The sequence below is a fragment of the Scyliorhinus torazame genome, chromosome 3, assembly GCF_047496885.1.
Source record: "Scyliorhinus torazame isolate Kashiwa2021f chromosome 3, sScyTor2.1, whole genome shotgun sequence".
In the NCBI taxonomy this organism is placed as follows: Eukaryota; Metazoa; Chordata; class Chondrichthyes; order Carcharhiniformes; family Scyliorhinidae; genus Scyliorhinus; species Scyliorhinus torazame.
The window spans coordinates 211,931,932-212,220,289 of NC_092709.1; positions in this window are offsets into that span (position 1 = coordinate 211,931,932).

Genomic DNA, 288,358 nt, shown 5'->3' on the forward strand with positions numbered 1-288,358 from the left:
GCCAAAGAAATGGTATAAATGATTAAATACAATCATTTACATGTTTTAAAGGAGTTTTGCTGGTATCCCACCAATGGAGATGAATAGGACCTTGGCAAATTTTGGGGTTTCCTATGTGGAACATACATGAATCGCGATTAATAAAGCTCCGACTTATCTATATAGTCTGCTGTCTGTGATCCATGCTCATTTTTGACATGTGGTATATAAATTAATGTATCAGCTGTGAATATAATTGATTATATCAACAGTGGATTGTGGAATTGAATGTTAATTACTGATCTGGTTAAGAGATTTTCTGCTGTCTAACCAGATAATAGGTATGTACTTAAATTTAAATGATTGTTGTCATTTCAGGATCTGTGCTCAGGCCTCAACTAATAACTATATATATCAACAATGACTTGGAGAATACAACAGAGAGCTGTATATCCAAGTTTGTCAATAATACAAAGATTGGTGACATAGTAAGTTGACTAGATGGGAACATAAAATTACAGGGAGACATTGATAGATTAAATAAATGTGCAAAGCTATGGCAGATGGATGTCAATTTAGGAAAGTGTGAGATCCTCCATCTTGGATTAAAAAGGACAGGTCTGAGTATTTTCTAACTTGTGAAAACTAGAAATAATGGAGCTCACCATCATCTTTTCAATGGCAATTAGGGGTGCACAATAAACACAAACCTTATCAGTGATGCTCACACCCCATGAATTAATTGGGGATAACAATTTAGCTGTTGTCTACAGAGGTTGCTAAAGTGTCACAATCAGGTACAAAAATAATCAAAAAGGCTCATGAAATGTTAACAGTTATAACTAGAAAGCTTGAATTTAAAGGGGAGAAAGATTTTGGACAACAATACAAAACCTTGGCTAGATTACATCCAGGTACTAAACATGTTACCGTTTTAGACACCATGGCCAAGTTATATTCCACTTGGTAAAAACACCATCATTTTTACCAGACTCCAAGGATTACATTATGAGATGAAAAAATGTAAATTTAAGTTTGTACTCACTGGAACATAGATTCACATGAGGAAGGAGCAGTCCTCCGAAAGCTAGTGATTTGAAACAAACCTGTTGGACTTTAAGCTGGTGTTGTAAGACTTCTTACTGGAACATAGAAGTTGAAGGTGTGATTTGATAAAGATTTGTAGGATTTTGAAAGAAATTGACAGCATAGATGGAGAGAAACTTTTTCTGCTGATGGGAATGCCGAGGTAGCTGGTAGCTGAATAAACAATTTAAAATCTGAGATAATGTTTCGCCAGCCGAGAGCATTGCGGAGTTTGGAGACAAGGGAGTGAGTGGAACTGAATACAGATCAACTATCATCTCATTGAATGGCAGGACAGACCTGAGGGATTGAATTGCCCAGTGCTGTTCTTGTGTTCTCGGTTTACTGAGGCTATATTAAATTGTCTTATGGTCAAGAAAGCTAATAAAAGTATAATGTGAGAACTGTGTATGTTCATTATTTTCAGACATCTATCATCATGAAATTTTGATTATTCACCAATGCATTTATTATGTGGTTATGAATAAGTCAAATGTAAACACAATGGCCCAGATTTTCAGTCACGAGTCAGGTGCACAGAGTCAGGAGAATTCCCAGCTTCGTGAACACGACCTTTAGAAATAGCTGCCTGGACATTTTGGTCCTGTGAAAGGTGGGTTAAATTAGAAGGCAGCGTGGGCAACCCAAGAAGAAGTGAAGAGGCTGCCATATGCGGAGTGGGCAAAGCAGAAGGCCTGATTCGGGCTTCGTCACTGTGTCCAGAAACAAAGAAAAAGAATAAAACCTATAACATTCCTTCAGCCCTGAGCCCTCACACTCCATCCCCCCAATACACACTATCCATGCCCCATTCATGCCAACCTATGCCACATGTACCTATCTCCATGGCCCTTCAGGCCCTCCATGCCAACCTATACCCTTGTACTCATCCTTATTTTATTCATACCATCCATAACAGCCTATGCTCTTCTACCCACCCCATGACCTTATGCCACCCTTGCCAACCTATGCCCCTGCCCACACCACCGTGACCTTTACAGCCCCATTAGTCAATTTGGTGCCAACTAATACCAACATAATCCCCCAAGCACCAATGTTTGCGCTTACACCTGCCATGCCAGTTCACCTAGTATTCACCATAGGCAGACCTCAGGCAGAGATGAGATAAATTTCTACAAAATAAAGTTCTCGGTGTCAATTGCAGACTTTGTGTACTGAAATAAATTCACACTCATTCATAAAAACCCATTTACTACATTTACACTTCCTCAACTACATAAAGCCTTAGAAAAACAGACATTTAATTCAAGTGCAAAATCCCTCCGAACAACAAGCTTTGGAATTCATAGTCCCACTTCTACAATCACTTGGAGCTGTCAACCAAACTGCAAAATTGCAGGCAACCAACTATGGTAATGGATGGCTGAGAAAAAACAACTGAATTCATTTCATTTAGCATGAATAATCCTAGTCAAGCTGAATGTTCACCATTATAGTTTGATTCTCCAAAGTGCAAAGGGTCAATGTTTGCACAACGTGGCCACAAAGCTCCATTGAGACCAGTGCCATTTGTGAACCAAGAAAGGTTTCCATTCTATCAATATTCAACATGCCTGTGACCATTGCAAGTGGATTATGGAAGTCTGTGCCTGCTGTCCTGGCAGTGTATGATTTATACACACTTAGGCACTCCAAGGTGCTGGCTCTCCCCATCAGAACTTTTGGATGACTGGCTTCTTGAAGACAATGGATAACCACTGAAGGGATGTCTAATGACCATCGGTCTCTTCAAAGTGAGATTTCAACGCTTGGACTGTGCAGGCAGCAATATTCTTTGTCTCATGGCTCACTCATCATCATGGTCTGCTGAACCTTACTCAATATGGCACTCCAGAGAGCACAGACCCTGGCAGAGCATGAAATAATGGTGTGAGTCACATCCTTTGATGGTGAGTCTCAGGATGAGTCTGAGAATGGGGATGAGGAACCACACCAACTCACAGTAGAACCTGGTGTCAAACAGGCTTTGAATGGAAGGAAGAAAATCATGTGAAGATTTGACTCGAAATGTGGCATTCGTCATATCTTTGCCTCATTCATCTCTGAATATCTCCCAAACCAAAGGGCAGCAAGGTAGCACATGTGGCTAGCACTGTAGCTTCACAGCACCAGGGTCCCAGGTTCGATTCCCCACTGGGTCACTGTCTGTGCGGTGTCTGCACGTTCTCCCCGTGTCTCCGTGGGTTTCCTCCGGGTGCTCCGGTTTCCTCCCACAAGTCCAAAGACGTGCAGGTTAGGTGGATTGGCCATGCTAAATTGCCCTTAGTGTCCAAAAAAGGTTAGGAGGGGTTATTGGGTTACGGGGATAGGGTGAAAATGAGGGTTTAAGTGGGTCGGTGCAGACTCGATGGGTCGAATAGCCTCCTTCTGCACTCTACTATGTTCCATGTTCTAAGCCAGTGCCAGCTGTGCATGTGCCAATGGTGAGATGCAAAATGAGGCCTTTCAGAGGGGCCCACATGAGCACAAACTCCCTTGATAGCAGTCAGTCAATTAGGTCCAAAGCAGGACAGCACTCACTTCAAATACAAATGAAACCAGAACAGCTAGCACACACAACACAATAATTTAGTCCAGAATAAAAGCAACATTTCTCCAAACAAAAAAGACCCTTGTGAATCCAAGTGTGACTGCTAGGTGTTCTCAAATATTTTCCAGGCCCTACGGCATGATGTTCCTGCCAGTTGTGCTGGAGACAGGCTGTTAACCCTCATGGGCAGCATGGTAGCACAGTGATTAGCACTGATGCCGTACAGCGTCAGGGACTGGGATTCAATTCCAGCCTTGGTGACTGTGTCTGTGTGGGTTTCCTCCGGGTGCTCTCTTTTCCTCTCACTGTCCAAAGATGTGCAGGTTAGGAGGATTGGCCATGCTAAATTACCCCTTAGTGTCCAAAGGTTAGATGGGATTACGGGGGAGTGGGCCTATGTTTCGGCTCTTTCAGAGGGTCGGTGCAGACTCGATGAGCCAAATCGCCGCCTCCTGCACTGTAGGGATCCTATGATTCCATAATTCTATGACTTTGGCAGGTATCCCTTGTTCGTCTAAATCTACGAAGTCCCCGGTGTGATGGAGTCTCCTGCACAGTGGCAGGAGTCTCAACTGTCACTCTGGGGCAGTAGTGTAAATGGGAGAGGGCTGGAGAAGAGGTTGTCCCCATCAGAAGCACCCTGAGTAGTGTCCCGATGATTGGGGCATCAGCTGCTCATCCACCGCCATGTGGTCCATTTGGTGTTTCCTTGTTTTCCTGAGAGGAGCTAAGACTTGGATGTCACTCCAGATACCTCACCCCACTCTCTCCTTGGCTCCGGGCCCTGGAGATCAGAGACAAATCAATGGAGTGTGGGTCAGGACACATACCCGGTATGTCACCAGTAAGCTACTGGGATCGGTTCACCATGACAGGCGGCATCTCTTGATGGAGGAATCCATGCGTTCTGTTGAGTGGGTGATTGAAACGCTCATGGCCTGGATAGAATACGCTGCTTACTGTGCCAGTATTCATAAGCCTTTTGGAAGCTCTTCCAGATTTCCCTATACCTCAAGCAGTACGTCAAGCATCTGCCGCTGTCGGACATCTCCAGAGGCTTATAATCAGCCTTGAGCTCAGCATCAATGTTACTTCGAGAACTCTCTTGACTGTCAGAGGCCTGCACTATCTCAGGCTGCAACAGCTGGTTGTGAAACTGTGATTTGCTTGCACCAGTGCATTTAATCCTTTCCAGCGATTAGCACATATCCACCAAGGTGCTGTAAAAGGATGTAACAGTAGGCTTCCTCCTGCTCCTTGGGGATTAATGTGGGCCTCTGAGGGCTGGTGGCTGTGATTGCCGAGGTTTCACCTCTGGGGGAAGAAAACAAGGATTCTGAAGAGGTCCATTATCTTTTGAGATGACTTCAGCAATATATGCTTCCTACACACACACACACACACACACACACACGCACACACACTTGGCATGGATAATGGTAGCCAGAGTTTAACCTTCAGCACCAACAAAAACTGAAAATGCTGGACAATCTCAGCTTGATACACTGTGATGAAATGGCAGGGGTGGGGGTGAGTTGACTGTGCACGTCAGCATTTGCCTACCTCACCCCACTTTAAACCATAAAATCCAGCCCATAGTCTGTGGATTAGATGTTAGCCTAATATTTACATTTCTGGGAAAGATGAGGTTAGATGACAGCATGTTGGCATACGAAATATCAACTTTACTTCTGGAGGTGGGGAGCGAACAACAGTTACACTAATGTTCCCACTAATTTCCCTTTGCCATATCCAGCCCATTAAGTCCCTTTAATATTATCATGTGGCCGTACATGTGCACAACTTAAAGGGGCTGCTTCCTGTACCTGGCAGTTTGTTGTCCACATGGTAAGTTCTGGATAGCTGTCTGGCATGCACCCTTAGACAGAACATTTCCTTACGCCCTCTGTACTTATCATTGGTAGCTGCGTTTACCCGACATTGTCGATAACATAGAGTCAATTACAAAGGTTCTGCATAGAATCTATTTTGCTGTATTTTACATGCCCTACCCAGGTGTGTTTTGGGCAGGGGGTGACAGGTAAAATAGGGCAAGTGTCCACCTCACCACCTTCCCAGTCACCCCATACTACAGGGGTGTGGGCGCCGTCGCCCACCATGTTCAAATAAGTAATCAAGAGTCGATTAGGTTTGTTATCAAGCCAATTGACCCTGATAATATGTTGCCAACATCATAAATTGTTTGGCGTGGGCATGGGGAGCCCATATGGTTTGACATGTTCCTCAAAGGACAGGAAGGAAGGGGGTGTAGTTCCATCTTTGAGGCCTGCCTTTGCCAATTGTATGGCAGCCCCCTTAAGGTGGCACCTCCCCTTTCCTTTCCTTCCTCCCCACTCGCAACCTTAAAATTACCTCATTCCCCCACTCTCCCTGCCTTATCCAAACCCTCCCTATCTGAGACTTACCTGCTCCAGGGATCCATGGGCCGACTTTCTTCTTCCCCTGCAGCCCTGCCACCAGTCCTTGGTGCCGCTAGGACTGATGGAGTTGCAAGGTAAACTGATTGACTAGCAGCTCGAGAGGGTGGGACTTCCTCTCCATTGAGGAGAGCAAGTTCCATTCAGCCCTTGTTTAGCCTGCCCACACTGCTTTATGGCTATATGACGGGTTGGCTCCAAGCCAAGTTTGCTTCAGTATTATTCAGCCTCGGGTATTTAAGATAATTCTTCATACCCCGTTGATCCCTATGCAGTATCCACTGATGGCCATGTTTGGTATTTATCCCCAATCATGTAGCTGTTCAAGAAAGTGCTAGATATTCTCTCTTTGCTAGCAAGCCCACATTTTCTGTTGCAAATACTCAGCTGCAGCGCAACATCTTGGGGCGAGAAATAGAATTAACAGCCAGTATTTAATAGAGACATTGGGGCTCTTGCCCACCAGCTCAAGAGATGGTGACAGAACCCTACTTTTTCTATTAGGGAAGGCCCACTGAACTAAGCACCATTCAGGCACTTAACTCTCCCAAAGATGGACGTTCCCCAGGATCAAGTACACTGGGGAAGAGCAAAAGGCCTGCATGCTGAGAGCTGTTGCCAATCAGAGGACAGCAGCACTGGAGATTTGGTTGCTGCTGCCTGCATGGTGGATGTCACACAAATGATCGTCAGTGGATCCCAGGCTACAAGTGAGCGATAGTGGGAAGCGATCGTAGGGGCGGGGGAGTTGCTTAAGGTGAGCCTACTCCATTCACGATGCAGGCTTTTCTATACACAAATTAGCTGCTGTACAAGAGGGCAGGAGAAGAGACTGGGAGAGCTGCCGTTTAGAATGGTAGGAAGGAGCTTTCGATATCTGGGAATCCAGGTGATCCGGGAATGGGAGGCACTGCACAAGTTAAACCTAACCCGGCTCATAGAACAAATGAAAGAGGACTTTAAGAGATGGGACCTGCTCCCGCTATCACTGGCGGGGAGGGTACAGACTGTGAAAATGACGGTCCTCCCCAGATTTCTGTTTGCCTTTCAGTGCCTCCCAATTTTCATCCCGAGGGCCTTTTCAAGCGGGTGAATAGGGTTATTTCGGGCTTTGTGTGGGCGGGTAAAACCCCGCAAGTGAAGAAAGTGTTGCATGGTCGGGAGGAGGGTGGGTTGGCGCTGCCGAACCTTTGCAATTACTACTGGTGGCTAATATAGCCATGATTAGGAAGTGGGTAGTGGGGGAGGGGTCAGTGTGGGAGCGGATGGAGGCGGCATCATGTAAAGACACAAGTTTGGGAGCACTGATAATGGCACCTCTTCCGTTCTCGCCGGCCGATGCTCCACAAGTCCGGTAGTGGTGATGGCTCTGAGAATCTGGGGGCAATGGACGAGATATAAGAGAGTGGAGGGAGCATCGGTTTGGACTCTGATTTATAATAATCATCGGTTTGGCCTGGAAAGGCTGGATGGTGGGGTCCAGAGATGGCAAAGAGCAGGAATTAGGAGGATGGGGGATCTATTTATAGATGGGAGCTTCCACAGCTTGAAAGCCTTGGAGGATAAATTTGAATTGCCAGCAGGGAATGGGTTTAAGTATCTGCAGGTGCGAGAATTCTTGAGAAGGCAGGTTCCGGCGTTCTCGCTGCTGCCGCCACGGGGGATACAGGGCAGAGTAGTTTCCAGTATCTGGGTGGGAGAGGGGTAGGTATCAGATATTTACCAGGAACTTTTGGAATCGGAAGAAACTCAGGTGGAGGAGCTGAAGGGCAAGTGGGAAGATGAGCTTGGAGGAGAGATAGAGGCGGGTCTGTGGGCGGATGCCCTAAGTAGGGTTAATACATCCTCATCATGTGCCAGGCTTAGCCTGATACCATTCAAGGTAGTCCACCGGGCACACATGGCGGTGGCCCGGATGAGCAATTTTTTTGGGTAGAGGATAGGTGTGCAAGGTGCGCGGGAAGCCCAGCAAATCATGTCCATATGTTTTAGGCATGCCTGAAGATTAGAGGGTTTTGGCAGGGTTTCTCTAAAGCAATGTCCACGGTGCTAAAAACAGGGTGGGGTCAAGTCCCGAGGTGGTGATCTTTGGAGTGTCAGAAGAGCCGGGAGTTATGGGGGCGAAAGAGGACACATTTGGCCTTTGCCCCCCTGGTAGCCCGGAGACGGATCTTGTTAATGTGGAGGGACTCGAAGCCCCCAAGTATAGAGACCTGAGTTAGTGACATGGCTGAGTTTCTCAGTCTCGAGAAAATAAAGTTCGCCTTAAGAGGACCAATGGTTGGGTTTACCCGGAGGTGGCAGCCGTTCATCGACTTTCTCAGGGAAAATTAAAATGTCAGCAGAAGCAGAATTCCAAAGGCGGGGGGGGGACCGGATTGTTGTTTTATGGTTGGGGTGTGTGAAGATTGTGATGGGGGTGGAAATGTTTATTGTACCATGTTTATGTGGCTGTTATTGTTATTATTATAAAAACTTGCAAATACCCTAATAAAAATATTTTTTAAAAAAATAGTTGCTGTATTTCTTCTTTTTTTAAATTTAGAATACCCAATTCATTTTTCCAACGAAGGGTCATTTTGGGGTGGCCAATCCACCTATCCTGCACATCTTTGTGATATGCGGGTGAAACCCACGCAAACACGGGGAGAATGTGCAAATTCCACACGGACAGTGACCCAGAGCCGGGATCGAACCTGGGACCTCGGTGCAGTGAAGCAACAGGGCTAACTCACTGTGCCATCGTGCTGCCTAGCTGCCGTATTTGTGACATCACAACAGTGACTCCACTTCAAAAAGTACTTCATTGTCTGTCTTGCACTTTGAATCTTCCGGTGGTCACAAATCTTTGTTTTTTATAATGGATAAATTGCGCTAGCACCAGCATGACAGCTGTCAGCAATAAGGACCGTTTAATCAAGCTGTCAGTTGGAGGAGCTCTAGAATAATAGTCCTGTCCTTAATTGGTAAATACTGTGATGTGGGTAGGATCAACTAATTTCAGAATAAACCTATTTGTCTGTCTTTTTGTTCTGTTTTTATTTCTGTCTTTAGCATCTGAATATTTTTCAGAAGGTTGATTTTTTTTCTTTTTCTCTCTTGTGATTGGAAACTGTTCTTACATTCTTTTTTTAAATTGAAGATCTTGGAAACCTGAAACTGAGGGTAGAAAGTGCTGGAAACCCTCAGCAGCTGAAGCAGCATTACTGAGAGAACAAATGTGTTGATGGGCGTGATTTAATAGAAAAAAACAGTCCTGTTGTGGGCGGGTTTAGCGGGCCTTTTCCCAGGGCTTGTAGTGCTGGGAATGACCCTGCTATCGAACTGAACTCTTATGTTTTCCGACCTTGGCAGAGAAGGCCCCACCGAGACCCCACTTACCTTAAAATCAAGGTTTTTCAAACTCCGGGTGGCGACCGATGGTTGGGTGTCGGGAGGTTCGCGGAGCGATCGTTTGTGGTGTTCCCGATCGCAGGAAGAAGTCCCCGACTCCCGAGACCTGCTTTTAAGACTGCTGGCCACAGACAGTCCCCGTGTTTGAGGGGGCGGAAGGCGTGAGGCTGGGCTGTGTGCTGGTCATCACGCACCCATGGGAGGGGTGGGGAAACATGGGGTGACGAGTGGCCACGGGGACGCGCAATGCTAACAGTGGTAGGCCCAGCTTGGAGCTCCGATCTAGTGCCCATCCTTTGCGCGCCGCTCGGCCTGTCCCCCGCCACCGATCGGCAGTATGCTGTCATGATATGCAGGCACACACACACATAATGATATACAGACAAGCAGCTAATGGACACAGAGAACAAGACATGACCAATAAGCAGGCAGGACACTCAGGGGTGGGATCTGACTATAAAAGACACGAGGCACTGACACTCCGCCTCTTTCCACTGATGAACATCTTGAGAGTCAGTCAAGGGTGTTGTTACAATCTCACACCCCCACCACGTGGCTAAGAGCTAGTCTGGTTCAGTCAGACAGAGTAATCACAAACTTAAGTTAGCAGAAAGTCGAACTGTGCTAACTGTGCTATTAGTTCAATAAACCTGATTGAACTAACTTCAAGGTCTGGAGTAACTTTCTGATCTAAATTGCATCCAGTGTTAGATCAGTGTATCTAACACGATATATGCAACATGCAGCTCCTTGGTCAATCTGTTCAATGTCTGGCACAGCATCCGCTTGCACTCCCTCGACAGTAAGTACTGGTTGGGAAGTGGTCTGTGACTGGGGTGGATGCAGTGAGAGGAAGCCAGGCCCGGTTTGTCGGTGAGGAATACTGATCAAACAATCCCACTCAATAGAGGTGGCACTGTTTAGCACAGGGCTAAATCGCTGGCTTTGAAAGCAGACCAAGGTAGGCCAGCAGCATGGTTCGATTCCCGTAACAGCCTCCCCGAACAGGCGCTGGAATGTGGCGACTAGGGGCTTTTCACAGTAACTTCATTTGAAGCCTACTTGTGACAATAAGCGATTTTCATTCATATGTGAACACTGGAAGAAACCTACACTGTCATCACGTTGTGGAAATCAGGAAGTAAGTGCTTTTGGTGAGAATGGAGCAGAAGGTGACTTGGATGTTTGGGTAGTGCAATGCAGTGAAACTAGTAAGAAATATTGTGACATTGTGTGTGCTTGACAAGTTACTCCATCTCCTTTAAAGTTTTAGTTTGTAAAGTAAAAACAAGATTGTACTTTTTTTTATAATTGTTCAAATTTCAAAGGTAATGGGAAAATATTTAAAACAAAGTTTGTGTGTAAATGTAAGGATGCTCATGTTCAACTAAAATTGTTTTAATTTTCAGTAGTAAAAACTCATGAACTTGGAAAAATCAGGGCCGAGATTCTCCGAGCCCGCGCCGGGTCGGAGAATCGGCGGTGAGGCCAGAAGTTCCTACCACAACGCTCCGACGCCGGGACGCGATTCTCCGGCGACCGGAGAATCAGCGGCAGTCGCGCGCGTGGGGTCGACGTGGCGCCGGTCGGGGGCCGTTTTCAACGATCCCGCAGCGATTCTCCGTGATCGACCGGCCACATTCACGCCGGCATGGTTCCAACCTGGTTCCACCCAGCGGGAGCTCGGACCCGCGGCTGCGCTGGCTATCCTGGTGGGGGGGCGGGGGGGTCAGAATCCGGGGGGGGGGGGGGTCAGAATCCGGGGGGGTCAGAATCCTGGGGGGCCTCCACGACGGCCAGGCCCACGATCGGGGGCTACTGATCAGCGGGTGCGCGCGATCTGGAGGGGCCTACCTTTTTCCGCGTCGGCTGCTGTGTCGCGATGCCATGTTGCGCGACGCCGGTGCGGAAACGGCCCCATGCGTCGGCGCAGAAACGGCCACCACGCGCATGCGGGGACCTGCGCTGGCAGTGCAGGGCCGCGTATTGGCGCCGGAGTGCTGGCCCCCTGTGGGCCACTGAATCGCTGGGCCAAGAGGCCCGTTGACGCCAGCGTGAAACACTCTGGTGTTTACGCCGGCGTCAACACTTAGCTGGGATTCTGGAGAATCCCGGAGGTATTGGAAATAAAGTTTCAAAATTAAAAAAAGAATGCCGGCTGCGACCAGCCTTTAAATATGAATGATGGAGTCTTTCCACCAGAGGCAGTAGCAGAGAGAAGGGCACGCGCCCTGTATGTCTTTGCTTTGGGTGCAAAATCATAGAGGTAAGATTCGTCTATTTTGTAGCTGCCAGCAGGCAAGCAATAAGACTGTGTGAAGAACTGATGATGGGTCATTTTGTGATAAGGAAGAGAGGGCCAGAGATACAAACAGACCAGCATCTCACAACTGAATCTGCTGGAGAGAGCTTCTCAAGAGAGCACACGGCAGGACAAAGCAGTGCTAGTGTGAGCTGTATCCAGAGCTCCAGGGCCTCTTGCGAACAAAGAAATAAGAAGAAACTAAAATCCGGAACAAAGCAGTATAAAGATGATTTCTTGAGGTATGGCTTTATTTGTGCCAATGCAAATCAGGATGCAAAGCCCATGTTTGTTATACATGGGAAGTACTGGCAAATTAAGTTCAAAACCTCAAATCTTTAAAGGCATTGAAGAGTAAGCATGGCGAGTTTGAGGAGATTTTTCAAAGCATGCAGCGAGAACTTAAATCATCAGCTGAAGTCCTTAGCAGAAATGTAACATTGAATGACGAAGCAAGAGAGGTCATGAGGACCAAGCAGGCTCACCTGTTGCATTGAAGGTAAGCATTAATGGTGTGTCACGAAGGATGGCCGGCTTTGAGTCGCTACCGTCAGCCGGCATGCCTCGCGAACGCCGGCCGGCATGTGTCCCGAAGGTCCGCCGGTTGATAAAACTGGGTCTCGGGAACAAAAGTTTGAAAAACACTGCCTTAAATGATACCCCAATCTCCCAATGTGACACACGAACTTACCTTTGGGGGATTCGCCCACCCCATAAGGGGAGGGCATTGCCTGGAACCAAACCCCGGTGTGGACAAAATGCCACCTTGGTACCAAGGCACTACCAGCCTGGCAGTGCCCCTGCTAGCCTGACAGTGCCACCCAGGCATCCTGGCAGTGCCTATGAGGCATCAACAGTGCCAGGGTGCCATCCTGGCCTGAGGCCAACTACACGGGGGCCTCTGAACGCCTGGAGACCCACCAAAGTGCCGTTCTACCAGGTTCCTGTTTGTGGAGACCAGTGCTAAACGGCGCCTGGCCGGGGTTTCCTTGGTGAGGGGACTTGATTCCAGTCCCGTGCATATTCAAGTATGCCTAACTGCATACTAATTTAGGTCCTGCCCATTGTGGTCAGGATCCAGCTCGCAACATTCTGTTAGATCTTGTGAGGCGTGGCGAACTGGGTAAATATTTTATTTAAAATTTTTTTTTAAAGTTTAGAGTACTCAATTTTATTTATTTATTTCCCAAATAAGGGGCAATTTAGTGTGGCCAATCCAACTAACCTACACATCTTTGGGTTGTGGGGGTGAAACCCATGCAGACACGGGGAGAATGTGCAAACTCCACACGGACAGTGACCCAGGGCCGGAATACGAACCCAGGTCCTCAGCGCCGTAGGCTGCAGTGCTAACCACTGTGACATGTGCCTTCTTCGAACTTGGTAAATTTACCGCCTGCATTATGTTCTGTGTCCGGCGCAGTGCGGCCATTAGATTGAGCCCAATGTTTGAGGCGAGGACTCTTTGCCAGAACCTTTCTGTTTTTGACAGTCCACATCTAACCAGCTTTCTGGTACCTCCACTTATGCTGAGTGAGCTAGAGTGTTTTCAGCATTTCCTATCTGAGTTTCATATTATTTATTTGTGTATTTCTGCTTAATGTTATCAAAATTGTTCAACATAAATGTCTTCACCAAAATTAATTTTTTTGATGCAGATAATTAAAAGCTTAAATTATATTGTTATTAATTAATTTTTACAATTTTTATGTTTTATTCCATGGTGTGGTATGACCAGAAATGAATGAACTGCAGTGAGGTACCATTGATCTCACACTTACAGTCTGAACAATGGCTTACTTGTGCCTTTATTGCTCACAGGTTATCTTGTCAATTTACTCAAGTGACAAAAATTGTATCCATGGATGATGGCTTTATGCCATTAATTTATGCCACAAGTGTTGTCAATAAACTATGGTAAATTTGTTCTAGATTTTTTAGGTATAATACAATCCAGTGCAAAGATTGGAATGATTTTATTAACTTGTCAACTTCCTGCCTTCTTCTACCTTTACAACTTATTTTGTATTATACATAGAACAAAGAATAAACATTTTCGACCTAAGTACTGGAGAAGGCGGGAAAAGCAAGGTGCAGCATGTTGGCTGCACAGCTGGATTTTCTCGCTATATTGTCCAGCATTTAGAGGAAAGAATCCTAGCGGCGTGTGCCTCAACAACACACTGGCGTGGCAGGGCCTGAAGGAGCCAGCAACATCCGTTTTCCAGAGATCAGAAAAGGGGGCCCCTGATCTTCGATTAAAAACAAATTGCAGAAGGCCCACATGTACACAGGAACATTCTCACGGGGAAACCCACCTATACGCACATGGAGCACACCCACATGACCCCCTCCCATAGAACAACACAGAGGAACCCCCATTGGCACTGGCCTCTGGCACCTCCCCCGGCACTGCCGGGAGTTGTGTATAGGGTCACATTTTCCCCCGTCCTGCCCCGGGGCTGCATTTACCTCATCGGATTATCTTCATCTGGTTCTTGTTTTTTGAAACCTGTTATAAACCTCACCAATGTGACATCACGTCGTCTAGGAGGACATCCCAATGTAGGGAGATGATACAACAAGGAAACCCGCTAATCAGATGATAATGTATTTAAATGCAGTTCATGACCTTCCTGGGAAGGAAATTCGTAATGTCAATGGTGGGGCCGGGGACAATTGTGCCACAGCAAATCGCCAGCGAGAATCTTACTTTTGGTTTCTGGCAGGATTTTGTATCCACGTCGTAATTTTGCCATGGGCACAAATGTCCGGCCATCAATTAAATTTCCATCTTGATAACATTTACCCACTTGAGTATTTTTGAAATGAGCATTTTACATCAACATGATTGTCTCCTCCCCCCATCAGTGATGGGGTACGTTTCCTGACATTGAACATCGGGATCATAATTCAAATACATTACCATGCTATTATCAGGCCTGTGCACTTGACTCATAGCAGTACCCTCTCCACCCGTCCAAAAATCCATCCACAGCGACATGAAGGCAGAATGGCGTTAATCATGGCTGGTCTCCAAAGCCTTGCACCTGGCGAGCAGACTCCCCAGGTGAGGTCAGGTGAGTCCAGAGTTCAGGGGGGAGAGGCTCATGCCTGTGCACTGCCACATGGTACTGCCACCTGGCAAATGCTCCAGCCTGACAGTCTGTGCAGGCTCCAGTGTGGAGCAGGAGGAATGCAGCCCCGCTCCCTTGTGACAGGGCCAGGTTGGGAACGCCCATTGAGGACAGGCATTTAAAATGCACATTTATATTGAAGGCAACATTTTTAACAAGTATTTTAAAGTCATGTAGAAATTTAAAAATGTTTGCTCTTCCTTTTATACTGGCATTGCTGTTATTGGTTCTTTTAAATTAATTTTAATTTTTAAAAATAATTAAAGGTGATTATTTATAAGTGAACATTGGTTATCTTGTTTTAAATCTGCACAACATTATTAATTTTTTGTGTGGCATGCTTAAAGATGTTTGTATGTTTAAATTTCGATTATGGTCATAAGATTTTAAAAACACCCCAGGTTTCTTTGCTGTCACTTTTCTTGTAACATCTGATATTTTTTGATTTGTGTTTATAGAATCACTGCAGTGCAGAAGAAAGCCATTTGGCCCATCGAGCGTGCACTGATGCTCCGTAAGAGCACCCTAACCAGGTTCACGCCCCGGCCCTATCCCCGTAACCCCACCGAACCTTTGGACACATAGGACAATTTAGTAAGGCCAATCCACCTAACCTGCATATTGTTGGACTGTGGAAGGAAACCAAAGCACTCGGAGGAAATGGTTGCAGCACGGTGGCACAGTGGTTAGCACTGCTGCCTCATGGTGCCAGGCACCCGGGTTTAATTCCGGCCTTGGGTGACTATCTGTGTGGAGTTTGTACGTTCTCCCCATGTCTGCGTGGGTTTCTTCCTGGTGCTCCGGTTTCCTCCCACAGTCCAAAGATGTGCAGGTTAGTTGGATTGGTCATGCTAAATTGCTCCTTAGTGCCCAGGGATGTACAGGTTAGGTTCTGGGGATAGAACAGGGGCGTGGGCTTCGGTAGGGTGCTCTTTCAGAGGGTTGGTGCAGACTCAATGGGACAAATAGCCTCCTTCTGCACTGTAGGAATTCTATGGTTCTATTCTATGGTTCCAGGAAACCCATACAGACATGTGGAGAATGTGCAAACACCACACAGTCACCCAAGGCCTGAATTGAACAGGGGTCCTGGTGTTGTGAGGCAGCAGTGCTCACCAGTGTATCACCGCGTTACCCGTGTTATTATGTTTCTGCCTCATTTACTTCAATTATCTTATTCATTTCCAATTATCTCATAATTAAATTAAATTTGTTTTGATGTTTCAGTGAGACATTTCTTGAAGCTTGTAAAGTTTAAGGGAAAACATTGATTCACAAAATATTTTAGAATATCAAACTTTGAAACCAGTTAACATTTCATGTTTAACTTCACAAGCTGAACAATTACATAAAATTAGCTCAATTTTTACAAATTTCATGCAATAAAATATATTTTCTCACTTAAATACAACGATCAATAAAATGTATTTTTCCACATAAACACAACGGTGCTGTCTATTTGCAAACGGGACGGGAGGGAAGTGGGGGCAAGGGGAGGGAGGGGAAGGAAAGGAAGAGGGGGAAGGGAGGTTCTTGATTAATTGTTAATTTTACAAGCCCAATATCCGAAAGCAGAAGCTGCCATGCAATCTCAAATGGCCCTTGCATCACCTGGAGCCTGGGTTTTAACACCAAGAGGTATGCCTGTATCGGGCTCCAGATTCCCTTCCTCCAGCTTGTCAATTTCGGGTGGCAATCATCCAGGTGAATTTTCAGCCCATGTTGAAAGGTAAAGCTGTGCAATGCATAACACACAACAATCTTTGTGACTATCACTGCTGCATACTGTAACGTGTCCCCTGACCTGTCAACACATCGAAAACACATTTCAGAACACAAATTGTCCTCTCCACTACCTGATGAGTTGCGACATGCGCACATGCGAAGGGCAGCACGGTAGCACAAGTGGATAGCACTGTTGCTTCACAGCGGCAGGTTCGATTCCCCGCTGGATCACTGTCTGTGCGGAGTCGGCACATTCTCCCCGTGTCTGCGTGGTTGAGGTAGTATCAGGTATTGCGGTACCCGAGAGGCTGTAGACCATTGGGTACCCCCGCCAGCGCTGCCCAGCCCACACCTCCACCTGCAAAGAGTGCAGCAAGAAGGGCCATTTTGTGGGGGTCTGCCAAGCACGGGCTGTGGCCGCGGTCTCCAACGACTCCGGACCGCCACGGCAACCTTCTCTTCGGGCCCCAGGCGGCCAGCACTCACTGCCACCCCCCTATCCAAGGACCACGCCCGACCCACGGCTGCGGCCTCGTGCCCCACGGACGCCACGATGGACGGATGGGCGCCGCCATTTTGTCCATCCCCGCCGCCAATTTGTACATCCCCGACCACCATGTGCAATCCATGGGAGACGCCATCTTGGATGGGGCCCCAGGCCCCCAGCACAGCCGACTACATGCTGCCCGATCACAGCCCACAACTGCTCCATCTGGCCTCGGTGACGCTGGACCAAAATCGACCTCGGACACTCGCAACAGCAACGACGATGATCTTCATCAACGGCCACGAGACGTCTTGCCTGGGAGCACAGAGAGCTTTATACACCCCGACACGGTAAGGCGCTGTTCACTTGTTACCCACCCTGTAAACCAAAGAATCTCCGTGGCCTCCGGGTCACACTCAGTGGAGATAAAGGGGTTCTGCCCAGCAAACCTCACTGTCCAAGGCAGGAAATTCAACAATTTCCGCCTTTATGTCCTGCCGCACCTCTGCGCGGCTACACTCCTGGGGTTGGACTTCCAATGTAACTTGCAAAGCCTCACTTTTAAATTCAGCGGCTCTATAGCCCCCCTTACTGTCTGCGGCCTCGCGACCCTTGAGGTTGACCCGCCTTACCTGTTTGCGAACCTCACCCCGGATTGCAAACCCGTCGCCACCAGGAGCAGACGGTACAGTGCCCAGGACCGGACCTTCATCAGGTCAGAGGTCCAAAGGCTACTGAGGGAAGGGGTCATTGAAGCTAGCAACAGTCCCTGGAGAGCTCAGGTAGTGGTGGTAAAGACCAGGGAGAATCATAGGATGGTCATTGACTACAGTCAGACCATCAACAGGTTTACGCAACTGGACGAGTACCCTCTCCCCCGCATATCCGACCTGGTGAACCGGATCGCGCAATACAAGGTCTTCTCCACGGTGGATCTCAAGTCCGCCTACCATCAGCTACCCTTCCGCACTAGTGACCGCAAGTACACTGCCCTTGAAGCAGATGGGCTGCTCTACCAATTTTTAAGGGTTCCCTTTGGTGTCACTAATGGGGTCTCGGTCTTCCAACGCGAGATGGACCGAATGGTTGACCGGTACGGCTTGTGCACAACGTTCCCGTATCTTGATAACGTCACCATCTGCGGCCATGACCAGCAGGACCAGACCGCGAAAGTCCTTAACTTAACGTACAATAAGGATAAATGCATCTTTAGCACTGACCGCCTAGCCATTCTCGGCTACGTAGTGCGAATTGGAGATATAGGCCCCGACCCTTAACGCATGTGTCCCCTTATGGAGTTCACCCTTCCTCACTGCCCAAGGCCCTGAAGCGCTGCCTCGGGTTTTTCAGCTATTACGCACAGTGGGTCCCCAACTACGCAAACAAAGTCTGACCCCTCATCCAGTCGACAACCTTCCTCCTGTCGATGGAGGCCCGCCAGGCCTTCTGCCGCATCAAAGCAGACATTGCAAAGGCCATAATGCACGCCATCGACGAGTCCCTCCCCTTCCAGGTCGAGAGCGATGCGTCCGACGTAGCTCTGGCCGCCACCCTCAACCAAGCAGGCAGACCCGTGGCCTTTTTCTCCCGTACACTCCATGCTTCAGAAATTTGCCATTCCTCGGTCGAAAAGGAGGCTCAAGCCATAGTAGAAGCTGTGTAACACTGGAGGCATTACCGGGCCAGCAGGAGATTTACTCTCCTCAATGACCAACGGTCGGTAGCGTTCATGTTCGATAATGCATGCTAACCCCCAGTACGCCTACGTGGCGTTCCCTGACGGCCGGCAAGATACAGTCTCCCTCTGGGACCTGGCGCCCGCCGGAACCCCATGCGCACCCGAACCATTGCCCTGCCCCCCCCCCCCCCCACAACAGCACCTCACTGGGGGGTCGGTCCTCCCGCCGCTCCTACCTCGACCATCCCACCCACCGACACCCCCTACAGGCGCCCCCCTCTCGTGTCAACAATTTGCCCCACCAGCAAGGGGTGACGAAGCTGCCATGGACGACGAAGCCACGCTCCCGGAGTCGCAGACGCCCGGACCCCCACCAGAACCACCACAGAGGCTCAGACGATCCAGGAGGATGACCAGGCCACCCGACTGACTGATTGCTACACTGTAACTAACTGTACATGAACACGGACTATATATATATCTCCCACACTTGTAAATACTCACGGTACCTCCATATCTGATCATACCATGTTTAATGCAATTGTAACCACTGGCCACCAGCCCCGCCACTCCTTTTTAACGGGGTGAATGTGGTAGTATCAGGTATTGCTGTACCCGAGAGGCTGTAGACCATTGGGTAAGCCTAGCAGCTTACCATTGGCTGTTTAGTATGTGGCTCCACCCTGACAGGCTGTGTATAAGAACAGGTGCTGTCCCAGCAGCCCTCATTCTGTACCGAAGCTGCTGGGGAACAGATCTAGTCTATTAAAGCCTTCAGTTATGATACAACCTCGTCTTCGAGTCTAATTGATCATGCATCAGTGGGTTTGCTCCGGTTTCCTCCCACAGTCCAAAGACGTGCAGGTTAGGTGGATTGGCCATGATAAATTGCCCTTAGTGGCCAAAAAATAAAGGTTAGGAGGGGTTATTGGGTTACGGGGATAGGGTAGAAGTGAGGGCTTAAGTGGATCGTTGCAGACTCGATGGGCCGAACGGCCTCCTTCTACGTTGTATGTTCTATGTTCCTGTGTTTCAGTGTTGGTCTCTGGAATGGTGTCCTGAGCCATGTTCTCAATTAGGTATCTCTTATTGCCCAATAACCATCCTTTAATTCCTAGTGGTGTTGCCATGGACCAGTGTAGCATGGAGCTTTTAAAGACAAATGAGTCATGGACATTTCTACGGTTGTTTGCATTTACAGTGAGGATCCTCATTTATGTACCACACACTATCATCACATTTAAAGAATTGACCCCTTTCTGTTAATGGATGAAACAGTGTCATTTCTTGGTGCCTTCAATGCAATATTTTTTCCATCGACAGTCCCGATTACTTTTGGGAAACCAGAAATCCTTCATCTTCACAGGGGATGTGTCAAAGATAATAATCTCAAGTCTTACAATAAAGATAATAATCTCCAAAGTCTTACTATAAATTGCATTCATTACCTGGTGAATGCAGGTTCTGGCAAAATTCTGTGAAATATTACATATGTCACTAATGCCAAGTTGAAAGTGCCCAGACACAAAACAATGCAGCGCTGTTGTGAGTTTCATTTCCACTATTAAGGCAGAGCAGCAATTAGAATTCGGTTTCAGGACTTCGTTCAACATTTCCCAAAAGCGTCCCATTTCTTCGTTGCTGAAGAACAGGCTCCTGGCACACATCTCCTCTGACATCATTTCATATGCTGTCCTTTGCCTGTCCACTCTTAGGAGTGGTGACTGATTTGCTTCCTCGCCAGGTGGAGCTGATGCCTGACTCTTCTCTCATGATCCCTGTGCATAGTTCGATGTCTCAAAATAAGTTCAAGAATTTTAAGAAGCCTAGCTATAAGTGATATGTCCCCATTGAGGTGAAGCATGACTACAGATTTTGAATCTGCACTGGATTCTGTAATACCTGTCAGAGAGATAGTTCACATTAGCTTACCGGAGGCTTTCATACGTCAACTATGGCAATAAACTTTGTTAAAGCATTTGAAGTAATCACATCAGAAAACTCTCAAATAAAACAGCTTAAAATACATTGTAAATCCAAATATACTTTAGCTCTGAATCAACTGTGAGAACAGGCATGTGTTATTGAAGGAGTCAGTAGCACAAGTCTCGAGTCTATGATCATCCAAAACCAACTCTGTTGGGTGCCCTTATTCTTAAGATGTTAGAGTCCTGGCTGCCAAACCAAGGAAGGATCCCAAACAAGAGGAGGACAAAGAAAGCTCTTCAACGACACCTTGAAGGCTTACCTCAAGAAATGGAACATAGACATCAATTACTGGGAGAATCTTGTTCTGAATTAACCTACTTGAAAGAACTTCCTGATTGAAGGGACACAATTCTTCGAGAACACCCAACAGCAAGAGGGGGCCTGGAAAAGGAGCCTGAAACGGAATATCCGCAACCTAGAGTCCAAGGATCAGGCTCATCTGCCATGAGAGGATACACTGAACCCATGATCAGTTACACGGAGTATCTTAGGTGGACATTCAGACTCGTTAGCGAGTGATCACCAAAGGCTACATGCTCCCAAACCCATTCTATCCGTTATAGTTCCTTAAATGGAATAACATCCTCATGACCTACCAAAATTTAAAAAAATCTTTCTTTCAGTTTTGTGACTCCAAACTCACTTCTATACAGTAAAGTACAGTGATGAACTGGAAATTGAATTTGAAGCTTGGGCTATGATAAACAGAATTTCCATTCTGTTAGGTTTTGCATGAGTGAACAGTTGGGGGGGTTGGTTAGCTGAATTGACTGGATGACTAAAATGTGATGCAGAATGATGGAATGGGTTCAATCCCCATACAGGTTGCAGCAGTTCATGCATTCCTATCGCTTTGTCTTGCCCCGTGCTTGTGGAATGCTGCCCCTCAAGCTATACATAACCAATTGTTTCTCTCTAATAGACAGTGTTGCCTATGGTCCTTTGTGGACATTTAAATAGGAAAGAGAATTGGGAGTTATGGCTTTCTGGAAAGAACTAAAGAGGATGTAAATTTGAGACGAGATAAAAACAGAAAATGTTGCAAATACTCAGAAGATCTGACAGCATCTGTGAAGCGAAAACAGAGTTAACAAGTAGGTTGATGACCTTTCAACGAACTGTCCTGATGAAAGGCCATTGACCTGTAATGTTAATATTGTTTCTCTCGTCACAGATGCTGCCAGACTTAAGTATTTCCAGCCTTTTCTTTTTGAAATTCAGATTCCAGCAACTGCAGTATTTGATTTTTGCTCTAACTTTGGGGCACATTTAGCACACCACTCTATCACTCAATGCTTTGGCATCATGCATCTAATTTTCTGCTCTTATGTAACTTGATTTACTGGGCAGTTCTCCAATTAGGAATAAAATACACAAATTCATAATTAAAAATGAAAATTGCCTAAAGCCCCAAATCCATCAATCGATGGATTTTGAGATAATGAATATTACCCAAGGTTTAATAATGAAGTAAATTAATAGCAAATAACTCAAAATCCTATTGTATCTGATGATGCATTATTTCCATTAAAAATTAATGGTTCGGAAGAAAATTATTCTGAAAATCGTGGGGTGAGGTCGGGCCATTTTGTGCACAATGGAAATGGAAATCCCAGCCACCAAATGGCAAAGACACCCTAGCCTCATAATTACAACCAAGATGGGAGGATGTGTACTATCTGTCTTTAGTTTCATGGGAGGAGTGCAAGGTCTGTCTCTAGTTCCATTACTCTATGGGTCACAACATAAATGTAAATGATTTTTCCAGCCAACTACATGGACAAATATGTGCTTTACCTTTGAATCTCAGTACCCAGGTTTCTTCTATAAACAACAAAATTATTAGTTTATTATAAGGCCAGTCTTGTAAAGTAAAAAGACAAAGTATATTAACATACAATATGAAATATGCAAGTATAATAATTACAATATGAAATATGCAAGTATAATAATTACGCTATCTATAAACCCTAAATCTCTCTTTATCGCACTTACATACACACCAAAAAGAAAAGAAGAATTCTGCCTCAAGGTTGAAATCCAGGGAATAGGATGAATGCTAGAATCCTTGAGATGGTGCCCAGGTTACATGGTTGGTCTCTCTCCACTGTTCTGAGAAACAGTCAATGATTCACACTACTTTTCAGGCGGACGCAAGGAAAACTTGCAGACACACAATTTCAACATGTAGAACAGCTTAAAAGCAACTTCCATTCATTTTTTTCTTTGGACTGAGTCAGGAGCTTCAAGAGCTGTTTTCTTCATTACCTAAATAGTTGAACCTTGTTTTCTCCTCAAAAGCAAAACCAACCTACTCGCTTTTGAAACACAGTTTCCCAGGCATTATTTTTCAAAGCTATAAACCACCCTGTGACCCTTTATCAACAGTCTACTAGGGTCAACATGTTTCCAGTTTCTTTAAAACTGATTTTCTTGCAAAATGCTATCTTTTCCAGGAACAGCAGCAATCCTTGCATTAACTCCTCAGGACAGTGTATCTAAAAAAAAAACACATTCTTCCAGAATGTTCTTAGTCCTTGAAGATGAACCATTTTCCATTATTAAAGTGTTCATCAGGTTCAACATAATTGAATTGGCTTCATTTTCAGATTTTGGTCTGTTCAGGGACATCATGGGCTGGATTCTCCAAAAATGGGGCTAGGTCCCTACACCATCATAAAAACGCTGGCGTTTTACTCCAGACTTACCTGAAAAAAATAGAGAGCAATTCACTTACCTGCAGGGGGCTAGCAGGGACTTGGGGAGCTTCACACAGCTTTGGCTGCGGATATGGGCCCCCGCACTTCTGGTTCCGAGTCTGCACATGCGCACGGTGGCGGTCTCCAGCGGCCGCGCCAAGCGCTATGGCGAACTCGGACCGCGGACCAACAGCAAGAAAGAAGGTCTCCCCGATCAGCCCCGTGCCACTTCATCTGACCCGCCCAATTGCTGCCCTGGCCGCCTATAAGGCCCCCTACCCCCCTCCCGGGTGATGGATCCACCTGCCCCCCCCCCCCCCCCCCCCCCCAGGGCGGCCACGGACTGAATCCGCAGCCGCCGTGCGAGAGTCCCGACCGGTTAGATGTGTTTAGAACCATGCCGTCAGGTCCTCGGCTGGCCGGGATCGGAGTATCGCTGGGAGGGCCTCTGGCAACGGCCCCCCAGCTGTGTGGCGTGATTTGCGGGCGAGCGATTCTCTGGGGACTGGAGAATCGCAGGTGCAGTGCCGGGCCTGATTCTCGCGTAAAAGTCGATTCTCCGCCCCTGCGCCAAACGCGATTTCGCCGCGGGGCTGCGGAGAATCCGGACCCTTTTCCTTCAGATAGTTGGTGTAACCTGACAGTCCTCAACTTCAAAATTACTCCATGATCAAACAACGTAAGGGCCAGGATTATCTGTTCCGAAGCCTGAGTGCTCTTGCCAGGTGAGAATCAAGACTGGTCTCCGCTGGTGCTTGAAGCAAGGCCCAGGATGTGAGTCTCTCCCCGTTACCATACAAATTGATGCATGGGGGACAGTCGGCGGATTCCATCGGAATCTAAATATTAGGCCACTCTTTTGAGTGGGTGGCAAAATCGCAAGGTCTGGCAATGGACCCCTCCCCCCTACAATGCAAATCCTGCCCCCCCCCCCCCCCCCCCGCTGACAAGCAGGGGCATCCTCCCCGCCCACTACAGGAACGATGGGTCATTCCTCCACAGCACGCACGCATGATGGCGACCCAACCCTTCCCCATCGACCGCCCCATCAATCACCCCCATTAGTCACCCCCATCAGAGACCTTCATCAGAGCCCCCCCCATCAGAGACCCCCATCAGGGGCCCACATCAGTCACCCCTGAAAGCTGAAGAGCAGTCCAGGCAGTACAATGAAAGATCACTGCATTATCACTTACCCTTCCCGAATATCTACTGCCTCAGATAAAAGCAGTAGCTGTTACAAGTGCCAGAGTCTTCCTTGAAAACCAAGTGCACTTGAAAAGGCTTCAAATCCCTTGACAGCCTTTGCAATGCAAAACTCTCATTCAGTTGCACACAGAAATACATTGTACTAGCCAGTGATTGACAGTTTTATTACTCCAGAGACATGTACTTGATGGATTGTTTATCTATCATTCCCTTCATACTGAATGCATCTCAAGTACCATATTTTGATGTTAACCACAATGTTTATTAACACTCTTGCTATAATTGATGGCTCCTCACCATATCAAAAGGAGCTAAGTGCTTTCTGCTGTGAATAAGAGGAAGTGAAACCGCCGATTTTCATTCTCCCACCAGCGTGGGGCGGGTAGCGCGCTGAGGCTGCCGGCAGGGGACCAGAGCATCGCAATGGGCACCAAACCCATTTTTTAGGGAATGCATCATTCTACTCCTGATCAGGAATCTCAATCGCGGTGTCGGGCAATAGAGAATCTGTCCCAAGATGGTTTTGGGACAAGAAAAGCTTGTTTTGTTTTTGTTATGTAAGCTACAGCACTGTTAGATGAGCTGGAAAAGATCACCTCACAGTAGCATGAATGTGCAAGTAACTGAATCCTTATTAACTTTAAAATTTTTACATTTTGAGTGTGTGCCACCAGTTTTGCTGTGAAATTCATGCTGCTTCTGAGCTGAAATTGAAATTGATAAGGATATTAACTCAATCTCACACATGTGCCTTGCATTATCTGCGTGTGGCATTTCATTGAATCATTTGCAATCAAAAGTGGAGAGCAAAATAATTTTGTGATTTTAGACCAATGGGTATTCTGGCCCCTGCTAATTTGATTGAAATCTTTTGTGGGTCTCTATCAGCTACTTGAAATACGTACATGCAAGCCTCATTCCAGTATAAAAATGATTTCCTGTGTTAATTTTGACCTGGATCGTTAAATTTGTTTCCAATATTTGGAGCTTGTGTCACATAGGCTCTGTCCAAAGTTCCAAGGTCTTGTACGAACTATGTTTAAAATTGTCACTGAGAGTGGGGAGAGATTTGTTTACACAATGGGTTGCTGGCGGTCCCCCACAGGGAATAGATAGAGACCATTGTACCTTTTGCAAAGGAAGTGGTTAAATATTTTAAAAGAAGAAGATGCAGGGCTTTGGGAGGAGCTCGGAGAAGTGAAATTAGTTTTGAATTCAAAGAGCTAGCATAGGCAGCATGAGGAGGACCACTTTGTTCAGTGGCTCTGCCCAGATTTCCCAATGATCCATCCTTTGCTGGATTCCTGTCTTTATTTATCTACTACCCCATATAAGATTACCTCTGTTGCAAGGAGTCAACTTCCATATGTAAACTTCCCCTCAGCTTTACATTCCTACCCCTGCCTTTGGCTCTACATCTACAATGGTGCTATCCAATTTTCTCTCAAACAGTTTAATAATAATAATCTTTATTATTGTCACAAGTAGGCTTACATTAACACTGCAATGAAGTTACGGTAAAAATCCCCAAGTCGCCACATTCTGGCGCCTGTTCGGGTACACAGAGGAAGAATTCAGAATGTCCAAATTACCTAACTTAAACCCACGCAGACACGGGGAGAACGTGCAGAATCTGCAAGTCGGTGACCCAAGCTGGGAATCAAACCTGGGACCCTGGAACTGTGAAGCAACAGTGCTACCCACTGTGCTACTGTGCTGCCCTTGTCAATCAACCAGAATTTCTTCCAATAGTGCGTCTGGAAAGTTCTGGGCTCAACCAAAAACTCTGCCCTTTAGCGTAAAAAACATCCCTCTCTCTGACTTTGCTCAGCTTGAATCAAACTTCTTGGTAATTCAACAACATGTTGCTGAAAGCTGGATTTCAAACTCCATTTTATATGCATCACAAAGGTGACTTACTTTCACCTCTATTTCACACCTGCCATGCTTTCAATGCCTTTAGCACCAGCAGCTTTGATTACTTAAGCACTCAGCTCATTGATGCCCTGATTTATTTCCTATGTGAACATCATATTATCCAGAATTCAGCTGCCTATGTCCTAACTCCCACATGTCCTGCTAACCAAGCAAGGCCAGGGAGAGAAACTAGGATCCCTTGTGCTTCGCCTGTTTTCGAACCCTTGGGTGTGTCTTTGCAACAGAATGTTTAAGATGCCAGAGAAAAAAGACTGAATGGTTCACAATTGTATCTTTTTTGTGATCAGCAAGTCTGAAGACTGCTGATTGCTGCTTCTCGCTACAATATATTTTCAATATCTAGTATATAACACTAGATTGGGATAATGGGAAAGTAGATAAAAGGACAAGATTGAAGCCAATGGAAAAGACTGTTGAGATTATGTATAGTGTAAATACTGATTCACTCTGAGCCCATTGTACACTCTTGTCCTGGCAATATCATCCCACAAAGCCCACTCACAGTGTCATGATATCTACATCAGCATATCATGGTGCAATCACACAAACACTGATGGACAGGCAGTTGGACCAACCAACACACACATAACATCGCAGCCAATCACCAGTGAGAGCACACGCACTATAAAACAGGGAACACCACAGTTCCCGTTCATTCTATCAGGAGATAGCTCAGAGCTCACAGCGCGCCACTCAGACATAGACCATGTGCTGAGTGCCTCACTAGGATAGTGATAGGGCTGGGTCCACAGGTTAGCAGGAGAAGCACGTACCCAAGCCAGTAGTTAGTTGTTATCATTGATTAGACAATAAAACAGAGTTGTACCATCTACAGCCATGTTGGATCATTTGTGCATCAGAACACCCAACACGACATGATACCAGGAGTGGACGCGAACCAGTGACTGTGAGACCTACCTGCACCCTTTCAGAAATCCGCCATCCTACTCCATGGAAAACATCAGCCCGCCGCAGCTGCTCCGAATCGCTGGTAATCTCGGCGTAAACTGGAAGCTGTTTAAACAGCGCTTCCAACTCTTCCTCGATGCCACAGACAGGGAGAATGCATCCGACACCAGGAAGATCGCCCTCCTCCTCTCCACGGTGGGGCAACACCCCATCCACATCTACAACTCCCTGGCATTCGCGGAAGGCGAGAACAAAACAAAATATAAGACGGGGCTTCTGAAGTTCGATGAACACTTCAGCGTGGAAGTCAATGAGAGCTTCGAGAGGTACCTATTCCAGCAGCGCCTGCATTGTAAGGATGAGCCTTTCCAATCTTACTTAACCTCCGAATCCTCGCGCAGTCCTGTGGCTATGGGGCCACCTTCGACTCCATGACGCCATCTCCTTACTTGAGAAAGGACGTACTGGCGCTGGAGGGTGTGCAGAGGAGATTCACTAGGTTAATCCCAGAGCTGAAGGGGTTGGATTACGAGGAGAGGTTGAGTAGACTGGGACTGTACTCGTTGGAATTTAGAAGGATGAGGGGGGATCTTATAGAAACATATAAAATTATGAAGGGAATAGATAGGATAGATGCGGGCAGGTTGTTTCCACTGGCGGGTGAAAGCAGAACTAGGGGGCATAGCCTCAAAATAAGGGGAAGTAGATTTAGGACTGAGTTTAGGAGGAACTCCTTCACCCAAAGGGTTGTGAATCTATGGAATTCATTGCCCAGTGAAGCAGTAGAGGCTCCTTCATTAAATGTTTTTAAGATAAAGATAGCTAGTTTTTTGAAGAATAAAGGGATTAAGGGTAATGGTGTTCGGGCCGGAAAGTGGAGCTGAGTCCACAAAAGATCAGCCATGATCTCATTGAATGGTGGAGCAGGCTCGAGGGGCCAGATGGCCTGCTCCTGCTTTTAGTTCTTATGTTCTTATGGTACGGGATCAGATAGTTTTTGGGGTCATCTCGGACACTCTACGCCAGCAGCTCCTTAAATTAAAGCGCCTCACCCTAGCGACTGCTATTGAGACCTGCGTCCTCCATGAGAACGCGACCAGCCGGTACTCCCAAATCCAGGCGGCCGAAACGGCACGGCACGGGTCCCACGAGGCGGAGTGGGTCCAGTCGATCGAGTTCCTCCCGGCTTGCGGCCCGGACGAGGGTGGCAAATTTGCGCGCTTTCCGAGGCCTCCCGCGCTTGTACGCGCCAAAAGAGAGGACGTTGATGCAGAGGAACGTGATGCGCAGGCGCGCTCTATGCAGGACCGCAACGCGCATGCGCGGTGGCGCAATGAACGCCATGACGTCACGACGAGTGGCAACTGTGGCTCCGCCCACTTAAAGCGGCAATGTCCGGCCGAAGCGCGACAATGCCTTTGATGTGGCAGGATGGGCCACTACGCTGCCTGCTGTCGAGCAGCTCAACCTGCCAACTCCCAACAATTCCGTCCGCCTCGCAGGGGCGTGCGGGCGTTTCTAGCCCCCCTACACTGAGTCATATCCAGATAGTATGCAGACCAGCGATACCGAAGACAGGGAGCCCTTCCGCGTTGCGGTAATCCACAAGAACCGGATGTCCCCAAGTCGGAACCACCAGCCGCTGCCAGTGCACAGCATCGATCCAGGCGATGAGTGGTGTGCCACCCTAACGGTCAACCCGAATTCGTCGCCCACCTGAGAGACTTGACTTATGAGCCTGTTAGCACATTGGACTCACTGAACTGTTTTACAGTACTGTTAACGAGTTTTTTTTTCTTGTCGTTCTAGAAGTTTTCCCTCGTCGTTTGCTGATTGCATTTGTTCTGTTATTGGTACAACGTTGTTGTTCTGTTGCACCTGACACCTTCCTCTGTATATAGTTTAGCCTCATGTACATGTTGTAAATATTGCACACACGTACTCAGATGCACTCATCGCACATTTCTATTTATTATCATGCAGGCACATCTTCTTTGGGAAAGGGGGGGATGTCATGATATCCACATCAGCATACCATGGTGCAATCACACACAGACTGATGGACAGGCAGTTGGACCAACCAGCACACACATAACATCGCAGCCAATCACCAGTGAGAGCACACGCACTATAAAACAGGGAACACCACAGTTCCCGCTCATTCTACCAGGAGATAGCTCAGAGCACAGAGCTCACAGCGCGCCACTCAGACATAGACCATGTGCTGAGTGCCTCACTAGGATAGTGATAGGGCTGGGTCCACAGGTTAGCTGGTGAAGCACATACCCAAGCCAGTAGTTAGTTATCGTTGATTAGACAATAAAACCGAGTTGTATCATCTACAGCCTTGTTGGATCATTTGTGCACCAGAACACCCAACACGACACACAGTAAACCTACAACAGCAACAAAATAGACAGAGCATCATCCATAATTCCACCCTCTGCAAGATAATTATGGATGACAAGGGCTATCTAGCCTAGATCATCTCATCTATCCCAGAATGACATATAAACATATGTATTCAGGGCAAGGGCCTTTTGACCCTCATACCTGCAATTTGATAACATCGGCTATATTATACCAGTGACTACAATTCAGTAGTATTCAATTGACCGGAAAGCAATTTGGGAAATGGCGAAAGGAGGCAGAAATGTAGGTTTTGTCTTTCTTTCATTATACCTGCATGGTGTGGGCAGAGTGACTATAGCAATGGTGAAATTGAAGGCCCAATGTTCATTTTCTCAGGATAATTAATCACAGAACAATCAAATGATGTTAGGAAAGTGGCTACAAATAAACCACTGTATTTAAAAATAATTCAAATCTGTTGCTAATCTCCCCCATAATCTCCGCCGACCCCCCCCCCCCCCCTCCAACACCCACTCAAACCCTCCCCAAACCCCTCCTCCAATGCCATCACCCAGCATCCAATGGACTTTGCCTTATCATTTTTCTCAGTTGCTGCCGCTGCTTCTCACCTGAGGATTCGCTAGCGGGGTTTTAAATAAAAAATTGCAATTGCGAAGCTGCAGTCAATGGATGGGAGGCAGGTTCGTGTGATGGACTGGGCGGTGTTCACGACTCTCTGAAGTTTCTTGCGGTTCTGGGCTGAGCAGTTGCCATACCAGGCTGTGATGCAGCCAGGTAGGATGCTTTCTATGGCGCATCTGTAAAAGTTGGTGAGAGTTAATGTGGACATGCCAAATTTCCTTAGTTTCCTGAGGAAGTATAGGCGCTGTTGTGCTTTCTTGGTGATAGCGTCGACGTGGGTGGACCAGGACAGGATTTTGGAGATGGGCACGCCTAGGAATTTGAAACTGCTAACCATCTCCACCTCGGTCCCGTTGATGCTGACAGGGGTGTGTACACTACTTTGCTTCCTGAAGTCAATGACCAGCTCTTTAGTTTTGCTGGCATTGAGGGAGAGATTGTTGTCACTACACCACTCCACTAGGTTCTCTACCTCCCTCCTGTACTCTGACTCGTCGTTATTCGAGATCCGGCCCACTATGTTCGTCAGCAAACTTGTACACGGAGTTGGAACCAAATTTTGCCACGCAGTCATGTGTGTACAGGGAGTATAGTCGGGGGCTCAGTACGTAGCCTTGCGGGGCTCTGGTATTGAGGACTATTGTGGAGGAGGTGTTGTTGTTTATTCTTCCTGATTGTGGTCCATGTCAGAAACTTCGAATGGGGGTCCTCACAATGCCAGTGAGAATGGGGGTGGTTGGGTTACTTTGGTGCCTGCCTGGTGCGTGGGTGAGTGACTTGACCATTGAGTGGTAGGTGGAGTTTGGCTCTTTGTGTTGGAGGTTTAAGGGTGTTCCCCTTGTCTGCAGGGTGTCCCGGTGTCTAGGGGAGGGTGGGGGCCTTTAACTTCACTTTGAGATAAAAAGGCACCCCGATCTCTGAATCCCAACTTTGCTGGTGATCTTTGGCTACACCCCACCCTGCTGGCTGTGCAATTTTCGGCAGCACTTTGAAATTGCACAGAGAACCAAACATAGGGTGAGAGAAGAAGTGGCCATGGGGTGAGAGAGCTGGTGGCCTTGGAGCAAGGGAGAGAGAGTTGAGTGAGGTAAGTGTATGCGAAAAAGAGAGGAGTTGAGTCTGTGGGTGCGTGAGAGTGTGAGAGAGAGAGTGTGAGCGTGATCTTCCCAAAAGGGAACAAAGTCCCCTCGTGAGCACGTTTAGCTGTGAGTTTCCGGGCACTCTCTGTGCCGAGAAACACATGGCTATTCAACGCGACTCGCTTTGAATAAGGGGCCTGAACGGGAAACGTGCAGCCGAGGACGCACATAGCCCCGCATTTAACAATGGGGAGCTCCGCTCGACGAAACTCCCCGTTATAGCAAGAGTCCGGACACCATTTTTAAGTGTCATCCCGATCTCCGAGGCCCCCAAATGAATCCACAACCTCCCGCTCCAGCCCGAATGAATATGTGAGGCTCCCCAACTGCAGCCCCCCCCCCACCCCACCCCCAAACACCCATGCTGGGCAACCCTGGCCCGATCACGTGCACGTGCGCGTAAAAAGTGCCAGCTCAGCACCTTGGCAGTGCCAACCTGGCACCTTAGCAGTGCCCTTGCCAGTGCCACTTGGTCACCTTGGCAGTGCCAGAATTGGACCCAGGTGGCACTGTTAGAGTACCCAGGTGGCACGAGCAGTGCCAGGGCCCCACCCTGCACAACGAAAGAGAAAATGCTGGAAAATCTCAGCAGGTCTGGCAGTATCCGTAAGGAGAGAAAAAAGCTAACGTTTCGAGTCCAATAATTCTTTGTCAAAGCACCGCCAAAGGGCATGCAGCTGGGGGCCTCCAATTCCCTTGGAGATCCCCATGAATGCCATTCCATCTGGTCCCCGTTTGTGGGGACCAATACCCTGAGGTCCGCGAGATGAAGGGATTGAATCCCAAAGCCTCAGGTACATTGGGAATCTGTGTATCAGAGTGAGGCTTACTGCCTCGCTCTAATATGCAGATATGTTAAAAAGTGATCCCGCCCATTGTGGGTGGGATTTACCTTGCAACATCTCATGAGATTGCGTTGAATCTCGCGAGGCGTTGCGAGCCGTGTAGATCCTGGGGGCAAGGTCTCCAGGCTGTCAACAGCCATGCTGCGCTGCATGGCCAGAGGATCGCATCCTGTGTGCGTGAGAGAGAGTGTGTGAGAGTGTATGATATGAGGATCTAGCTCTCCAGCAGCACCACTAATATTAAACAAATTTGAGAGCATGAGAAACAGCATCACTTCTTCAATGAAAAATAACAAAAGGAAGTTAAGACTTAAGTACCTAGTTGAATAAGAGAACTTTTTAATTTTGAATGTATACTTACACAAAATAGAAAATACTTCTAATTATGTGTTTTTGTATGTTTTTATTTGTTGCCCAAACACAATCAATATTTTTATGGTTTAGCTCTTCAGCATATTAGGAATGTTTCCAGGGGTTACGACAGTATTCTTGGGAGGTCAAAAGGGTTCATGGCCAAAAAGGTTTGTGAAACGTTATGATAGATAATGGGGAGAGCCTCCACAGAAATCCAACCCCGAATCTTTATAAGAACCACAAGCTTGTTCCTTGTTTTGAGTTTTTCTTTCAAACTACTCTTTCGAAGCAGGTTGTGAATGGACATTTCTCATAATATGTTTCCTCATGGTGAGGCGTTGCCCAATGAATGAGGAAATCATAGGATCATAGAATCATAGAATCTACGGCACGGAAACAGGCCCTTTGTACTTGCCAACCAAAAAGCCCATCTAAGCTAACCCTATTTGCCTTTATTCCAAGACCTGTAACTTTGCTGACATGATTGTTGTGTCACATTATATCAAATGCCTTTTGGAAGTGTATGTACATCACATCAACAACTATGCCCTTATTAACTCTCTGTTATCTCTTCACAAAACTCCTGTAAGTTAGTTAAACGTGATTTTCCCTTGGGGCAGCACGGTGGTGCAGTGGGTTAGCCCTGTTGCCTCACGGCGCCGAGGTCCCAGGTTCGGTCCCGGCTCTGGGTCACTGTCCGTGTGGAGTTTGCACATTCTCCCAGTGTTTGCGTGGGTTTCGGCCCCACAATCCAAAGATGTGCAGGCTAGGTGGATTGGTCACGCTAAAATTGCCCCATAATTGGAAAAAACATTTTTTTTAAAAAAGAAACAACATGATTTTCCCTTAAGAAATTCATGCTGGCTTTCCTTGATTACACCGCATTTGTCCATGTAATGAAATGAGGCTGTAAATTTCCCCAAAGTGTTTGCTCAGGCACAAAAATCAGTTGAAGTTCGCAGGCTGCATCGCCAACTTTTCTCGTCGTATTGAACAGCACTCTGCAATTTCAAAGGGAAATCAAAATTCATATAGTCAGCTGGAAGAGCGGGGCCTAAGAAAGCACCGCCAGGAATCCCGAGATGGGGCGCCTTTTTTAAAGGGCGCCCTGATCTCCAATTTAAATACAAAACACATTGCTCCATACTGCTCCCACCCCCCGCTCTGCACTACGGATGCTGAAAGCCCCGCATGGACATGGGGAATCCACCGCCCTCCATGGACAATGAGACACCCCACAAACACAGGGAACCCCCATTCACATGGAGAAGGACAACTCCTCCCACCCACCCCCATGGATAAGGGGAATCCTCACGCGGGAGCTCCTCAGCGGGCTCTCTGGCAGTGCCACCTGGGGATATTGTCAAGGGACAGTGCTAGAGTGCAAGGGGGCAATGCCCAGACATGTCCCTCCCCACCTGGGCACTATACATTTTCATTTTTGAAAACCACTGGTGATTTCCCCCGGTGTGACGTCATGTCGATTGGGTGGGAAAATACAACGAGGCCGGCCATTACTTCATAACGCCCGTTAATGAGATGATCATGTATACAAATCAGGCTCGCACCCTTCCTGGGTGTGAACCTGATCACGTCATCAAAGAGGGGCTGGGAAGATCACAAATTGTAATCCTGCCATCAGGATTCCCTTTTCGATTTTTCATGAGATTGAGCGGCTATTATGGGAATTGCTCCTGTGGCGAATTCAGCTGCTAAACCATGGCCAGCTTATGTGATGAAGTTTACTCCTATTTATAGTATTACTGGAGCAGGGCTTCACAATGTCATGGCAGGAGAACCTTCTGCACAAAATAACTGTCCTCATGGTTACACTGAAATTGATACATTTAATGATATTTATTATTTTTTGAATCTCAGATTCAATAAGCAAATAAGGAGACCACTCAACACATTTTGACTGCGCCAACTCTTTGAAAGATCTCTCCAATTTCCTTTTCCTACTGTATTGCAAATGTTTCCTTTTCTTATGTACGTCTAGTTCCCTTTGAAAGTTATGATTGGATCTGCTTCCACCAACTTTTCAGGTATCATATTCCAGATCATAGTCAACCCTGCCACTGGTACTATTCTGGTAAATCTCTTCTGCACCCTCTCCAAGTCCTTAACATCTTTGCTAAATTGTACACTTGTAAAATATGCGCACTGGGAAGAAGCAAGCTTTCCACAATAAGAGTGAAAAGTCATTCATTCATTTTCAGTCCCGAGCAGCCACATCAAACACCACCCTACACCTACGTGTCTTGGTGTCATTTTGGACTACACATTGACATTCAAGCAACTCCTCCAGCGAGTCTCAGTTAAACTGAAGACACACAACAATCTCATCAGCAAACTAACAGGAAACTCTTGGGGAGCCTACTCTGGGGCCAAAACTCTCTGGCCGTTGGGATTCTCTGGGCTGGATTCTTCAGCCCCACCCACCGCAAGATCGCCACGGATGGGACCATATAAAGGTCAGTTGACCTCAGGCGGGAATTTTTTGTCAGTGGGTGGGCGTGGCTGAAGAATCCCGCCCTCTTTCCTTGCAGGCAGTGCACCCCCACGTGGGGTGGCTTCAATGGGAAACCCCACTGACAAGCAGTGGAAGCAGAGAATCATGCTGCCAGCGAACAGCATGCTACCGAGAAACATGCGGCTGGGGTACTGGAGAATCCAGCACCAGGACTTTAAGAACCTCCTCTTTGGCTCTCTTCTACTCAGCAACTGAGTACTGCGCTTCTGTCTGGATGAACTCTGTGCATTACAACCTGGTAGATGTCCAGCTGAGTGAGACCATGAGGAACGTTTCAGGAGTGCTACTTGTTTCAAATTTGCTACCTGTGCTCTGCAACATTACGTCATCACAAATCCATCGTGTAGCTAACACAGCATCATTGCGTGAAAGATTGCACAAAAATCCAGATCTGCCACCAGTAGAGGACATCACCCACCCAGCAAATACCTCATCTCAAGACGGCACATGTGGATCAACCTGCCCAAGCTAGGCAGTTCTGCTGTTGACCTTTGGAAGGACCTGTGGCACAACACCAACCAGACAGCCCAAAATCAGCACTTGGTTGAAATTCCAGGCTTCGATCTCCCGCGCGGCGAATGGGTCAAACTGAATAGGTTTCACACTGGATTCGGACACTTTTGGCTCACTTCTTTGCAACTGTGGTGAAGTTCAAAACATGGTGCATATAATGGACAAGTGCCCCAATCTGTGCCGCAATGGCAGTTTCACTGCCCTATGAGGCTGATGAGGAGGCTGCCAACTGGCTGAAGAATTTCAAATTTGACATCTGGCTGTTCATCAGTGTATAAGATAGTAGCAGTCCCGAGCAGTCAATTTAATGGTTTCCAGGATACTTTCAATTGTCAGAGTAAGATGCCTGGTGCTTCCTCTGATGAACAGAGGTGATATGAAATAATAACTTCGACCTAGGTGTTGCTGCTGCTGCTCATGTAATATGAGCACTTTATTACAGCATTAAGAGCCTCACTGTTACATTTTTGAACAAATGATAGATAACTTGCGAGAGCAAGAACAAAGCTGGCATGTTTCAGAAGTGAAACCTTTCGCACCGTTTCTATTCGCCAGTGTGTTTTAGTTTAAAAAGTGTTTAAAAAGCATTTGAATAGTTTCATTTTGATTACATTAAAATAGTTCAATCTTACTTCAAGATTCTGTAAGTACACCATATAGTGAACTGTATTAGGTCCAACATTACCAATCAAATTAATTTTTTAGATGCTGAGATAGCTTTTATTTCAAGTCCCAATGTAGGAATATTTAATAGATACAAGCTAATTGAGTTCACTAGGAACTTCAACCTACTATCACTACCATCATGATCCATCACCCTAAAACTGAACTCTCATGGTTCAATCCCCACTGTTGCCATTTCACCTTCCACTCAACCTGCATGACCATCCCTGGTGTGTTACCACATCCATCCACGGGCTCTCTTTTGCCTCTCTATAATTTAATGCATTAACTTGAAGATAGCTTTACAATACATATCAACAATATCCAGCTGTGCTTCTCCACCTCCTTCTTTTGATCCTCATTGTCACTATGTTGTCAGACTGCCTACCCAACAGCAAGTTACAGGCTGTCATCCTGTTTGGGCCCCACTAGAAATCTTAGCTCCTACTTTAGCTCACCACTATCTTCTCAAAGGCAATTAGGGATGGGTAGTAAACGTTGGCCTAACCTGCAAAGCCCACATCCTTTGAATGACTAAAACAAAACCTGGTTCCATCTAACTCCACAAATGCATATTCAAACTCCGCTTGACCACGTGGAACCTCAGCGTCCTGCTCACTCCTGTGCTGAGTTGCAAATATTATACCTAGTTCTTCAGCATGATTTCCTACTTTCACCTCTAAAACATGCCTATCTGTGTCCCACCTCATCTCATTGCCTTTTAAACTTTCCTACATATCTTTATCACTTTGGCCATAACTAATCTGATTGAACCTGTTCCACTACTGGAGCTAAATTTGGTTCAGTATGTCATGTGAAAATCAATTTCTTTGCATTAGGTATGATGCTATTTAAAGATTATTTAATTGTTGGATGAAGAATATATTCCGTTTAACTGAATTATTTGTAAAATGTACAGCATTTAGATATGCACTGTGTTTAAAAACATTGCAGAAAGCATAATAACATTCACTTACCCGAGGAATTTCCTCAGTGCTTCTTCCATTCTGCCACTGCAAGGTAGCTGAAAACCCCATGCTTCTAACTATATACCAGCGCCATCAATAAGATCATCAACTTCCTTCTGCATAACATTGCCGATTCTGCCCATGTTTTAGTTTATTTACTGCTGAAACGCCCAACCACACCGTTGTTACCTCCAGGCATGACTATTCCTGGCTGACTTCCCATCTTGCACCCTCTACCAACTTGATCACATTGAAATTTCAACTGTTCATACCCTAACTTGCACCAAGTCCTTTTCACCCACCATCACTATGCTTGTTGAGCTACATTAACTCTTGGGTGAACCCTTGGTTGATGAGAAAGGAACAACAGACAAATTCTTGGATAGTCAGACCTGTCATCAAATGTTTGTAACAGTCAATTTGCAATTATGCCTTTTTTTAAGCAATAACATGCCAAAGAATTTTGAATACTTACAATTTTAAGAGGGCGCATCAATGGATATTGATTGCAGCATTTCATCTATTTGGTGCAAGTCGACAAATGGGAATAGTTAATATTTTATATATTGATTCAGGCCAATATTATACTAAATAATACATAATTATCTCTTAATTTACTTGCCTTGACTATTCAGTGAAATGTTGAAGATTAGCTCATAGTGCAAGTCCATTTAGAATAGCTATGTAGTATGCTGGAAATTCATTTGTGATTTGTGATCAGATGAATAATTAAACAGCAGAGGCAGTTTGCTAATAGAGCATTGGAGCAAGATCAACCAGCTGTGGCATCGACTGAGGACAGCAGCAAGTCAGAGGGTTGGTGGGAGGAGGCGACTTAATAATGTAACCCCGCTGTTTAAGAAGGGAGGGAGGCAGAAGATGGGAAATTATAGGCCGGTTAGTCTGACTTCGGTCATTGATAAGATTTTAGAATCCATTATTAAAGGTGAGATTGCGGAGTACTTGGAAGTGCATGATAAAATAGGACTGTGTCAGCATGGCTTTGTCAAGGGGAGGTCATGTCTGACAAATCTGTTAGAGTTCTTTGAAGAGGTAACAAGGAAGTTAGACAAAGGAGAATTAGTGGATGTGATTTATTTAGATTTCCAGAAGGCCTTTGACAAGGTGCCGCATAGGAGACTGTTAAATAAGTTAAGAGCCCATGGTGTTAAGGGTAAGATCCTTGCATGGATGGAGAATTGGCTGACTGGCAGAAGGCAGAGAGTGGGGATAAAGGGGTCTTTTTCAGGATGGCAGCCGGTGACTAGTGGTGTACCTCAGGGGTCGGTGTTGGGACCACAATTTTTCACAATATACATTAACGATCTGGAAGAAGGCACTGTTGCTATGTTTGCAGGTGGTAAAAAGATATGCAGAGGAACAAGAAGTATAGAGGAAGCGGGGGGCTGCAGAAGGACTTGGACAGGATAGGAGAGTGGGCAAAGAAGTGGCAAATGGAAGACGATGTGGAAAAGTGTGAGGTTATGTACTTTGGAAGGAGGAATGGAGGCACAGACTATTTTCTGAATGGGGAAATGCTTAGGAATTCAGAAGCACAAAGGGACTTAGGAGTCCTTGTTCAAGATTCTCTTAAGGTTAACGTGTGGGTTCAGTCGGCAGTTAGGAAGGGAAATGCGATGTTAGCATTCATGTCGAGAGGGCTCGAATACAAGAGCAGGGATGTACTTCTGAGGATGTATAATTCTCTGGTCAGGCCTCATTTGGAGTATTCTGAGCAGTTTTGGGCCCCGTATCGAAGGAAGGATGTGCTGACCTTGGAAAGGTTCAGAGGAGGTTCACAAGAATGATCCCTGGAATGAAGAGCTTGTCATATGAGGAACGGTTGAGGACTGTGGGTTTGTGCATGTTGGAGTTTAGAAGTATGAGGGGGGATCTTATTGAAACTTACAGGATACTGAGAGGCCTGGATAGAATGGAGGTGGTGAGGATGTTTCCGCTAGTGGGAAAAGCTTGAACCAGAGGGCACAACCTCAGACTAAAGGGACAATCCTATATAACAGAGATGAAGAAACATTTCTTCAGCCAGAGGGTGGTGAATCGGTGGAACACTTTGCTGCAGAAGGCTGTGGAGACCAAATTACTGAATGTCTTTAAGACAGAGATAGGTAGGTTCCTAATTAATAAGGGGATCAGGGGTTATGGGGAGAAGGCAGGAGAATGGGGATGAGAAAAATATCAGCCATGATTGAATGGCAGAGCAGACTAGATGGGCTGAATGGTCTAATTCTGCTCCTATGTCTTATGGTCTTAATGCAGGGGTGGTGGGTGCATGATTGTGTGTTTGGCAGTGATTCACAGGTGTTGGATTCTTTTACCAACCAATTTGAGACAGCCTCCAGCCTTCTCTAGAAGTCTAAAACAACTGTTTGGGCCTGATTTACAATAATAATGGACTGAACCCTAGTTTCTGGATCACTGTAGGGTACACTAAATATTATGCAGTGCAACATACTTCTGGTATTCGATGAGCATGCTATATTAGATCGTCAGTGTAATTTTACACCTCAAAACATGGGCACGGAGTAAACAAATTTCTAGGTTGCCTGTGTTTCACACTGAAAGAGGTTGAAAAGCTGCCCAATGCTGCAGGGCTTTGAAAGGATATTTTAAATGAAGCTGACAGTAAAATTTATACATAATGAACTCCCTGTATGTGTTAGAGTGTCAGTGCGAAATGTATATAAAAGTGTCATATCTTTATGCATATCCTGTGTTAACATCCACTTCTATGTAATTAGGCCTTTTAAGGAGCAATTGAATGGCTATTTCTTAAATTCATCAAAATTGTTTGGCCTAGATTTTAGGGAGCACTGTAGCTCCCCCGCACCCTGACTAAAATGTCAGCCAGGAGTCTGAAACCATTTTATGCTGGGAGCAGAATTAATTAGCTCAGAGTGAAACTTTCTACTCCATCTGGGGAGGAGGTCCTGCCTCAGAGAGCAGCCAACCAATCTGAGTGGCTGGCAGCTCTGTAGTCCCAGCAGAACCAGGTATAAATGGTGGTCACAATTGGGGCCACAGCTAGAACCTGAAGAAGAAAAGGTGGGGGATTTTCCTGTCCTGTTTTCTTCGGACAGGATTGGCAAAGGGAGCAGAAAATGGGCGTAAATAAGTGAGACAATTTTCCCCACCCCTTTGCCAGTGACATAATCGGAACCCCAACATTCAATGTCAGGATCTCCATTAAAATAAATTTACTATTTTCATCAGGCCTCGGCACCTGGGAAGTAACCTGGTTCTGCCCCCTGGAACTGCCCCAGTGGGTGGGCTTCTATTTTTAACTTTTTTTACAAAGAACACCCCAAGGTTTTAAAAATTAAGCTGTTGGTGGGCTGGGCTCAATCAGAGCACACACCAGCCACGTTACATTGTGGGACTTGCCCCTTCAAATTATTACACTTATCAGCTGAATGATATTGTGGAGAAAGCTATCTTTTTCCTGCCTGCTGCGACACTCTGCCAGAAAATTGGAAAATGCCTCTCAGAGTTATGAAGCAGGACTGAAGGTACGTCTGGGGTTTTGACGGGGCCTGGCTGGCAAATCCCATCGGGGAGAATAATAAGGGTGGGGCCAGGTTTGAGAAGCTGGTTAGAAAGATTAAAGGGGGGGGGGTGTTATGACCTTGGAGAAGGGGGAGATGGAGAATGCTTCCAATAAACACAAAAGACCCCCAAAAGAGGTTCCCCTCCAATCTTACCTGACACCGGAGCACTGGAGGTGGAACAAGACACTTAAGTGACCATTACAGCACAGGCAAACAAAACATAAACCAAATCAGTAATTAGGCTAATGGGGAAGCTGATATAAATGATTACAATGGCGAAGGGAATTCAGAAAACCCCCCAGGATATTTAGATGAGAAAATGTTCCCCATGCAGCAAACACATTGGTGTCAAGACCTTCAGCAGTTGCTGTAATCGAGTAGAGCCATGCTTGAAAAGACAAAGCTAAAAAGCAGGGCAGCCAATTCTGTGAAACTATAAACATTGTATTATAAATGATTAATTGCATTCCAGATCTGATGTGGTGTTGTATTGATGTGCTTAAACTCTGTCGACCAATATACCATGGGCTGAATTCTCCGCCTCCTGCTGCCGGCAGCGAGAATTGTGCTCAGGCGGAGAATAGCGTGCAATGGAAAAATCACGATTTGCACCCAGCGCTGATTCCGACACCATGCACCAATGGTGGCGTTAGTGAAGTTCACACCCCGCACCAGTGGGTCCATGCAAAACCATAATTTGTATGGATTTAAATCTCAGTAGCAGGTTGGACCCTGCATACTCCATCCCTCAATGATGCTCCACCCCTCTCAGGCGAAGGTCACGCAGGTGCGAATTGGTGCAAGTATTTACAAGCGCGGCCTGGGTGCTGTTGCTTTTGTGGGGGGTGGGGGGGGGGGGGTGGGGAGGGGAGTGAGGAGGTAAAAATAAACTCTCAAAAACTAACAAAACTTATCGTGCTTGGTGGGGAGTGGCTGTCTGGGCCGGAACAGTAGCAGGGAACGACTTGGTGTCAAGATTTTGGACTCGGTGTGCCCCCCTTGGGATCGGGCCACCGTTGCTGCAGTATGTGATTTAAACACACCCCACTGGTGCTATTTACAGGCTCCTGGCTGTTTACATTGCTGACTGCTCACTGTCTCCTGTAAATGTTCAGAGAGCCTCTAGTGATGAGAAAATCTACCTCAGCCGCTCCTCTGGAAACCCTCATACGCCAGCGCTTTCATCAATGGAATGGGCATGGTTAAGCTCAATCAATAGCCCACCAAGTGCTGCCACTCCTCAGTGCACTCCTTAGAAGTACAGCCCCACTGCAGAGGAAGCAGGGGCTTAGCAGAGCAACCAAAGGACACCTGCACTGTGGCCTTTGGAACCAAGAACAACAAAGAACAAAGAACAAAGAAATGTACAGCACAGGAACAGGCCCTTCGGCCCTCCAAGCCCGTGCCGACCATGCTGACCGACTAAACTACAATCTTCTACACTTCCTGGGTCCGTATCCTTCTATTCCCATCCTATTCATATATTTGTCAAGATGCCCCTTAAATGTCCCTATCGTCCCTGCTTCCACTGCCTCCTCCGGTAGTGAGTTCCAGGCACCAATACCCTCTGCGTAAAAAACTTGCCTCGTACATCTACTCTAAACCTTGCCCCTCTCACCTTAAACCTATGCCCCCTAGTAATTGACCCCTCTACCCTGGGGAAAAGCCTCTGACAATCCACTCTGTCTGTGCCCCTCATAATTTTGTATACCTCTATCAGGTCTCCCCTCCAGCTCCTTCGTTCCAGTGAGAACAAACCGAGTTTATTCAACCGCTCCTCATAGCTAATGCCCTCCATACCAGGCAACATTCTGGTAAATCTTTTCTGCACCCTCTCTAAAGCCTCCACATCCTTCTGGTAGTGTGACGACCAGAATTGAACACTATACTCCAAGTGTGGCCTAACTAAGGTTCTATACAGCTGCAACATGACTTGCCAATTCTTATACTCAATGCCCCGGCCAATGAAGGCAAGCATGCCGTATGCCTTCTTGACTACCTTCTCCACCTGTGTTGCCCCTTTCAATGACCTGTGGACCTGTACTCCTAGATCTCTTTGACTTTCAATACTCTTGAGGGTTCTACCATTCACTGTATATTCCCTACCTGCATTAGACCTTCCAAAATGCATTACCTCACATTTGTCCGGATTAAACTCCATCTGCCATCTCTCCGCCCAAGTCTCCAGACAATCTAAATCCTGCTGTATCCTCCGACAGTCCTCATCGCTATCCGCAATTCCACCAACCTTTGTGTCATCTGCAAACTTACTAATCAGACCAGTTACATTTTCCTCCAAATCATTTATATATACTACAAAGAGCAAAGGTCCCAGCACTGATCCCTGTGGAACACCACTGGTCACAGCCCTCCAATTAGAAAAGCATCCCTCCATTGCTACTCTCTGCCTTCTATGGCCTAGCCAGTTCTGTATCCACCTTGCCAGCTCACCCCTGATCCCGTGTGACTTCACCTTTTGTACTAGTCTACCATGAGGGACCTTGTCAAAGGCCTTACTGAAGTCCATATAGACAACATCTACTGCCCTACCTGCATCAATCATCTTAGTGACCTCCTCGAAAAACTCTATCAAGTTAGTGAGACACGACCTCCCCTTCACAAAACAGTGCTGCCTCTCACTAATACGTCCATTTGCTTCCAAATGGGAGTAGATCCTGTCTCGAAGAATTCTCTCCAGTAATTTCCCTACCACTGAAGTAAGGCTCACCGGCCTGTAGTTCCCGGGATTATCCTTGCTACCCTTCTTAAACAGAGGAACAACATTGGCTATTCTCCAGTCCTCCGGGACATCCCCTGAAGACAGCGAGGATCCAAAGATTTCTGTCAAGGCCTCAGCAATTTCCTCTCCAGCCTCCTTCAGTATTCTGGGGTAGATCCCATCAGGCCCTGGGGACTTATCTACCTTAATATTTTTTAAGACACCCAACACCTCGTCTTTTTGGATCACAATGTGACCCAGGCTATCTACACACCCTGCTCCAGACTCAACATCTACCAATTCCTTCTCTTTGGTGAATACTGATGCAAAGTATTCATTTAGTACCTCGCCCATTTCCTCTGGCTCCACACATAGATTCCCTTGCCTATCCTTCAGTGGGCCAACCCTTTCCCTGGCTACCCTCTTGCTTTTTATGTACGTGTAAAAAGCCTTGGGATTTTCCTTAACCCTATTTGCCAATGACTTTTCGCGACCCCTTCTAGCCCTCCTGACTCCTTGCTTAAGTTCCTTCCTACTTTCCTTATATTCCACGCAGGCTTCGTCTGTTCCCAACCTTTTAGCCCTGACAAATGCCTCCTTTTTCTTTTTGACGAGGCCTACAATATCACTCGTCATCCAAGGTTCCCGAAAATTGCCATATTTATCTTTCTTCCTCACAGGAACATGCCGGTCCTGTATTCCTTTCAACTGCCACTTGAAAGCCTCCCACATGTCAGATGTTGATTTGCCCTCAAACATCCGCCCCCAATCTAAGTTCTTTAGTTCCCGCCTAATATTGTTATAATTAGCCTTCCCCCAATTTAGCACATTCATCCTCGGACCACTCTTATCCTTGTCCACCAGTACTTTAAAACTTACTGAATGGTGGTCACTATTACCGAAATGCTCCCCTACTGAAACATCTACCACCTGGCTGGGCTCATTCCCCAATACCAAGTCCAGCACCGCCCCTTCCCTAGTTGGACTGTCTACATATTGTTTTAAGAAGCCCTCCTGGATGCTCCTTACAAACTCCGCCCCGTCTAAGCCCCTGGCACTAAGTGAGTCCCAGTCAATATTGGGGAAGTTGAAGTCTCCCATCACCACAACCCTGTTGTTTTTACTCTTTTCCAAAATCTGTCTACCTATCTGCTCCTCTATCTCCCGCTGGCTGTTGGGAGGCCTGTAGTATACCCCCAACATTGTGACTGCACCCTTCTTATTCCTGATCTCTACCCATATAGCCTCACTGCCCTCTGAGGTGTCCTCTCGCAGTACAGCTGTGATATTCTCCCGAACAAGTAGCGCAACTCCGCCTCCCCTTTTACATCCCCCTCTATCCCGCCTGAAACATCTAAATCCTGGAACGTTTAGCTGCCAATCCTGCCCTTCCCTCAACCAGGTCTCTGCAATGGCAACAACATCATAGTTCCAAGTACTAATCCAAGCTCGAAGTTCATCTGCCTTACCCGTAATGCTCCTTGCATTAAAACATATGCACTTCAGGCCACCAGACCCGCTGTGTTCAGCAACTTCTCCCTGTCTGCTCTGCCTCAGAGCCCCACTGTCCCTATTCCCTAGTTCTCCCTCAATGCTCTCACCTTCTGACCTATTGCTCCCGTGCCCACCCCCCTGCCATACTAGTTTAAACCCTCCCGTGTGACACTAGCAAACCTCGCGGCCAGGATATTTATGCCTCTCCGGTTTAGATGCAACCCGTCCTTCTTATACAGGTCACGCCTGCCCCGGAAGAGCTCCCAGTGGTCCAGATAATGGAAACCCTCCCTCCTACACCAGCTGTTTAGCCACATGTTTAACTGCTCTATCTTCCTATTTCTCGCCTCACTGGCACGTGGCACAGGGAGTAATCCCGAGATTACAACCCTCGAGGTCCTGTCTTTTCACTTTCTGCCTAGCTCCCTGAACTCCTGCTGCAGGACCTCATGCCACTTCCTGCCTATGTCGTTAGTACCAATATGTACAACGACCTCTGCCTGTTTGCCCTCCCCCTTCAGGATGCCCTCTATCCGTTCGGAGACATCCTGGACCCTGGCACCAGGGAGGCAACATACCATCCTGGAGTCTCTTTCACTTCCACAGAAGCGCCTATTTGTGCCCCTGACTATAGAGTCCCCTATTACTATTACTCTTCTGCGCTTTGACCCTCCCTTCTGAACATCAGAGCCAGCCGTGGTGCCACTGCTCTGGCTGCTGCTGTTTTCCCCTGATAGGCTATCCCCCCCGACAGTATCCAAAGGGGTATATCTGTTCGAGAGGGGGACAACCACAGGGGATTCCTGCACTGACTGCCTGCCTTTTCTGGTGGTCACCCATTTCTCTGCCTGCACCTTGGGTGTGACCACATTTACATAACGGCGATCTATGACGCTTTCCACCACCTGCATGCTCCTAAGTGCATCCAATTGCTGCTCCAACCGAACCTTGCGGTCTGTGAGGAGCTCCAGTTGGGTGCACTTTCTGCAGATGAAGCCATCCGGGACGCTGGAAGCCTCCCGGACCTGCCACATCTCACAGTCAGAGCACAGCACCCCTCTAACTGACATTGCGTCAATTAATTAAAATTAAAATTTGTCTTTTTTAAAAATATTTTTTAAAAAATTTCAAAGTTACTGTCAACTATCTGTTTCCTAGCACTAGATTTCTAATAGAAATGCGATAGCTAACTATAGTACTCTCCGATCTCTGGCTTAGATATCCCTCTAAATTATAATTAAGTTATTATGTTTAATTAGTTAGCAAATACTCAAATTTTTTTAAAATTTAGTGTAGAATCCCAACCAGCCACTCTGGCCACAGCTTTTCTGTGATGTCACTTCAGTTTCCCCCCGACACACACAATTTGAAAAAAGGTATAAAAGTAAAAATGAGTAAAAAAATCACTTACTTACCTTCTTACCTTCTGAGTGTCTTAGATGTTCTCAGGTTCTCTCGCTGACAGAGACTGCTCCTCCACCTCCGAACCTTGACCTGCACAATGCTAATAATATAATAATAATATAATATGGCACTTACCTCACACCAATGGGTCTTATTATTAGGTTAGAGGAGGAGGGTGGGTGGGAGACACTACACGTGTAGTGTCTCGGGTTTCCTCTCCACCAGAATTTATTGGTTGGGGGGGGGGGGGGGGGGGGGGGGGGGACGGACTTCCCAGAGGTCCGTGGGTCGAACTTCCGTTTCCAGCCTAATATAAAACAAATAAAACAGAAAAGAAGAACAGACACGGGACCAGGTAAGGGTTTTTAAATTCACTACTCACCTCCCAGAAGGCCCCTGCGCACCGCTGCCGCCGAAATCCAAAGGGCTGCTCCTGTAAAAGCAAGGCTTTTTAAAGTAAGTACTCACCTCCCAGAAGGCCCCTGCGCACCGCTGCCGCCGAAATCCAAAGGGCTGCTCCTGTAAAGGTAAGGCTTTTTAAAGTAAGTACTCACCTCCCAGAAGGCCCCTGCGCACCGCTGCCGCCGAAATCCTCGAGGACAGAGGCCTAACCAGTGACACCCACCCCTCAGAATCACCAGCTGTCTCCTCACGGTGATGCTGGCAGCACTGACTGTCGCTGCCACCTCCTCCTAGGTGCAGCGCCTTCAGGGTAAGAACATAGAATATTACAGCGCAGAACAGGCCCTTCGGCCCTCGATGTTGCGCCGACCTGTGAAACCACTCTAAACCCATCTACACTATTCCCTTATCATCCATATGTTTATCCAATGACCATTTGAATGCCCTTAGTGTTGGCGAGTTCACTACTGTTGCAAGCAGGGCATTCCACACCCTTACTAATCTCTGAGTAAAGAACCTACCTCTGACATCTGTCCTATATCTATCTCCCCTCAATTTAAAGCTATGTCTCCTCGTGCTAGACATCAGCATCCGAGGAAAAAGGCTCTCACTGTCCACCCTATCCAATCCTCTGATCATCTTGTATGCCTCAATTAAGTCACCTCTTAACCTTCTTCTCTCTGCCTTCCCTCATAAGATCTTCCCTCCATACCAGGCAACATCCTGGTAAATCTCCTCTGCACCCTTTCCAATGCTTCCACATCCTTACTGTAATGCGGCGACCAGAATTGCACGCAATACTCCAAATGCGGCCGCACCAGAGTTTTGTACAGCTGCAACATGACCTCATGGCTTCGAAACTCAATCACTCTACCAATAAAAGCTAACACACTGTACGCATTCTTAACAACCCTCTCAACCTGGGTTGGGTGGCAACTTTCAGGGATTGATGTACATGGACACTGAGGTGTCTCTGCTCATCCACACTACCAAGAATCTTACCATTAACCCAGTACTGTCTTCCTGTTATTCCTTCCAAAATGAATCACCTCACACGTTTCTGCATTAAACTCCATTTGCCACCTCTCAGCCCAGCTCTGCAGCTTGTCTATGTCCATCTGTAACTTGTAACATCCTTCCGCACTGACTTTAGTGTCATCTGCAAATTTACTCACCCATCCTTCTACGCCCTCCTGCAGGTCATTTATAAAAATGACAAACAGCAGTGGCCCCAAAACAGATCCTTGTGGTGCACCACTAGTAACTGGACTCCAGTCTGAACATTTCCAATCAACCACCACCCTTTGTCTTCTTCCAGCTAGCCAAATTCTGATCCAAACTGCTAAATCACCCTGAATCCCATGCCTCCATATTTTCTGCAATAGCCTACCATGGGGAACCTTATCAAATGCTTTACTGAAATCCATATACACCACATCAACTGCTTTACCCTCGTCCACCTGTTTGGTCACCTTCTCAAAGAACTCAATAAGATTTGTGAGGCACGACCTACCCTTCACAAAGCCGTGTTGACTATCTCTAAACAAATTATTCCTTTCCAGATGATTATACATCCTATCTCTTATAAACCTTTCCAAGATTTTGACAATAACAGAAGTAAGGCTCACTGGTCTATAGTTACCGGGGTTGTCTCTACTCCCCTTCTTGAACAAAGGAAGAACATTTGCTATCCTCCAGTCTTCTGGCACTATTCCTGTAGACATGATGACATAAAGATCAAAGCCAAAGGCTCAGCAATCTCCTCCCTAGCTTCCCAGAGAATCCTAGGATAAATCCCATCTGGCCTAGGGGACTTATCTATTTTCACACTATCCAGAATTGCTAACACCTCCTCCTTATGAACCTCAAGCCCTTCCAGTCTAGTAGCCTGTATCTCAATATTCTCCTCGACATGTTGTCTTTTTCCTGTGTGAATACTGACGAAAAATATTCATTTAGCACCTCTCCTATCTCCTCGGACTCCACGCACAACTTCCCACTACTGTCCTTGACTGGCCCTACTCTTACCCTAGTTTATTCCTTTAAAAAAAATTTTTTTTTTTATTAAAGGTTTTCGTAAAATATCAATGACAAAATGAGAAAGAAAAAAGAACCAAACAGGGTTAAGTACAAAACACAATCTAAAAAAGCAACCCCCCAAACCCCTCCCACGCTGTACATAAATAATAAATTAACATTAACACCCCGACTTAACACAACAGGTGTATACACCCCCTCGGACCCTCCAGTGTAAATAACAAAAACAAAAATAAAGTAATCCCCCCCCGCCCCCCCCCCCCCCCCCCCACCCCCCGCCCCCCGAGCTGCTGCTGCCATTGACCAATGTCTATCGTTCTGCCAGAAAGTCTAAGAACGGTTGCCACCGCCTAACGAACCCTTGTACCGACCCTCTCAAGGTGAATTTCACCCTCTCCAATTTAATGAACCCCGCCATATCGCTGATCCAGGATTCCACGCTTGGGGGCCTCGCATCTTTCCACTGAAGGAGAATCCTTCGCTGGGCTACCAGGGACGCAAAGGCCAGAATTCCGGCCTCTTTCGCCTCCTGCACTCCCTGCTCCTCTGCCACCCCAAATATTGCGAGCCACCAGCCCGGTCTGACCCTGGATCCTACCACCCTCAACACCGTCCTCACTACGCCCTTCCAAAATTCCTCCAGCGCTGGGCATGCCCAGAATATATGTGTGTGATTTGCTGGGCTCCCTGGGCACCTAACACACCTGTCCTCACCCCCAAAGAACCGGCTCATTCTTGTCACGGTCATGTGTGCCCTGTGCAGCACCTTAAACTGTATGAGGCTGAGCCTCGGGCACGAAGAGGAAGAATTCACCCTCCCTAGGGCATCTGCCCACGTCCCCTCTTCGATCTCCTCTCCCAACTCCTCCTCCCACTTACCTTTCAACTCCACCACCGAGGCCTCCTCCTCCTCCTGCATCACCTGGTAAGTTTCCGAGATCTTCCCCACTCCCACCCACCCCCCCCCGAGAGCACCCTGTCCTGTACTGTGTGTGGCAGTAGCCACGGGAATTCCACCACCTGCCGTCTGGCAAAAGCCCTTACCTGTAAGTACCTGAAGGTGTTCCCTGTGGGGGGAGCCCGTACTTCTCCTCCAGCACACCCAAGCTCGTGAACGTCCCGTCCACAAACAGGTCCCCCAACTTTCGTATCCCTGCCCTGTGCCACCCCGAAAACCTTCCACCTGTTCTTCCTGGGGCGAACCGGTGGTTCCCTCGTAATGGGGTCCACGCCGAGGCCCCAACTTCCCCCCTATGCCGCCTCCACTGCCCCCAAATTTTGAGGGCCGCCACCACCACCGGGCTCGTGGTATACCTCCTTGGAGGGAGTGGCAGCGGCGCCGTTGCCAGCGCCCCCAGACTCGTACCCACACAGGACACCGTCTCCAGCCTCTTCCATGCAGCCCCCTCCCCCTCCATCACCCACTTGCGCACCATCGTTGCATTGGCGGCCCAGTACTACCCACAGAGGTTGGGCAGCGCCAGCTCCCCCCTATCTCTACTCCGCTCCAGGAACACCCTTCTCACCCTCGGAGTTCCTCGTGCCCACACAAACCCCATTATACTCCTGTTAACCTGCCTGAAAAAAAGCCTTCGAGATAAACACGGGGAGGCACTGGAACAGGAACAAAAACCTTGGGAGCACCGTCATTTTGATTGACTGCACCCTACCCGCCAAGGACAGCGGCAACGCGTCCCACCTCTTGGACTCCTCCTCCATTTGCTCCACCAACCTTGTAAAGTTAAGCCTATGCAGGGCCCCCCAGCCCCTGGCCACCTGGACCCCCAAATATCTGAAGCGCCTCTCCGCCCTTTTTAGTGGGAGCTCACCAATCCCCCTCTCCTGGTCCCCTAGCTGAACTACGAACAGCTTGCTCTTCCCCATATTGAACTTGTACCCCGAAAAGTCCCCGAATTCCCTAAGGATCCTCATTACCTCTGGCATTCCTCCCACCGGGTCCGCCACATACAGCAGCAGGTCGTCCGCATAAAGCGACACCCTATGCTCCTCCCCACCCCGCACCAACCCCCTCAAGTTCCTCGACTCTGAGTGCCATAGCCAGGGGTTCAATCGCCAGTGCGAAGAGCAGGGGGGACAGGGGACACCCCTGTCTCATCCCTCGGTGCAACCAAAAGTACTCGGACCTCCTCCTATTTGTGGCCACACTCTCCATCGGCACCTCATACAACAGCCTAACCCACCTGACAAACCCCTCCCCAAACCCGAACCTCTTCAGCACCTCCCACAGTTACCCCCACTCTACCCTATCGAAGGCTTTCTCAGCGTCCATCGCCACCACTATCTTCTCCTCCCCCTCCCTCGCCGGCATCATGATAACGTTCAAAAGCCTACGCACATTCGCATTCAACGGTCTCCCCTTCACAAACCCCGTCTGGTCTTCATGGATGATCTGCGGCACACAATCCTCAACCCTCATGGCTAAGACCTTCGCCAGCACCTTGGCATCTACATTTAGCAAGGAAATCGGTCTGTAAGACCCACATTGCAGGGGATCCTGCAAAGGGATACTATCCCTTTGATCAGCTCCTCCAGCCCAATGGGGGCCCCCAGTCCCGCCACCAGTCCCTCTTCCACATTTGGAAACTTCAATTGGTCCAGGAAACGGCCCATCCCTCCCTCCTGCCGTGGGGGCTCGGATCGGTACAATTCCTCGTAGAAGTCCCTGAAGACCCCATTGATGCCAACCCCACTCCGCACCACGCTCCCTCCCCTGTCCTTAACTCCCCCGATCTCCCTTGGTGCGTCCCGCTTCCGAAGCTGATGCGCCAGCATCCGGCTTGCCTTTTCCCCATACTCGTAGACTGCCCTCTGGGCCTTCCTCCACTGCACCTCCACCTTCCTGGTGGTCACCAGGTCGAATTCAGCCTGGAGGCTGCGCCTCTTCCTCAACAATCCTTCCTCAGGCTCTTCCGCATACCTCCTGTCTACCCTCACCATCTCCCCCACCAGCCTCTCCCACTCCCCTCCGCTCCTTGTGGGCCCTAATGGAGATCAGCTCTCCCCTCACCACCGCCTTCAGTGCCATCCCCACTCGGACCTCCCAGTTGTCGTTGGTCTCCAAGTACCTCTCTATACTTTCTCAGACCCTCTCGCTCACCTCCTCGTCCGCCAACAGCCCCACCTCTAAGCGCCACAGCGGGCGCTGGTCCCTCTCCTCCCCCATCTCCAAGTCCACCCAATACGGGGCGTGGTCCGAAATGGCTATTGCCGAATACTCGGTATGCTCTACTCTCGCTATCAGCGCCCTACTCAAAATGAAAAAGTCGATTCGAGAATAAGCCTTATGGACAGGTGAGAAGAATGAAAATTCCCTAGCCCCTGGCCTTGCAAATCTCCAAGGGTCCACCCCTCCCATTTGGTCCATAAATCCCCTCAACACTCTAGCCGCCGCTGGCTTCCTACCCGTCCTAGACCTGGAGCGATCCAGTGCCAAATCCAACACCGTGTTAAAGTCTGCCCCCACTTCCAAGTCTGGGATCCGACCCAACATACGCCGCATAAAACCCGCATCGTCCCAGTTCGGAGCATACACATTGACCAGTACCACCCTCTCTCCCTGCAACTTACCACTTACCATTATGTACCTACCGCCATTATCTGCCACAATGCTCGACGCCTCGAATGACACCTTCTTTCCCACGAAGATCGCCACCCCTCGATTTTTGGCATCTAGCCCCGAGTGAAACACCTGACCTACCCACCCGTTCCGCAGTCTTGCCTGGTCTGCCACCTTCAGGTGTGTCTCCTGGAGCATAACCACATCCGCCTTGAGCCCCTTCAGGTGCGCGTACACGCGGGCCCGCTTAACCGGCCCATTCAGTCCCCTTACATTCTAGGTTATCATCCGGATACCCGCGTCCCTCCCCCGCCGACTAGCCATGACCCTTCCTCAGTCAGCCACGCGCCAGCACCCCACACCCGGCCCGTTCCCCACAGCGACATACCCCCGCCTTGACCCCCCCACTCGCTCCAGCTCCTCCTTGATCTTAGCAGCAGCAACTCGATTTCCCCCCCCCCTGCCGGCTAGGACCCATCCTAGCTGGTTTACTCCCCCCATTGCACTTCCGCAAGTCAGCTGACTCCTGCTGACCCCGGCCACTCCCGCCTCCCCTTCGACTCCTCCCATTGTGTGGCACATCCTCCTCTCCCGCTCCCCATTCACAGGCTCTCCCCCTCCCCTCTCCATTCTAAGCGCCGGAAACAATCTTCGCTTCCCCGCCCCGGTCCCGACCCCCCCTCCCCAGTCTTCGGCGCGGGAAAGCAGTTCTCTCCACCTACCAGGCCCCGCCACCAACCAAAACAGTGCCCAACCCGCCCCATCCACCATCCCCAACCCGAAAGAGAAAAACACAGAGAAAAAGAAACACAAAACAATGTGAAGGCCCCCCCCCCGAACCAAAAATAGGCATAACATATCCACCGCAGTCCCCAATCGCCCATCCCGACCCTCAGTCTGTGTCCAGCTTCTCGGCCTGAAAAAAGGCCCACACCTCCTCCGGAGACTGAAAATAATGGTGCCCGTCCTTGTAGGTAACCCACAGTCGCGCCGGCTGCAACATGCCAAACTTCACCCCCTTCCTGTGCAGCACCGCCTTCGCTAGATTGTACCCGGCCCTCCTCTTCGCCACCTCCGCACTCCAGTCCTGGTATATCCGAACCTCCGTGTTCTCAGACCTGCTGCTCTCCTTCTTGGCCCACCTGAGCACACACTCCCGATCGCCGAACTGATGGAACCGTACCAGCACCGCCCGCGGAGGCTCGTTTGCCTTGGGCCTCCTCGCCAACACTCTATGGGCCCCTTCCAGCTCCAGGGGCCCCTGGAAGGACCCCGCTCCCATGAGTGAGTTCAACATGGTGACCACATAGGCCCCCACGTCCGGCCCCTCCAGCCCCTCCGGGAGGCCCAGAATCTGCAGATTCTTCCGCCTCGACCGATTCTCCATCTCCTCGAACCGCTCCTGCCATTTCTTGTGGAGCGCCTCGTGCACCTCCACCTTTACCGCCAGGCCTAAGATCTCGTCCTCATTGTCAGAGATCTTTTGTCGAGCCTCTCGGATCGACATGACGTGCCCCAACTGCAGCACCGCCCATTTAAAGCGACAATGCCCTGCAAGAGGCAGGCGATGTCTCAACTGCAAGAAGCTTGGCCATTATGCGGCTTTGTGCAGGTCTGTACCTCCGATAGGGGGCCAGCGATCCCCATTCCAACACAGACGCATTCAAAGTGTGCAGCAAAGGCTGCTGGACTTGGAACCGGATCCCGTCGCCGATCCAGAGGACGACTGCCCGGAGTCTCCATATCGAGTGGGCATCATCACCATGCATGACAAGGCCTCCTCGCATTCACCAACACACACACCCATCCTTAATGTGGAACATGCGGACTCAGCTTCGGACTTTAATCTTGCTCTTCTGACATAAGGGCAACCCCTCTGTCCAACAGTATGTCTCCAGCACAGCTCCTTATGAATCGTAACCTGCGGCCGACTGTTCCGGCCATTCATGTACCTGACCAGGATCACCTCCCAGTGCTGCAAAAGATGCAGCTGATCAGAACCCGGCAAAAGCTGACATACGATGCTCATGCTACTGATTTGCCTGTGCTCTCTCCAGAAGATGCTGTTCGCATCAAGTTGCCTGGTGGAGGCTGGTCAGCTCCAGCTGTTGTTGTTCGACAGGCTGCTCCCAGGTCATTCGTGATTCGCATGGCTGATGGATCTATTGTAAGGCGCAACAGAAGGGCACTACACAAACTTGCCTGCCCACCACCGGATCTCACTTTCCCAGATGTCGTTCTGCCTTATCCGGACACCTCGCTCCACGAGGCCACCAATCTGGCTGCATGCCAACCGGTCAAGACACCATCATCCCCGCCTCCACCTCTCAGGCAGTCCACAAGAATCCGACGACCGCCTCAATGACTGGACTTATAAATAGTTCCTTTGTATATATGCTGTTATGTTTCTGCACGCTAGACACCTTACATGTACATGCCTATTCACTCACCAATTGCTGTATATAGTTATTTTTGTAAATATGTTGTATATGCTCTAAACAGCCGACAATTTTTTTAAAAGTGGGCTATCATAATATGCACCCATGCACATCATGAGGCAAAAACAGGCAGTGACAGACACCCAGGTGAGCCAATCAACTTACAAAACAGAACACGACCAATCACCAGACAGGACACCAGAGGGGGGCTTCCAACTATAAAACACACGAGGCATCAGCACTCTGCCTCTTTCCACTGGTGATAACTGTAGTGACAGTCAGGGTGCACAAATCATTTAACACCTTCTACAAGTGGATCAGAGCTAGCCTGGTCTAGATAGTTAATGTTAGTTTACTTAGAGTAGTAGAGGGTCAACCCACAGGCAGCTGTGTGCTTCGTCACTGAAGTTCAATAAATCGTATATTGAACCAATGGCCACGTTTGGTGTATACCTGATCAGTTAACTGCATCATGTGCAGTCCGTGTTACCCCAGGGTGAACAACACGACAATACTCTCCCTTAGTTTCTCTTATTTCCTGATTCACTTTGTACTGAACTCTTTATTTCACTTGTATTATGGACCTGCTACCTGTCACACGCAACATTCTTCTTTTTCATCTTACACTTGATCTCTCATCATCCAGGGAGCATGGGCTTTGTTTGCCTTACCTGTCCCCCTCATGGCACTGTGCCTTGACTGTCCCAAACTCACTCCTCTTTCAAGGTTACATATTGTTCCATTATAGCTGTCTTCTGAGACTAAAATTAGTCCTCCTCAAATTAAATATTTTTTCTCTAGATTGCTCCTTGTATTTTTCCGTAGGTAATCCAAACATTGCAATTCTATGATTAGTGTTCCCAAAAGGTTCCCCAACTGAAACTTTTAACCACCTTATTCCCTAGTTCAGCAATTCCTCTTTCTTTGTTGGACCTGAAACATACCGATCAAGAAAGTTCTCCTGAACACACTATAAAAAATCTTCCTGCTCTGTGTCCTTTACACTATTACTATCCCAGTTAATATTCAGACAATTGACGCTCCCCATCAGTACTCAGAGTCTTGTGGCACAATGCGTAACATCTCTACCTCTGAGCCAGAAACTCTGGGCTTGAGTCCCAACCCAGGACTTGATAGCCAAGGAAGATGCGTTCATAATGGGGCCAACAGGTTTACTATCAGCATACAAAATCCTTCCAATGCGTCAGTGGCCGGCGATAAGAGAGGGAGCGATTCCTGGTCAGCCATAATTGATGCGGAGTGGCACCCGTTAAGCTCAAAGCCTCTGGTGAATTGGCTAGTGAATTGTTCCAGGAAAAACTAGCTAAGGATACAGATGAAAGTCTGTCTTGTGCACCATTAGATGTAGGATGATAACAAATGAATGATTATCACTACTCTATAGCTTTTGCATCACTCTGTAATTTCCCTCTAATTGTGTTCCTCTATATCTTTTCCACTAGTTGGTAGCCTATAGAAAAGAACAAGTAGTATTGTGGCAGGTCACTTGTTTAACTCTAGCAGAATAGTTTCTGTCCTTGACCCCTCTAGGAGATTCTCCAACTCTGTGATATTCTCCTTATTCGATACAGCCACCCTCCTCTTTATTTCCTCCCCTATCTTTCTGAATAACTTTTAAGCATAAATATTTAGTACCCAGTCATTCTTTGAGCAAAGTCTTTATTATCATCATAAGATATTATTCTTGTCTGGTTATCTGCACCTACAGCTCACCAACCTTAATTTATCATGCTTTAGGTATTTACATATGTACACTCGAAACCTAATTTAGATCTTAATGCATTTCTTCTTACTTTGATCCCAGCTAACATCTTACAATTCGTTATTTTTATATTACTTGTCTCTCCCAATCTTTTGTGTATCTTGTTTTCCTTTCTTATGTTCCACCCTGGTGCCATCCCATGCGATAAAACACCAGCAAATCACTGTGAGGACACTGGTCCTGGCTGAGTTGTGATGCACCCACTCTGGGCTGTATTAGTACCACTTCCCACAGATCTGGTCCTCATGGTCCAGGAATCTAAAACCCTCCCTGCTGTACCATCTCTACAGCCATGCTTATATCTGATTTCTATACTTACAGGAGTCTACTTCTGAGATTCTGCTTGCTAGTCTCCTTCATCGCACCCTTAAATGTACCTGCAAGACGTCAACCTCCTTTCTACCTATATTATGAGCACTGATATGGACCACAATCTCTGGCTGTTTATCTTTCCCCCTCCGAGATCTCTGCCATTGCTCAGTGACATCCTTGACCCTATCACACGGGAGGCAACATAGCATCCTGGATTCACATCTGCATCCTGGTTTCTGACGTTCAGTGTAAATGTTTGGCTCAAATGGGAACACTCTTGCCTCTGAGTCAGAATGGTTTAAGTTTCATGACTTGAGCAGATAATCTTAGCGGACACTTCCGTCTGGTACCGAGGGAGTCCTATATTGCCAGAAGTGAGATGTTAAACCTTGTTTTTTCTTCCAGTAAATGTAAAAGATAATGGCACAATTCAAGGAAGAATAGGCAAGTTTTATCCTTCAAGTCACACCAACAAATTAATTTGCAATTTCTGCCAATTGTGGGATCTCACTGTGCAAGTGACCATTGTTCAAAAACAATTAATTGGCTGTGATGTACGTTAGAAAACCCTGAAGATAGGAAAGGACCTGCATAAATGCAAGTTTTTCATTCAAATGTGATGTGATTTAATCAACATCCCACAATGAATGGAAAAGTGGCCAAGAACAGTTTCTTTTTCGCAGTGACAAAACAGGGTGATTGGGATAGAATCCCTACAGTGCAGAAGTAGGCCATTTGGCCCATTGTGTCTGCATCAACCCTACAAAAGATCACCCTACATAAGTCCAATCCCACACCCTTTCCTTGTAACCTCATCTAATCCTTTGGACACTAAGGGATAATTTACCATGGCCAATCCACCTAACCGGCACATCTGCGGGATGCGGGAGGAAACCGGAGCACCAGAGGAAACTGCACTTTTGCTTATATGAGAAATACACATTTTTGTATTTATCTTGACAATGTGATATGGAAATTGTGATATGAAATTGTACTGTATTGGTCGAAGCGGCAAATAAATATCTGTCTTATGTTGATGCCCTGGTTTTTCAAAAAAGCCGTAACTGTTCCCTGCTGGTCAGGAAAGGCTTAGTGCTCATAACGTTTTGTCTGGGAAGGTCAGGATATGAATAGTTTTAACCAATAATTATAGTCCTAATGAAGCTGCATTTTAGCCTTGTACAATGATCTCCTTTTGTACTAAACTTCAGAATAAAGGTAATCATTATGTATAATTTATACTTTGAATCCAAATACAATGTGAGTTCAGCCAGAATTTTATACAAAAAAAACTCTTGCTAAGAGCCTCATTTTCAAAATTATCTCAACAAGTGTTGTTTTCAGCATATCCCATGCCAATCTCCAAAGGTTTAAATACCATGCAAATTTCCTGTTACTGTTCCGGCTATCACGACTACCACAAGAGGGCATCATTCTCTGTCTTCCCTCTTTCTGCCCGATGGTGGGGTGCTTTGAGGGAAGGAAAACAGGGTCCAAACATCGGATCTTGCTGACTTAAATAGTAGGAAGAAAGATACAACAAAATAACACCAATCTTCTTGTTTATGGGATTCTCTGAGAAGTCCTATGAAAGAAATTTCTATTTGATAATAAATATACAGATTTTCCACAGTTGATTTAAATTGGATTAAGTTTTTGTTTGGAAAAAGCAATTTGCCTTCCACAAAGCTTTATTCTTCATTGTCAGTGCAAATCATGTTTGGTCACAAATTTTGATCATTGAATGAAATTTATGTTTCAAGTTTTCAAGACATTTTTGTAAGTGGTAAATTCCACAATGCTAACCCTGGGCACATAAATACAGGCAAAATGGCCGATAAATATAAAGCCAAGGATTAAGTTGACCACCAGCTGCAGTGTGCCTAGCATCTGGGAAAAGGTTTTGGATGCAAAATATGGATCTGTAGCAGCAATTCTTTGAGCGTTATAGGTGCCCCAAAATGGCGGCAGTGGTGAATGAATGCTCCCCTGGTGCAAGGTGCACCAGACACCATTTAGCCAAGGGGGTTAGCACACACAGTGAATATCCCCTGCTAATATCAAGAGTAAATGATCAAGGCGTCTAATAGTATAATTTCAAAAGGAACATCTGCTAACTAAAAGTTTGCTGATTGATTTCTACTGGCTGTTGTGATTGTGCAAATGTTTGGGAGCCTGGATGATGAGAAGAAAGGAGGGAAAAGGGAAGATGCTACATCACCTGCATTTGTATGGAAAGGCCCTGTCATGATATTCAAACACACACATCATGATAGACACACCAACAGACAAATCAGAACACACAACACCACAACCAATGACAGAAAGATATAAAAGCACAGACACGACCCCCGGTGGTCAGTATTAGCTGCAGAGGAGGACCAGGACAGATCTGTTACCAAACACACTCAGGGAGACAGCACGTGCAGAGTATCCAGAACGAACTGTATTATAAGAGTTAAAATAAAATAGAGTTGTACCACATACAACTGTGTTGGCTCATCTGTGCACCAGAGCACCCAACACCACATGGTACAGGAGTGGATCGATACCTGCCGGCATACCTCAGTGTACAGAGACAACCAGCAGTGCCCAGGCAAAATGATAGAGCTCCCGGTTCCGCAGCCGCTCCAGTGCTACGGCGATCTCCGCGAAAACTGGCGGCGATTCCGGCAATGGTTTGAATTGTTCCTGGTGGCAGCTGAACTCCAAGACCTGGATGATAGCGAAAAAATTGAATTTCTCCTCACCATCGCCGGTGCAAGGGCAAGAGAAATATTCACAAGGCTCAGGTTCTTCAGGAGGCAGCAAAGGTACGATTACCAGGCAGTCCTGGACAAATTCTCCAAGTACTGTGAAGAAAACGCAATCCAATCGGCAAGTAAAGGTAAGAAAAGCTGCAGTACTCACCTCGTGGTTGGGATCCCGGAGCCCGAATTCCCAGAGGCCGAAATCCCGGGCCTGAGAGAGGGCTGGGTCGAGGTTGGCGGCCATCTTGCTAAAGGTATCACGCTAGCACAGTTGCGCGAGCAGTGCGCAGAACCGGAAGTTTCGTTTGCGCATGCGCGAGATGCTGCACATGCGCAGTCAAGAAAACGGCCATCGGTAAAGGAACAGCGATCTGAGCATGTGCAGTCGCTTCCTACGTGCTACATACCGAGCGTCAGGATGTCAGAGGCCCCAGACTGCACCCATTTAAAGGGGAAATGTCCCAAATCCAATTTAAAAGGGAAACGTCCCAAATCAAAAAAACAAAAATCTGTTAAAGCTGTAAAACAACCTTCCCTCACCTGGAATGACAGCACATTGCCGCAAATTGACCCAGGAGATGAATTTGACCTCCGAAGAACCCTCCGACAAGCAGTTACCTACGCACAAGCCGATGATTCCGACCTCGAATACTTCGATGACGATCTTTACAGTGTTTCCGGACCTCGCGAGCCCAATGATAGCTCCGTGGTCCTATACGACTATGACTCGGACGAACCTTTCGTGTTGCACATTGGCGGCCCCCACATTGAATCCGACGCAGATGCGGATTCATTTTTCGGATTTGAGGATCTTCAATCCAGCAGATATGACGTTCCAACTTATCAGTACCGGATGATGCTGCAGGCTGACATTAACAGACAGGGAGCGGTGCAAGCACACGGAGAGCGCCCTGCTGCCACACAGAACATGGTCCACGTCCCGCTCAACGTTCCCGACTCTATGAAAGAAGACATGCAAGACTCCAGAGCGCAGTCCTTGCACGGACAAGAAGTGACTCCAGTGTCACAAGCCTCCACAGAGAGCTCGTGGACAGCCTCCACGATAGAAGCAACGCAAGACTCCAGAGTGCAGTCCTTGCACGAACAAGAAGTGACTCCAGTGTCACAAGCCTCCACAGAGAGCTCGTGGACAGCCTCCACGATAGAAGCAACGCAAGACTCCAGAGCGCAGTCCTTGCACGAACAAGAAGTGACTCCAGTGTCACAAGCCTCCACAGAGAGCTCGTGGACAGCCTCCACGATAGAAGCAACGCAAGACTCCAATGTGCAGTCCTTGCAGGAACAAGACCATGAGGGTCTAGCAACCTCTCCTGACCAACCAGCGGCAGACGATGCAAGTCTGCCATGCTCACGTGAACAGCAAGAAGGCTATAACAGCCTACCATGCTCCACTACACAGCAGCATGACCATGACGGTCTCTCATGCTACAATGAAGGGCACAGCGCTGAAGACTGTTCAAGCCCAACTGAAGACAAGCCAAAGGAATCGCCTCGTCCAAGCCCGAAGAAAAAAGGTTTATGCGCTGACCTTCAGGATCATTATAGCCGAACAGAGATTAATAATGCTGCACGGCCACAGAAGGATGCTGAGGATTTGCTAACGAAATTAATTGAATGTTTAACTTGCAAGGAGCAGACTGAGAATTGCCAGTGTTTTAGTACGGATCGAAAAAATGGACAAGACATTGATCCTCAGGTAATGGAAATAACACAACCTGAATCATATCTACAGCAGGGACAAATGTCTCCCTTCAACACAACGCCGCAAAATCCCAACTTCGGAGACCAGCAGTTAGTCAGTAATGACTCTTCAAACCTTGAGGGGAACATTAATTGCATTGAACCTATACACACTCCACTGATTATTGAGCAGAACATTGGAGCAAGAATCCTGAGGACACCGACATCGAGTAGCCAGATAACGAATTTAAAACCCACAGCAGTTTCAAGTGAACCAAGTGTGCTTTCCACTAATGGTGAAGATGCAGATAAGGTCGACCCGATTATCCATTGTACCACACTAACCCCAGTGATTAAGCAGTTATGTATGGGGAGTATAATGTGGGCAATTGAGAACAGTAAAAGAGAGACTGTGACCATGCCAGTCCCAGCAAAATCAGACCCAGAGACCATGAAGGCATGTACATTAGACAAAGATACATATGAGGTACCTGAGAAGAAAAGTGAAACGGAATGTTCTTTGGAAAATAGTACAATGTCGATAGAAACATTGGATCCTATATTCGAGACCATACATATGGGAGAATTTGGGGGTAATAAACAAGGTTCTGCAATGTCTGGGGGAAGAATTAAAATTCCAAAGAAGAAAAGCCCAAATGAAGGACAACGGCAAGACAATGACAGTCCACCGACATGGTGTGCACCACCAGATGAAAACTCTGACAATTTACCCAACCCTAGTGAACAGCAAGCTGCCAATGAGGATCTATCCACGGGATGTGAGACGAGTGACGACAGCATCCCACTTCCCATGCAAAAGGTGCAAGGTGACAGACCTCGCCTAGTGCGTACCGAGGCACTCGACGATCACGGTGGGACCACTGACGACTGCGGTGGCGGCGCACCGCTTCCACCCTCGATGGCTCGACCCTCTCCACTGGTTGGTGCATTCCTGCATGTTCCGACTCCAGAAGTGCAGCTTCAGGGAATCTCGGCTGCCTCCAGTGAACCTGTTGGGACTCCGGACGGGGGGCATCGACGGAAGGCAGACCGGACTCCAGATGGGGAGCAGCCAAGCGCCGACTCTGATTTGCGCACGCCAGACCTTGCTCCGGACGGGCGGTGTCGCGGCCTCGGTGATGGCACGCTCGGTGACGGTGGATGCCATGGCGACAGGGAATGGATCGCGTGGCAGTCCCACTGGGTCGGCAGTGGCAACCAGCACCGGCGGTCCAAGATGGACACACCAATTCGCGCCATCGCCAGACGTTGATGCGAGCAACAATTCTCTCTCCAAGGCGACATGCTTCGACGTTTCTCTGCGGAGTCGCCCTTCCGGCACAGCAGGTGGCCGGAACCAGCGTGCACGGTCTCGGCCAACTTCCACATCTGGCACAGTCATCGCCTTGCATGATATTAGTGATGGTGCTACTTCAATGGCAACGACCCATCGGCTACAAGATGCCGTCCACCACAAACATAAAAAGAAAAAGACTCCACCTTGTTCCTGGCATGCAGGGCGGATGGATTGGTGCGTAGGCGCAATCAGCGAGCTTTGCGCCGCCTTCCACGCTCGCAACTGAACCATACGCACACGCCGGATCCTCCACTGGTTCCCAAGGATGACTTCGTGGAGATGCCACGGATCATGCCCCTTCCATCGCCACCAGAACCAAACCACAGCCAAGGCACCACTAACAAAGATGTTGAATGTTATATTTGCACGAATGAAAAAACCAAGCACTGCACGAAGTACAACAAATGGTAAAGTAGAGACTTCGGCAACAGCATCACCTCCAACAGTCCAAGGTGAACCAGTGTGACCCCAAATCTCCACAGCTGAACCGGCTTGAGGACCAGCCCATTCGTGAGGCGGTCACCCATTAGACTGGACTTATAACGCTGTTCATACGTTCAAAAAGTCAAACACTTCTGTATTATAACCTGTTGTTGTTTATTGTTCCAGATATCGTCTGACCAGACCAATGTTCAAGTTTTTTTTTCTCTCGCATCCAAGTTTTGTTATGGTACAACCTTGTTAGTGTGACGCACCCGACATCGCCCCATGTAAATAGTTACGTCATATACACACGCTGTACACAACACACACACACACTCTTAGATGCACTCACGACACAATTATATTTATAACCACGTAGGCACATATCTTTGTAAAAAGGGGGGATGTCATGATATTCAAACACACACATCATGATAGACACACCAACAGACAAATCAGAACACACAACACCACAACCAATGACAGAAAGATATAAAAGCACAGACACGACCCCCGGTGGTCAGTATTAGCTGCAGAGGAGGACCAGGACAGATCTGTTACCAAACACACTCAGGGAGACAGCACGTGCAGAGTATCCAAACGAACTGTATTATAAGAGTTAAAATAAAATAGAGTTGTACCACATACAACTGTGTTGGCTCATCTGTGCACCAGAGCACCCAACACCACAGGCCCTACAGGAAGGGACCAAGGCTCCAAACATGCTTTCCAGGCAAAGATGTGGGGCGAAATTCTCCGGAAACGGCGCGATGTCCGCCGACTGGCTCCCAAAACGGCGCAAATCAGACGAGCATTGCGCCGCCCCAAAGGTGCGGAATGCTCCGCATCTTTGGGGGCCGAGCCCCAACCTTAAGGGGCTAGGTCGGCGCCGGACGAATTTCCGCCCCGCCAGCTGGCGGAAAAGGCCTTTGGTGCCCCGCCAGCTGGCACAGAAATGACATCTCCGGGCGGCGCATGCGCAGTGAAGGGAGTCTCTTCCGCCTCCGCCATGGTGGAGACCGTGGCGAAGGCGGAAGGGAAAGAGTGCCCCCACGGCACAGGCCCGCCCGCGGATCGGTGGGCCCCGATCGCGGGCCAGGTCACCGTGGGGGCACCCCCCCGGGGCCAGATCGCCCCGCGCCCCCCCCCAGGAGCCCGGAGCCCGCCCGCGCCACCTTGTCCCGCCGGTAAGGTAGGTGGTTTAATTTACGCCGGCGTGACAGGCATTTTAGCGGCGGGACATCGGCCCATCCGGGCCGGAGAATCGAGTGAGGGGGCCCGCCAACCGGCGCGGCGTGATTCCCGCCCCCGACGAATATCCGGTGCCGGAGACTTCGGCAACCGGCGGGGGCGGGATTCACGCCAGCCCCTGGCGATTCTCCGACCCGGCGGGGGTCGGAGAATCCCGCCTGTGATTTCCGTGTACTTCTTTCATTCTGGTTTGCTGTATTTGATACTCACAATATCATAGCCACAGAAAAAGCCCTTTGGCCCATTACGCCTGCGTCCTGTTACCCTTCCCTGAAAGCAGACCACCCAACAATTCTAATCCCATTTTTCAGCACTTGACCCATAGCCTTGTATGCCTTGGCATCACAAATGCACATCAAAATACTTCTTAAATGTTATGAGGGTCTCTGCCTCCACCATCCTTTCAGGCAGTTGAGTTCCAGACTCCCATCACTCTGGGTGAAAAAGATTTCCCAACAACTCCAATACCTTGTCACTACTATTTGGTCCTTTATACCTTACGAAGGAATCCACCAAACTCTTCAACTTGTCCAAACTAGAATCTTTTATTGAGCCTCGTGAGGTAAGATAGCCATCTGATACAGAGCATGTTATCATGGAGTCTGCTTGTTATTCCTCTGGAACTTGCACCGATCACTGACCATTCACTTGTATGACTTATTACCCTCTCAATCTTCTTCTGAAGGTGACCGGATGTGTTTCCCCTTATAAGGGAGTCACTGGTCACATGATCTCGATCTAGAGACCGCATGGTGTGTCTGCACCGCCACCTGCTGGTTGGAGGTTGCACGCCATCCATCTATGATAAAGCCCATTGGCATATCACCACAACTCCCTGTATCAATTTGCTCAAGAACCTCATCGTCTCTCTCCCTGAGTTCCATACCTACATCTTCATTCTCTGGGTGAAGACAGATGAGAAGTATTTGTTCAACACCTTACTAATTTCCTCTGGCTCCACCTACAGATTGCTCCCTTGGTCCCTACTCTTTTCCTGCTTATCTTCTTCCGATTGATATATTTATAGAATATCCTGGGATTTTCCCTACTTTTATCAGCCAGGGACTTCTCATATCCCGTCTTTGTTCTCCCAATTACTTTCTTAAGCTCCGTCCTGCATTTTCTGTACACTAATGCCTCCACTAATCTGCTCCCCTTGTACTTGCTAAACATAGAACATTGAACATTACAGCGCAGTACACGCCCTTCGGCCCTCGATGTTGCGCCGACCTGTGAAACCACTCTAAAGCCCATCTACACTATTCCCTTATCGTCCATATGTCTATCCAATGACTATTTGAATGTCCTTAGTGTTGGCAAGTCCACTACTGTTGCAGGCAGGGCATTCCACGCCCATACTAATCTCTGAGTAAAGAACCTACCTCTGACATCTGTCCTATATCTATCTCCCCTCAATTTAAAGCTATGTCCCCTTGTGCTAGACATCATCATCCGAGGAAAAAGGCTCTCACTGTCCACCCTATCCAATCCTCTGATCATCTTGTATGCCTCAATTAAGTCACCTCTTAACCTTCTTCTCTCGAATGAAAACAGCGTCAAGTCCCTCAGCCTTTCCTCATAAGATCTTCCCTCCATACAAGGTAACATTCTGGTAAATCTCCTCTGCACCCTTTCCAATGCTTCCACATCCTTCCTATAATTCGGCGACCAGAATTGCACGCAATACTCCAAATGCGGCCGCACCAGAGTTTTGTACAGCTGCAACATGGCCTCATGGCTCCGAAACTCGATCCCTCTACCAATAAAAGCTAACACACCATACGCTTTCTTAACAACCCTCTCAACCTGGGTGACAACTTACAGGGATCTATGTACATGGACACCGAGATCTCTCTGCTCGTCCACACTGCCAAGAATCTTACCATTAGCCCAGGACTCTGACTTCCTGTTATTCCTTCCAAAATGAATCACCTCACACTTTTCTGCATTAAACTCCATTTGCCACCTCTCAGCCCAGCGCTGCAGCTTATCTATGTCCCTCTGTAACTTGTAACATCCTTCCGCACTGTCCACAATTCCACCGACTTTAGTGTCATCTGCAAATTTACTCACCCATCCTTCTATGCCCTCCTCCAGGTCATTTATAAAAATGACAAACAGCAGTGGCCCCAAAACAAATCCTTGTGGTACACCACTAGTAACTGGACTCCAGTCTGAACATTTCCCATCAACCACCACCCTTTGTCTTCTTCCAGCTCGCCAAATTCTGATCCAAACTGCTAAATCTCCCTGAATCCCATGCCTCTGTATTTTCTGCAGTAGCCTACCGTGGGGAATCCTATCAAACGCTTTACTGAAATCCATATACCCTCATCCACCTGTTTGGTCACCTTCTCAAAGGACTCAATAAGGTTTGTGAGGCATGACCTACTCTTCACAAAACCGTGTTGACTATCTCTAATCAAATTATTCCTTTCCAGGTGATTATACATCCTATCACTTATAAACCTTTCCAAGATTTTGCCCACAACAGAAGTAAGGCTCACTGGTCTATAGTTACCGGGGTTGTCTCTACTCCCCTTCTTGAACAAGGGGACAACATTTGCTATCCTCCAGTCTTCCGGCACTATTCTTGTATACAAAGATGACTTAAAATTCAAAGCCAAAGGCTCAGCAATCTCCTCCCTAGCTTCCCAGAGAATCCTAGGATAAATCCCATCTGGCCCAGGGGACGTATCTACTTTCACACTTTCCAGAATTGCTAACACCTCCTCCTTATGAACCTCAAACCCTTCTAGTCTAGTAGCCAGAATCTCAGTATTCTCCTCGACAAAATTGTCTTTTTCCTGTGTGAATACTGACGAAAAATATTAATTTAGCACCTCTCCTACCTCCTCGGACTCCACGCACAACTTCCCACTACTGTCCTTGACTGGCCCTCCTCTTACCCTAGTCATTCTTTTATTCCTGACATATCTATAGAAAGCTTTAGGGTTATCCTTGATCCTACCTGCCAAAGACTTCTCAAGTCCCCTCCTGGCTCTTCTTAGCTCTCTCTTTAGGTCCTTCCTAGCTAACTTGTAACTCTCGAGCGCCCTAACTGAACCTTCATGTCTCATCTTTACATAAGCCTCCTTCCTCTTGACAAGTGTTTCGACTGCTTTAGTAAACCACGGTTGCCTTGCTCGACTACTTCCTTCCTGCCTGACAGGTACATACTTATCAAGGACACGCAGTAGCTGTTCCTTGAACAAGCTCCACATTTCCATTGTGCCCATCCCCTGCAGTTTTCCTCTTCATCCGATGCATCCTAAGTCTTGCCTCATCGCATCAGAATTGCCTTTCCCCCAGATATAACTCTTGCCCTGCGGTATATACCTATCCCTTTCCATCACTAAAGTAAACGTAATCGAATTGTGGTCACTATCACCAAAGTGCTCACCTACCTCCAAATCTAACACCTGTCCTGGTTCATTACCCAGTACCAAATCCAATATGGCTTCGCCTCTCGTTGGCCTAGCTACATACTGTGTCAGGAAACCCTCCTGCACGAATTGGACAAAAACAGACCCATCTAAAGTACTCGAACTATAGCTTTTCCAGTCAATATTTGGAAAGTTAAAGTCCCCCATAACAACTACCCTGTTGCTTTCGCTCCTATCCAGGCCTCTCTTTTCCTTCTCATCAAACCCTGAATATGTCTGATCATCCATTTTTCTCTGGGCTTGTTACTCTTTCTTTTCTCCCTTGAGGGAACATGTTGGGCTTGTGCCTTTCACATTTCCTTTTTGAACGCTCCCCACTGTTCTTCCCAGTCTACCTTGGCCAGACCCTGCCTTATTTTACTAATATACGCTCTCCCCCAATGCAAACCTTTTTTTTGCAACTTGTCTATTTCTTAGTCAACAACAAGCTTAAATTATACCATGGTGTGATTGCTATCACTAAAAATACTCCCCCACCATCACCTCAACCACCTGTGCGGCTTCTTTCTCCTCCGCCCCGCCAACACCCCTCCGTCCAACTGTGCGTCACCTGCCGGTGGGGCATCACACAGCTCACCCAAGTGCAACGCAGACAGTACCCCCTACAGGAGGGCGCTGGACCGGACTGCGGAACATACCGCTGGTTGGCCCTACCATGCCAACAGGAATGGGTGTCGGGCACCAACGGGACCAGTGGTGCGGTGCGGAGGGCAGAGTGCCATGGGGATTGGCCAGTGGTTGATGTGGGGCTGGGGGAGGAGGGCTGGCCATCAGAGAGGCCTTATATGCCCAGTTGGCATAATATATCAAATTATATCAAATATATCAATCAAGTGAAACGAGACCATCAGAATGTCCGGGTAGCGGGGTTCATTGTCATTGCTGGGAAACCCCAGGATCAAGAGGTCATTGATGGGACGCATGTGTGCCTACGATCCTGGGCCGGTCGTCACAAACCAAAAGCGGGTCCACTCGATGAGCTCGATCAATGACTCCAGAAGCGAGATCGGATGACGATTGAAGGCTTTATTGGACTAGATGTTTCCCCCAGCAGCGCAGGTACGAATGCAGCTGCTAGGGAGACACAGACTCTTATACTCCGCCTTACTGGGCGGAACCAGCAGGCAGGCTTCAACCATGATCTTCATGACTCAGGTACCTCCCACACCAATGATCTTACAGCCTCAACCTAGGTACCGTAATACCCCTAATACCGACTACCACATTGTGCAACTGGTGTGTGACCATGAGATGCACTACATGCACATCTACGCCCAATACCTGGGCAGTGTGCATGACGTCTTCATCCTGGCACACACGACGATTCCTGACAACTTCGAGGTGCACCCCTGGGTGAAGAGTTAGCTATTGGGTGACAGGGGCTATCAGCTGCAGTTGTGGCTGATGATGCCTATCTGGAGACCAAAGGCCCACGTGGAGACCCGCTACAACGACTCTCACCAGGGGTACCCAAATCATATTTCTTTTCCAATTAAGGACCAATTTAGCGTGGCCAATCCACCTAACCTGCACATCTTTGGGTTGTGGGGGTGAAACCCACGCAGACACGGGGAGTATGTGCAAACTCCACAAAGACAGTGACCCAGGGCTGGGATCGAACCTGGTCCCTCAGCGTCGTGAGGCATCAGTGCTAACCGCTGCACCACTGTGCTGCCCCTCCTGGTATATTCATAAAGGTCCCTATGGGTATTGAGAGTGACATATTTACGTAATGCGGGGTCAATTCGAACTGTAGATATGCATGGCTCATGTCTAATTTTGTGAATGAATGACCTCCGGCCAGCTTTGTGTATCAATCTTCGATGCTAGGCATTGGGTATCTATCCAACCTGGAAGTCCTGCTCACCAGGACGGGGGTGCCAAACAACGTTCACCTCCTTACCCTAGAGTTCTTGCAGCCCATTTTTGGCACTTGCCGAAATCTGCACAGCCTATTGTCAGTCCAAAGATGGCTCGACCAGCAATTTCCTTTACCATGTTATTGACGCCACAGACCTGGCATTCTTGCAGCATCTCCAAGAGTGAAGTGCCGTACTCACAAATCCGGTATTTTTCTCAACCGTGTCGGGAATTCGGTCATGGATTCTCCTGGGGCCCTCTCCGCTGTGTTAAAACTGTATCTCTGCACAGCATTATAACCTTAGACAGATGGGCTGGGGTGATAATGCTGTGCAACCAGGGTCACCAGTTCTTCAAATGTCTTGGCCTCTGGGGCTGCGGGATTCATCAGGTTTTTTATCACCCTGTAAGTGTGGGCCCCACAGGCAGTTAAAAGGATTACCATCTGTCCGTCATCACCGGTGATAGCATTTGCTCAAAAAAAAATGTAGACGTACAGCATGCCTGCAACGTGTCCAATCTTCCGAATAATGGCATCTTGGAAAAAGAAATTCCAACCTTAAGTCTTGTAATGCAGAGGAGGTAGTTGTTCTTCCGATGGTCAGCTGCATTGATAGTAGCTCCACATTTTTCTCGTCACCAGTTTAGTGACCACGGACAGGTCCGAGATGAGTGGATAACAGAACGTGTTTATTACAAAGTAATAGTGTGTACAATAACCTCCAGCCGGGCCTGAGGTGTCGGTTCCAAACCTGGCCGACCTTTATATTCTAGGATATTGGTGTTCCATGGGCTCCCCGCCCTTCAGTCATGGAGCTCGTACTCAACAAGGCTCATGGAGAGGCTAATTGCTTCCACCCCGTAGTCTCGTGCGGGTTATAACAGTTTACTTTCTTAATCAGGTTACCCATCATATACTTTCAAACACTGCTTTTGAAGTGTCTCTTTGAAGCTAAAAGCTCCTTTAAAGGTTATGAGATCATTGCTAAGAGTTCATAGCTCTAACACTGGGGTTTGGTCCAATTTCGCTCTGTGCACTGTCGTTAGCATTTGTGCAGTACTCTTATATTATGGTAATCAGAACTGTACAAAGTACTTTTGCATGGTGACACGGTGGCACTGCTGTCTCACAGCGCCAGAGAGCCGGGTTTGATTCAAGCCTTGGGTGACTGTCTGTGTGGAGTTTGCACATTCTCCCTGTGTCTGTGTGGATTTCCTCCTGGTGCTCCGGTTTCCTCCCACAGTCCAAAGATATACAGGTTAGGTAGATTGGCCATGCTAAATTGCCCCTTCATGTCTGAAGGTTAGGTGGAGTATGGAGATAGAGTGGGAGTGTGGGCCTAGGTAGGGTAATCTTTCGCAGTGTCGGTGCAGACACGATGGGTTGAATGGCCTTTTCTACACTATAGGGATTTTATGATACTTCAGACTGAACTTCATTAAAACACTATACAGTTTTAATGTAATGTCCAGCAATATGATTTAATAATTTGATCCTTTATATTTTGCTTTATTGCTATATCACATTGTTTCAATACAATGGCCAGCAAGTTAACCAAAACGCTTGGCAAGGGGAAGATGAAATAGACACAAATTCCGTTCCACCCATGGACAGGATTTCTCAGATGGCACTGTTTTTCGAGCCACCACTTGAAGAGTTGGCAGGTAATGCAGCCACATTGATGCTGAGTGCCCCATAGACATTTAACAGTTGGCAGGGTGAGACTTACACCAACATTTTGGGGGGAAATCCCATCTGAAAGAGCTGCCATCCAATCTGATTGGCCTGCAGATCTGCAGCATCAGCTGCTTCAGATTTGAGTGATGGTCAGTGTTGAGGCTTCAGGCAGTCCTGATCAGAGGAGCTAATTGAGGCCGGACATCAGGTAAGCCTGGTGTATTGGCAGGATTTGGATGGCAGGCCTCAGCAAGGGTAGGAGGGTATCAGGTTTGAGAGGTCAGTGGGAAGGTAAATGAAGTGGTCTGACCGTGAGGGTGTGGGATTGCCTGATATGGGCACTGGATATCCCCAAAGGGTGGGTCCCTGTCCCTCTTGCCCGACACCAGCTTGCCCAATAAAAGCTTCCAGGCTACCCACCTGGCGTGGGCCTCCACCTTCCATGGGTAAAAAAGCAGTTTGGGTGGGATGAGGCATGTGGCCATTAGTTGGCCACATAAGGCTTCAGTAGGCCCAAGTTCAGGCGGACAGGTTGGCCAATGCTTTCACCGCCATCTGCCCCATCCTCCCTGTAAAATGGGAAACTAAGAGCAGGCAGATAGGAGGTAGACAGGGCACATGCTGCATTTTATAAGCTTCCACAAATTCACACCGACCAACAGGGGACCGTATAATTACGTCCAATGGGGTAAATGTGTCTCTTTTTACTCACAATGTGCAGTATCTTGTACTTGTACACTGTGAACATCATTTAACCTGGTGGTTATTCTTGCCTCCACTACATATATTATTTCTAGCTTTTACAGCTTGGTGTTACATGCAAACCTAATAAACTTGCACAGCATTTACCAGGAGCAGGAGGCTTCTCAATATAGACCTCTTGAAATGCAATTGAATATGTTCCTTCATTTCCATTGCTATGTTATAACCATTAATGTGATTTGATGTTTTTACACCTACATAAAGAATGGAATCGATTTTTGATGTGCTTCAAAAATCTTGGCCTTGATTTATCGGAAATGAAACAGAGTTCCATGTTGGCCATGTTTAGCGGGGTGTTTCCCAACGCTGACAGCGCCGAGAACAACCCTGCTTTAAACTGGACTCTACTTCAATTCTGGACTTTGACATGGAATGCCCTGCCGAGGCTGCACTTAGTCCCATTTCCTGGATGAATGACTCTACTTGCCAGTGCAGGAAGATCCATTTTAAATGGTGCCCTGATCTATGAACCCCCACCGCAGCCTCCAGAACCCCCTGAACACATCGATTAAGGGGTCCTCAAGCCCCCCGCACCCAACAAGGGCAAGGCACCCCCAGGTTCAATCCTCGGCATGGGTAAAATGGTACCTAGGCACTGCCAGCCTGCCACCCTCAGTGCCAGGGTGGCACCTGGGTGGTAATGCCAGGGTGCAACTGCCAGGGTGCTAGACTCACACTGCATAGCGGTGCCATAATATGATAGATCTTTTCATCATGTCAGAGAGTAGATTCTTAATAAAGGAAACTATGATGGTTGGAGGTGCAAGTTGGCTATGATAGATTGGGAAACATTACTTAAAGGGATGATGGTGGATAGGCAATGGCAAACATTGAAGGAGCGCATGGGCGAATTGCAACAATTGTTCATTCCTGTCTGGCGCAAGAGTGAAATGGGAAAGGTGGCCACCATGGCTTAGAAGGGAAATTAGAGATAGAATTTGATCCAAGGAAGAAGCATACAAGTTGGCCAAGAAAAACAACAGGACTGAGGATTGGGAGCAGTTTAGAATTCAGCAAAGAAGGACCAAGGGATTGATTAAGAAGGGGAAAATAGAGTATGAGAGTAACCTTACAGGGAACATAAAAAAATGACGCTAAAATTTTCTATTGGTACATGAATAAATGATTGCTGAAGACAAATGTAGGTCCCTTACAGTCAGAAACAGGGGAATGTTAATAGCCTGAACAACTAAATACATGCTTTGGTTCTGTCTTCACAAATGAACACACAAATCAGGTACCAGAAATGTTGGGGTATGCAGGGTTTAGTGAGAGGGAGGAATTGAAGGAGATCAATATTAGTAGAGAAATGGTGTTGGCTAAATGGTGCTGATAACTTGCCAGGTCCTGATAATCTACATCCCAGAATATTTAATGAAGCGGCTGTAGACATAGTGGATGCATTGCTGGTCATCTTCCAGGATTCTATAGAATCTGGAACAGTTCCTGCTTATTGGAGGATAGCTAATGTAACTCCACTATTTAAAAATGGAGATAGAGAGAACAGGGAAATATAGACCAGCAAGCTTGATGTCAGTAGTGGGGAAAATGCTAGAATACCTTATCAAGGATTTTATAGCAGAGCACTTAGAAACAGTGGGAGGGGAAATAGTGGCAGGATCAGACAGAGTCAGCAAAGATTTATGAAGCGGAAATCACGTTTGACAAATCTACTGAAATTCTTTGAGGATGTAATTATTAGACTGGATGAGGAGGATCCAGTGGATGTGGTATATTTGGACTTTCAGAAGGCTTTTGACAAAGTTCTGCATATGAGATTAGTCTGTAAAATTAAAGCGCATGGGATTGGGGGTAGTGTATTGAGATGAATGGAAAACTGCTTGGCAGACAGGAAACAAAGAGTAGGAATTGACGACTTTTTCAAATTAGCAGGCAGTGGCCAGTGGGGGACCCCAAGATTGGTGCTGGGACCCCAGCTAATCACAATATGTATTAATGATTTAGATGAGTGAACAAAATGCAATATCTCCAAATTTACAGATGACACCAAGTTGTGTAAGAGGATGAGCTGTGAGGAGTGTGGTGATGTGCATCAATGTAAATTCATGTAGGCTAGCTAGACACTAGAGGGAGCATCGGAGACATCACACACACACACTCAGCCAATAGATCAGGTAGATAGGACACGACCAATAGACATTCACGATACACACAGAGGTGACACAATCACAGGAGGGCATTACACCAATCCATATATAAAGGACACCACACACATGATCTGTCTCTTTCCAGTGGAGACAGTCAGTGAGTAGAGACACAGAGACACAGGGTTGATTCAATATCACTCCCACCACGTGGATTGCAGCAACTGGTTAGTCAGTTTGGGTAGCTATAGTAGGATTAGCAGTCGAACCTGAGTAATAAAAGTGTAAATAGTTTACTAAACGAGTTAAAGTTATCTCCACGTCGGAACCTTCCTTTGTCAAGTGCACCACAAGGAAGCCGCTTATGTTACACCTAGAACATAACAAATCAAGGAGGATGCAGAGTGATTTGGACAAGTTGAGTGAGTGGACAAATGAATGGCAGGTGCAACATAATTTGGAGAAATGCAAGGTTATCCACTTTGGCAGCAAAAACGAGAAGGTAGACTATTATCTGAATGGCCATAAATTAGGAGAGGGGAATGTGAAATGAGACCTGGGTGTCTTTGTACATCAGTCACTTGAGGTAAGCAAGCAGGTACAGCAGGTGATAAAGAAGGCAAATGGCATGTTGGCCTTCATAGCAAGAGGATTCGAATACAGGAGCAGGGAGCAGCAATCAGAACCGACTCAATCTCTCCTCATACGTCAGTCTTGCCATCCCAGGAATCAGTCTGGCAAACTTTCTCTGCACTTCCTCGATAGCAAGAACATCCTTCCTCAGATAAGGAGACCAAAATTGCACACAAAACTCCAGGAGTGGCCTCATCAAGGCCCCGTATAATTTCCGCAAGACATCCTTGCTCCTGTACTCGAATCCTCTCGCTATGAAGGCCAACATACCATTTGCCCTCTTTACCGCCTGCTGTACCTACGTGCTCTGCCTGCTGCACTTGGAGTTCAGTAGGTCTGACAAAGTCCTCATAGTTATACATAGGTTAACTGTAAATCTGTATTGGCTCTGAGAACTATTTACAAATATACAGTAAATGGTTCAAGCTAGGAGCTGGCTCCATTCTTGCTGGTACATGGGGCTCTGTCCACCACTCAACCGATCTTGGTTGTGGGTCATGCACTCTTTTACATCACCGTGTGGCTGGTATTGTGCTCAGTCCCACATTAACATGTGACTCACAGGGAATTCTCGTACATTCATTTTTTTAAATCCATTTTTGTTCACCCTTGCCTGTTAATCACAATTTTATACAGCAACAAATATAAATGATTCTCGAAACAATTTTAGGCAGATTTACACCAAACAATTCTAAATCTCTTGCACCCACTGAGTATTGCAAAACAAAGAGCCAGATGCTGCAACTCTGTGATTTTCTACCTTGTAGTGACCTTTGGTGGAATTTTCATTGTGGGGCCAGGAACCCAAAACGCAGACGAATTCCAGGATCTGACCCTTACCTGAAGGTCCGTTGCTCTTGTGAAGCAATTTTAAAATATCAATGGACTAATTGGCCATGAGGTGAACTTGGCACTTAGTTCGATGCACCTGGTGCCTGCAGGAGTATTGGGAGATCATTTCAGCAACAACTACCACAAAATAGCAAGGTTCAAGATAAAGATTTGGAAAGGACTTAAATAAGGCAACAATCAAATATCACACTGGAATTGCTGCTTTTGAGGGGAAAAGAATGGAACTGAAGAAAGTGATCCTGAAAGAATGACTGACAATGAGAAGAAATGGAACATTTGTGGGAAGCATTTGAAGTGATGCTAAATAAAGTTCAGGAGAAATCTATTCCGCTAAAAAGCAAGAACAAATGAGCCAATAATGACACACCATGGATATATAAAGAAATAAGAGTAAAATTGAAACTAAAGAAAAGGCATACACTAAGTATGTAGACAACAGAGAGAGGATAACAAAGTAGAATATGAGCAGGTAAGGGAAAAAAGGTAAAACAAAGGAAAGGCAAAGAGGCACTACAAAATTAAATTATCAAGAAATATAAAAAGAAATGGCACGGTTTTCTTTTGTTTTTTATGAGTCTGTAGAATAATCAGTGTGGAATAGGACCATCATAGGGATGCACAGAATAACTCACAGGTAATGACAACAAAGTGCAAAAATATTTAATAATGACTTAATATCCCTGGTATATACAGAGGATAAAACCCCTGGATTGCTCCAAGCATATTTAAAGTTAGAAAAGAGATAGCAGTCATGATTACATACATATATATAGAAAATGAAAGTGGAATAGTGCCAGTCGACTGTTGGACAGCTCATCTCCTTCACATCTTTCAAAAGGGAGAATAAACAAGACCAGGGATCAATAGACCTATAAGCTTAACGTGAGTGGTAGGAAAGATAATGGAATGCTTACTGAAAGATAGTAAAATCTAGAAACTGAAAATACAATAAACATTTGTCAGCACAGATTTCAAAAGGGATGTTCATGGTGAGCCAACCCTGTTTAATTCTTTGAAGAATTAATGGAATATGTGGAGAAGTGTAATGCATTAGTCGTGATGACCGGGATTCTCCGAGCCTGCACCGGCTCGGAGAATCGTAGATGACGCCGAGACTGACAAGGATACCGGTCCAACATCGGACACGATTCTCCGGCGACCGGAGAATCGCCGCCAGCCACACGCGCGGGGTCGATGCGGCGCCGGTCGAAGCCCGATGAAAGAGGCACCCGCGGCGATTCTCCGCAGTCGACCAGCCGAGGTCCCGCCGGTGTGGTTCTAACATGGTTCCACCTGGCGGGAGCTCGGACCCGCAGCCGCAGTGGCCGTCCTGGTGGGGGAGGTGGGTGGATCAGACTCCGGGGGGAGCCTCCACGATGGCCAGGCCTGCGATCGGGGGCCAATGATCGGCGGGCGCGCGGGATCCGGGGGACCTACCTTCTTCCGCGCTGGCCCGCTGTGTGGCTCCGCCATGTTGCATGGGCCCGGCGCTTCTGCGCCGCCGCTCGCATGCGTGGACCCGTGGCCGGTCGCTGCGTGCATGCATGGACCCGTGGTCGGCAGTGCAGAGCCGTGTATCGCGTCGGCGCTGCATGCCGCACTCGAGCGCCGTGCTGGCCCCCTGTGGAATCACTGGGCCAGGAGGCCCGTTGACGCCGGCGTGAAACACTCTGGCGTCAACAATTAGCCGCGGTTTGAGAGAATCCCGGCCAATATATTTGGATTTTAAAAAGGCCTCAGTTAAGGTGCCACATCGTCAATTTATAACTATGATCAGAGCAGAGGGAGTCAGGAGCGAAGCAGCAGAGTGGAAAATAATCTGACTATGAAACAGAAAGAATGAGGGACACAATAATATTATTGTCAGGATTTTCTGGATGACATTGTTTGTTCTTAACGAGATAAATAATATTAGCTGCAGTGTCTGTACACTGGGAATTTCTGCTCCCCAGTCTAGGATCAGACACTGGTTGTGCTAAATGCAATACAAATATAGGGAGTAGCGGTTACCTTTTGACCCTTTGAGCTTGTGCCACAATTTTATAAGATCAAAGCTGATCTAACTGTAGCCTCAACTCTACATTATTGTCTATTCGCTATACCTTTTGACCCTCTTGTCAGTCAAGAATCTATCTAGCTTGGCCTTAAAAATATTCAATGATTTTGTTGTCACTGCTCTTTGGCAGGGGTGGGGAGAGAATTTCACAGACGAACGACCCTCGGAGAGAAAACATTTATTCTAATCTCCATCTTAAACAGGAGACACCTTCTTCGTAAGCTGTCTCCCTGAGTTTCAGTACCTCCCATCAGGGGGAATATCCTCTCAACAGCAACCCTATCACCCGATGAGGCAGGCCGGGAAAGCATCAGTACTTCTCTGAACTGAACAATTTAAACAATATTAATCTGCATTGGCCCCTCACACAGCACAAATGGGGGCCGGGATTCTCCCCTCTCCGGTGGGGCAGGGGGTCCCGGTGGGATGGAGTGGCGTGAACCACTCTGGCGTCGGGCCGCCCCAAAGGTGCGGATTTCTCCGCACCTTTAGGGGCCATGCCCTCACCTTGAGGGGCTAGGCCCGCGCCGGAGTGGTTGGCGCACCGCCGACCAGCGGGAAAGGCCTTTGGCGCCACGCCAGCCGAGGCTGAAAGGACTCCGCCGGTCGGCGGACGTCCGCAGATGCACGGGAGCATCAGCGGCTGCTGACATCATCCCCGCGCATGCGCGGGGGGGCCACTTCCGCATCGGCCATCGCGGAGGCTGTGGCCAAGGCGGAAGGAAAAGAGTGCCCCCACGGCACAGGCCTGCCCGCGGATAGATGGGCCCCAATCGCGGGCCAGGCCACCGTGAGGGCACCCCCTGGGGCCAGATCGCCCTGCGCTCCCCCCAGGACACTGGAGCCCGCCCGCGCCGCCAGTCCCGCCGGTAAGGTCGGTGGTTTGATTCACGGCGGTGAGACTGGCATGACAGCAGCGGGACTTCGGCCCACCGCGGGCCGGAGAATCGCCGGGGGGGGGTGGGGGCTCGCCAACCGGAGCGGCGCGATTCCCGCCCCTGCCGAATTTTCGGTGCCGGAGAATTTGGCGGCCGGCGGAGGCGGGATTCACACTGCCCCCCGGCGATTCTCCAACCCAGCGGGGGGGGTCGGAGAATCCCGCCCAGGAACTCCTTCCCAATAGTGCAAAGCACTTGATTTTGCAGCAGCACTGGGCAATCAGGCACCAGCAATGTTACTATTAATTCAGTGAAAATTAGGTGCCCTCCTATTGACCTTACAGATTGTAGGGACATTGACATTGGTGGATACCAGTATGTGGGTTTTCAGAGCCCTGCTGTTTTGTGGGCAATCTGAAGGCAACTGGTGGACCATATTACCAGGAAGAGATACTATGATGACTGGTTGACCTCTCTTGCTCCAGCTAAACCCAAAAGCTAACACATATCTTTGCGATAATTACATTGAGATGTGATTAACTTTGATGGGACACAAAGCAAATTCTAACAGGCGATTGAACATGTACAGGTTTTTGTTTAATTTTCGGTGAATATCGTAGGTATGGGATCAGATCATCTTCTCCTTTATGCCAGAAGAATGCTCAATGCTCAGATCCAAGAGAAGGAAAAGGGCAATCCTTACACCCAGACAAAGTTTATGAAAATAAAAACTGGTATCTTTCGTATGCTTTTATCCATATAATAATTCACTTCATCTGGAAACCTTCTTTCAAACACGACATCCCATTGATGAACAACCAGAAATGAATTTGTTATTGTTGATTTCTTCTCTGAATGCTCACAAAATTTACCTTACATTATGGATAAGTTTTCACACAGGAGCATTAGGATAGCTTCCCAATGACTGATATCCCCAGATGAAGAGTTATTATATTGGTAACTTTGCAGTTCCTTAGCATTATTTGCATATCTAAGGAAAATTAAATAGGAAAATTGAAAATCTATGGTCAGAAACTTTGCAATCGCTTATTTGCTTTTCTTCAACAGTAAAAGGTGTCTACAATGAGGAGTCGGTGACTTATTCACTTTGAGTTCTGTAGTTGGCATGGTGTTTCTTCATTAATTCATTCAGAAATTAATACCCAGGACAAATTGTCTCAGAGTTGAATTAAAGCTCCCTTTGTAGATAGATAATTAGTCTAAAGTACGACGTAGTACATAAGTATGAATGAGAACTTTTCACACTGGAAAGCTAACACTTGTGGGAAAGCCAAGGTTGGTCTTGTGCACTTGTTGTTTTACATATAATGGATTAGCCAAAGACAAAAACAATAATGGGGGAGCCCAGCACGTCAGTACAAAAGGCAAGGATGATCAGTTTCACCCAAACGTGCTGTGTGGATTTTTCATCTCAACCTTCTCCTGAGGGCCCAAACATCACACATGTCAGTCCTCAGCTGATTTGATCCACTCCACGTGATATCAAACAGAGTTTCTTGCAAAATCAGTGATATTGAGTGGTGTTTACTCAGCAAAAACCTGCTCACTGATACTCAGTTTGGGCTCTGTAAGGGTCACTCACCCCTGACCTCATTACAGCGCTGGTCCAAATATGGATAAAAGAGCTGAACTCAAGAGGTGAGTTGAGAGTGACTGCCTTTGGTATCAAGACAGCATTTGACTGAGTGCAGCATCAAGGAGTCCCAGCAGAACTGAGGTCAATGGAAATCGGGGGGAAAATACTCCATTGATTGGAGTCATACATCGCATAAAGGAGGATGGAGGTCAATCATGTACATTAATGACCTGGACATGAAATTAGGAGGTATGATCACTACGTTTACAGATGACACAAAAATTGAGGGTGTGGTAAATAGTCAGGAGGAAACCTTTAGATTACAAGACAATATAGACGGGCTGGTTAAATGAGCAGAACATTGTGAGGTTATGCATCTTGGGAGGACTAAAAAGGCAAGGGAATATACAATGAATGTAGGACCCTAGGAAGTACAGAGGACCAGAGGGAGCTCGGGGTACATGTCCCATTCCTGAAGGCAGCAGGACAGGGAGATAAGATGGTTAAGAAGGCAAATGGGGTATTTGCCTTTGTTAACTGAGACATAGGGTGAGGCCTAATCGCCTTGTCACGCCTGACTCAGGATGTGACGGGGTTGACATATCACGCAAGAGGCCTATCGTGAGTTTTACGCCACTCGGTGCACCTTGTGAGATCTAATAAGATCTCGCCAGGCATCGCAATCTGGATCGCACTCTGAATGGGTGGGATTTAGATTTGCTTATTTAAGTGTGCAGTTAAGCACACTTAAATATGTTTGCGCCGGAGTTACCCAAGGCACGAGACATAACAGCCTCCCCTCAGAGACCCCAAGCAGGCACCATTTTGCACTGGTTTCTACAAACGTGGGTGGGTCCCCCCAGGCGATCAGGGCACCCTGTGTGATCCATCTCTGGGCAGGGTGATACCCTGGCACTCCCAATGCCATCTGGGCACTATGGTAATGCCAGCCTTGCACCATGGATGTGCCACCTGGGCACCCTGGTAGTGCCACACGGTTGCCACCTTGGCAATGCTAGCATACTCAGGCTGGCAGAGGCATTGCCAGGGTGTGAGTCTGGCATTGCCAAGGTGCCTAGGTGGCATCTTGCCCTTGTCGAGGATTGTGCCGTGCCATTATGAGGTGGGGTGCGGGGGGCTCGAAGACACCCTAATTGGTAAGTTGGGGCATTGGGGGGGTCCGGAGGCTGTGGTGGGGGTTCCAGAGATCGGGGCACTATTTGGAAATGGTGAACTGAGTTCATTTGTGCAGGAAATGGCTCTTGGTGCTCCACACCAAGGCCCAAAAATGAAGCAGAGTACTGTTTAATAGCGGGGTCATTCTTGGTGCTGCTAACGCAAGGAAACACCCTGCTAAATGTGCCCAAAATAGGACTCTGTTGCTTTTCTATTAACTCACACAAAATGCTGCTCAGGCCACAGTGGGAGTACTGCATGCCGTTCTTATATTTTTATTTGTTCATGCATCGCAGAACAAATCATTAATTGCCCTTGAGGGTAATTACATTGCACATTGCTGTGGGTCTGAAGTCAAATATAGGCCAACCAGGTAAAGATGGCAGATTTCCTTAGTGAATTAGTGAACCAGATGGGTTTTTGTGACAATCAACAATATTTTCATGGTCACCACTAGAGTTTTAATTCCAGATTTTTATTGAATTCACATTTCACCATCTGCGGTGGCGGGATTTGAACCTGGGACCACAGAGTACTCTGGGTCTCTGGATTACTAATCCAGTGACAATACCACTACACCACCGCCTCCCCCAGTTCAGGTTGCCGTGCTATAGGAAGGAAGTGATGGTGCTGGAGAGGGTTCAGAGGAGATTCACCCGGATGTTGCCTGGACTGTTGCCTTGGAGCAGAGAAGGCTGAAGGGAAACTGATTGAGGTGCATAAAATTAGGAGGGGCACCACTGGGGTGGGTAGGAAGGAACTTTTTCTCTGAGCAGTGGGGCCAATAACTAGTGGGCATAGATTTCATGTAATTTACAGGCGGTTTATGAGAGATATGAGGAAAAGCCTTTTCACCCAGTGGGTGGCGGGAATCTGGACCTCTCACTGCCTGAAAGGGTGGTAGCAGTGGGAACCGTCACAACATTTAAGAACTATTTAGATGAGCATTTGAAATGCTATAGGCCAAGTGCTGGAAAATGGGAGTAAATAGGTGTTTGATGTGGAGCGAGAATACGATGGGCCGAAGGGCCTCTTTCTGTGCTGTAAAACTCTATGACTCACTCTCTGACACTTTATAGACACTGGCTGCAAAAGCAGGTCTGAAGCTGGAAATTCTGTGGAGAGTGACTCACCTTCTGACTCCCAACGCCTGGCCACCTTCTCCAAAACACAAGTCGGGAGTGTGATGGAACACTCTGCACTTGCCTGGATGAGTGCAGCTCCAACAACATTCAGGAAGTGCAACATCGTCCAAGACAAAGCAGCCCGCTTGATTGGCACCCTATCCATCACCTTAAATAGTGACTCCCTCCATCACTGATGAGTGTGTACAGCCTACAGTCTGCAATGCCGCAACTCAGCAAGCCTGCTTTGACAGGGCCTTCCAAACTCACAACCTGTATCATATGGAAGGAGAAGGGCAGCGCAGCAGATGGATGGGGATACCGCCATCTGCAATTTCCCCTCCAAGTCACTCACCATCCTGACTTTAGCTATATCGCTGTTCCTTCCCTCTTGTTAAGTCAAAGGTCTGGAACTTCCTTCCTAACAGCACTGCGGGTGTACCTACATTACACAAACTGCAGTGGTTCAAGATAAGGATTCTCGTGGGTGAAGTGTTGGGTGCTCTGAGGTACAGATGAACCAACACGGTTGCGATTGGTACAACGCATTTTTATTCCATTAAACTATTTTACATCAGACTTGGTACTCAGCACGTTGTGACTGTGTGAGTGTCTTGCTTTGAGGTCCTGGCCCTGTGCGTCTCCAGATGGACTGCCCAGGAAGTGTTGTGTTTCTTGTTTTATACTATGCTCTTGCCTGTGATTGGCTGTCGTGTTATGTGTGCTAATTGGTCCGTTGCTCTGTCTATCATTGTGTATGTGTTATATTGTATGTTTGAATATCATGACATCCCCCCTTTTTTACAAGATTATGTGCCTACGTGGTTATAAATATAAATGTGTCCTGAGTGCAGCTAAATGTGTGTGTGTGCGTAATATTTAGATCATGTACATGGGGCTTAACTATATACAAGGAGCGATGTCAGGTGTGACATGCTAACGAGGTTGTACCATAACAAAAAGAAGAACAACGTAGAAATTTGGAACGATCAAACGAATGCCTGTAACGAGAAAACAGAGACATGTTACAAAACAGTGGTTGCAAAAGTTCAACGTGTGAACAGTCTCATAAGTCCAGTCTAGTAGGTGGGCGACGAATTTGGGTTGACCGTCAGGGTGGCACACCATTCACCGCCCGGATTGATGATGTTGACCCGGTTCCCATCAATGACCGCAACCCGGAAGGCGTCTTGGTCATCTGTGTCATCGGTTTGGATGTCGTGATGTGGAGGCTGAATGGTCCGCACGTTCCTGCGAGGTTGTCGGAGGTGTGGAAGATCAACAGGTTGAGCCGCTCGACAGTAGGCAGCATAGTGGCCCATCTTGCCACAGCGTAGGCATTGTCGGGTTTTTGCAGGACATTGCCCGTTTAAATGTGCAGCTCCACGGTTGCCGCACGTTGTGACATCATGGCGTTCGTTACGCCACTGCGCATGCGCAGTTTGGTCTTGCGTCGGGCACGCCTGCGCAGCACGTCCCTCAGTGTTGCCGTAGGTTTTGGCGCGCACAAACGCGGGAGGCCTTGAAAAGCGCGCGAAACGGTCGCCCTTGTCCGGGCCGCGGGCCGGGAGAAACTCGATTGCCTGGATGCGTTCGGCCTCGTGGGTGGCCTGGCTTGCCGATTCTGTCGCGTGGGACCCCCTCCGTGCTGATTCGATCGCTTGAAATTGGGCATAGCGGCTAGTCGCATTCTCATGCAGGACACAGGCTTCAACTGCAGATGCTAAGGTCAGGCCTTTTATTTTTAGAAGCTGCTGGCGTAGGCCGCCGGAGGCAACGCCAAAAATGATCTGGTCTCAGATCATGGACTCTGAGGTGGTGTCGTAACCGCAGGATTGCGCGAGTTTGCGGAGGTACGTCAGGAAGGACACTCATACTTACCTTGCAGGCGCTGCTGAAAGACATACCTCTCAAAGCTCTCGTTGACCTCCATGTTGAAGTGCTTGTCGAGCTTGAGGAGGACCATAAGACCATAAGACCATAAGACATAGGAGCGGAAGTAAGGCCATTCGGCCCATCGAGTCCACTCCGCCATTCAATCATGGCTGATTTCAACTCCATTAACCCGCTCTCTCTCAGCCCTTAATTCCTCGAGAAATCAAGAATTTATCAACTTCTGTCTTAAAGACACTCAACGTCCCGGCCTCCACCGCCCTCTGTGGCAATGAATTACACAGACCCACCACTCTCTTGCTGAAGAAATTTCTCCTCATCTCTGTTCTAAAGTGACTCCCTTTTATTCTAAGGCTGTGCCCCCGGGTCCTAGTCTCCCCTGCTAATGGAAACAACTTCCCTCCATCCACCCTATCTAAGCCATTCATTATCTTGTAAGTTTCTATTCGATCTCCCCTCAACCTCCTAAACTCCAATGAATATAATCCCAGGATCCTCAGACGTTCATCGTATGTTAGGCCTACCATTCCTGGGATCATCCGTGTGAATCTCCGCTGGACCCGCTCCAGTGCCAGTATGTCCTTCCTGAGGTGTGGGGCCCAAAATTGCTCACAGTATTCCAAATGGGCCTAACTAATGCTTTATAAAGCTTCAGAAGTACATCCCTGCTTTTATATTCCAAGCCTCTTGAGATGAATGACAACATTGCATTTGCTTTCTTAATTACGGACTCAACCTGCAAGTTTACCTTTAGAGAATCCTGGACTAGGACTCCCAAGTCCCTTTGCACTTCAGCATTATGAATTTTGTCACCGTTTAGAAAACAGTCCATGCCTCTATTCTTTTTTCCAAAGTGCAAGACCTCGCACTTGCCCACGTTGAATTTCATCAGCCATTTCTTGGACCACTCTCCTAAACTGTCTAAATCTTTCTGCAGCCTCCCCACCTCCTTCATACTACCTGCCCCTCCACCTATCTTTGTATCATCGGCAAACTTAGCCAGAATGCCCCCAGTCCCGTCATCTAGATCGTTAATATATAAAGAGAACAGCTGTGGCCCCAACACTGAACCCTGCGGGACACCACTCGTCACCGGTTGCCATTCCGAAAAAGAACCTTTTATCCCAGCTCTCTGCCTTCTGCCTGACAGCCAATCGTCAATCCATGTTAGTACCTTGCCTCGAATACCATGGGCCCTTATTTTACTCAGCAGTCTCCCGTGAGGCACCTTATCAAAGGCCTTTTGGAAGTCAAGATAGATAACATCCATTGGCTCTCCTTAGTCTAACCTATTTGTTATCTCTTCAAAGAACTCTAACAGGTTTGTCAGGCACGACCTCCCCTTACTAAATCCATGCTGACTTGTCCTAATCTGACCCTGCACTTCCAAGAATTTAGAAATCTCATCCTTAACAATGGATTCTAGAATCTTGCCAACAACCGAGGTTAGGCTAATTGGCCTATAATTTTCCATCGTTTTCCTTGTTCCCTTCTTGAACAGGGGGGTTACAACAGCGATTTTCCAATCCTCTGGGACTTTCCCGGACTCCAGTGACTTTTGAAAGATCATAACTAATGCCTCCACTATTTCTTCAGCTATCTCCTTTAGAACTCTAGGATGTAGTCCATCTGGGCCCGGAGACTTATCAATTTTTAGACCTCTTAGTTTCTCTAGCACTTTCTCCTTTGTGATGGCTACCATATTCAACTCTGCCCCCTGACTCTCCGGAATTGTTGGGATATTACTCATGTCTTCTACTGTGAAGACTGACGCAAAGTACTTATTTAGTTCCTCAGCTATTTCCTTGTCTCCCACCACAAAATTACCAGCGTCATTTTGGAGCGACCCAATGTCAACGTTTGCCTCACGTTTGTTTTTAATGTATTTAAAGAAACTTTTACGATCATTCCTAATGTTACTGGCTAGCCTACCATCATATTTGATCCTCTCTTTCCTTATTTCTCTCTTTGTTATCCTCTGTTTGTTTTTGTAGCCTTCCCAATCTTCTGACTTCCCACTACTCTTTGCCACATTATAGGCTTTCTCTTTTGCTTTGATGCATTCCCTAACTTCCTTTGTCAGCCATGGCTGCCTAATCCCCCCTCTGATTACCTTTCTTTTCTTTGGGATGAACCTCTGCACTGTGTCCTCAATTACTCCCAGAAACTCCTGCCATTGCTGTTCTACTGTCTTTCCCACTAGGCTCTGCTCCCAGTTGATTTTCGTCAGTTCCTCCCTCATGCCCCTGTAGTTACCTTTATTTAACTGTAACACCTTTACATCTGATTCTACCTTCTTTCTTTCAAATTGGAGATTGGATTCTACCATATTATGATCACTGCCTCCAAGTGCTCCCTTACTTTAAGATCTTTAATCAAGTCTGGCTCATTACATAACACTAAGTCCAGAATGGCCTGTTCCTTCGTGGGCTCCATCACAAGCTGTTCCAAAAAGCCCTCCTGTAAACATTCAATGAATTCCCTTTCCTTGGGTCCACTGGCAGCATTATTTACCCAGTCCACCTGCATATTGAAGTCCCCCATGATCACTGTGACCTTGCCTTTCTGACATGCACTTTCTATTTCGTGGTGCATTTTGTGCCCCCGGTCCTGACCACTGTTAGGAGGCCTGTACATAACTCCCATTATGGTTTTTTTGCCTTTGTGGTTCCTCAACTCTGACCCTATGTCGTTTAGTGCTATTGATTTAATTTCATTCCTAATTAACAAGGCAACCCCGCCCCCTCTGCCCACCTCCCTGTCTTTTCGATAGGTTGTGAATCCCTGGATGTTTAAATGCCAGTCCTGAACCCCCTGCAACCATGTCTCTGTGATGCCTACCACATCATACCTGCCAGTCACAATCTGGGCCACAAGCTCATCTACCTTGTTCCGTACACTGCGCGCATTTAAATATAGCACCTTTAATTCTCTATTGACCATCCCTTTTTGTTTTCTTAGTGTGGTGGACCTTGGTTTACTGAGCCTTTCCATACACTGTGTCATATTTTGTGGGATGGGGACTATCGTAACCTCTCCTGAGTTTTGTCTTTTCGTGCTTTTTTGTATTCCTAAGCAGCTACGCTTCCCACTGATTACTTCACCTCTTGGTTCCCTGACTTTCCCTTCCCCCCCAATCTTTAGTTTAAAGTCCTATTGACCAGCCTATTTATTCTTTTCGCCAGAACACTGGTCCCAGCTCGGTTCAGGTGGAGACCATCCCAACGGTATAGGTCCCCCCGTCCCAAAACTGATGCCAGTGTCCCATGAAAAGGAACCCCTCTTTCCCACACCACTCTTTCAGCCACGTGTTAACTTCCCTTATTCTTGCCTCCCTATGCCAATTTGCACGTGGCTCGGGCAGTAATCTGGAGATTATGACCATTGAGGACCTGTTTTTTAATTTGAATCCTAGCTCTTTATAATCTCTAAACAGGTCCTCTTTCCTAGACTTGCCTATGTTGTTGGTACCGACATGGACCACAACAACTGGATCCTCCCCCTCCCTCTCCAGTATCCTTTCAAGCCGGTCAGAGATGTCCCGCACCCTAACACCGGGCAGGCAACATACCATGCGGGACTCTTTATCCTGCTCACAAAGGATACTATCTATCCCCCTGATAATAGAATCCCCTACAACTACAACTTGCCTATTTACTCCCTCCCCTTGAATGGCCTGCTGAACCATGGTGCCTTGGTCAGCTGACTCATCCTTCCTGCAGCCCTGTTCGCCATCCACACAGGGAGCAAGTGCCTCATACCTGTTGGACAGAGTCAAGGGCTGAGGCTCCTGAGTCCCTGACTGCTGGTTCCCTTTACCTGCCTGACTTACAGTCACACCCTGCTGTCCCTGGCCACTGGCAGGATTTAAACTACTTACTCTGACAGGTGTGACTGCCTCCTGAAACACAGTGTCCAGGTAAGTCTCCCCCTCCCGGATGTGCCTTAGTGTTTGAAGCTCGTGTCATACTTAGCGTTGTTCTCGCCTTCCGCGAACACCAAGGAGTTGTATACATGGATGGCGTGCTGACCTGCGGTAGTGAGGAGCATGACAATCTTCATTTTGTCCGAGGCTCCCTGTTTTTCATTGGCTTGCATGAAGAGTTCGAAGCACTGCTTGAAGAGCGTCCAATTTATGCCCAGGTTCCCAGCGACTTGCAACGGCTGCGGTTTGTTGAGGGTGTCCATGGCTCAGTATGGCAGATTTGCTGGTAGGTATCGATTCACTTCTGGTACCATGAAGTGTTGGGTGCTCTGAGGTACAGATGAACCAACACGGTTACGATTGGTACAACGCAGTTTTATTCCATTAAACTATTTATACATCAAACTTAGTACTCAGCACGTTGTGACTGTGTGAGTGTCTTGCTTTGAGGTCCTGGCCCTGTGCCGTCTCCAGATGGACTGCCCAGGAAGTGTCGTGTTTCTTGTTTTATACTGTGTCTGCTCTTGTCTGTGATTGGCTGTCGTGTTATGTGTGCTAATTGGTCCGTTGCTCTGTCTATCATTATGTATGTGTTATGATGTATGTTTGAATATCATGACAGTGGGAAATTAGGGATGGGCAACAAATGCTGGCCTAGCCAGCAACACCCTGTGAGATACTTTTTAAAAACGTATAATACTGAAATAAAGAAATATTTGCATGGTTGCACCAAATATTAATAATGGATAAACTGTTTATTTCACACCCATGTAGATGTGGCCTTTATTCAAGTAGAATGGCCTTGAAATAAATGGATGAGTAATTCAAATTTTGGAGCAATGTCAAAGAAGTAATTTGAAGGAATGAAATAAAGTGCAACCAGGTTTAGAAAGGGGGGATTCTCCGTTCTGCCAGCCCCGTTTTCTGGTGCGGTGCGCCCCCATCAGCAGCTGGATTCTCCGTTCTTCCAGCCGGCCAATGGGATTTCTCATTGTGGCCACCCCCAGGCCGTCAGAAAACATATGGGTGTGAGTGCGCCGGCGGCGAAGCGCAGGATCCCACCGACAGAGAATCCCGCTGTTTATTATTTTAAATAATTGAAAAAATAGTTTGGGGCTGTTGTTTAATGCCATGTGAAAAGTAACTGCAACTTGCATTTATAAGGACAATGATTTTTCACAGCTGTTCATTTTTCACTTTAAAAATAAGTGACAAGCATTGAGAGACTAAGGTTACATTGAGCAGCACTGGGATGCAATTTGTAGGCAGTCCAGCAAATGGATGCACAGCATGTCTACCTCTGGTTGGGAGGACACTCACATTTCCAAACTGAAGGCCTTTGATGGTGTAGGTCCCAATTTTCCTGTGTAAGTAGACAAAACAGGAATTGTTTATTCTGAAATACCGCATCAGTCATGCAACAATGGGGCATTGTTTAACACATCCCAATGCAATTTGCACTTTTAACGCAAGAACGGTTTTCCTCCAATGCGCCCAGAAGGGAGCTCAGCTAAGCAGAAAATGTAGTTGTAAATTCACACACAAAGGTGGATATTTTATTCAGGTTGGTAAAAGCTCGAGCGCCCTATCTTTATCATAAAGTTAAGATACGGGTAACAGCTTAATGTTTCTCTGTTCAAAATAAAAACAGAGAATTTTGAAAATACTCAGCAGATCAGGCAGCATCTGTAGAGAGGAAAGCCAGGTTAGCGTTTTATGTTGACTACATTTTGTCAGCACTGGAAAAGATTAGAGTTTGAGGTTTGTCTGCTTTTCTTGTCTACTTCAAAAATTAACTTGGGTAATCAGAGTGAGGAAAAGCTCTTGCTTTCTAGTCAGTGGGAGGGGCAGTTCGACTAGGGCTGATGCATGAATGCACACGAAGGTCCAGGTTGTCTCTTGGCACAGCATGATTTGGACTCTTGTTAGTTCTGCCACATCAAATTGTTTCTTGTCACCAAATGTTGATCCACAATACTCCTCCATATTATATTGTCATGGGTTTGTATGGTTTAGGAGAGCGGTCCTATCTGGGCTAAAATGGTGCAGGTATCCACTTTTCTCTTATGCCCAGAGTCCCATCTTGACTCTGGCGAAAAAATACAGGATGGGCTTCTCCAGTCCACGAACCACATGTTCCTTGGGTGACACACCCTCGCCGGCAGTGGGATTCTCTATTCCTTCCACCTGCCAATGGGATTTCCATTGTTGTCACCCCATGCCACCAGGATACCCGCTGGTGTAGGTGTGCTACTGCTGGATCGGAGAATCCCACCAGCAGTGAATCCCACCCACAATGTTCCACCTTGTTCTGCCGTATGACCTGATCCTGCTACTTTTTATCACCAATTTATTTTGCCTTGCGTGGTTATAGGAAATTGAGTGCTGTGCATAGTTGACGTCTAACCATTAGTAATGGCAAAAAAACATGGGATGTTCAATTCATTGTATTCATATTAGGTTAGGGTGGGGTGGACAGGGGAGTGGATATGGGCAGAGTGCTTATTCGAAGAGCTGGTGCAGGCATGGCCTCCTTCTGCACTGTAGGGATTCTATGATTCTACGATTCTATTCCTGAACTTGAGCAGGAATTGGATGAAGCATTTTGACAGTTAATCTTGTTCTCTCTTTACTTTCAGTGAATGTTTTATCATCTACCAAAATGTTCTGCCAGACCATTTGTGGAAGGTTGATGTGGAGCAGATTGGATGTGTTGAATTGCACCAGTGATTGGGTGACACCAATTGTTCCTGTGCTAAATAGGGATGGTTCAGTAAGAATATGTGGGGATTTCAAAACCACAATCAATCCCGTTTTGTGCGCCGACCATTACCCTCTACCGCTTATCGAAGTGGTGAGTTACCTCTCGTATTAATGTGCCGAAATGGACGTAACATTTTCTCTCCCAAATGTTCATTCGCTCTTGTTGTATAAATCTTTTGAAGTCCTGAAAATCATGTACAAAACTATTCTCAGTATAAAACTCCATGACAAAGGCAGAATTTTACCGTCCCTCCTGCCGGCTGGGTCTTCTGGTCCCACCAAAGTTGATGGAGTTTTGACCAACTCAGCACATTTTCCATACCTGGCCCTGCCGCAGTCACGATGGGTCTGTAAAATTCTTTCTCAAAGGTCTTGAGACGAATCACTCCTTGCAACTCCTTGCAAAGGGGGTGCCCTTTAATGATTCACTTTCAGTTCACCATTTTTGCAACTCTCATGTATCTAACCTTCTGACATAACTGTCGATTAGCCTAATTTCAACTCAGATGCTTGATTTCTATAAATATGTAAAAGGCTGCTTTTGCAAAATTATTAAATGATGTTTCATTTTACTTGTACTTTTACAGTTTAGTCCTTGCTTTGGTATTCAAAATCATCCCACAAAAGAAAACATGCAAGTTCCTTTTAGGTCATGCATGGGTATCGGCAGATTATTTTTATGGAACTTGTTAACAGATTTCTATTGTTTGCTTATATCTGAAACATTATGGATCTTTATGCCTCACCATTTTGTCTCTTGAAGGCAACTGTAATGATCTCCAATTGGCATTTTTGGTTGGCCAATTGGAGTATGAGCTCCCTCAATGGTTTTTTTGCCTTTGTGGTTCCTCAACTCTACCCACACAGACTCCACATCATCTGACCCTATGTCGTTTAGTGCTATTGATTTAATTTCATTCCGAATTAACAAGGCAACCCCGCCCCCTCTGCCCACCTCCCTGTCTTTTCGATAGGTTGTGAATCCCTGGATGTTTAAATGCCAGCCCTGAACCCCCTGCAACCATGTCTCTGTGATGCCTACCACATCATACCTGCCAGTCACAATCTGGGCCACAAGCTCATCTACCTTGTTCCGTACACTGCGCGCATTTAAATATAGCACCTTTAATTCTCGATTGACCTTCCCTTTTTGTTTTCTTAGTGTGGTGGACCTTGGTTTACTGAGCCTTTCCGTACACTCTGTCATATTTTGTGGGATGGGGACAATCGTAACCTCTCCTGAGTTTTGTCTGTTCGTGTTTTTTTGTATTCCTAAGCAGCGTCGCTCCCCGCTGATTACTTCACCTCTTGGTTCCCTGACTTTCCCTTCCCCCCCAGTCTTTAGTTTAAAGTCCTATTGACCACCCTATTTACTCTTTTCGCCAGAACACTGGTCCCAGTTCGGTTCAGGTGGAGACCATCCCAACGGTATAGGTCCCCCCGTCCCAAAACTGATGCCAGTGTCCCATGAAAAGGAACCCCTCATTCGCACACCACTCTTTCAGCCACGTGTTAACTTCCCTTATTCTTGCCTCCCTATGCCAATTTGCACATGGCTCGGGCAGTAATCCGGAGATTATGACCCTTGAGGACCTGTTTTTTAATTTGAATCCTAACTCTTTATAATCTCTAAACAGGTCCTCTTTCCTAGACTTGCCTATGTTGTTGGTACCGACATGGACCACAACAACTGGATCCTCCCCTCCCTCTCCAATATCCTTTCAAGCCGGTCAGAGATGTCCCGCACCCTCGCACCGGGCAGGCAACATACCATGCGGGACTCTTTATCCTGCTCACAAAGGATACTATCTATCTCCCTGATAATAGAATCCCCTACAACTACAACTTGCCTATTTACTCCCTCCCCTTGAATGGCCCGCTGAACCGTGGTGCCTTGGTCAGCTGACTCATCCTTCCTGCAACCCTGTTTGCCATCCACACAGGGAGCAAGTGCCTCATACCTGTTGGACAGCGTCAAGGGCTGAGGCTCCTGAGTTCCTGACTGCTGGTTCCCTTTACCTGCCTGACTTGCAGTCACACCCTGCTGTCCCTGGCCACTGGCAGGATTTAAACTACGTACTCTGACAGGTGTGACTGCCTCCTGAAACACAGTGTCCAGGTAAGTCTCCCCCTCCCGGATGTGCCTCAGTGTTTGAAGCTCAGACTCCAGCTCATCAACTCTGAGCCGGAGCTCTTCGAGCAGCCAACACTTACTGCAGATGTGGTCGCTGCAGCTCGCAATGGGATCTGCCAGCTCCCACATCAAGCAGCTCAAGCACATCACCTGACCAGCCATCACTAATTAATTAATTAGTTTAATTTAAGTTTATGGTGGGGGCAGCTTCAGCCAATCAGACACTACCCTGCACTTTTAACTGAAAAACAGCACAATTAGATTAACCACTTACATTTCCTGGTTACCTCACTGCACCAAACTACCAAATTCTCACTGTCTGTATCTCTCTCACTCCGGCTGTGTCTCCTTGACCTGCGCAATGCTAATAATATAATATAGCTAATAATAATAATATAATATGGCACTTACCTCACACCAATGGATCTTATTATTAGGTTAGAGGAGGAGGGTGGGTGGGAGACCCGTGGAATATGACAAACAATTGCTCAGATTACCATTGATGATAGTAGAGGGCTCTGGACCGAACTTAATAGGACGGAACTGGCTGAAAGACCTAAACTTAGATTGGATGAAAATTTTCCAGAGTGGAAGCGGGCAGTTGAGTGGAGTACTCCAAAAATACCCAGCGGTCTTCCAAGAAGGTTTGGGGGAAATTATAGGCTCCAAAGCAACTTTGCACATAGACCCAGAAGCCTTCCGATATTTTATAAGGCCAGGTAGGTACCTTTTGCATTAAGGAAGAAAGTAAATGTCAAAATAGAAAGGTTACGGCGTGATGGCATTATCCGACCTGTACAGTTCTCGGAATGGGCAGTGCCAGTGGTACCAATTTTGAAGCCAGACGGCTCGATACGTCTCTGTGGAGATTTCAAACAGATGGTAAACAAATACGCACTGCTGGACAAATACCCGATCCCGAAAATAGACGACCTATATGCAAATTGGCAGGTGGGCTTTTGTTCACGAAACTGGACATGAGCCATGCCTACCTGCAGTTAAAACTGTACAAGGACTCCCAGAAGTTCGCTACGATCAACACCCTGAAGGGACTTTTTCGTTATACTAGGCGGCCCTTTTGAGTGTCATCAGCCTGCGCTATATTCCAGCGTACGATGGAAAATATTCTGCAGGGACTACCGCAGGTGGCGATGTCTTAATCACGGGTAGGACAAACAGGGAACACTTAAGGAACCTGGTGGAAGTGCTCAGGCGTTTCGCAAAGGCAGGCGTACGGCTGAAAAGAGAAAAATGTGTTTTTCTGGCCCCACAAGTGACGTACCTGGGATATAAAGTAGACGAGTCGGGCTTACACCCATTGGAAGACCGAGTAAGGGCAATAAAAGAAGCCCCAGCTCCCACCACGGTCCAGGAGGTACGATCATTTCTAGGATTGGTAACATATTATGGCAAATTTATTGAAAATAGGGCATCCATCCTAGAACCCCTCCACCAGCTACTAAAAAAGGGACAAGAATGGAAATGGTCCGCCCGCCAAAACCGAGCATTTAGGGACATTAAGGAACAGCTGTCATCTGAAAATGTCCTAGAGCATTATGACCCAAGGAAGGAGTTAGTGGTCACGTGTGACGCATTACCTTACGGGGTAGGAGCCGTCTTAGCCCATAGAGGAAGGAATGGGGAAGAACGGCCAATAGCCTATGCTTCAAGGACCTTGGCGATGGCTGAGAGAAAGTATGCCCAAATCGAGAAGGAAGGACTGGCGGTGATATTTGCAGTAAAAAAATGTCACCAGTATCTGTACGGGCGGAAATGCACCATATTGACGGACCATAAGCCATTATTAGGGTTATTAAAAGAAGGCAAGTCAATACTCCCGATTGCATCAGCTAGAATCCAACGCTGGGCGTTGCTACTGGCTGCTATAGATACGTTCTGGAGCACAGACCGGGAACGCGAGTAGCAAATGCAGATGCTTTGAGCAGACTTCCCCTCGCCGCTAATACCGAAAGTAGAGGAGACCGTAATGACTCTAAATGTTTGGGACACCCTACCAGTGGACGCACAACATATTCGGTTGTGGACGCAAAAAGACCCAGTTTTAGCCAAAATGAAGCATTTACTGCTAACAGGGGAACTGGAGACACCAGTGGAGCCCCAGATGCACCGATACTGGAGCAGAAGGGACCAAATAACCGTAGAAGATGGTGTCCTATTATGGGGAGCCCGGGTAATAGTCCCAGCTCAGGGCCGTCGGGCAATCTTAACCGAGTTACATCACGGACACCCTGGGGAGTCTAAAATGAAGATGCTAGCTTGAAGCTACGTTTGGTGGCCAGGATTAGACACAGACATAGCAGCCTTGGTACGTTGGTGCCAGGAGTGCCAACAGGGGCAAAGAGTGCCACCAGCTGCGCCATTGCACCCGTGGGAATGGCCAGGCAGACCGTGGACCCGCCTGCATATTGACCATGCCAGCCCTTTCATGGGCTCAATGTTTTTGGTGATAGTGGACGCCCACTCCAAATGGTTGGACGCCCACCGGGTAAACGCAGCAAGCACAGCATCGACAATTGAAAAGCTCAGTGCCTCGTTTGCAACACATGGACTTCCGGAGGTATTGGTGTCGGACAACGGAACGGCATTCACAAGTGGGGAATTTGGAAAATTCCTAAAGGGAAACGGAGACCGCCACATCAAAACGGCCCCTTACCATCCAGCGTCTAATGGCCTGGCAGAGAGAGCGGTCCAGACACTAAAAGCGGGACTCAAGAAGCAGCCGGCAGCGTCAATGGACACAAAGCTCTCCCGCTGGCTGTTTGATTACAGGACCACACCGCATTCCACAACGGGCATACCGCCAGCTGAACTCTTAATGGGAAGGAGGCTGCGAACGAGGCTGAGTCTCCTTTTCCCAAATTTAACGGGGAAAGTGGAGAAACAACAGGAGGTCCAACGCAGGGGGCATGATAATAGTCGGCAGCAGAGACATTTCCAGGTGGGGGCACCGGTTTGGGTCAAGAATTATGGGAATGGACCAACTTGGGTCAAAGGCACGGTAGAGTCCCAACCAGGGCCCATATCATATAAAGTTTTGATAGGAGGTAAGGTGCTGAAGAAACACCTAGACCAAATAATGGCAGCGGAACCACACCTGGAGGCAGTCGAAGCAGGACCGCCTAAAGCTGGGGTAGCTCAGACGGAAAAGATACCCACACCCCAGCCCCGAGCAATTTCTCCAGACCCCGTCTTCCAGTCATCAGAGTCGGAGATGGACACGTTCGACGAGGCCGCCGTGACACCTCTTCCCGAGGAGGAGGAAGTACAACTTCCAAGGAGGTCGTCAAGGAAAAGACAGGCACCTATAAGGTACACCCCACCCACGTCGGAGAACGACCCGGCGGACGACACCGAGGTGACAGACCCGGACAGGAGAAGCAGGAAGAAGCTCAGAGGGAATGCCCGCTGGCAGGAATTCCTCGGACCTTGGAGGGGGAGGGGGAGGGGGGGGGGGGAGGGGTGTAATGATCTCCAATTGGCATTATTGGTTGGCCAATTGGAGTATGAGCTCCCTCAATGATAGCTCATTGAGGGGGCCCATATAAGCACCTGTGTAGGCTTTGTGAGGCAGTTTAAGTTGACTGGAATGCTAGCAGCACTGTTTGGAGCTGCTCTTGTATATAAGTTATTCCAAATAAATACTGGTGTAGTGACGGAACCCCTGCCTCCTGTGGATTATTACAGCAACCCTGCCATGTTTAATCAGAATATGCAATCCAAATAATTTTGTGATTGCTTCCTTCAGAACATTTTATTCTTTCATGGGTTGTGGGCACCACTGACAAGGCTAGCAATTGTTGCCTTTAAGAGTTGGCCTTCAGAAAGTGGTGGTGAGACACCTTTTTGAACTGCTGCAGTCCAGGTGGACTAGATGCCCTGACAAGGCTGTTAGGGAGGGTGTTAGATGTCACTTAATATAAGAGCCACAGATTGTGGGTGTTATTTTGGTCATTTTTAAATTTTGAGTTTATGCCATGCTGAACAAAAAACAGACTGAAACTAATCAAGCAAAACATATACATCAACAAGCACTTCTAGCCAGTCAGTATTTTATATTTAACTCACTAGTTGATGCAAAAAGCAATGCTGAGGGCTAATTAGCTGCCATTTAGTTTGTTTACGTTGTTAAAATTTTATTCATAGTCTAAGTCCTTGCAGCTAGTTATGAGCTAATGTGAAATGTCCTTTTTCATATCTTCCAAGGCAGAACAAATATACTTTTGAAGATATTTAACACCTTTTACAGTTTTGTGAATATTTAATAGACATCAACAAGATTCAGTTTAGAAGAGAAAACAAATGAGCAGATATATGGGGCTTTCATACCAATCATTTGTGGCTCAGCTGCTGGTGAAACCCATAAGGGCAGAAGACTGCACAACTGTCCAAACTAATTATTTGGAAAGACAAATTGTTGCAGTTTTACTATAGGACAATTTATATTCATATAAACGGGTGCTAAACTTGCCTTGTACAAGCTCCTACACCTGTGGGATTGAATATGCAGAAACTGTCTTGAAACTGGATGTGACAGATACCTTTCTTCAACTAAATCACATTATGTAGATAAATGTATTTCCTGAAATACAATGTAAATATCATCCTGACTTTACAAATCAGCTTGGTGAACCATCTTGCTTATTCCTTTCAAAATTCCTATTTACATTAGTACTTAATATTTTATTCACATTTAAATTATCTGCTTGAACAAGCATTGTTCACAGAATAGCAACCATTTATCCATTGATGGTTCTGTCCCAACTGACAAGTTTGCATCTGCATAAACCACCTGCATCCAATGCTATTATGAATACAATCACTATTTATTCTGATCACTTTTACCTTCTTGGTTTAATTATTGGAAAAACTTTTATAATGTATGGAAACCATTGTACAATCTGGTGCTGAAGTCACACATTTAAAAATTGTCAGCGAACCTTGACTGAAAGTACATTTGTAAAGTGAGAGATTATGTTAAATAAACAAATGAATATCTAGATTTAACGATGCGTAAGTGTTCCACAATTAATTGTAACTCTTTCTGTGATGAATATATCCTGTTTCAGGGACATTATCATTGCCCGTTAAAGCACTTAAAGGCTGGTGCAGACACAATGGGCCAAAGGGCCTCTTTCTCTGCTGTTAAACTCTATGACTATGAAACTTGATGGACATTACTGTGACTACGAATGTGCACTTCCTCTTGTTGAGCCTCCAAATGAATTGTCCTAGTCTCGTGAGCACCGCTGATTATGCTCTGCATTTGTCCCTTCCATGGACGTTGACATCATCAAGTAGGTTGAATGATGATAGGTTTTAGATTGTAGGAAGTATGTACTTGCCTGGAATTATAGCATTATCAACCACCTTAAGGATGACAGATTGTTTAAGTAGCCATGTTTGTGTTGTGCAATGATGAGATTTGATATCCATGGTGAAATGTTGAATCATTCAATGATACAATCTGCTTTGAGTCATTTCTCCTCATGTAACACTTCAGCATTGATTGCAAATGACATTCATCTCAAAGTTGCAAACTGGATGGAATTGATGGGATTGATGCGAGGAGCATGATAGTACCCTTTGATCTCCCTAAATCCAGTAAATAATGAAGGATATACATAGTGTTCACAGTCTGCGTTATCAATCACTTTAATGTTTGCTCTGGTGGGGTCTTTAAGTTTGAATCCAAGCCTATTGGAAAGGTTTACTCTTTAAAGCTTCTGCCTTTAGCTACATCATGAACCTGTCTAAGGTGACATTTCTGGAGTGTCCTGAAACTGTGATAGTTCCCAAAACCAGAACAATTGGGTCATCATAAACTTGAAGAATATCTGTTACAGGAGTGAGGGAAAGTTGCAAAAAATACAGATGGCTCAAAATAAATACACTGGTGCCAACAGTGGTGAGAAACGACACTGAGATGCCCACCATCTCGATTGAGCATCCTTGAACATGAACCAGTGCTTTACCATTTGTGATGGTATATACATTGTATCCCACTCTCAGGAAGAGACTACTCCATATGTTGAACTGATTAAGTCTTATTCTTCATCTTGCATACCTTGGCCAAATAGTTACACTTCAACCATGATTTACATTTTTGCCCTCAAACTGGACATGGTGTGATGAATTGCTGAGCCTTTGTACAATTTGGGCAATAATTTTGAATGTATCTGACCGTGATGGACACATGTTGATGAGACTGCGGAGTTCTCTTTGTCTGAGCTGGTTAGGCCAGCTGTGTATGCAACCCTGTGTCTGAACGCTTATTTATATGTTACCTCGTTGAATTTAACATGGCAGATTCAATTTGCGCTGCATTTTCCAAGGTTATATCATCATCATCAATAAGGAGACATTCCCAAATTCATGGAATTTAAGTGTTTTAGATTAATTAGCCATTAATTTGTTTTTTGGTGAGAAGCCAATCGCTGCCACATATTGTTTAAAGGGCTGACCATTCCCCTGGCATGTCTGATGGAATGTATATCGTTGACCGTCACAGTTTTCTTCAGCCCGTAGTATCTTTCGAGAGCACTTACCACCAGGGTGGATCTCCTGAAGTAAGCAAAGGTGCAGGAGTCTTTAAATTTAGACTCTTCTCTATCAACCTCATTTCAACCTTGTTGTATATTTTACATAATAATGTAGAGGTAACATTAGTTTATTTCTGTGCAACGGGTTTTATTAACAGTGCTTTTAAAATGTCTGCTCCATGCTTCTTGCTTCCAGCCCTTTTTATTACCATGTTTATTTATCTCTTAATCAAGCACAGTGAGCATCAATAATAAACAGCCTCACATAATCAAACACAGAACAATTGAACACTGCAGAGGGCAATCATCCAATTTCCCAGGACATTGTTGCAGCAATTCCTCAGGATAGTGTGCAGACCCACCCATCCTTAGCTGTTTCATCAATGACCTTCTCTCCATCATACGGTTAGAAGTGGATGTTCGCATAATGCTCAGCACTATTTGTGACTCTGCAGATACTGAAGCACTCTGTGTCCTTGTACAGCAAGACCTGGAGAAAAATCAACTTGACAAGTGGCATGTAACACTTACGCCACATAAAGACCAAGCAATGGACATCTCCAACAAGAGAGAATCTAACCACCTCCCCATGAAAGTCAATTACATTGTCAATGCTAAATTCCCTATTATCAGCATCCTGGGGGTTACCATTGACCAGAAACTGAGCTGGACTGGCCATACTGTGGCTATTTGAGCAGGACAGAGATTGGGAATCTGAGATGAGGCACTCACCTCCTGACTCCTCAATGACCCTCCACTATCGACAAAGCAGAAGTCAGGATTATGATGGAACACTCTCCAATTTCCTGGAAGAGAGAACATTCAAGAAGCTTAACCCACCCAGGACAAAACAATTTGTTTATTGTCCACCAACATAAACATTCACTCTGTCCACCACTGATGCACAGTGGCAACAATGTGTATTATATTCCAGATTCACTGCAGCAAATCACCAGACCTCGCTCGATAGCACTTTCCAAGTCTGTGACCTGGAAGGACAAGGGCAGCAGACGTATGGTAACACCACCACCTGCAAATTCCCCTCCATGCCACACACTTGAAACAATATCACCATTCTTGCACTGTCGATAGATCAAAAAACTGGAACTCCCTTCCCAGAAGCATTGTAGGTGTACCTGCACCTGGCGGATTACATCAATTCAGGAAGGTGATTCACACCCTCAAGGGCAATTAAGGATGACAACAAATGTTGGCCTTGCCAATGATCCCCACTGTCAAGTGTTGATGGTTAGGTTCTCATTTGTTGGAGATGGTCACTACCTGGAACTTGTGTTACTTGCTACTTAGCACAAATCTGAATTGTTCAAATATTGTTGAATGAAGAGTTAAATTGCTTCAGTATCTGAGGAGTTGCAAACAGTATTGAATGGTATTGAACTGTACAATCAATGCAAGTATGCCTTTTGATGAAGCAACTCAAGATTGTTGGGCCGAGGACCCAACCCCAAGTAATTATAGGCCAGTTAGCTTAACTTTGGTAGTAGGGAAGATGCTGGAATCTATCATCAAGGAAGAAATAGCGAGGCATCTGGATGGAAATTGTCCCATTGGACAGACGCAGCATGGATTCATAAAGGGCAGGTTGTGCCTAACTAATTTAGTGGAATTTTTTGAGGACATTACCAGTGCAGTAGATAACGGGTGCCACTGGATGTGATATATCTGGATTTCCAGAAAGCTTTTGACAAGGTGCCACACAATAGGTTGCTGCATAAGATAAAGATGCATGCCATTAAGGATAAAGTAATAGCATGGATGGAGGATTGGTTAATTAATAGAAAGCAAAGAGTGGGGATTAATGGGTGTTTCTCTGGTTAGCAATCAGTAGCTAGTGGTGTCCCTCAGGGATCAGTGTTGGGCCCACAATTGTTCATAATTTACATAGATGATTTGGAGTTGGGGACCAAGTGCAATGTGTCCAAGTTTGCAGACGACACTAAGATGAGTGGTAAAGCAAAGTGCAGAGGATACCGGAAGTCTGCAGAGGGATTTGGATAGGTTAAGTGAATGGGCTAGGGTCTGGCAGATGGAATACAATGTTGACAAATGTGAGGTTATCCATTTTGGTACGAATAACAGCAAAAGGCATTATTATTTAAATGATAAAATATTAAAACATGCTGCTATGCAGAGACTTGGGTGTGCTAGTGCATGAGTCGCAAAAAGTTGGTTTTCAGGTGCAACAGGTGATTAAGAAGGCAAATGGAGTTTTGTCCTTCATTGCTAGAGGGATGGAGTTTAAGACTAGGGAGGTTATGCTGCAATTGCATAAGGTGTTAGTGAGGCCACACCTGGAGTATTGTGTTCAGTTTTGGTCTCCTTACCTGAGAAAGGACGTACTGGCGGTGGAGGGTGTGCAGAGGAGATTCACTAGGTTAATCCCAGAGCTGAAGGGTTGTATTACGAGGAGAGGTTGAATAGACTGGGACTGTACTCGTTGGAATTTAGAAGGATGCGGGAGGATCTTATTGAGACATATAAAATTATGAAGGGAATAGATGGGATAGATGCGGGCAGGTTGTTTCCACTGGCAGTGAAAGCAGAACTAGGGGGCATAGTCTCAAAATAAGGGGAAGTAGATTTAGGACTGAGTTTAGGAGGAACTTCTTCACCCAAAGGGTTGTGAATCTATGGGATTCCTTGCCCAGTGAAGCAATTGAGGCTCCTTCATTAAATGTTTTTAAGATAAAGATAGATAGTTTTTTGAAGAATAAAGGAATTAAGGGTTATGGTGTTTGGGCCAGAAAGTGGAGCTGAGTCCACAAAAGATCAGTCATGATCTCATTTAATGGTGGAGCAGGCTCGAGGGGCCAGATGGCCCACTCCTGCTCCTAGTTCTTATGGTCTTAACTCCTGCAGTGATGTCCATTTGCAGAGATAATTGACCACCAACATCCACAACCGGGGCGGCACAGGGATGTGGGTGCTCATGGGGGTTGGGTGAGCCTCTGGGGGCCAGCCTCGGTCGGGGTCGGCTGCCATCAGTGGAGCGGGGTCACCCATGGGCTGGGGGGGGTGGTTGTCTCGGCGCCTGCAGGCCCACCATGCCACTACCTGGATCGTGTGTGCCCATTTTGGGAGCAACCCGAGCCCCTGTCTGTTTACCCCACCGACCTCCATAACTACCACTGACCATGGAGGCCTCTGTCCATGTGGCTGAAGGCTATTGTTACTAGAGAATTGGCAGTCATAGTTAATTGAGAACTTCACAGCTCCCCCATGGATAGGCATGCCATGTAACATGTGGGAGGTATTGCCTATCATCGCAATCAGACCTGGATACCAGGAGACTGTATCTGAACATTGCAGGAAGAAACACCATGGGCCCAGCGGCCAACATCCGAACACCCGGGGGCTGGACCCAGCACTGGGATATTTCGGTGACCAGAAGATGGGTGTGTGCACCACACCCTAGAACCCGGCCGCCCATCTGAACAGTGTGGGTCCCTGAGGGGGAGGCCAACGGTGGCCCGAGGTGTTCAGGTGTCGCTGGAACAGATGACGGACAGCGTGTGGCCGCAGGAGGCTCTGCCTCAACGATGGGACAGTGTGGAACCTTTGTCTAGATTGGGTACTCTTAAGGAGGGTCGATTGACTGAATGGCCCCCTTCTGCACTGTAGGGATTCTATGTTTCTTTGTGGTAGATATGGGGCGGGATGCTGCCCATGATTTCAACCAGTGGTGAGCTAACCCCCCCATTCCACTGACTTTTCTTTGGGCTTCTTGAAGCCGCTTTAAATCAAATACTGCCTCAATGTCCAGGATAGAAACTCTGGGCTGGATTCTCCGATTCTGAGACTAAGTGTTGACGCCGACGTGGGAATGGTGCCGTTTTAGGACTGAAAAAATGGCACAAAACGGCCACCGATCCCCTGTCTGGTGGGAGGCTAGCAGGCATGCAGCATAGAACACCTGGCTCTAGCTGCGGATACGGCCGGAGAATTGCCGGGTCCGTGGCTGCGCATGCGCATGGCGATGGCCTGCAGCACCCACAGCGTGCAACATGGCGCCGACCACACGTGGACCCGGCCTGCGAAATAGTGACCTCCCTTTGGCCAGGCTCACCACCTCTGGACCATCCACACCAGTGCCCCCAGCCCCCGCCAAAGCCCCCCGGCCTGCGGATCTGCTTTCCCCGGCGCTGGACTTAGTCTGCAGCCGCCACGGTGAGTTCCCGAAAATAAATACTACACACGCGACCAATGCCGTCGGGAACTCGGCCCATCAGGCGTGGAGCATCGGGGGCAGGGCCTCAGGTAACATTTTGAAGGGAGTGGCGTGTAGCAAAAGCGGCAACGCCCCCGATTATGGCGCCAGCGTGGATTCTCTGGCCAATCGCCGAATGCGATATCAGCGTCGGAGACCAGAGAATCCCGCCCTCTATCTTGCCTCTAGAATTCAGCTCTTTTCCAAGTCTGTATTGAGATCTGGAGCTGAGTAACTCAAGTGCGAACTTGAGCATGGATGAGCAGTTATTGTCGAGTTTGGTTAGCATTGTCGATGAGACTACAGTTTTTCTTATGATTGAAAATAGTTTTACGAGCCGGTAATTTCCAGATCAGATTTGTCCTGCTTTTTATGGAACAGAATGTTGTCAGGGCCCAAAGCCTTTCCAGTACCTTCAGCTATTTCTCAATAGCATGTCATGTGAATTGAATTGGCTGAAGACTGGCATCTTTAACGTTCAGGACCTCAGGAGGAGGCTTAGATGTATCATCCACGCAACACTTCTGGCTGAAGATGGTTGCAAATGCTTCAGTCTTTTGCACTGATGTGTATGGCTCATCCTTCATTGAGGGTGGGAATGTGTTTCTTTTGGAGCCTCCTCCCATTATTTGGCCAGATTCAATGAAGGAATAGACTTGAAAGAGCCAATGGTTTAATAAGCCTTTGTGTGATGAACGGTTACTGCCTTATCATCATGTAAGGTGATGTCCCCTTTAAGACCGGGCTTGGAACCCTGGGGACTCCGCCTCTGGCTCCGCCAATCTGGGAGCCATACATAAAGGCCTGCCTCATGGTCTGTATAGCAGTCAGCTCTCGTCCACAGCTGTAGCATAGTTATTAGTCTAATAAAGCCTTCTTTACAGTTTAATCTCTAAGCGTCATTATTGAGGGTACCCCACTTTGTGGATTTCTTTTTCATTAATTTAAGACCCAAGGAAAGGGAATTCATTGAATGTTTACAGGAGGGCTTTTTGGAACAGCTTGTGATGGAGCCCACGAGGGAACAGGCCATTCTGGACTTAGTGTTATGTAATGAGCCAGACTTGATTAAAGATCTTAAAGTAAGGGAGCACTTAGGAGGCAGTGATCATAATATGGTCGAATTCAATCTCCAATTTGAAAGAAAGAAGGTAGAATCAGATGTAAAGGTGTTACAGTTAAATAAAGGTAACTACAGGGGCATGAGGGGGGAACTGACGAAAATCGACTGGGAGCAGAGCCTAGTGGGAAAGACAATAGAACAGCAATGGCAGGAGTTTCTGGGAGTAATTGAGGACACAGTGCAGAGGTTCATCCCAAAGAAAAGAAAGGTTATCAGAGGGGGGAATAGGCAGCCATGGCTGACAAAGGAAGTTAGGGAATGCATCGAAGCAAAAGAGAAAGCCTATAATGTGGCAAAGAGTAGTGGGAAGTCAGAAGATTGGGAAGGCTACAAAAACAAACAGAGGATAACAAAGAGAGAAATAAGGAAAGAGAGGATCAAATATGAAGGTAGGCTAGCCAGTAACATTAGGAATGATAGTAAAAGTTTCTTTAAATACATTAAAAACAAACGGGAGGCAAAAGTTGACATTGGGCCGCTCCAAAATGACGCTGGTAATTTTGTGATGGGAGACAAGGAAATAGCTGAGGAACTGAATAAGTATTTTGCGACAGTCTTCACAGTAGAAGACATGAGTAATATCCCACCAATTCCGGAGAGTCAGGGGGCAGAGTTGAATATGGTAGCCATCACAAAGGAGAAAGTGCTAGAGAAACTAAGAGGTCTAAAAATTGATAAATCTCCGGGCCCAGATGGACTACATCCTAGAGTTCTAAAGGAGATAGCTGAAGAAATAGTGGAGGCGTTAGTTATGATCTTTCAAAAGTCACTGGAGTCCGGGAAAGTCCCAGAGGATTGGAAAATCGCTGTTGTAACCCTCCTGTTCAAGAAGGGTACAAGGAAAAAGATGGAAAATTATAGGCCAATTAGCCTAACCTCGGTTGTTGGCAAGATTCTAGAATCCATTGTTAAGGATGAGATTTCTAAATTCTTGGAAGTGCAGGGTCAGATTAGGACAAGTCAGCATGGATTTAGTAAGGGGAGGTCGTGCCTGACAAACCTGTTAGAGTTCTTTGAAGAGATAACAAATAGGTTCGACCAAGGAGAGCCAATGGATGTTATCTATCTTGACTTCCAAAAGGCCTTTGGTAAGGTGCCTCACGGGAGACTGCTGAGTAAAATAAGGGCCCATGGTTTTCGAGGCAAGGTACTAACATGGATTGACGATTGGCTGTCAGGCAGAAGGCAGAGAGTTGGGATCAAAGGTTCTTTTTCGGAATGGCAACCGGTGACGAGTGGTGTCCCGCAGGGTTCAGTGTTGGGGCCACAGCTGTTCTCTTTATATATTAACGATCTAGATGACGGGACTGGGGGCATTCTGGCTAAGTTTGCCGATGATACAAAGATAGGTGGAGGGGCAGGTAGTATGGAGGAGGTGGGGAGGCTGCAGAAAGATTTAGACAGTTTAGGAGAGTGGTCCAAGAAATGGCTGATGAAATTCAACGTGGGCAAGTGCGAGGTCTTGCACTTTGGAAAAAAGAATAGAGGCATGGACTGTTTTCTAAACGGTGACAAAATTCATAATGCTGAAGTGCAAAGGGACTTGGGAGTCCTAGTCCAGGATTCTCTAAAGGTAAACTTGCAGGTTGAGTCCGTAATTAAGAAAGCAAATGCAATGTTGTCATTCATCTCAAGAGGCTTGGAATATAAAAGCAGGGATGTACTTCTGAAGCTTTATAAAGCATTAGTTAGGCCCCATTTAGAATACTGTGAGCAATTTTGGGCCCCACACCTCAGGAAGGACATACTGGCACTGGAGCGGGTCCAGCGGAGATTCACACGGATGATCCCAGGAATGGTAGGCCTAACATACGATGAACGTCTGAGGATCCTGGGATTATATTCATTGGAGTTTAGGAGGTTGAGGGGAGATTGAATAGAAACTTACAAGATAATGAATGGCTTAGATAGGGTGGATGTAGGGAAGTTGTTTCCATTAGAAGGGGAGACTAGGACCCGGGGGCACAGCCTTAGAATAAAAGGGAGTCACTTTAGAACAGAGATGAGGAGAAATTTCTTCAGCCAGAGAGTGGTGGGTCTGTGGAATTCATTGCCACAGAGGGCGGTGGAGGCCGGGACGTGGAGTGTCTTTAAGACAGAAGTTGATAAATTCTTGATTTCTCGAGGAATTAAGGGCTATGGAGAAAAAGCGGGTAAATGGAGTTGAAATCAGCCATGATTGAATGGCGGAGTGGACTCGATGGGCCGAATGGCCTTACTTCCGCTCCTATGTCTTATGGTCTTAACAGCACTTTGACAAGGCTCACATCAGCTGTGTGATGGAATACCCCCCCCCCCTCCCCAATTGCAGGATTGAATGTGGTTCAGACAACACTCAAGAAGCTCATCGCCATTCAGGACAAAGCACCCAATTGATTGGAACCTCATCCACATATTATCCATTCGCTTCCTGCAGCACCAGGGCACAGTGGCACCAGTGAGTACCATCTACAAGATGCATGGCACTAATTCCACAAGTTTTCTTTAACAGCACCTTTGAAATCTGTGAGCTGTACCACTTAGAGGGGCAAGGGCAGATGGTGCAATGGAACACCACCTGCAAGTTCACTTCCAAGTCACACACCTTCCAACTTGGAAATGAATCGCCATTCCTTCACTGTCGTTTGGTCAAATTCTAGGAAATCTCTTCCTAACAGCATGCTCCAAGAGCCCAAAGTCTAGGTATCTTCAAAATATTTTAAAAAACATTTTAAAAACATTTCACATATAAACATCAAGAGATATCATAGAATCTACAGTGCAGTAGGAGCGGGAATATATTTTTAAAATATATGATCAAAATAATCATGCCAAGCAGATGCTATTCAGAACTGATCAGAGAAAAGTTTCTCTTCAAATAACTTAGGTGAAGAATCAGCCACGTTAACTTCAGTCTAGTGAGTCACACTGGTTCATTCAACATAGCAATATGGGGCTGGATTCTCCATTCCTGAGTCTAAGTGCTGACGCTATCGGAGGATCCGTGGAGTTCCGCTTCAGAAAAAATCAGTGCCACACGCTCACCGATTCCGCTACCGGTGAGGGGCCAGCTGCGGTGCCGTGTGGAACACCAGCAGAACACATGAAAAATGGTGCGGGAATCGCCGGGTTCGTGATGGACACTCGCAGGGCTGACAAGCTGCAGCCACGATTAGACTACACATCCCACACACGCACACTGACCGTGACTGGAAGATGGCACTGGTTGTGCTGGAGTGCCTATACAGCTGATGGGTTGGCTGGGACCAGAGGGAACCCAGGGTGGTCACCTATATGACTCAGGGTACCCGGTTTATAGCGGGTTGTCAGTGGCATGCGCAGCCGCTGGCTGCCTTGCCGGCTGCTGTAATGGTTGTGCGTACCCATCCACCCCGACCCCACAGCCCACCTCCTGGCCATCCCCCACTACTCCCCCCAGCCCTGTCAGAAACCCCCTGGCCAGCGGCACGACTGTCGGCGAAGTATTGCAGTGCTGGACACTGTCTGTAAGCCTCTCTCTCTCTCAGTAGCCACCACGCCAGGTTCACGACTGTTGAGAGCACATGTGGACCGCGCCGTCGGGAACTCGGCCTATTGGAGGCGGAGCATTGTGGGTGGACCTGCTAATGAGATGTGAATGGGGTTACAATTATGCGCGGTGTGCATCGCAATGACGCTATTTTCGAGGAGGCGGAGCATCGCAATTCGGCATCAAACTGGCTCCTGCCGCAATTTCGGTATCGGCCAACGGAGAATCATGCCCGTGGTCTCCATTTCGCTATCATTGAAAGCACCCTGACTAAACTACAGTCCTACCATTTCTGAAGAAAAGCCCTTGAACTGAAATGCTCTGGCCTGGATTTTCTTCACCCCCCACTCTGGTGAATGTATCATGCCAATAATCCACCATTGTATTTGTATCTGTGCTGTTGCACTTGTATTTGCATCTGTGCTATGCTGTTGCCCTTGTGGGCTCCTCCTATGGCCATTGTATGGCATTATCCATAGGGGAACATGTTGGGGCCTATATGGGCTCCGCCCATGGCTCCTCCCCTTGAAGGGAGGTATAAAGAGCAGTCGACCTGTAGGTAGCTCTCAGTATTGGATCAGTCGCAGGCAGGCACTGTTCTAAGTTGATTAAAGTCACAGTTTACTTCTACTCCCGTCTCGAGTGAATTGATGGTCGTATCAATTTAATCAACCGACTGGAACTCGATCCGCAGGCTGCGGAAGCGAAAGACATATTTTCGCACTGGCTCCACTGCTTCAAGGCCTATCTCGCAGCCTCCTCCACGCCTTCCATCGCCGACGAACAGAAGCTGAGCCTCCTCCACGCACGGGTGAGCCATCGAATCTCTGTTCAACTCGACGAGGCCTCCTCCTATGCAGACACCCTCGCGATGCTTGAACGCCTCTATGTACGGCCAGTGAACGAGGTCTACGTGCGACACATCCTCACCACTCGCCGCCAGCGTCCCGGGGAATCGCTATAAGACCACCTACGTGACCTCAAAGCCCTCGCACGCAGCTGCAACTACCAGGCCATTACGGCCACTCAACATGTGGAACTCGCCGTCTGAGACGTCTACGTGGCGGGAGTCCAGTCCAACTACGTGAGACAGCGCCTACTCGAAAAGGGGGCCCTGGACGTGGATCAGACGCTAAAGTTAGCCTCCTCTCTGGAAGTAGCGTTCCAGAGCCTTAACGCATTCCAGGCTGACTATGCGACCCACTCGTGGACCCCCGACCAAAGACTACCCCAGGCCTTTGCCACGCGGCCGCCCGCCCACCATGTGGGGCTACCCTGCTATTTCTGTGGCCAGTCCCAACACCCCCGGCAGTACTGCCCGGCCCGTAATGCAAACTGCAGCAGCTGCGGGAGAAAAGGACATTTTGCCAAAGTTTGCCTGGCCAGGTCCAAGAACTCTAACTCACAGGCCCAATCCTCAGACTCACAGGCCCGCAGACCCCGCAGTGTGACAGCGTGTCTGCCGACTCCGCCCCCTGTAGACATGTCATCAGCCTCATGCTATCCATGGGGGCAGCCATCTTCCAGCCCTCACAGCACATGCGACTCACGGGGGCCGCCATCTTGGCCATCCGCTCACACGCGGCCGGCCACGTGCGATCCATGGGGGCCGCCATCTTGGATGCCATCTTCCTCACCGCCTGCCACGTTCGACCAACGGAGGCCGCCATCTTGGCCGCCACCTGCTACGCCGCTCGACGCGTACGATCAACAAGGGCAGCCATAGCGGAACCGCCCCAGCACCTCCGACCACGCCGGCTACCCGCAACTCAGCGCGGTTACCCTGGACCAGTCGCGACCCGAGCACCTCTAGAGCTCCATGATGACCGTCCGGGTAAACGGGCTTGAGACGCCTTGCCTTTTCGACGCTAGGAGCACAGAGAGCTTCATTCACCCGCACATGCTCGCTCCCAATTTTCCCGGCGCACCAAACCATCTCCCTCGCCTCTGGGTCGCACTCAGTGCAAATTCAAGGGTGCACTACCGCAGCCCTAGCAATACAGCGTGCCGAGTACGCCAATTTTAAATTATATGTGCTCCCAGACCTCTGCGCTCCTCTCCTATTGAGACTAGGTTTCCAATGCAACCTCAGGAGCCTAACCCTGAAGTTTGGGGGGCCCCGACCCCCACTCACCATATGCAGCTGCGCGACCCCAAAAGTCGACCCTCCCCCACTCTTGCAAACCTCACTGCCGACTGCAAACCAGTTGCCACCAGAAGCAGACAGTATAGCATACAGGAAAGGACTTTAATCAGGTCCGAGGTCCAGCGACTCTTGCGGGAGGGAGTCATCGAGGCCAGCAATGGCCCCTGGAGAGCTCAGCTGGTGGTCGTCAAGACCTGTGGTCTCATGGTGATCGTCGAGTGCCTCTGTACACGCTAGCTGAGGTCTGTCACTTTGCACATCTTGCATGGGAAGTGGGATGCTGTCGTCACTCGTCTCACATACCGTGGGTCGAGCCTCAGTAGCTGCTTGTTGTTCATTTGGGTTGGGTAAATTGTCAGAGTCTTCATCTGATGGTGCAAACACTTGTGACACTGGAGTCACGTCTTGTGTGTGCAAGGACTGCGCTCTGGAGTCTTGCGTTTCTTCTATCATGGAGTCTGTCCACGAGCTCGCTGTGGAGGCTTGTGACACTGGAGTCACTTCTTGTTCATGCAAGGACTGCGGTGTGGAGTCTTGCGTGTCTTCTTTTCTAGAGTCGGGAACCCTGAACGGTGCATGGACCATGCTCTGTGTGGCAGCAGGCCGCTCTCTGTGGGCTTGTACCGCTCTCTGTCTCTTGGTGTCAGGCCGCAGCATCATCATGCACTCACGAGTTGGGATGTCATATCTGCTGGGCTGAAGATCCTCAAATCCGAAGAACGAATCCGCGTCTGCGTCGGATTCAGTCTGGGGGTCCTCAATGTGCAACACGTCTAGTTACGGTTCAGATTTGGTCCTGGGGTAGCCTCCCAAGGTGAAAGGTTCATCTGAGTCGCTGTCTTCTAGGACCATATCATCACTGTTTGCGTTGCAGCTGGCATTGGGCTCGCGAGGTCCAGAGAAAATGTAAAGGTCAGTATCAAAGTATTCAAGGTCGGAATCATCGGTTTGGGCGTAGGTAACTGCTTGTTCTTTGATTTGGGATGTTTGCCCTTTAAATGGGCGTGGTCCGGGGCCTCTGACGTCATGACACGCGTGACGTAGTGCAGAGGAAGTGATTGCGCATGCGCAGATCGCTGTTTCATTTCATTGGGCCTTGTTCTCATTTGCGCATGCGCGGCGTTGCGCAACTGCGCAAGTGCAGTACTTTTAGAAAGATGGCCGCTGATCAAACTGTTCTCTGCTCTGGGATCTTGGCCTCGTGGTGAGTACTGGTGCTTCTCTTACCTTTTCTTGCTGGTTGGAGTGTGTTTTCCTCACAGTATTTGCCGAATTTGTCCAGGACTGCCTGTAAGTCGCTTCTGTTTTGCCCCTTTGGAGAACTTGAATTTTAAAAAGATTTCTTCTGCTCTGGCACCGGCGATGGTGAGGAGAAGCTCTGTATTTTCAGCATCGGCCAGGATTTCTAGGTCGGCTGCTACCAGGAAGAATTCAAACATTTGCCGAAATACCCGCCAGTTTTCGCATTGATCGCCGTGGCACTGGAGCTGCTGCGGAACCCGGATCTCGAACATCTTGCCTGGGTACCGTTGCTGGTTGTCACTGTACGCTGAGGTATGGATATATGGATTGAAACAGTTCAGTCCTGGTACCATGATTTGTTATGTTGTAGGTGTAACATAAGCGGCTTCCTTGTGGTGCACTTGACAAAGGAAGGTTCAGACGTGGAGATAACTTCAACACGTTTATTAAACTATTTACACTTCTATTACTCGGGTTCGACACTACTGCTAATCCTACTATGACTACACAGACTGACTAACCAGTTGCTGCAATTCATGTGGTGGGTGGTAATATTGAATCAACCCTGTATCTGTACTCACTGACTGCCTTCACTGGAAAGAGAAAGATCATGTGTGTGGTGTCCTTTATATATGGGTTGGTGTAATGCCCCCCTGTGGCCATGTCACCTCCGTGTGTATCGTGAATGTCCATTGGTCGTGTCCCATCTACCTGATCTATTGGTTGAGTGTGTGTGTGTGATGTCACTGGTGCTCCCTCTAGTGTCTAGATAGCCTACATGCATTTACATTGATGCACATCACCACACTTACCAGGCAAAACCAATTATACAATTTCTCATTGGCGATGATAGTCAAAACAAGAGAGCCTTGGTGTTTCAGAGGAATAGTTTGTTATCCCGGACACAGCACCCTATAAACTGCACACATGTTAACAGGGGTCTCAAAGCAGCCAGGAGGCTTTGGCATTTATCAACAGGGGTTGAACATTTGTGCATGAAAGTACTGCTGGTTGAGTTTTGAGGTTGGTTGAAGTTATATTGCTCATGTGACACAAAGAGATACAAGTGAAGAATAGTCACTCTATTCAGACAAGCTGCCAGACTCAGCATCTCCAAACCTGATTGCTCTGGATGTTCCACTTATTCCAGTAACCTCCTGTGCCAACTGAGGGTGAGGCCAATGATGTCAGCTACTCCCTTGCGTGTGTATTGAACAGAATCACCAGAATAGTCTCAGAACTTAAAATGTTAAATCGTGAGAACTGGTTTCATGTCTTCTGATTCCCAGAAGCTTAAAATAATCACACAAATTTGCACAGACCCAGGAGCAGACATTAACTGTACTTCTCACATACCATGTGCTGTGAGTGCTGTAAGTTGTTGGTTTGATACGGAGACTATAGTGAACTCGTGAATGCTGTGGCATCCTGGAAACATATGTATAATATAGCTCCGAACTCTTCTAAAGCCTTAAAAAAAATACAGTAATATCACAACAGGTTATTTGACCTTAGTTTCGAGTCACTTGAGATTAGAAGCTTAACAGGTGGTCAGAACTAATGAATCGGCTATTCCATTGGGAAGGGCACCACTTGAACCATGCTGGTTTTCCAATAAGATTATTAATTAGCATTTTTATATCACATAATACTAGATCTAAAATAGCCTGTTCTCTAGTCAGTTCTTCAACATACTGAGCTTTCTGGAGGACAGAAAATTAGTACAATTGACCTTTCACAGGCATATTTGCACATGGATTTGTCTGCCGTCCGGATTCCCATTATGTCATGGGTAGAGCCAGCGACAAACGGATGGGGAAATCTCACTGGCATAAACTATGTTTTGGGACCTGTATGGGATTTCCCGTTCCCACACTGGTTTCCTGAAAACAGGAGCGCAAAATCCCACCCCCCTTTTATGTTCTTCCTTGTTTTCCCTGACTGAAGTGTAAGGGGAGCATTAGGTCTAACTGCTGGAAGGTTAGTGGAGAAGTCTAGATGCAAAAGCTGAGTGTCAAGAAAACAAGATCTGAGGGGAATAGGGATATTCTGAATGGGAAATAGGTGTTATGAATGTGAATTAAGAAATAAGTTATTAGAGCAAGTATCGGTTCAGCAATTGACACAGATGAGAGGACCATATATCATAAGAGAAAAGTGTTGAGAGGAAGTAGGACTTGTGTATGTATTAGGAGTAACCATGAATGGTGAGGCCTCATGATTGAAGGTGAGTATTGTAATGCAGGACGGCTCAGGCTCATTGCTCTGAGGAATGAAGTGGGAGGGACTGATCAGATACAATGCAAGGCATGGGGTTAAGAGGATTTGTACCCATCTTTACCGATCAGTGTGGTGATTGAATCTTATTCTGTACTGAAACTGCTTCTTTGCTTGTATATAATTGCTGCTGACTACCACTGCCACTTCAAACAAGGCTTTGAGAGATTGTTGGATATCTTCTTTCTATTTTGTGTAAAAACCGCCTCTCTCCCTGCCCCGGCTGCTGCCCTTCAGCTTCCAAAGCAAACAGTCAGCCAGCCTATCTACTAATCATAGTTTAATGATAATTCTAAATAAATGGTGTGGCCTCACCCGCAATTCATTTTTCAGCTGTGTTTCTTCACAAACCAATCCCATTCCAGGTTAAAATAACCCCGGGCATAGATTTCGTTTCTCAAATAAAGTGGTTCAGCTAAGAAAAGAAAAAGTGCTCTGAAAGATAAATTTTAATGAATGGTCAGACAGTTGTGTTTACGCATTTCAGGTAAATGCTCCCAAAGGATAAAGATGTCTCTCTGAAGTGCAAAGTCAGAACATTATCCCTCCAGTTTGTGAAATGTTGAGGTGATACATTTTTAAAAAAATGCAGTGCAAAAATGTTCAAACATGGTTTTGCAGTACTTATGTACAACACAGCTTTTAATTGAATGCAAGTTTTATATGTAGTCTATTTATGGTTGGGTTTGAGGGGATCATTGTAAAATAGAATACAGTTGAATGTAACTAATTTTTATTACATAGTCATTCATCCAGACAGTACATATCAAGGGAATGGATGATAGTTGGGCTTTTAGCACCGCCTCCCAGCATCGAGTGTTCTAGGTCTCTTTCGGGTAAAGCCTCTGCAGTGTTCCAAGAATGTTTTTTTTAATCTATATCCACCTGCTGCACTGCAATAACATTTCCATTTTCCGTACTAACCATCCTATGAGCTATGATTGGAATTGTCAGTTTGGGGCAGTTTAGTGCTGTAAATCTATACCCACTAAGTGGTTCAAGATTGACGGTGCATTTCATTCACAATACTTAAAGCAGTCAGAGGCAAAATGGATTTCAGTCAAGGAACCAGGAGATGGAATAACAGCATTGTAATGTCACTGTTGCAAAATTTGCTTGCCTTGCGCCACAGTTCCTTGGCTTTAATGTCATTGGTCTGTACTGTAAGCAGGCCTCATATCACCAAAGATCTGTAAAGCACCTTTGTTGCTAATATCTAGTTTGATGATAGGGTCCCCCAAGATAAGGGGTAGAAACAGAGAATACTTGTTGTATGTGCAAGCTGTTGCAATCTGTTAGGTGCCATGACTCTGCCCTGATGGAACATGGAGTAAACACAGACGGGTTCCCTGAGATGGTTGTACACCAGCAAACAGGCTCATCCTGTATAATGCACAAATAAACAAATTACAGTTTCCACAGTGAAATTCGGCAATGTCAAGAGCTACAAGGAGGTTGAGGGGAGACCTGATAGAGGTATACAAAATTATGAGGGGCATAGACAGAGTGGATAGTCAGAGGCTTTCCCCCAGGGTAGAGGGGTCAATTACTAGGGGGCATAGGTTTAAGGTGAGAGGGGCAAAGTTTAGAATAGATGTACGAGGCAAGTTTTTTACGCAGAGGGTAGTGGGTGCCTGGAACTCGCTACCGGAGGAGGTGGTGGAAGCAGGGACGGTAGTGACATTTAAGGGGCATCTTGACAAATACATGAATAGGATGGGAATAGAAGGATACGGACCCAGGAAGTGTAGAAGATTGTAGTTTAGTCGGGCAGCATGGTCGGCACGGGCTTGGAGGGCCGAAGGGCCTGTTCCTGTGCTGTACATTTCTTTGTTCTTTGTTTTGTTCTTTGTACAAATTTGATTTATATAGCATTTTCAGGACCAATGTCTCAAAGCACTTGACAGAGAGAGTCAGGAAAATGAATGCTGAACTAAAGGAGGAATAATTAAATTGGGGTGATCAAAGCTACATCAAAGAGTTAGGCTTTACGAAGGGTCCTGGGATTTGGGGTGAGAGGTGGAGAGATGCTCTTTATTAGAGCCTAGAAACCTGAAGACACAGGTACAAATCTTCTGGTCTCCGGATCATTGGAGACCAAAGGTCCTGGGAAGTTTGAACTTTCAGTGCCTAGTTCACCTGTTTCCTGGGACCCTCTGCAAAAATTTTGACCCTGAGTTATGTTTTGTTATGTTATTGGTAGTAACATAAGCTGCCACTTGATGTAGGCTCTGCTGAACGATGCTCCAGACTCGGAGATAAGTTTAACGTATTTATTGAATGATTAACAATGCTCTTAAATGAGTTCGACACTCTACTAATCTGCTTCTAGTAACTCAGTCTATTCTGCTAACTATACAAGCTTGCTCTCGACTATGTGCTAGGGTGTGATGTTGCTGATAATCAATCCTGTCCTGCTCTCTTGGTTTCGGCCGGTGGAAGAAGCAGAGCCTGTGTGCCTTGTACTTTTTATTTGGGTCGTGTAGTGCCCCCTTGTGGTAATGCCACCTCTGGGTGTCCTGATTACCTATTGGTTGTGTCCTGTTCTTATGACCCATTGGTTGCGTGTCTGCATGTCATGACATCTCTGGTGCTCCCTCTAGTGGTTACTTAGTTGTAGTGTATTTACATTGACCCCTTCTGTATATACAGTGATGCATATCACTACAAGTTAGTGTCAAAGACTGAGGAAAGTTCCAGTATTCTGACCTGGATAGTTACCCCAGAATTGTTAGATAGGAAGAAACCTAGTCCAACTCCTGAGAAACTTCAGAACTGACCCCCTAATCACCCACACTGATTATCCATTTCTTAAAGGCATTCTCACATGACACCTCCCCCCAAGAAAAAAAATAAACCATCAACTTCAAGATGGTTTCATTTTTCACCTTTGCACCATCAATTAAGAAATGCACACAGTAAAAACATTTTACCGGTTCAAAAAAAAACAACACACGCAAACAGGTATAATACTATAGTACTTTTTTTCCCCCCGTTCTTCTTCCTCCAACCGAAATCCTTCCCGATTTACAGTCTCTTTGAACAAGAAAGTCTCTGCACGATCCATCCATTCCTCTACGCCTCGTCATTTCTCTTTAAAGTTAGAACTTCAGTTCCATCTGATCACAGAGTCCCTTGCAATTCTCCAATACAGGAGCATCGGTTACCACAGCGTTCAGGCAGCCAAATGCATGTTGAAACTCCGCTGTCCATTGAAATTTTTTAAAACGTTTCTTCAGCAAGTCCATCAGTGGAGTGACCACACTGCTAAAATTTGGTACAGATTTCCGGTAAAATCCACTCATACCAAGAAATCGCATTATTTCCCGTCGTGTCGAGGGTATCAGAAACTCCCCAATAACTTTTGCTTTGACATCCCGTGGGACCATTCGACCCTGTCCGATTGTATGGCCAAGGAAAGTGACTTGGGCTTTTCCAAATTCACTTTTGGCTAGGTTTATCACCAAACCCGCCTCCTGAAGTCGATCGAATAACTCCATAAGATGTTTTAAATGTTCTTTTCATGTCTGGCTGAAAACTACCAGATCGTCGATATATACCGCACAATTGGGTAATCCTGAAACAACTGTATTAGTTAACTGTTGAAATGTGGCTTGTGCGTTTTTCATGCCAAATAGCATAACTTCGAATTGGTATATACCATCTGGAGTCACAAAAGTTGAAATCTCCTTTGCCCTTTCGGATAAAGATACCTGCAGTAAGCTTTAAGTAAATCCAATTTAAAAATAAAAGCGGATTGTCCCACTTTATCAATGCAATCCTCCAAATGTGGGATAGGATAAGAGTCCGTTCTTGTAACTGCATTCATCTTTCTGTAGTCCACACACAACCGTTGGGTACTGTCTGGTTTAGGTACCATCACTATGGGTGAGCTCCATTGGCTGCAACCCACTTCAATTATGCATACTCTCAATCTCTCTGTTAACATGTGCCAATTTTAAAGGATTAAGTCTTATGGATGTTGTTTGATTGAAACAGCATTTCCCACATCTACATCATGTATAGCCATTTTAGTACTTCCCACTTTATCTCGACAAACTTGCCCATGTGATATCAATAACTCTTTCAGGTCAGTTTGTTTTTCCTCTGGAAGGTAACTTAACAATTCAACCCAATTTTTAAGAACATCCTCATTTTCCAATTTAATTTGAGGTATGTCAAATTCACAGTCATCTGGATTTGGTTCGTCACTTTGAGTTAGAATCATTAAAACCTCCTTTTTCTCTCCTTCCCTTTCAAAGTACCTTTTAAGCATATTCACATGACACACTCGGTGAGTCTTCTTTCTATCTGATGTTTTTACCACATAATTCACCTCACTTAATTTCCTTTCAATCTGATACAGTCCACAAAACCTAGCTTTTAAAGATTCACCTACAACTGGTAACAACACTAAAACTTTATCTCCACTGGCAAAACTACGAACTTTGGATTTCTTGTCCGCTACCCATTTCATCACATTTTGTGCAACTTTCAAATGTTGTCTAGCCAATTCACCTGCTCTATTTAATCGTGCCCTAAAATTTGACACGTAATCCAATCGTGTAATTTCCGAATTCTCACCCACCAATTTTTCTTTAATCAATTTAAGTGATCCTCTTACCTCATGACCAAAAATTAATTCAAAAGGACTAAATTTAGTAGACTCATTAGGTGCATCCCTAATTGCAAACAGTACAAATGGAATTCCTTTATCCCAATCCTCTGGATAATCTTGACAATAAGCCCTCAAGATTGTCTTTAATGTCTGATGCCACCTTTCCAACGCTCCCTGCGATTCTGGATGGCACGCAGTTGATTTAAATTGTTTTATTCCTAAACTATCCATAACTTCTTTGAATAACTTTGAGGTCAAATTTGATACTTGATCCAATTGAATTTCTGTGGGTAGTCCATATCTAGTAAAGAATTTAAGTAACTCCTCCACAATCTTTTTAGCTGTAATATTACGTACCGGTATGGCCTCTGGAAGCCTCGTAGACACATCCATTATAGTCAAAAGATATTGATTCCCACTTTTCGTTTTAGGAAGTGGTCCTATGCAATCAATTAGGACTCTCGTAAAAGGTTTCTCAAATGCTGGAATGGGTATTAAGGGCACAGGTTTTATCACTGCTTGAGGTTTCCCTATTACTTGACATGTGTGACATGATTGACAAAATTTAACTACACCTTTATTTAGTCCACGCCAATAAAAATGTTTCTGGATTTTAGCTTGAGTTTTCCTTATCCCCAAATAACCTCCCATTGGTGCCTCATGTGCCACTCGCAACACCTCCTTTCTATACCCTACCGGCAATACTACTTGATGAACTTCTGCCCACTTTTCATCTGCCTGAATTTAGACAGGTCTCCATTTTCTCAACAAGACACCATTGTTACGGTAATAAAACTCTGGTATACTCTCAGATTCCTCTTCCGTATATGCTTTCTGATATATCCATTTTATTTCTACATCTTTCTGTTGTAACTCCGCCAATTTTCCTGAACTAAAAATATCTGCCTCATCCTCCACCTGTTTTTGTTCTTTTTCAACCATCTGATCAAAAATCGTTTCTGATAATTGCACTTCAACTTCATCTTCACTCTTTGATTTCTCCTCTTGTTTTAACCTGTGACTTTGCGACCTTGTTACTACACAATCCGGAAAAATCCCAGGATTTTCGTCCTTCAAAACTTCAGTTGTCTGATTTTCCACTGGCTTATCAACCACAGTCGGCATCACTCCCACCTGCGATCCAGCTATATCATTACCCAAGATAAACTGAATTCCTGGACAAGATAGTTTCTCTATTACTCCTACTACTACTTCACCACTCTTCACTGGACTTTTCAACCTTACCTTATATATTGGAACGCTACTCCTCTCACCCTGAATTCCACATATTACCACCTTTTCTGACAACATTCTTCCCAGACTACATAATTCCTCATCTCTTACCATTAAAGATTGACTAGCTCCTGTATCTCTTAAAATTGTGACTTCTTTACCTGCTCCTCCTGATACACATGAGTAAACTTTACCCACACAAGTAAATTCTTTAAAGACATCTGGCATCTTCTTATCAATTACTTCTTGAACAGGCTGTACAATCGTTTGCACCTCCTTCGCTTCCCTTGGGCTTTCCTTTACCACTCTAACAAACCCCACTGTCTTATCCTGTTTTACCACATCAGCCTTCCCAGCCCAGTGGTTTTCTTCAACCACCAACACTGTGACTTTACATGGCCTAGTTTATTACAGTGAAAACATTTGAAACTTTTGACTTCTTTTCCACCCTCCTGGACTTTTTTTTAAATCTGAGGTACACACTCTTTACTATCTCCCATCAGATCACCTTTACCTTTACCACTTGAGTATTTCTCATGTCCCCAGTTTCTATCCCTCACTGGCTGAAACTGATGTCAGAAACCAAGCCTTGATTTATGAACTAATTCATAGTCATCTGCCATTTCTGCTGCTAATCTCACAGTTTGAACCCTCTGCTCTTCCAAATGAGTTGTCACTACATCAGGAATTGAATTTTTAAACTCCTCCAAAAGGATAATTTCTCTGAGAGCTTCATACGTTTGGTCTATTTTCAAAGCCCTTATCCACCTATCAAAATTACTCTGTTTGAGCCTTTCAAACTCCATGTATGTTTGACCAAATTCTTTCCTTAAATTTCTAAAGCTTTGTCTGTAAGTTTCAGGCACTAGCTCATATGCACCTCAGATGGATTTTTTCACCTCCTCATACTTTCCATATACCTCCTCCGGTAGTGATGCAAACACTTCGCTAGCTCTACCTACCAGCTTTGTTTGAATCAGTAATACCCACATGTCCTGTAGCCATTTCATGTGTTTAGCTACCTTCTCACATGAAATGAAAAAGGCTTCTACCTTCTTCTCATCAAACCTTGGCAATACTTGCACATATTTAAATAGAACCCCACCATGTCTTCGATTGTGACGCTCTGTTTCACTATCCTCATCAATCTCATCCAACTGTATGTTTCCCTTTGCGTCTGCCAATTTTAACTGATTTTCATGTTTCCTAGCCATTTTATATGAAGTTCAAACTCTCTCTCTTTTTCCCTTTCCTCTCTATCTCTTTCTTTATTTCTTTCTTCTCTCTCATTTTCTTTTTCTCTCATTGCATCTTCAGCTGCTTTAATTCTTTTTCATGTTCACATTGCTTAATCTGCAACTGGAGCTTTGCCATTACTAATGAGTCAGAATGTATCTCAGGCAAATGTCCACCCCCAAAAACTCCTGAGCCTCTGAAAGAGCCATTGTCCACAACACACTCCCCACTTAAACTAAAATACCACACCTGAAAAGCAACCACAATATGCTCACCCCTCACTGTCTTTAAGTTCGTTAAGCCAGTCCAATCGATAGACTTTTATCCCCCTCGAGCCCCCAATTGTTATGGGTCTGGGTTTGCAGAACCCCAAAGTGTTTCATGGAGTTCAACCGACCCACAACTTTTAATAGATTGTGGTGTGGGAAGCACACGGCGTACTCTCCAGGTGTGATACAGCAGAAATGGACAAATCGTTTTTAAAAAACAAAACAATGTTTATTCTATGAACACAAGTTAACCTTTCAAAAACAAACATGAATATCTTAACACCCATTACTTCAAAGATAACCCCAAAAGACTACAACACCAAATAATCCTTCCAGCTGTTCCTTTAAAAACAGACATGAGGGGCAGGATTCTACCTTACCCGGCGGGGCGGGGGGTCCCGGCGGGATGGAGTGGCGTGAACCACTCCAGCGTCAGGCCGCCCCAAAGGTGCGGATTTCTCTGCACCTTTAGAAGCCAAGCCCTCGCCTTGAGGGGCTAACCATGCGCCGGAGTGGTTGGCGCGCCGCCAGTCGGTGGGAAAGGCCTTTGGCGCCACGCCAGCCGGGGCTGCTGATATCATCCCCGCGCATGCGCGGGGGGGGGGGGGGGTCTCTTATGCGTCGGCCATGGTGAAGACTGTGGCCGAGGCGGAGGGAAAAGAGTGCCCCCATGGCACAGGCCCGCCTGCGGATCGGTGGGCCCCGATCGTGGGCCAGGCCACCCTGAGGGCCCCCCTGGGGCCAGATCGCCCCCCCAGGACCCCGGAGCCCACGCGCACCGCCTAGTCCCACCGGGAATAGAGGTGGTTTGATCCTCACCGGCGGGATAGGCATTCCAGCAGCGGGACTTCAGCCCAATGCGGGCCGGGGAATCGGCGAGGGGGCTCGCCGACCGGCGCGGCGTGATTCCCGCCCCCGCCGAATATCCGGTGCTGGAGAATTCAGCAACCTGTGGGAGCGGGATTCACGGCAGCACCCGGCGATTCTCCGGCCCAGCGGGGAGTCGGAGAATCCCGCCCGAGGTTACATTCAATATATTTATAGTCTTTGGATTGCAGACATCAACAGACCAGCTCTGTGTTTCTTCCTGCAGCTCTCAGCAAAACACACACACACTCCCAGCTGCCGTCTCAAACTGAAACTCAAAAAAGCAGAAGTGAGCTCAGCTCCCCCCACCCTCTGACATCACTTTAGTAATATGATCAGCTCCATTTCTCAAAGGTACATTGCTTAAATATCCATTTCTTAAAGGTACTCTCACATGACAATTGTCACATGTGCCGAAGTACAGTGAAAATGTTTCTGTGGCCAAGCAAACATACATAGTACGTACATAGTAGACAAATAAAGAATATTTGACCGAGTACATTGACAAATGGTACATCGACAAACAGTGATTGTTTACATTGCGGAATAAGGGCCAAACAAAGCAAATACATTAGCAAGAGCAGCATAGGACGTCGTGAATACTGTTCTTACAGGGAACAGATAAGTCCGAGGGGGAGTCATTGAGGAGTCTAGTAGCTGAGGGGAAGAAGCTGTTCCTATGTCTGGATCTGCGGATCTTCAGACTTCTGTATCTTCTGCCTGATGGAAGGGTTTGGAAGAAGGCAAGGCCTAGGTTGGAGGGATCTCTGATAATGCTGTCTGCCTTCCTGAGGCAGTGGGAGGTGTAGACAGAATCAATGTGTGGGTGGCAAGCTTGTGCGATGTGTTGGGCTGAATTTGCCACATTCTGCAGTTTCTAGCAATCTTGGGCCGAGCATTTGCCATACCAAGCTGTGATGCAATTGGATAGGATGCTCTCTCTGGCACATCTGTAGAAGGAGAATGCAGAGATAGAGAAGGGGCAGGCAAGGAGGGAAATTAAACACAAGTTTGAGATTTCTAACCTTGTGGCAGCAGAATAACCAAGATCCAATATAGGTCAGTGATGGGTGAATGGGGCTTTGCATGGGACTAGCTTAAAGCCACAGAGTTAAACATTATGATGGGAGGAGAATGGATGGTTAACCAGGAGAGCATTAGAGTAATTGAGTCTGGAAATTATGACGGCGTGAATAAGAAATTCATCTAACCCTACGTTTGTTATGAGTAAGATGCAGAGGCTTTAGGGAACTCTTGAAGTGGTGGTGTAGGCATGGAAGAAAAACCTGTCTAGAAATACTCAAGCCAGGAAATGAAAGGATTAGGAAAGGTTTTTGTTACTCTTTGATTCATGACTGCTGTAGGAATATGACTCTCGCGCCACTAATCATGATGAAAAATTACTTTTGTTGCACTTGGAACCGCTGCCCATGAGGGTGGTGCCAGCAGAGATGGTCAATGATCTCGAAAGGACATTGGATGAGAACTAAAGGGAAGTAAATTTGCAGGACCATGGGGATAAAGCAGAGGAATGTGACCGGCTGAATTGTTCTACAGGGAGCCAGCATGGACTTAGTGGGCCAAATGCCCTCCTGCCATGCTGCAAATGAGCTGGGGTTGCTAATCTCAATCTAAGCTCGTCATGTATTTCTCTGTTACCTGCTGTCTGAATTTGCATCTCTATCCGGAGCCTATGTGTGTCACAAGATAAAGGATTCTATTATCCTTTAGCATTAATATATTGATACATTTTGTATGATGTAAACTTACAAAAATGTACCAAGGTAATTTATACGATATATGATTGCATAGCTGTAAATTTAAAATAATATTTATGTTGCGAATTCCCTACCTGCCATGCTCAGAAAAACCTATTTTTAACTGCAGCATCTTTTATTTAAAATGGGCTTTGGTCTATATAAATGATCTTCTGCACTCCTTGGTACGAATGAAGTTTTCCTAAACCTGGGAATTTGATTTTATACTAGCATTAGAGTAGCTATTAGAAAGTCATTTGAATAAAGCAGTTAATTGTACTCTAGACAATTCTTCCCCAGAAACTTTAGCTTTAAGAGAAAATAAGAACATTTAGGAGCAGGTAGGCCACCTGGCCCCTCAAGCCATTCAATAAGATCATGGCTGATCTTTTTGTGAACTCAGCTCCACTTACCCGCCCTTTCACCATAACCTTTTATTCCTTTACTGTTCAAAAATCTATCTACCTTTGCCTTAAAAACATCTAACGAGGTCGCTTCAACTGCTTCACTGGGCAGGGAATTCCACAGATTCACGACCCTTTGGGTGAAGAAGTTCCTCTTCAACTCAGTCCTAAATCTGCCCCTCTTATTTTGAGGCAATGCCCCTAGTTCTAGTTTCACCCACCAGTGGAAACAACCTCCCTGCTTCTATCCTATCTATTCCCTTCATAATTTTATATGTTTCTATAAGATTCCCCCCTCATTCTTCTAAATTCCAATGAGTATAGTCCCAGTCGACTTAGTCTCGCTTCATAAGCTAATCCTCTCAATTTTAGAATCAACCTAGTGAATCTCCTCTGCATACCCTCCAGTTTCAGTGCATTCATTCTCATGTAAGGAGACCAAAGCTGTACACATTATTCCAGATGTAGCCTCTCTAGCACCCCATACAGTTGCAACATAACCTCCCTACTTTTAAACTCCATCCCTCTAGCAATGAAGGACAAAATTCCATTTGTCTTCTCATTACTTGCTGCACCTGCAAACCAACTTTTGCGATTCATGCACAAGGACACCCAGATCCCTCTGCACAGCAGGATGTTATAATTTTTTTACCATTTAAATAATAATCCATTTTGCTGTTATTGCTATCAAAATGGATGTCCTCACATTTATCAACATTGTACTCCATCTGCCAGACCCTTGCCCGTTCACTTAAGCTATCTATATCCCTCTGCAGACTTTCAGTGTCCTCTGCACACTTGGCTCTACCACTCATCTTAGTGTCATCTGCGAACTTTGACACATTACTCTTGGTCCCCAACTCCAGATCATTTATGTAAATTGTAAACAATTTCAGAACCAACACTGATCCCTGAGGCACACCAAAGCCACTGATCACTAACCAGAAAAACATCCATTTATCCCCACACGTTGCTTTCTGTCAGTTAACCAATCCTCTATCCATGCAAATACATTATCCGTAACGCCTTGCACCTTTATCTTATGCAGTGGCCTTTTATGTGGCCCCTTATCGAATGCCTTCTGGAAATCCAGATACACCCCATCCTCCAGTTCCTCAGTGGTCACTTCCAGCGAATTTGGGTAAATTCCCACGAGTGCATTTGCTATTTTCCCCGCCACTTCTTTTAGCACCCTGGGATGCATTCCATCAGAGCCAGGAGACTTGTCTATCTTTAGCCCCATTAGCTTGCCCAACACTACTTCCTTAGTGATAATGATCATTTCTGGGTCCTCACCTGCCATAGCCTCCTTGCCAACAATTATTAACATGTTATTTTTGTCTTCCACTGTGAAGACCGACACAAAATACCTGTCCAATGCCTCGGCCATTTCCTCATTTCCCATTATTAAATTCTCCTTCTCATCCTCTAAGGGACCAATGTTTACCTTAGCTACTCTTTTTCATTTTATATATTTGCAGAAACTTTTGCCATCGGTTTTTATATTCTGATCTAGTTTACTCTCATAATCTCTCTTACTTTCTTTGTCCCTTTTTTCGTGGCTTTCTGTTGACCTTGAAAGATTTCCCAATCCTCCAGTTTCCTACTAATCTTTGCCACTTTGTATGTCTTTTCTTTCAATTTGATACCCTCCTTTATTTACTTAGATAGCCATGGCTGATTATCCTTTATCCTACAGTCCTTCCTTTTCACTTTTATATACCTTTTTTGAGCACTGTGAAAAATCGTTTTGAAAGTCCTCCACTGTTCCACAATTGTCCCACCACAAAGTCTTTGCTCGCAATCTCCTCTAGCCAACTCCTCCCTCATCCCATTGTAGTCTCCTTTGTTTCAGCACAAGACACAAGTATTGGATTTTACCTTATCACGCTCCATCTATTTTAATTCATGTATTTTAAATTCAACCATACTATGATCTCTCGTTCCGAGGATCCATAACTATGAGATCATTAATCATTCCTGTCTCATTACAGGACCAGATCTAGGATAGCTTGCTCCCTCATAGGTTCCATTATATACTATTTGAGGAAACTATCACAGATGCATTCTATGAACTCCTACTCAAGGCTGGTTTGACCAATCGAAATGTAGATTAAAATCCCCCATGATAATTGCCATACCATTTTTACATGCATCGGTTCTTTCTTTGTTTATTGGCCACCTCACCGTGATGCTATTATTTGCTATTTTTAATTTCCATCCAAATGGATTCAACCTTTTTCTCTGCAGAACCTATGTCATCTCTCACTACTGCCATGATGTCATCCTTAAATAACCCACATTTCCTCTGAGTAAAATGCAACAAGCAATGTTGCAACAAGCAACAAGAACTGATGCAAAGGATTTGAAGCACCAACAGCAACCTCTGCTTGTATTTTCAATTCCCTCTGGAGCTGAGTAATAGATTTACATTGGGTTTGGAGGGCACAATACACTGGTCAGAATAAGCACATGCCAATAATTTTGTCCACTACTTGTGTTTTTCAATAAACTTGACTTATCCTTTGTGGATGCACTGATTTCAAAAATAAACATGTTCTGCTGTTGGAGGTGTATTTTATGTATTAATAAAAGCTGCCTCCATCTCCTTGGTGACCTTGATGCTCCTGGGAGATGCAATCTGTTTAGAAATGATTTAATGATTTCCTGTGATGACCAAGAGCATCACCTTCAGCCATTTCCCCTGACTCCATGAGAGAGAAAATGGAGTCAGTGGCAGCAGACAGGGCAAATCACAGATTGCAAATTCTCTGAAACTGATGAGAATATATCTCTCTTTAGAATATACCATTTCTATTTGGGAAGGTTTGTCTTAATGGGAAGGAAGAACTGGCATTTATATATCACTTTCACAATCTTGACAAATTCTAAAGTACATTACAGCTAATAAAGAGCTTCTGAAGTATAAACAGAAAAATGCTGGCAATACTCAGCAGATCAGGCAACATCTGTAGCGAGCAAAACAGATTTCACGTTTAAATTAACATTTTCATCAGAATTGGCGAGAGGATTGGGGGGATAGTGTCGGCTATATTTCCGTGATGCTGGTGGGGGAGGGGGTGGAATGTCAGCGAAGATTGTTGGGAGGGGGAGAAAGAGCCCGCAAAAGTTCCGTGTTAAGGTCCAGGGTCATTCGGCTGTAGTTCTGATTGGGGCGTCCTTTAACAATGGTGTCCTGATCTGTGCGGAGCCGGTTTCTGGCTCTGAGATCCCGCCTCGCCAGAGGGCCAGCGTAAACCACGTCCCTTGTTTTCTCTCTAAGAAACCCAATATTTGGAGAGAAAACTGGTTTGTGCAACTGGAGGTCTACCTGTCAGTTTTCAGTCTAAGCCTGACACTTTGCCAAACTCTGGTAAGAATCCCCACAAGGTTTCTCAGATAAGGCCTTAAATAAAAGACAGCAGTATAGTCGGTGAAGCACTCCCCCAATACTGCACTGAAGTGCAACTCTAGATTGTATGTGTTTGTCTCTGGAGTGATACTTGAACCAAGAACCTTCTGACTTAGAGGTGAAAGTGTTGCCACTGAGCTAGATAACATAGTGAGCTGTCTATGTGTTGGGGGAAGGTTTTGAACATATCCTGAGGCTGTACTGAGCTTGATCTGTAACAACGAAATTAAATCTAATATAATCTTTGTCACATGTAAGTATCACCTGTACGAAATCATTAATTCAACAGATTTTTTTTTGGCAAACATATGTTGAGATACATAATTTAAAAAAACAGTTTTGATTGTTTTTTGTCCTTTAATTCAGCTTCCTGACATATTTCAGGTTTTGTCATTCTACAAATTATTACCTCTGTTGTATCAGTTCTTTATTTAAATAAAGTAAATTCTAAACACATCACAGAAATAGATGACACAGTTAAATTGTTTTTCATTTTTATTCATGATATTGATTAAGTAAATGCTTCATATGTCATAGGATTCGTAGGATTCGCTCCTATCGAATGAGATGGAGAAATTTCTACATTTTAGGCATGCAGATGTGTGTAGAAAATCCAAGTCCTTCAAAAACACTGCCCACTGCATTGCAAAATCTGAATTCTATGCAATGTGCCTGGTTCTCATTGAATAGTGCAGCAATTCAAGTTGGCCTGTTTTCCTGGAGTTTTGCTTAATTATCTTTGGAAGTAAATGGGCCATTTCTTGTCTTGAAACTTTTACTTAGACTGTTTGGTGTTATCAGGAATGTAAGTGGATCAGGATGGACCCACAACGTTGCAAACCTGTCAGTGTGAATGGCATTATTTTGTTCAATGTCTTCTTAAAAGCTTTGTTCACATGGAACATTCCGAGTCAGAAAATTGTGTGTTTAAAATCCACTCCAAAAAAACCCCTGAAACCATCAAGACGAACACTTCAGTGCAGTATTGAGGGACCGCTGCAATGTCAGAAGTGTTCTGAAGTGTGGGGGCGATAACACAAAGCTTTTAATGCTTGTTCAGGTGGATGTAACTAATATCAGGCTCCTACACAGAGAAGAATCTTGTTGTTCTGCCTGCAATGTTGTTCCTCTACACTGACAAAGACTCACAGGAATTTACTTATTTGCTCCGCAGTGAATAGGTTGGTCAGAAAGTTAGTGGAATTTTGATTTCATAGGGTATCCGTGACTGTGCTGATTAGGAGTGAAGGATAGAGAAGCAGGTCAGTTAGAGCCTAAGGGAGAGGGGGGGCTAGGTGGTATTGCAAATTGAAAAGGGGAGGGGTTGATCCAGAGAGGAATGTGAGACTGAATTCAACTGGGAGGGAGGAGTATTCAGTTTGATGGGGAGGGGTGCTGATGAATAGATAGTTCTGTTCAAAGCTGATTGAAATCGGAGAACATGGGCTGGATTCTCCATTCCTGAGACTAAGTGTTGACGTCAGGGCAGGATTCGGGGACTTTCCCGACAGCAAAGCTGGTGCCCAACCTGGAGCGATGCAGTGACTGTGGCGGGGCTAGCACCAGCGCCACATGGAACACAATTCAATTCCAATGAAAAACAGTGTGGGGTTTGCCGGGTCCGTGATTGACACTCCGGAGGTTAACAAGCTGTAGCCGCAAATACATATTACAATCCCCACACACACTCATCCCAGCCAACAGGATGGCACTGGTTGTGCTGGAGCGCGCCCATACAGCTGATGGGTTGGCTGGGGCCAGAGGACACCTAGGGTGGATGGCCTGGGGGGAGATGTACGGTGGTCCTAAGTTCACAGTGGGCTGTCCACGGCGTGCGCAGCTGCATGGCTGCCTTTCCGGCTGTGGCAATGGTGTTCTGTGCCCATCCACCCCGACCCCAACCCACCTGGCCACCCCCCGCTACTCACCCTAGCCCTGGCAGAAGCCCCCTGGTCAGTGGCACATCTGTCAGCAAACTATGCACCCCCTCGCTTCCCTCAGCAGCTACGACATCAGTTTCACGATTGCTAAAAGCACAAGTGAACCGTGCCGTAGGGAACACGGCCCATCGGAGGCGGAGAATTGCAGAGGCCCCGGAGAATAGCGGGTCATGCCCGCTAATGATGTGCAAATGGTATTTACTGTACGTGTGTTCTGGTTCACATTGAAGCCGCTGTTGAGGTGACGGAGAATTGCAATTTAGCGTCAAATCGGCGTGTATTCTCCGCCCAATCACGTTTCTTGATTTCGGTGTCCGCCACCGGAAAATCCCCAGATTTCTCAGACTTTTATCACCCACATGATCCAAACCGGCCTTTTTGGGGCAACACATAACTCCTTTGGCGGTGATTTTAACCAACCTGCCTGACAGGAATGGGACTTGCTCAGATCCAATTTAAATCCTGCTCCATGTTAGGCTCCTTTGACGTTCCGCTAAAATTTGGGCTCAAGTCATTTGCTGTTTTGGGATCTTGCATACTGTATTTATCTATGTATTATCAGTGGCTGCAATCGATTGGTGGCCTTGAGCTACCCCGAGAATGTGAGAAGGTGCTCTATAGATTCAAGGTATGTTTTTTTAAGGTCTTCAAAATATTACAAGTCCTCCAAAGGGAAAGTTTGAACCTTCAGCATTTTTGAAATGTTTTCTTTAATTTATACTTATTTTAGAAGATTATTTAAAAAAAACACTTCCAGATAAGAAACAAACTGAATCTAGCAGTGTGGCGAGTGGACAAGAAAACTCCAGGATGAAATGTTGCAGTTGCTGGTTCTTTCGCTGATGCAGATCAGTGAAACACTGTCAAAGGCTCAGTCATGCAATCTGTTATGTGAATGGCATCACATCACCATTTCAGCTTTTATCGTAGTAATGACCATCTCTGTATCATAATTATCCAACAAAAGCTTTCATAAAATGTTATCCTAAAAGCTTATTATTGCATGTCAGCTAGAAAGCAATTTTCACCAGAAAGTTCGAAATGGCACCGCGTGCTTATAACTGTTTAGTGCATTTCACTACTTTAATATATAGTTTCATTCTCTATGTACTTTTAGCAGATGTAGCTTGTACTCACTGTTAAGTATCATTGTTTCAAAAAGGCTGCTGCTGTGCAATTTGGAAATGGAGGATATATGGATGGTGATGCCTGGTGCTTTACTAAAAAAAAACACGATTTGAGGTTGACTCAAAAGCCTATTGTGAAAGTTTTTCATAAACCACCATGTGGTGATATGCATCACTGTAAATACACAAGGGATTCATGTAAATACACTAAGACTAAGTAAAAACTAGAGGGAGCACCAGAGACATGCATACATACAGCTAATGAACACTTAGAATAGGACACGACGAATGGGCAGTCAAGACACCCAGAGATGACACTACCACAAGGGGGCAACCCATATAAAAGGACAGGGCACACATTCTCTTTCCACAGGCGACACTTAGAGAGAAGGACAGGGGCAGATCAGAAGCATCACACCCACCACATGGCTGAGAGCTGACTGGTTAGTTAGACTGAGTTACTATAGCAAGATTAGCAGGAGAGTCGAACTCAAGTAGGAGAATTGTTAACCGTTCAATAAATGTGTTAAACCTATCTCCAAGTCTGAACTTTCCTTTGTCAGAGCATATATCAAGGAAGCAGCTTATGCTACATGAAGAAGCATAACACAACATGGTTCCAGGAGTGCCTGTTGAATCTATATAGTTAAACTCAACATATACATGTCAACCAGCAACAGCACCCAGGCAAGATGATCAAGATTCCACAGCAGCTCAGGTACCACGGCAATCTCAGTGCAAACTGGCGTGCATTCAGGCAGAAATTTGAGATTTACCTGGTAGCGTCCGACTTAGATGGTGTGGAGGATGCAGAGAAAATAAAGCTTCTGCTCACCATTGCGGGTGAAAGTGCAGCATAAATCTTCAAGACCTTCAAGTAGTCCAAAGGGCAAGACAAGAGAGACTTCCAGACAGTCCTGGACATGTTTGAAAAATACTGCGAGGAAAACACAAAAGAGATCGGTAAAAGAGGCGCCAATACTCACCACAAGGCGAAGGTAGGCCTGCAACAGCAGCAAATGGCGATTTTGATTGGTGGCAATCTTGCGAAAGGAGCCGCACATGCGCAATTCCCCAAAAGACGCAGAACGGCATGCGCAGTTGCGAAAAGGGCGCACGTAAAGGAAAAGCGATCTGCGCATGCGCAATCCATTCCTACACTCTACATCACAAGCGTCATGACGTCAGAGGCCCCGGACCACACACACTTAAAGGGGAAATGCCCGAAAATAGTGGAAAATAATTTAAAGCCGGAAACACAATTCTTTCACCTGGAATGACAACACAATACCTGAACTTCGATCAGTAGCTGAAAGTAACCTCCGCAGAACCCTGCAACAAGCAGTTAGCACCGCCCTCAGAGATGATTTAGTCCTTGAAGACTACAACTCAGACGTTGATTTCTTCCTTGGACATTGCGAGCACAATGACAGCTCCGACACAAAATGTGATGATATAGTCCTTGAAGACTACGACTCAGACGATGATTTCATCATTGGACGTGGTGACCTCAGTGCCAAATCCAAACCGCAATGAGATGTGTTGTACAGTGAAGCATCCGACACAGTCATGGACAGGTTCTTCGGATTTGAGGATCCTCAGCCCGGCATAGACAACATCCCGACCCGTGAGTACAGGATTCTGCTGTGGCCTGAAGCCAAGAGACAGAGAGCGGTACAAGCCCACAGAGAGCGGCCTGACGCCACACCAGTAGTCCACGCACCACGAACCGTGCTCCACGCACTACGAAGAGTCCCCGACTCCATACAGAGAGTGGTCCACGCACCACGAAGAGTCCCTGCCGCCACACAGAGTGTGGTCGATGCACCACAACGAGTTCCAGACTCCACACAGAAAGCGATGAAAGACTCCACAGAGAGACAAATGCACGTCTCCACACAGAAAGTGATGAAAGACTCCACAGCGAGGCCAATGTACGATTCCACACAGGGAATGCTGCAAGACTCCACAGAGAGAGTGACACAAGCCTCCACGGCAAGCTCGGTGACAGACTCCACAATGGAAGCAACGCAAGACTCCAGAGCGCAATCCTTGCATGAACAAGACCATGCATCCAGATTATTTGAGCCACCAGAAGAAGACTCTGACAGTCTACCCAGCTCATTTAACCAGCAAGAAGACACTGAAGGTCTACATACTGTATGTGCGACAAGTGCCGAATGCATCACAATTCCCATACAAGATGTGCAACATGACAGCAAGACTGACTGCTCTCCGCTAGTGTGTACAGAGGCACTTGACAGTCAAAGTGAGACTACTAGTGACTCCAGTGACACCACGTTAATTCAAACCTCATCCACTCGAGCCTCTCCACAAGAAAATGCATTCCAGAACGTTTTGACTCTGGACAGGGAGCATCAAGACACCTCAGATGATTCAAGTGACACCTCAGATGATTCAAGTGAACCTAAAATGACTCCGGACGGGGAGTGTCAAGTAACCAAAGGTGATTCAGGTGAACCAGTAAGGACTCCAAACGGGGAGCATCGACAAGCCAAAGATGATTCTAGCGAACCGGACATGACTCCAGACGGGGAGAGCCGAGGAATCAGAGATGGCACGCTCAATGAAACAGCAGATACCCCAAAGGACACTGACACAAGTAACTTTGTGAAGGACTCAAATTCTCCACTCGGAGTTGTCATTGAGCGCAACAAACACAACAACAAAACCTACGAATACAACAACAAAGACAATAACAAGAAGCGTATCAAAGACACCAACATCAACAGCAAGCACAACAAAAAAAACAATAGAACAACAACTGGTACGACATGGTACAACTCTGCCCATGAAAGACAACGTTATTGCTCAGCTCAGAACAATGGCGAGAGTGCAGACATACCATGGCATGATAACGCATCTTACAAATTCACGTTTGCTACACTACACACAAGCAGGCCAGCTTTCAAGGCAGCTGACATACGGCATCAATACCGCAAACACAGACACCAGTCCAGGTCAGACAGGAAATATGACATCAAGAATCGCTACCACAAGCATCGGAAGAAGAAAAAGAGTCCAAATCAGACAATGAAGAGATTTGACCATTTGCACACCTCCTGATGACTTCGTGGTTCCTTAAGCACAGGGACACTGATGGCGTTCACAAGGAAATGACAGCATCAACATCGACACTTCCATTACAGCACAAGAAAGCCACTCGACCATGTAAATTCATGAACCTTGGACTCATACATATTATTTGGTATTGTATAATCATCACTGTCCTTGAGGTAGAGTTCTCTTTCAGAGGGTCGGCAAAGACCCAATGAGCAGCTGAGGCAGAAACACTGTAAAACTGTTAAATATCGTACTTGGGGCGAAGGGGATCAAAAGAAATGGGAGGAAGGTGGGATTAGGCTATTGAGTTGGATGGTCAGCCATGATCATAATGAATGGCGAAGCTGACTCAAAGGGTCAAATGGCCTTGCCTTGCTTCAATTTCCTATGGTTCTATGTAGCACCTCTGTTAAAATGAGCCTCACTTGGCACATATCCAGGCCCCTCTGGATGTCTAGCCCAGAATCGCATGAAGTGGTTCATTTACCACAGCACCTCCACGTTCAACCAGTTTTTTAGATTTTATTTTCTATTTTCTCCCCTCCATTTCCCAACGATTTCTCTCCTCCTTTCCCAAAGGGATTACCACCTTGCTGAGACATGTGGTCTCACATGTGTCTCTACATGATTGAGGTTGGACTATGTGCCAAAGGCAAGATGACTGTGTCCTCGAACCTTAATTCCAGCAGGCTGCTTTGAGGCCATTTCTATTGCCTGTCTTTATTTCATCTGGTAGAGGTGTCAGAAAAAAAGTAAATAAAACAAACAGATTACACTGAAAAACCAAGAAAAAGCTGTATGTAATTGTAGAATACCAAGAGCCAAAAATGTTTTTTTCACATTCCTAAGTTCTTCAGACTCACATTTGCCAAAGTGGTTTGGCTCTCAGGCTGCAGACGTTTGGGACATTTAGTGGTACAGTACGGCAATCATGTCCGTGTCAGCAACCATATTGTCACTCATAACTGAGTGAAAGCCATTTCCAGTACTTCAAACAAAGTAGCTTTGAGGTGCACTTTAACACCATTACTGCATATCAGAGTCGATCACAATTAGTTTGAAATTGTGGAGGAATATGTTTAAACAGTAGACAGAAAGAGAATTCCCATCTCAATAACTTGTCTATGTCTACTGAGAAAAACATCACTGAAAAGAGCAGGTCAGCATGTGCTGATACATCTTGGACAGAAATCCACCCAGGAATGGAAGTGGGTGGCGGGGAGGGGGGTGAGTAAAATAGTGAGGAGCCAAGTTGGCATGGCGGCCCAGAATGCCATTGGACCCAAAGATTCCATGGACCAAAGATTGGGCTGCGATATGGGAAAATAGCCCCTCTGGCCTCTGTAATACCCTTGAAAAGTTCTTCGGCCCCCTGAACATTTTATTTACCAACCCAGAAGTATCTCAGTTCCCTCAGCCTCTCCCACTGGTAATGCTGAGGCTCTCGAGCTGCCTGCGCTCTGATTGGGATTAGGAGGATTATGATTAGGAGGCCACTTGCAGTAAAATCATCAAGCTCACCTCACTGTCAGCAGATGCAGGCTCAAGATCCATTTTTGCCTCAATGTTGGGTCCTGAAGCCGACATTAAATTCAACCCCTTGTCTCAGTTCTTCAGTGTCTAGAAACATTAACACTGATATCACTAATTGTGAAACAAACCATGATCTATTCGTGGGGGTGGGGGGGTATAGTGGCTTTTGTTATATTGCTAGACTAATAATCCAGAGGCCTGAACTAATGATCCAGAGACACAAGTTCTAGTCTCACCACAGCAGCTGGGAATTTTCAGTTCATTTCATGAAATTAACCTGGAATAAAGAGCTAATATCAGTCATGGGGAACATAAAACTACTGGATTGTTGAAGGAAATTTATCTGGCTCACTGCAGCGGGAAATATGGCGATTGGGCCAACTTAATCGTGGGAGAGGATCCGTCCCTAACCCCCCCATCCCGCGCTATTAATGAGTCAATCCCTGAGCCCATCATAATTTAGTGGTAGCTCAGGGATTAAATGGAGGCGACACATCTTCCCGTACCGATGGAAGACTACCCTATCAGATTGATCAGATTTGCCTCCTGGGGGTGGTTGTGGGGGTGTGGGGGGCGGGGGTGGGGGGGGGGGCGGGGGTGGGGGGGCGGGGGGGGGGGCGGGGGTGGGGGGGCGGGGCGGGGCGGAGGGGGCGGGTGGGGGCGGGGGGGGCGGGAGGGGGCGGGGGGGCGGGGGCGGGGGGGGGGCGGGCGGGGGCGGGGGGCCCTTACTATCAACCAGCCCGTGCTCTTTTCTCTGATTGCCCTGACTCTGCTTCACATGTCACCTACCTGGTGATCAGCATCCTGCCATCACTTATCTATGGTCTAGATCCCATGATGATCTTGGCCATTGGTGGGTGCACTGTCACCAGCTGTCACCACTTCCACAGGCACTGGTAGCAGGAGGAGCTACCAGGTTGTGTGGAGGGCCATCCTGTATTCTGATTAGCTGTCATATTTGGCAAATAAGAATAGTGACAGCATTTGAGAAGTTACTTTGCCTGCGAAACAATTTTGGATTCTATAATCAGAAATGTTAATGCAAGTAATTTCAAGGCTGCAAGGTTCAATTTAATGCCCTGCCCTGTGGAACCTTTGGTGGTGAGGGGCGCTTAATTGGGTGGGAGAATGGGAAGTCAGAACTGTGCAGCCAATTGGGTAGGCCTGTGAATGGCCTTCCCACTTCAACTCCAATTGAGACCCATAAGTGGGCAATTAATGCCCACTAGAGGGCTTCATTCCAGTGCCATTGGTATTAACCCAACTGTAGGCGGAGGTGGGGAGGGAGAGAGGTGCGAAAAGGAATGTAGGGGGCTTGCACTTGATCAAAGCACTTGGCATGGGAAGAGGAAGGCCTGCTAAAAGCGAAGCCCCTGTCTTTGCTGCCAACCCCTATCCCTGCTCATCCCGTGAACCATTCACCCTGTGATCCCCCTTCCGCCATCACTCAACTCTGGCCAAGGTCCAGTGATGATCTCAGGCCTTGGGTGGGTGTCGTAACAGCAGCAGCTGCTGCCTCCCTAATGACGCTGCCATTATTTGCCGGATCCATTCGCGGGGGTTGGGGGAAGGCCTGCTGCTGAACTGTCAACTGCATGAGTGTTACTGCATGAGTGTAAGAGAGTGAGAGAGGTGAAGCGGGGCTCTCGCTGGCCCTCCAGCTGGTGGCTGAGATTCCGGGCCTTGCCATCATCGGAAACCTGTGCTATGATTGCTAGCTCGATACTCATTATTCGCTTTGTAACCAGAGCTCAAAATAGCTTTGCAATCTAATTGTTTCCCAACCACATGCACGCAAGAAGGTATAGAAGTTAGTTACAAAATACAAAAAGCAAGTTTATAGTGTACAGGGATTTGATGGCGATACCATCACTGTGCTCATGTTGAATGAGATGAATTACATGCAGATCCTCTGATTTTTATTTTTTTATGCCTCTAAAACACATACGTGTGGGAAGACTCAAAGTGGCAGAGTCTGAACATGTACATCGGTTTTGTTTGAAATACAATCATTAAAATTTGTCTAGAAAAGTGTGCCAACTTAAAAACTATACCATTTATTTAAAACGCAAAGACTTTCAGGAAATTGACCAGATTATATTGTACAAAGTGTCACGGCACTCTGGGCTAGTGTGTGGCCAATTCCAGCCTCCACTTGACCCAGAGTCACAACACACGTGAAATTAGATGTTATTTTAAAATACCTGAGGTCCCTGACTGAGCCCAGTAAACTGCAGTCACCAGGTTTGTAACTTTAACACAAATAATATTTTATTATTAAACAGTAATATAATTAAACTGCCAAAAACTGTAACTGACTATCAAATAAGGTAAAGGCAAAGTCGCCATAGCCCCAGATGACCATAGACTCCTTTCCCCTTTCCCCTTTGAGGGGGAGAGCTGACTAGTGGTGGATTAACCTGAGAATCACCACACCTCAGGCAAGGGGCAAGGTTGAGAATAATGGGCGGAATTCTCCAATTGGTCAGAGAATAGCCAGCGGGCCGTGCGAATCGCGCCATGCCGCCCCGATGCCGGGTTGCGATTCTCCGCAGAGCAGAGAATTGGTGCCACTGGGGCCGGCGTGGTCGGCGCGGTGCCGGTCGGGGTATGCACCGACTCTCTGGCCCGGATGGGCCGAGCGGCCATCAACAAAAAGCCGAGTCCAACCGGCACCGTTCTAACACCCTCTGAGCCAAGCGCCAACTAACACACATGCGCAGTGACCTTCTTCCCTGCGCCGGCCCCGACTACAAATGGCCAGTGCTACAGGAGCCGGCGCGGAGGAAAGGAGGCCCTCCGACAGAGAGGCCGGCCCGCCGATCAGTGGGCCCCGATTGTGGGTCAGGCCACTACGGAGGCCCCCTCTTCCCCCACCGGGGTCGGACCACCCCTCCCACCCACAGGCCACCCCTGGACCCGTCAACGCTGAGGTCCCGCCGGGTCAGAGGATGTTAGAACGGTGCCGGCGGGACCTCAGCGCCATTTGGAGTCGGGGCCGGCGCGGGGAAGAAGGCCACTGCGCATGCGCGGATCCCGTGGCGCTGGGTTCAGGCCAGGATCGACAGCTGGAGCGGCATAGGCAATAATTATTTTTAAAATAAATAAATTCAGAGTACCCAATTTAACGTGGCCAATTCACCTATCTTGCACATCTTTGGGTTGTGGGGGTTGTGGGGGTGAAACCCAGGCAGACACGGGGCGAATGTGCAAACTCCACATGGACAGTGACCCAGAGCCGGGATCGAACCTGGGACCACAGCGCCGTGAGGCAACAATGCAAACCACTGAGAATAAAATAATAATAATAACCTTTATTGTCACAAGTAGGCTGACATTAACAATGCAATGAAGTTACTGTGAGAATCCCCTAGTCGCCACATTCCGGCACCTGTTCGGGTACACAGAGGGAGAATTCAGAATGTCCAACTTACCTAACAGCACATCTTTCGGGACTTTTGGGAGGAAACCGGAGCACCCGGAGGAAACCCATGCAGACACAAGTAGAACGTGCAGACTCTGCACAGACAGTGACCCAAGCCGGAATCGAACCTGGGACCCTGGTGCTGTGAAGCAACAGTGCTAACCATTTTGATACCGTGCCGCCCAACCGGGACCTTCATGAATAACCTCTGACTATTTAATACCCTTTTCCTAACCCCCTCTTCCTAATTACCCCCATTCTCTATACGCATACAGATAGTCAACACAGAGGGCAAAAGGTGATTGGGAGGTAACGAAAATATTAATAAAAATAAAAGGATAAAGGATCTTTGATGCACTTGGATGGCTTCCAGTTAATGGTTGGGTTTCTCCGACCCACCGCTGGGTCAGAGAATCGCAGGGGGCTGGCATGAATCCCGCCTCTGCCGGTTGCCGAATTCTCCGGCACCGGATATTCGGCGGGCCCCCCCCGCGATTCTCCGGCCCGCGATGGGCCAAAGACCCGCTGCTGGAATGCCTGTCCCGCCGGCGAGAATCAAACCACCTCTCTTACCGGCGGGACTAGGCAGCGTGGGCGGGGTCCTGGGAGGGGCGTGGGGCGAGCTGGCTCTGGGGGGTGCCCCTACGGTGGCCTGGCCCACGATTGGGGCCCACCGATCCGCGGGCGTGCTGTGGGGGCACTCTTTTCCCTCCACCTCGGCCACAGCCACTGACGCTCCCGCGCATGCGTGGACTTCCGCCGACCAGCAGAGTCCCTTCGGCCCCGACTGGCGTGGCGCCAAAGGCCTTTCCCGCCGTCCGGCGGCACGCCAACCACTCCGGCACGAGCCTAGCCCCTCAAGGTGAGGGCTTGGCCCCTAAAGGTGCGGCCGACGCCGGAGTGGTTCACGCCATTCCATCTCTCCGGGACCGCCCGCCCCGCCGGGTAGGGGAGAATCCGGCCAATGTCTTTCTGGAGTTTGAGCTTTTGTTTCACTAACTCTTCCTTCTCGGCTTGAGATGGTTTTCTCTGGCAGGGTTGTTTACTTTCTCTGTAGATTCAGTATTAGTTCAAATTTATAGCAAAGATGTGCCAGGCATTCACTGGTTTTAGAACAATAAACCAGTTCTTTACTTCAGGAGAGTGAGAGAGTACCCCTTTCACTTCCAAGGTCCAAACACTTCTGACACGCTCTCTCAGAATTAATCATGCAGGGACCAATCACTGACTGTTGCCAGGAAAAACACTGTCCCTGGCTAACCCACAGGCTGCCAGTTAACCAATAGAATTGACTTCCTCCAAAACCGGTTCCGAAGATTCACTCGGCAAAATGTCTTCTCCAAAATACCAAACCTAGGAACACAATGTCCTGACGAGCAGGCTGCTTTGGACTGAGTCCTCTGCTTAAAAGCACATTCCAGTTATGGGTCCTCGGATGAAAAATAATAAAAGGAAAAGAAAATGGGAACAAAGGAAATAAATGTGAAGGACCCTTACAGAAGTCACATGAAATACAGTGCAGACTGTGTTTCTCAACTTCATAAAATTGTCATCTCCTGTCACCAACAACAGAAATAAGAAAAGTCATTGTCGATTTGCAGAGGCTCCAATTTTTCTTTATTATTGTACAATGATTTCTTTGTTCAAGGATTGCAAGCTTAAACAAACATTTTGGAACTTCTCGGGCTGGATTCTCTGTTTTTGGGACCATGTCCCCACGCCATTGTAGAAACATCCTAAACCCCCTTTAAACTGCCTCATTTTATGCACCCAACATAAAATGTCTGCGGGAAGTCTGTTTTTGGGTGGGAGGGCTGATGGCTGACTTTTCACTCAGTGAGGTGGAGAAAGGAAATATGGCGCCCCGAATTATCCAGCCCATGGTGACCGTCAGAATCAGGAGCCAATTTTAACAGTTGATTGCACTTTACAAAACTGTCACCAACTGCTGGTACAACAGTATTGATTGCACTTTTATCTGAATCAGCTGACAAAGTTGCGTGACAGGTGGGAGAAAGGGTCAACTTCTGATTTGAGAGAAGGTTTAATTTAGTGAACCTGTCTTTCAAATCCGAACAAGAATTTTTTTGGGAAGTTATACACTTCATATAAATGATACCTTCAGTAGCCTTCACATTCTCTGTTCACTGCTCAGGAACCCAAGCTGAGAGTTCTTTTCATAGAATCCCTACAGTGAAGAAGGAGGCCATTTGGCCCATCGAGTCTGCACTGGCCCTTGGAAAGAGCACCCTGCTTGGCTTGGCAACCCTCCAATTTTTGTTGCTGAACCTCACCAAGAAAAATAGTCATGTTAAGTTCTGGAGTGCATCTGCCACCAATAGAACTGTGGCAAGTTTGATTGACCACTTCCAAGAAACAAGGGATCATGAACAAATATCAGAAAGGACAATGAGAGGACCAAAGAAAAGAAATGACATTGAAAGTTTGGAATTTGGCAAACAAATAATTTCCTTAGATTGTGCTGTCAGAATAATGCAGATTTAATGCACAAGTTGTTATTCTTGCGTATATCGTCCAGCAACGTGGCAGTATGGCAAGAAAGAGATCACAAAATCCCTAAAAATTCCTGGACCATTTGTGCCACTTCACTTTGCAAAAATGGCTATTATGGTGGCTCGAGGCAAACTCTGTTCGCGGTAAAAGAAACAGCGGAGCTGTTCGATGTACTGACTCCAATCCTCAGATCCTTGGTGAAACGGGTCTAGTTTACCAATGATAGGCATTTTCACTCACAGTTTAATGATTGGAGCTTCTTTCCTTTCTCAACTTCTCCCTCCTTCCCCCCTCAATTCACAATGTACTTTAGGCTGCGATCAAACCTTTTACCTCATCGCCAATGTGGTGGCTCAAGTTGTTAACAAGGGGTTTATTGATGAAAAGCAAAGGCAGCTAAGTTACAGGCACAGAGCACAATATAACAGGTCTAATCACTTCGGCTCCGGGGTCCACACTGCCTGGGGACAAGCTGCCAGGGCCCCTCGCAAATTCCCCAGTACGGGGGTTTGCATGTTCCCAAGCTATTGGCTCTGAACCGGTCACGTGGTCTGTCAAGCCCTCCCTCTTAAAGGAGTCATGCTACTACAATTGTTCACCATGAATTTGTTGCATTTATATGTTAAATGCCAATTGAACTCACTGCAGAAAGTTAGGGCTGTTATCTAACAGTGTAAGAAATGATTTAATGAAAAAATGTATGCCCCTGCAATGTTACTCAATGTCTCTATGATAACCCCAATGGAGGACCAGGACCAGATGGTTTCCCATGACCTCTCTGGAATATGAACTTCCCCTTTAAGGAGGCAGGACTTCTCCTTTAAGGGTGTGGGGCTTGCCCTTAACAAGGAGAGCCCCAGCTTCATAAAAACCCCAGCCTGGGTACAGGTCATGGGAGGAGAGACCTTAGGGGAGTGAAGGAGTATTTGGAATTGTATTGTAATTTCTACTATTGTCTAAGCCTCCTGCGTACCACGGATTCAACAGTCTCCAACCCAGAAAGGGAAGTATTGAAACAGTGGATTCTCATTCCTGTAGGGAGCGCATTTTTAATTTTTAGTTCTGTCTCTTTTTTCTCATATAATCCAGTCTTCCTTTCCCTTCATTTTTCCTTCTGTACCATTGGTTAAAGAGAGTCTGCAGATCCAATCATTCACTAAGATCCAGGATGTCCTATTATTAGCACGCAGTTACAACAATTTTCAGGGAAAATCATTTTTGAGCTCATGGGTGAGGAAAATGATCCAGAATGCAAGCGAGATGTGCCTCCCCAATAAAATCAACACTTCAGAATGAAATTAAACATTAGGTTAAAGTGAACATTATACACAAAGGCTGGCAAATGTCAATATAATGTGGTTGAACTATTAACTTGGATTTAATAATCATTTTAGTAATGTGTTATATGATTAATCTTTGCATTAAACATTTTCTGAAAACCAAAATCATACTTTAGCTGTCCTTTGCAGGTATCACAAAATAATTTTAATTACCTGATTAATAAACTGAATAATTAGTTTGCAAGTTTGAATTGATCTCCCTTGTCGATTCTGAAACTATCTTCAAGGGCTGTGGTAGGTTTATATCTCTTGACTCATTGGGAGTTTAAGGGGTGTCAACAATGGCTCAGTTGGGAAACAGTCATTTCTGATTCAGAAAGTTGTGGGTTCAAGTCTGATTCCTTGGGCGAAATTCTCCTACCCGCCCTGCCACGTTTCTACCCCGACCGGCCGGCGGGAGTCTCCGTAACACCGTCCGGTCAATGGGGTTTCCCATTGTGGGGCAGCCCCACGCCGTCGGGAAACCCCCGGGCGCCGGCAAAACGGAGACTCCCGCCGGCGGAGAATGACGCCCAATGTCTTGAGCACAAAAATTGAAGCTGACACTCCAGTGCATTACTGAGGGAGTGTTATACCATTTCTGAAGAGATGTGAAACTGAACCCTGTCTGCTCTCTTGGGGGAACATGAATTGTCGCAAGACAGCATTTTAAAGAAGAGCAATTGACTGGCTGACATCTATCCCTCAATCAACAAAGTAGACAATCTGGTCATTATCACATTGCTAATTGTGGGAGATTTCTGTCTACAAATTGGCTATCATGTCCCCTACCTTACAACATTGAATCTTACAAAAGTACATTGTAAGCTATAAAGTGTTTTGAGCCCTCGGGTGGTCATGAAAGGCACGATATAAATGCAAGCTGTTTCCAATAGAATTCTTACAGTGTAGAAGGAGTCCATTTGGCCCATTGTGTCTGCTACCACTCTCCGAAAGAGGACTCTACCGAGGCCCATTATCCCACCCTATCCCCGTAACCCCGCCCATTGATAATGGCCAATCCATCTAACCTGCACATCTTTGGAGGAAACCCACGCAGGCTTGGGGAGAAAGTGCAAACACCACACAGACAGTTATCCAAGGCCAGAATTGAACCTGGGTCCCTGGCGCTGTGAGGCAGCAGTGCTAATTTCTGTGCTACCGTGCATGCCTCTTCACAGTCTTTTATCTAAGCCCATTGTTGGTTCACACATAATAGCGTATGAAGCGGTTTTAATATAGCAGCAAGATTTGGAATAAATCTTCCACGGTGATTGATGAGCCCTCAGAAAGATCTTAGTTGCGATATATTCTGTGGTCTTGGAGCATCTAATATCACAGTTGTCTTCTTAGGTTCCTGAAGGAGCCCGTCCTTATCAATTACATGGCAAAGATAGTTTATTGATGATTGGAAAAATTTGTATTTCTCTCTCTTGACTGCTTTCTCTTGATGTGAAGATTGTGGGCTGGATTCTCCGTTTCTGAAGCTGAGTGCGGAGGATCTGTGGAGTTTTACGTGGAAGGAAAATCAGCGGCGCCCCCTCACTGGTCCTGCGACCGGTGGGGGGCAAGCAGCCGCACCGCATAGAACTTCCGGCCTCCACAAAATAAACGGCTGGAGAATAGCTGGGTCCGTGGTCGCGCACGCACACAGCGGCGACCTGCAGCGGTTGCACCATAAAGCATGGCGTCGGCCGTGCTCGGACCTGACCTGCCAGATAGTGTCCCCCTGTCCTTCCCGTGGCTACCCCCCCCCCCCCCCCCCAGTACACCCAGCCCTCACGGAAGCCCCACCAGCCGGCACCAAGGCTCCCGCCCGATTGTGCCGCTGCACACAGTACGCAGCCACCACGCCGGGTTCCCGGCCGCTGAGTCCACACGTCCCCCGCACGGTCGGGAACTCAGCCCATCGAGCACAGTACATCGGGGGAAGGCCTTCAGATGACGCGCTGAGGCTGACCCAAAGGCGGGATGATGCTGTTTCGGAGGGGGCGGAGCATACAAAATCAGTGTCAAACAGGCACCGCCCCCTATTTCATAGTCAAAAAGGATTCTCTGCCCGATCGCCGATTATGAAATCGCCATCAAGGAACGGAGAATCCCGCCCTGTGTCTTTTAAGATGCTCCAATGTGTCTTCTCAATAATAATAATAATCTTTATTATTTTCACAAGTAGGCTTACATTAAAACTGCAATGAAGTTGCTGTGAAAATCCTCCAGTCACCACATTCTGGCGCCTGTTCGGGTACACAGAGCGAGAATTCAGAATGTCCAATTCACCTAACAAGCACGTGTTTCGGGATTTGTGGGAGGAAACCGAAGAACCTGGATGAAACCCACGCAGACACAGGAGAACATGCAGACTCTCCACAGACAGTGTCCCAAGCGGGAATCAAACCTGGGACCCTGGTGATGTGAAGCAACAGTGCTAACCACTGTGCTATCCGTTACGTACTCCATGTTAGTCCTGCTGGTAATTAATATTTTGTCCAAATAACACTGAACACTGTTGAGTCCACTGTGATTTTGGTCATGGACTTTTGGAATAGGGCCGTGCAGACATTATTCCAAATGGTCGGCGCTTTGAACAGTCCTGTGCTACAATAGTTAGAAGAAGTTGCAACTGAGATTCTACCTTCATATGGAGGTACGCTTGGGACAAATCTCTCTTCCTGAACTTTTGTGCACCTGACCATATAGCAGATAGGTCCTCTATTAATGATATGGGATACTGGTCAGCACACAACATTGGGTTTGTCGTCATTGTAAAGTCACCACAGATTCTTACTGAGCCATCTGACTTGATAATTGGAACAATTGGGGTTGCCCAACTTCTCGTCGTCACACTCTCGATTACACCATCTTTGATCAATTTGTCAAGTTCCACTTGAACATCTGCAAGTGCATCTACAAGGTGTACTACAGTAACTTGTCAAGGTACCTTAGGCAGCACCTTTCAAACCCACAACCACTACCTTCTGGAAAGACAAGAGCAGCAGATACCTGGGAACCCCACCACCTGGAGGTTCCCTTCCAAGTCACTCACCACCCTGACTTGGAAATATATCGCCGTTCCTTCACTGTCGCGGGGACAAAATCCTGGAATACCCTCCCTAACAGCACTGGCCTAACCATCCCGTAAATGAATGAATTAAAAAACACTTTTGGTTTGATAGCAGAAAGCTTTCTTGCCTTTCAGCATTTGCGGGTGCTGTCAGGTTTTATCTTGAGTCATGCCTTGACCCCAGTACCTTCTCCTAAAGTGATTTCAAATATCTTCTTTTACTTTTCTCAGAGTTTCTGTAATATTTGCTTTCCATCAACCAAATGGTTTCCAACTTGCCAAATTTCTTTTGATTTTGTTCAACCACGGTCTTCTGAAAAGTGAAGGAAAGTTTACTTGTAATGGCAATTTATCAGATTGACCATTCATTGTAACTTGCACCAAGACTTAACCCTTCACTTCAACCACCTCTTCCATTAAGTTCTCAAGATTATATCAGACAGTTTTAATAGTACATTCTTGTGCTTTTGTTGATACAATTTGTTAGAGATAGGAAATACAGCAGCTCCCGTCACTACTTCCATTTTAATTTAATTCCCACTTAGCTTCAGAAAGACCCAAAATCTCTGTGTATCACCTTGCATCAATAATACCCCAAGTTTTAGTTCTTTGATCTCCGTGGACTTTGTGTCTTCCTGGGAAGTTTCCTTGCCTTTGGTGATACTGTAGACTCTTTTTGTGGATTTAGGTGCATTCTTGTTACTACCCATCGTCGCGGTTCGAGGATTTTATCTGGCCCAGGATTCTTTTGTTATGTGACCGTTCTTTCCACAATTAAGATATTTGCTATCTCGACACCAACATGCTTGTGGAGAATGCCCCACCTGGGCACACCTATGGTATGCTTTCATGTTGAGAGATCTTCTTTTTTCAGTATTCATCTGCTTTATTTTGGTACCAGCTCCAATTTGGGAAATCTCTTTTGCTGCAAATTCCATAGATACTGCTATTTCAACAATAAGTTTGAGTGTTGGGGAACTTTCTGTTAGTAATTGTCTTTGAATTGTCTCATTTCTCAATCGCACACAAGTTTGTCTCGCAGCAGGTCCTCAAGGATATGCTGGGGTGGCATGGTAGCACAATGGTTATCACTGTTGCTTCACAGCTCCAGGGTCCCAGGATCGATTCCCGGCTTGGGTCACTGTCTACGTGACCTATGTCTGTGTGGGTTTCCTTCGGGTGCTCCGGTTTCATCCCACAGTCCAAAGATGTGCAGGTTAGATGGATTGACTATGCTAAATTGCCCTTCGTGTCCAAAAAGGTTAGGTAGGATTACTGGGTTATGGGGATAGGGTGGAAACCTAGGGTGCTCTTTCTAAAGGCCAGCGCAGACTCGATGGGCCAAATGGCCTCCTTCTGTACTGTAACTTCCATGAATTAATGAAGGGTCGATCCAAATTCAAAATTCTTGGCTAATTTCCGTAGTACTGCTACAAATTGTGGAATAGTTTTGCCGTCTTGACTACATCAATGAAATCTGTATCTCTCTACTATGATCAATTGTTTGGGCGAGAAATGTTCTTCATGGGTCTTAGCCAATTCCTCGTAATTTATTGTGTCAGGCTTTGCAGAATGGACAAGACTTTGTGATAGAGTGAAGGTTTTCCACCGTATTACACTCAAGAAAGTTGCTACTTTAAATTCATCTGGTATTCTGTTTGCAGCAATGTAGCACTAGAATCTCTCTTCATAAGAACTTCATGATTCCGCATTCTCATCAAATGGTTTGGTAGCTCTACCTTTTCCCGCCATCGCAGTTACCTGTTCTTAAGTTGTAGTACTTTCTTCAACTTTTCCTCTCCTCTAAATTCTTTATCTTGCGATTTAATTTGTATTGTTGTTGCTTCTTTCAAAATTTCCTTTCCTTGGTCGAACTGGGGCTTTAAGAATGTTTTCTTTTTGCAAACACCAGTTTGTTTTAAAGCCAGAAGATTTCAGCAGTAATTCTGCTTAATCTTGGTTATTATCGTGTTTGTATTTCCTTTTTGAGCAGTTGCTTTTCTGTCTCTCTCTTTCTGTCTCTCTCTCCATGTGACAAGTCACCCAGCTGGGAAACTTCCCAGCTCGATAAATAACTTGTTAACTTTTTTTTTACAGCACACCCCCTTATTTCCTGTCTTTCTCTTTTCTAGAGGGACTTTATTTCTGAGCCCACCAATTGTGCAAATCATCTGGCACAACAGTTGATGCTTTACCTGAAAAAGCTTTCTCCCTTCCCGCCTCCAACTCTCTAAGCCCTGGTTGTCATCATGTAGAAAAAAATGTAAAAATGATCCTGAGTACTTCATATTATTTCAAAATTAACATGCACTCTCAGCAAGGTGAAAAATCACATTCCTAATGGCCAGCTTTACTGCACATTTCTGGACAGTGGAGTGGTCACCCGAAAATCGAACTTTGCCTCAGAGGTTCAGTTCTGAGTTTTTTTCCTCTGGCTATTTCACTGGAAAAACATCCTTGTCGCCAGCTTTGTTTTTAACACTTATGAAGACCCAGGGGGGCCTTGTAAGTGAATAAACGTGGTTTTATAGTAGACATAGAAAACAACCGCTTTGGTGGCTTACACACAGCAGGTTTCCGTCGGGACTACCAGTCCAGTAATGACTGGACAATCGCGGGGAAGCTCCTTTGTATGAGTCCCACAAGGAGATCGATTAGGGTATCGTGAGGATTATTACAATCATATTATATTTGTAGGGATTTACTTGCAGTATAAACAAAGGATAATTAGGATGCCGTACGTTAAGTTACTAAACCAGTTGTCAGAGTTTATTGCAGAGATGTTGCTTTCTCACACTCTACGATGGAAGAGATGAAAATCTCCCGAGTGCCTTGGGTGATATCACCATGTATCATGTGACATACTGTACATAAGGGTATTGGTCACATCACATAACACACTGCCTCCTCTGGATGCTGGAAATGCACTTCAGAGCAAACATAGGATCACGCTTCATTATGTACCAGTCAGGGTATCCACATTGACCGTGATCTGCACAAGATTGCCCATCAGTGAGGCAGGGAGCTCTAGAAGTTATGGAATATGCCGCCTATTAAGAGGAGATGGAGCAGAATGAGGAGCAGGAGGAAGAGGACTGTGATGTGGGGAGCGCGCCAGTCACACACAGACATGGCTGCCAGGGATGCCCAGGATGACCTGATTCAGGTGCGTGTCACTTAAACCGAGGCAGTGTTTCATTCTGGCACACAAATTCTGAACCCACTTGGCTGCCCCAGACCTGAATATAAAAATGTCCCACAATCAATAATCCATCCTTTACACAGACTCCCCTTTAACTCTTGATCTATCATGCTTCACAAGGCAGAGAGCATTTTTCAGCCTTCAGGAACACTGGTGCAATGAAGTAAATTTTATGGTGCATAAATATGAAATATAAATTTAATACTGTAACGCTGGGTGGAATTCTCCCATTTGAGAGAAGTGTCATGGCACGGGTGGGAACGGGGAGGCCACAGATATGGATCTTTTGGCCCGGGTGTCATTAATTATGCACCCAAAGGTTTAGCACCATATTCCGTGGCATAATGGTACAAGTCCTGCCATAATTTCTGGGTGCGAAATTAAAAAGGTGTCCAATATCACTGACCCACCATTGAAGAAAGAAGGTGGACCTCCTGAAAAACAAGTGGACCTCCAGGAAAAGTCTGAGGTTGAAGATAGACATTGTCGATAACACTGAATTTTGAAGATCCACTTCTAGATTATCCCCCCACAGACTGCTATGGTGTTTGGATTCCAGAGTTGATGGTGGCCTCCATCTGAACTTCAGAGGCATTCCCAGGCATTGTTCAGATGAGTGCTGACATCTATATGCCACGTTGTTCTAGACTTGTTCTGGACTGGCGTGTTTTCCCATTGACATCGTGGAGAATCGGGCAAGGGTGGACATTTCCAGTCGGGCCTTCATCTGCATCTAATCAGCGGGATACAACTCAGTTTAATGCCGGCCTCCGGAAGATTTCCCAATCAGCCATGGTGGACACCAGTGGAAGATCCCGTGGGAAATACATGGTAGTGTAAAATCGATTTTTTGGAGTCCCATCAAATTTTCTCTCCCTCCCCCGTCCGCCCCTATCCAGCCCACCTAGCTCACCATTGAACCAACCAATGGAGCCAAGGGAGAATTTTACCCACTGTATTAAACACCCAAGTTAAACACCTTATGCAATTATTCTGTTATTATTTTCTTTTTTCCACTGATTCTACCTTCTGTGACTTCAGCAGAGTCAGAGGCAAAGTGCCCATCTCTCTGCCCTGACTGTTCAGATGAACATCTTCTGGGTTTTAGAATCCAAGAAAGCTCTGTTGGCAACTGTTCCACCGACAGCTATGCAGGGGAAAATTCATACATCATGACAAATTGTTCTTATAGGGCCCTTATTGTTGCAGAGGGAAGGGTTGGGGGAAGCTGTGGAATTTGAGCCAAAGGGGGTCAAAAGTGGGAATTTTGAGCAGTCCCCACCTCCAAGACCTCTTTTAGTCACAGCTTTCCACTCATGTCCCAACCACACTGACCTGTTAGTCAACAGCTCAAGAGCAGTAGCCATGAAGAAACCGGCTTCCAGAAACGAGATGGCATGGTTATAAGTGGTTGAGGAGGTCAACACCAGGTATATGGGTCTCTCGGATAACATGTCGTTAAAGTTTCAATGACCTAATCAGGGTAAGAAAGGTGAGTGGCTTGACACGTTCAGCTTAGTGAGACACTGTCGCCAAGCTGATGTTTCCGACGATCCTGCTTAATGTGGCATTCTGAGTGGGCCAGCATGCACTTGGTTGACTGACCTGTCTTATACTTTATGCTGGTGGCCATTCTTTCCCGGAACATAGACATTAGTGCAAAGGCCCTCTTGGCACTCGTTCTCATGATGGTCTTCTCCAGTCTCTCTTCAATCATATGCAGTGCCTCTGGACACTTGAATCTCTCAGTTTTTCGACTTCTCTGGAATTGTTTCTTTCACCAGTGCCTCCTGAGGCTCAATATTCTGCATCCGGTTAAGCAGAGCTTGGAGAGTGTTGGGCCCCCTGACAGGAACTCTTCACTGTTCCTCCACCTCTGTTCCTGCTCACTTTAATGTCTGAGACACCATGTGACAACTTAATTACTTCTCTTTGCAGTCCCATTGAACTGTGTGTATCTGAATTGGTGGATAGTGTGTGTGAATTCTGTGAGGGTATAACCTCAGAATGAATGACCTCCAATAAGAAGTCATTCTTATCCTGTTCCACTGCCTGAGGAAGGCTTTAAGAGCCTGTGGGACATTAAAGAAATTAATTAGACCTGACAAGTAGGTACTGCGTACATTATCAATTTTAATTGCTTGCCGACATGAAGTGAACATGAGTGAGTGCTGTATGCTGTGAGATATTTAATTCTGCTACCAGGTAGCTGGAGACCTTGATCTTCCCAGGTCCAGGGGTGCCAAAACCTGGCTTATTTCCACTGCTTAATCCTCTGCAATTGTCAAAATGGATATGACTGGAGGGCACTAGCAGATCTCTGCCTTTAACTCACATTCTGCTTTCTTGTTCTGCGAGAAGAGAGAGGGGGCACACGGAAGAGAAATGTAATTTTTAAGGCAATAGAAGGGCAATACATCTGGAAAATCACGATGAGGGTGAGTGTGACATTGCGTTACAAGGAAGGTGAGTGCCAGAGAATGTGAAGAGGTGCCTAGACAGGGAGTGATGGATACATTATGTGTGTCGGATTGTGCAGTAGAAGATTTGGGCAGACACAGTGAGAGATGTTGCAGTTAGACACAGATCAGAATATAGCTGAACGTGTCAAGCCACTCAAGCTTTCTTGCCCTGATTAGGTCATTAAAACCTTAACGACATTGTATCCGAGAGCACCATATGCCTGGTGTTGACCTCCTCAACCACTTCTAACCATGCCACCTCGTTTCTGGAAGCCGGTTTCTTCATTTTGCAGGGAGCATCACGTTCAGAGATTACTGGTGCTGCCTTCTATTTCCACTTTGCAACTTGTGATGCTGGCTGAAGGCCACTACATCATGTTATCAACTCTGATTCTCGCACAATCCCTTTAAGTAGTTGAGCTAAAATAGAGAATGTACCTCATCATCAGTTCACTCATTTCAATTGGTCAGCAGATCAAATGTCAGGTGTAAACATGTGGCTGTTAAAAACACACTGCTGAAACTTCTGGCTGGGCAAATGAACACATTCCCTTTTGTTCTTATGCATATGGGTGAGAAAGTTAAAATTCAGCCCTGGCTGTAGATTTACCAGTTTCATTTTCTTATTTGAAAGATTTGTGGGCATCCATAAAAGGTCCCCAATGGTTGATCCTATTTGCACCTACCATTTAAAAAAAAAAAAAAAAAATCTTTAATGGGATGTGGGTGTCGCTGGCAGGGTCAGCATTTGTTGCACAGCCTTATTTCCAGTTCAGAGACAGTTCAGGCACATTAATGTGTGTCTGGAGTCAGATGTAGACAGGATAAAGACAGCAAATTTTCTTCCTAAAGGACATTAGTGAACAGGATGAATTTTGCTGGACTTGTTTAAAATGCAGATTTTATTTGTTCCATCGACCGTGGAGAGATTTGGACCCAGGTCCCCAAAACATTATCCTGGGTCTCCCAATTATTAGTCCACGATGTCACTGCTAATTTCCACAAAATCAATTCAGACAACCCATGGAAACCCTGAGCCACCCCACAATAACTGGGCTTCCATTGTGAAGTTGACTGGGTGAACAAATTCAGACTTTTAAAAATCCCGGACCAGACCCCAACATTTGCTTGGAAACCGGATGAAGACCCCAAACACTTTTAATTTTAATTTGTAAAACTGTGAGGAAAGGATACTTCACCCCAGGAGTGATGACTCTGACTAATAGGTGTATTCTATGTTAAAACAAACTGTAACTTAAACACAGAATTAACCACATTAACATCAAAGAAAATAGCTTTGTAATTATCAGTTAAACAGTTCTTAACACAAGGAAACACTTACCATATATACCTGCTACTGTGGTAGTATGTATTGGGGGTCATGTGGGACTGGAAGCCCTAATGTCATTGGCTGACAGATCCCGGGTCCTGGTTGGCCGTTGACCTCTAGCTCCGCCCTGAAGGCGGAGTATAAGAAGCCAGAGTCCTCCCCCGCAGGCCATTCTACTATCGAGCTGCGGGGGAACAGACACGCTTAATAAAGCCTCATCGACTTCACTCTATTCGTCCCTCGGAGTCTTTGTGCGCTACAATTTATTAAGCGTGCCTAAAAAGGACTATGGAGCTCAGGATCATTCCGGAATGCCTGAGGATCAGCCCCCACGCAGTGAACGCGGCAGCAGCCTTCAAGCACTGGCAGACTTGCTTCGAGGCCTACCTCAGAACGGCCACCGGCTGGGTCACAGAAGACCAAAAACTACAGGTCCTGCACTCGAGGGTGAGCACGGAGATCTTCTCCCTCATCGAAGACTCGGAGGATTTCCAGACGGCGTTCGCAGCACTGAAAAGTCTCTATGTCCGCCCAGTTAACCAAATCTACGCTCGCTACCAGCTCGCGACGAGACGGCAAGGTCCCGGAGAATCGATGGACGAATTCTATGCCGCGCTGCTGATTTTGGGACGAGCCTGCAGCTGCCCTTCGGTGAACGCAAATGAACACACGGGCACGTTAATGCGCGATGCTTTTGTGGCAGGTATGAATTCCTCCCAAATCCGCCAAAGACTTCTAGAAAGAGAGTCGCTAGGACTCTCAGAGGCCCGGGCCCTAGCAGCCTCCCTAGACGTGGCCGCGCGTAATACCCGCGCCTACGGCCCCGACCGCGCGGCAGCCCATTGGGCTCCGTACGTACCCGTCGCGACAAACCCACCCCCCCCCCCCCCCGGACACCCCACAGGCTTGCGCGGTCCAAACGCCAAGTCACACCGGGGGCGCCCGCTGCTATTTCTGCGGCCAGGCGAAACACCCCCGACAGTGCTGCCCGGCCCGCGCAGCTATCTGCAAGAGCTGCGGGAAAAAGGGCCATTACGCGGTTGTGTGCCGGTCCCGCGAGGTCGCCGCTGTCCCGGGAGAACAGGGAGCCCTGCAAGCCGTTTACGCTCCCCAACCCCCCCCCCCGCACCCCATGTATGACCCGCAGGCGCAGCCGTTCTGGGTCCCGACCACCGCGGTCCCGGGAGAACAGGGAGCCCTGCACGCCGCTTACGCTCCCCAACCCCCCCCCCGCACCCCATGTATGACCCGCCGGCGCTACCGCTTTGGATCCCGACCACCACTCTCCACGGAGAAGAGGGAGTTTTGCGCGACCCTAAAGCCCCCCTAACCCCCCCCCCCCCCGCGCCCCACGTCTGACCCGCCGGCGCTACCAACTTGGGTCCCGATCACCGCTGTCCCCGGTGAGGGAGCTCCGCGTGGTCCTAGCGCTCCCAGCCCCCCCAGCGCCCCATGTGCGACCCGCAGATGCCGCCATTTTGGGTCCCGGCCTCCATGAGGGGAGGAAGGGCGCTGCCATCTTGGACCACCCCAGACCTGTACGACGCGTGGGGGCGGCCATTTTGTCCACCCCCGCCGCCATCTTGTGACCCCCCAGCCACGTGCGATGTATGGGGGCGGCCATTTTGTTCATCCCCGACGCCATCTTGGACGGCAACAACGGATCCCACTCCACTACTACAACCACGTCTCGCTTCAATTACACTCGATCAAGCTCGGCCCCGGACACTCCAGACGACGACGACAACGGTGCTAATAAACGGCCACGAGACACCATGCCTAGTCGACTCCGGGAGCACGGAGAGCTTTATCCACCCCGACACGGTAAGACGCTGTTCATTGACAACCTATCCCAGCGCACAAAGGATTTCCCTAGCTGCAGGATCCCACTCCGTACAGATCCAAGGATTCTGCATAGTTACCCTAACGGTGCAGGGGAGGGAGTTCAAAAACTACAAACTTAACGTCCTTCCCCAACTCTGCACCCCCACCTTACTGGGATTAGATTTCCAATGCAATCTACAGAGCCTTACGTTCAAATTCGGCGGCCCAATACCCCCACTCACTATCTGCGGCCTCGCAACCCTCAAGGTGCAACCCCCGTCCTTGTTTGCGAACCTCACCCCGGATTGCAAACCCGTCGCCACTAGGAGCAGACGGTACAGCGCCCAGGACCGGACCTTCATTCGGTCCGAAGTCCAGCGGCTACTAAAGGAGGGCATAATCCAGGCCAGCAATAGTCCCTGGAGAGGGCAGGTGGTAGTAGTGAAGACGGGAGAAACAAAGGATGGTCATAGACTATAGCCAGATCATCAACAGGTACACACAACTATACGCGTACCCTCTCCCCCGCATATCCGACATGGTCAATTGGATTGCCCAATATAAAGTCTTCTCCACCGTGAACCTCAAGTCCGCCTACCATCAGCTCCCCATCCGCCCAAGTGACCGCAAGTACACAGCCTTCGAGGCAGACGGGCGATTATACCATTTCCTAAGGGTCCCATTTGGCGTCACAAACGGGGTCTCGGTCTTCCAACGGGAGATGGACCGAATGGTTGATCAACATGGGTTGCGGGCCACGTTCCCGTATCTCGACAATGTAACCATCTGCGGCCACGACCAGCAGGACCACGACGCCAACCTCCAAAAATTCCTCCAGACCGCCAAAGCCTTGAACCTCACGTACAACGAGGACAAGTGCGTTTTTAGCACCAATCGGCTAGCCATTCTGGGCTACGTAGTGCGCAATGGGATAATAGGCCCCGACCCCGAACGTATGCGCGCCCTCATGGAATTCCCCCTCCCGCACTGCCCAAAAGCCCTGAAACGCTGCCTGGGGTTCTTTTCATACTACGCCCAGTGGGTCCCCCAGTACGCAGACAAGGCCCGCCCCCTAATACAGACCACGACCTTCCCTCTGTCGACAGAGGCTTACCAGGCCTTCAGCCGCATCAAAGCGGATATCGCAAAGGCCACGATGCGCGCCATCGACGAGTCCCTCCCCTTCCAGGTCGAGAGCGACGCCTCCGACGTAGCTCTAGCGGCCACCCTTAACCAAGCGGGCAGACCCCTGGCCTTTTTCTCCCGGACCCTCCACGCCTCAGAAATCCGCCACTCCTCAGAAAAGGAAGCCCAAGCCATAGTGGAAGCTGTGCGACATTGGAGGCATTACCTGGCCGGCAGGAGATTCACTCTCCTCACTGACCAACGGTCGGTAGCCTTCATGTTCGATAATGCACTGCGGGGCAAAATCAAAAACGACAAGATCTTAAGGTGGAGGATCGAGCTCTCCACCTTCAACTACGAGATTTTGTATCGTCCCGGAAAGCTGAACGAGCCGTCCAATGCCCTATCCCGCGGCACATGTGCCAACGCACAAATTAACCGCCTCCAAACCCTCCACGAGGACCTCTGCCACCCGGGGGTCACTCGGTTTTTCCACTTCATCAAGTCCCGCAATCTCCCATACTCTTTAGAGGAGGTCCGTACAGTCACAAGGGACTGCCACATCTGCGCGGAATGCAAACCGCATTTTTTCAGGCCGGATGGTGCGCACCTGATTAAGGCTTCCCGCCCCTTTGAACGCCTTAGTCTCGATTTCAAAGGGCCCCTCCCCTCCACCGACCGCAACGCATATTTTCTTAATGTGGTGGACGAATACTCCCGCTTCCCATTTGCCATTCCCTGCTCTGACATGACCGCGGCCACAGTCATTAAAGCCCTGAACAGCATCTTCACACTGTTCGGTTGCCCCGCATACGTCCACAGCGACAGGGGGTCCTCTTTCATGAATGACGAGCTGCGCCAGTTCCTGCTCAGTAAGGGCATAGCCTCAAGCAGGACGACTAGCTACAACCCCCGGGGCAACGGGCAAGTAGAGAGGGAGAACGGCACGGTCTGGAAGGCCGTCCTACTGGCCCTACGGTCCAGGGACCTCCAAGTTTCACGGTGGCAGGAGGTCCTCCCGGACGCTCTCCACTCCATCCGGTCGTTATTATGTACGAGCACTAATCAAACGCCTCATGAGCGTCTCCTTGTCTTCCCTAGAAGGTCCTCCTCTGGAACGTTGCTGCCGACCTGGCTGGCGGCCCCAGGACCCATCTTGTTCCGAAAGCATGTGCGGGCACATAAGGCGGACCCGTTGGTCGAAAGGGTTCACCTCCTCCACGCGAACCCGCAGTACGCTTACGTGGAGTACCCCGGCGGCCGACAGGACACGGTCTCCCTGCGGGATCTGGCGCCCGCCGGCAACACACACACCCCCCCGACACCATTCACCCAACCCCCCCCCCTTCCTGCCACCGCCGCACCCCGCGACCGCCCCCTTCCCAGGAGGATCGGTTCCCCTCCCCTCAGGCCCGGCCAAGAATAAAGCCCAAGCTGAAACCGTAAGGCTCCCGGAGACGACAACACCGGTACAAGCACCACCACCACCACCGGGGCCGAGGCGATCGACACGGACGACCAGACCGCCCGACCAACTCGTGGCATCGATCTAAATCAAAATATGGACTTTTCACAAGAACATTTTGCTTTTCTCCCTGTACCCTCTGTAAATAGTCGAAACAGGACAAAATTGTACAATACTGTATTGCCATGTGAATGTTTTTTTTCCTCCCAGGACCAGCCCTGTAAACCCTTACCACCATACGAAGCATCACCCCGCCGGGTTCATTTTTGACAAGGGGTGAATGTGGTAGTATGTATTGGGGGTCATGTGGGACTGGAAGCCCTAATGTCATTGGCTGACAGATCCCGGGTCCTGGTTGGCCGTTGACCTCTAGCTCCGCCCTGAAGGCGGAGTATAAGAAGCCGGAGTCCTCCCCCGCAGGCCATTCTACTATCGAGCTGCGGGGGAACAGACACGCTTAATAAAGCCTCATCGACTTCACTCTATTCGTCTCACGGAGTCTTTGTGCGCTACAGCTACTAACTCCAATTCAGCAATACCAATGCAGTTTAAAGGCCACTTATAAATAGTTACCAGACAAGATTATTTGCTTATCTATACAGACCTCTGGAGAGAGAGAGAGACCCTTTCAGGAACACCCAGAAAATCCTTCTGTCTTGTCAGACTCTTCTGCTTAACCCGACTGCATTTGGCAAAACTGCTGTTCAACTTCAACACTTCGTGCAGACTGCCAAATCTGTAGCAAATTGCAAAACTACAGACAGACCCATCTCCTCCTATTAATTACATCATCTATATCCGGCAATGATGTTCCATCACTTAGCTAGAACTACATACAATTCATCATAAATTATTTACTCTCCAGGGAATCGCCTACAACCATAACAATGTTCCATTAGGCATCTCTCTGTAAACAAGTAAATGGTTAAAATTAATAACTGTCTCACCTTTTATTACCTTTTAATCACAGCTTTAGCAGACACGCAGTCTGGATATCTTAAACTACGCCAAAATATATACCTTAACTTTGGCTTTTTAAAAATCTTACTGCAAAAGATATAAATCACAATTTATATGTATATGAAGCAATTTATTACTATCACCACAGACTGCTGGAAAGTAACCAAAGTTGAAACTGGCTATTGAGAATTGAGAGGATTTGTTTTCCAAAGATTTAAAAACAAAGTGGTGGCCTTATTGAACAAAACACCGAGAAAATCATAGAATTCACAGTGCAGAAGGAGGCCATTCGGCCTATCGGGTCTGCACCGGCCCTTGGAAAGAACATCCTATCCGAGCCCACACCTCCACCCTATCCCTTTAACCTAGCAACCCCACCCAAGCTTATTTTTGGACACTAAGGGAAATTTATTATGGCCAATCCACCTAACCTGCACATCTTTGGACTATGGGAGGAAACCGGAGCACCCGGAGGAATGGGAGGAGAGGAGCTGATTACCATATGTGTGTTGAAATAGAGTCACATTGGTTAATAATGATAATAATCTTTACTGTCACTAGTAGGCTTACATTAACACTGCAATTAAGTTACTGTGAAAAGCCCCAAGTCGCCACATTTCAGCACCTGTTCGGGTACACAGAGGGAGAATTCAGAGTATCCAAATTACCACGTCTTTCGGGACTTGTGGGAGAAACCGGAGCACCCGGAGGAAACCCACGCAGACACAGGGAGAACGTGCAGATTCCACACCGACAGTGACCCAAGCCGGGAATCGAACCTAGGATCCTGGAGCTGTGAGGCAACAGTGCTAACCATTATGCTACCGTGCCGCCCATAGTGAAAATTAAAAAAGGAACCCCCCAAAATCAAAAGTGCCAGAGGTTCCCAGCATCATAGATGTCAGTCTTCAGCCAATACGATTCACTCCACATGATATCAAGAAATGGCTGAAGACACTTGATACTGCAAAGGCTATGGGCCCTGACAATATCCCGGCCATTGTACTGAAGACTCGTGTTCCAAAACTTGTTGCACCCCTAGCCAAGCTGTTCCAGTACAGCTACAACACTGGCATGTACCCGGCAATGTGAAAAATTGCCCAGGTGTGTCCAGTACTCAAGAAACAGGACACATCCAACCCAGCCAAATACCGCCCTATCAGTCTACTCTTCATCATCATCATCAAAGTGATGGAAGGAGCTATCAACAGTGCTATCAAGTGGCACTTACACAGCAATAACCTGCTCACAGACGCTCAGTTTGGGTTCCACCAGGGTCACTCAGCTCCTGACTTCATTACAGCCTTGGTACAAACAGGGACAAAAGTGCTGAATGCCAGAGATGAGGTGAGAGTGACTGCTCTTGACATCGTGGCAGCATTTGAACTGGGTGTGGCATTAAGGATCCCGAGCTAAACTGGAGTCAATGGGAATCAGGGGGAAAACTCTCTACTGCTTGGAGTCATACCTGGTGATGTGTTGGGTGCTCTGGATCCGTGGAACACATACAGGCCACCAACACTTAAAATAGTGCAACAATATTTTATTAAGTTAGAAACTGTTGAACATACATTCACTATGGGTTAACACAATGTTAAATTAAAGTAAAGACCTATGCCTGTCCGAACCAGTCTATGCACTTAGCACATGGTGAGGATCTGTGCTGTAAGCTCATCCTTGTAGGAGGCTGTATCCTGAATGAGAGGAAACTCTGATGCCCCCTGTCTTTATAGTGAGTGTGCTCTAACTGGTGATTGGCTGCGGTGTTGTGTGTGTTGATTGGTCCCACTGTGTGTCCATCAGTGTGTGTATATCTGCACCATGATATACTGGTGTATATTATGACATCCCTCCTTTTATAAAAGAATGTATGTGTGTCGCAATAAATAATGTATGGTGAGAATGTTCCTAACTACGTGTGGGGTGCGAAGACATATTTACAGGACTACGTACATGAGAACTAAGCTATTTACATGGGAAGGTGCGAGGTGCAGAGAAGCAGTATGCAACAAGAATAACGAGATCAACACTACATACAAACAGGGAAATGATCAAACAAAGCAATGAAACAATTCAGAGAGTCTCTAAGTCCGCAAAGTTCATAAATCAAGTCTCTGAGGTGGGCGACAAATTCTGGTTGATCACCTCAAGGGTGGGTCGCGAGCCGCCGGTTCAGGAGTGGGCTGGACTGCATCAGAGTCAGGGGGATGCAGAGTGACAGGGAGCTCTGCATAGTCCGTGGCAGAGACAGCAGGAGGGCGAGGCGACAGTGGAGGATCATGTGGCGAGCGTGGAACGAGACGAAGGGCGCGTCAATTGCAGCGCAGAATAGAGCCATCCGGTAGACGAACCAGGAATGAGGGGTGGGGCCACCTGCCAAAGGACAACAGCGGTTGCAGACCAGCCCCCACCTGGAAGGTGGACGCGGACGTTATCATCTGGAGCCAGAGCAGGGAGATCAGCTGCACGGGAGTCATGAGCCGCCTTGTGCTGTGCACGAGACATCTGCGTCCGGTGAAGGACCGGAATGTGGTCGAGGCCTGGGACATGGATGGACGGCACCGTCGTCCTCAGGGTACGACCCATGAGTAACTGGGCTGGCGACAGGCCAGTAGACAGCGGGGCAGAGCGATAGGCCAGCAAGGCAAGGTAGAAATCGGGCCCAGCATCGGCAGGCTTGCATAGGAGCCGTTTGACTATATGTACTCCCTTTTCCGCTTTGCCGTTGGATTGGGGGTACAGGGGACTGGATGTCACATGGGCAAAATTGTACCGTCTGGCAAAGTTGGACCATTCTTGGCTGGCAAAGCAGGGGCCATTGTCTGACATAACCGTAAGCGGGATGCCGTGTCGAACAAAGGTTTCTTTACATGCACGAATGACTACAGACGAGGTGATGTCGTGCAACCGTATCATCTCCAGGTAATTCGAAAAGTAGTCCACGATCTGGTCATAGTCTCTACCCAGCGCGTGGAACAGGTCGATGCCCACCTTGGTCCATGGTGACGTGACCAACTCATGGGGCTGCAGGGTCTCACATGGTTGGGCCGGCTGGAAGCGCTGACAAGTGGGGCAGTTGAGCACTGTGTTGTCTATGTTCTCATTAATGCCGGGCCAGTACACTGCCTCTCGGGCCCGTCGGCGGCACTTTTCCACGCCAAGGTGGCCCTCGTGTAGTTGCTCCAGGACAAGTTGGCACATGCTATGCGGGATGACAATGCGGTCCAGTTTTAGAAGAACCCCGTCTACTACCGCCAGATCATCTCTGACATTATAGAACTGAGGGTATTGGCCCTTGAGCCACCCGTCGGTTAGGTGGCGCATGACACACTGTAGCAAGGGGCAGCCGCCGTCTCGCGCCGAATTTGGACAAGGCGTTCATCGTGGCAGGTAGATTGGAGGCCGCGAATGCATCATGGGCGTCAACCTGGCAGACAAATCCCGCTGGGTCACCTGGAGTGTTGACTGCCCTGGAGAGAGCATCCGCAATGATGAGGTCTTTGCCTGGGGTGTGTACCAGCTGGAAGTCATATCGCCGGAGCTTGAGAAGAATACGCTGGAGGCGAGGCGTCATATCGTTCAAGTCTTTCTGTATTATATTGACCAGCGGGCGATGGTCGGTCTCGACGGTGAATTGTGGAAGTCCGTAGACATCATCGTGAAACTTAACCACACCGGTCAGAAGGCCCAGGCACTCCTTTTCTATCTGCGCGTAGCGCTGCTCCGTGGGGATCATCACACATGACGCATATGCAACGGGGGCCCGTGATGAGGCCTCATCACGTTGAAGGAGCACTGCCCCAATGCCGGATTGATTGGCATCGGTCGAAATTTGCTGGATCAAAGAAAGCTAAGACCGGGGCTGTGGTCAGTTTTGTTTTGAGTTCTCTCCATTCGCGCTCGTGGGCAGGGAGCCATTGGAAGTCTGTCGTCTTTCTGACCAGGTTCCTGAGAGCCATGGTATGAGAGGCGAGGGCAGGGATCAACTTTCCTAAAAAATTGACCCTGCCCAGAAATCGGAGGACCACCTTCTTGTCCTCTGGTGTTTTCATAGCTGTGATGGCAGCTACCTTGTCCGCATCCGGCTGCACACCCAATTGGGAGATGTGGTACCCGAGGAACTTGAGTTCCGTCTGACCAAAAGAGCATTTGGCCCTGTTGAGGCGGAGGCCATGCTCATGTATACGTCTGAATACGCGCTGGAGGCGACTAACATGCTCCTGCAGGGTGGTGGACCAAATGATTATGTCATCGACATTGACGCGAACACCTTCAATGCCTTCCATCATTTGTTCCATAATCCTATGGAACACTTCTGATGTGATATGATCCCGAACGGCATCCTGTTGTAACAATATCTGCCAAAGTGGGTATTAAATGTGCACCGTTCCCTGCTGGATTTATCAAGCTGGATTTGCCAGAATCCTTTTGAGGCGTCGAGTTTGATGAAGAGCTTGGCGCGAGCCATCTCACATGTGAGCTTTTCGCGCTTGGGAATTGGGTAATGCTCCCTCATGATATTGTGATTTAGAGCCTTGGGATCAATGCAAATTCTCAATTTCCTGGAAGACTTTTTTACACATACCATGGAACTGACCCAGTCAGTCAGTTCCGTGACTTTGGAAATCACTCCTTGGTTCTGGAGGTCCTGCAGCTGCTGCTTGAGGCGGTCCTTAAGGTGTGCTGGGACCCTGCGACGTGCGTGCACCACAGGCGGGCATTTGGTTTTAATAAAATCTTGCAGGTGTATGGGAGCGTGCCCTTGCCCTCAAAGTCATCGTGGTACTGGTTGATAATGGCGCCGAGCTGTGCCCTGAAGTCGGTGTCCTGAAAGGCAGACACGTCAGCAGGAGAGAGCGAGTGAACTCTCTGAACTAGGTTTAACAGCTTGCATGCCTGCGCGCCAAGCAGGGAGGCTTTCGAGGAGCCCACGATTTCAAAGGGAAGGATGGCTTTGCGTGACCTGTGCATCACTTCAAGTTGACACGAGCCGCTGGCTGCAATGGCATTGCCATTATAATCCAGCACCATTCACATCTCCTCAGATAATGAAGCAATCAATGTCCAAATGCAGCAAGACCTGGACAATATCTAGGTTTGGGCTGACAAGTGGCAAGTTACATTTGCGCCACACAAGTGCCAGGAAATGGCCATCTTCTACAAGAGAGGATCTAACCACAGGGTGGTTGACATTCAATGGCATTACCATCGCTGAATCCCCCACAATCAACATCCTGGGTGTTACCATTGATCATAAACTGAACTGGACTTGCCACATTAATACTGTAGCTACCAGGACAGGTCAAAGGCTAGGAATCCTAAGGCGAGTAAGTCACCTCTTGACCCTCCAAAACCTGTTCACCATCTACAAGGCACAAGTCAGGAGTGTAATGGAATACTCTCCACTTGCCTGGATGAGTGCATCTCCAACAACACTCAAGAAAGTGTCAAGGCTCAACACCATCCAGGTCAAAGCAGTCCGCCTGATTGCTCCTCCTTCCACAATCATTCAAACCCTCCACCACTGACGAACAGTGGCAGCCGTGTGTACCATCTCCATGATGCACTGCAAGAACTTGCCAAGGGTCCTTAGAGAACACCTTCCAAACCTACAACCACTTCCATCTAGAAGGACAAGATTAGCAGAGACGTGGGAACCCCACTACCTGGAGCTTCCCTTCCAAGTCTCTGACCACCCTGACTTAAAAAAGATTGTTGTTCCTTCACTGTCGCTGGGGCAACAGCCTGGACCTCCCTCCCTAAGAGCATTGTGGGTGTACCTACACCTCATGGACTGCAGTGGTTCAAGAAAGCATTTCACCACCACCTTCTGAAGGGCAATGAGGAATGGATAATAAATGCTGGCCGAACCAACGAAGGCCACATCCCGCAAATGAATTAAAAAAACATTGTGTCACCATGCCTCCACTCAAATAAAGAAATTATTTAGGCCCTGTTCTTTCACTGTCGAAATTACTTCCAAAGTATTGGAAACCACCAGTGAAGAAGTGAATGCACATTGTCAGAATAAGACCTTCTACCCAGTATGATGTCGGAAATTGTTATAATTATATGTTATATTTTGTTGTAGTGATGCGAATAAAAAACTGGTTTAAAATACATACAGGCAATGTGTCTGCTAAAGCTGTTATTAAGTTATTGTAAAAGTGAGGGAATCATTGATTCGAACCACTAACATGTTTACATATAGGTGGCTAATGGAACATTGGATGCAATTCTCACAAAAGGGAATAAAGTCCCTGAGCGAGCATGTTTAGCTGCGTGTTTCCCAGCACTCACAGTGCCAAGAAACACATGGCTACTCAATGTGACTCGCATTGAACAAAATATGGGAGGGTCCCTAGCTCCCTCCACAACCCCCTACACCACCACCACTCAAGCCAGGCAACCCCATGCACAAAAATTGCCAGCTTGGTAGTGTCACCTGGGCACCTTTGAAGTGCCAGGCTGGCACCCAGATCACACTGTCAGGGTGCCAGCCTCGCAATGCCAAGGTATCCAGTTGTCAGCAACAGTGCCAGGGCACCACTCTTCCCAAAGGGCATGCAGCCGATCCGCTGGGAAACCCCCAGGAGTGCCATTCCGTCTGGTCCCCGTTTGTAGGGACCAGTACTTGCCAAAGGACTCTGAGGCAAAGGGGTTGAATCCCAAAGCCTCAGATATCTCGTGAATCTGCACATTAGAATGAGGTTAAATGCCTCACTCTAATGTACAGATTTGTTAAAAAGTGATCCCGCCCATCACACTGATTCACATCACAATGTCTTGTGAGGCTGTGTTGAATCTCATGAGGCGTTGCGAGCCGGGTAGATCCCAGGAGCCGGGTGTCCCGGCTTTCAGCGGCCAGGCTGTGCCATGGCGAGCTGCTTTTTTTAGCGCAGCGTGGCCATACTATCGCACCCATTGTTTTGATTTCTGGAAGTTCCCTGTGGTATAGATAATTTGAGGGATTGTGTATAGTCCTAGCTAAACAGGTAATGGTATAACTTAATGGGTAACAGATGATGTAATTAATGGTAGTAGCCAGGTAGTTTTGCAGTTTGCCATAGGATTCTAGCCCGACAAGACAGAACTATTTTCAGGGTGTTCCTGAAAGGGGTCTCGCTCCAAAGGTATCCATAGAGCACAGCAAGTAACCCTGTTTGCTAACTTTATTTATGAGTGTACTTTGAATTGTATTGTGTTGCTTTGTTGGAATATATATAGTGGTTAGGTGTAGATAGTAAATTAAATGTTTTTCCTTTTATTTAAGAACTGTTGAACTGTTAATTGTAAAGCTATTGCTTTGATGTTATTGTGGCTAATTTATGTTTAAATTCAAGTATGTTTTAACATAAAAGATACCTATTAGTCAGTGTCATCACTCCTGGGTGAATTATCCTTTCTTCATAGTGTTACAAATTAAAAATTGCTTGTTTTTTTTTGTCCGGTGTCCTAATGAACGTTAGGGTCTGGTTCGGTATCCTAAAACCAGTCAAAAAAGCTGGTGTAAGGTCTCAGCATTCAAAGCATTTCTTTCCTGTCAATTGATCAACGCCTCAAATCCCACTGTTTTGCTTGATGAATGCCAGTTAGCCAGGAAGCTTGCGCTCACATGCTTAAAGTCAGAATTCAGCTGATAGCTGACTCAACTGTCTTGAGCACTGCAGATCACGCTCAGATTAAAGGCCATAATTGGCAGGTTCCTGTCGGCTTTCTGACCTCTCAGCAGTTTCTAATCTGCGCACTTTTAATCTGCGGTCTATTCACAAACTCATCCAGCTTGACAAGAAGAACAATTTGTCTTTATTTAGTGTCTTTAAAATAATAAAATGTCCCAGGCTGCTTCACAGGAGCATTCGAGCAGATAGCCAAAAGCTTGATCAAAGACCATAAGATATAAGAGCAGCATTAGGCCATTTGGACCATCGGATTTGCTCCACCATTCTCTGTTTCTCATCCTCTTTTTCCTGACTTCTCCCCAGAACCCCTGATCCCCTTATTAATCAAGAACCTATCTATCTCTGTCTTAAAGACACTCAGTGATTTGGTCTCCACAGACGTCTGGGTCAAAGGGTTCCACAGATTCACTCTGGTTGAGGAAATTCCTCCTCATTACAGTTTTAAATGTTCGTCCCTTCAGTCTGAGGCTGTGCCCTTGGGTTTTAGTTTCTCCTACGAGTGGAAACATCTTCTTCCACATCCACTCTATCTGGGCCTCTCAGAATTCTGCAAGTTTCAATGAGATCCCCCGTCATCATTCTAAACTCCAATGAGTACAGACCCAGAGTCCTCCACCACTACGCAGACGACAAGCTCTTCATTCCAGAAATCATTCTTGTGAACCTCCTCTGGACCCTCTCCAAGGCCAGCACTTCCTTTCTTAGATATGGGGCACAGAATTGCTCACAATATTTCAAATGGAGTCTGACCACAGCCTTATACAGCCTTAAAAGTACATCCCTGCTCTTCTATTCTTGACCACTCGTAACGAATGCTAACATTGCATTTGCCTTACTAACTGCCGAATGAACCTGCACTTAAGAGAATCCTGAACAAAGGTCCCTTTGTGTTTCGGATTTCCGAAGCCTTTCCCCATTTAGAAAATAATCTATGCCTCTATTCTTATAAAGTACACAACCTCACACTTTTCCACATTGCATTCCATCTGCCACTTCTTTCCCACTCTCCTCGCCTGTCCAAGTCCTTCTGTAGCCTCCCCGCTTCCTCAACACTACCTGTTAGAACATAGAACATAAAACATACAGTGCAGAAGGAGGCCATTCGGCCCATCGAGTCTGCACCAACCCAGTTACGCCCTCACTCCCACCCTATCCCCCTAACCCAATAACCCCTCTTAACCTTTTTGGACACTAAGGGGAATTTAGAGTGGCCAATCCACCTAACCTGCATGTCTTTGGACTGTGGGAGGAAACCAAAGCACCCGAAGGAAACCCACGCAGACATGGGGAGAACATGCAGACTCCGCACAGACAGTGACCCAGCAGGGAATCGAACCTGGGATTCTGGTGCTGTGAAGCCACAGTGCTAACCACTATGCTCCATGCTGCCCTACCACTGTTCCTTTACATATCTTTGTATCATCTGCAAACCTAGCAACAATTCCCTCAGTTAATTCTTCCAGATTGTTAATGTACATCGCGAATAGATCATAGATCATAGAATTTACAGTGCAACAGGAGGCCATTCGGCCCATCAGGTCTGCACCGGCATTTGGAAAGTGCATCTGAAAAGTTGTAGTCCCAACATTGACTCCTAAGGAACACCACTAGTCACCAGCTGCCATCTTGAAAATGACCCCTTTATTCCCACTTTCTATCTTCTACCAGTCAGCCAATCCTCTTTCAATGCCAGTACCTTGCCCTTAACACCATGGGTACTTATTCAGCAGCCTCCTGTACAGCACCTTGTCAAAGGCCTTCTGGAAATCCAAATCGATCACGTCCACTGGTTCTCCTTTGTCGAACTTCCTTGTCACCTCCTCAAATAATTCTAACAGATATGTCAGGCATGGCCTCCCCTTGATGAAGCCATGCTGACTCAGTCCTATTTTATCATGCTTTTCCAAATACTTCGAAATCTCATTTTTAATAATGAATTCTAAAATCTTACCAACGACTGATGTCAGGCTAACCGGCCTACAATTTCCTGTCTTGTGCCTCCCTCCCTTCTTAAACAAGGGTGTTCATTAGCCATTTTCCAACCCTCTGGGACCCACCCTGCCAACAGTGATTCCTGAAAGATCATCACCATTGCCTCCTGTGATGAACGGTTACTGTAACACTACCCTTGTCATCATGTAAGGTGATGTCTCCTTTAAGACTGGGCATGGAACCCTGGGAACTCTGCCTCTGGCTCCGCCCATCTGTGAGCCGTATATAAGGGGCCGTCTTGTGGGCAGTGCAGCAGTTAGCACACGTATCGGCTCTAGCCTAGTTCTTAGTTTATTAAAGCCTTCTTTACTGTTTACACTCTACACGTCGTTATTGAGGGTATCACAATTTAATAAACTAAACTACATCAGGATGGACGCAGGCCTGAAACCAGAGATGCTCAACCTGGAAGCACGGACACTGGAGGCAAAGGAAATTTTTAATTACTGGCTCCGATGCTTCGAGGCCTACCTGGACTCCTCAGAGACTCCCATCCTGGGGCCACGCAAGCTGCGCCTACTCCACGCCCGGGTGAGTCACAGAATCTCCGCCACGCTCGAAAAGGCGACGACTTATGAAGAGGCGGTCGAGCTACTCCGCAAGTGGTTCGTCAAACCCATCAACGAGGTGCACGCCAGGCATCTCGTTGATGGGTTTGACGAACCACTTGCGGAGTAGCTCGACCGCCATCTTGGCGGCGGCCTTCTTCTCGACCCGACACGCGCAGCCGCTGCCGGCGGCCATTTTACGAGTCCGACTTGGCTGAGGACTCTGACTACCTGCGAGTGGGAGCGATCACCCTCGACCAAACTCGGCCAAAACACCTGCAGAACTCTATGATGCAGGTCCAGGTCAACGGGCGCGACACTGCATGCCTCTTCGACTCCGGGAGCAGGGAGAGCTTTATCCATCCTGAAACGGTAAGGCGCTGCTCCCTGCGCACTCATCCCGCATTCCAAACCATAGCCCTCGCATCTGGGTCCCACTCGGTACAAATCAAGGGGTACTGTATCGCGGATCTCTCGATCCAGGGCGCCAAGTACACCCGTTTCAAATTTTATATCCTTCCCCATCTCTGTGCCCCCCTGCTGCTCGGACTGGATTTCCAGTGCAGCCACCGAAGCCTGACACTGAAGTTCAGCGGACCCTTGCCCCCCCTCTCGGTATGCTGCCTTGCGACACTGAAAGTCGCACCCCCCTCGCTATTCGCGAACCTCACTCCCGACTGTAAGCTAGTTGCCACCAGGAGCCGGCGCTACAGTGCCCAAGACATGACTTTTATCAAGTCAGAGGTCCAGCGTTTACTGGGAGAGGGGGTCATCGAGGCAAGCAACAGCCCTTGGAGAGCACAAGTGATGGTAGTCCGGTCCGGGGATAAGAAACGGATGGTCGTGGATTATAGCCAGACCATAAACCGATTCACGCAGCTTGATGCGTACCCCCTTCCTCGCATCGCGGAAATGGTAAATTGGATCGCCCAATACCGAGTATTTTCTACGGTCGACCTCAAATCCGCCTACCACCAGCTCCCCATCCGACAAAAGACCACCCCTATACAGCCTTCGAAGCAGCCGGCCGGCTCTTCCACTTCCTCAGGGTCCCCTTCGGTGTCACAAATGGGGTCTCCGTCTTTCAAAGGGCGATGGATCAAATGGTGGACCAGTACGGTTTGCGGGCTACATACCCGTACTTGGACAATGTCACCATCTGCGGCCATGACCAGCAGGACCATGACGCTAACCTCGAAAAGTTCCTCCAACCGCCCGAGCCCTTAACCTGACCTATAATAAGGAAAAATGCGTTTCCCACACAACCCGGCTAGCCATCCTTGGCTATGTTGTGGAAGACGGGGTCCTAGGTCCCGACCCCGACCGCATACGCCCCCTTAAGGAACTCCCCCTCCCCCGCAGCCTCAAGGCCCTCAAACGGTGCTTGGGGCTCTTCTCCCAGTGGGTCCCCATGTATGCGGACAAAGCCCGCCCACTCATAAAGACCACCACTTTTCCCCTCTCGGCTGAGGCTCAATTGGCCTTCAACTGCATCAAGCCCGATATCGTCAAGGCCGCTATGCACGCGGTGGACGAAACTATCCCCTTCTAGGTAGAGAGCGATGCATCAGACATTGCCCTGGCTGCTACCCTTAACCAGGCAAGCAGACCAGTAGCGTTCTTCTCCCGGACCCTCACCGCCTCCGAGATTCGGCACTCTGCAGTCGAAAAGGAGGCACAAGCCATTGTGGAGGCTGTGCGGCGCTGGAGACACTACCTAGCCGGTAGGAGGTTCACCCTCGTCACCGACCAATGACCGGTCGCCTATATGTTCGATAACACGCAACGGGGCAAAATACAAAATGATAAAATTTTGAGGTGGAGGATCGAACTCTCCACCTACACATACGATATCAAGTATCGTCCAGTGGAGCTCAATGAGCCCCCAGATGCCAACGCGCAGGAGGACCGCCTGCAAGCCATCCACAATGACCTCTGCCACCTGGGGGTTACCCGGCTCGTCTATTTTATCAAGTCCCGCAACCTACCTTACTCAACCAAGGAGGTCAAGGCCATGGTCAGGGACTGCCAGATCTGTGCGGAGTGCAAACCGCACTTCTACCGGCCAGATAAGGTTCGGCTCATGAAGGCCTTGGGCCACTTTGAGTGACTGAGCGTGGACTTCAAGGGGCCCCTCCCGTCCACCAATCGTTATGCCTATTTCCTCACCGTTATCGATGAGTTCTCCCATTTCCCATTCGCCATTCCCTGCCCCGACATGACCTCAGCCACCGTGATTAAGGCACTGCACAGCATCTTCATTCTGTTTGGTTTCCCCACTTATATACACAGCGACCGGGGTACATCCTTCATGAGCAATGAACTGCGTCAGTATCTGCTCAGCAAAGGCATCGCCTCGAGCAGAACGACCAGTTATAACCCGCAGGGAAACGGGCAAGTGGAGAGGGAGAACGCGACAGTGTGGAAGGCTGTCCTTCTGGCCCTACGGTCGAGAATTCTCCCAACTACCCGCCGGCAGGAGGTCCTACCCGATGCCCTACACTCCATTAGGTCGCTCCTCTGCACGGCCACGAATGACACCTCTCACAACCGATTGTTTGTCTTCCCCAGGAAGTCTACCTCCGGGGTCTCGCTTCCACCTTGGCTGATGGCTCCAGGACCTGTTCTTCTCCGGAGGCACATGAGGAGCCATAAAACGGACCCCCTGGTTGAAACGGTCCGACTGCTCCACGCCAACCCCAGTTACGCCTACGTGGAGTACTCCGACGGCAGGCAAGATACGGTTTCCCTCCGGGATCTGGCACCTGCTGGATTCCCCACTACAGACGCCCCTTCCCGCGCCGCTCCCCTGCAGGACCCGGCGCCCCCTACAACACACCCCCTCCCGGCTCTACCCCCCGTTGGTGAGCACCTACCGCGCGCCCCCCCAGCGCTCCCCCTTTACACATCCCGCCAGCGCCGGCACCGCTACCCCTGGCCCTGCCTAGTCCCCCTGCCCTGACCCGGACCGAAGCTCTGTCCGCTGTACTCCCGGATGTACCTTCAACCAGGACGTCCGTGCCCGCCGCACCACCACCCGAACTGAGGACGATCCGGCCACCGAGACGGATGGACCTATGATGGCACTTCACCCCGCCGGACTCTTTTTTTTAAACAGGGGGTGAATGTGATGAACGGTTACTGTAACACTGTACCCTTGTCATCATGTAAGGTGATGTCCCCTTTAAGACCGGGCTTGGAACCCTGGGAACTCCGCCTCTGGCTCCGCCCATCTGTGATCCGTATATGAGGGGCCGCCTTGTGGGCAGTGCAGCAGTTAGCACACGTCTCGGCTCTAGCCTAGTTCTTAGTTTATTAAAGCCTTCTTTACCATTTACACTCTAAGCGTCATTATTGAGGGTACCCCACCTCCACAATATCCTCAGCTACATCTTGCCGAAACCTGGGGTGTAGTCCATCTAGTCCTGTGATTTATCCATATTTAAGCCTTTCAGCTTCCCCAGCACCTTCTCCTTAGTGATTGCCACTACACACACCTCTGCCCCCTGACTTTCTTGAAGTTCTGGTGTGCTACTGGTGCTTCCACCATGAAGACTGATGCAAAGTACCTATTCAGTTCCTCTGCCATTTCTATGCTCCCCATTATTACTTCTCCAGCCTCATTTTCCAGTGGTCCAATATCCATTTGTGCCTCTCTCTTACCTTATATATATCGGAAAGAACTCTTGCAATCTTCTTTTATATTCTTTTATGCCCTTAGTGTTGGGTAGGGTTACTGGGTTATGGGGTAGGGTGCTCTTTCCAAGAGCTGGTGCAGACTCGGTGGGCCGAATGGCTTCCTTCTGCACTGTAAATTCTATGATATTACTAGCTAGATTATAGACATATTTAATCTTCTCCCCCCTTATTGCTTTTTTTAGTTGGCCTCTGCTCTGTAGGTTTTAAGATGCATCCCAAAGGAGGTAGCGAGTTTGAGAGGTTTGCAGAGGGAATTTCAGACCTTTGGGCTTAGGCAGCTGAAGGCATGGCCACCAATGGTGGAGCAATTAAAATTGGGGATAATCAAGAGACCAGAATTAAATGTACTCGAATATCTTGCAGGGTTGAGGGGTTGGAGGAGATTACACTGATACAAAAGGCTGAGACCATGGAGGAAATAGAAAGAAAGGATGAGAATTTTAAAGTCAAGGCATTTCTTGACCAGGAGCCACTGAATGTCGACATGCACATGGATGATATGTGAATGGGACTTGATAGGAGTTAAGACATGAGCAGCAGAGATTTGGATGATATCAAATTTATGCAGGGAAAAATATGGGAAACAGCCAGGAGGCAATTGGAATAGTCAAGTCTAGAAGCAACAAAGGCATGGCTGAGGGTTTCAGCAGCAAATGAGCTTAATAATGTTCCACTTCTCACTGTAATATCCAGCATAATACAGTATTAGGTCATTATTTTGGCATATTTTCTTTAAACTATTTATAAATGTGACAAGCAAAAGGTTTACATAGATATATATCAAATGCAATCCTGTTAATACATGAACCTAGTTAAATTAAATGTTAATCAAAGTATCTCATTGATCAGTACAAATGCTTACAATCCCAGCGATGGAATTTGTGTTAAAAGAAGGTAATAGTTTTTGGAACTTGATAAAAGAAAACTTCTCAATCATCCAGAATAGTGCCCTGGAAGGTCACTGAAGATTATGGCGCCATTGCACAAAATGCCAAAGCAGTATTGCGTTCAGCCTCTCGTATTGATTTTTGTTGCAGCAATAGTCCGTGAAATAGTATTGGTTGTTTCCCATGAAAATAAAACCTTATGCCGAGACAGTTAAAAAACATGTTATGTAATTGAAATAACTTTTGCTTTGGAATGTTTAACATTTTTTGATTCGAAGGGCTGACCTTTAAAAATTGGAAGGGTCGAAAGCAAAACATTAGTGTTCCTAAAAGGCAGAGGTGACCGAGTTCACAAGAAATCTGGAAAGTTCTTTTCAGCTCTCAAAACAACTAAAGATGATATTAATTCCAAGTGACATTCTAAAATCTGCAAGCTCCCTTTAGGACCAAAACACTCTTAAATTTAGAGGAAAATAATAAATATATGTTATTATTCTGGAAAATTATAAGTGATAACAATTGGAATAGCATCAATATTAAATTGTAAAATAAATTTATTTTCCAATTGATCTTTGACCACTTTCATATATATATTATAGATATTAATTTTGTAAATAATGTTGGATAAATTGAGCTCGTCATTTGCAGTTATATTCATAGAAGGTTAATATGTTATTGTTGACAAACTTCTTTGGAAATCTGATAGTTAAAATAATTGCTTGTCATAAATTAAAGCTTGAAAATAAAAATGATCCCATCTGGGATAAAAGATTCTGCCGAACTACAAGCATTTGAAAATGATCAGAAGGGTTTCGCCACTGACTTGGCCAGATTTTACCCATCAATCAATATCACCAGAAGTGGGGAGATGATGGAGTAGTGGTATTGTTACTGGACTAGCATTCCAGACACCCAGGGTAATGCTCTGAGGTCCCAGGTTTGAATCTCACCATAGTAGATGGTGAATTCAATAAAAGTCCGGAATTAAAAGTCGAATGATGACCATGAAAGGATTGTCGGAAAAACTCGTCTGGTTCACTGATGCTTTACGGGGGAGGAAAACTGCAGTCCTAACCAGGACTGGCCTACACATGAATCCAGACCCACACAGCGATGCGGTTGATTCTTAACTGCCCCCACTGAAATGGCCTAACAAACTACTGAGGTCAAAGGCAATTAGGGATGGGCAATGAATGCTGGTTCAGCTAGCGATGCCCACATCCCAAGAACAAATAAAAAATAGATTATTTTGCCATTTATCACAGTGTTATTTCTGGATGATGCCTGTGTGCAGTTGGTTGTCATTTTTCTTTTCATTTTCAAAAGAGTAGAATTGCATTTTTATAGCACTTTTCATGACCACCAGATGCCCCAAAGAGCTTTACAGTCAATGGAGTACTTTTGAACAGCAATCATTATTGTAGGGTAAGAAACGCGACAGCTAATTTGCACACAACCACCTCCTGCAAACAGCAATGTGATAATAATCAGATAATCTGTTTTTATGATGTTGATTGAGGGATAAATATTGGCCAGGATACTAGGGATACTTCCGCCAATCTTCTTTGAAATAGTCCCATTAGATATTTTCATCCACCTAAAAGGATGAAGATGCCTTGGCTTACCATCTGTAATGACATACTTTCAGAGACTTCATTACTGGACAACAAGGGATAAATTCACATGCTATGTCAAGCAGCTAATTCTAGAATACTTCTGCACAGAAGAATTTCCTCCCCTGTGGTGATTTCCCACACTAAGTCATAGAGTTTACAGTGCAGAAGGAGGACATTTGGCCCATTGAGTCTGTATCAAAGCCCATATCTCCACCCCATCCCTGCAACCCAACCTAACTTTTGGACACGAAGGGTCAATTTAGCGTGACCAATCAACGTAACCGGCACATCTTTGGACAGTTGGAGGAAACAGGAGCACCCGGAGGAAACCCAAAAGACACGGGAAGAATGTGCAGATTCTGCACACACAGTGACCCAAGCAGGGAATCGAACCAGGGACCCTGCCGCTTTGAAGCAACAGAGCTAACCACTGTGCTACTGTGCCGCCCTGATTGGTCACCCAGGTGAAGTGTTGCCCTTAAAGGACAAACACCACAACATATCATCTGAAAGATAGCACCTCTGACAATGCAGCACTCCCTCAGTACTGGAGCCCAGATTGTCATGCTCAAGACAAAGATGACTGCACTCTAATAGCTGTGGTGCATTCTGCACTGTCTTAAAGTCAGAAAAGGCCCATGTGAATGAAAATTTATTTTTTGATCTCTCCCTCGTCTAATTTTCCTGATTTGAATTTGATGATTGTCCAACGAGAATAATATACCCAACCTTAGAGGCCGGAAATTTGTGCCCATACATGTGCCAAATATCCTTAGATCTCATTATCATATATAGGAATGTTAAAACCAACATGAATAACTGGGGCTCAATGAAATCCCTAACGTATTAAGTTTCCTTTTTAGGTCCCCCTTCTCTCTTCTTGTAGGAAAATTAAAGTTTGATGCTGTGAAGCCATCCTGTGCGGAAATAAGGCATGTTTAAGAACATGCAATCATGGAACATTCACACTTGTTTATGTCACTCTCCTGGTATCAAAAAGAAGCATTCAAAAAGACCAAAAATACAGGACAGACTTTAGTGAGCAGAAATTGTGTAAAAGAAAGTAACCATAAAACAGCAGCAGTGTAATTTTGATTCTGTTGCACCTAAAATGCTAAAAGTCAAGTCATGCTCCCACTTTTTTCCTGATTCATCCAACTCTTGAACTCCTTTGTCATCAAGGGAGCACTGATTGCCCTCGTTTACCTCTTTGTGGAAATATACCTAGACTGTACCTGAACTATTTTCTCTTTTACCGCTGTCCGTTGTAGTATTACTTTTCTGCCTACCAGCCTTTGACTCCAATTTACTGGGCCAACATCTATTCACTGAAATTAGCCCTCCTCCAGTTTGGTATTTTTATTTTGTCCTTGTCCATCTCCATAACTAATCAAAACCTATGATTAATATTTCCAAGATGTTTCCTTATTGCGGCATTGTCCACCTGACCCATTTCATTCCTCAGGACTCAATCCCCCGCCAACGTCCCTTTCTTCAGCAGCCACAAATCCCTTGAGATTGATAAGGGTGTTTGGCTTGTGATGGGAAAAATAAGGCAATGTGGATACAGTCGAAAGGCGATTTAACTTGCTATGTGAGCGAAGCCTGGTGCTCTCTCTCTGTTGTTCTGCTCTGTGCAGAGAAGGCGATATAGCTGTTTCTCCTGCCCTGGAGGATCTTAGTGACCTTTCCATATACATCAGTGTACTGGAACTTGGAGATGTCACTGATGCCGCCTGTTGCAGCATGGAAAGTAAGGCCATAGTAACCTTGGCAGCCAAAGACAGTGCTCCCTGTACTTGGTTGAAGTCCAAGTTGTTGCAGCAGGTGATATAGCTCAGTGATAATCTCCTTGGTGAAGCTAAGGCACCTGAGGCAATACACCTCCTCCCAACTTTTGATAATTAGTTCCAGGATATCGCTGCTGGATAAAGTTGCTCCATCGTAAGTCTTCAATACTTGATGTGGATGTGACTTCCTGTGCAGTGCCCTCTACCTCCCTCATCTTGTGGCAGATACACCTGCTGTGCTCCTTGTTGCTACCCCTTTTATCTAGTCCCCAAGGTAACTCTAAGAGATCACCCACAACTGCAGCCAACAACAGTACATACGACAGCTATTTCTCTGTTTTGACAAAGTTAACTTGCAGGAGTAAAAACCACCAGATGTTAGCCAGAAACTTAAAATGACAAACCAGTAACTAATTTTAAATATTGCGTTCTTCTTTTAACTATTACTGGTTAGGCTATTCCTGGTGGTTAGTGCCACTTTGTGCTGTGAGTGTTCAACAAATGACAAGTGAAGAACTGGGTGATTTAAATATTGAAGGAGGTCCTGTCCTTTACTTTTTATAATATTAATATGTCTCTGCAAACAGCACACCCCCTTTGACCAAGATGGAAAGCAGGGGATATTAGGCTAGAAATGTGCACATGCTTGATGCCTGCCACATTGGGATTGAAACATAGAAAAAATTAAACTAGATGGAGGAATAGGCCATTCACCCCTTCGAGTCTGCTCCACCATTCAGTATGATCACGGCTGGTCCTCGATCTCAATGCCATATTCCTGTGTTCTCCCGAAAAACAGCTGAGACCCAAGCAATGATCCCTGCGGTACCCCACTAGTCACCAAGCACCACTTGAAAAAAGACCCATTTATTCCCACTCTCCATTTCCTGTTTGTCAATAAATTCTTGATCCATGTCAATACTGTTATATATGTGGGTTGTTATTGTTGTGTTGTTGCATGGTCACTTTAAGAGTTGAGTTACGTGATATTCCGTGATGTCATCGGCTACTTCGCAGGCTTACAGCCAGTCTAGACTAATCCTTTGTACAGTTAACAACCTTCTAATAAACCTCCATTGATTAGTGAGTTCACCCATGTGCTTCAGCATTTCCATTCTTTTATGCTGCAAGTACAATACAAACAGGATAAAATGAAAACTGGCGACAAGGAACGGATCAGAAAATAATTATTTTCCAGTGAAAAAGAAAATTGGTGCAGACTTGATGGGCCGAATAGCCTCCATCTGCATTGTAGAGGTTTTGCAGGGATTCTATAAAATCAAAGCTTTCGACGGACAACGTTGAGGAAGGTCAACAGTGGGTCAGTGGTTGTACCCCTCACCTGGCATCGGACCAGTAAGGTTGTTGGGCACAAATTAAAAAGAAAAGGGTCTACACTGTGCTCGCCACATGCTGAGGCGTACAATATGGAGGTAGAGGGGGGGAAAAGATTGTAATTCTGGCATTGTGAACTACTACAATTGGCTTATTCATCATTCTTAAATAGATCATTGATATAAAAGGGAAGTTGTGGGAGCATTCCATTATTCCTGAAAAATGGTGGGAAAATAATGCACCATGGGCCATTTGAAGAAGACTCAGAAAACTGTTTCTCTCAGCCGATAAAATTTTATAAAATATTATGATCCCTGCTTTTGTTAGTACTATCAGAAGCAAAACTTTAAATTTATTCAGAAGCTTATTCCAAACTGAGAAACCCAGTGACTAAACTTATCAAAGTTAGAATATTAGTAGATCGTTATGCAACAAAGCCACTAATTATCATTGAGCGGATTCAAGTTCACTGAAGGAACCAGTGAGAAGGGGAAAATATAGAAACAGCGAAAATAGGCGCAGGAGGAGGCCATTCGGCCCTTCGAGCCTGCTCCGCCATTCATTATGATCAAGGCTGATCATCCAACTCAATAGTCTAATCTCACTTTCCCCCTCATATCCTTTGAGCCCCTTCACCCCAAGTGCTATATCTATTGCTTCTTGAAAAATTACAATGTTTTGGCCTCAACTACTTCCTGTGGTAACGATTTCCACAGACCACTCTCTCAGTGAAGACATTTCTCCTCATCTCTGTCCTAAATGGTCTACCCCATATCCACAGACTGTGACCCCTGGTCTGGACACAACAACCATCGGGGACATCCTTCTACATCTACCCTGCCTAATCCTGTTAGAATTTTAGATAGGTTTCTATGAGATCCCCCCTCATTATTCTGAACTCCTGCAAATACACTCCTAGCCAATTCAATCTCTCCTCGTATGTCTGTCCCCCCATCCAGGAATCAGTCTGGTAAACTGCTCTCTCTCTACGGTAAGAACATCCTTCCTTAGATAAGGAGACCAAAACTGCACACAGTATTCCATGTGTGGCCTAAGCAAAGCATCCAAGGCCAAGCAAAACATCCCTGCTCCTGTACTCAAATCCTCTCGCTATGAAAATGAAAAATGAAATGAAATGAAAATCACTTATTGTCACAAGTAGGCTTCAAATTAAGTTACTGTGAAAAGCCCCGAGTCGCCACATTCCGGCGCCTGTTCGGGGAGGCTGGTACGGGAATTGAACCGTGCTGCTGGCCTGCCTTGGTCGGCTTTAAAAGCCAGCTATTTAGTCCTGTGCTAAACCAGCCCCTGTGAGGGCCAACATACCATTTGCCTTCTTTACCACCTTTTAGCACACTGGGCTAAATAGCTGGCTTTTAAAGCAGACCAAGGCAGACCAGCAGCACGGTTCAATACCCGTACCAGCCTCCACGAACAGGCGCCGGAATGTGGCGACTAGGGGCTTTTCAAAGTAACTTCATTGAAGTCTACTTGTGACAATAAGCGACTTTCATTTCATTTCATTCCATACTGTACTTGCATGCTTACCTTCAATGACTGGTTCGGAGGACACCCAGATCTCATTGCACATTCCCCTCTCCTAATTTATGGCCCCCCACGGAATTAGCCCGCCCGCCGATCGGTAGGCCCCGATTGCAGGCCTGGCCACCAAGGAGGCCCCCCCCTGAGTCGGATCCCCCCGCCCCCCCACCAGGACAGCCCCCGCAGCCAGAACTCCGAGGTGCCACCAGGTAGGACCATACGTAACCACGCCAGCAGGACTCGGCCGAACACGGTGGGCACTCGGCCTGTCGAGGCACGGAGAATGGCCGGGGGCGGCCGCTTTCAACGGTCTCTGACCGGCGCGGCGGCGACCCTGTGGGTGCGATTGCCGCCGATTCTACGGTCGCCGGAGAATTGGCGGCCCGGCGTCGGAGCGGCGTGGCGCGATTCTCGTGCCCCCCCCGGTGAGTCTCTGACCCGGCGCGGGATCGGACAATCCCGGCCATGACATTTTGTTCCCTCATCTAAATCATTGATATATATTGTGAATAGCTGGGGGCTTAGCAACGATCCCTGCGGTCACTGCCTGCCAAGTAAAGTTTGTTGCGAACTGAAGAGTCTCGCGGAGTTTTGTAAATTTGGTAGCTCGCTAGATGGACATTAGAGATTTCTTGTGTTGTGGGATGAGAAATGAGGCCATTTGGAGAAGATTGTTAATGGAATGAAATCTAAGTCTGAAAATAGCATTAGACATAGCTGTGTCATTGGAGCTTGCTGCTGAGGAGGCTTCTCATCTTGGAGCAGGCACGAGGCGCCATAGCTAGCTTCCGCCCAGAAGATGTCTACCCAGCGACTTGTGTGGCATCACAGGCAGATTGTGGGTGCAAGGATAACTAATGTAAAAATTCTGGCAGAACATGCCACACAACAAGAGCTTGCGGTTGTAAAACAGTTTCTCCAGAGAAGACGGTTCCAACAAAAACGCAGAACACCTAAAAGAAGATGGATGTGATCCATCGGGCATATTGCACCCGAACCGGGGTGTGGTGCAGCTGGTAGATGCTCGGAGATACCACTTCTGCGATCTAACCAGCTCCCCTTGACTTGCGGGATCCAACGGGATCTCGCAAGACGTCATGATCTGAATCCCATCCATTGTAGGCGGGAATAACATTTGCATATCTGCATATTAGAGTGAAACAACTCATCTCACTCTAAAATGCAGTTTGTCTCATCTATCGAGGCCCTGGGATTTAACCCTTTCGCCTTGGAGACTTCAGGCAAGTGCCGTTCGGTGCTGGTCCCACAGATGAAACAGCACCTGGGGGGTTCTCACAGGGGATCGGAGGCCCCCAGGTGGTTTGCCTCTGGGCAGGATGGCATTTTGGCACTGACAGCCTACCACCCTGGCAGCCTTACAGTGATACCTAGGTGCCAGCCTGGCACTGATAAGGGTGCCAGGCTGGTGGTGCCATACTGGTATTGTTTCCATGCTGGGGCTCGGACTGGGGGGGTGTCCTACCCCTGTGAAGTGGGGGGCTCTGAAGACCCCCTTTTAGGTGATTTGGGGTCATGTCAGTGGTGGTGGGGGTGCCCGATCTCCTCCTGCACTGAGGAATTTTGGCCAGTGGAGCTCCTTTGTGCAGGAAATGGGACTAAGTGCAACCTTAGATAGCGTAGTGTTTCTCGGTGCTGCGAGCACCGGGAAACACTCGACTAAACGCGCTCAACACACGACCCTGATGGAATTCGGTTGATCATGCCCAAAATAAAACAAGTTCAACTCAGAAAATTCACAATGTGGAAGAAAATAAGACTAAGAACAGTGCAGACACAGCACATAGTTCTGATAAGGAATTGACGATGAATGTACTTCCAGTTTGAGGCGAATCAAATTGGTTCTGGATAATTCCCCAACTAAATGGACAACTTATCAAAATGGAGGTTGGTACGGGGGCTACCTTAATTCCTGAGACCATCCATGAACGAAAATTGAATCACCGACCATTAAAGTCATCCTGAGGACCTACACTGAGGAAATAGTGTATGTAAGAGGGTGTATCATAGTCAAAGTCGAATTAAGTGGGCAAACTGCGGAGCTGCCACTTCATGTGGTCCGTGGAAGTTTTCCAGCTCTCTTTGGCTGCTCGTGGTTGGTAAAGATAAAATTGAACAGGAGTGCTATAAACAGATTTGTTGATTCAAAGATGGATTTACAAATCATCCTAGAAAAATAGAAGAGGATGCACTGGGATCCATGAATGGAATACAAGTGCCATTAAAGATCAAGTAAAATAGCCAGCATAAGCATCTCATGTCTAGGGCAGTACCATCCAAAGGTTTTAATCTGAACTAATGGGACTTACGGATACAGGAGTCATCGGACCCATCACTACTAGTGACTGGGAAACCCCTACTGTGCCTGTGATGAAGCTAGATGGAACAATTCACATCTGCGGAGATTTTAAAACAGCTATCAATCTGATTCTATGCGTGTATCAATACCTGTCACCATTGGTTGAGAATTTATTTGCCGGCCAAGCAGGAGGACAGAAGTTCAGCAAGATTGACCTATCACAGGCCGACCTGCAAATTAATGTTGCAGCTGAGTCTCAACACCTGCTCCCCATTATAACACATATTGCCTTTTCTTATATAGGAGATTACCTTTTGGAATAACGTCAGCACCTGCTTTATTTCAACGATCCGTGGACCAGGCGCTGGATTCTCCACACCCCGACGGCGAAAACGCATCTGGCACAGGGGCGGAGAATCCACTTTCGCGCATAGAATCGGGACTGCCGCCGGTTCCCTGATTATCCGGGTCCCGAAAAGCGGCGTACCCGGGAAGTGCGTTGCGCCACGTATCCCCTACCTGCGGCCATTGCTGGATGCCCGCCCCGCCATTTTCCGCCCCGACCGGCCGAAGTCCCAATGGCGTGGATCTAATAAGCTATTTTTGGGCCTATTAAAGGTTTTCCTTCATTGGCAGCAAGTAGACTCCAAGGATGGTCTTTAATATTATCTGCACATTCCTAGGAGATCAAATACCATCAGTCAGAGAGCAATGCCAATGCTGATGCTTGCCTTTGCCTTCTGGTCAAATACCACACAGTAGTGAAAATATCTTCTATTGTGAGCAGATAGAACACATTCCAGTGAATGCAGCTCAGGGCTAATGACATATCAGAAGTGATCCCGCGATGGGGAAGGCACTGGGAATGGTATTAAAAGGGAGGATAGCAGAAACATATCCTGAATTAAAGCCATATATTTCCAGAAAACCTGAATTGATAGTACAAGGCGGATGCTTGTTGTGGGGAATGAAAGTAATAATTCTTCTAATTTTGCGACAAAGAGTATTCGAACAATTATATGACACCCAGGTGTCGTTTGAATGAAGGAACTTGCATGGCGCTACTTTTGCTGGCCATGAATCAATGCCCAGAATCCCTCTCGCGACCTAGTGCAATGCCACACATGCGACTACACAGAGTACCCTTCCAGGGTAGAGTAATCCCCAGAAGAACCTGAGAATATATCCAAGGTCAAGAACAACAAAATCCCTGAAGTTCCATCCTCAAAAAACTCCAGCAGATTTGTTATGCTAGATTTGCCCCTCACAAACCTATGTTGGCTTTGTTGAATCCCATCAATGCAAGGCACCTAGGTTTGGGCCCAATCTTAGAAAGACTGTTCTAGACATTTCCAAAATATATCAGAAGATTAAGATGGTCAAAGGGAATCTCACTGAACACTTCAATATGGTTACTCCAGGTTTGGAAGGGTTTCAAGTGAATGCATTGCAATTTCTGTCTCTGGAAGTATGGGGAAGGAAATTACTAAAATAACATGCCATGAATATTGTAGAAATCTTGCTAAAAGAGAAAGAAACAGTTTCAATGTCCACAGAGTCGTCCATATATATTCCAAAAAATGTACAAAGGGAAAAGAGCAAACCCAGCATTTGTATTAAGTTTGTATTATTTTTGTACTCAGTAAATTCAGCAATATTTCCTCTGGAGATTTAATTATGTTCATTTATGAAATAGTGAAAAGTACTTCAACTCATTATAAGAAAAGAACAATTAAATTTCAGGCTAGAAGAAAATTGGAACACCTCATGCTCTCCTAATTTAATGCTTCCTTCATGTCAATCGCACACCCACTCGCCCAGCACACTGGGTCACAGAGCGAACCCTAATGTTTAGATGATGCCTCTGTATGTAGTTTTAACAATTTCTGTGTGAATTCAAGATCTATTTTAATCTTTTGTTGAGCACTACAAGAAACTATATTTGCACAAAAAGGGTATGTTCAAATTGCAAGTCTGTGGTGCTTTGAGCAAGTTGGCAAGGTAATTCACTTTCCCTATGCATGACATCAGCAGATGTCCACAAATCATTTATATTTTCTGAATATAATTCTGGGAAAAAAGGAAGCTACAACATGGCCATACCTACTTCATGTCAGAGTATCTCAATTTGTCAGAGAAACTGAAAATCATTTTCTTCACTTGAGATTCTGAAAAGGTAAAAACATATATTCAGTGCCAATATTTTTTTATTTATTAATGTTTTTTTACTGGGATTTTGAGCAAAGTATATTTACCGTTATGTACACAGAATAATATATATTCCTAGAAGAGAAGGGCACACACAAACATACCCCCAAAAAAAGTAATAATAAAAAATAAAATAAATTAGAATAACTGGTAGGGTATTATGCACCAGCTCAACTGCAGCAACTCTGTACAACTGGCAAAATTATTTACAACACATAAGTAGGCAACTATTTGGGGGGGGGGAGGTAGATATACATTTGGGTGCCAGAGAACAATTACAGAGGGCAATACTCGAATGGGTCTGGTGTTGGTCAGTGCCAATAGTTTTGAGATGATCAGAATTGTTTCTGCTCCTGCAAAATGCAGTTTGAATGTTGCGCAATCAATTTTGAATTAGACAAAAGCGTTAGCAAGGCCAAATTAAAGGTGGTCCTGGGTGGAATTCAAAACCTGTGGCAGTCTCTGTTTTATTTATATATTGGTATGCTCAGGTAAAAGAAACCACAGCATTTTTATTACTATTAATATTTAGGAGCAAAATGTGATGGTACTTTTAGATCACTTTCTGTGTTGCAAATTAACAGTGTTTTCATTGCTAGTTTAAAAGTTGGTGCAATCTGTTAAATAGAAGATAAAATTTTGAGTTCATTAAGCAATTTGCCAAGCTCTCAGAATTATTTACATTGGCAAGAAAACAAACTGATTGAATCTCCTGCAGCAAATGCACCACTTGTCAGCCCAAGCCTGAATATTGTCCAGGTCTTGCTGCAGCATGTCCATGTGGACTGCTTCAGTATCTAAGGAATAGCAAATGGTGCTGAACATTGTGCAATCATCAGCGAACGTCCCCACATCTGACCTTATGATGTTTCAATTTTACGCGCAGTAAACGATAACATTTTCTGTGCTTTCCTAATAACTTTCTGTACTTGCAAACTAACTTGTGATGCATGCGCTCGGTCACCTAGGTCCCGCTGCATTTCAGAGCTCTGCAATCTCTCACCATTTCAATAATATGCTTTTTTATTTTTCCTGCCAAAATGGATAATTTCACATTTATCCAGGTTATGTGGCATTTGCTGGATCATAAAACCATAAAGACCATAAGACATAGGAGCAGAATTAGGCCACTCAGGTCTGCTCCGCCATTCAATCATGGCTGATATTTTTCTCATCCCCATTCTCCTGCCTTCTCCCCATAACCCCTGAACTCCTTATTGATCAAAAAACTATCTATCTCTGTCTTAAAGACACTCATGATTTGGCCTCCTCAGCCTTCTGCGGTAATGAGTTCCACAGATTCACCACCCTCTGGCTGAAGAAATTCCTCCTCATCTCTGTTTTAAAGGATCGTCCCTTTAGTCTGATATTGTGTCCTCTGCTTCTAGTTTTTCTTACAAGTGGAAACATCCTCTTCATGTCCACTCTATCCAGGCTTCGCAGTATCTTATAAGTTTCAATAAGATCCCCCCTCATCCTTCTAAACTCCAACAAGTACAGACCCAGAGTCCTCAACTGTTCCTCATACTACAAGCTCTTCATTCCAGGGATCATTCTTGTGAACCTTCTCTGGGCCCTTTCCAAGGCCAGCACATCCTTCCTTAGATATGGGACCCAAAATTGCTCATTACTCTAAATGGGGTCTGACCAGAGCCTTATATAGCCTCAGAAGTACATCCCTGCTCTTGTATTCTAGTCCATTTGTCCTTTTTACATCTTACTATCCTATGTACCTTTGTGTCATCAGCAAATTTACCTTTGATCCAAGTTATTTATATAAATTGTAAAAGGTTGAGGCCCAACTGATCCCTGAGACACACCACTTGCCAACCAGAAAAGCACCAACTTATGCCTACCCTTTATTTTCTGTTTGTATCCATGCCAATATGTTGTCTCCAACATCATGAGCTTTGATGTGGCACCTGATCAAATGCCTTCTGGTAACCTAAGTATACCATATTCTCCAGTTCTCTTTATCCACAACACATGGTACTTATTCAAAGAACTCCAATAAATTGGTTAAAATTGATTTCCCTTCCACAAAAGCTAATTACTCTGAATTTTCCCCAGTGCCCCGCTACAATCAGTGGAATCTTCCGAAAATTGCACACCGTTGGATCGGCGAGAAAAGCTGTGTGAGACCAGACGGCTTCACAGCTGCCTTTCCTCAACTGGTTTAATGACACTGTGAAATTTCAGAGTGCTGATGATCACACAGCCAACTGGATGGGCGGAGCCTATAAATGCTAGCAATGCCAGGAATTTGAGATTGGGGGCTTCTTTAAAGAGCATCCCGATGGAAATCAGATTCCCGTGCTTTCTGGGCATGAACTTAACTGTATTACTGGCGGAGGGTGGGGAAGATCTCAAACTGCGACCTTGGGCGCGATTCAGCCCAGCGCTTTTCCAGTCGCAATGGGTTAATTGCGCAAGAGCTACGCAACGGGTGCCGAACCGATCATGAGTTATTCGACTCGCTCCGTGAGACGTGATCTGGCACTCCCGCTGGCACCTGGACACCTTGGCACTGCTACCCTGGCAGCCTGGCAGTGCCTGGATGGCACTGCCAAGGGCACCAACAGGGTGTCAGACTGGCCGTGCCAGGGTGCCCTGGTTGTCACTGCCAGGGGTCAGTCTCAGGGGTGGGGGGCCTTGCCAATTGGAGGGGGGGTTATCAGGGGCCTTGACAAAGTTGGGGAGGTGAGGGGGTGAGTCGATAAAGCAGGGGGACCTGAAAGATGGGGGGCGATTGGGACTGCCCGTCAAAATGGTGCCCCAATCTCCAAACATGGCAGCAAGAAACCACTCTAAGTGCAACCTCGACGGCGAGAAAACCCTTGAGGCCAAAAATGGCAAGTGCCGTTGAATAGCGGGATGTTTCCCGGCACTGCAGCTGCCAAGAAAAACCCTGCAATGTCTCTCTCTCTAACCTTTTCCCTATTACAGATGTTAAGCTAATTGACCTGTCATTTGACGCATTCACCGAGGCTTATGAGAGAAGAATAATAATAATATTTATTGTCACAAGTAGGTTTACATTAACAATGCAATGAAGTTACTGTGAAAAGCCCCTAGTCGCCACATTCCGGCACCTGTTCAGGTACACAGAGGGAGAATTCAGAATGTCCACTTTACCTAACAGCACGTCTTTCAGGACTTGTGAAAGGAAACCGGAGCACCCGGAGGAAACCCACGCAGATACGGGGAGAATGTGCAGACTCCGCACGGAGAGTCACCCAAGCCGGGAATCAAACCTAGGACTATGCCGCTGTGAAGCAACAGTGCTAATCACTATGCTACCATGCCGCATCAGACTAAACATCCGGAAAACAAAGGTTCTCTACCAGCCTGATCCTGCCACACAAACCTGCCCCCCACCCCCAACTATTAAGATCCACGATGAGTCCTTGGACAATGTGGATCATTTCCCATACCTCGGGAGCTTCCTCTCATTGCAAGCAGACATTGATGACAAAATCCAGTATTGACTCCAATGCGCCAGTGCAATCTTCGCTTGCCTGAGGAACAGAGTGTTCAAAGACTGAGACCTCAAACCCAGCGCTAAGCTCATGGTCTACAGAGCAGCTGTGGCCCCTGCCCTCCTCTATGCAACAGAAACATGGACAATGTACAGCAGACACCTCAAATCCCTGGAGAAATATCACCAATGCTGCCTCAGCAAAATCCTGCCCACGAGCAGCATAGGCATGCTAATGTGACCGTCCTCTCCCAGGCCAATATCTTCAGTTTCGAGACATTGTTCAGGCTCTACCAGCTGCGATGGGCAAGCCACATTGCCTGCATGCCTAACACAAGACTCCAGAAACAAGTGCTCTACTGTGAGCTAATTTTGGAAAATTAAGATCAACACATCAACCATCTTACTAGCCACTTCTTTTAAGATCCAGGAAGAAGTCCATCAGGACTCAAGGACTGGTCAGCTTGCAGCTCCAACAATTTTCTCCATACTGCTTTCCTGGTAATTGTAACTGACCGCAAGTTCCACACATCCTTCCATTTCCTGATTTCTGGTATGTTACTTGTATCCTCTACAGTGAAATACCACTCAATTAATCTACCATCTCATTATTTTCTGTTATTAATTCCCCAGACTTACTTTCTATACAGGACCAACGCTCACTTAACTCTTTTTAAAATATCTATAGAAACTCTTATTATCAACTGTTATATTTCTAGCTAGCTTTATCTCGTACGCTAATGTTTTTCCTTCCTGAGCAATCATTTGGTCATTCTTTGCTGTTTTTATATTCTGTCTAAACTTTAACCTGCCACCCACCTTTGCTCGATTATATGCTTTTACTTTAAGTTTGATATTAGCTTAACTTTTTTAGTTTACCGCGGATGGCGGGTCCTCTTTTTGGAATTTTTCTTTCGCGTTGGAATGTATCTATTCTGTGTATTCAGAAATATCCCCTCAAATGTCTGTCATTGCATCTCTATTGACCTACTCCTTAAACAAATTTGCATCTTCACTTTAGTTAACTGTGTTTTCATATTGTCATAATAGCCTTTTTTAAGTTTAACATGCTAGTCTTGGGCCCACTCTTCTCTCCCTCAAAGTGAATGTAAAATTCAGTTATATTATGATCGCTGCTACTTTGGGGTGCCTCTTATTAGGTCATTACGGAATCCGATCTGTAGGGTTACTGATAAGGGATTGTGCACACTCCCAAAAGTGACTTCTTGCCTTTATCATTTCTAATCTCTGCCCAAACCGTTTCGATATCCTGGTTTCCGGAATTTAGGTTGGCCTTCGCTAATGTGCTAATGCCATCAGTAATTAATCCAGCCAGCCCACCAACTCTTCCTAGCTTCCTGTCCTTCCTAAAATTCCCATACCCTTCAATACTCAGATCCCAATCTATGTCATCCTCCCATGGCTATCGAATTGTACTTATTTTATTCGAACTGTGCTCTCAGTTAATCTGTTTTGTTTCAAAAGCTACATGAATTCAGATACAGAGCTTTTAGTTCCCCCCGTTCATTATTTTTGTAAGCTCTAGCCTTATCTGCTGACTTACTCTTAATTTTGTACTCTTATCCTTTCTATCCCTTCCTGTCATGGACTGTTCATCATTTCCCACATTAATAGCTTTCTCTCTTGCCTTTTCTCTACTTTTTGATTAGTTACATCTTCCCAAATTTGATCCTTTTCCCCACTAGTTTAAAATCTTCTCTAATCCTTAGTAATGCAACTTGCCTGAGCTCCAGTCCCAGCGTGATTCAGGTGTAGATTGTCTCAATGGTACAACCTCCATTGGCGCCAATGACCCACGAACCGGAACCAACTTTTCCCACAGCTGTCTTTGTGCCATGGATTCCTCTCTCTAACTTTATGTACCCTGTGCTAATTCGCATATGGCTCAGATAATAATCCAGAGAGTATTAACTTTGAGGTTCTTCTTTTCAATTTAGTGCCTAGCTCCTCATACTCCTACCTGAATAACTTCCTGTACCACAGTGCCATGGTCAGTTTTCTCATTCAACCTGCAGCCTGAACCTTCATCTAAAACGTTGAGAGGGCCTCAAACATACTTAGACAGTTGAAAAGGCCCTATGGGTCATCTTACCTGCCTCACTCATGGGCACACCCTATTGTCCCTGAAACTGGCAAGATAAGAAGACCCTAACCTCACCCTGGTACAAAGCATCCAGGTAACCTTTCCCCTCCCTGATGTGCCGCAGTGTCTGCAGCTCAGCCTCCTGCTCAATGATTCTGAGCTGAACTTCCTTGAGCTACATGAATTGAACAGAACTTAACCATTTAACAGATACTCACCAAACAGCTAACTTCTTTCCCTGTAGGAAAGTAAGAACATATTCCTCAAGGATGAAAAAGTTAGAAAAAACAAAAGGAGAGAGCACCCTCTTCCCTCCTTACCCCACCCCCCGAAACGTAGTCTACTTACACAGTACTTTCCAGTTACTGCTAATTACAGGCTAGAATTGATTTTTCAAGAACAGGATTAACACTTTAAACTCCCCCACTCATCAAACTCCCAAGTATGCACTCAGTTCCAAAGCTGCACTCATTTGTCGAAACATGACTTGTTGGGCAGGACTTCTCTCCCCTCCGTGGCATGTTTTGCAGCGGAGGTTCGCCAGTGGCCGACTGTGGAACTTTCTGGTCCCGCTATTGTCAAAGGGGTTTCCCATTAAATGCACCCATCCCTACTGCAAAACCCAAAGCAGGGGGACACTGTTGGCCGGACTGTAAAATCCCACCAGCATGAGCAGCCACAAAGTGCAACCCGTAGCCTTCACTCTTTTGCAGATCTAAACCTCTTGCAGATCTTTAGAAAGATAGGATACTCTTAGAGGTAAGGTTCCCTTTTGGATAGGCTGAAGGATAATTTTAGAACAGGTTAAATGCAATTTCAGAGAGGTCAAGATTTCTAAAAGTAGATGTGAATATACGGGAAAAGTGGATAAACTCATTGGAGCTATCAAGTTGCTATGGCATTTAAAGTTCCTGCCCTTTAAATAAATAATTTTGCAATTTAAAAATTCAGTGCTTGGTATTTTGGTTTATGTTGACACAAGTCTTAATACTATCATTATATCTGCGCTGCATGACTGATCACACAATCATTATCACAGCATTGTGCCTGCTGGTTCACAGTTTTATTGAGGACTCCAAGTGGTAACGAAATCTCTGGGGCGAAATTCTCCCCCAACGGCGCGATGTCCGCCGACTGGCGCCAAAAACGGCGCCAATCAGACGGGCATCGCGCCAGCCCAAAGGTGCGCATCTTTGGGGGCCGAGCCCCAACATTGAGGGGCTAGGCCGGCGCTGGAGGGATTTCCGCCCCGCCAGCTGGCGGAAATGGCGTTTGTTGCCCCGCCAGCTGGTGGAAATTGCGTTTGTTGCCCCGCCAGCTGGCGTGGAAATGTGGCGCATGCGCGGGAGCGTCAGCGGCGCCGACAGTTTCCCATGCATGCGCAGTGGGGAGAATCTCTTCCGCCTCCGCCATGGTGGTGGAGGCCGTGGCAGAGGTGGAAGGGAAAAAGTGCCCCCACGGCACAGGCCCGCCCGCGGATCGGTGGGCCCCGATCGCGGGCCAGGCCACCGTGGGGGCACCCCCCGGGGTCAGATCGCCCCGCCCCCCACCAGGACCCCGGAGCCCACCACGCCGCCTGGTCCTGCCGGTAAATACCAGCTTTGATTTACGCCGGCGGGACAGGCAATTTCTGGGCGGGACTTCGGCCCATCCGGGCCGGAGAATTGAGCGTGGGGTCCCGCCAACCGGCGCGGCCTGATTCCCGCCCCCGCCCCCGCCCAATCTCCGGTACCGGAGACTTCGGCGGGGGCGGGGGCGGGGGCGGGATTCACGGCGGCCAACGGCCATTCTCCGACCCGGCGGGGGGTCGGAGAATGACGCCCCCGATGTGTGGCTATGAATTCAAATGCTGTTTTTATAAGGAATTAAGTGTATGAAGGAAACGTTCATTTTCAGAAGGGGTTAAGTAGTCAAAGGAACTTAAATGTATTGAATACGTTTTTATTTATTTATTTTTAAATAGTGAGGCCACCAATAGACACTTAGAATTTTATCTAATTTCACCTCTGCATGGGCCCCGATTGGTGCTGGGTGAATTGGCATGTAGGGCGTGAGGACATAGGGTCATGGGTGGGGGCATGAATTGACACTAAGTTGGCATTGGAACAATGACATGCCATGGGGTGAGTAGATGGGCATAATTTGGCATAGAGGATATGAGGGGCCATGGGAGTGAGTGGGGACATAAGGTGACGTGAGTTGGCATGGGGTGTATGTAGGGGTGTGAGGGGTGGCAGCTCGAGGGTTTTGAATAATTATTTTTCTTACAAAACTTGGGCCAGCCTTTAATACTGTCCAATTCTGCATCCGGCAGACACTGTGACTTCCTCAGCATTGGTTCTTGTGGTAGTGGGGCCGGGCCCTATTAACACCCCCACCACCCTCGGAATGAAAATAGAACATCTGAGGCATTTTCTCCAGTGTCGGGTTTGCGGAATTGGGAATTTTCCTGACTTGGGAAGGAAAGCCTAGCCCACAATATGCAATAGGGCTTGATACACACTTTGTATGGACAGCCTGCAGGAGAACTGGTTGCGTTTCATCTGATTTGTTATTTGCCCTACACTTTATCTCAGATTGGTTAGAATTAATTTACTAAAAGCATTAGCTCTGTGGCAGATTTATTTCTTCATTGTCCTTGAAATGTCAAAGTTGACCATTATTGTTACAATAAATACTGAGGCATCTCTTTTGTAATATTAAAAATGCTCCAGACTTAGGGAATGTTCAAATAAAATAGTAATACATGATCATTTCCAGTAATGGCATGATTCACTAAATGTCACAAGCGAATCATTTAATATCTTTTGGTCATTTATTTCCTGTAGGCTTTTGTCCCTTGTGACTCATTGTAACTGGTATAATTACACAAAGTTAAAATTCCATTATAGACCATACTTTTCAAAATGCATAATGCACTACATAAAAGAGAATATAATGTGATTGAAAATAACGCTCAAACGTTGGTTTATTTCATTTAGCAAGTGGAAAAGCCATTTTAGGTAACTCTTTATGAATGATAAGAGGTAAATAGTGTTTGTGTCATTGGTCAGTCTAATATTATACTGGAATGGATAGCCCATTCACGGCCTGAACAGACAGTATAGACAAATAGTTTCCTTTTGTGCAGTAAATCTTTCTATGTTTCTAATACTTTATAATTTCACACAATTTGGGTAAGGGATGACATTGGCCTCCATCTTTTCTCCCAAATGTATTTCAGGTGGGATGGTAAGAAGTTAGGAATGGAAGTATGGGTTTTATGTAGTTGACAGGTCTGCTGCCTTTCAGGTGGGGAAGCCTACAGCAAAATGCTGCAAGCAAACTGATCAATCTAGCAGGTTGGTAGGTGTTATAACCTGCCTGCTTACCATTGGCTGGGGACTAATGACAATCCCACAATCCTGTGGGAGTATGAGCTTCCCCAATGAGGGGGGCAGAGAAATCATTAGCAGACTCCCTGTATAAATAAAGCTGGCCAGTTTGGAACCAGCAGGAAGGAGTGAGCAGCAAGCGAAGTTGCTGCTGCTGCTGTTGTATATATATGTTATTGTAAATAAATGTTATTTCTTTGTGTCCTTAAAACTCGTGCTGGATTCTTCGTGGCCATCACAAAAGTGGCGATGCGGATTAAAGTGAATAGCTGTCTACATTGCTGAATCCACCTCCCTGGATTTTTGTTGGTTACAGGTTGGAAGTTGTTTTCTATTATACCATGCCTCTGTACGGACGTTTGGATGTTTTTGATGCTGCACTGGAAAGCTGGAACCAGTAGGCACAATGGATGCGTTACTATTTCCGGGTAAACAATATCACCGAAAACGAGCGCCAGGTGGTCATATTGCTCATCGCCTGCGGCCCGCATACGTTTGGGGTGATTAGGAGCCTTACGTGCCCAGCTGCGCCGGACACCAAAACGTTTGATGAACTTGTGAATTTAGTGGGGCAACATTTTGACCCAACCCCGTCCACGATAGTCCAACGTTACCGGTTTAATACCACTGAGAGGACCCCAGGAGAATCCCTTGCCGACTTTCTATCCAGGCTACGCAGGATTGCGGAGTACTGTGGCTATGGTGAGACCTTGTCAGAAATGTTGCGTGACCGTTTGGTTTGCGGTATTAACAATGAGGCCACCCAGACGAAGTTGTTCGCTGAGCCAACATTGACTTTTCAACAGGCCATTCAAATAGTATTGTCCCGAGAGAGCGCAGAACGAGGAGTGCAGGAGCTACAGGGAATGGAGGTGCATGCTTTGGGGTGCAACCCCTTCTGTCCGAAAACCTCCCCCCGTACTCCTGCGGTAGCTTGGGCGAGGCGACGTCCGGATCGACGCCAGTGGCCGTCGGACATTCCTCCCAGAAGGGAGCCTTTTCCAGAACCAATGGATGAGGAGCCATGTCCGTGCCAGACTTGTAGGCGCCGACCCCGTCGCAGACGCCGGTCCTAGGGGCGCGCCGCCGTTCTGACCGAAACTGTGACCAGCCCAGGGGCCGTACTTTCCATGTGAATGAACCTGCGGCGACTACTCCTGAGGACGTGGAGACGGAGGACGATTGCCTGCAGCTGCATTGTGTGGCAGCTCCCCGTGTGGCCCCCATTAAGGCGACAGTATGGGTCAATGGTCACCCGCTTGAGATGGAGTTGGACACTGGCGCAGCAGTTTCCGGGATCGCCCAGAGGACATTCGACCGCATCAAGCAGGGTATACAGACGCTTACATTAACTGACTCACAGGCCAGGTTGGCCACCTACACGGGGGAACCATTGGACTTTGCAGGATCTTCGATGACCCCTGTTGTTTATGGACGCCAGGAGGGGTGGTTCCCACTTATCGTGGTGCGCGGCCATGGGCCCAGCCTGTTGGGTCGGGACTGGTTGCGCCATTTGCGGTTGCAGTGGAAGTACATCCTCCAAACAGTTTCTGGAGGGTTGACTGAGGTGCTAGGACGATACCCAGATGTATTCCAACCCGGTTTGGGGAAAATAAAAGGGGCCGTAGCCTGTATCCAAGTTGAACCAGGAGCCACGCCGCACTATTTCCGGGCACGCCCGGTGCCTTACGCCTTGCTCGAGAAGGTAGAAGGGGAGCTCACTTGTTTGGAGACTTTGGGTATTATCAGGCCCGTCCGTTTCGCTGACTGGGCAGCACCAATTGTACCTGTAATGAAGCCAAATGCCACAGTTTGCTTGTGCGGCGACTCTAAACTTACAGTGAATACGGCTTCAAGACTCGACCGATATCCAATGCCTCGCATAGAAGATCTCTATGCAAAGCTTGCAGGTGGACTCTCATTCACAAAATTAGATATGAGTCACGCCTACCTACAGTTGGAGCTGGACCCTGCCTCCTGACCATATGTAACAATTAATACACACCGGGGCCTGTATGAATATACACGTTTGCCCTTTGGAGTATCCTCTGCCTGCGCTATTTTTCAACGCATTATAGAGGGCATTTTGAGAGGTTTACTGCGTGTCGCTGTCTACTTCGATGACGTTTTGATCACAGGAACATCGGAGCAGGAACATTTGGAAAATCTGGAGGCTGTCCTTAGATGCATTTACGTGCGTCTTTCAGGTGAAGGAAGTAGTTTACCGGGGTTATCGGGTGGACTGCAAAGGTTTGTACCCTGTCGCAGAGAAGGTGTGCGCGATTCAACAGGCCCCCGCCCCGACTGACACTTCGCATCTTCGTTCTTTTCTCGGCCTCGTAAACTATTACGGGAAGTTCCTCCCCAATCTGGCAACTACACTGGCCCCGTTGCACCTTCTGCTAAAGAAAAATCACACCTGGGTTTGGGGTCAGCCGCAAGAAACCGCTTTCCGGCGGGTAAAACAACAATTGTCGTCGTCTGGGTTACTAACCCACTATGATCCTGGAAAGCCTTTGCTCGTCACATGTGATGCATCCCCGTATGGTATTGGGGCCATCCTGTCCCACAAGATGGAGAACGGGGCCGAGCGTCCGATAGTTTTCGCCTCCCACACATTGACTGCAGTGAAAAAAAAGTATGCGCAGATCGAGAAGGAGGGCCTGGCAGTGGTCTTTGTGGTGAAACGTTTCCACCAGTACGTGAATGGCCGCCACTTCACTATCGCGACTGATCATAAGCCTTTGCTGGGACTTTTCAGAGAGGATAAGCCAATACCGCCCATTGCTTCTGCACAGATCCAGCTCTGGGTTTTGTTGCTCGCTGCATGCGAGAATTCTCTGGAGCACAAACCAGGAACGCAGATAGCGAATGCTGACGCACTGAGCCGATTGCCTTTATCGACCGGTCCCATGTCGACCCCCATGACTGGTGAGGTGGTTGCAACCCTACATTTTATGGGCACCTTGCCTGTCACTGCATCACAGATCCGTGAGTGGACCCAGATGGAGCCAGTCCTGTCAAAGGTTCGGCACATAGTCCTGTATGGTGGGCAGCACAGACAACTCTCAGGCGAGTTGCGGGCATTTTCCGCTGTCAGAATTCAGCGTGGAAGACGGCATCCTCTTGTGGGGGATGCGTGTGATTGTCCCGGAAAAAGGACAGGAGCTGATACTAAGAGACTTGCACAAAGGGCATCCAGGTGTGACCAAAATGAAAATGTTGGCCCGGAGTTATGTCTGGTGGCCAGGCCTCAACACCGACATTGAGAAGGTGGCCCAAAACTGCTCCATTTGCCAGGAGCATCAGAAGCTTCTGCCGGCCACGCCCCTACATCTCTGGGAATGGCCAGGGTGCCCTGGCGCGCTTGCATGCGGATTTTGCCAGCCCTTTTCAAGGATCCATGTTCTTTCTATTAATTGATGCCCAGTCTAAATGGCTAGAGGTGCATAAGATGCTAGGCACAACGTCCTGTGCAACAATTGAGAAGATGCGCTTGTCTTTCAGTATGCATGGCCTCTCTGAGGTTCTGGTCACGGATAACGGCACTCCATTCACAAGTGAGGAGTTTGCGAGGTCCGTGAAGATGAACGGCATACGCCATATCCGCACTGCCCTTTACCACCCGGCTTCAAATGGGTTGGCGGAGCGCGCAGTGCAGACATTCAAACGTGGCCTAAAGAAGTAGTCTTCCGGGTTAATGGCCACGAGATGGCCCACTTTTTGTTTTCATATAGGACCACCCCCCATGCGGTGACTGGGGTAGCGCTCGCAGAACTCCTAATGGGCCGGAGACTTCGCACCCACCTTAGCATGGTTTTCCCGGACATTGGCGCAAAAGTACGCCGCACAGAAGAACGGCAGGAACATGGTTTTTCTCGGCATCGGCCGATTCAGCAGTTTGCGCCCGGTGTTCGTTCGGAATTTTGCTGGTGCCCAGTGGGTCCCTGGCATAATCTTTCGCCAAACGGGCCCTATCTCTTACCAGATGCAAGCCCAGGGTCGTCTCCAGCGCAAGCGTGCAGCATGTTCGGTCCAGAAGACGATCCCTTCCAAAGATTCTCCGCCCCCGGAGCTCATTTCTGCAGCCACAGAGACCAGAGACAATGGAAAGTATTCCTCACAATCTTCCTCTGGTGCCTCACTCAAAGCCTGCGCAGGTCGTTACAGAACCGCGTGGGGACAGAGACGCCGAGATGATGGAGGCAGCAGACTCTGACTCCGAGATGGAAACACAGGACGCAGCAGAGGGGCTATCCTCTGGCCCACGGGCCGTGGATGTACAACCGTTACGCAGTTCGTCACGGAAGTGCCGGTCTCCGTCTCGTTACACGCCGCCCGATCCAGCGCCTCGTGCAAATGGTTTCCGGCCTGCGACAAAACGAGTCCGACGCCCTCCTTCGCCAGGGTCTTCGGTGGATTCCTTGGACTTTGGGGTGGAGGGATGTTATAACCTGCCTGTTTACCATTGGCTGGGGACTAATGACAATCCCACAATCCTGTAGGAGTATGAGATTCCCCAATGAGGGGGGCGGAGAAATCATTAGCATACTCCCTGTATAAATAAAGCTGGCCAGTTTGGAACCAGCAGGAAGGAGTGAGCAGCAAGCGAAGTTGCTGCTGCTGTTGAGGTAATGTAATTGTTGCTCAATCTCAAACTTAGAAATTCAGCCCTGGAGCTTTTCAGGGGCTGCCCTGCCGACTAAAATCCAATATATAATGGCCGTGATCCAAAGGCCTTGCTGCGCCTGAAAAGCAGCTTGCCATGGCGCAGCGTGGCCTATAAAGCCAGGAGACCCCACTCACAGGAACTACCCTGCTCGCAACACCGTGCGAGATCCAACACGATCTCGTGACACATTGCGATATAAATCCCGCCCATTGTGGACAAATTCACTAATGCCAAGTCTGCCAATTAGAGCGAGACAGCTAGCCCCACTCTAATGCGCAGATTCCCAAGGTATCTAAGGCTTAGGGATTTAATCCCTTCACCTCAGGGACCTCGGGCAAGCGCCGTTCAGCACTGGTCCCCACAAACGGGGACCAGACGGTACGGCACACGTGGGGGTCGCCCAGGGGATCGGTGGCCCTCAACTGCATGACCTTTGGGCAGGGTGGTGCCCTGGCACTGCTGGTGCCATCTGGGAACCCTAGCAGTGCCAGCCTGGCACTTTGGCAGTGCCACCTGGGTGCCAGCCTGGCACTGCCAAGATGGTGCTGCCATGGCCACTGCCAGGTTGGCACTGCCAACTGGCATTTTATTGTGCGTCCCAATCTCTTTCTGCACTGGAGAGTTATGGCGAGTGGAACACCGCACAGTACAAAACTGGGCTATATGTAGCCTTGGACAAGCGCTCCCTGTCCAGGCCCCTTATGCAACGCAAGTCGCATTGAATAGACATATGTTTCCTCACACTGCGAGCACTGTAAAACAGGCGGCTAAATGCGCTCGCTATGAGACTTGGTTCCCTTTTGGGAGAATCGCCCCAGGTGGATAAGAGGTACGTGCACACATTTCGCACTGCAAAGTATGCTACATATCATACTAAAAAAAGAAACAAATCGTTGTAATGGTGATATGACTCAAAAAATGTTAAGGACCATTGCACATGCAAACATAGGGCCTAATGCTTGCCTGACACCTTCAAGCAAGAATGGTGCATTGGGGCTATTAGTGTCAGCACCAGATGCATTCAGTTGAACCTTGCGACTGGCTGCTATTAAGATAGCAATTTTAAAAAATGAATTCACCTGAAGAGGGCCTCCTCTATAACCTGATCACTATGAAAACAGGGTTTACTGTACATGTGTTCCGGACCGCATTTATGCCGCTGTCGAGGTGACGGAGAATTATGATTCGGAGTCAAATCAGCGACCGCCGTGATTTTAGCGTTGGAAGCTACTCTCCGCCCAATTGCATTTCACGATTATGGCGTCAGCAACGGAGAATCCCGCCCCAGGCATTAACTAAGCACACAGCATCTATTGATTGTAAATGATCTCAGTCCTCATATACCAATTTTCTTGAAATGCTTCAACATACCACAACATTTTTGGCATTTTGTTATGACTGACCTGAATTTCTGGCTGTTTGAGAACAATTTTTAGTTAGAAGAGTAAAAACTGTAACTTGATGAACTAGATGCACTGGGTCCAATTTTAGGGCCCAGCAATCTGTGCCCCAAAACCTGACATTAGACGAATTCTCAGACACTTTTAGGTGGATGGCTACAATTTGTGCTTGGTCCATTCCATGTCATAATCAGGGGCCGGTGTCTGTTTTAGGACCTTCTGTCAAACTAGGCTGACTTTTTTCTAATAGATATGGAGCCAGGAGGGCCAGGACTCCACCTCCTGCTTTACAGCACTTGTGTTACCCTTCCCCTTTCCAGAAGCTTACACGATGGCTGCTGCCAGTAAGGTAGTTGGTCCTAAATTGCTTTTTAGTTGACTGAGCCCACCTGTATGCTGCGATAGATGTTGGCACCTCATTACGTAGGTGAGACCCAAGACCAAACTTCAGGTTTCCATCCTCAAATGCACCCTGAACTTCAAAACTAGGACTTAATGTATTATTTAGTGAAAGATTTTCCTTCATCTTTCATTAATTAAGCAGCAGCTTATTTTTTCAAGGCTTGAAGTGGCAATAAACACTTTAGTTCTGAATAATTGCTGACAAACGGAAGATATTTGTTGCTTCTCAAACAAAATGATAAATGGCAGATAATATTACCATTAATGAAAGATTGAAGTTCTTTTTGTGTTGTCCCTTAAGCAGTATGTCTGAATGATATCAATTAATACTCTGGCTAGGATAATACGGAGAGGGTGGTGGAGTGGTGTGGGCAGGGGTGGGTGATACGCCGCACCCTCACTCACAGGGACAAAATCAGCGGGGAGCCGGTACATTTCCGCCGACCTGCCCCACAGCAATAAAGTGCTGTGGGGGGATTACCAAGGGCCAAATGGGACATCTACCCCTCAATGACGTCTAATCGAATCCCATCATATTGTCTGGCAGTTCCCATCAGTCCCAGCAGCACGACAAAGGCATAAGTGGCTGCTGCTGGGACTACAGTAGATGGGGAAGATGGGTACCTGGAGCAGGTAATTTGGGGGCCTTGGGCCGAGAGAGCATGGAAAGGTTAAGAAGTGGATCAGGGGGTGGGTTTAAGAGAGGGAACATGCAGGAAGGAAGGGGTATTGACCTTAGTGGGGACTGCCCCGCATTCAGCATATGGCAGCACCTTAATTGTGACCTCTCCTCTTATCCTTTCACCATCTCAGGGAAAATGATTGGGCCACCCGCACCACCTGGCTGCCACGCCAATCATTTGATTTTGTGTATCATCGGGGTGAATTGGTTTGATACCAAGCCTAATTGCGCCTGAAGTACTGACAAATGAGGTGGGCGGGCTGTTGATTTTTGTGTCCGCCCACCCTTTGTATTATGGGGTGAGCTCGGGGGAAATTAATAGGGTGTCTGCCTAACCTGTTTTATCTGACCCACCTGTGAGAAATAAGCTAGCTGGTGCACATAAAATTCAGCCCATCTAGCCTTGCGCAAGAAACTGCCACCTGATAACCAATTAGAAATTGGAATGTTTTCAGGGTAGAAATTTCACAGTGAACTCTAAGTCCATATTGACCTCAAATAACATTATTTCTCAATCTGAAACAAAGATATAATGAAACACAAATGTCTAAACAATAAGCACATAGTCCTTTAATGTTGTAGGAAACAGTTAACAAACAGTTATAGAGGCAGCATGGTGGCGCAGTGGGTTAGCCCTGCTGCCTCGTGGCGCCGAGGTCCCAGGTTCGATCCCGGCTCTGGGTCACTGTCCGTGTTATGGGCCAGGGTTTAGAGAACCCTAAAGTGTATCACGGAGTTCACCTGACCCACAACTTTTAATTTATTCTACGAACTCAAGTTAACTTTTTTAAAACAAACAGTGACCATCTTAGCAACCATTAATTCAAATACAACCCCCAAAGAGTACAACACTAAGTAACGTGGAAGCATTGGAAAGGGTGCAGAGGAGATTTACCAGAATGTTGCCTGGTATGGAGGGAAGATCTTATGAGGAAAGGCTGAGGGACTTGAGGCTGTTTTCGTTAGAGAGAAGAAGGTTAAGAGGTGACTTAATTGAGGCATACAAGATGATCAGAGGATTGGATGGGGTGGACAGTGAGAGCCTTTTTCCTCAGATGGTGATGTCTAGCACGAGGGGACATAGCTTTAAGTTGCGGGGAAATAGATATAAGACAGATGTCAGAGGTAGGTTCTTTACTCAGAGAGTAGTAAGGGCGTGGAATGCCCTGCCTGCAACAGCAGTGGACTCGCCAACACTAAGGGCATTCAAATGGTCATTGGATAGACATATGGACGATAAGGAAATAGTGTAGATGGGCTTTAGAGTGGTTTCACAGGTCGGTGCAACATTGAGGGCTGAAGGGCCTGTACTGCGCTGTAATGTTCTATGTTCTATGCTCTATGTTCTAATGCTTACGCTGTCCTTTTAACATCCAGAAGACTTACAAAAAACATAACCTTTAACAGAAGCACATCAGGTTAAAGTCACTACTGAAAACATTTATAATTCTGAATTCACCAAATGATCAACAGATAGTCTTTTCATGGCAGAGACAACAGCAGTACAGCTGCTTTGTCTGACTTCAGCTCCAATACTGAAAATGAAACTAAAACACACCCTGTAGCAAACAGCCTAAAACGAAAGTAAAAAGCTGACAGACAGCCCAGCTCCACCCACTGTCTGACATCACTGCAGTAATAAACGTCCATTTCTTAAAGGTACTCTCACTACAGATATTTATATACACACCCATTTATAAACAGCCATTTCTTAAAGGTACTCTCACATGACAGTCCGTGTAGAGTTTGCACATTCTCCCTGTGTTTGCGTGGTTTACGCCCCCACAACCCAAAGATGTGCAGGCTAGGTGGATTGGCCACACTAAATTGCCCCTTAATTGTAAAAAATGAAATGGGTATTCTAAATTTATTTTAAAATACAGTAATAGTTGTATTGAAAAGTTTGAGTCAAGAAAGACCATAACGGAGATTTTCCTTAGTGTATGCTGAGGAGCATTGGACTGCCTCACTGCACATACAGGTAAACTTCCCAGGTATGTGTTTCATTTGACTTTGAAGCAATGTAATCTCTTTACCCATATGCTCTGCATTAGAACATAAGAACTTAAGAAATATGAACAAGAAAAGGCCATACAACCCTTGACCCTGCATCACACTCCAATGGCATAATGGCTGGTCTTCTACCTTAACTCTATTCGCTGCTAAATCCCCATTTCAGTTGATTCCCTTAGAGTCCAATAGTTCATCGATCTCAGCCTTGAATAAACCACTCAACCATTGAGCATTTCAAAGATTCTCAACCATCGGAATGAAGACATTTCTCCCTATTTCTGTTCGAGATGATTGTCCTCATACCCTGGGATATCGGGTGCGATTCAGCAACCTTGTTGCGCCTGACGCAGAGATCAGCACAGCGGGTGAATCGCACGAGAGCCCCATATCGGGCTCGTTGTCGGGCACTAGGCCGATCACGAATCGCTCGATTCACTCTGCCTGGCACAATCTGGATCTTGCATTCGTGAACAAGATCCAGATCTGAATATTTAAATGTGCCAACCCGGACACAGGATTCACCTCGTGCCTGTGACTCAACGGCCATGCCTGGGAGACCTCGCCAGGTGCCGTTTAGTATGGGTCCACACAAACGTGGACCAGGTGTGACAGCAACTGGAGGGGGATCTCCCAGGCTATTGGAGACCCCTGTGTGGTCCAGGGCAGGGTGGCATGAGGTGGCATTGCCATGGTGCCAGGGGCACTGCCAGGCTTGCAGGCTGACTGTGGTAAGGTGCTAGCTTGGCAGTACTAGAGGTCGGGCCCAGGGGATTGCCTTGTCACTTGGAGGGGGTGAGGGCGGGGGGATTCCCGAGGGTCTCCCTATGGTTGGCGGAGGGTGAGGTGGGGGGGTTCGATAAAGCAGGTGCCTGAAAGGCATAGGGGTTGGAAAGATCGAGGCAGCTGGTCAAAATGATGCCCCGATCTGCGAGACGCCTTTGCTGCTGGTGAGATCAGCTTGCCAGCAGGAAATTACTCTAAGTGTGGGCAACTCACCAAGGCAAAAAAAAAACCGGCTAGGTGCCATTTACTAGCCATTTCATTGTCCCTCTGCTCGGGCAATGATATCCTTGCTTATGTATGGAGATAAAACTGTATGCAGTGCTCCAGGAGTGTTTTCAACCACACCCTGTCCAAGTGCAGCAAGACTTCCTTTTTTAGAGAGTGTCACTGGCTAGGTCAGCATTTATTGCCAACCCTAGTTGTCTTTGAGAAGCTGGTGGTGAGTTGCTTTCTTGAACCGCTGCAACCGATGTCATGTAGTAACATTCAAGTGGTGTTAGGAAGGGAGTTTCAGGATTTTGACCCAGCGAAAGTGAAGGAAAAACAATATAGTTCTAAGTCAGAATGATGAGTGATTTGGAGAGGAGTTTGTGGTGTTCCCATACATCTAATGCCCTTGCCTTTCTTGGTGGTCAAGGTCACAGGTTTGGAAAGTGCTGTCGAAGGAGCCTTGGTGAGTTCCTGCAGTGCATCTTGTCGATGGTACACACTGCTGCTACTGTGCGCAGTGGCAGAGGGAGCGGATATTTAATGTGGTGGATGGGGTGCCAATGGAAGTGGGCTGTTTTGTCTTGAATAGTATGGAGCTTCTTGAGTGTTGTTGGAGCTGCATTTATCCAGGCAAGTGGACAGTATTCCATCACACTCCTGACTTGTGCTTTGTAGATGGTGGACAGACTTTGGGGATTCTGGAGATAAATAATTCTCTGCAAAATTCCCAGTAGCTGACCTGCTCTTGTAGCCAATGTTTTATATAGCTGGTCCAGTTTGGTTTCTGGTTAATGGTAACCCCCAAGATGTCGTTAGTGGGTGAGTCTGTTCTGATAATGCCATTGGATTTCAAGGTCTGTCTTGTAGAGATGGTCATTGACTTGCACTTGTCTGGCATGAATGTTATTTGTCATTTGTTAGCCCAAGCCTGAATATTGTCGAGGTCTTGCTCCATACTGCTTCAGTATCTGAGAAGTTGCGAATGATGCAATCATCAGCGAATATCCCCGTTGACCTCATGATGGAAGGAAGATCACTGATAAAACAACTGAAAATGGTTTGACCTAGAACACTGTCCTGAGGAACTCCTGCAGGGATGTTCCAGGATGGAGATAATTTCCCTCCAACAATAGCAACTTCCTTTGTGCCAGGTATGACTCCAATCATTGTAGAGATTTCTCTCTGATTCCCATTGATTTTAATTTCTTGGTGCCACACTCAGTTAAATGTTGCCTTGATGCCAAGGCAGTTACTCTTACTTCACCTCTGGAGTTCAGCTCTTCTGTCCATGTTTGAACCAAGGCTGTAAAGAGGTCAGGAGTTGAGTGGCCCTGGCGGAACCCAAACTGAGTGTCCCTGAGCAGGTTATTGCTGAGTAAGTGCCGTTTGATAGAACTGTCAATGACACTTTACATCACTTTCCTACTCCAATCCCCATGCAATAAAGGCCAGCATACTATTTACATTCCTAATTGCTTGGTGTACCTGTGTATTAACTTTGTGTTTCTTGTGCAAAAATACTCAATCCCTCTGAACACCAGCATGTAATAGTTACTCACCATTAAAAAATACTATTTGTTTCTATTCTTCCCAGCAAAGTAAATATCCTCACATTTCCCTACGTTATATTCTATTTACAAACCTCCTACCTCCTCACTTAAGCTATCTAGATCCTTTGTATCCTGTGTGTGTTCCCTCGATAGCTTACTGTCTTGACTAGCTTTGCATCATCAACAAGCTTGGATACATTACTCTCAGTTCTTTCATCCAAGTCATGAATATAGATTGTAAATTGCTGAGGTCTCAACACTGATTCTTACAACATTCCACTATAAATGCCTGCCCACCTGAAAAGAACTTGTTTTTTCCCACTCACTGTTTTTTGTCTTGCAACCAATCATCTTTCCATGTTAACATATTACCTTCAATCCCTGAATCCTTATCTTGTGCAACAATATTTTTGTGTGGCACCTTATCAAATGCCTTTTGAAAATCCAAATATACTACATCCACTCGTTCCTGTTTATTTACCGTCCTCAAAAAACTAGATTTGCCAAACATAATTTCCCTTTCGTAAAACCATGGTAACCCTGCCTAATCAAATTTTGATTTTCTAAGAGCCCTGTTATCATTTCCTTAATAATAGATTCCAGCTTTTTCCCCATGACTGACATTAGGCTAACTGATCTGTAGTTCCCTATTTCCTCTCTTCTTCCCTTTCCTGAACAGGAAATTTGCTACCTTCCAAACAACTGGGACTTTTATAGAATCTAGAGAGTTTTGGAAGATCACAAGCAGTGCACACAGTACCTCTGTTAGAATCTTAGGATGTAAGCAGTCAGTTGCAGAGTATTTTTGCAAATTTTAGTCCCATTAATTCCTCCAGAACTTTTTCTTTACTACTATTAATTATTTTAAGTTCCTCACTCTCATTAGATCCTTGGTTCCTAAATATTGTATTTTATTGTGTCCTGTGATGACCGACAGAAAATATTTGTTCACATTTCTGTTATTATGGGCCAAGGTTTAGAGAACATCAAAGTATATCATGGAGTTCATCTGACCCATGACATTTAATAGATTTTGGTTATGAGGAGCACAAGGGCCTGCCTTTCAGGCGTTATGCAACAGAGACCTTAAGTATTTTTAAACAAAACAATGTTTATTCTATGAATCCAGTTAACATTTTATAAACACACAGTAAACAGTTTAGCAAATACCAACACAAATAATCCCCACAGATACAATACTCTATGGGTAACCCTTAATAACTTTCCTAACAACAACCATAAGTCAAATACCCTTTTTATCAAAGTAAGAAGTCAACACCAGGTTAAAGTCCAACAGGTTTGTTTCAAACACTAGTTTTCGGAGCACTGCTCCTTCCTCAGGTGAATGAAGAGGTATGATTCACCTGAGGAAGGAGCAGTGCTCTGAAAGCTAGTGTTTGAAACAAACCTGTTGGACTTTAACCTGGTGTTGTAAGACTTCTTACTGTGCTCACCCCAGTCCAACGCCGGCATCTCCACATCATGGCTTTTTAACAAAGACAGTAGGTTTGAATTCTCTACAGAAAGCAGTTATCACTTTTAAATTATCAAGTGATCTGAAGACATTCTTTAGCATGCAGAGAGAGAGAGAGATCAAAATACACCTACTTGTTTGAATGCAGCTCCCAACGGAAAACAAAACCACAAACTCAGATACAAAACAGCTTCCAGCTCAAAACGAAAGTAAAAGCCAGAAACACAGCTCAGCTCCACCCACACAATTACGTCACTGCAGCTATTTGACAAACACACTTTTCTTAAAGGGACCCTCACGTGACACTGTCTTTTCCTTTTTCTCCATCATAATTGCTCTGGTCGCAGCCTCCAAGAGAACTAAGTTTACTTTTGCTACCCTCTTCCTTTTTAAATATACTTGTGAAAGCTCTTATAATCTGTGCATTTCTTGCTGGATTACTCTCATGTTCATTCTCAGTAGCCTAGGCTTTATTAATAGGAGCATAGAGTACAAGAGCAAGAAGGTAATTTTGAATCTGCATAAGTGTGGTGTTCTTTGTGTTGCTAAATTCAGGATGGAGGGTGTAGTGTTCACAAAGACCACAAAAATAGCTTTAACTTGAACAAAGCTATAAATTTATTAACACTACTAATTTGGATTCGACACGTACTCCTAAATACACAGCTGATAATTAGCATATAATCTACACTAACCTACAACTAATCTCTACACTATTATAAACTATGATCTGTCACCGCTAAAGGGGAGGGGACTTTTGAAGTGGAGGAGGAGGAGGGTTGATGACGGTAGTTGCCCGAGGGCGGGCCAGGGGAGGTGCGGTGCATGGGACGCAGACTGGCCTCGGAGAGGGTATGGTTGATCGGCAGGGGTGGGGGGTGGGGGGGGGCAGCGAGGTGCCCCTCGACCAGGCTGGTCACGTGGAACGTTAGGGGACTGAATGGGCCAGCCAAAAGGGCCGGTGTGTTCATGCACTTGAGACAATTGGATGTGGCTATGTTGCAGGAGACACATCTGAAGGTGGAGAATCAGATTAGATTAAGGAAGGGATGGGTCGGGCAGCTGTTCCATTCGGGATTAGACTTTGCCACCCCCCTTGTTTTAATCCTGGTCAATAAGCAGGTGGCATTCGAGGTGGGGAATACAGAGGTGGATCCGGGGGGTAGATATATTATGGTCAGTGGGAAATTGGAGGGAATGGTCATGGTACTGGTAAATATATATGCCCCAAACTGGGATGACGTTGAGTTTGTTAGACGGGTGCTGGGGAAGATCCCGGACCTGGACTCACATCGATTGATTATGGGGGAGATTTCAACACGGTCCTGGAACCAAGGCTGGATCGGTCGAGTGCCAGGTCTGGGAAGCTATCAGCTATGGCAAAGAAGCTGCGGGGGTTTATGGAGCGCAGGGGGGTTGATCCGTGGAGATTTGTGAGGTAAAGGAGTTTTCATTCTACTCCCATGTGCACAGGTGTATTCCCGGATAGACTTCTTTATGTTGGCCAAAACGCTGCTGGCTGAATATTCAGCAATTGTGGTGTCAGACCGCGCCCCGTACTGGATAGACCTGCAAGTTAACAAAGGAAAGGCTCAGCACCCGCAGTGGAAATTAGATGTGGGGCTGTTAGCGGAGGAGGAGGTGTACAAGCGGGTGAGGGAGGCCATTCAGGGATATATAAAGATCAATGACACAGGTGAGGTTTTGGCTGGGGTGGTGTGGGAGGCATTGAAGGCAGTTTTTAGAGGGGAACCCATTTCAATTCGGGCCCAGAAGGAGAAGGCTGAGCGGGTGGAGTTAGACAAGCTGTCAGGTGAAATTTTACAGGTGGCCAGGAGGTATGCGGAGTCTCTGTATGACGGGCTTCTGAAGGAGCGTCAGAGACTGCAGCTGGAATTTGGGCTCCTGTCCACAGGTAAGGCGGCGGGCGGGTCAGCTGAGGAGGGTAAAGAGGGCGGTCTATGAGTATGGCGAAAAATGATGTGGAGATACTGGCGTGGGACTGCGGTGAGCACAGTAAGAAGTCTTACAACACCAGGTTAAAGTCCAACAGGTTTGTTTCAAATCACTAGCTTTCGGAGCACTGCTCCTTCCTCAGGTGAATGAAGAGGTGGGTTCCAGAAACATATATACAGACAAAGTCAAAGACAATGTTTTGAATGCGAATCTTTGAGGTAACTAAGTCTACTGGTCCAGACGGAGCAACTGGAGAGAGGGATAATCACAGGTGAAAGAGATGTGAATTGTCTCAAACCAGGACAGTTTGGTGGGGTTCCCTAGGATTTCGCAAGACCAGGCCAGATGGTGGGGGGGGTGAATGAAATGCGACATGAATCCAACGTCTATGTTGAGGCCGTACTCATGTGTGCGGAATTTGACTATAAGTTTCTGCTTGGCGATTCTGCGGTGTCGCGCGTCCTGAAGGCTGTCTTGGAGAATGCTTACCGGAGATCAGAGGCTGAATGCCCTTGACTGCTGAAGTGTTCCCTGACTGGAAGGGAACATTCCTGTCAGGCGATTGTCGGGCGATTGTCAGGCGATGTCCGTTCATCCGTTGTCGCAGCATCTGCATAGTCTCGCCGATGTACACGCTTCGAGACATTCTTTCCTGCAGCGTATGAGGTAGACAATGTTGGCTGAGTCGCACGAGTATGTACCATGTACCTGGTGTTCTCACATGTAATGGTGGTACCCATGTCGATGGTCTGGCAAGTCTTGCAGAGATTGCCAAGGTAGGGTTGTGTGGTATCGCGGTCGCTGTTCCAAAGGCTGGGTAGTTTGCTGCAAACAATGGTTTGTTTGAGGATGCGCAGTTGTTTGAAGGCAAGTAGTGGAGGTGTGGGGATGACCTTGGCAAGATGTCCGTCTTCATCGATGACGTATTGAAGGCTGCGAAGAAGATGTCGTAGTTTCTCCGCTCCGGGGATGTACTAGACGACGAAGGGTATTCTGACGGTTGCGTCCCGTGTTTGACTTCTGAGGAGATCGGTGCGGTTTTTTGCTGTGGTGCGTTGCAACTGTCGATCGATGAGTCGAGCGCCATATCCTGTTCGTATGAGGGCATCTTTCAGCATCTGTAGATATCTGTTACGCTCCTCCTCGTCGAGGTGGCGGTGGTCATGGATATGGAAAAGGCCTTTGAATGGGTGGAGTGGAAGTACCTGTGGGATGTCCTGGGAAGGTTAGGGAATGGGTAGTGGGGGAGGGGTCGTTGTGGGAGTGAGTGGAGGCGGCATCTTGCAAGGGCACGAGTCTGAAGGCTCTGTTAATGGTACCTCTGCCGGCTCGTTACTCCACAAGTCCATTGGTAGTGGCAGCCCTGCGAGTGTGGGGGCAATTGTTGCTCTGTTTCTCTGGTTATAAATATGGCGGTCAATATGGTCGCCTTCCTTAATCCTAATTATGTTTATGCCTTGGAGTCGCCAGGTATCTTTCGATACCGCCACAAGGTTCAAACCCGAATACTGATCAAAGAGCCAATACACCAGTTAGTTAGTTCAAAGTCAATACTATTGATTTACACACACAGTAATATCTACTCATGCACAAAGTACGACAAACTAAACTATCTCTAACCCTAACGCCTATACTTAGCTTCGGGTGCCCACTCAGTCAGAGGAACAATGGCCGTTGTTTGGATCTGAGGTTGTTGGGTTCGAAGTGGTACAGGAGAACAGCTAAGGCAGTCCGTCTGGTAGCGAGCGTTGACCTTTGATTTACTTGCTTCTGGTGCAGCTGGTGGACGGGTCTCTTCGCTTTGAGAGCCAAGTCCAAGAGAGCGATTCTCTCTTGGGGGTTTCTTCTTATACCTGGAGGGGATTCGCGTGCTTCTAGGCGGGTCTTAAACTTGGCCCCAATTAATTGGGCCGCTTCTTGATCATTCGCATTGATCCTGACCAATAAAGGGGTGTGTCTTTGGTGGCTGTTGGCCTGGATTTGTTTGTGCTTTCGGTTTGGGGAACTGGCGCCGGGGTTACTGGAGCAGTATCGGTTGCTTGAGTGTCTTTCCTTTGTTCCCGGAGATGCGCCATCAATATGTTAATTGACCTATAGTTTCAGCTCCGTCTGGGAGCTATCTTTCCAATATGCATACAGGCTCTGTGCCTGCTTGCTTTCCTAACATTGTCCACAGTTCCCTACAGTCTTTGCGAGCATCCATTTTGTATTCTGGAAGTGGCCATCCCAGATGGCTACTCAATGGAGGCAACACATGAGACTGGAGGGGGCATTGGTATGTGATCACCGATCTGTGATAATCACATGTTTGCTCTGGGGAGCTGGACGGGGGCTTCAGGAGGTGGCAGCGGGCAGGGATTGAGAGATTTTGGGATCTCTTCATTGAGGAGGGTTTCCCAAGTCTGGAGGAGCTAGAGGAGGAGTTTGAGCTGCTGGGTGGGAACAGGTTCCGTTCCTGCAGGCACGGGATTTTGTCCGGAGGCAAGTTCCAAGCTTCCCTTGCCTCCCTCTAAGGGGATTACAGGATAAGGTGATGTCTAGAACAGGGGTTGGGGAGGATAGGGTCTCTGAAATATATAATGAACTGATGGAATGGGAAGGGGTCCCAATTGGGGAGGTGAAGAGGAAGTGAGAGGAAGAGTTGGAAGGGGAGTTGGAAGTTGGGTCATGAGAGAAGGCCCTGAGGAGAGTCAATGCATCCTCGCCATGTGCCAGGCTCAGCCTGATCCAGTTCAAGGTGGTCCACAAGGCTCATATGGCTGTGGCCCAGATGAGAAGGTTTTTTGAGGAGGTGGAGGACAGATGTGGGAGGTGCGGGGGATGTCCGGCGCATCATGTACATATGTTCTGGGCTTGTCCAAGGCTGAGAGGATTGTGGCAGGGATTTTCAGATGTCATGTCAGAGGTCCTGGAAGGGAGGGTGACTCAGAGTCCAGAGGTGGCAATATTTGGAGTGTCGGAAGATCTGGGAGCCCAGAGGGGGAGAGAGGCTGACGCTTTAGCCTTTGCCTTCCTGGTGGCCCGGAGACGGATTTTAATGGGATGGAAGGACTCGGAGCCTCCAAAGTCGGGGTTGTGGGTCAGTGACATGGCAAGGTTTCTTAGGCTAGAGAAGATCAAGTCCGTCTTAAGGGGTTCCTTACAAGGATTCGCTCGGAGGTGGCAGCCTTTCATCGACTTCTTTAAGGAAAACTGACCATCAGCAGGGGGGGAGGGGGGAAAGGGGAGGCATGGAAGTGAAGAATAAAGGCAGGGAATCTAATATAAGGGTAGCTAGGAGTTAGGGTGGGGGCAAGTTGGGTATGTGATTGTGGGGGGGTTTGTGTGTGCCAGACCGGTCTATTGTTTAGAATGTTAAAGTTATAAATGCCTCAATAAAATATTTTCCATAAAAAATAAACTATAATCTGCTCTTACTCACATTTAGCACAGGGCTAAATCGCTGGCTTTGAAAGCAGACCAAGGCAGGCAGGCCAGCAGCATGGTTCAATTCCCATAACAGCCTCCCCGAACAGGTGCCGGAATGTGGCGACTAGGGGCTTTTCACAGTAACTTCATTTGAAGCCTGCTTGTGACAATAAGCGATTTTCATTTCATTTAATTTCATTATCTTTCCTTCAGTCTGTACTCTAGTTAACTTCTTCACTTCTCTCCCCCCACAAGGCTTAGCATCAATGTCTTATGTACTTATAACTCTAGCTCCCTCTAGTGGCTGATCTGGACATTTCATTAACCCTTGCAGTTCTTACATTTCTGATAATACCACATCCCCCTTTCTTTGGAAAAGAAAAAAGTTAGAAACTTTGTGATATTTTTCTTTGAATATTACATGAGTTAGCAATAATCATGAACTTGTTATTATTTTTACATTCATTTGCAAATAACTGTTACATCACTTTGTTGATGACATATGAATAATTATTACAGTCAGTACAAATTTAATCTGTTCAATGTTTTCCTCATTCTAGTTGATCTTCTCAGTGATTTCTTCAAAGTATGCAATTGATTTTCTATATTGTCTTGCTGTATTGGTGACAAGTAAGGATTAGGAAAGTCAATGTTCTTGAAGATGTTATCTTGATCAATAACATGTTGAAGTTGAGATTGAACATGATGTTTTATCCGGAACAGTGCTCTTCTATTTCATCTGAACATAGAACCTTGTTCAGTCTGAATTAAGTCTGATCTGGGTGCGACTTGTCTTAGAACTTTAGGTATGTGTTGCCATTAGGATTTTGTATATGTACATAGTCTCCTTTTAATTTTGAAAGCGATTTTGTTTGCTTGTTATAGTTCTCGTTTTGTTTCTGTTTTCTTAATCTGATACGGTTGTGTATCTCTTGATGATCCATAACTGGAATAGTTATCTCAGGTAATGTGGTGCAAATCTTTCTACCCATTAACATCTGAGCTGGCGATAATCCAGATGACAGCGGTGTTGCACTGTACGTCCAACAGTGCCAAAGATAAATCTTTGTTGCTTTATGGAACAATTTTTTGATTATTCCTACGCCCTTCTCTGCTTTGCCATTTGATTGAAGATACATTGGGCTTGATGTGATGTGACTAAAGTTGTACTTCTCTGCAAACTGTGTCCACTCCCAGCTTGTGAAGCAAGGACCATTGTCAGAGACAAAGTGTAATGGTATCCTATGATGTGCAAAAATGAGTTTTGCTGCATGTATGACAGATCTTGTCATTGAATCATTCAGTGTGATCACCTCGGGATAATTGGAATAATAGTCGATGATGATTAGATAATCATGACATTTAAAGTAGAACAAATCCATACCAACTTTTTGATCCATGGATTGGTGATGAGTTCATTTTCTTCCATACTTTCTTTGCACTGCACAGGTTGACGCATTTGGCAGATTGAGCATGCCTGTACATAATTGTCGACATCCCTGTTGATTTCAAGCCACTACACAGATTGTCTTGCCCGTCTACGACATTTTTATATACCATGATGACCCTGCAAATGTGTTGCAGAATTCCTTGTCGGAGGCATGCAGGAATAACTATCCTATCTCCTTTGAGTAGGAATCCATCTGTTACTGTGAGGTCATTTTTGATACTGCGAAAGACAGAGCAACACCATTGGGCCATCCTTCTTTGAGGTATTTGATTACCCTCTGCAGCGTCAAATCCTTTTCTGTTTCTTCTTTGATGATTCGTAGTTTTTGGTCAGACACTGGTAGCATCTTGGCAATGAATGAGGCTTGTGCTTCCACTATGTGTACTACATCTGTATCTGATGTTTCAGTATCAGTGGTAGCTCTGGATAAGGTATCCGCAACAACTAAGTCTTTCCTTGGCTCTTCATGCTGGTCAGTCAAAATCTTGGTTGTGTGAATCCTTTCAACTAGGTTTAATTTTTCACAAGCATCCACACCAATCAGCAATGACTTATCATCTTCCACTATCTCAAAGTCGATTGGCATTTCGGTGTCACCATTTCTAACAATGAGGCGGCAGGTTCATTTTGTGGGTATGTTGTCACCATTGCAATCTGTCAGTCGACAAGTAGATTTCTGCATTAGCGGTGTACTTCTTGTCTTAAATCTTTTCTGTGATAAGATTTGCATGTGCTTCTGGTATATCTGAGCTATTTATTTTGAATAATACAGTCCACTTTTTAATTATTTTTGAGAGTTGTTGTACTGGTTTGTCATTACAATCCAGCACATTAATCCTAGTGACTGCTTCAATCATGAAAGTATCCTTTAGCGTGTATGGTGAGAAATCTTCATTATCAGTTCAGATATTTGATTTTTTAATCTTCACTTTGAACACTTTAGATGCTTCTGTAGTAATGTTTACTGGAGAAGCTGTTGAGAAACAACACTGCTGCAATAGGAACATTGTTTGCTTTTTGGCGGAGAAATTCTTACTGTGGGCATGGCCATAGAGTATGCATGTCATCACGCTCGTGACATCACTCTCAAAACCAGCCATTGTAAGCAGTTTTCTGTGCTGCGACACAGCATTAATGGCGTCAGCCACGTTTCCGGATTTTCCGCTTTTTTAGTTTGCCCTGAACTCCACATATTTAGAGGATATTGGTTCACTGGCTTTGCACATATTAATTGTGTCTTCTGGTGGTAAAATCAGTCATCGTAGCATTTTTTCACGCAAACGTTCGCATTTATCCCAAATACAACTTGATCGCGAAACGTTAAATCGGCAGCGGAGGAAAGGTTACATGACTGCGCTCTTAATTTTAAAGCTGTAATGAAAGAATCTACCGATTCCCCTTTTAGCTGCAATGTTTTTCTGAACATGTAGCGCTCATAGGTCTCATTCACCTGCTTCTTGCAGTGTGCATTGAACATCTGTAGGACGATGTTATATTTTGTTTGATCCTCATCAGCAGTAAATTCAAAGGAGTTATAAAGCTCTAATGCTTGCATTCCAGCCAAATTTAGAAGTGCTATTTTTCTCTGATCAGAAACATTTTCTAGCGCGAAGGCAGATAGGATAACTTCAAACTGCTGTTTGAAGGAAGCCCAGTTTTGAAATAGTCTACCATTTGTCCTGGAGTAGTTAGACTTCTTGAGACTCTCCATCTTACGATTTGTCTTTTGTGTAAATTTTCTGATCTGTGTAGCGGTGTGATTGTTTCTTCAAACTTCTTAAAACTAACTTGTCTAATCTAACTGCTTACTAATTGTGTAAATAAACGCCAGTTACCATGTGGTGTTCTTTGTGTGGCTAAATCCAGGATGGTTGGTGTAGTGTTCATAAAGACCACAGAAATAGCTTGAACTTGAACAAAGCTATAAATTTATCAACACTACTAATTTGGATTTGACACATACTCCGAAATAATACACAGTTGATAATTAACATATAATCTATACTCATCTACAAGTAATCTCTACACTATTATAAACTATGATCTGCCTTTACTCACACTATCTTTTCTTCAGTCTGTACTCTAGTTAACTCCTTCACTTCCTTCATTAAGGCTGCGCATTAATGTCTTATATACTTGTAACTCTGGCTTCCTCTAGTGGCTGATCTAGACAGTTCATTAACGCTTGCAGTTCTTACATTTATGATAATACTACAACTAGTTTGAACTGAGCTGGAGTATTGTGTCCAGGTCTGGGTGCTGCACTTTAAAATGGATGTCAAGGGTTTAAGAGGGCGCCAAAAAGATTCATGAGAATGGTACCAGGGATGATGAACTTCAGCTATGAAGATACATTGGGGGAGTTAGTACTGTTTTTCCTCGAGAAAAGAAGGTTGAGAAGAAGTTTGACAGAGGTATTCAAAATCATGAGGGGTCTGGACAAAGCAGATAGGGGGTAAATGTGCGCACACATGAAAGAACAAAAATGAAAGGGCACAGATTTAAAGCAATTGAGAATCAAAAGCGATATGCGGAGAATTTCTTTTTATGTAATGGGTGGTTGGAGTTTGAAATGCACTGCCTGAGAGAGTGGTGGAGGCAGGTTCAACTGAATCATTCAAAAGGGAATTAGATTGTTATCTGAAAAGGAAGGATGTGCAGTGTTATGCGGAGAACACGCGGGATGCTACAAGGTGAGTTGCTCTTTAGGAGACCTGGTGCAGACTTAATGAGCCAAATGGACACCTTCTGCATCATAATAATTCTGTGACTGCAGAGCCTTAGTAAATTGAATAGAATCATAGAATCATAGAAGTTTACAGCATGGAAACAGGCCCTTCGGCCCAACCAGTCCATGCCGCCCAGTTTTTACCATTAAGCTAGAATAGTTTTGTCGAAATCCCACTTAAACCTTTCCTTGCCATAATGTAGTCTCAATCTAAGTCTATCCTGAAATGTTTTATGAAGGGAATCAAAGGGCAGCATGGTGGCGCAGTGGGTTAGCCCTGTTGCCTCACGCCACCGAGGTCCCAGGTTCGATCCCAGCTCTGGGTCACTGTCCGTGTGGAGTTTGCACATTCCCCCCGTGTTTGCGTGGCTTCACCCCCACAACCCAACGATGTGCAGGCTAGGTGGATTGGCCATGCTAAATTGCCCCTTAATTGGAAAAAAACATGAATTGGGTACTCCAAACTTTTTTTTTTTTAAATTCAGGGACCTGATGGACCCAGCGTGCTGCCGCCGACTGCGGCTGAACAGGGAGACATGCAACATCTCTGTCGGTTAATGGTAAACCTGGAAACGTGGGGTTATGGGGGAGGACACCTGCTCCCAGTGGCCGTCAAGGTGACGGTCGCTTTGAATATTTATGCCACAGCGTCCTTCCGGGCACCGAGTGGGGAGCTTTCTGGGATCTCGCAGATGTCCGTACAGAGGTGCATTTGTGCCGTCACAAATGCCCGATATGCCCAGGCGGCACAATATAGCCACTTCAATATGCACCGAGCCCACCAGCTTGCCCGGGAAACGGGATTCACCGCCGTCGCAGGCGTTCCCCAGGTCCAGAGGGTGATCGATGGAACACATGTCCCTCTACGAGCATCGGTTCATGAGGGGCTGCCATTCATCAACGTCCTGGTGTGCTCTACAGTGCTCGACCCTTCAAGGAACACGCTCTGGTAAGGGGTTGGCTCTTGGCTGACAGGGGTTATCCGCTGCGGTCGTCGCTAATGAGGCCGATTCGCAGGCCCCTGTCTGGCATGGAGTACTGCTATAACGATGCCCATGCAGCAACTAGGTGCATCATCAAGTGGTGCATTGGGGCCCTGAAGGTGCGATTCAGGAGTCTGGACTGCTCCACTGGGGTCATCCAGTATCGTCCTAGGGTGTCTCCCACATCGTGGTGGCCTGCTGTATCCTCCACAGCATCGCGCTGCAGAGGAGCGACATGCTGGAGGAGGATTTGATTTGATTTATTGTCACATGTAACGAGGTACAGTGAAATGTATTGTTCTGCATGCAAACCAGGCAGATTGCTCCAAACATAAATACATAGAACATACTATATGTACACAATGTAAATACATAAACATAAGATGTCATGTGAAGCATAAGGAGTATAGTGCTACAATTATAGAGAAGATGCGTAGAAAGATCAATTCAGTCCATAAGAGGTCCATTCAGGGTTATGGTAACAGCGGCTAGAAGCTGTTTTTAAATCTATAGGTGCGTGTTCTCAAATGTTTGTATCTTCTGCCAAATGGAAGAGGTTGGAAGAGAAAATAACCTGGGTGGGAGGGGTCTTTGATTAAGCTACTCGCTTTCCCAAGGCTGTGGGAGGTGTAGACAGAGTCAATGGATGGGAGGCAGGCTTGCGTAATGGACTGGGCTGTGTTCACAACTCTCTGCAGTTTCTCATGGTCTGTTTTGCAATTTTTTTACACGATCTCTGAATGATGCAAAACATAGGTTACTTGTAATGTCTTTAGGACAGAAATAGTTATGTATTCAGCCTGAGACATTTAGAATTGGAACTGCAAGAGCTGTTAAACATTCTTAATTTATTATTCTCTTCCCAGGAGACTCCTTCTGTTGGCACATGTCTGTATGTTAGGCTCAAGTGGACAAAATACACAATGCAATTTTCAATACACTATACTACTCATCCGATTGTTAAGCTGAAATCAGATGTTTTGTGCCTCTCCAATAAAGTCCAGAGATGGTCTCTGCCTAGAATCTTACAATTAATATGGATTAAAAGCTATTTTGAAACTATGTGTTGCTGTTCGTCAGAACACCAGGTTGAGTTACAATCAGATTGTTGCCCTGCTTGCAACTCCTTGTATATTCATCCATTTTGACTGAAGTCCTCACATTCTTGAAGATACAGCAAGAGTTTTATCATGCTATTTGCTTTCTCTGAGTGTTGGGGATAGCACCCGAATATAGAGTTGTGAGAGGCCAAGCCTCACTGTAGAACCTATGTGCACAATCTATAGCGAAACATCAGTGCAGGACTGAGGAAATGCTGCATTAATCAAAGATAACTTTGATAAGTTGCAAATTTAACCAAGGGCCCTTTGAACCAATTATATGGTTCAAGTGGCTGCAACAGATCCTATGATATTATTTATAAAAGTACAATATACTAGGCAATATTCCTCCCTCAAACAACACCATCAAAATCAAATTCATTGGCCATTAATCTGTCTGTGTGATCTTATTGCATGAAAATCCAATGCAATATTTACCAATATAATAAACAAATGCAATGAGCAATGTATTTCATTATATTAGTGGTGTTTTACAAAGTCCTGGTAATATTCCATGATACATATCATCCGTAAGAATTTGCCTCTGAATCTGAGCAAGTCAACCCCCTGCGGCTCAAACAAAACTTAGTCATCCTGAACTGATCTGTTGATGTGTTATTTCAGTGGCTTTGAGTGATAATAGACATGCCTGGAGACTATGGCTACTGATAGCATTGGTAGGGATTGTCAAGTGTGCATACCAGAAATTTCAAGCACAGAAGTCATTAAAATTTTTGTGCATTAAAATTATTGGGCTGGTAATCCTGCAAGGCATTGTTTCCGTGACCAGTTGTTTGTGATCAACCGTGATGTGCAAAATTCCACACCAACCGTGCAAACTTAGTAAGACAGAAATATAAACCAATCAGCATTGACATAACCATATGAGTAAGTTTCTGTAAGATTAGACAGTGGTGTTTGGAACCTGGGTCATTGGGTGGAGGGTGCTGAGGTGGTGAAGGGTGAGATGAGGGTAGAACGGGATGTATTCCTACATTAAGATGCAGCAAAGAGTTAAAAAATGAACGGTTAGGAGTAACAGCATCACTGTGAAGGACGTCCAACCAGAAAATACAAAACATTGTATCAATACACTAGCAAGGGATGGCCGAGGAGAGATGTATTCATCATGCATCCGTAAGTAATCTTATTGAACAACACTTTAGCTGACCATTCACATCATGATAACCGTTCCCTCACATGTAAGACATTCACTGCCTCTCAATTGAAAAAAAAAAGAAAAATGAAATGAAAATCGCTTATTGTCACAAGTAGGCTTCAAATGAAGTTACTGTGAAAAGCCCCCAGTCGCCAAATTCCGGCGCCTGTTCGGGGAGGCTGGTACGGGAATTGAACCGTGCTGCTGGCCTGCTTTGGTCTGCTTTAAAAGCCAGCTATTTTAGTCCTGTGCTAATTCATAGGCTATGCACCACTGTCCCCAACAGTTGTGGACATTCTAATTTATTTTTATTGTCACCAAAATTGTTAATGGTTCCAGCTCTATCTTTTACTAATGGAACATAGTTACATGTCTTTCATGGTAAATTATACCTTAATTAAAAAAGCTAATTGCATAGGAGTAGCAGAAAATTGACTTGTTTTCTCATGTAAAGTATATGGTTATCACATTTCTGTGATGGAGTATTCTCAATGAGAACTTTCAACTTCTTGCTATTAGCTGCCCATGTAACTCTAACTCCAATTTTGATTCCACTATCGTCAGAGGCAGCAGTTATAAGAGAATGAGTGTGCAGTTTGAGATGTGTGGGTAAAGTCAACATTGGCAACACAATGGTGCCTCGGCATCGGACTGCAGAAAGCCATGATTTGCTTCAAAGGGCAATTTACTATGTTCTAGAGGGTGTTGCAAGAAGATAGTGAACAAGTTCTATGACATACAGATTACTGATTTAAAAGAGCGAGGTGCAGAAATGCCTCAAGGATTTGCCCAGTCTCTCACCAGGAAGACAGTGGGAGTCCAGGGAAAATGATAGCAAGCCAATTGCATGGCTCTCCATTGTTTCCAGGAGCATGCAGTTTCCCTCCTAAGGGAGAACAACTGTCTGTTTTTGATAAGGCTATGTCATTATAAGACAGTATCATGGCTGGTGTCTCCCTATGCTAAGGCTCTTTACTTTAATGGCTCTGTCGGGAACTGGTGTATCTGGGGAAGCTGGTATGCTTGAGAGGTGAAGCTCGTCCCTCTCCATGCTCCCTCGGATCATTCCCAAGCAATTTTACCCCATAGGTTTTTATCTATTGTGTTGCTATTCCTGTATTTACTGAAACTGAATGTCATTATACTAACGGAGAGGAGATTGAATGACATCTCTCAACTTCACAAAACTTTGTGTTATTTATAACCTCAGTATTTCTTAAATTTCTGCAACAGCTATCCTCAGAGCTTCTTAAACATCTGCTTAGATTCATGAGACACATTTGTAGCAGTTTGCAGCACTCCCTCTTTTTGTTGAATCAATAAGTTACTGTGGATTCTAATGGAGCCATCATGTTGAATGATAATCGCTATGGAATAGACTAAATTTCAGTAATTGCTTTTTAAGACTCCTGCCTCTCGATAGAAAAGTAGAAAAAAAACACAAAACAACAATTGTGACTGTCCAATCTGAATCTCAGAAAGCTTGATAAGTATATGGTGAACTTTAATTGAATATATTTGGGAATTCCTGCCATATGTGTGATGGTTTGCCCCAAAAATTACTAAATAGAATAAAAGTAGACGAAATCACACTAAATTTAATGTGATTTTCTGAATTTTCCGAGGAGTCGCAGGCACTGCAGGCACTGCAGGCACTGCAGGCTCTCCTTTGATGCTTGAATAATACAGTGGCTGAGGGTAGAGTCACACTGCCATTTCAGGGAGCTTTCAAACCTCTTGGCTTTTCTAGTAGCTTGTTTCATCAACCTTTATGGTTCCTTGCTATGCAGCTGCAAACCCTGAAAGAAGACAATTATTTGAGGCTTCTAGTCCAAACGAACCCCAAAATGACTTCATGAAACTCTGAATGCTTCATGTGTTAATGCAAAGTTCTTCTGTGTAGTATTTCAATGGAGGCATTGTAACCCATTTATTTTAACGAGGTTGATATTTCTTCTAAAATAACAAAGGTGAAGTAAGCATTGATATTCCATGGTGTAATTTCAGAACTATTATTACAACATTCATTTTGCATTTTTATTAAGCATGTCAGCAAATGATTTGTTTCTAACCCTGTAGCAAATTGATAACATTAAGCCGTTTTGTTATAACAGATACTGGATTCAGAAAGTGTTTTCCTTATGCCTGTTGTGTAGCACATTTGGATGTTCTTCAATTAAAGTTGTTAAGTGAATGCACATTGTTGTATACTGCTGTACCTGTAACAATCTAATTTAACAACAATTTAAATAGCCAGATAAAGTATCAGAAGTAATAGGATAACATAGGTGATTGGTCTCAACCATTTAAAATTGGCGTTTATGCTCCACTTGAGCCTTCTTCCATCTTTCCTCATTTAAATCTACCATTGTAACCATCTATTCTCTTCTGCCTCATACGCTTCACTAGTTTCTTCTTAAATGTATCACTGTTATTTGCTTCAATCACTCCCTGTCTTAGTAAGTTCCACATTTCCTTGGGTAACAAAGTTGTTTGGGTGTGTTGAGCCTAAAGAAAATGTCTTCTGTGCTTAAATAAAATGAAAGAATGGCAATTACTCTTCTTAAAAAAGGTAAGAATTTTACCAGCTTGAAATATTGTGATTTAGTCCAGGCATTCTTTAAAAGAGATCTTCTTTGATTCTGTTCATTTATCTCATTCCTGTTTTGAAATTCTTGTGCTGAAATTTGCAGAAAATAATTTTCATGAGATTTACATTCTGGGAGTAGAAAAAAAAACCTTTCTGTCTTCAAGAGATAAGCCAGTGCCTGGTGGAACTGTTCTGTATTGTGGCACATTTGTGGCATTGTCAAGAGACTTCAGATTTTATTAGGAACAAGAAGGTATTTATTAATAAAGAGTAACTTGGTGCAAGATATTTTGCAGCACTAAAGCTGCCCTGAAGCACAGCTCTGAGTCCTAACATTCTTACTACATGTTGCTAGATGTATTCTGTCCAAGAGAGGACTCCAGCCTCTGGGATGATCACTCACTCTCATTTTCCATTGGACCCTCAAGTCAGGTGACCCTCTTTGGCTGGGTTGTCTTAAAGAGACGGACACCATGATCAGCACAGTGACTATACAATTTGATAGAATTGCAACTCAAGTCTTTGGTATCACAAAGATGACATTTGGTATTTTTGGTATAATTATGCAAAATGTTTGACTAGTTCTGTGTCCTAATGCAGTCAGTGTAAAGAAAGGACTGAGTGTGTTAAGTTGGTGTTTGAGTTTGGATAGCCCGATGCACTCATTGTCAAAGGGCAGAAAGACTTGGGTTTCACTTTCATTGAAGGTTTGTCCTATCATTGTGTTACTTAAAATAATGATCACATATTTCTATTTTTCTTCTGGAGACTTAAGATATTAATAATCTACTATAGGATATATTAAGATAATAGAGGGCATGATTTAACCCCCACATTGTGTCAGGCGCCGATTCGGGTCTACCGGTTAAATAGTGGGAAAGGCTAAAGTCGAGGGTGTGAATCAGTTGGCCACCTAGCCGGCCCGCTCCCGATGGTGAGTTCCGGATCTTGCCCAAATATGGCGAGCATATCATTGACCACAATTTGCATTCCTTTCAATCTCATTAACGAGATTGAAGTCGCATGTACTGGCCTTCTGGGAATTAATAATAATAACAAGAAGAAGAATCTTTATTAGTGTCCAAGTTAGGCTTACATTAACACTGCAATGAAGTCACTGTGAAAATCCCCTAGTCGCTACACTCCGGCCGGCTCCCCAGCAATAACTCACACGGGTATTGTTTAGTACTCCTTTTTAAAAATGTGAAGCTGACGCAATGGTTGCTGAGGGGAACTGAGGAGGTGATTGACCATTTCCTTTTTCGAGCATGCAGCTCAAGGACACTGGAGCTGCATCCCCAGTGCTTGGCGGAGAGGTGGGGGGGGGGGGTCGTTGGGCTTGGCCGGGAGGCTGATGGGTTCCAGGTCTGAGGTTGCCCCTGGACTGGGGGGTGGGGGAGTTTGTGGCTTTTCATCCGTTAGGCCTTCAAGTTATCTTTAAATATTGTGGATACTCATAACAGGGACAACTGCAGCTGCTGCCTGCCTGTCCTACCAAAAACTTCCAGGACAGAGCTCTGTTCTTGGTCATATGCAGAAGGTCACATCAACTCCCTTTGACTGTGAGCAGCTTTAAGCGGCACGGCTGAAGGCTTTGCTAATAACAAATTGGCCTTTTTAATTGTGAGAGCACTTCACAACTCTCAAGTGGCTTCTCGTGGGTACCTGTCCCATGTCTCAGATGATGATTATTGCATCGTTTTTTAATCAAATTTTGACGCCTGAACATGTTCCTCACCGACTGGGGCAGATGTCACAGCACTCAGCCATGGTTATCACAGACTGAGCCATGTCTTGGATACCACCACTTAAGATGCTGAATTCATGCTGCAGGCTATCTGCTGTGGTGGCCACCCTAGCAGTGTTGGCCTTGGTGCCATACATTCTTGGCAGCATTTCCTGTGCCAGTAGCTTTTGGGACTCTTCCAATTAGTTATGCACGCGCTGGAATATCGCCGACATCCTGTCCTAAATCTCACTGCCGTGACCTAGCATCTGCATAAGCTCTGGATGCCAGGCTCAGCACCTGAGAACTTAGCTGAGTCCTGGGATCCAGCAGATCTCTGACTGCTGACTCCCTTGGATGTTCCTGCTTCCACCTGATGTGCATCAGCAACCATGTGGTGCTCATCAGAGTGTGCCCCAGAAGCCTGTTCATCAATGTCGCCCACTGAGGTGTGTGTCTCTGCACTGATGGAAGGTTAGGATGATAGCTGTGATGCCTTCATGGTGGTCACCTCAGAGCTCTCTTCCAAGGTGTTCTCTTGGGTGGTAGGGAAGGGGATGACTCCGGATGGCCCGGCCCCATCAGATGGTGATCATGCGAGACAATGGACATGTGGGCAATGAGAGGGACGGATCATTTTGGCTGACTTGAACAACTCAGTTGAGACAGGTCATTCTGGGTGAAGAGGCAGTGGATCCTCATCTCTGCAGTGCAGGCCAACCTTGCTGTCGGTGACTGCTCTCTCTTTGGTCAACCCCTGTGATCCAAGGCTCCTTCCTCATAGGGGGTGAGGACTCGGACCTCATGGCCCTTTCCCATTTATTATGGGCTATCTTCTCCTGTGGGGACAAAGGGAGGGCATTGTGAGCCACACGCTTGATGGGTCAGGAGGAGTCTATAGCAGGTGGCACATGTGGGCATTGCAACTGGACATGAAGGGGTTATACTGGTGGGTGCCAGCGGTGCGAAGGAGCAAGCATGAAAGTCGGATGTGGGGAGGGTGCAATTTGTCATCCAGTGATTTATGGGGAGGTGGTGGGGTTGGGAATTTGCGGGGTGGCAGGCAAAACTGATGCCAGGAGAGAGGTGGTAACTTACCCTTCCAGTTTGTTGGAGGTTGTTGGTCTTCTTCTTACATTCTACTGCCATCCTTCTGGTCATGCTGCCCGCACTGACATCGTTGCCACTGCTTCGCAAGTAGTATTGGTGACTCTGCTGCTGATTATCCGACCCCCTTGGGGAACAAGATGTCCCATCTCGCATCCATAACATCGATAAGCCTTGTGAGGTTGGCAACCAAAGCGAGGAGTAGGTCTGCGTGTTGCCATACTTGTGTGCCGACTGGATTGAGTGGTGAGGGAGCACATAAAAGCAGTTCCTCCCTGTTAGCGGCGAGACACTGAGGCATGAATCTGGCAAATCAGATGGTGAGATAGCCTGTATTGGGGAGAAGCCCGTGGGGGCTTTCTTCACAAATGCAGAAATATGTCGAGGAACAGCCCGCCAATTGCGCCCAAAATGACTCTAGAAAATTTTCCATTAAATCGCGCTGAGTTTTGTTTTATTTGTTCATGGCATGTGAGGATTGCAGACAAGCCAGCATTTGTTGCGTATCCCGTGAGTAGGTGATGGCGAATTGTCTTTTTGAACCGCTGAAGTCCATGTGACATAGTGCTGTTAGAAAGGGAGTTCCGAAACTTTGACCCTGTGATGGTGAAGGAACAAAATATCGTTCCAAGTATGACTTGGAGGGGAACATGAAAGTGGTGGTGTTCCCATGTGCCTGGTGCCCTGTCCTTCTTGGAGAGAAAGATTGCATGATTTGAAACTGGAGTGAGTATCCGCAGTATGTTCTTCAGGTGTTGTACTCTGCTGCTACAGTGCACCGATGGTGGATAGAATGAATGTTTAAGGTGGTGGATAGGGTGCCAAACAAGCCCCTGCTTGGTGTTTGAAGGTGTCAAGCTTTTTGAATGTTGTTAGAGTTACAACCCAGGCAAATGAAGAATATTCCACCACACTCCAAATTTGTGACTTGTAGATGGTGAACAGACTTTGGGGAGTCAGATTTCTGGCTTCAGATTTCCCAGTCTCTGTCCTGCTCTTGTAGCCAGAATATTTATATTGTTGGCCCAGTTTAGTTTTTGGTCAATAGTAACCTCCAGGATGTTGATGGTGGAGGAATTCAATGATAATGATGAGATTTTCTCTTGTCGGTGATGGTCATTGCCTGGCACTTGTGTGGCACAAACGTTACTTGCCACTTATCAACCCAATTTGGAATTTTGACCAAGTGCTGCAGATGGTACAGACTGCTTCAGTACGTGAAAGTTGTAAATGATATTGGACATGTAACCATCCCCACTTCTGACCTTATGTTGGAGGGAAGGTTATTGAAGTGGCTGAAGCTGGTTGGGCTTAGGACTGTATCCTGAGGATTTCAGTGATTTCCCGGGGCTGAGATTATTGGCCTCTCACAACCATCTTCCTTTGTGCTAGGTATGACTGCAATCTTTGGAAAGTTTCCTCCATTTCCCATTCACTTAAATTTTGCTCTAACTCCTTCATGCCACACTCTTTCAAATATTGCCTTGATGTCAAGGGCAGTCACTCTCACCTCATCTCTGGAGTTCAGCTCTTTGTTTGAACCAAGACTGAGTGCTCTCGGCGGAAACCAACTGAGCATCAGTGAGCAGGTTATTGCTAAGTAACTGCTGCTTGGTAGCACTGTCCATCACACCTTCATCATCTTCCTTATGATTCAGACTCGACTGATGGGGTAATAATTGCTTTTTATGGATGGGGTATACCTGGGCAATGTCTGAAATTTGCCAGTGTTTTTTCAATACTGGAAGAGCTTAGCATTGGTTGTGGCTAATTCCAGAGTTCAAACCTTCAATACTACTGTCAGGATGTTGTCAGGGCCCATAGTCTTTGCTGTATCCATAATGTCAAGAGCAAATAGTGAGAGTGTGAAATCAGAGGTAGTGTAGGTCACTCCTTGTTGAGCATATTACGCTTCTCCGAGTCCAAAAGGGCAAGAAATGGGGGACTATAAACTTATTTTTGAAGAAAGCAAGACCCATTAAAAGTAGGAAAGTTGTTTGAAAAAATAGCACAGCAATGTAACCATTTCTCCACTCTCATTACAATGAAGTACCTCTTCATTTAATCAGCACTTCTTTTAACCAACATTCCAACCTACTGTAGGGATTTCAGGATTTCTTGCTTCTGGGGTATTTGATCTGTTATAGGACATCTTCTTTCTAATAGAGGGATACAGCATTTGGAAATGCTGAGAGATTTGGCCAAGAGTGGTATCATGACCAGAACAGGCTTGGAGGGCTGAAGGGCCTGTTACTGTGCTGTATTATTCTTTGTTGATTGTACTCTTAACTCTAATCAAATAAGTGAAACTCCTTTTGGTTTCCTGATTTGAGAAGGATTAAGAAAACTGTCTAGCACAACAGATTGTCTTGTGTTCACTTTCTGTGCGGAGTCTGCATGTTCTCCCCGTGTCTGCGTGGGTTTCCTCCGGGTGCTCCGTTTTCCTCCCACAAGTCCCGAAAGACGAGTTATTGGGTAATTTGGACAATCTGAATTCTCCCTCTGTGTACCCGAACAGGCGACGGAATGCGGTGACTAGGGTCTTTTCACAGTAACTTTATTGCAGCATTAATGTCAGCCTACTTGTGACAATAAAGATTATTATTATTATAAAATGACCATACATCCTCTAATGATTAATATGAGTTGATTGTTCTCTTCAAAAGCAAACTTTCAAACTAATTTGCAAAACAGTGCATATGATTGCAATCCTTTTCACTCCTGGTGCACACAAATATTCTTACAATTGTTTCTATTCTTTCATGGGATGTGGTTGTCACTGGCTCGGCCACCATTTAATGCCCATCCCTAATTACCGTTGGGTAGGTGATGCTGATCCGTCTTGTTAAACCACTGTAGCCCATGTGGTGTAGGTGCACCCACATTGCTGGTAGGCAGGGAGTTCCAGGATTTATTTCTCTAGTTTCTCTCTTATTCCCCCTTATGTCCTCTCTGTGCTCACCTTCTCCACGAGACCCACCTCCTGCTTTCTGAACTATATTCCCATTAAGCAATTGATCATTGAGCTCCTGTTCCTGGCTTGCATGTTGGCTAACTTTATGAACAGATCTCTTGCTTAGCTTCTGACCCTCTACCCTTCAAACCCACTGTCATTGCCTGAGTCATCAAAAACTAACCCTTGACCCAGTTGACCTTGCAAACTGCCATTCAGTCTCCAACCTCTCATTCACTTCCAATGTCCTGGGATGGGATTTTCCGGCCCAGCCCACCCCCAGGGTAGTCTGGTCCAGTTGAAAGGGATTTGACATTTGGCGAGGTTAGCAATTCTCCCGCAGCTGTTCCTGCCATGATGAGACCGGAAATTCCCGGCTCTTGAATGTGTTACTGCCTCCCAAATTCATGCCCATCTTCCCATGTTCAATCAGGCTTCCCCTTTGGCCACTGGACCAGGATGGCTCTTATCAAAGTCACAGATGACATTCTATGTGACCGTGACAAAGGCAAACTATTATCCTCATTTTTCTTTAGATCTTGACAGCCTTTGGGACAGTTGATCTCCCCATTCTACTCCAATGCCTCTCCTCCATTGTCCAGCCAAGTAGGGCTGCATTGCCTGCTTCCATTCTTTTCTACCTAATTGTAACCACAGGATCATCATCAATGGCTTCTCATTCATTCCCATACCATTACGTCTAGTGTTCCACAAAAATTAAACCTTGGACCTCCCCCTATTCATCATCTACATGCTGCCCCTCGGCAACACCATCTCAAAAAGATCAGCTCCTAGATGTAAGCTGACAACACCTAACTATACTTCAGCTTCACCCGGCTTGACCCCTACATTGCCTGTACATTAGCAGAATGTGTGTCTAACATCCAGTGCTGATAAGCAGAAATTTCCTCCAGTCAAATATTGGGAAGACTGAAGGCATTATATTTGAAAGCCACCAAAAGTTCCCCTCCCTTATCGTCCTGCCTTCCCTCTCCCTGTCAACTATCTGAGGCTGAAGTAGACTCTTTGCCACTATTTGACCCTGTGATGAGCTTTCAACCACATGTATGTGTCTTCACTAATAATGCCTATGCCCGCCTCTGTGACATTGCCCAACTTGATTGGTATCTGTTGTAACCTCAATAGAGGTCCACTTTCTTCCCATTTAGTTCTTTTAAATAAATATTTTAATTAAAATTTACATATTTACATTGTGCAAGAGATGAATGAAACTTATTATTTAAAATTTAACCGTTGTTCTCTTTCGGCACCCCCGCTTCCCTCCTCCTCTATTCTACTGTCTCTGGGTCCTATTGCTTGTGCTGGAGAAGCTGCAAGTGCCACAGGGCCACTACTGGACCTATTTTTCCTCTTGGACTTACATGTGGAAGCGTAAATTCTGCAATCTCTTCTGCAACACAAAAGTAAAATGTTTGCTGAATCGCAATAAATACTGTGGAGGTAAGTGGAGTGTACAAATTGGTGATCAATGCGTTTTAATTTGGAACCATACATTTTGAAGAAAAAACATGGAATCGGAGTTTATGGTCAATGAAAGGTTGCTGAAAAAGGTGGATAAAGAGACCTGAGGGATGAAACATATAACTCCCTGAAAGTATGAGTACAACAGGCAAAACCATAAAAGGGTATTATAAATAGATTGTGGAGTACAAGAGGAAAGAAGTAAAGATAAATTTATTCAAAACATTGATAAGCCCACAGTTAGTGTACTCTTTAAAGCTTTGAGTGCTCCATTATAGAATGACCATTAAAGTCATGGTAACAATGAACATACACACATATGAATTAGGAGCAGGAGTAGGCCATTTGGCCACCATTCAATAAGGTCATGACAGATCTGGGGCGAAATTCTCCGGAATCGGCGCGATGTCCGCCGACTGGCGCCCAAAATGGCACAAATCAGACGGGCATCGCGCCGCCCCAAAGGTGCGGAATGCTCCGCACCTTTGGGGGCTGAGCCCCAACCTTGAGGTGCTAGGTCGGCGCCGGACGAATTTCCGCCTCGCCAGCTGGCGGAAAAGGCCTTTGGTGCCCCGCCAGCTGGCGCGGAAATGACATCTCCGGGCGGCGCATGCGCGGGAGCGTCAGCGGTCGCTGACAGCTTCCCACGCATGCGCAGTGGAGGGAGTCTCTTCAGCCTCCGCCATGGTGGAGACCGTGGCGGAGGCGGAAGGGAAAGAGTGCCCCCACGGCACAGGCCCGCCCGCGGATCGGTGGGCCCCGATCGCGGGCCAGGCCACCGTGGGGGCACCCCCCGGGGCCAGATCGGCCCGCGCCCCCCCCCAGGACCCCGGAGCTCGCTCGCGCCACCTTGTCCCGCCGGTAAGGTAGGTGGTTTAATTTACGCCGGCGGGACAGTCATTTTAGTGCCGGGACTTCGGCCCATCCGGGCCGGAGAATCGAGCGGGGGGGCCCACCAATCGGCGCGGCGCGATTCCCGCCCCCGCCGAATCTCCGGTGCCGGAGACTTCGGCAACCGGCGGGGGCGGGATTCATGCCAGCTCCCGGCGATTCTCCGACCCGGTGGGGGGTCGGAGAATCTCGCCCCTGGTTCTGGCTGCAACCCCACATTCCCACCTGCCCCCGATATCTTTTCACTCTCTTGCTCGTCAATAATCTATCAACTCTACTTCAAATATATTCAATGATGCTGCCTCCATCTCGCTCTGGAAAAGTAACAAAGACTCACAAAGGTCTGAGAACAAAATTTGTCCTAATCATCAGCTTAAAGGTGATACCCATTATTTTAAACCATGCTTGCTAGTTTTAGTCTGTCCCACAAGGGGAAACGACTTTTCACCATCCAACTTGTCAAGTCCCCTCAGGATCTTATATGTTTCAATATGATCACCTCTCTTTAAGAGGAGACCTAATCGTAGTTTCCAAAGTAATAAGGAACTTTTTTAGAGAAAGAATGCTTCCTCACAGCTCCAGGGACCCAGGTTCAATTCCGGCCTCGTGTAACTGTCCGTGCGAAGTTTGCACTTTCTCCCCGTGTCTGCTTGGGTTCCCTCCGGGTGCTCTGGTTTCCTCCTGCAGTCCAAAGGTGTACAGATTCAGTGGATTGGTCATGTTAAATTGCCCCTTAGTGTCCAAAAGGTTAGGTGGTGTTACTGGATTACATGGATAGGGCGGAGGCGTGGCCTTAAGTAGGGTGCACTTTCCAAGAGCCGGTGCAGACCTGGTGGGCTGAATGGCCTCCTTCTGCATTGTAAATTCTATGAGTCAGTGAGAGGGGGCCGTGCACTTAAAATTGTCACTCAGCTATCAAGCATGGTCAAAAGAGCTGAACTCAAGTGGTGAGATGAGAGTGGCTTCCTGGAACTCCCTCACAGCACTGTGGGTGTATCTACACCACATGGACAATGGAGGTTCAGGAAGGCAGCACGGTAGCATTGTGGATAGCACAATTGCTTCACAGCTCCAGGGTCCCAGGTTCGATTTCGGCTTGGGTCACTGTCTGTGCGGAGTCTGCACATCCTCCCCGTGTGCGTGTGGGTTTCCTCCAGGTGCTCCGGTTTCCTCCCACAGTCCAAAGATGTGCAGGTTAGGTGGATTGGCCATGATAAATTGCCCTTAGTGTCCATTTAGGTGGGCCTTAAACTTGGTCCCAATTAATTGGGCAGCTTCTTGATCATTGTCATCAATCTAAACCAATAAAGGGACTGGGCGTGTCCGAGGTGGCCGTTGGCCTTGCTTTGTTTGTGTCTTTCGGTTGTGGTACTGGCGCCGGGATGTCTGCGACCGTATCGGCTACCTGAGTATTAGTCCTTTGTTCCTCGGAGATGGGCCATCAATATGTTAATCGACCCATAGTTTCAATTCCGTCTGGGATCTGTTTCCCAAATATACATTCAGGCTCTGTGCCTGCTTGTTTTCTGGCATTGTCCACAGTTTCCTATATTCTTTGCGAGCATCCATTTTGTATTCTGGAAGTGGCCATCCCAGATGACTACACACCCTCCTTGTGATCCTCAACGCGAAGCGTGAAGGATCCTATTACTGCATCTTCTTTATTCTCTTCCTAAGTCGAGCACCCGCAATCAAGGACAGGCTCTACTCTACTCTGTCCTATGGATTGGAACTTTACCTAAATTGTTTTATAGACACACATTATTATAAAATTCTACGGGGCGCTATGACATTCAGGCATGCATTACAAAATAAAAACATGGGAACCTCTAACTATTCTTATCTAAACTATCCTTAGTCAAGTAAAAGAATTTATAACATTATAAACTATACTGTAGCAGCAATACAGGTTTCTGTAGCTTGGCAGTCAAGCACAGAGTTTTACATCTTTTTATTAGAACAAACAAACAAAAATAATCGATGCACTTTAATTCACTGAAAGAGAGTGGGGGGTTTGCTGAAGTCCGAAAATAGGGGGTCTGAAGGTATATACCGGAGTGCGGGAGGCTTTCCTTCGCCATTTCCTAAGTCTCAGTGTCTGGATGACACTGCAGAGTATTGCAATGACTAGCAGTGCTCTGCAATGTAGGACAGGGAATACCATGTGATGAACTTGTCACACCAGGTTGGTGTATCAGTTACTGTCTCTGGGTGCAATGTATGGCAGGGATGGGAAACATTCACGGCCTATGGGGTAGGGGTCAGGGGGGTTGCATCCGCGCACAATTGTAGGGATCCCACGAAGATCCACATGTAGACCATGATGTTTGTCTTCATGTTCTTTTCTTTCTTCCTTGGTCTCCCTGTGGCTTCTGTGGTTCTGGATTTCTGTGGACACAAGCATAATATCTGTTATTATCTTGCTTAAGATCTCATATGTCTGTCTGTCTGTCCTTTTATTATCAATTACCCATTATAATTGGTCACCATATGTGACTCCCTCATTTTTTTTTAAACCAAATATTTTGGGACAAGACATTCGAGAAGAAAATACTGTCACAGCGCGAGCAGTCTCGCAGCCTGTGCGGTTGATGCGGTGAGTGTACCATCCCAGTGTTTGAAGATGTAAATAGCATATGGAGAGCAACCTAAGGGTCGCTGTAAAACAAACGAAAGAGTCTTGAACCAAAAGTTCCGAATGAGGTGCGTATGGACCGCGGCGGGTAAGAATGGATGGAATCCCTGGGTAGGATGGTGACCAGTGCCGCATGTGCACTACCTGAGCGTAGCTGACCAGATGGGGGTCCTCAGGCAGGGCGGGGACCAGTGCTGTTACTCCACTGCCCGAGCCAACGGCCAAGAACGGTAAGAATTTGTGTTCACCGTGGATGTTGCCTCTCGTGATTACCTTCAAATCAGGAGAGTAGTTATGATCGGTTGTCTGCCGACAAATTAGTTCCTTTAACTGCCAGTGGGCGTTAAAAGAGTGGTGGCGTGGGGCCATGAATAAACTTTAAGTGCACAAACAAACATTCAACATTTAAAAGTAACCAACTAAAATAACAAAATCGGGCAGGCTCCATCAGAAAGAAGGACACGATAAATCACATTTGGCTTGGGGTGTAACTAGCATATGGAGTCAGTGTAGTGTGACCAAAGAAGAGAGGAAGGAGGAGAGAAACAAAAATGAAGTGGCATTGCTGAGGTGTCCCTGCCATGAGAAGTGGTGGGTAAGCACTCACAATTTGCATGGGCAGCTGGGACCTTGAAGCTGCTGTGGGTGGTGGTCTCTTTCATATCTGGGGGCTAGTCTAGCTGGTGGGGGTCTCCTGCAATCTCGGGCGAAGTGTCCTGACTGCCCACAGTTGTGACATTCTTGGGATTTAGGCTGCTGTGGGCTGTTTCTTCCCTCATTTACCCATGCGGGGTTCTGATGTGTCCTAACTGGATGCATGGTAGCATCTGTCTGCTCTTCCCCTGCTTTATGTTTAATGTCTGATTTTCCCTGACTGGACTGTTCCCAAGCTCGGGATAATCTCTTTAGTACCCATTTCTCATTGTGTCTCATCTGAGGGGTCATAATTGGCGCAAGCTCTCTTTCCTGCTTCTGTCGCATGAGAGACTAGGATACGGGTCCATTTGGCCACATTGTCTGGGGTCAAATAGGCGCGGGCTAACTCTCCAAATACCGCTGTGAAATGAATCCACAGGCATCCAGCAAACGCTATGGGGTGCTCTGTCTTTTCCTGCCTACATTTGTTTAGGCCTTCTACGGGGTCTCCTTTGTTGTAGCCGATCGCATCTAGGATCGCTGCATGCATTTCTTGGAGGGTGCCTCCTTCTACATTCTGTGGGTTGGGAAGGGCTGCCACGACTGAGGGGTCGAGGCTCAAAACTGTGAGCTTCACTTGCTCTTTTTCATCCAGGCTGTACATGGTCGCCTGTTGTTTGACTCTTGCGAAATAAGGGCAGCACGGTAGCATAGTGGTTAGCACAATTGCTTCACAGCTCCAGGGTCCCAGGTTTGATTCCCGGCTTGGGTCACTGCCTGTGCGGAGCCTGCACGTTCTCCCCGTGTGTGCGTGGGTTTCCTCCGGGTGCTCCGGTTTCCTCCCACAGTCTAAAGATGTGCAGATTAGGTAGATTGGCCATGATAAATTGCCCTTAGTGTCCAGAATTGCCCTTAGTGTTGGGGGGGGGGTTTACTGGGTTATGGGGATAGGGTGGAGGTGTGGGCTTGTGTAGTGCAAACTCGATGGGCCGAATGGCCTCCTTCTGCACTGTAAATTCTATGATAATGGTGTGGGTCTGATGTGGGTAGGAATGGTGTTATCTTATCGCACGCGTCCCTTAATTGAGTGACAGTTAATGGGGTGGTGTACAGAAAATTTGGGTCTCTGTCTGTTGTGGCCCTACGCTGTGTGGTGACAGGGTTCATAGGGTTGTGCTCTGCCTGTGCAGTCGGGGGTGGGGGTGCTTTCCTTTTCTGTGGTTTGTCCTGTGTATATGTTCCATGTACATATCTAAGGGCAGTTTCATTTAACTCCTGCCAATCGGGACCATTTTCTTGGTCTAATTGGGGTCCAAAAGTGTTCTGGAATCCATTTTGTACAGAAAGCAGGGATTGCAGGTCTGCAATTTGCTTTCAGCATTTGGCGTGGTCTACCAAGCTCTGCCTTTGTTCCATCGTGGAACTGTGGAGTGCTCGTTGGGCTGCTTTTAAATCGTTACATTGTTTCTGTAACTGCTCAACTTGGTGTTCTGTTTCCTCTCTTACCAATACTGCGCGTTGTGTGTCTTGATAGGCCTTTTCATATTGGAACTGAAAGCTGCTTAAATGGGCGAGACAAGATTGGTGTGCCTGTTTGACATCAGCCATCTCCTTGTCTTACGCCGCTAACTTCTCTCTCAGTTCCCTGTTTTCTTTCTCATACTCACTCACGTCTCCTTCACTATGTAGTATCCAGTGCTTTCAGCCACTTTTTGATATAATGTGGAGTGAATTGAGTTGGCTGAAGACTGGCATCTGTGATGCTGGGACCTCAGGAGGAGGCCGGGATGGATTGTCCGCTTTGAACTTTTGGCTGAAGATTGTTGTAAATATTTCTGTCATGATATTCAAACACACACATCATGATGGACACACTAACAGGCAAATCAGAGTACACAACACCACAACCAATCACAGACAAGAACACCAACCACATAAAAAGCACGAGCACGACACCTGGAAGTCAGTAGGTCTGGGGAGAAGGAAACAAGAAAGAGCTGTTGAAACACCACAAGCAGGGAGCCCCCCACGTGCAGAGTGCAAAGACCAAGTTGTAAATAGTGAGTTTAAATAAAGAAGCGTTGTACCACATGCAACTGTGTTGGCTCTTCTGTGTGTCAGAACACCCAACACCACATGGTACAGGAGTGGATCGATACCTGCCTACTAACCTGCCATTCTGGACATGGACCACACCGGCAAACCGCAGCCGATGCAAGTCACGGGGAACCTAGGCACCAACTGGAAGCTCTACAGGCAGCGATTTGACCTGTACATCCGTGCCACCGAAAAACAGAATGCCTCGGATGATTCGAAGATTGCAATGCTCCTCTTCTACGCAGGCCCCCACCCAAACGATGTCTTTAATTCACTGGTGTTCGAGGAAGGCGAAAACCAGGCCAAATATGACACGGTCATCCTCAAAATGGACCAGCACTTTCAAACTGAAGTAAACAAAACTTTCGAAAGATACATCTTTCAGCAACGCCTGCAAGGTAAGGAGGAGCTTTTTCAACCCTTTTTGACGCACCTCCGGATTCTAGCGCAGTCCTGCGGTTACGGCACCACTACAGAGTCCATGATCAGGGACCAGATTGTTTTTGGCGTTGCCTCTAGTGGCCTACGCCAGCAGCTTCTTAAAATAAAGAGCCTCACCTTAGCGTCTGCTGTGGAAGCCTGTGTCCTCCATGAAAATGCTACCTGCCGTTTTGCCCGATTTCAGGCGTCCGAGTTGGCACGGAGGGGGTCCCCAGCCGTCGAATCGGCAAGCCAGGCCGCCCACGACGTTGAACGCATCCAGGCCGTCGATTTCTTCCCGCCCCACGGCCCGGACGACAGCGGCCGCCTCCCGCGCCTTTCGCGGTCTCCCGCGCAGGTGCGCGCCAAAAATAACGGCCACAACGAGGGACGCACTGCGCAGGCGCGCCCACCGCAAGATCGCACTGCGCATGCGCAGCGGCGCAACGAACGTCGTGACGTCATGACGTGCAGCAATTGTGGAGGTCTACACTTAAAAGGGCAATGTCCTGCAAAATACCGACAGTGCAACAGATGTGCCATGATAGGCCACTACGCAGCCCGCTGTCGTGCGGCTCAACCCATGGATCCGGCGCATCCTCGACAACCTCGCACACGAGTCAGGACCGTCCAGCCCACGCATCACGACTTCCAGTTAAGTGATGCAGATGACCAGGATGACTTCCAAGTTGCCGTCATTGATGTCAACAAGGTCAATGCCATCAATCCAGACGATGAGTGGTGTGCCACCCTGACGGTCAACCGATCGCGCGTCGCCTTCCGTCTGGACACCGGCGCATCCGCCAACCTGATTGCTTACTCTGCAGTCCAGGCCATGAAGGTCAAACCACCCATCACACCATCCCGGCTTAAGATGGTTGACTATAACGGGAACGTTATCCCGTCCGTAGGATCTTGCCAGCTACAGGTGACTCACAAGAGGTACACGGCCACACTCCCCTTCGAAGTTGTGGGCTCATCAAAGGACTCGTTACTGGGCGCACAAGCGTGTAAGGTCCTTCACCTGGTACAGCGCATCATGTCTCTCTCTCCAGATGAGATATCCGACTTCCCGGATGCTGAGTTCCACGCGAATCTCCATTCCCTCCTCGCTCACAACCAGGAGGTTTTTGAAGGCATGGGGACATTGCCACACACGTACAAGATTCGACTCAGACCGGACGCCATCCCTGTCGTTCACGCACCTCGCAGGGTTCCTGCGCCTCTCAAAGACCGCCTCAAGGCACAACTGCAGATTCTTCAGGACCAAGGGGTCCTATCCAAGGTCACGGAGCCCACGCCATGGGTCAGCTCCATGGTCTGTGTAAAGAAGCCCTCTGGCGAGCTCCGTATATGTATAGATCCAAAAGATCTGAACAACAACATCATGCGGGAACACTATCCCATCCCGAAACGAGAAGACCTCACCAGCGAGATGGCGCGAGCCAACATATTCACTAAATTGGATGCGTCCAAAGGATTCTGGCAGATCAAACTGGACCCGGCCAGCCGAAGACTATGCACATTCAACACCCCTTTTGGCAGATTCTGCTACAACCGGATGCCATTCGGCATCATTTCGGCATCTGAAGTATTCCACCGCATTATGGAGCAGATGATGGAAGGCATCGAAGGGGTACGTGTATATGTGGACGATATCATCATTTGGTCCACCACTCCGCAGGAACACATGCATCGTCTTCGACGTGTCTTCACCCGCATACGGCAAAATGGCCTGCGTCTCAACCGTGCGAAGTGTGCTTTCGGCCAGACGGAGCTGAAATTCCTCGGGGACCACATCTCAAGGTCCGGGGTCCGTCCCGATGCAGACAAGGTTAGCGCCATCACAGCCATGCCACGACCGGCTGACAAGAAGGCTGTCTTAAGATTCCTGGGCATGGTCAACTTCCTTGGGAAGTTCATTCCCAACCTGGCTTCTCATACAACAAACATGCGCCATCTCGTAAAAAAATCGACGGAATTCAACTGGCACCAGTCGCATCAGCGGGAATGGGAGGAGCTCAAGCACAAACTGGTCACGGCACCAGTGCTGGCCTTCTTTGACGCGACTCGCCCTACAAAGATCTCAACAGACGCCAGCCAATCTGGTATTGGAGCGGTACTCCTGCAAAAAGACAGCACGTCATCATGGGCCCCGGTTGCGTATGCCTCACGAGCCATGACCCCTACCGAACAGCGCTACGCGCAAATCGAAAAAGAATGCCTGGGCTTGTTAACTGGAATGGACAAGTTCCACGACTATGTGTATGGCCTGCCACGATTCACGGTCGAAACTGACCACCGCCCCCTGGTCAACATCATTAACAAAGACCTGAACGACATGACTCCTCGCCTCCAGCGCATCTTACTTAAACTCAGGAGGTACGATTTTGAACTGATCTACACTCCGGGGAAGGAACTCATAGTGGCGGACACTCTTTCCCGAGCAGTGAGCACACCACCAGATGCGGAGGGGTTCGTGCGTCAAATTGAGGCACACGTGACTCTGACAGCAGCAAATATGCCAGCTGATGATCCTTGTCTGGCCCACATACGCGCAGAGACGGCGACTGACCCTCTGCTGCAGCGAGTGATGCGCCACATGACGGAAGGGTGGCTAAAAGGGCAGTGCCCCCAGTTTTATAATGTGCGAGATGATCTCACCAATATAGACGGGGTCCTTATGAAATCGCATAGGATCGTCATTCCACACAGTGTGCGCCAGATGATTCTTCGTCAACTACACGAAGGCCACTTGGGCGTCGAAAAATGCAGACGAAGGGCCCGGGCGGCGGTATATTGGCCGGGTATTAATGAAGACATAGCCAACATGGTGCTCAACTGCACAACCTGTCAGAGGTTTCAGCCAGCGCAACCTCCGGAAACACTTCTACCACACGAGATGGTGACGTCCCCCTGGGCGAAGGTGGGTGTTGACCTATTTCACGCGCTCGGCAGAGATTACATTGTTATTATAGACTACTTCTCAAACTACCCGTAAGTCATGCCTCTCCATGATCTGACGTCGTCCGCAGTCATTGGGGCCTGCAAGGAAACGTTTGCTCGCCATGGCATTCCAAGGACTGTCATGTCAGACAATGGACCTTGTTTTGCCAGCCGTGAATGGTCGTCCTTTGCCGCAGCATATGGTTTCACTCATGTGACATCCAGCCCTCTGCATCCACAATCGAACGGGAAGGCTGAAAAGGGTGTCCACATCGCAAAGCGGCTCCTGTGCAAGGCGGCTGATGCCGGATCGGACTTTAACCTTGCCTTGCTGGCCTATCGATCGGCCCCGTTATCCACGGGCCTCTCGCCAGCGCAGCTACTAATGGGTCGCTCCCTCAGGACGACGGTACCTTCCGTCCTGGCACCGACAACAGACCATGAGGCGGTTCTTCGGAACATGCAACTGCAGCGTGATCGCCAGAAAGGTCGGTACGACACACGAGCGACGGACCTGCCCCCCCTGTCCTCCGGAGACAAAGTACGCGTCCATCAACCGTATGGTGGCTGGTCAGCACCGGCCGAAGTCCTCCGACAAGTGGCTCCCCGCTCGTTCCTGGTTCGCATGCCGGATGGTTCCGTGCGTCGCCGCAATCGGCGCGCCCTTCGCCGACTTCCACGCTCACAGCCACACAACACGCCAGATCCTCAACAGGCTTCCGAGGATGACTTTGTGGAGCTGCCGCACATCACGCCCTTTCCATCGCCACCCATGGCCATGCCTGCACAGCAGCCGGTGGTTCTTGATCCACCCTTAAGGCGGTCAACCCGAATTCGTCGCAAACCCATTAGAATGGACTTATAATACAGTTCATATGTTTAATAAGTTGGACAATTTTACATGATAACCTGTTGTTGTTTATCGTTCCAGATGTCGTCTGACTGGACAACTGTTCAAATTTTTTTTTCTTCTTCTCTCGTTCGCATTTCTGTTATGTTATGGTACAACTGGATTCATGTGACGCACTCGACATCGCCCCATGTACATAGTTCCGTCATAGACACATGCTGCACACGACACACACACACTCTTAGATGCACTCACGTCACGATCATATTTATTACCACGTAGGCACATATCTTTGTAAAAAGGGGGGATGTCATGATATTCAAACACACACATCATGATGGACACACTAACAGGCAAATCAGAGTACACAACACCACAACCAATCACAGACAAGAACACCAACCACATAAAAAGCACGAGCACGACACCTGGAAGTCAGTAGGTCTGGGGAGAAGGAAACAAGAAAGAGCTGTTGAAACACCACAAGCAGGGAGCCCCCCACGTGCAGAGTGCAAAGACCAAGTTGTAAATAGTGAGTTTAAATAAAGAAGCGTTGTACCACATGCAACTGTGTTGGCTCTTCTGTGTGTCAGAACACCCAACACCACAATTTCCGTCTTGTCTTTTGCACTCATGTACTGTGCTGCCCGATCATTGTGGATGGGAACATTTGTGGACTTCCTCCACCAATTTTCCAGTTAGTTGTTTAATTGTCCACCACCATACATGACTGGATATGGCAGGACTGCAAAGCTTTGATCTGATCAATTAGTTTGAGGTCATTTAGCTTTGTCCATTGCATGCTGCTTCCATTGTTTGGCATTGAAGTAGTCTTGTCTTGTAGCTTCAGCAGGTTGGCACGTTATTTTAGATATACCTGGTACTGCTCCTGACATGTCCTGCTGTACTCTTCATTGGACCAAGGTTGATCCTCTGGCTTGATATTAATGGTAGAGTGAGGGATATGCTGGGCTATGAGCTTACTGACTGTGGCTGATTATACTTCTGTAGCTGCTGATGGCCCACACTGCCTCGTGGGTGCACAGTTTTGAGTTGCTAGATCTTCTCGTCCAAAGAAGTGCGGTTTAGGTGGACTGGCAATGCTAAAATGCCCTTAGTGTCCAAAAAGGTTAATTGGGGTTACTGGGTTAAGGGGGATGGGATGGAGGAGGTGTGTGCTTGAGTGAGCTGCTCTTTCCAAGGGCCTGTGCAGACTCGATGGGCCGAATGGCCTCCTTCTGCATTGTAAATTCTATCATCTAGAATTCTCTCTTCAATCTCTCTGCGGAGCGTCCTCGCGACCTCCTCTGTGCCTCGCAATTGTGCCTCGCAGGTCACGATTGCCATCTGCTTATGAGCTTTCCCTAAGCTCTTCTTATGGATCTCTGTCAGGTTCTCCCACTGTTGCTAACTTTTCGGTTGGTTCAATTGCTCTGTTTTATTACCTTTGCTTTCGAGTCGCCAGGTATCTTTATGATACCGCCACGAGATTCAAGTCCAAGTAATGATCAATAACTCAATGCACCGATTAGTAAGATTCAAATCAAAGCACATTTATTATACACAGTAATCGCTACTCATGCACAAATTCTACGTCTAAGCTACTTCTACAACTAACAGGCCTATACTTAACTTCGGACTGGCCCACCAGGTCAGGGGAACAAATGGCCTTTCGTTCGGGTTCTGAGTCTGCGGGATTCAAAGTTGGTATGGATTGGTAGCTAGGAGCGCCTATCTCGTAGCGAGCGTTGAATTAAGACTTACGGTCTTTCGGCGGTCACTGCACCGGTCACGGTTGGTTCGCGTTGGTTCCCTGATCGATGGGCGGTCTTGAGGTATTCGTTAACCTCTTTTGTGTTGGCTCCTGCTGGCGCCGGGGAGTCTGGCTTAGTTTTGTGTCCCAAATGTTGCTATTGTTCCCGGGGATTGCTCATTAGTATGTAGATGGCTGCTACATTATTATGCTGATGGTCGCTGGTATCAATGCTGTCTGGGCTTTTGCAGAGTTAAATACACAGCAAACCTGCACCTGCTGGTTTCTGCCTGTGTTGGCTGAATTTCCCTTCAGCCTTTGCCGTTCGCCATTTTAAATCGGGAGTTGGCCAACTTAGTTGGCTACACCACCAAGTATGCCCTATACTTCCAGGACCTGTTTCATCATTCGCACAAAATTCACTCCAAAGGGGCCATCCTTTCCCTTTGAGGTACTTTCTAATCTCTTCCCATACGGGTCACTGTCCTACTCTACTGGTCGCTGCGACCTCGAATTCCTGGGGGTTCATAAGGAGTTCCATTGCCTTCATTGCCATTTCCATCGCTATCTCTGTGGTTTCCACCAAATTTGGAACAGTGGGGAATAAAGTGGTGATGTAAACACGGGTACGGCTTATGCTATTTTCCGTTCTACAAAATTCCCAACAGTTTTAAGCAACAAAATCTCTCAGGTTTACCTTATATCCCTGTTAGTACGCATGCATTAACACACTTCCAAATCTTGGTGGTTTGATCAGTATTGGCCTTACGCTTGTGGTTTTTCTTTTTCCAATTGGATTCTAATTCAAATTGGGGTTCTCTCGGAGTGACTAGGCCACTTCTAGGTCAAATCCCACCCAGAGACGCCAGTAATGTTGCTCTGTTCACTTGCTATAAATATAGCAGTCAATATGGTTGCCTTTCTTAATCCTAATTATGTGTATACTTTCAGAGTTGGCAGGTATCTCTCTATACCGCCACAAGGTTCAATACCGATCAAAGAGCCAATACACCAGTTAGTTAGTTCAAAGTCAATGGTATTTATTTACACACAGTATGATTTACTCATGCACAATAATACTACAAGCTAAACTATCTCTATCGTTAATACCTATACTTAACTTCGGGTGCCCACTTAGTCAGAGGAACAATGGCCGTTGTTCGGATCTGAGGCTGTTGGGTTCGAAGAGGTAACAGGAGTACAGCTAAGGTCGTCCGTCTGGTAGCGAGCGTTGACCTTGAACTTACTTGCTTCTGCTGATGCTGGTGGATGGGTCTCTCCGCCTGAGAGCCAAGTCCAAGAGACTGAATCTCTGGTGGGGGTTCCTTCTTATACTTGGAGGGACTTTGCACGCTTTTAGGTGGGCCTTAAACTTGGTCCCAATTAATTGGGCAGCTTCTCGATCATTGTCATTGATCTAAACCAACAAAGGGGTGGGTGTCCTGATGGCTGGGTGTGTCCTAGGTGGCCGTTGGCCTTGCTTTGTTTGTGTCTTTTGGTTGGGGTACTGGTGCCGGGATGTCTGCAACACTATCGGCTACCTGAGTATTAGTCCCTTGTTCCTCGGAGGTGGGCCATCAATATGTTAATCGACCCATAGTTTCAATTCCGTCTGGGAGCTGTTTCCCAAATATACATTCAGTCTCTGTGCATGCTTGTTTTCTAGCCTTGTCCACAGTTCCCTATATTCTTTGCGAGCGTCCATTTTGTATTCTGGAAGTGGCCATCCCAGATGGCGACATTACAGAAAGATACAAGCTAAACTGAAAGCAAGAAGCTGTAAGCATGAGAGTAGACAGTACAATACGTTGTAAATAAAACTCCAATTCAGACATAGAAACTGATGAGTCATCTGTGCATATCCCAGAGGCATAAAACACAACAAAACAAAATCTGAATTGTTAAAATTAATGAAAATATCCCAGCGAAAATGGGATTTATCCTGCAGGGTGTAATAATTGTTTTGCTTTGGTCCAAGACCTTCACAGAACCAAATGATGACTCCAAAAAGTTCTTTCTCTTATACATAATTGTACATGCCCATAATATTCTAAAGAGCTAAAGACATTGGAGCAGAAATTCCACAACCCTTTCAGAATACTCACACCACAACAGGTAAACGGGATAGATCAGGGCGCTGGCATGTAAATAAAATCCCATGCCAACTCTCTGAATGTCTTTGGGAAGAGAGGAGATTTCACTTGCCCCTGATAACATCAATAACATGTAGGTGGTTCGGATTCCTTACATTGGGAATTCCCATGACCTCTGTCTCAGAGGTCCGACAGGACAACAAATGTTGTTGTTGGTCCAGGTGCCTGCCCTCAGTATTGATGTGGAGTAATTTAACACTGGGCACACATAATCAGGGTGGGTCAGCAGTAAACGTCAATGACTGACAATATTGGATATTTTTCTTTTCAGTCAGCAAGGAGAATCAGGAATTCAACCTGTCATTGATTCACAAGTTACATGGTAAACTTGATATTATTCACTGTTTTGTCGCCGTATAAGTGACGTTCACAGTTTTTCTCTCAGTCATATTCAGGGGACATTGCTGTTACGACAGAATCCAATCAGACAAATTTAATATCAACTATTCAAGAGCGAATAAAGATTATCCATGAATGAGCCAGAATGCAGACATTTTTGAGATGGACTATGCACTGTTATTTGGCTGCCTGACTCACTATTGCACTTGATTTTACTGGAGTGGGGCACCTCATGGAATGTCCCATTAGCTTAACAATTGTATCTTTCAGTTTTCAAATTTTGCTGCAACAAGGCATATGGGAGCTTACTGAACAATGGGGCAAAATGTATTTTCTTGTTCAATGAGATTAAAGGTAATGACAGAGAAGGTAACAGGGTGAATTCAATAGGACATTCCGGTCTCTGGATCGTTCCATTCCGGACTTGCGGTCAAAGGTGCACGTCGGGCCATGTGCGAGTCCTGGATTCTCCAATAATGGGGCTATGTCCCCAAGCCAGCATAAAAACTCTGGGGCGTCATTCTCCGACCCCCCGCCGGGTCGGAGAATCGCTGGGGGCTGGTGTGAATCCCGCCCCCGCCGGTTGCCGAAGTCTCCGGCACCAGAGATTCGGCGGGGGCGGGAATCGCGCCGCGCCGGTTGGCGGGCCCCCCCGCTCGATTCTCCGGCCCGGATGGGCCGAAGTCCCGCTGCTAAAATGCCTGTCCCGCTAGCATAAATTAAACCACCTACCTTACCGGCGGGACAAGGCGGCGCGAGCGAGCTCCGGGATCCTGGGGGGGTCGCGGGGCGATCTGGCCCCGGGGGGTGCCCCCACGGTGGCCTGGCCCGCGATCGGGGCCCACCGATCCGCGGGCGGGCCTGTGCCATGGGGGCACTCTTTCCCTTCCGCCTCCGCCACGGTCTCCACCATGGCGGAGGAGGAAGAGACTCCCTCCACTGCGCATGCGTGGGAAACTGTCAGTGGCCGCTGACGCTCCCGCGCATGTGCCGCCCGGGGATGTCATTTCCGCGCCAGCTGGCGGGGCAACAAAGGCCGTTTCCGCCAGCTGGCGGAGCGGAAATTCCTCTGGCGTCGGCCTAGCCCCTCAATGTTGGGGCTCGGCCCACAAAGATGCGGAGCGTTCCGGACCTTTGGGGCGGCGCGATGCCCGTCTGATTGGCGGCGTTTTGGGCGCCAGTCGGCGGACATCGCGCCGTTTCGGGAGAATCTCGCCCCTGGTGTTTCATTCTGGGCTTTCCTCAAGAAAGTCCTAAGTGATTCTCCCATCTGCAGGGGACTGGCAGAGTCCCGGAGTTGTTCTCGCGGCTCTGGCAGTGGATATGGGGCCCCGCACTTCCAGTCGGGAGTCCGCGCATGCGCACAGCGGCGGCCTGTGGCGGCCGCCCTGTGCGACACGGCGGACCCACACCGCGGACCATGATGGAAGACGTAGGTCCACCCGGGATTGCGCGCACCGTCGGATCGGTGCCGCCCGATTGCTTGCCTGGCCATTCATGAGGGTGAACGATCCCCCCGACCCCACCAGGGCGGCCGCAGACTGCATCCGCAGCCGCCACCCGACGTTCCCGACGTCCAATAGGTAGAACCACATCGTCGGGAATTTGGCCAGTTGCGCGTGGAGTATCGCGGGGGCCTCGTTGTCACTGGTCGCGCGAGCACAATTCTTGAGCGAGAACCGCGGGAACGGCGCAGTCCGAATTTTCGGGTCAACGGCCATTCTCCGCCTCCCGCGCCGAACACGATTTCGGCGCGGAGGCTCGGAGAGTCCAGCCCCTGATGCGTGAACTTATGTGGGAATTGCCCAGGAGGTTTCGGCTTACGATGAACAATTCTGCTCCCTGAGGCCGTCCGTGAATGGCCAGAGACTTTGGACAGTTCCGCAGTGCTTATCTGAGTAGTTACCTAGGAAATATTAGATAGATTAAAACCTCGTCTAACATCTAACTACACAACTGACCCCCTAATCATGCTCTGCTCCCCCCCCCCCAAAGACTACCCCCTCAATCCCCTGACTAAGCCCTGACCTGACATCCTCCCAACCGTTCAACCCTCCCCCAACCTCCTCACTATCGCTGGCCCAAGCTAACTACTTCCTTGACCATTTGATTATGCCTGACACAATCCGACTACCTCCCCCTAGCAAATTATCCCACTGACCACCTAACAATTCCCTGACCACTCAACTAACCCCTATTCACCAGACTACCCCGCCCCCCGCTTTCCCCCCCCGCCCCCCAACCAGACCTGACTACCCACTTGACCCAATTACACCTACAACTATCCAACTACTCCCTGACCACCGGACTCCATCCCGACCTGACCTAAATATTCATCCTGATCACTTAACTATCTCTCTCGATCACCCGACTAGTCCCTGACCCATCGACCAACTCACCCATCTACAACATATCACCTCACCCACCATACTTACTTCACCCATTTACTCACTCACCCTACCCACTTACCCACCTATCCACTTACCTGCCGACCACTTAATGCATCCTACCCACCTACCACTTCATTTACCCTACCCACCTACCCAATCCTCCATTCACTAACACTGAAACTGGACATTTAAACTTGGTGGGCGCGATTCACCACTCCCACGCCGGTTGGGAGAATCGCCTGGGCCGCCAAAATTTCCGGGGACGCCGGTCCGACGCCCTCCCGCGATTCTCCCAAGCGGCATGAACAGCCTCGTCAAGTTTCGCGGGCCGCAGGCCGGAGAATCGCCGGAGACACCGAAAATAGCGATTCTCCGGCACCCCCGCTATTCTGAGGCCCGGATGGGCCGAGCGGCCAGGCCAAAACGGTGGGTTCCCCCCGGCGCCGTCCACACCTGGTCGCTGCAGTCGTGAGCGGTGCGTGAACGCTGGGGGGGGGGGGTGCGGCCTGCAGGGGGGGCGAGGGGGGATCCTGCACCGGGCTTTACCTGAAATGTGGGGTGGCCCGCGATCTGTGCCCACCGATTGTCGGGCTGTCCTCTCTGAAGGAGCACCTCCTTCCTTCCACGGCCCCGCAAGATCCGTCCCCCATCTTCTTGCGGGGCGGACTTAGAGAGGACGGCAACCACGCATGCGCGGGTTGCTGCTGGCCAACACGCGCATTCGCGGATGACGCCCGTTATGCGGCGCCAGCCGCGTCATCTATGCACCGCCGCTTTTACGCGGGCGACAAGGCCTGTCGTGTGTAGATGACGCGGCCCTGATCCTGGCACATTGTCAGGGCCTGAATCGGTCGGGACCGGGGCCGTTTTGCGCCATCGTGAACCTCGACGGCGTTCACGACAGCGCGGCCACTTCGGCGTGGGAGTGGAGAATCCCGCCCACCATGTGGAGGCTAGTGCTGAAAAAAGGGGGCACGTCCTGTCTTCCCCTGACTCCCCCTGACTCTGTCTGCTCTGACGGAATTCCCAAGATGATGCTGTGCTGTGCATTTCTGAGAAAACCAGAATCAGGAGCGAAATTCTCCCGAAACGGCGCGATGTCCGCCGACTGGCGCCCAAAACGGTGCCAATCAGACGGGCATCGCGCCGCCCCAAAGGTGTGGAATGCTCCTCATCTTTGGGGGCCGAGCCCCAATATTGAGGGGCTAGGCCGACGCCGGAGGGATTTCCGCCCCGCCAGCTGGCGGAAACGGCCTTTGTTGCCCCACCAGCTGGCGCGGAAATGACATCTCGGGGCGGCGCATGCGCGGGAGCGTCAGCGGCCGCTGACAGTTTCCCGCGCATGCGCAGTGGAGGGAGTCTCTTCCGCCTCCGCCATGGTGGAGACCATAGCGGAGGCGGAAGGGAAAGAGTGCCCTCACGGCACAGGCCCGCCTGCGGATCGGTGGGCCCCGATCGCAGGCCAGGCCACCGTGGGGGCACCCTCCCGGGGTCAGATCGCCCCGCGCACTCCCAGGACCCCGGAGCCCGCCCACGCCGCCTTGTCCCGCCGTTCAAAGGGTGGTTTTATCCACCCCGGCGGGACAGGCAATTTATCAGCGGGACTTCGGCCCATCCGGGCCGGCGAATCCAGCGGGGGGGCCCGCCAACCGGCGCGGCCCGATTCCCGCCCCCGCCGAATATCCGGTACCGGAGACTTCGGCAACCGGTGGGGACGGGATTCACGGTGGCCAACGGCCATTCTCCAACCTGCTGGGTGGCCGGAGAATGACGCCCCAGAAGTTCTGAGAAGAAATCCACAACAGAGTCAAGTCAGGGGAAGTACAAGTGAAGCAGCAATCCAACTGTAATTGCTGTTTCTTGAAAGCTCCAAGCCATGAAAATCAGGTGCAGGAAGAGATGAAAGCGATGCAAACGAAATTTGATTGAGAGAGAGAGAGAAAGACAGAAAAGAAAACTGAGAAAAATAATTTAAAAATGTAAGCTTCGCATTTCTAAAATATAATCATACAATTCACGCCTTGAAGGAGTGAAACAGCATCCATGTAATTGTTTACTTTCTGGGTAAGAGAGGTTTATTGGCAATCATTTAACAATTATTACATTGTTAAAAGGTACTTTCAGTAGACTTAGCCTTGGCATGTCTAATGGGCAATGAACATGCAACTTCATGAAAATCACCGGGAAGTTAAAGGATGCTATTTTTGCGAAGCTAATTGCAGAGGGCCACAAACTGGCTGGCAACCTGTGGCAATTCACAATTCAAGGGCTACCTTGTCCTCTCCGCAAGTTGCTGCCTTACATTATCAGTGTGTGCCATTATTTTCTCACCAATATCAAATAGTGGGAGGCATTTCTGTTTTCCTTTGTACAGTTTTGGAATGGTGAGCATTAAAATGGAAACTTAAAGGTGGAAATGCAGGCAGTTCCTTTGATCTTGAGATAAAATAGGATGTGTTATTCGAGGTGTAAATCAAATGATTGGTGTTTTGAAGGGCAATGAAAGCAGTAAATTTCCCAGTATAGGTCCACATTCTCCGGTTGACTCATTTCACTTCAATTATCCATTTTATACTGATGGTAACTAATCTCCCTTGCTACCAGCATATAATTTAGATTTGTATGTTGATGCCACTTCTTGCCAATCAGACACAGGAATGCTTTCTGTTTCTTCAAACTTATGTACTTAGAGTTAAGTGCATTGAATTCTAAATGATTTAACCATTAAATGAGGGTTTTTTCCCTAAGAGAAGATAAGGTTGTACATTATTTAAAAGCATTGTCAAGTATGTAAGATCAGATAAATGTGATCTCATTTGAGCTAACTGGTGACCTGCCTTTACATTCAAAAAGGATTCTCAATATAATTTATAGAGTTTCCTATGATTTGCAGTTCCCTGCTTCACATTGTCATGCAGCAAGAGAGGGCAAGAAGGCTCTGTATAGTCGCCTTCTAAAATAATATCCATCAGAAGCTCAGTCGGAAGATATTTAAAGAAGTCGTTTTATACTGTTTTGTATTTGTTTTGATAGTGTCAAAATCAAGTATTATACTTTTTCGGTTCCTCAGGTGTCTTGGTGCTTCTGTGTAATGGGTTTTATTTGCAAAATAAAAGTTTAGTTTAAGTCTGAATGTAACAGTCTTACTATGTGACATTGACTGTTCGTTGGAAACATATTGGAGAATGTAGTAGGTGTGGCCCATGTGGTCTCCCATGCAAAACATCCGGCGAAGGATAGTTATTAGCCCATGGCACGCTACCATATATCCCAACTGTGTCATTTTTAGTTCTGAGGATACAGTGGGCAGGAAATTCATATCTGTAATGCCGCAAGAGGCAAAGATCCAACCGCTCTCCTGGGGATGCACACTGCACTATTGGCTTCTTCTAGCATGATATGGCCCGTTGAAAAGAACACTGATGTGGATATTCTTTGCTCGCATTGGAAGCAGGAGAACCGGTACTATGCTGATGTCACACAGCCCTACTGGCTGATGGGGAGCTCATTGTTGTAACTTGGACCACTCAAGTCTATTCAACGACATTGTACACCATTCACCTAGATCCAGCTTTCTGCTGCAAAGGGGATTATAACTCGTATTATTTGAAAGGTTGGTGACCCAACTTGAAGTTCAGACAATTTTGAATAACTTCTGCTGTCTATCATACTCTTGAGTGTTTTCATAGTTGGTTTTTGAACGCTGGTCCTTACAGTCAGGAGGCTACAGGACTACCTAACCCAGGTATGGGACCTGGGGTGGAATTGCCTCTTGCAATTAATGTGACTACAAAATGGAGCAGAAATGTACAGAGTGGAAGCGTAACTAAAAGGGCAAAGGAGGAATGGGAGGAGGTATCCAGGACTCTCTATATCTGGACCAGCGGGTCATAGAGCGGGATATCAACCTCCCTTCTCAGTGATACAACTTTCCTGAACTTACATGGACCCACATTTCCCCCTTACATCAATCTGAGCTGCCCTATCAGAGTGTCCCCACTCAAAAATAAATGTCGGCAAAAGAAACATGAAAAAACATCAATAACTAACAACACAATTACAGAAACAAGAATAATCTACACATCCTTGTACAATCTCTGAGTACCTTCTTGTGTTGCCTTTGCCTGCCCTAGTGGTCCTAGCCTGTGTCACCCCAGTAGCTGTTGGTGTTCGTGAGACCAGTGATTGGTGATAGTGGGGCTGGTGAGCCAAAGTTGGATGCCCTTTTGGAGGGTCGGTGCAGACTTGATGAGCCGGATGGCTTTATTCTGCACTGTAGGGATTCTATTCTATGGAAAATACAGGACTGTTGCTCATCCTGCCTGAAACACTGGTGACTGGCACCCCAGTGACAACCAATGCCTTGTGGTGATATATATATATGAAGTTATATAAAGGGTTAATGGCTACATCGTAGTGTAAGACAACCACTAGATGGCAGCACTAGATTCATGTATGTATATGTGGACTCAAAGGTTCTTGGGTCTCTTCGAACCAGGAGTGACTATTCAGCAGAGCGTCAGAGAGATATAGCTTAGTTAGCACGTGTAGTTAAATATAGTTGATACTTATTCTGAATTACGTTATCACCAGGTATAGTTCTGTAAGAGTGAACAAACTCAACTCAACATTATTTAATTCATTATTCAATTAAACCTATTTGCTTTAAGTTGAAGAGTGGTAGTTTCTTTTGAATCTAACCATCAGACCATTCTGGAAGTGTAAAGCAAAGAGTGATGACGTAATACAAGCAAGTAATATAACAGGTCTGTCGCATATAAATGTCAAGGCAGCCTGTACGTTTGTGAGTAACACCACCAACTCAAAATATGTGGGAAGCTGTTTAAATATGTAAATTGGGTCGTAGGAATCCAGTTGATTTTTTCAGGTTCAAACTGGTTTGATACTGCCCTATAAACAAGTAATGTTTAGTGATTAATTTTGCAGGACAATAGGAGTACAAGTGTACTTCTTGGCCTCACAATTAAAGTCTGTCCCACTGACAACCTGTGCAAGCAACTGTGCCACAGCCTCCTCCCTGAAACAATCTCCTGGCTGACTCAGCATCAAAAGCCAACTGATCCAACACCTTCCACAACCGACGAGCTGAAACGATAAATCTATTTGACCCCCACTGCTCACCAGCGGCAGTCAAATAACATTCGTCCAAAAATGGTTCAGGCTCCCCAACGGTGGCTCTGAGGGGAAGGAATGGCTGCTCCACCTGCTTTGCGCATGTTTTGGATGGAAGTTGGAACACTGGCCCCCAAAATGCCCATGTGTCATTAAAATGTTTTAGCTCTAAAAAGAACTGAAGAGACTTTTCCGATACTGTGTCCAGGAAAACTGTGTCACCTGGTAGCAGCAAATCTTGGAAAATTAGATGGGACACACTGCACTCCTGGAAAGATACCTGCTCCATTCATTTTGGTGAAGAGAAAATCAGATGGGTCCCAATTTTCCCAAATTCAGTGTCCAAATGTTACAGTGCGCTTGGTCACAAACCTAAGAAAATCTCCCCCATGAAGTACAGAATATATCTTTCATAGCCACTAAATTAAACTACCAGAATAATTAATTTTCGACTGTTATGATGTATGGCAAAAGAATTCCAAAAATAGATATTCCTCTGAAAAATCCATTTAGACCTCCTTTTAATGAGGATTCTGTTAATGAGACTTTAGCTACTTATATCCTTCCAAGTGAAATTGTAGCACATTAAAGTGGCGTCCATATCTTCAATACATTTTTCTGTAAATTAGTTAGTTCAAATAAAACACTTATGCCATTATCATTGGTACTAAGCATGTTTATTTTGTATTACATTTAATAAAAGATCATTTAAACAGCATCATATTTATTGTATTTGGATGATAAATTTTACTTGCAGATCCACATTTTGCTGTTCATTTTACCTTGAATGAGAAGATGCATGGATGTGTTGCTTTGCTGTTTAACAACTCAGCTTATGTAACTACTTGACATGAATGCAGAGATGCCACCGCAATACAACAAAATTCACTGTAGTCCCCTGCAATGAACTTCAATTAAATCATCATTTTCATTTAAATGTGTGTTGTTCCCATCCAAATTCCCTATTGTAACAAGGTTAGTTTACCTGCCCAGCAAGCCCAGCATCGTAATAGAGGTTAAAGCACTTTTTTTTGTTCTTATTAACATTGGGTGGGATTCTCCATTTGGGAGACTTTGAGCGCGATTCTGCAGCCTCGTTGCGCTCCCGCTTGAGCAAAACTAGGCCGGTGAATAGCGGGAGAGGCCAAATGCGGCAAACAGTTTGCGATGCAACTGGCCCGCTCCCCTAGGCATAAATCGGGATCTCGCCGTAGTATGGTGAGGAACCAATTATCACCACTTAAGTCCGATTTCCATACAATTAACGGAAGCCACCTTGTATCCATCATTCGTTGGCCTCCCCAGCAAGTGGTCACGCTGGCGCCGATCAGTACATCTTTTGAAAAATGTGATCCTGGTAGAAGGGTCTCTGTGGGGAGCTGAGGAGGTGAGTAGCCATCTTTGCTCACAGGCAAAGAGCCTGGAGGCACTGGGCTTGCCGCTCCAGTGCTTGGCGGGTGGGGTGAGGGGCCCTCGGCTGGGTGGGGGAGATACCCTCCACAGGGGTGGGCTGACATGGGAAGGGAGGGGCGCTGCGGGACAAGTGCTCATGTCACCACCATGACAACCCCTGGATCATGCGTGCCCGTTCTGGGGGAAACCCTTGCCCCTGCTCGTCTGCCCCACCAACCACCTATAACCCCCACCGACTGCAGATACCTGTGATCATGTGGCTGAAGGCTATTGCTAATAGGGAATTAGCAATCGTGGTTAAGTGAGCACTTCACATAACCCAAGTGGATTCCCGTGGGTGGGCGAGCCATGTAGCATGCGGGGTTCATTGCTGAGCATCCCAATCACACCTTGATGCCTGGACACTGTGCTTGAACACTGCAGGAGGCAACACCACATATGCAGCAGCAACATCTGAACACCCAGGGCATGGGACACAGCTCCAGGAACATGTCCACAGCCAGAGGGTGGGTGAGTGCATTGGGGAGGGGGAGATGCTTGGAGCGATGAGCCAAGTTTTCGGAGGTCGGTCGCATTGCGGAGAAAGTGACAGAGACGTCATACTTGTTGTGGTCAAGGGTGTTTATTGAGTTTTACAATTCTCCACTCTCCCGATGGTGTCACCGGCTCCCCATCCTCACCCCCTACCTACCCCACCTCAACCCTCTTCCCCCTTCCCCTGGTACCCTCCGTGATCCCCCATGTGCTTTACCTCCCTAGCTCTACCGCTATGTCTAAGTGTGTCCCCAGGATGCACATCTGAGGTGGAGGCAGTCAACTGGTTACCTCATCCCGAGGCCTTCGATGCCCCTGGCGCTTGTCCTCTGGGGGCTCTGGGGCCGGATGGCATCGACATAGAATTTACAGTGCAGAAGGAGGCCATTTGGCCCATCGAGTCTGCACCGGCCTTTGGAAAGAGCACCCTACTTAAGCCCACACCTGCAACCAAGCAACCCCAACCTCTTTGGGCACGAAGGACAATTCAGCATGCCCCATCCACCTAACCTGCACGTCTTTGGATTGTGGGAGGAAACCGGAGCTCCCAGACGAAACCCACGCAGACACGGGGAGAACGTGCAGACTCCACACAGACAGTGACCCAAGCTGGGAATCGAACCTGGCACCCTGGAGCTGTGAAGCGACAGTGCTACCCACTGTGCTACCATGTCGCCCTGACCCATGTATTGGCTGTGAGATGTGACCTTATCAGAGGGGTAGAACTTGGGCGATCTGGTGGCCACCATTGTCACTCCATGAAACAGGTCCAGGATGGCACCCAGCGCCCCCTCCGCCTGGTCGGTGCCCATAGGGCCCCGGGATTCACCTTGGGATGGAGGGGGCAGCTGGTTCAAGCCACGGCTGCCTCTGCATCATCTGGCTCTGCTGGCCCTGGCGGTTCCCCGATACCTGAACCATCAGTTCGACGCCCTCAGTGACGGGGCCATGCTCTCCACGCCTCAGCAATGCCCATCTATGACTGGGATAAGCTCCGCAGCATCTTAGCCTTTCCCATCTGAGAGTGGGACATGTCTCACAGATTCTCATCAAGGTTAGCCTGATGTTGGGTAACATACCCCAGCGAGTCAGACATTCTGCTGAGACCCTCAGCCATGGCCGTCACCGACTGCGCAATGCCTTGGACACCTTCAATAATGGTGTTGATGTCGTGCACCAGGCTCTGCACTGCGGTCGCCACCCTAGCAGTGTTTGCCACGGTGCCACGCATTGCCGTCGACACCTCCTGCGTTCTGGGACTCCTCCAATCGGCTATGGATCTGCTGGAGTATCACTGACATCTCCCTCTGAATGTACTAACTGCTCCCTATCATCTCCATCAGTCCCGGAAATACCTCTTCCATAGGCTCAGCATCAGGCCGGGACCCAGCTGGGTCCTGGGATCCAGCAGACCTCCGTCTGCTGTCTCACTTCAAGGTTCCTGCCTCCACCTGATGTGCATCAGTAACAGTATGGTGCTCAGATGGTGCCCCAGAGGCCTGACCGTTAACATTTCCCACCGAGGTGTGTGTATCTGTGCTGGTGGATGGTGGGGATGACAGCTGTGATGCCTCGGTCGTGTCGTCCTCGGAGCTTCCCTCTGAGGTTGTCTCCTGGGAGGTTGGAGAGGGGACAACCCGGGATGGGCCATTGCCGTCAGCTGGATGACCTGTGGGAGAATGGACATGTGGTCAGTGGGAGGGATGGGTCAGTCAGTAAGGCAATAACAACTCACGTTTGACAGGTCCCCTGGGTGGAGCCCGGTGGTACCTCATCTCTGCAGCGTCCACAAACTTCTGCGTGGGTGACCGCTCTGTCCTCGGTCACCCCAATCACTTCCAGGGCCCGTTCCTTGAAGGAGGTGAGGATTCTGATGTCTGGCACGCCCCTGTCACCTGGGTCCTTTCCCAGCAATTATGAGAGAGCTTTTCCTGAGGAGACACAGAGGAGGTAGCATTGGCCGCATGTGTGGTTCACAGTGGTGGAGGGGGGTGTGTGAAGGGAGTGTTGGGGAGGTTGAAGGGAGAGGGGGGTTGAAGGGAGGGTTGGGGGTTTGAAGGGAGGATTGGGGGTTCGCATGGAGAGTTGAGGAGATGGATGCTCGCATGGGGGCGGAATAGTCTTGGCATTGGTGTCTACTCACCCGTGCTGCCAGGTGTAGGTCACTGACATTTTTGACGCATTGCAGGCCAGTCCTCCTCTTCACGCTCCTGGAGCTTATAGCCACAGCCACCTCGTCCCAGGCTGCACTGCCTGCCCTGTGGCTGGTCCTCCGGGACCCTCGGGGGATCAGGACATCTCCCCTGGCCTGCACTATGTTTCGGAGACTACAAGGTCAGCATCTGTGAATTTTGGGGCCGGTCTCCTGGGCGCCATTGTTGCGAGCTAGCTGGGTTTGGCTGTGCAAAAGTTCTTTTTTTAGAAATACATTTCGATGCCAAATTCATTTTTTCCAATTAAGAGGCAATTTAGCGTGGCAACTCCCACTAACCTGCACATCTTTGGATTGTGGGGGCGAAACCCATGCAAACACGGGGAGAATGTGCAAACTCCATGATGCACGATCAATTGCACAAAGACTAAAGTTGGGTACAACTGTGGCTTTATTACAGTCAGATGTGTGGCCTCCTGCTGCAGCTGGCAAAATGGCAGGACACTGGAGGTCATGCATATTTATACAGTTCTCCATGGGCGGAGCCAGCCGGCAGGAGCTACCGGCGAACCAGCAATGCAGGTCTTACCCTTACATCTCCAATTACAGTGGATCACCACATTCACCCCCTGTTAAAAATGGGTCCGGCGGGGGTGACGTGAAACTATATACAATTAGTGCAATTATGTACAGTGGGAGGGAAAGAAAAGTTCATGTTGACGGTCCGGAGTCCGTCAAAGGTTCAGCCGGTCCAGTGCTTTGGTGCTTCGTTGGGAGCGGCGAAGTCGGTGCCGGCGGTGGTGGAGGTGGCACCGATGGCGGTGCTGATGCTGGCCAGTCATCGGGGAACTCCGGGAGTGTGCAGAAGTCCTCTTCGTCCTCTTGTGCGGAAAAGGGGAGGGGGTAGCCTGGTAGGGTCAATATTGGCGACGCATTGGTGGGAGGTGGGAGGGGCGGCTCATTGGTGGGGTGTGTTCAGGTGGAACCTGACGGTGCCAGGTCCCTGAGTGAGACATTATCTTGGCGGCCGTCGGGGAACTCAACGTAGGCATATTGAGGGTTGGCGTGGAGCAGGTGAACCCTGTCCACCAAGGGGTCCGCCTTGTGGAGTCGGACGTGCATACAGAGAAGGACCCGTCCTGGAGCAGCGAGACAAGTCGGGAGCGACACCCCAGATGTGGACTTCCTGGGGAAGGTAAAAACACGTTCATGGAGTGTGTTATTAGTGGCGGTGAACAATAGTGACCGGATGGAGTGTAGAGCGTCAGGGAGGACCTCCTGCCAGCGAGAGGCTGGGAGGTTCCTGGACCGTCCGGCCAGCTGGACGGCGCTCCAAACCATCCCATTCTCCCGTTCTACTTGCCCATTTCCCCGGGGGTTGTAGCTGGTCGTCCTGCTGGAGGCTATACCCCTGCTGAGCAGGGACTGACACAGCTCATCGCTCATGAATGAGGATCCCCTGTCGCTGTGGACATAAGCGGGGAAACTGAACAGAGTGAAGATGGTGCTGAGGGGCTTGATGACGGTGGCAGACGTCATATCGGGGCATGGGATGGCGAAGGAGAATCTGGAGTACTCATCGACCACACTGAGAATGTACGTGTTACGGTAGGTGGAGGGGAGGGGCCCTTTGAAATCCACGCTGGCGTTCAAAGGGGTGGGAAGCCTTCACCAGGCACGCATGGTCCGGTCGGTAGAAGTGCGGCTTGCACTCAGCACAGACCTGGCAGTCCCTGGTGACTGTCCTTACTTCCTCGATGGAGTAGGGCAGATTGTGAGCTTTGACCAGATGGTACAATCGAGTGACCCCCGGGTGACAAAGGCTGTCGTGTAGGGCCCGGAGTTGGTCCACATGTGCGCTGGCACATGTACCTCAGGAGAGGGCGTCTGGGGGCTTGTTGAGTTTACCGGGGCGATACAAGATCTCGTAATTATAGGTGGAGAGCTCGATTCTCCACCGCAAGATTTTATCATTTTTGATCTTGCCCCCCTGTGTGTTATCGAACATGAAGGCTACCAACCGTTGGTCCGTGAGGAGAGTGAATCTCTTACCGGCCAGGTAATGCCTTGTAGCGCACAAAGACTCCGTGAGACGAATAGAGTGAAGTCGATGAGGCTTTATTAAGCGTGTCTGTTCCCCAGCAGCCCGATAGTAAACTGGCCTGCGGGGGAAGGCACCGGCTTCTTATACTTCGCCTTCAGGGCGGAGCATGAGGTCAACGGCCAACCAGGACCCGGGATCTGTCAGCCAATGACATTAGGGCTTCCAGTCCCACATGACCCCCAATACATACTACCACATTCACCCCTTGTCAAAAATGAACCCGGCGGGGTGATGCTTTGTATGGTGGTAAGGGTTTACAGGGCTGGTCCTGGGAGGATAGAACAGTTACATGGTAGTACAGTATTGGACAGTATCGTCCTGTTACAACTATTTACAGAGGGTATAGGAAAAACAAAATGTTCATTGGACAGTCCATCTTTGTTTTACATCGACGCCACGAGTCGGTCGGGCGGTCTGGTCGTCCGTGTCGATCGCCTCGGCCCCGGCGGTGGTGGTGGTGCTTGTACCAGCGTTGTCGCCTCCGGGAGCCGCACGGTTTCAGCTGTCGGTGCAAAGGGGAGGGGGACTGATCCTCCTGGGAAGGGGGCGGTCGCGGGGTGCGGTGGTGGCAGGAAGGGGGGCGGTTGGGTTGATGGTGTCAGGGGGGTGTGCGTGGTGCCGGCGGGCGCCAGATCCCGCAGGGAGACCGTGTCCTGTCGGCCGTCGGGGTACTCCACGTAGGCGTACTGGGGGTTTGCATGGAGGAGGTGAACCCTTTCGACCAACGGGTCCGCCTTATGTGCCCACACGTGCTTTCGGAGCAGGATGGGTCCTGGGGCCGCCAGCCAGGTCAGCAGCGCCGTTCCAGAGGAGGACCTCCTCGGGAAGACAAGGAGACGCTCGTGAGGCGTTTGATTAGTGCTTGTACATAATAACGACCGGATGGAATGGAGAGCGTCCGGGAGGACCGCCTGCCACCGTGAAACTGGGAGATCCCTGGACCGTAGGGCCAGTAGGACGGCCTTCCAGACCGTGCCGTTCTCCCTTTCTACTTGCCCGTTCCCCCGGAGGTTGTAGCTGGTCGTCCTGCTTGAAGCTCTGCCCTTGCTGAGCAGGAACTGGCGCAGCTCGTCACTCATGAAAGAGGACCCCCTGTCGCTGTGGACGTATGCGGGGTAACCGAACAGCGTGAAGATGCTGTTCAGGGCTTTAATGACTGTGGCCGCGGTCATGTCGGAGCAGGGAATGGCAAAAGGGAAGCGGGAGTATTCGTCCACTATATTAAGGAAATACGCGTTGCGGTCGGTGGAGGGAAGGGGCCCTTTGAAATCGAGACTGAGGCGTTCAAAGGGGCGGGAAGCCTTAATCAGGTGCGCTCCATCTGGCCTGAAAAAATGCGGTTTGCATTCTGCGCAGATGTGGCAGTCCATTGTGACTGTACGGACCTCCTCTAAGGAGTATGGGAGATTGCGGGACTTGATGAAGTGGTAAAACCGAGTGACCCCCAGGTGGCAGAGGTCCTCGTGGAGGGCTTGGAGGCGGTCAATTTGTGCGTTGGCACATGTGCGCGGGATAGGGCATCGGACGGCTCGTTCAGCTTTCCGGGCCGGTACAAGATCTCATAGTTGAAGGTGGAGAGTTCGATCCTCCACCGCAAGATCTTGTCGTTCTTGATCTTGCCCCGCTGTGCATTATCGAACATGAAGGCTACCGACCGTTGGTCAGTGAGGAGAGTGAATCTCCTGCCGGCCAGGTAATGCCTCCAATGTCGCACAGCTTCCACTATGGCTTGGGCTTCCTTTTCCACTGAGGAGTGGCGGATTTCTGAGGCGTGGAGGGTTCGGGAGAAGAAGGCCACGGGTCTGCCCGCTTGGTTAAGGGTAGCCGCTAGAGCTACGTCAGAGGCGTCGCTCTCGACCTGGAAGGGGAGGGACTCGTCGATGGCGCGCATCGTGGCCTTTGCGATGTCCGCTTTGATGCGGCTGAAGGCCTGGCAAGCCTCTGTCGACAGAGGGAAAGTCGTGGTCTGTATTCAGGGGCGGGCCTTGTCTGCGTACTGGGGGACCCACTGGGCGTAGTACGAAAAGAACCCCAGGCAGCGTTTCAGGGCTTTTGGGCAGTGCGGGAGGGGAAATTCCATGAGTGCGCGCATACGTTCGGGGTCGGGGCCTATTATCCCATTGCGCACTATGTAGCCCAGAATGGCTAGCCGATCGGTGCTAAAAACGCACTTGTCCTCGTTGTACGTGAGGTTCAAGGCTTTGGCGGTCTGGAGGAATTTTTGGAGGTTGGCGTCGTGGTCCTGCTGATCGTGGCCGCAGATGGTTACATTGTCGAGGTACGGGAACGTGGCCCGTAACCCATGTTGATCAACCATTCGGTCCATCTCCCGTTGGAAGACCGAGACCCCGTTTGTGACGCCAAAAGGGACCGTAGGAAATGGTATAATCGCCCGTCTGCCTCGAAGGCTGTGTACTTGCGGTCACTTGGGCGGATGGGGAGCTGATGGTAGGCGGACTTGAGGTCCACGGTGGAGAAGACTTTATACTGGGCAATCCGATTGACCATGTCGGATATGCGGGGGAGAGGGTACGCGTCTAGTTGTGTGTACCTGTTGATGGTCTGGCTATAGTCAATGACCATCCTTTGTTTCTCCCCTGTCTTCACTACTACCACCTGCGCTCTCCAGGGACTATTGCTGGCCTAGATTATGCCCTCCTTTAGTAGCCGCTGGACTTCGGAGCGAATGAAGGTCCGGTCCTGGGCGCTGTACCGTCTGCTCCTAGTGGCGACGGGTTTGCAATCCGGGGTGAGGTTCGCAAACAAGGACGGGGGTTGCACCTTGAGGGTGGCGAGGCCGCAGATAGTGAGTGGGGGTATGGGGCCGCCGAATTTAAACGTAAGGCTCTGTAGGTTACATTGAAAATCTAAGCCCAGCAAGGTGGGGGCACAGAGTTGGGGAAGGACGTTAAGTTTGTAGTTTTTGAATTCCCTCCCCTGTACCATTAGGGTAACTATGCAGAATCCCTGGATCTGTACGGAGTGGGATCCTGCAGCTAGGCAAATCTTTTGTGCGCTAGGGTAGGTAGTTAAGGAACAGCGTCTTACCGTGTCGGGGTGTATAAAACTTTCCATGCTCCCGGAGTCGACTAGGCATGGCGTCTCGTGGCCGTTAATTAGGACCGTTGTCGTCGTCGTCTGGAGAGTCCGGGGCCGAGCCTGATCGAGCGTAACCGAAGCGAGCCGTGGTTGTAGTAGTGGGGTGGGGTCCGTTGCTGCCGTCCAAGATGGCGTCGGGGCTGGACAAAATGGCCACCCCCATACATCGCACGTGGCTGAGGGGTCACAAGATGGCGTCGGGGGTGGACAAAATGGCCGCCCCCATGCGTCGTACAGGTCGGGGGCGGTCCAAGATGGCGGCGCCCCTCCTCCCCTCGTGGTGGTCAGGACCCAAAATGGCGGCGTCTGCGGGTCGCACATGGTGTGCTGGGGGGTCTGGGAGCGCTAGGACCGCGCGGAGTTCCTGCACTGCGAGCGCCAGGGCCGCGGGCGCTAGGACTGCGCGGAGTTCCTTCACTGCGAGCGCCAGGGCCGCGGGCGCTAGGACCGCGCGGAGCTTCCTCGCCGGGGACAGCGGTGGTCAGGGCCCAGGTCGGCGGCGCCGGCGGGTCAGTCGTGGGGCCGCGAGCGCTGGGATCGTGCGGAGCTCCCTCGCCGGGGACAGCGGTGGTCGGGGTCCAGGTAGGTTGCGCCGGCGGGTCAGGCGTGGGGCGCGGGACGGGGGTGAGGGCCCAGGTCGGCGGCGCCGGTGGGTCAGTCGTGGGGCCGCGAGCGCTGGGACCGTGCGGAGCTCCCTCGCCGGGGACAGCGGTGGTCGGGGTCCAGGTAGGTTGCGCCGGCGGGTCAGGCGTGGGGCGCGGGACGGGGGTGAGGGCCCAGGTCGGCGGCGCCGGCGGGTCAGTCGTGGGGCCGCGAGCGCTGGGACCGTGCGGAGCTCCCTCGCCGGGGACAGCGGTGGTCGGGGTCCAGGTAGGTTGCGCCGGCGGGTCAGGCGTGGGGCGCGGGACGGGGGTGAGGGTGGCGTTAGTGATGCGAAAAACCCCCTCCTCTCCGTGGAGTGTGTTGGCCGGCACCCAAATCGGGAGCGCCGGCGGCGGTTCGTACATGGACTGCGGAGAGGGGGGTTGGGGAGCGTAGGCAGCGTGCAGGGCTCCCAGTTCTCCCGGGACCGCGGTGGTCGGGACCCAAAATGGCGGCGTCTGCGGGTCGCACATGGCGTGCTGGGGGTGTTGGGAGGCATAGACTGCCTGTAGGGCTCCCTGTGGCCCCGGGACGGCGGCGACCTCGCGCGATCGGCACACCACCGCATAGTGGCCCTTTTTCCCGCAGCTTTTGCAGATGGCTGCGCGGGCTGGACAGCGTTGTCGGGCGTGCTTCGCCTGGCCGCAGAAATAACAGCGGGCGTCCCCGGTGCGACTCGGCGTTTGGACTGCGCAAGCCTGTGGGGTGTCCGGGGGGGGGTAGGGGGTTTGCCGCGACGGGTACGTACGGGGCCCAATGGCCTGGCGCGCGGTCGGGGCCGTAGGCGTGGGTATTACGCGCGGCTACGTCCAGCGAGGCTGCCAGGGCCCGTGCCTCTGAGAGTCCTAGCGACTCTTTTTCTAGAAGTCTTTGGCGGATTTGGGAGGATTGCGTACCTGCCACAAATGCGTCGCGCATTATCATGTCCGTATGTTCGTTTGCATTCACCGACGGGCAGCTGCAGGCTCTTCCCAAAATCAGCAGCACGGCGTAGAACTCGTCCATCGATTCTCCGGGAGCTTGCTGTCTTGTCGCGAGCTGGTAGCGAGCGTAGATTTGGTTAACTGGGCGAACGTAGAGACTTCTCAGTGCTGCGAACGCCGTCTGGAAATCGTAGGTGTCTTCAATGAGGGTGAAAATCTCCGTGTTCACCCTCGAGTGCAGGACCTGCAGTTTTTGTTCGTCTGAGACTCGGCCTGTGGTCGATCTGATGTAGGCCTCAAAGCAAGTCTGCCAGTGTTTGAAGGCTGCTGCCGCATTCACTGCGTGCGGGCTGATCCTCAGGCATTCTGGAATGATCCTGAGCTCCATGGTCCTTTTTAGGCACGCTTAATAAATTGTAGCGCACAAAGACTCCGTGAGACGAATAGAGTGAAGTCGATGAGGCTTTATTAAGCGTGTCTGTTCCCCAGCAGCCCGATAGTAAACTGGCCTGCGGGGGAAGGCACCGGCTTCTTATACTTCGCCTTCAGGGCGGAGCATGAGGTCAACGGCCAACCAGGACCCGGGATCTGTCAGCCAACGACATTAGGGCTTCCAGTCCCACATGACCCCCAATACATACTACCACATGCCTCCAATGCCGCACAGCTTCAACGATAGCTTGGGCCTCCTTTTCGACGGATGAGTGTTGAATTTCCGAGGCATGAAGGGTGCGGGAAAAGAATGCCACGGGTCTGCCTGCCTGGTTTAGAGTGGCGGGAAGGGCGACGTCTGAAGCGTCGCTTTCTACTTGGAAAGGCAGTGAGTCGTCCACTGCGCGCATCCCGGCCTTGGCGATGTCTGCTCTGATGCGGGCAAAAGCATGTTGCGCCTCGGCCACAAGGGGGAATTAGGTGGAGTGAATGAGTGGGCGGGCCTTTTCCGCATAGTTTGGGACCCACTGAGAGTAGTAGGAAAAGAACCCCAGGCAGCATTTGAGGGCCTTGGGGCAGTGGGGGAGGGGAAGTTCTATGAGGGGGCGCATGCACTCGGGGTCGGGCCCGAGAAATCCATTTTGGACTATAAAGCCGAGAATGGCTAACCGGGTTGTGCTGAACACACACTTCTCTTTGTTGTAGGTCAGGTTGAGAAGAGTGGCAATGCGGAGGAATTTATCGAGGTTGTCATCGTGGTCCTGCTGGTCATGGCCGCAGATGGTGACATTATCTGAGTACGGAAAGGTGGCCCGCAAACCGTACTGGTAGATCGTTCGGTCCATATCTCTTTGGAAGACCGAGAAACCCATTTGTGACACCGAAAGGGACCCTAAGGAAGTGGTAGAGGCGACCGTCCGCCTCGAAGGCAGTGTATGGCCGGTCCGACTTCCAGATGCGGAGCTGGTGGTAGGCAGATTTCAGGTCAATTGTTGAGAAGACCCGGTACTGCGCAATCTGAGTGACCATATCAGATATGCGTGGGAGGGGGTACGCTTCGAGCTGCGTGTACCGATTGATGGTCTGGCTGTAGTCCACGACCATCCTATGTTTCTCCCCAGTTTTAACCACTACCACTTGGGCTCTCCAGGAGCTGTTGCTGGCCTCGATAATACCCTCCTTAAGCAGCCGCTGGACTTCGGACCTGATGAAGGTCTTGTCCTGGGTGCTGTACCGTCTGGTCCTAGTGGCAACGGGCTTGCAATCCGCAGTTTGATTGGCAAAAAGGGAGGGGGGATCGACCTTGAGGGTCGCGAGGCCGCAAACGGTAAGGGGGAGGTAAGGGCCCGCTGAATTTGAGGGTGAGGCTCTGGATGTTGCACTGGAAGTCCAGGCCCAACAGGAGTGCAGCGCAGAGATTAGGAAGGACATAGAGTCGGAAGTTACTAAATTCTACGCCCTGGACCATGAGGGTGACTGTACAAAAGCCTTGGATCGGGACGGAGTGTGATCCGGAGGCTAGGGAGATCCTTTGATTGGCAGGGTGGACCGCGAGGGAGCAGCGCTTTACCGTATCTGGGTGAACAAAGCTTTCGGTGCTCCCGGAGTCCAGCAGGCATGAGGTCGCGTGGCCGTTGACTCTAACCGTAGTCGACGCGCTGGCCAGGTTGTGCGGGCGAGATTGGTGCAGCGTCATCGAAGCGAGCTGCGGGTAGCCATCGGATGCTTCGGGTGGCGAGCGTGTGCGGTTCCGATGTCGGGATGTCCGGAGACCCTGTGGGGGACAAGATGGCGGCGCCCATGGTGCGTACATTGCGGGGTCGGGACAAGATGGCGGCTCCCATGGGGCGCACGTGGCCGAACGGGGACAGGATGGCGGCGCCCATTGGTCGCACATGGACCCGAGAGGAGAAGATGGCGGCTCCCATTGTGCGTCTGGCATGGGGGAGGGGGCGATAGCGGGCGTGATCGCAGCGACTGAGCGGGCCTGGCACACCACCCCGAAGTGGCCCTTTTTACTGCAGGCTTTACAAACTGCAGTGCGGGCCGGGCAGTGTTGGCGGGGGTGCTTCTGCTGACCGCAGAAGTAGCAGCGGGGACTCCCGGGGTGCGCGGATCGGCGTGCGGCGCAGGCGTATTGGGAAAGCAGGGCCCCGGCTGAGGAAGACGGCGGCGGGGTCCAGGAAGGGTAGGAAGGAGTAGAAGGGCAGCGCGGCGGGAGGGGTACGATTGTACGTTATGGGATGCGACTGTCATGGAGAGCGCCAAGGTTTTCGTCTCTGCCAGTTCGAGCATGGCCCCTTCCAGTAATCGTTCTCAGATGCGGTCCGACGCAATCGCCGTCACGAAGGCATCGCGCATGAGGAGATTCGCGTGTTCGGCGGCCGTAACGGCCTGACAGTCACAGTCCCGGACGAGTGTAATTAGGGCCCGCCAGAAGTCTTCGATGGACTCACCAGGTAGCTGCGAGCGGGTGGCGAGTACATGCCTGGCGAAGAGCTTGTTCGCCTTCTGCGCGTAGTGTTCCTTAAGGAGTTCCATTGCTTTTGTGTAATTCGTGGCGTCTTGGATCAACGGGAACACGCTGGAGCTCAGTCTGGAGTAGAGGACGTTTATCTTCTGAGCCTCCGTTGGCTCGGGGTCCGCAGCCTTGATGTAGGCCTCAAAACATGCTAGCCAGTGAGTAAAGTCTTTCCTGGCGTTGGGCGAGTGCGGATCCAACTGCAGACGATCGGGTTTAATTCTGATATCCATTCTGTGGAACATCTGACTGTAATAAATTGATGCACGATCAATTGCACAAAGACTAAAGTTGGGTACAACTGTGGCTTTATTACAGTCAGATGCGTGGCCTCCTGCTGCAGCTGGCGAAATGGCAGGGCACTGGAGGTCATGCATATTTATACAGTTCTCCGTGGACGGAGCCAGCCGGCAGGAGCTACCGGCGAACCTGTAGTGCAGGTCCTACCTTACATCTCCTATTACAGTGGTTCACCACACTCTACACGGACAGTGACCCAGAGCCGGGATTGAATCTGGGACCTCGGCGCCGTGAGACGGCAGTGCTAACCACTGAGCCTCCGTGCTGCCCTAGCAGTGCAAGAGCTTTTGAAGTGTTGTTCGATCTTGTTCGCGGGGGGCTGGCAAACGCCGTGCCAGCGAATTGGCTGGCGAGCCTTCATTTGTGGCGAGAGGCCCCTGGGATTAAGTGGGCCAATTCACGTTGTAACGCATTGCCAGCCTCGCAAGGCCAAGTGCCGGGCAGTTCCCGGTTGGTACCACACTTAAAAATCTTTCCGGAGAATCACGCCCTATGTTCCCCGGCCGGAGGTAAACTGCAACTGCTTTGCGTTCCTGCTGGTTGAATGGGCTTCTGAGCTGCAAACCTTCAAAAAGCTGCGATTCTATATCTCAGTATTAAAGCTCACCACTTTGGCCAGCTAAACGTTTGGTCTTTATGGTTTTGGGAATACATTTCCAAAGAAACTGCTTGTAATTCACCATCATTATTCCTTCAATGGTAATCATTCATTGAATTGATATTCAGGATGGATAGCTTGCCAGCCGTAAAACCGTATCAGTTGGATAAGTGATTCCATGTGATCAGTCTTTGAGATGCCCAAGTTCCCATTTAGACCAGTAATCACAATCGTACCTATCTTCAATTCTAAAAAAGAGGCAAATTGGGCTTGACGCCTTAACTCTGCATCTCTCTCCACAGATGCTGCCAGACCTGTGGGGTTTCTCCAGAACTTACTGTTTTTATTTCAAATTGCCTTTGTTGTGTCTTGCCAATCAATTTTCCTTATCCTGATAGCATTTTATGGATATATTGCAACTCACTAACAATCTACATGAAATCTGGCTATCACTTTGCCAACCACATTCGGGGTGGGATTCTCCGACCCCCCGCTGGGTCGGAGAATCGCCAGGGGCAGCGTGAATCCCGCACCCACCGGCCGCCGAATTCTCCAGCACCGGAGAATTGGCGGGGGTGGGAATCGCGCCGGTCAGCGGCCGCTCGCAGCAGCCCCCCCGGCGATTCTCCGGCCCACGATGGGCCAAAGTCCCGCTCGTTCTATGCAGGTCCCGCCAGCGTAAATTGGACTAGGTCCTTTACCAGCGGATCCTGGCGGCACGGGCGGGCTCCGGGGTCCTGGGGGGTGATCTGGCCCCGGGGGGTGCCCCCACGGTAGCTTGCCCCGCGATTGGGGTCCACCTATCCGCGGGCGGGCCTGTGCCGTGGGGGCACTCTTTTCCTACGCGCCGGCAGTGTAGGCCTCCGCGATGGCCGGGGCGAAGGTGAATCTCCCCCGCGCATGCGCTGGGATGACATCAGCAGCCGCTGATGCTCCCGCGCATGCGCAGACCCGCGCCGGCCGGCAGAGTCCCTTCCGCCCCGGCTGGCGCGGCGCCAAAGGCCTTCCACGGCGGCCGGCGGGGCGCAAACCACTCGGGCGCCGGCCTAGCCCCTGAAGGTGAGGAGGATTCCGAACCATTGGGGCAGCCCGACGCCGAAGTGGTTCATGCCACTCCATCCCGCCGGGACCCCCTGCCCTGCCGGGTACAGGAGAAACCCGCCCATGAATTGTGAGGTTCACGCATTCACTTTGGGCGGTATTCTCCCAATGGGAGTCTAAGTGCCAACACTGGAGTAAAAACCGGAGTGTTTTACTCCGGCGTCGGCGCCCGTTCCCAGAACCCTATTCTCCCCCCCTCCGTGGGGCTAGTAGGAGCATCGCGCGATTTACGGGGGCGGGGCCTCAGCGTGGCGTCAGAACCTGAGAATGCGCAGTTGGGCCGGCGCCATCTAGCGCACGCGCGGTGGCCGTCCTCCCCCAGGCCGACCCGCACTAAAATGGCGCATGGATCCAGGCTTGCCGGCGGAAGAAAGGAGGCCCACCGACAGAGAGGCCGGCCCGCCGATCGGTGGGTCCCGATCGCGCACCAGGCCACTCCGGAGAGCCTCCCAGGGTTGGAACCCCCCTCCTCCCCCACAGGCCGTGCCCGGCCCTTGGAGCCCCAGGTCCCGCTGGCCCGAGAGCAGGTTAGAACGGCGCCGGCGGGACTGTCATTTGTTTCGCCGGCCGCTCGGCCCATACGGGCCGGAGAATTGGCGCTTGCCGTTTGCGGCGATTCTCCGATCGGCCCGGCGCGATTCGCGCGACGCTGGTTTCGGGGGGTGGGAGAATCGCATGTGGGGGTCGGGGCGGCGTGGTGCGATTCGCGCGGCGCCCTGACGATTCTTCCACCCGGCGGTGGGGTGGGGGGGGGGGGGGGGGAGAATTCCACCCCCTGTATTGCGACAGCAATTTTAGATGTGGAAATTGCACAGGGCTCCTTCCCTGTTTTAACTTTGTGAAATCCCCAGAGTAAGGGCATAAATGAGCATTAGTGACAGTTTCTAAAGGGGCTACTTAAGCATTTTTCCAAATGTAAAGTCGCCAAGCAACTTCATATTCTCTGTTGTTCATAAATACAAACTGATCTCCTATTGCATTAAATACTGTAGGGTTTACAGCGCAGCTATAATGATTCTTTGCTAACTTGATCTGTCACCTTCAAGGCACTATCTCTGGGGAAGTTGTTCAATCGGGATGTCCTGAAAAAAAATGGAAATTAATTTCCTATATTTGTTGGAAATTTCACCAAATCTGCAACTTAATAGTCCACCCGTTTGGGGCAAAATTAGGTTATCTAATGGTCAACAAATTGATGCAAAATGACCAGCTTTCTTTCTCTTTAGTTGTACCTTTCAGAAGATTATTAAAATGTGATTTGCTGGTGCTTTTCCCAAAATGAGGTGTTTGAAGTCTCACTATTTACTATCTGTGTTTATTTATGATCAACTTGGTTGGTAATGTCGCTGCCCGAGTTAGAAGGTTGTGATTCAAGTCCCGTTCCAAGACATGAATACATAAACTAGGCTGACATTTCAGTGCAATAACGAGGGATTGTTGCACTGTCAGAACTGCTGCTTTTTTGATGAGGGATCAAATCCTTTCTGCTCATTTATGTTAAGTATCTCATGACATTATCCCTCAACCAATGTCAGCAAAACAAATTCATTGATAAATTACTCGTTTTGCTACTAGTGGGCCCTTGCTGTATGCAAAACGACTGCTGTTTGTGCCAACAACAGCAACTGCAGTTCAAAAGTAGTTGTGTAATCATAGAATTTACAGTACAGAAGGAGGCCATTCGTCCCATCGAGTCTGCACTGGCCCTTGGAAAGAGAACCCTACACAAGCCCATGCCTCCACCCTTTCCCCGTAACGCAGTAACACCACCAATTTAGCATGTCCAAACCACCTAACCTGCACTTTGGAAAGTGGGAGGAAACCGGAGCACCCGGAGGAAACCCATGCATGCAGGGAGGGAGAAAGTGCAAACTCCACACAGTCACCCGAGGCCGGAATTGTACCTGGAGCTGTGAGGCAGCAAGACTAACTCAGGGCTGGTTTAGCTCAGTGAGTTAGACAGCTGGTTTGTGATGCAGAACAAGGCCAGCAGCGCGTGTTCAATTCCCGTACCAGCTTACCCGAACAGGCGCCAGAATGTGGTGACTAGGGGCGTTTCACAGTAACTTCATACTTGTGACAATAAAAGGTTATCATTATTATTATTAGCCACCGTGCGGCCCGTGGGTGACTGAGATATTCTGCAGATATAGATTATGCATTCTAAATGCAAGTTCATTAATTGGTTTATGTCGCATAGGTACATACACACATACATGTTACAATTTTCATCCTGGCTGAACGCTTTGCCTTTGTTATGTGGTTACATTATTACATACCTGATGAGTTTGCAAGAATCTTAACTCCCGACAAGCTTTCATGAGGAAACCACTGGTTTCACTTAGTTTGCTGTGTGTATAAAACTTGAGGTCACAGCAATGCTTTCATTGGAGCCCTTCATGTCAAGAACAGGTGGAAGTGGGCATGAAGTTGGCACTGGCCTCCGGAAAGTCGGGTGTATGTTAGCCAACCACCAACACAGTGCTAGGCACAAACTCCGTTTTACACCAATGTTGGCTTGCAATTCTTTACCTGGGTAAATGCTTTTAAATAAGTTGCTTCATATTAACATTCAATGTTTGTCTTGACATAGAAAACTTTTAGACTATAGGGGCTGGTTTAGCACACTGGGCTAAATCGCTGGCTTTTAAAGCAGGCCAGCAGCACGGTTCAATTCCCGTACCAGCCTCCCCGAACAGGTGCCGGAATGTGGTGATTAGGGGCTTTTCACAGTGACTTCATTGAATCCTACTTGTGACAATAAGCGATTTTCATTTCATATACGTTTTGCAACAGGGAATATTGGAGGCAGAGATGATTTTGTCTTTCGGGAAAAAAAAAATATTTTGAACGGAGGGGGAAACAAAACATATAAAAATGAGGAGCAGGAACAGACCATCTGGCTTGTCTTATTTATTAATTGGATCATTATGGGGGGTACGGTAGCACAGTGGGTAACTATGTTGCTTCACAGCTCCAGGGTCCCAGGTTCAATTAACGGCTTGGGTCACTGTCTGTGTGGAGTCTGTATGTTCTCCCCGTGTCTGCGTCGGTATCCTCCGGGTGCTCCGGTTTCCTCGCACAAGTCCCGAAAGACGTGCTGTCAGGTGGATTGGATATTCTGAATTCTCCCTCTGTGTACCCGAACAGGTGCTGGAATGTGGTGACTAGGGACTTTTCACAGTAATTTCATTGCAGAGTTAATGTAAGCCGACTTGTGACAATAAAGATTATTATTATAAGGTCTGGAACTTTATCATGAGACACGTCCTACACCCAACTACTTGTAATTTCTCTGGAAGACTTTAAAAAAATGGAAAGAAACTTTGATTCATTGGCTCAGGACAAGATTTCCACCTCTGATTTGTTATGTTGTAGGTGTAACATAAGCGGCTTCCTTGTGGTGCACTTGACAAAGGAAGGTTCAGACGTGGAGATAACTTCAACACGTTTATTAAACTATTTACACTTCTATTACTCGGGTTCGACACTACTGCTAATCCTACTATAGCTACCCAGACTGACTAACCAGTTGCTGCAATCCACGTGGTGGATTGTGTGGTGTCCTTTATATATGGGTTAATGTAATGCCCCCCTGTGGCTGTGTCACCGCCTTGTGTATCGTGAGTTTCTATTGGTCGTGTCGTATCTACTTGATCTATTGGTTGAGTGTGTGTGTGTGATGTCTTTGGTGCTCCCTCTAGTGTCTAGCTAGCCTACATGCATTTACATTGATGCACATCACCATATCCCCCCTTTTTTATGTGTTCATATTTTCTGTACACTTTAAGAAAATTGAACAAAGAACAGGTAGATAAGGTAAGGTATATACAAGTCATGGGAACAGTGATTAAACAATAAGTCCAAATCATTCGTGTGAGTCCAAAACCCATCAATCATCATGGTCAAATGTCTCTCTTGGTTATGAACGCCATCAACGTTTCTGTGCCACAGGACCCAAGAAGTGGTCAAGTCATTTCGCTGTCTGATTTGGAGTCCCTTTCTTTTTCCGATGTTTGTGATGGTGCTGTCGGATGGCATCTTGTAGCTGATAAGGTGTTGACGTTGAAGAGGTACCATCAACAGTATCATTCAAGGTCATGGATGTGCCATATGTTGAGGTTGGATAAGACTGTACATACTGGTTCTGGCCACGTGCTGTGCTGGAAGGGCGATCCTGCTGAGAACCGTTGAAGCTTGTTGAATTGGAAACAGAATTGCTGCTCGCATAAATACCTGGTGATGGTGTGAAACTAGAACCTTGCATCTAATAGGAATATGCCGTCTGGCCAGGCTGGGGTGCAGCAAATCTGAGCTGCAACTAAGGCATCCAGTCTGTAGTGCAGATTGCGCTTGCGGTAGTCCTCCTTCGGTCTCGATTCCATTAGTGGGCAATCCGTAGTGCTGGCCTGTTTGAGAATATGCTGCATGGACTGCTGGCTGCTGCAGGCTTGAATACTGGGTTTGTCCAGCATGAGCTGTCATTGGCTGCACTGCTGGAGTGGAAAAAATGTGTGGTTTTGGCTGTGGTGAATATTGGTGTATTCTTCTTGGACTGTAGCTGCTGCTTGTTATTACTGATCCAGTCTAATAGTTAAGTGATCCATCTCCTGTTGTTGTGGCATCTGCTTTCATCCTGAGCGTGCCATCACTGAGGTTGCGGCACTCCCTGTCTGGAGTAAAGTCCGGCTTACGTGAATCAGAGTCGGCGTTTGGATGCTCCCCGTCTGGAGTCTGGTCTGTTTTACCTGAGTCAGTGTTGGTTTGTTGATGCTCCCCGTCCGGAGTCTTAGCAGGTTCACTGGAGTCAGCTGAGATTTCTTGAAGCTGCATGTCTGGAGTCGGAACTTGCAGGAATGCATTGACTTGTGGAGAGGTTTGAGCGAATGAAGGTGGAAGTATCATGGTGTCACCGGAGTCACCAGTGATCTCACAGTTATCGTCGAGTGCCTCTGTACACACTAGCTGAGGTCTGTGACTTTGCACATCTTGCATGGGAAGTGGGATGCTGTCGTCACTCGTCTCACATGTCGTGGGTAGCGCCTCAGTAGCTGCTTGTTGTTGACTTGGGTTGGATAAATTGTCAGAGTGTTCATCTGGTGGTGCAAACAATGTGGGTGGACTGTCATTGTCTTGCTGTTGTGCTTCATATGGGCTTGGACTGTCATCGTCGCTTTGTTCTTTACTGTAGCATGATAGACCGCCATGGTCGTCCTGCTGTGCACTGGAGCATGGTAGACTGTCATAGTCTTCTTGCTGTTTACTTGAGCCTGGCAGAATTGCATCGTCTGCCACTAGTTGGTCAGAGGAGGTTGCTAGACCCTCAGTCTTGTTCCTGCAAGGACTGCGCGTCGGAGTCTTGCGTTGCTTCTATCGTGGAGTCTGTCCATGAGCTCGCTGCGGAGGCTTGTGACACTGGAGTCACTTCTTGTTCGTGCAAGGACTGCGCTCTGGAGTCTTGCGTCTCTGCAATTGTGGAGTCTGTCCACGTTGCTGGTTGTCACTGTACGCTGAGGTATGGCTATATGGATTGAAACAGTTCAGTCCTGGTACCATGATTTGTTATGTTGTAGGTGTAACATAAGCGGCTTCCTTGTGGTGCACTTGACAAAGGAAGGTTCAGACGTGGAGATAACTTCAACACGTTTATTAAACTATTTACACTTCTATTACTCGGGTTCGACACTACTGCTAATCCTACTATGACTACACAGACTGACTAACCAGTTGCTGCAATCCACGTGGTGGGTGTAATATTGAATCAATCCTGCGTCTGTACTCACTGACTGTCTCCACTGGAAAGAGCCAGATCATGTGTGTGGTGTCCTTTATATATGGGTTGGTGTAATGCCCCCCTGTGGTCGTGTCACCTCCTTGTGTATCGTGAATGTCTATTGGTCGTGTCGTATCTACTTGATCTATTGGTTGAGTGTGTGTGTGTGTGTGTGTGTGTGATGTCTTTGGTGCTCCCTCGAGTGTCTAGCTAGCCTACATGCATTTACATTGATGCACATCACCACAACCTCCATCTGGGAGGAAGTACCAGCTAAGCATATGACTGACAGCCTCCTGGTCTCACTTCGCCTGTAATGAAGGTTGTCTCCAATAGTGATTGTAATAGTGGTCATTGCTGGAAGTGCAGGCCGTCTCCAATAGTGATTTTAATAGTGGCCACTGCTAGAAGTGCAGGCAGTCTCCAACAGTGATTGTAATGGTGGCAACTGCGGAAGTGCAGGCAACCTTGCTGCAGAACAAGGCAGCAGCGCGGATTCAATTCCCGTACCAGCCTCCCCGAACAGCGCCGGAATGTGGTGACTAGGGGCTTTTCACAGTAACTTCACTGAAGCCTACTTGTGACAATAAGCGATTATTATTATTAGTGATTGTAATGGTGGCCACTAATGGAAGTGCAGACTGTCTCCAATAGTGATGATGTGGAGATGCCGGCGTTGGACTGGGGTGAGCACAGTAAGAAGTCTTACAACACCAGGTTAAAGTCCAACAGGTTTGTTTTGATGTCACTAGCTTTCGGAGCACTGCTCCACCTGAGGAAGGAGCAGCGCTCTGAAAGCTAGTGACATCGAAACAAACCTGTTGGACTTTAACCTGGTGTTGTAAGACTTCTTACTGTCCAATAGTGAATTGTAATGGTGGCCACTGCTGGAAGTGCAGGTAGTATCCAATAGTGATTGTAATGGTGGCTACTGCTGGAAGTGCAGGCAGTCTCCAATAGTGATTGTAATGGTGGCTACTGCTGGAAGTGGAGGCAGTCTCCAATAGCGATTGTAATGGTGGCCACTGCTGGATATGCAGGCAGTCTCCAATAGCGATTGTAATGGTGGCCACTGCTGGACGTGCAGGCAGTCTCCAATAGTGAATTGTAATGGTGGCCACTGCTGGAAGTGCAGGCAGTCTCCAATAGTGAATTCAGTACGAAGTCTTACAACACCAGGTTAAAGTCCAACAGGTTTGTTTCGATGTCACTAGCTTTCGGAGCGCTGCTCCTTCCTCAGGTGAATGAAGGATATATATATTCCTCACCTGAGGAAGGAGCAGCGCTCCGAAAGCTAGTGACATCGAAACAAACCTGTTGGACTTTAACCTGGTGTTGTAAGACTTCGTACTTTGCTCACCCCAGTCCAACGCCGGCATCTCCACATCATGACTACCAATAGTGAATTGTAATGGTGGCTACTGCTGGAAGTGCAGGCAGTCTCCAATAGCGGTCGTAATGGTGGCCACTGCTGGATATGCAGGCAGTCTCCAATAGCGATTGTAATGGTGGCCACTGCTGGACGTGCAGGCAGTCTCCAATAGTGAATTGTAATGGTGGCCACTGCTGGAAGTGCAGGCAGTCTCCAATAGCGGTCGTAATGGTGGCCATTGCTGGATGTGCAGGCAGTCTCCAATAGCAATTGTAATGGTGGCCACTGCTGGAAGTGCATGGTAAAATAGGACTGAGTCAGCACAGGTTTGACAAGGGGAGGACATGCCTGATAAACCTGTTAGAATTCTTTGGGGAGGTAACAAGGAAGATAGACAAAAGAGAATCAGTGGGCGTGATCTATTTGGATTTCCAGAAGGCCTTTGGCAAGATGCCATCTAGGAGGCTGCTGACTAAGATAAGAACCCATGGTGTTAGGCGCAAGGTACTGGCATGGATAGAGGATTGGTCGACTGGCAGAAGGCAGAGAGTGGGGATAAAGGAGTCCTTTTCAGGATGCCAGCTGGTGACTAGTGATGTTCCGCAAGGGTCAGTGTTGGAATCACAGCTAGTCACGATATACGTTAATGATCTGGAAGTAGGAACTGAGGGCATTGTTGCTAAATTTTCAGATGAAGGACAGGTTGCGTTGAGGAAGCAGAAAGACTGCAGAAGGACCTGGAGAGGCCAGGAGAGTGGGTAATGACGTGGCAGATGGAATATAATGTGGAAAAGTGCGAAGTTGTGCACTTTGGTAGGAAGAACAGAGGTATAGGCTATTTTCGAAATGGGAAAAGGCTGAGGGAATCAGAAGCACAAGGGGACTTAGGAGTCCTAGCTCAGGATTCTCTTACGTTTAACATGCACAGGCAGCATGGTGGCACAGTGGTTAGCACTGATGCCCCATGCGCTGAGGTCCCAGGTTCGATTCCGGCTCTGGGTCACTGTCCGAGTGGAGTTTGCACATTCTCCCCGTGTTTGTGTGGGTTTCGCCCCCACAACCCAAAGATGTGCAGGGTAGTGGATTGGTCACGCTAAAAATTGCCCCTTAATTGGAAACAATGAATTGGGTACTTGAAATTTAAAAAAAAAATTTTTTTTAATAACATTTCTTTTTAAAAATGGTTAACATGCAGGTTCAGTTGGCCGGTTGGAAGGCAAATGCAATGTTAGCATTCATGTTGAGAGCAGGGATATACTGTTGAGGCTGTATAAGGCTCTGTTGAGATCCCATTTGGAATATTGTGAGCAGTTTTAGACCCCGTATTGAAGGAAAGATGTGCTGGCCTTGTAGAGGTTGCAGTGGAGATTGACAAGAATGATCCCTGGATTGAAGGACTTTTCATATGAGGAACAGTTGACGATTCTGGGTCTATACTCGATGTTTAGAAGGATGAAGGGGGATCTCACTGAAACTTACAGAATATTGAGAGGCCTGGATAGAGTGAACGTGGAGAGAATGTTTCCACTAGTCGGAGAAACTAGAACCCGAGGGCACAGCCTCAGACTGAAGGGACGATTCTTTCAAACTGAAATTAGGAGAAATTTTTTCAGCCATAGGGTGGTCAATCTGTGGTAATCATTGCCACAGAAGGCTGTGGATACCAAGGTACTGAGTGTCTTTAAGACAGAGATAGATAGGATCTTGATTAATAAGGGTCAGGGGTTATAGGGAGAAGGCAGAAGAATGGGGAAGAGAAATGTATCAGCCATGATTGAATGGCAGGGCACACCCGATGGGGCAAATGGCCTAATTTTGCTCCTATGTCTTATGGTCTAATGGTCTAAATGCTGATGACAATATTCAGGAACTACCTTAAAAATGAATTGCGTAGAATTAAATGGCAGAACTATTTTATATACACAGCTGAAGTTGATGCACCCTGAGTTACTGTACCAATGAAGCTAATTTAGCTCTTTTATATTACCAGAATCACAAAATCCCCCAATCCTGTTTTCCAGTGACAATACCAACAGGAGTCCCTTTTCAAAGAATAATCAGCACAAAAGATCAACCAGAAAATAACAATCAATTATTTCACCGTAATTCCTTGCAATGCCTGGATTTTTAATCATGAACGCTGGTGGCTCATCATCTTCTTGAAAGAAGTGAGGTAGAAATTCTATTAGGAGAGGCAATGTTTCCAGCAGCAAAGTGGCCTGTGCTGCTACAGATGGGAGGTGCCCATCTGAATGGTAAAATAATTTCCTCAGAAATTCAGGTGGGGACAACTATGGCACAAAGCACAGAGAAGATTCATTCCCCACTGTGCATTTGTGGAAGTTCAAGCTGACAGAGCATTAAAAGTAGAAATTGCTTCATCTCATTGAACAAAAGATTGAAAGTTATTCTAAGCTTTGAAAAAAAGGTCAAAGGCATAATCCTGGGAATTATAAAACCAATAACTATATATCTATAGTGGGAAAGTGCTGCAATCTAATGTGATGAATGCAGTTCAAATGCATCTTTTGAGGTTAATGATAATAATACCAAAGCAGCAAAATTTGATAAACGCAAGCTTTGCCTAACTAATTTATTTGAATTCTTTGAAAATGTAACTGGGTTACATTATGCCTCGGCTTCAAATTACCTCAGGGACAACTCGAGATTATTTTAAAAAAAGGAAAAGCCAGAAAGACAAGCTACTCTATTAATGTCCAGAAACCAATCCACTTGCGCTGTTTGTTGTGTGGTGGCTGTATTTGTCAACATGAGAGGTGGTTGTTGTAGCAGCTCCCGAGGTTGGCAGCCTCCACCTGCGATTCTGCTTCCTCCTATTGCCTCTCCACCGCATAAAAGCTGGAGCAGAATCAATGTTGTAATGTCTGGCGTACCCTGGTCACAGCCTGTTTTCTGGCCCTTATGTATAATTTGAGGTATGAATACAGCTGCACAACTGTGGCATCTTTGTACCTCCTGATTTTAAAAACTGTAGACAAGCTGATTATTTGTCAATTTTTGGTCAGTTTGAAAGTTCCTTCAGTGGAAAATGGGCTATGAGAGAATGCAGGCATTCAAAAAGTTTTTGCTAATTTAAACTGAAGTGCCAGCGAAAAGAAAAAAAAACCTGACTGGGCCAGCTGATTTTCCTAGTCAAGAGGGCTCTGCCACAAACCAGCTGGTTCCTCATGGGCCTTTACTTAGCAATGCACACTGGCTTTGGTACAATGGTATTGTTCCTAATAAGGTTACCACAGCTGGGAGAAAGGAAGTATGGAACTGATTCACCCTTTAACCTTTCAAAGGTGGAAGCCAATTAAAATGAGATACGCAAAAATAGAAAATGCAGGCCCGACAGCACCTGTGGTGAGCGAAGGGAGCTGATGTTTCAAGTCTGGATGACTCTTCATCAAAACCAATTAAAATGAGACATATCTTTTTGAAGGGAAGAGAATGCAACATGTCTGATGGTGCGGTCGCCTTTGCTGAGTGGTGGGGTGGGACAGTCGAAGCTTTGGCAGGGAACATCAGCCACATAAACTGCATCAGTACCTCATCATTTTGGGATGCAAGCATTTCATGTGGAAAATGCAGATCTCTTTGCCACTCACATTCCTTTAACATTATTGCCAGGATTTTATGGTCCCACTATGGTCTCTCTCCCCCAGCAGATGCTGTGGGCCATTTAAATTGCTGTTTATTTTGGCAGTCCGTAATATCCCACCAGGAAGGAGGGGCCGTAAAATCCTGCGGCTAAGTGCCGGCCCGAACGGGGAATCTGCAGGAGGTTTATGTCAAACAAATCGGCGCGAACCCCTCACCGATTTGGTGAGGGGCTAGCACCGGACTGGAACTCCCGCCTCCCGTGCCGAAAGCGGGCGGAGAATGGCCGGGTCCCGGGCCACGCATCTGCAAGGCTGATGACCTGGAGCGGTCGCGCTGTGCAACATGGCACCAGCTGTGTACAGACCCAACCCGCCATCCATGACCCCACAGCACACCCCTGGCCACCCCCTGTCCACCCCCCAACAGTTCCCCCAGCCCTCGTAGAAGCCCCCCACCCCCGGCCAACAGCATGGATCCCGGCCGAGTGTGGCAGTGCTGGAGACAGTCCGCAGCTGCCACACCGGGTTTACTATTTGCGTGACAACATGTGTCCCGCGCCGTCGGGAACCTGACCCATTGGGGGCAGAGTATCACAGGTGGGCCGGCCGATTTGGAGCCAACGGCATCGCGACTTTGTGCGGTGTGCTTCACGATGATGCCATTTTGGAGGCGGCGGAGCATGTCTGACCGTCGTCAAACCGGCGCCAGTCCCAATTTCGGCTTCGGAGCGCATTCTCCGTCCGATCACCAAACACGGTTTCGCCGTCGGGCAATGGAGAATCCCACCCCTGGCCTATGCTTTCTCCTCAAAGGAAAAGATGATACCAACAGTGAGCTACAACTGGGGAGGAAAAGCAATACTGAAAGTTCTGAGTTCACATGCTGAGATAATACGCAAACAGAGAGTCTCTAGAAATTAAGAAGATAGCTTCAAAAGGTTGATAAATGCAGGCCGAGGCTCCTGATAAGTAATGTCAGCTTCACGGAGCTTTCTCAAAGTAATATATCACCGTGCAGTCACTTCCGATCAGACTGTTCTGTATTTCACGTGCCATAGAAGAACTAGTCACTCTGGATTTGGTGGTGTAAAGGCAGTGTTGCTGGACTTGTAATCCAGGCTATAATCTCTGGTGTCATGGGTTTAAATCTCACCGTGGCAGCCGATGGAATTTAAATTCAGTAAATAAACCTTGAATACAAATCTACCATTCTCAGTAATGGAGACTATGAAACTATAATTGAGTGTTGTAAAAACCCATCTGGTCCACTAATGTCCTTTAAGGAGGAAAATCTGCCATCCTTATCTGGTCTGGCCTACATGCGACTCGAAATCTACAGCAATGTGGTTGACTCTTAACTGCACTCTGAAATGGCCTAGCAAACCATTCAATTCAAGGACAATTTGCGAAGGGCAACAAATTACTGGCCTTGCCAGCGATAACCACATCCCATGAAAGAATGAAATATAAACCTCCAGAGAGAAAGCTACTTTGGCACAGTTTCTGTGCACCTGATGGAGAAATGGGACGTATCCACTACCCACATCTACAACACACTATGAGAGGTTTCCTACTGGGTGTTGTTATACATATTGCACTTTGTTGACACCCTCTATAGATACTGGATCTGATTCAACAACTCCAACTTCCAGTACCTCACTTCATTCTCCTCTGCCTCCAACTGTCAGATCACTTAAACAACATGTAACCTTGGATGTCCGGAATTTTCTTTCAGCTAATATTGGCAAGACTGAAGTCATTATTTTCAGCCTCTGCTATAAACTATGTACCCTTGTCAGGATATCCATCCTTTCCTTGGTTACTGTCACAGCTGATCTAGACTGCTCACTTTTGTGCACTGTTTTACCCATATTGTCTTTATCACAAACATTCCACTTCGATAGCATTACCTATCTTTGTACCTGCCTCAGTCTCTTTGTGCCTGAACCTCTCATCTATGTCTTTAATATATACAAATAGCTATGAAAACCTAATGGTTATCAGCCATTACAGCGTAGAAGCTATGATTTCAAACCCTACGATAGCACCTGGTGAAGCTAAATTAAACAAGAAAAATTACTGTGAAAAACTTAAGGGTTATCTAATTTTTTTATTGCTTCTTTCATGAGATGTGGGCATCGTTAGCTAGGCCAGCATTTTAATTGCCCATCCCTGATTGCCCTTGAGAAGGTGGGTATTCTTCAGGGTAGGGAGCCTGAATCCCCGACTCAATCTGGACTATAAGTGACTCACAACGCCGAAAATGCAAATCATGATTGGGCGCTGATTCGGTCGCCATGCTTCAGTCCCTCCTCGGCGGGTGTTCAACGGTGGAAACAAGGTTCGCACCTCGTGCTGGTGGGGGCATGCAAAACCGGCATTTGCATGCATTTAAAGTGATTAGTGGCTTGGACACTTCATTGTGTGCCATTCCACATGCTCCGCCCCTCTCAGGTGGAAATCCCGCGGGTGCGAGTTACTATAAGTGTTTACAAATGAGTACTGGGCACCATGGCTGTGGAGGGAGAGTGGGAGGCTAAAAAACACTGAAAACCCATTGAAAACTGCTGTGGATTGCTAGGGATGTCTGCCCATGCTGGTGGCAGTAACGGGAAGCAACTTGGTGCTGAGTCCGTGGACTCAGGGTGTTACCCTCAGGATCCGGGTGGCTGGCTCAGACCACCATTGCTGCAGTCTGTCTTTTAAATGCACCCCTCTGGTGCTACTTACAGGATCCTGGCTGCTCACACTGCTGAGTGCTACCTGTATATTTTGATTGCTCAGAAGTCCTCTGGTCACTTGGGAGCCCACCTATTTTGGCACATGTCTCCCAATGTCTCAAACTTAAAATTTCCACCCTTGTGTTGAAGACCGTCCAGTTTCACCCCTCCCTATTTCTGCAACCTACTCCATTGCTACAACCCCAATCTGCCAATTTACATAGATTTTCCATCCATCCCTTACTTTGCCCCCTTAGTTTTCCTTACATCTCAGAGAAGGTGACCCTATGAGGGAGGTTGGAGAGGTAATAAAAGCAGATTTGACATGGATGGGAAGACTAGCCAAAAGGAGATTTATGTGAAGAACATTTAACATTTATAATCATATATAACTGGGTCTGGTAACAGTGTTATAATTGGCACTAATTGCTAAAATTGCCACTGACGCCCACATCCCATGAATGAATATTTTTAAAAATCATTTTCATGATGACTAGCACCTTCCCTTATTTCCAGAAACTATTGTAACTTGGGAAACTTATTCTTTTCTTCCTGAGAAAACCTTATGAAAGGAAATCATAATTTGAAGAATGAATTGATTGGGATCGAACTGGTCAGATCAAATCAATTATGGCAAATTGCCCTTTCGAGTTTAATTCTGGGACTTTTCTCTCTCATAATATTTGTACACATTCATACCCCAGCTTGTTTCATCAAGGGTAGAAGGTGATCAGGCTCAATCAGGGGCAAACCAGATGTTGGTATTTCGCAGAGGCACTGCCCCACTGCAGAGGAAGCAGGGGACCAGCAGAGCTCATCCCAACCAGCGGGCACCTACACTGTGGCCTTTGGAGGCCTCCTTGGTTCTCTGCCCGTCTCAGGGCAGTGACCCCACCAGTGACCACTACCCTTCTGGATCACCAACTGTCTCCTAGTAAGGCTGGCAGCACTGACTGCCTCTGCCACCACCTCCCAGGTGGTGTTCAGGATAGCAATCTTGAGATTCCCGTCCACCCTGGGAAGATGGTGTCCCTCCACTCCTCAATGGCATGGAGTTGTGGGTTCACCTCGGATTTCCAACCTTGGTGGCAGATCTTCTGTGAGCCATCTTGGTAGCTGCAGTAAGTGTGTGGTAAGTGGAGTGGTTAAAACAGCTCCAGCTGCCAGGCACCTTAGCCTTAACTCCAGCCCCAGCAGTTCGAATGTCCGCTGGGCCGGGAATAGTGCACCACCCGTAGTGCACTCGGGCCCAGGGGGGCGGTGAGGGAGGTTGAGAATCACTTTGGGGGCCTCTGAGATCGGGCGGCATTTAAAAATGGAGTCCCGATCTCTTGCTACACTGGGGAGTTCCGGCGACCGGAGCTCCCCACTATACAAAACGGGGCTATGTGCAGCCTTGACCACACATTCCCCGTTCAGGCCCTTTATTCAACACAAGTCGCGTTGAATAGCCGTGTGTTTCTCGGCACAGTGAGCGCCGGGAAACACGCAGCTAAACGCACTTGCTGGGGGACTTTCTTCCCTTTTGGGAAAATCGCGCCCTTAGTTTCTCAAACGGAAAATCCTGCACTTGATCATTTTAATTGCCTCCCAGCCAGCCTTTAATTCAAAATCCGTAAATGTCAATTAATTCAAAACTTGCCTTGCCACATCTCATCCTGTTTACCCTTCATCTTTGTCCTGGCTGATCTATTTTGGCACATGTCTCCCAATGTCTCAAACTTAAAATTTCCACCCTTGTGTTGAAGACCGTCCAGTTTCACCCCTCCCTATTTCTGCAACCTACTCCATTGCTACAACCCCAATCTGCCAATTTACATAGATTTTCCATCCATCCCTTACTTTGCCCCCTCCCCTTTCTTCTTCGCATCTAGATGCTTTGGAATTTCCGCATTAAACGCGAACAGCTTTCGACCTCCCTGCCCTTCTTTGTGATACTCCTTAAAAGCTCTTTGACGAAGCTTCTCGGAATTTCTCTAAATCCTTTCTTTCTTTGCTTGGCCCTTAGTTTTCCTTGCATCTCAGTGAAGGTGACCCTATGAGGGAGGTTGGAGAGGTAATAAAAGCAGATTTGACATGGATGGGAAGACTAGCCAAAAGGAGATTTATGTGAAGAGCATTTAACATTTATAATCATATATAACTGGGTCTGGTAACAGTGTTATAATTGGCACTAATTGCTAAAATTGCCACTGACGCCCACATCCCATGAATGAATATTTTTAAAAATCATTTTCATGATGACTAGCACCTTCCCTTATTTCCAGAAACTATTGTAACTTGGGAAACTTATTCTTTTCTTCCTGAGAAAACCTTATGAAAGGAAATCATAATTTGAAGAATGAATTGATTGGGATCGAACTGGTCAGATCAAATCAATTATGGCAAATTGCCCTTTCGAGTTTCATTCTGGGACTTTTCTCTCTCATAATATTTGTGGCCAATCCCAATGACAACATTTTACCTGGAAATCAAAAGAAATGCACTGGGGGATTGATTATAATTTAAACATAAATAATTTAACTGTAATTTAACCCTTCTTAAGGACAGCTATATTTGTATTACTTATACCTCTGAACTGACTATTAAAAATTTAGTAGCCAACAATGTTACAGAAAGTAACGTGACTGACATTAGGAATGGATTTCTCATTGTTATACATGTATAATGTGTACGTGACACAAATATCCTGGATAAAATAGTTCTATTTACTTCAATTCTGTCTGACCCCTCCCTTTTATCTCCCCATTTTCAATCTTTCTATTATTTGCTGTTGATTCTCTTTCTTTGCACGATTTTCTGTTTGCTCAATCTTTATCTTCTGATGATCCGTCATTTCCGGCTGCACATCATCTACCTTCAGCTGTCTGGCTGGTTTCAAATTAATGCCATTCTTTTTTCTGATCATTTTATAAATGACTTGAAATGACGTTTTTACACTGTTGGATAAAGATTCTTGTCAGCAGAATGATTGAGTCAATGTTCTGGCACACTTTTTAAGATTGACTCTGGAAAAAGATTCTGATAAGTAATACTCTTGCAGCCCAGTTAAAGGGATTTATCAAAACCAGCTACCTCACTGATGGCTCCGCAAGGTCAAGGACCACATTTGCCATTTGCCGCTGTTAAATTTGAGAATAGGGAATCTAGCTCATGGTGTAGATGATCATATTAAATGCTGACTTGATATTCAAACAAAATGCTGACTTAATATTCAAACATGAAGTGGTTGGGTTCTTCATTTTACAGAGAGGAGGGGAAGACAAGAAAGAAGAAAATGAAAATGATTGACTAAGTGCTGTTTTAGGATCTAACTGAGCAAGCTTAGATTCACTAAATGTCTTTCCCTCATTCCTAGAACCTTGTTCTCATTGTTAATGTTTCCTTATGCCTAAAGACATATGAAAATCAATATCCTCTATTGGTTTACCAAAGCTGCTTAATTGGTCATCTGAATTTTTATTTGCACAATATAAGTTTAAGATGTAAGGCGAGATCTACCGGTCATGTTGTGCCCGAAAAGAAGCGGGGTGCTGCCGGTAGGTGCCGGGAGATCTCCCTTCCAGGATCTATCTAGCACGAATGTGATCTCGCAAGACTTTGCAATGGGAATCCCGCCCATTGAGTTTAAGAGTTTTGACAGAAAAAAGAACAATTTTTAATCTAATCAGAATCAAAAAGAGGGAGCAGATTCACACAATCACAGAATACTACAGTGCAGAAGATGCCCTTCCACCCACTGAATCTGAACTGACGCATGAATCCCACTTCCCAGCATTGGCCCACAGCCTTGAATGTTATGGCGTGCCAAGTACTCATCCAGGTACTTTTTAAAGGATGTGAGGCATCCCGCCTCTCCCACCCTCCCAGGCAGTGCATTCCAGACCGTCACCACTCTCTTGGTAAAAAGGTTTTTCCTCAAATCCCGCCTAAACCTCCCACCCCTCACTTTGAACTTTTGTCCCCTCAAAACTGACCCTTCAACTAAGGGGAACAGCTGTTCCCTATTCACCCTGTCCATTACCCTCATAATCGTGTACACCTCAATCAGGTTACCCATCAGACTTCTCTACTCCAGAGAAAATAAACCCAAGCCTATCTAACCTATCTTTATAACTTAAATGTCCCAGGCAGCCTTCTGGTGAAACGCCTCTGCACCCCCTCCAGTGCAATTACATCCTTCTTATAATGTGGCAACCAGCTTCAGCTGTGGCGTCACCAAAGTCACACAGCTCCATCCTGACCTCTCTGCTTTTGTACTCCATGCCCCGATTGATAAAAGCGAGTGTTCCATATGCCTTTTTCACCACCCTATTAATCTACCCTTCTGCCTTGTCCTCAAAGAAGCCTGAATGCTTGACATTATAATTTTAAAGCCAGAAATTAAAATGATTAATAAAGAGTTCAACATATGAAAAAGGGGAAACAATGCCAGATACATTGCTCACTGTTCAAAGAGATATTATTTTCAGTAGAATCATGCCTTTGTTTGGTTCCTTGAATTTCAAGGAAAATCCTTTTTAGTTTCATAGAATTTACAGTGCAGAAGGAAGCCATTCGGCCCATCGAGTCTACACCGGCCCTTGGAAAGTTACCCTACTTAAGCCCACGCCTCGAGCCTATCCCCAGAAACCCAGTAACCCGACATAACCTTTTGGACACTAAGGGGCAATTTAGCATGCCCAGTCCACCTAACCTGCACATCTTTGGACAGTGGGCACTCCCGCGCATGCGCCAACTCGCGCCGGCCGGCAGTGGCCCTTCAGCACCGGTTGGCGCGGCGACAAGTCCTTTGACGCCAGCTGGCGCGGCGCCAACCCCGCCAGCGCCAGCCTAGCCCCTGAAGGTGCGGAGGATTCCGCACCTTCCGGGCGGCCCGATGCCGGAGTGGTTCACGGCACTCCTCGGTGCCGGTACGGCCCGTCCCGCCGGGTAGGGGAGAATCCCACCCCTGTTTTAAAAAAAATTTGTTCATGGATTGTGAGCATCACTCGCAGTAACAATTCATATCCATTCCTAATTACCCTTGAGAAGGTAGTGACATGCTTGGAAACACCACCATCTGTACATTTCTCTCCAAGTCACACACCATCCTGACTTGGAAATATATCACCATCCCCTCACTGTTGCTCGGTAAAAATCCTGGAACTCCCTCCCAACAGCTCTGTAGGTGTACCTACATCATTGGACTGCGGCTCACCACCACTTTCTCAAGGAATGGGCGATAATTGCTGGCCTAGCCAATGACACCCACACCCCATGAAAGAGTAAAAGAGTGGTGAGCCCCCTTCCTGAACCACTGTTGTCCATGTGGTGTAGGTACCCCCACAGTGCTCTTGGGTAGGGAGTTGCTGCATGTTAACCCCAATCTGTCAAGAAATCCGCAAGCGTGGGTGTGCTGCCGGCGGAGTGGAGGATCCCGCCAACTGAGAATTCCGCAGGCGATGGTGTATGGCAAGCTCAGGAAGTTTAGGAGGAGAACCTGCAGATAGTGGTGTTCCCAAGCATCCTGTAGATTATTGGTAGATGAGCTGATCCTGGTTCAGGCTTTGGCTGTAGCAGAGCAATTACCTCATTGAGATTTATTGAAAATGAACCTTCAAACTAAATGTGGCAGCAATAGTTATTCTGTTCAGTGTGAGAGGAACTGCAGGTTCAGACATTTGCTGTTTACTCTTGGATGAGGAGCAAATGGTGTGACACTACTATCTTTAGGATTATAATTTAATGCCTTTAAGTCAGAATCCATACCTAAATGTAATGATACCTTAGCACTACAAATCATGAGTTGGTTTGGGATAGTCTGCTCTGGTTGTCATGGGACTTACTTTGGAGCTGGAGCTGGGCGAACCCTCTCTCTCCCATTAAACATGACATGTTCAAATGAAACCTGGTGCTAAATTATTGATGTATCTGCATACAAAGGTCCTTCTTCTCCACTACTTAATTTAAAATCTTGTCATTTGAGACGTATTTTACTTCCTTTCAAATGTATTAATTTGCATTTTCTATGTCGAATGGCTTTTACTACCTTTATATTCACTGTGATCTCTTACTTGTGTCCTTTTGCAGACTTCCATAATCTTCAGCATAATTTTGACAATCTAACGACTCAATCTCAATTTGGTGTCATCAGCAATTTAGTTGCTACCGTTCTGAAACACAGATCATTTAGATGCATTAAGAGCAGCTAAACACGTATCCCTGTAGAATATCAATCACCACCCCACATCTTTCATGAAAGTTATTCCTATTGTGTGCCCTCCAACTGCATATTGAGCATCCCCTATCCGAAATTCTTGGGGTCAAGTGTGTATCGAATTTTGGGAATTTGGAATATAATTTTCAAAGGGCCGAAATGGCCTGCTCCGGGGACCTGCGCATGATCGGCGTGTTGAGACCTGCGCATGTACAGCGTGTTGGAACCTACGCATGTGTGGCACATTGGGATCTGCCCATATGTGGTGCATTGGAATCTGCGCATCGCCCGGGAACCTACCAAGAGCCTTGTGGGAGTTCCTCCTTGTGACATCATGTCAGCGCTTGAAAAAAAGTGCGGATTTCGGATAAGGGATGCTCAACCTGTACCTCTCTATTCCTGTATTCCCATAAATTCAAGTCGTTGGCCATTGTGTTCAATGGCAGGCATGGAGGAAGAATAAGGCCGGAGGGCCAGTTATCAGTTTCACACCAGCATGAATTTATAGTGGGATCGTCAGCTGGTGCCCACCATGACAGATCGTAAAACCCACCAGAGGCTGGTGTGAACCTCATTTGCATCCTGTTAACAAAAGTAAAGTAAAATTGATGAAGTAAAATAGGCTGCTTTTCCCAATGAGGGGGGAGAGACGTCTGGTGGTGATTTAACCTGAGTGGCATGAAACACACGCGTATAACTTGGCGTGCAGCTGCCGGGACTCATTTGAACAATGCCTGATGCTGCTCTGGAATTCAGGATGGAGGCCACCCTCAACACTGGATCCTGGAACACTACAACAGTGGGTGGGGGGAGCATCTACAGGTGGACCTTTGAGATCAGGAAGATATAGGTTGAGAGGCGGTAGATTTAGAACTGAGATGAGGAGGAACTCCTTCTCGCAGAGGATGGTGAACTTGTGGAACTCACTGTCCCATAGTGCGGTGGAATTTGAGTCATTAAATGGTTTCAAGAAGGAGATACATATATTTCTGATTTTAAAAACAGGTTAAATGGATATGCGGCACAGGTGGGGAGGTAGATTTAAGACCAGAAAGAGATCAACCATGATATGATTGAATGACAGAGCAGGCTCAAAGGACTGAATTGCCTACTTCTGTTCCTAATTCTTATGTTCCTATGTTCCTGTCAGAAATCCTGGAGGCGGTCCATCCTCCAGCATCAGAATGTTCCTGGAGATTCATTTTCATTCTCAGGAAGTTCAACTTCCAGCCTCAGAGAGCCCCCAGAGATCCATATTAATTTTCAGGAGGTCCACCTTGTTTTTTCAATAGTAGATCAGTGACCAGATGCCATCCAAGCCTGCCCCACCACAAAATACGGCATAAAAC